Source organism: Vicugna pacos, chromosome 17 (assembly GCF_048564905.1).
Source record: "Vicugna pacos chromosome 17, VicPac4, whole genome shotgun sequence".
NCBI lineage: Eukaryota > Metazoa > Chordata > Mammalia > Artiodactyla > Camelidae > Vicugna > Vicugna pacos.
In genome coordinates, this window is record NC_133003.1 from 5545914 (window position 1) to 5834271 (window position 288358).

General features: G+C 43.8%; 1 protein-coding gene and 1 long non-coding RNA gene across 2 annotated transcripts; both read right to left on the reverse strand.

Annotated features, from left to right (window-relative positions):
• Nucleotides 1-1230: 1230 nt before the first annotated feature.
• Nucleotides 1231-229180, reverse strand: LOC140686653 (serine/threonine-protein kinase Nek10-like). Its single transcript, XM_072940856.1, has 16 exons — nt 229152-229180; nt 228824-228953; nt 228236-228306; nt 220350-220563; nt 211596-211788; nt 211426-211512; nt 209900-209954; nt 199759-199767; nt 120077-120090; nt 77310-77324; nt 22394-22494; nt 15912-16022; nt 8531-8639; nt 5524-5576; nt 5386-5441; nt 1231-1279 (listed from the first exon to the last, which is right to left on the reverse strand). The coding sequence occupies exons 1-16, from the start codon at nt 229178-229180 to the stop codon at nt 1231-1233; spliced, it is 1296 nt and encodes a 431-aa protein (XP_072796957.1).
• On the reverse strand, nt 192519-194667 carry LOC140686677 (uncharacterized). Its single transcript, XR_012060478.1, has 3 exons — nt 194540-194667; nt 193391-193463; nt 192519-192875 (listed from the first exon to the last, which is right to left on the reverse strand). It is a non-coding gene; the product is annotated as an uncharacterized lncRNA (long non-coding RNA).
• Nucleotides 229181-288358: the final 59178 nt, after the last annotated feature.

Sequence of the window (288358 nt, forward strand, 5' to 3'; positions counted from 1 at the left end):
CTATATTGAACTAAATTCTATTTGATCATACTAAAAAAATACTACTTGATCATCGTACATCAGTGTAAATATAGAATTTAGTGAGAAGTAAATAAAAAGCATAATTTCAGCTTTCAGATGACTTACATAGAATTAAAATGTTCTTAAAATAGCTAGAAGTATTCCAATTTCACAATAATTTCTTGATATTACACCAGTTATAAGAAGCCAGTTAGAGAGATTTTAGCTCAACAAGAATCTAGAGAATTTTCATCATAAATTGTCCCTACACAGGAATGGGGCACTGTTTTGGCATTACGAGTTCCCTTTTCTAGAGACGTCTCAATGAAGAAAGAAGAAATTTATATTTTTATTATATAACATATTTTCATTTCAAGTTCTTAAACAACAAAATCTTAACACCAATGTAGGCAATGTTAGTTACAACGGACTCAGAATAAAGAATATCCATCTCTTTTATAGACTGTGACTCTTGAAAGTGCTCTAAAAACACTATGAGTTTCATTAGCAGCAAAGCATTAGCCTAATGGAAACCTCCCTCCTCCCCTTACATGTGTATGTACGTATACACATACTATAGGTCAGTATCTTCTATCGGTCCAACTTAAATCTGACAATTGTTCTCAGAGGCTGTGAAAGGTTGCAAATACTGTCTACGCTGTCGTAGAGTTCAAGACCACTAGCACCCGAGTGGTTAAGAGAAAACCAATCGTTTCATTAAAGCAAACAAAAAGCCACAAAATCATATAGTCTGAATTTCTTTTAAGAGCAGAAAAATGGAGGGCTCAGTGAATCACCCAATATACTAACTGTTCTGGGTCCTATAATTTTATCTAAAACTGTTTTTTATACATGGAAGTCTAGATGCCTTTACATAAATAGTTTCAGCAATTCTAAAAATATAAAATATTCCTTTGAAAAATAGGACAAGTTTTGTTTTGTTTTGTTTTGAAGTTGGAGAACAGTTTGGTGAGGAGTGGGTTTCCTTCTCACAGATGAATTTTGCAGCATCCTTCCCCCAGGAGCACGCTGACAGCTCCGTCATCCTGCACCTAACGCACCCCCGGTATGGGCCTCTAGGAAGGGGCCGTGCCGGCACTGAGGAAGGCTGGTCTTTTCTCTTCCACACTACTCTAGCAGCTCCCCATCCCTGGGCATCTTGCAGTAGTGCCTCATGTCCAGAACTTCAACTTGACTGGGAAAACCACATCCATTTAAAATGCAGCATTTTCATCTGTTGGTTGGGTGATTCTTTTTGCCCCAGGGATAGGAGTGATATCTGGAAGAGTCAGAAGTAGAAAGAGTTAGCTACAGCCTCAAGTGTTTTAGTTCACACATTCAATTTCAAAAGCAGCAGCTCAGGTATATAAGCAAGCAAATCACATGGAATCAAAATGTGATTCTAAACAGGACAGAATGGGGAGATTGTCAGAAAGCTGCCTTTTGCTGAATTTCACTTCTAATACTATCTTTCTCAAACTATAAAATCAGTGGGAGATAATAACCTTTTAGAGTGGAAAACTCACCTCTCCATAGTAGCCTGTATCTTAAATGCCTATTTCACATGTTCAACAGTTAACTGGAAGGAAAATCAATGCAAGCTGATTCAATGTACTTTTTAAAAAATTACAACACATATTTCATTGTCACAAAATAAAATGTTAACGCATATCCTTAAGTATATGACGATGATATACTGGTCATCTCTTCACTTACAAAACGCTTTTACTCTCACAAACAACGCTGATCAATTCAGGTGTGCCAGGCAGTAACCTTCCGGTAAGGAAGTGAACTGTTATGTCTGTTACAGATGTAATTAATGAGACAAGCCTGCAAATGATCAGGACTAAAGCCCTCCTGGGGCTGGTCCAGCTTGTTTGAACCCTGGTTCATTTTCTTACACAGCTGTCTTCAGTTCAACTCCATACTACCCCCTCTTCCCAAAGCCCTCATTCTGGCTAGGGTCCCTCACTGCTGTTTCTGCTACCATTTTCTTTAACAAATGCAGCAGTTTGTGCTTGAGACATTCTCCTACACCTGCTCAAGCCATCTTACCATTATTTAAACAGTTCTCAGTAACTTCCCTAAGACAGCTAATAGCTAGATAATGCCCTAGTCCTGAGACTTATTTTGAGAATCTCATCTCTCTATCCCTAACTAAACAGAAACTTCATGATCTAAGCTGAAAATGCACCATATCTTGGCTTAATGCTTTAGCTGTTGTCTGGATGCTTTGTACACATGTGTCTAAGTTTGAACGGACAATCTTAAATTGTAAACTTGAGTTATACAGGAATAAGCATGTAATTCTCTGGCCATGGTGATGAACCAAGATCATTGTATAATATTTTGCAATGATGACAATGATGATTAAGAGGATGATGGGAACAGTAGCAGATCTGGATAAATACTGGTGGAGGAGTTAAAACAACGCTTCCTATTTCTAACCGTATTTCTAGGGCAGGTATTCTCAGTTTGTGTCCCAAGTAAATAATGAAGATTCATTGGGGTGAACAAGGTCAGCAGACTTCTTTCCTACAGTGCACCTCAAAATCCTTAATATATTAATACATGTTAACATTCTCCAAAAATGGAAAAACATACACTCAGAATTTCCCAAATATATTTGGTCACAGAAATTTATTTTTCAGGGAACATCTATTAACATTTTGAGGATATTGGCTATTTACAAAACCTACTTGGGAAAATACACTCTACTGATTCTAAGTACTAATTCTAAATACCTCTATATGTCCTGTGATGTTTAGCATCCTCTGTCCTTTGACTATGGATAAATCATGACTGTCACAGCTGATCTGATTCATATTTGGAATTATGTGTGTTTTCATCTTGTGAAGTATTAGGTGTCTATGTGGAGCCTGATTTACTCTTGGAAATTAATTGGGGACACCAGTAAACAAGTAATGGCTTTAAGCACTACCATGGGTTATTTTTACTAGCAAACCATGAAAACTCTCTCCCAGTGGTATGTTCTATCATTGCTATTAGAAACTGAAGAGGGAATGTCATGGCCATGTGGCTCTTTAAATGGATTATTCATTTTAACTTGGAGCATTTTAAGAAAATTTCATGTCATAAACATCATATATTGCTTTAACTTGATCATGTAAATCATGTCATCATATTGTATTCACAATTCTGAATATAACTAAATAATTTCACCTTCATTATTAAGCATCATCTTGTCTATTTACCATAATAAGAAAATCTGCAATGTCTTTTAATACAGGAATATGTCTTGGAAAATAGAGTAGTATTTGATTTTTTAAAAACTCAATCATAATAGAATTGAAAGGATAACCATACATTTGAAAGACTGAAATTATTATTTCTAAAAAAGGAAAAATTAGACCTCTTGTAAGAACCTCCCTAAGTTCCTTACACTGATACTTAGTTGATTCTCTGCAAAAATTTGAAGACAGTCATAGCCCATGATCCCGAGACTCTGAGAAAATGCAGATGCAACAGTGGTAAGTATGATTTTTGCCCCACCACAAGCAAGGGCACTTGAAATAAGAAGTTGCCAAAAGTCAAGAACAGAGATATTCACACCATCCGCGAAAGGCTGAATGTATTCTGATCGAGAATAGAAAATGAACGATCCAAATCCCTCCAGGACGGTGGGAGCAGAGTGATGACGGAGAGGGTGATTTCTATTAACAATATGCCTGCATATCTCTGAAGTTACAAATCACAGCAGAACTAAACTTACAAAGGTAGAATTTTGGAAATACATTGTCAAGCCAGAAGAACAAGCAGTTGAATACGCTTATGTGTGATTCATAAGAATAACTTGTTGAAACAGAAGAGAAAAAAGACTGGAGACTGAATTAATGCCAAACAAAGATTCTAATTTCCATATACTGACCATAACAGGGTGTTTTTAAGACCACTTTCTCTGGGAAAGACTTTGAGAATAATTTAAATAGTGGTCACCAGATAGATTCATCAGCTGGACAGAAAGGTTGTACATCCAGGCAGAAAAGGCCACTTTGGGACAGCAGAATCTACAGGCCTCCTAAAGCAACTTTAGCCGTACAGGATGTGTAAGTGGTGGCTCACCGTCGATCTGATGATTCAGTTACCAGTGGGCTCCTCAACAATGTCCAGAGATAATTCATTTATAGTAGACACTGGCAGCGCCCATATCCCCTCATTCGAACCCCTTCAAAATATGCTGGGCTGACTACCAACCACCAGCATCTGCATTCCTTTTCCTGAGGATTTCACTGGCCTCTAGAATCTGCTTTGCCCACTCTTAGAGGAGGCCAGAAATGCCAGGAAACTAATGTCCCCTGGGGAAAGAGGCCTCCAACAAGGGCTGATGGGAATCAGAAATCAGGATCCCAGCTCCCTTGGTACTGGAGCACCCAGATCCCCAGTGGGATCAAGTTCAATTGTGGTTCAATTACCAAAATGGCAATTTGCTTGAAAATGAAATCTTCACTGAGTTCTTCAATACCTACAAGAGTTTTCTGGGATTGCCTCTGAAATAGACTAATGTGAAAGCAGCTTTTAGAAGGATAGAGCTTTCTGCAGGAGGTCTCTTTGTCTGGTCAGTAACCTTAAATCAGGCACCCCCATGCCCTGCTCAACCCCAGCCCTAGAGCACCTTTCAAATCTTTTGATCACACAATACCTTGTCTAACATGTTGTTTGCTTCCTAGATCAAAGAAGTAGAACTGGAGACTAAGTAATTAACAGATGACAAGATCTCTTTCCTAGCTTCCCCTTCAGTCATCTTATGAACAAACTATGTGAACAAGATGGCGTCTAAAGAAAAATCACAAGAGGTCGACAAGCCTGCATACTGGGGGGGGGGAGGGGTGAGAAATGACTCTGACCCCCATCTCAATGATTTAACTGAGGTCACTTTCTTTTTCCCATGAGAACATTCATGATGGAGCAGACTGTTTGGAGTTATTTTTTGTAGACATTAAGTCCACCATCGCCCCAGACTGCCAGTATTCGAATAAAAGGCAAGTGTCCTTTCTGCCAACATTTGTCACTCCTGAGTACTGATTTTTGAGTGGCGAGCTGCTGGACCTGAGTTTGGTAACAGATTTTGATGCCCAATGTGGAGCTGCATTCTCTCGGTGGTCAGGGTCCTCTGGGCTTCCTTCTTGCAGCTTCTGGCAGTGGGAACACACAGGGTCGAGTGTGAAGAGCCAGCCGCCTGTGGCAAGCTGGCCAGAAGGGGGTTCTCAGGAAAGTCCCAGCAGTTGCTGGAAATGTTCATCCTGGGGATTCTGTCCATCTGTCTCCTGCCCAGCACTGGCTGCCAGTTTTCACTTAAGGTTGGTGGGGACGAATTCTAAGTTCTAAACTGAAGTTTAATATTTGAAAGCAAGCCCTGGAGCTCACCTGTTAGAAGTAAAATTGTAATACCCACTTTCCTCTAGGACTTCTTCAATCACAGTCTAAAATTGAAAAACAAATCAGGTTAGTACTGAATTAAAAGAAACAAAATAGAATCATTCAGAGGCGGTGCAGAAACCTCACCTGCATCTGTTCATACGTGATGCCCTCCTCCAGGTCAAAGCTGGTGGGTAGACCTGAAATAGACAAATTATTGCAAGTCTGGCACTTGGTTCATTTTTTTTAGTTGGATTTTATTGGCAATTGTAAGCGGGCAGTGAAAATGTTCAATTTCTTAATGATGAAGATGAGTACTTAGAAACACATTCCAAATTATCTTGGCTTTGAATACTCAGATGCTTCGTTTCTCTTCCTTTAATAGCTTTCCACTTTTGGGGTGGCCATCAAAAAATAATACTCAAGATTTAAAGGCGTTGGATAAACTGGCCAATTAACTTGTGTGTGTGTGTGTGTGTGTGTGTGTGAGTGCATGTGTGTGTGGGTGTGTGTGTGCCTTATGAACAGGAAAGGAGTGACTCTAAACACAATACCTGAAAGGCAAAGAAAAGATTAAGAAACTCTCCCTCATCCACAAGACAAAAAGAGTGGAAATGTACTAGCAAGGATAAATTCTTAGTGGAGGAAGTAATAGCCAGTGAACCACAAAAAAGATCTGACCCCTTTCGTTGGCTGCCAGGAGGGAAATAAAATACATTTAAAGCTAGAGTACAAGATTTCTTTTCCTGTTTAGTCTGAGTATGATATGCCACTGCTTAACCTACTCTGGTGCCACCCAAAGCAGTGTTGACCATCTTCCACTCTAATCAATCAACATGTAGAGGCCAGGAGCTCCCCTCACACTCAGGATAGAGAAGAGAAAGGGTTGAAGGCTGAGGGGAGGCGTGAGGTTGTGAATCCTGGCAGTGTGCTTTTTAAGCCTGGCTTAAAGCCCAAAGTACTTCATGGTTCTGCTGTCTTCCCTTCTTCCCAGCCTGCTGTGACAAGGGACACACCCAGTCTGCTCTGCGGTGATGTGTCCAGCTTCTGGCAATGCCCGTCAAGTCCCTCTCTGACCACTGTGAGATTTCAACCAGAGCTCTTCCCTCAACGGAGCTGCTGCTGTGAAAAGTCTGGCCTGTGACTGACTGACCTGCCCTGGGAGATACTTTTAAAAGCAAGTGGCTTTTCCATTCTGAGTCTGTTTCTGTTTTGTAAATAAGTTCAGGTGTCTTTTTAGGTTCCACATACATTTGATGTCATGTGGTATTTGTCTTTCTCTCTCTGACTTACTTCACTTATTATGACAATCTCTAGTTCCATCAATGATGCTACAAATGGCATTATTTTAAAATCTTTTTTATGGCTGAGTAGTATTCCATTGTGTATATATGCCACATTATATTAAGTGAAGTCAGTCAGAGAAAGACGAATGTTGTATGAAATCACTTATATGTGGAATCTAAAAAATTATACAAATATTTACAACAGAGGAATAGACTCACAGACACAGAAAACAAACTTATGGTTACCAAAGGGGAAAGCCTGGGGGGAGGGATAAATTAGGAGTATGGGATTAACAGATAAACACAACTGTATATAAAATAAACAACAAGGAATTACCATACAACATTGGGAACTATAGTCAATATCTTATAAACCTATAAAAGGAAAAGAATCTGAAAAGGAATATATAATATATATTCAGATATATATATATATATATATATATATATATATATCTGAATCACTTTGATGTACACCTGAAACTAACACAATATTGCAAATCAATGATACTCCAATTAAGAAATATATGAAAGCAAATGAATTTAGACAACAGTTTATCTGATATTATACATTTCTCAGGGGCTATTTTAAATGAAATTCTGCCTGCCCAGGTTAGCTTTATCCCAGGAATCCAAGTCTTGGGGAAAGTCTGATAATTATTATATGAAATGATCTGCCTAAGGTAGGCACCAACAAAAGCACACCAGCAATGAGCGATGTTCTTGGATGAGGAAATGGCAGGTTTTCATTTAACCCTAAAAGGTTCACATCTGTTTCTGCCCCACTGAGGGACCTAACTGTAGTTTACAGGTATTCAAAAATTATGCAGGAATTCTACAGCCTCAGAGTAGCCTGAAGATTTCTTCTGTGAGTCACATGTAATTAGGAGAGTTACAGTATGCTCAGCCCGTAGGCATACTTGCTAAGCGTTTGTTATGTATTTACACTGATCCTTGCAATAATCCTAAAATGCACGTAACATTTTTATCCCCATGTTACAGGCAAGAAAACTGGGGTTCAGCGAGTTCAAATGGTTTGCTCAAGGTCAGCTACTATGTGACTGAGCTGAGATTTGAACCTAGGCTTCTAGGTTCACAGAGTGTGCACATTTAATCCCTAAGTTACATTGCCTCCCTATGTGAAATTTCTCCAAAAAAGAAAAAAAATTAAATACGTTTGTTGTGATTCTTCAGGTATGTTTCAAATTTTCTGTTTTATTCAAACTCTTTCCTTTCTGCTATTTATCTCCCCGGATGCTTTTGGGCATTTTATTTCCCATCATCAGATAAGAAGATATAAAAGGAAATACAATTTAACCACATGGATTCTGTTTGCTTCTGGTATTAATTAATGATAATGGAAGCTGTCCCAAGTAGGTAAAGTAAATCTCAGGGAATTGCCAGACTCATACTGCATGTCCCTCTCAACTACCATCATAGATAATAAATATAAGATCTATTTTTATTTTAATTTGAAGATAATCTTTTGAGGATAGCTGTTGTTCCAAACTGGTCTTTTTCTTTCTTTTTTTTTTAATTGAGTTATATTCAGTTTACAACATTGTGTCAGTTTACAATGCTGTGTCAGTTTCTGGTGTGCAGCACAATTCTTCAGTCATACATGAATATACATATATTATTCCTTTTCATATTCTTTTTCACTGTAAGCTACTACAAGATCTTGAATGTATTTCCCTGTTATATACAATGAAATACTACTCAGCCATAAAAAAACATAATGCCATTTGCAGCAACATGGATGTCCCTAGAGAATGTCATTCTAAGTGAAGTAATCCTGAAAGAGAAAGAAAAATACCAAATAATCTGTTTCTTCATGAAAGCCAGATTCCTGTGTTGAAGACCACTACCTGTTAAGTTATTTGGGGACAGGCTGTGTTCCCTTGATGAATGATGCAATAAATGGTAATCTGCTGTGAAAAAGCTGGGCTCAATTGGTTCTGGAGATCCCTGAGATAACTGAAACAGAAAAAGTAAAACTGCATCTTATTTCACATTCAGATTCAAGTGACATGAGAATTCCGTGTGTGTCTCTGAAAGAGGGACTGGGGCTCTTCGGCTCTCAATCCCTCTGACACAGATAAAGACCCATCTTCTTCCTTTCAAAAGGACTTTTAAGAGGGGAGGGTGTAGTTCAAGTGGTAGAGCACATGCTAAGCATGCATGAGGTCCTGGGTTCAAGCCCTGGTACCTCCTCTAAGTATAAGCAAGTAAATAAAGGAAACTACCTCCCCCAAGCACCCTCCCCACCGTCCAGGAAAAAGGACTTATAAATTAGAGGCAGGCAAATTACAGTGAAAGCAAGCAGACAGTTCGCTGGTCAGTTGAAAAACACACACACACACATCCTACAATTTACAGTCTTATGAGAACAAACTTAAAATGGATAGAAAAATAATGGCATGGGGTCTGCAATGCCAAAATGTTATTTGTATCAGGTGTGGGAGGAATAAACTCCAATTATTCAACAGAAAATTATGTATAGAGCAAACCTATACTTTGTCATGTATCTGCTTTGAAAATGCCTTCTTGTCCGGCCAAGGCAAACAAGTTTTTTAATACATCTTTCTCAGTCACCATTAATTAATTTTAATCTCCACAAATTAATTCTCAACATTGCAAAGGAAAGAGTAATTCACTAAAAGCCAGAATTTATTAAAATTCCAATCATTTAATTCCCCTCTATATAGCTGAATTTTTTCATGAAATTTTCAACTTCCTTTCAACTTTCATTTTAACCAGCACTTGGGCTGGCCAATATTTGTGTCTGTGTAATACAATATTTTTACTTTAAAAATGCTGATTTATATTAACAAACCAGAAGCAAAAGGAACAATTTAGACTATGCCACAGTAGTTACCTTGGATTCATATTCTCTGTTCAGTAAATAAGGAAGTTTGAAATGAGGTGCTGAGATCTAAACTTGCACATAGAAGGATGCTAAAGCTATGAAGACCAACGTGATTTTTTAAATTATTTTTTAAAATAACTTTATTGTGGTATCATTTCTGTACAGTAAACTACACATATTTCAGACGTACACTTTGATGAATTTTGACAGATGGATACACCAAGGGAACCATCACCACCTAACATTCCCATCACTCCCTGAGAGGGGCAAACTTCCAACTCCCAATTTATCCCTTCTCATCCCCTTTACCAGCATGGTTTTCAGAAGCTCTGCAGAGGGCCCACTGCAGCTGAACTTCAAAGGCTTGATTTGGGTGGACACAAGGAAGCCAAGTGGACGTTCCAGGTGGGAGGACTTCGAGGGCAGAGGCTGGGCATTGCACATTAAGGGCAGAGTGATACAGGGCTAGGATGTTAACCCCAGGTTCTGGAGGCACAGGGATTTAGGCTGAAGAGAGGAAGGCAAGTGCTGCTCATTCATTCAGGGAGTATTTTTTAAATCAAACCTTGTGTTTCCATGCACAGATCCAAGCTATGAAAACCACCAATGGTGGCCAAAAACCGTATTCTTGGAGTTGACTGCCTAATTAGGGAAAAATGTGTCTGTGAAATACCCGCCTGGATATATGTAAAATTGCAACTGAGCTGAATGCACTGAAGGCCAGGCCAGTGGTTCTAGGAGGTCACAGACAGACGTAACTGAGACAGAGTAGGCTTTCCTGAAATAATGCTTCTGCTGAGAGACAGAATAATGAGCAAGAGTGAGTAAAGGATGGAGTGGGCAGAACATCACAGACAGAGGAAAGAGCATGTACAGGCTGGGGAGGAAGCAGCATTGTAGGTGGGCCCTGTGGCTGGTGAGGAGACAGCAAAGGGTGAGAGTGGTACAAGGTGAGGGTAGGGAGAAGGGTTCAGGCTTGGACCAAACAGGACATGAACATCGTGGTGAGAATTTTGGCATTTTATACTCAGACCCATGAACAGTGTGTGTGTGTGTGTCTCTGTGTGTGCATGTGTGTGTGTGTGTGTGAGAGAGAGAGAGAGAGAGAGAGAGAGACATGACCACATTCTGTTTTAAAAGGATCACTCTGGATGCAATATATACGTAACAGTCTGAATGGGGCTGGGGCCGTGGGGTGAATGCAGACAGATCATGAGGAGGCACCTGCAGAGAGCAGAGGCCGAGGCAGCTGAAACCAGAGTCAGATGGGGAGGCAGGAAACTGGAAGCAAGTGATTAAGAACACTGCCAACGTCTGGCAAAACCGACTGGAAAAGAAATAAAGATGGCCGGCAAGCGCATGAAAAGATGCACAGCATCAACAATTGTAAGAGAAATGCAAATCAAAACTATGATGAGGTATCACCTCACACCAGTCAGAATGGCCATCGTTCAAAAGTTGACAAATGACAAATGCTGGAGAGGGTGTGGAGAAAAGGGAACGCTCCTTCACTGCTGGTGGGAATGTGGTTTGGTGCAGCCACTGTGGAAAACAGTATGGAGATTCCTCAAAAGGCTAGGAATAGATCTACCATATGATGCATTAATCCCACTCCTGGGCATATATCTGGAGGAAAATAGAATTCAAAAAGACACGTGCACCCCAATGTTCACAGCACCACTATTTACAAAAGCCAAGACATGGAAACAACACCAATGTCCATCGACAGATGACTGGATAAAGAAGCTGTGGTATATTTATACAACAGAAAACTATGCAGCCATAAAAAAGAAAAATAATGCCATTTGCAGCAAATAGATGGACCTGGAGAATGTCATTCTAAGTGAGGCCAGAAAGAGAAAGAAAAATGCTGCATGATATCACTTACATGTAGAATCTAAAAAAAAAAAAAACATGAATGAACTTTTCTACAAAACAGAAACAGACTCACAGACATAGAGAACAAACTTACAGTTACCAATGGTTAAAGTAGGTGGGAAGGGATAAATTGGGATTTTGAAAATTGCACCTCTTGGGGAGTGCTGGATATGCTAGCTATCTTGAGTGTGGCAGTAGTTTCATGGGTGTAGACAACTATCAAAATTCATCAAAGTGTACATCTGAAATATGTGTAGTTTACTGTATAGGAACCATAACACAAAAAATGTTGTTTTTTTAAAAAAAATAACTGGAAATCAGCAACAGAAGGGTACCAAGACTTCAGACTAGGTGGTAACCAGAAGGAAGGAATGGCTACTGAAGATCAAATATTCTTACTTAATAACAGGAGCACCTACAGCCACTAGTTGGTGCTTAATGCATTCTAGGTACATTTGATGTTCTATTTGGTTCTTACAACTACCCTGTAAGGTAGGCATTATGCCCATTTTACAGGTGAGGAATCTGAGATGTAAATTAATTCACTCCTAAGTGGCAGGACCAGGGCTATAATATCAAAGGCCAAGCAAAACCACGTGCACAATGAAGACTCCTCAGGTGTTAATGAGGTAGGAGTTGCAAGAGAAAAAGTGGAACATCTGGAGGTGACCGCATGGTTTGAAGACTGAGCAGAAGGAAAACGGATGCTGCCAGTGATATTTGATGCAAAGAAAGGAGGAAGATGGTGAGTTCAAGCCTGGACATACCAGATGGCAAGTAAATGTTCACCCAGCTGGTGGAAATCTGGCTGATATGACAGAAGTTTTCTAAGCAGTGGCCTCTCTGGCTGGCTGAGGCCACGAGGTGGATCACCAGTCCCAGACCATCACCGTGGGGCCCTCTCTTGGCTCATGAATATTGAGTTGAGGGATATCTGTTGTCTTTGGCATTATGCTCTGCTTGGAAGAACGTGTACGATCCTCCTTCTGAACTGATATAAAAGGGCTCTTCTGCTCTGAACAAACACCTACAGTTCCAAAGGGCAAATGGTTCTGTGTACTTTTGAACTAAAGAAGTCGCTATTAAAGAGAAAAAGCTCTATTACTGTCACTAACCTCCCCCTCCCCAAACACACTGATGTTGAGCAAATATTGAACAATTTTACCGCCTTATTGGTCAAATGAGAACACAGTTATTTTCTGGGCAAAAACTAAATACAAGGAAACAGTAAGAAACTACAAATGTAATCCTCATTAAATTCCCCAAACTGTATCTTCTTTTCATATCATAAAATAAGGTTATCTTTGCTGTGAGACAACTACATAAACGAGTTCGAAGCTAATCAACTGAGGAAGGACTCAGAAGGAAATTAAGCCAAAATGAATGAGATTAGGTGTCAGAAGTGAGAAAAGTTTCAGCACTTTTCTCATCACACTTCACTCGCCAGGCCTCTGATCTTTCTTTCTTTAGGTTTTCCTTGTCCTCTTTCACTGAATTATGTTAACATATTAAGTCACAAATTATTACCTTTTTTTTTTCATTTCTTCTAAACTACAGCTCCTTTATATTAGGTTTTATTAGGCTTTTGAGGCCATTTTGTTACACAAGTGTCAGTATTTACACTCACTATTTTCTAATAATTAAATCTTAGCGGCTCATCAGATGCAGGTTCAAGAGTTTACTTTACGGTAAACTTCACAGATGGTGCTAAGCATGCCCATGAGGAAGCATGGAATGCCCGGCTGTCCCTGTTCTGTGATGTCAGTGGCCAAGAAGGCTCATGTCAAGACCCATCACTTCTTTAAAGGGGCTGCAAAATGACAGTGTTTTTACACCTTCGGTACTTATTAGCTGAGGGAGTTCTGTAATGAGAGAATTCCCTCTCATCAATTTAGTTACCCTGAGACAGAATTCACAAGGGAAAGGCAGAATAAATGTTTGATTCTTTCCTTCTGTAAACAATTTTTGAAATAAGGTGTTGGTCACTCACAGTCTTTCAAAGGTAACCAGTAAGTGATTTTCTTTTTTTTCCCACTACCATGAAGCCTTAGATTTAAACATTAGTTGGTGACTTTGATCCACTGTGGATATCATTCTCTTCAATGCTCTAATTATCCAACAGAGAGCAGTGGGCTCCTGAGTCCTCTGACACACCCTTGGGAGACCTGGACATCATCCCTGCCCTGCACCCTATGATGTTAAGATATTCCAGCCTAGTCTCATTCAGTTTCTGATCTAGAGCTACCAGTGGCTGTATTTCCAAAGCTGTGGGTGCAGAGGGAGCACACTGCTGCTTGCTTAGTTTCTAAACAAACTTAGTGAAATTTTTGGAAATATGAGCATTTTTTAAAAGATAAGATTTATCATGAATTCATACTCATTCATACTGATCTTTCCAATTCTAATTTGAATTAATACCTTCTATTTTGTCTCTGCTGCTTTTCTCTCCCATGCTGAAAATCCTGCTCCTCAGAGACACCTATCCAGTTACTCAGATGCTTTATTTCTCCTGCAATTCTAGCCAAGGTTGAGCAGGCTGGACCGAAGACACATAAGGTGAGTCAAAAAATAAAGAGCTTCATCTTTCAGAAAAGGGCTCGTCCATGGTTTGGCTCATCTTTATACTCCAGGTCTCAGGTGGTTCATAAGTAAGGCTCAGTCATCCCATGAAAATACCTTCAGACTGCAGGTGCAGAGCCACTGGATTTCAGGGGAAGCTTCAGAGGGGGAGGTGGAAACTGAGAGCACTTCGTGTATTGTCACCACTGCTTCCAAGGCCATGGTGTGGGACGGCTGTGGAAGTCAAAGCTAATGTGCCCTTCCTCTGTGATGGCACAGTGGATGAAAAAGCCATTTCTGAACAAAACCCGCTGCTAAAGATTACTTCACAAAGGGGGAAAAACAGGTCACAAATGCCTCATTTAGCTTTCAGACTAGGGACAAGGTGGGTTCTTTCTTCTCAGGCAGAAGTATATAAATGTATCAATACTTACATAGCAATAAAGAATAGAACCAACATAGGCCATGTTAGACAGTGTGCAGGTGCACCAACCTAGAATCTATTTGATACTCAACAATATTAAATATCAGGCACCTACCAGGCACTGGGTTTGACCCTGAGGAATCAAAGAGGAACAAGACACACTCACTGCCTTTGGAGAAACCATAATAATGCAAGTCTGTTTGAATGATGAGCTACTTAAAACAACAATAAGAGTGAAAACTCATAGAGAAAGGGGAGATTAATTCTTGATGCGGAAACAAAGTTTCAGTGGAGGAACTGGTTAATACGCCAAGTGGAATCTTTCTTTAGCTCACAGGAGGCAAGGCCTGCCTCCCTGATCGTACGGTTTCGTAAGGGCGTGAACCACCATGAGCTTAAAATATTAGACAAGGGGGCAGAGAACCCTACAGAGGGTAACTGAAACTGCCTCTCAGCTAGGTTGAAAGCAAAGATGATTCTGTCAAACAGGACAAAGGGGCTTCTATCACCAAATTGTGCTAACCAGAGATAAGCAATTCTCCTTCTGCCTGGTTGGCTTAACCAGTTGGTGCTTTGGTTTCCTTATTTAAGAATAGAAATATCTACCAGCACCCACAGTCTAGGAGACTGCAGAACATCGATTATGGAAAGAACCTTAGAAATGGTTCATTCCATCCTCATAGCTGAGAAAATTCATGGCCTCAGATGTTAGCTGACTTGTTCTAAGTTGCAAAGCTCAACTCAGCGGTCTGTTGAAGAGTATCCAAATAAAGATTGGACTAGAACTATCTAATGTATGTGTGTGTGTGTGTGTATGAGATATTAAATTATATATATTTTATATTAAATGTATATATAGATACACACTTAGATATATTTAGTAACATTTTTTAGGAAAACATGCAATAATATTGAAACAACTTTCTATTACTCTTCTGAGACTGATGGCTTCAGAAAAGAAGGTCAGAAAATTAGAGGCAAAGGCATAGCCTTGATTTACTATCTCAAGTGATGCTACAGTCTGAATGTCTGTGTCCCCCACGGAGTTGTATGTTAAAACCTAAACCTGAGGTGATGGTTTTGGGAGGTGGGCCCTTTGGGAGGTAAATTGGGCCAGAAGGATAAAGTCCTTATATAAGTGTTCTTATTTTTTAAAATGCCCATAAAAGGAGCCCTGGGAGAGCTCCCTTGCCTCCTCTCCCATGTAAGGACACAGCAAGAATTCAGCAGCCTGCAGCCCGGAAGCGGTTCCACGACAGATCCGACCAGGCCGGCACCCTGATCTTGGGCTTCCAGCTTCCAGAACCATGAGCAATAAATTTCTGCTGTTTATAAACACATCATCTTATGGTATTTTTACTATAGCAGCCCAAATGGACTAAGACAACCATGGACAATATCCTTTCATAGTGGGCAGAGCTTAAGTAGATGATGAAAGCTCAGGAGGCAGACAAATTAATTCCTACGATGTGTTTTTGTTTGGTAGCCAAAAAGAATTCCTGTATGTAGAGCACCATACCTTTTTAATTTCAGATTTCAAGTTGCAAGGGTTACTCTGCTGGCTGAAGAGGTTTTTCTTGAATCTCTCTATAACCCTTCTTTTCAAATTGTGCTGCAGAGCTGGAGGAAGCTGCATAAAATGAGAAAATCATTATCAGCAAGTCATTAGCAATGCATAGCTGACTCCCAGCAAGCATTACTGAGGGTCAGTCACAGTACTCCCTGCATGGGACTAAATAAGAATTAAAATTTTACCCTAACTAGCATGACTTGATGTTAACACTTGTTCATTCTACAATCCAGAACAAATATAATACTCTGTTCTCTTTCAAAAAGCTAGTTCTTCTTATGTTACTGTTTTTTCATTTTATTGATATTATTTTTCATAAAACAACTCAATTACATATTAGTCGCACATATGAATTGAATTAAGTTTGCAAATAACAGGCTTGACAAAGAAAGAAGCATTCTGTGAGATGCTCCAGCGCTTGTGTCATGCCCAGAACCATGCTAAACACGCTAATCTTGGTCCTTGTCCTGAAGGACCTGATACTATGGACCAGGAAGCCCATATCTGTGTTAGCACATCATCAGAAGCCTGCCTGTGAGCGTGTCTGAATGTGCACCTGATCAGAGAGAGAAATCAGACGGCAGGGGCCAATCTTATCAGGAAGAAAGAAAATGAACTTGTATACATTAGGGCCCAGCCAGGATGAGTTAGATTTGAGGAGTAAGTAGTAGGAAGTCACAGGTTAGAGTGGAGAAGGCATGGAAAAGTACCTGAAGACACCTTTTTGATCTGACAATTCCCTACTGTTGCCAACTCCCTAAATCAAACACCAAAGGGTGATTCAACATACACAAATCAATCAATGTGATACACTACATCAACAAGAGAAAGTACAAAAACCACATGATCATCTCAATAGATGCAGAAAAGCTTCTGATAAAATTCAACACTCATTTATGATAAAAATTCTCACCAAAGTGGGTATTGAGGGAACATATCTCAATACCTAAAAGCTATATATGACAAACCTACAGCCAGCATAACTCTCAATGCTGAAAAACTCAAAAGCTTCCCACTAAAATCTGGGACAAGACAAGGCTGCCCACTATCACTACTCCTATTCAACATATTCCTGGAAGTCCTAGCCACAGCAATCAGGCAAGACAGAGAAATAAAAATAGAAATAAAAAGGAAATAAAAGGGATCCAAATTGTAAAAGAAGAGGTAAAAGTGCCACTAAATACAGATGACATGATACTATATATAGAAAACTCTAAAAGGTCCACACAAAAACTACTAGAAATAATCGAAGAATTCAGCAAGGCAGCAGGTTACAGATTAACGTACAAAAATCAGTTGCATTTCTTTACGCTGACAATGAATCAACAGGAAAACAAAGTAAAGAAAGAATCCCCTTTAAAATAGCACCCAAATTAATAAAATACCTAGGAACAAATCTAACCAAGGAAGTAAAAGTCTTATACAAAGAGAACTATAAAACATTCATTAAGGAAATTAAAGAAGACTTTAAGAAATGGAAAGATATCCCATGCTCCTGGATTGCAAGAATCAATATTGTTAAAATGGTCACACCTCCAAGGCGATCTACAGGACATATTTCACAAAACTGGAACAAATCATAATACAATTTATATGGAACCACAAAAGACCTAGAATTGCCAAAGCATTACTGAAGAAAAAGAAAGAGGCTGCAGGAATAACCCTCCCAGACTTCAGACAATACTATAGAGCTGCAGTCATCAAGACAGCATGATATTGGTACAAAAACAGACATGAAGACCAATGGAACAGAACAGAGAGCCCAGAAACCTTTGGGTCAACTAATCTTCGACAAAGGAGGCAAGAACTTACAATGGAATAAAGACAGTCCCTTCAGCACATGGTGTTGGGAAAACTGGACAGCTGCATGTAAGTCAGTAAAGCTAAAACATCCCTTACACCATACAGAAAAATAAACTCAAAATGGATCAAAAACTTAAACATAAGACTAGATACAATGAACCTCCTAGAAGAAAACATAGGCAAAACATTCTCTGACATACGTCTCAAAAATGTTCTCCTAGAACAGTCTACTCAAGCAATAGAAATAAAAGTAAGAATAAACAAATGGGACCTAATGAAACTTACAAGCTTCTGCACAGCAAAGGAAACCATAATTAAAACAAACTGACAACCTATGGAATGGGAGAAAATTTTTTGCAAACAATGAAACTGTCAAAGGCTTGATCTCCAGAAGTATAAGCAGCTCATATGACTCAATAAGAAAAAACATAAACAACCCAATCCAAAAATGGGCAGAAGACCTAAACAAGCAATTCTCCAAGGAAGACATACAAATGATCAAAAAGCACATGAAAAAATGCTCAATATCACTAATTATCAGAGAAATGCAAATCAAAACTACAATGAGGTATCACCTCACACCAGTCAGAATGGCCGTCATTCAAAAATCCACAAATGACAAATGCTGGAGAGGCTGTGGAGAAAGGGGAACCCTCCTACACTGCTGGTGGGAATGCAGTTTGGTGCAGCCACTGTGGAAAACAGTATGGAGATTCCTCAAAAGGCTAGGAATAGACTTACCATATGACCCAGCAATTTCACTCCTGGGCGTATGTCAAGGAAGAACCCAAATTGAAAAAGACACCTGCACCCCAATGTTCACAGTAGCACTATTTACAGTAGCCAAGAGATAGAAACAGCCTAAATGTCCATTGACAGATGACTGGATAAGGAAAAGGTGGTATATTCATACAATGGAATACTATTCAGCCATAAAAATTACAACATAATGCCATTTGCAGGAACATGGGTGTCCCTGGGGAATGTCATTCTAAGTGAAGTAAGCCAGAAGAGAAAGAAAAATACCATATGATATCACTCATATGTGGAATCTAAAAAAAGAAAAGAAAGAGACAAATGAATATAAATACAAAACAGAAAGAGACTCATAGACATAGAATACAAACTTGTGGTTGCCAGTGGGGAGGGTGTTGGGAAGGGACAGACTGGGAGTTCAAAATTTGTAGATACTGAATGGTATATATAGAATAGATAAACAAGATTATACTGTAGAGCACAGGGAAATATATACAAGATCTTATGGTACCTCAAAATGAGAAAGAATGCAACAATGAATATATGTATGTTCATGTATAACTGAAAAATTGTGCTCTACTGGAAATTGACACAACAGTATAAACTATAACTCAATAAAATAAAAAATGTAAAAAAAGATTACTGTCTTATTTTTAATGAAAACAGATATCCAGTCAGTGAAGGTTGGGAAAGGATTCTAACATCCTTTTACAGTTGCTTTTAGATGATTTGTTTCCCCTTGGCTCCAAGTCCACCCTTCCTTGCCCTGCTTGTGATACTGGAACATCTCTCCCTCACCAGCCGGCAGGATGTTCCGCTCCATCAGCAGAGGGCGCTAGCGGAGGACGGAGGTTCTTTCTGGTTCCAGGGATGTTCCTGCCTGGCCTCAGTCCGACAGCACTGAATGGTCAGCAGCAACAGGAACCCCTAGCCATGTTCACCCCCAGCCAGATGCAGTGCCACGAACCCTGCAGGCAGCTTCCCAGAGTTCCAAGGAGCAGCAGCCACCTGCGGGCAGCCTCCCCTGGCCCCACAGAGTACTCTCCCCAGCACATCACCCTATCATGCTGATTTCCAGCAAGTTCCACAGAGCAGCTCCTCAGTAAATTTCTCTGACCTTTCTGGTGAGGTCTGGACCTCAGCCCTGTAAGTAGTGACTTCCCTGTCTGCTCTTCTTACAGTCTTCAGATTTCTCTTCCTCTCCTTAGGAGATAATACACTGTTATTATTATTAATTCCTAAAAAGTTCTTTATATGAAACATTCCCTGTGGAAATCACTGTGTGGTTTCTGTCCCCCGACTGGACCCTCACTGGAACAGATCTGGTACCAGGAATGTCCAGGAGAAGGAGCCACATAGCTGCATGTGGAAGCTGGTTTGACTGAACCCTTGGAGCTGAGCACATTGCCGAGGTTTCTGCCAGTAATCCCCAGCATCACAGTTAATCCATGGCATCACGGTTAATCAGGCTGTCACCTGGATGAAGAGCCAACTGAAGTGACTGCCCTGGAAGCTTGAGAGGCTGCTGCACGCAGCCATCAGGACATGTGAAGGCCGTGGGGACTCGGGGTGGAGGGGTGCATCCTTCAGATGCACTGGGGCACTTACAGAAAGAAAAAGACCAGCTTGGGTCCTTTAACTCTCAGCTCAGGTCATGGCCCAAGACCAAGAAAGATTCCACAACAGCCCTAACAGAATGTATTTCTTGCTACCATAGCACTGACAAGGCTGACAAAAATTTAATTAAGCAGGTTGCTAAATGACAGTGTCACCTGAATGCACACTTCACCACGATTCTCATGTGCCAGTTAGAAAAAAAAGATTAGGATACTAAAACTCCAAGAAAGGACATGTTGTGGGACCCAGGTGAAATGGACAAAGTCAAAACCCAAGTCACTGGGAGCCATCATTGCCAGTGGAAGTAGCTTGAAACTTGGCATCTGAGAAGACAAGCCTTCTTTTTGCTTGAAAATTCTATACTAACCTCCCCTGGGACAGATGAGGGGTACTGCATTTAAAAGGGGTGCTTATCCCTCTTAGACACACAACAGGGAGGGTCCAGTCAGTAACTAGGGACACAGCTCAGTACGATCCAGGGGAACTGGTGCACAGTAAGACCCAGGAGGAAACAGCTAGCACATCAAAGAAATTGCAAAACCTGGCTATTATGTATAAGAAGCATCCCAGAGACCACGTGCAGGAGTGGATTCTAAGGGTGTTAGGCCGAGAAGGACAAAATATAGGACTCAATCAGGCTGAATTCATTCATACATGTGTACTTACTAGAGAGTCCATATTTAATCTGTTAGTTTGTGAAGCCGGAGGTGGTAACTTGATTGGCTGGGGCACAAAGACTTGGACTCAGTCGTGGTCTGTGTTTAATGAGGATAAAATGCCAGTTTCCCTGGCTTGTAGAGGAGGGGGGTTCAAAGGCGTGGAGAGATAGGAATGTTGGGGTGGATTTACCACGTGTGACCTGCACACTCACTCTCTGAGTATTCAGCAAGAACACTCAGAAGCTGCTCCCTGCACGAAGGCACTGAGAAACACATCCGGGAGGGCAGCACCAGCATCCCTGAACACCTCTGTGGCTGGTCTCCTTTGTAGGCTGGGTAAGACATGGTCAGTACGTGATCCCAACAGGGATGATGTGACCCCAGAGAAGCAGGGGCCAAAAGGTGGCACCTGATCACCAGTAACAAGTTGGGGGCATTTACCAGAAAGGGTGGCAGGGATATATCCTGATAACTAGAATGCCTGGCCCATAGAGATCTCTGATGGCCCTTAACTGGTTGGGGTGTTCTTGTGAAGGAAACAGTGGTCCGCCTACTAGAGCATTCCTTAATCCATATGACAGAAAAGGAACTCTAGGTCTGCCAGACAAAAATGTGACGTGAGTGGCTGCTGCCTCAGTGGAGAGTCACAGCCTCTCACGCAGGTTCCAGACCTCAGTCAGTTCCAAGACCTAGAGCCCCTCGATGGGCGGGAAAGCTGCGGCCCCTTGTGGAAGGGCCCTGAGCACTGCTGTAAGTATGCAATATAAATTTTCCTCCAAGCCTTCCCCAAATGTTTACCAGAGACCCCCAGATGTTTACCAGAGTGACTGTTCACTGAGAAGAAGGAAATCCACAGGGTTTTAGGGAAGCTCAGACACCAGCAATCAAGTGACTCTAAGCCCTACGGTCTTATAATGTCACTGCAATACACTAATCCAAATAGTTTCTTGTTTGTTTTGTTATGTTTGATTTGGGGGGCAGTAGGCGTATTAGCCCAAGTTAGACTTACAATGCGCCCAGCTGTTCCACTTGCCTGGCGGGATTTCTCTCTACTACTTGAATGTTTATTTGGAGTCGCCACAATTGGCAACAGACAGAATCACCAGACTGGTTCTCTGAAACTTAGCGTGAGGCAACGTATGTACATTTTGCTCATCGATATGTCTCAAGTGCCTAGAACAGTGGCTGGTACATAGCAGGCACCTAATAATTGTATGTCAAATTAAAAAAAATGAATGAGTGAAGATGTATAATCTTAAACTTCAAAATAATAGTCACTTTCTTGTCCAAATGTCTACACTTATTTGTCTCTAAAAGTTTATTTTCATATTAACAGGACATTACCTTTGGTAAATGACCATTCAAGTTGCTTATCAAGACACAGATTTATGTAAATAATTTGTAGTCAGTGCTTGCTTTCCCAAGGCCTAAGGGTCACTGAGATTTAGGAACAGTTTTGCTAAGCCAAAATGTTCCCAGACATATGCAGTTGGAGGGAGTAAGAACAAGCATGGCTCTAACTGAAAGTTCCACAAAGCAGTTGTGTTCCGAACATCTACGTAAAATGAAAAGGAAGGAAGAAGTTAGCACACTGACCTGAGTGATGTAGGTGATTTTCTGCAGCTGGATTAAGATCTGCTGGATGGGGTCACTGATCTGATGTACTTTCCTCTGGGACACGGCAATTCCTGCAGATGCTGTGGATGACAAATTCTCCAGTTAGTTAAGACCCTGGTTTTCCCCTTCAAAAGTGGCATTTGTGGGAAATGGGGTAAAATTCTGAAAAAAATAAATAAATAAAAGATTTAAAGGAAAAACTTTCATCCTACCAATGAGACAGTATGTAGAGACCTTGTAACACTTCAATATCTTACGACACTGGAGGTGTAATTCCTTCCCTCTATTTCTCAGACTTCTAAGTAACATAATGATGTCATCATTTATAACATATGAAAGACTGTTTTATCACTTGGGAATTTTGCCTGCAATTACATTATGCTGCCACCAGGAATCAGTGGTGTCTTGGCTACTGTGGTCATTTAAAAGCTAGGTTTCACATATGTGCAGTTAAGAGATTATCATACTTAAAATTTTTAAATTCATTATGCCCTCAATAACATAAAAAAACTAATTTATTGAAACTACCCAATGAAAATATTGAATAGGCAATCTTAGCAAACAAAAACCCAAAAAATTCTGATTTATAATAATCAAGGGTTTGAAAATCATGTTACTTTCAAACCTGTGATTATCACAAAGTATACTTTTCACCTTCATTTCTCTTCAGGTCTAAATAAGACACATATAATTTTTCCTGAATTCTCATCAGAGCACCACATCACGTTCACAGTTCAAGACTAGCCTGGTGCCCAACTGCATATAAGCTGCTTTCCCAGATTCAAATGTCAGAGCCACTCATGGCCTGTTTTAAACTTTGAGGAATGTAAAGCTATTTAAAGGAATTACCTAGCCCCCTAGATCAGCCACAAGGCCACCTCTGCCTCCCCTCACACTCAGATACACACTGGAGAAAGTGGAAGACACTTCAGATACATGGATGTAGGCTGTCCTCTCCCCACCTTCATGCTCTTTCCCTTCCTCCCCAGAACCAGTTGCACACTTTCTGAAACAATGCTTTTCTTGCCAGTTTCTCTTCATTCAAAGAAAAGGTGCAAGATCTTTCTTTCCTTACCTTCTTACAACCTTGAAATTACAACCTTGAAATCAACCAGTCTGTATAAAATTAAATGTGAATACAATCATTGCTTCAGCAACAGCTAGGATTTTGAAAAAATGATTCTTATAGAAATGCTTTCTGGGAAAGCTTGCATAAAAACTTTAGTTTTCAAAACATTTAAAGAGAAAATTTAAGGTAGTCATTAAAAGAGTCAACTTTTTTTTTTATTAGCACAGGAAAATTTATATTTAGAAGACAAACCCCAAAAGAGAAAATAAATGGAACATTAAAAGAAATGTTATTTTCTTCATGGGTATCTTTCCTGAGTTTGTTGAGAAATTCATTCAAGAAATAATCTAGCTCTAGTTTGTGTACATTTAATACCCTGTTTAAATGTTTGAAATTTAAAGGATCTACCTCTGCTAGGCACTGTATCGAACTCCTTTTATGTATCAACTACTTGATCGTTTAAAAGATGAGGTTTAATAAATTTCCCTTAGGGTAAAGATGTGATGGTAAACCAGAGAGGATTAAGGTAGCTCAAAAATAGAAAGCAGAGAGCTGGAGGTATCTGCTCTGGCCTGCAGAGATGGCAAAGTGTATGTACATTGTATTTCCCACAGTTGTGCTCCTTCACAGAAATAATTCTTAAAATGTAATTGTCTAGACTGATACCCAAAACTAATGTGGCCAAGTTGACGCTGCTACAGGAACATTAGCTCTGCATTTTCAGAAACCAGAGGGCTTGGTTTTTGATCAGTTTTATGCTGACTACTTTATGTTCCTGGCATGTGGACTTAATGTTCATAGGTAATGAGTTAAAATCTGACAGCATGGCAGAGAGTTCTCAGATTTGTGATGACACTTTGAGTGGGGTGTCACATGGCTTTCACTCTACCTTGCCACAGGAATGTGCTCATCTGTGGCCCTACAAGCAAAAACAGAGATTGTTAGCTGGAACGCCTGCCTTCGGAACTGCTCAGTTATGCAATGTAACTTAAAATCATGTTTCTTAAGGCCCTTGACCACTACGCTGTCAATCCCAGTAAGTCTTTGATTTTCGAAAACAGTTTTGATTGCTTACTCTCTAAAAACATAACTGAAAAATATGTAATTACACATGCCCACTGTAAAATGACCAAACAAATGTGAAACAACGTTAAGTGTCACAGAAGCACCTCGAGGCTCCCTGCAGCCACCACCCACCAGCCACCTCCCCCGGAAGAAATCTCTGCTGTTAGCGTGGCGCATTGCCTTCCAGTTGCTCTTCTGTCCATTGACATACTTAAGTGTGTATCTTCAGAACAGTATTTTTCAGTCTGTGGTTGAGTCTTAAAATCAGTTTAATGAGTCATGACCAGCATTTTGGAAAAAAAAAAGGGGGGGGGGAATGGAATGGGATGGAAAGAAATAGAACAGGATAGAAAAAATTCAGAGTGCACTGCATGAATTAAGGTTCCACCCAGTCATATACACTGTGTATGTTACTGAGGGTCATTTCCAAAATGACTTTGAAAGCCACTGCTGTAGAAAATCTATAGTATTACCTCATGTTTTCCTTTCCTCTTTTGCAATAAATGGTGACACATCATAAGACCATTTTACAATTTTTTTAAAAAATATTTGGGGGGGAATTAGGCTAATTTATTTACTTATTTTCTTACTAGAGGTACTGGGCATTGAACCCAAGACTAATGCAGGCAAGGCATGCACTCTACCACAGAGCTATTCCCTCCCCCATTACAGTTTTTATCTTCAGTCTGTCACAAAGATTCTTCTTGCCAACACGCAGTTACAGCTCATTATTTATAACTGCTACTGAGCAGTATGACATGTTCTGAATGCATCATAGTTTCTCAGCCACTTCTGGGAGCTTAGCTTGCTTTTAATTTTGTTCTAAGTGATGCTACAGTGAGTATAAATGCACATGCCACATTGTGCATAAGCACAAGAAGTCTTTTAGAGTAAATGAGGAGAAATTAAATAGCTGAGTATAGGTATTTCCTATTTTAACAAATACACTCTAAAGTGGATAAATCAATTTGCACTCTGACCAGAAGACAATCCATTTTTCTACACCTGGATCAACACTATATATTATCAAATGCTTCGATTCTGCAAATCTGATTTTGTTTTATTTTGCATTTATCTGAATGCTGATGAGGTTTACTGCACTTTGGTGAATTTTCTGTTTGGGTCCCAAGCTTCTTTTTTCTTACTGATTTGTAAATACTCTTTACATTGTCTGATTACTACTCCCTTTATTGTATTTTACACTTTACCTGTGTTTTTACCTAATCTGCTATTTCTTTTCAACTTAAAGGGCAGTTCCCAACCCCATTACCTAGACTACAGGCAATTTTAATCTCGCCACCAAAACAGTGTCTCAGGTCCCTGCTGCTGCTGTATCGCGACAAGACAGGATGTCATGACTACTTCAGCACTCTGGGCTGCTCTGGCAGGATTACTGAGATGTGAGTGATCACAGGGGTTAGAGTTGGGGAGAAAGAGTTAAATCTGAGACTGGTAGTGATGGAAGTCTGGCTGTAACATTTGCAAGTCCTCTTGATTTCCTGAACAACTTCAGCTAATACTGGGTAGGAGAATTATTATTCCTCCTTTTTTATCTTATTAAATCATTGCTCTTTTTTATATTCCCCATCCCAAAATGTGTATTTATTTAGGTCTTAATAATTTTAGGAAAGCAAAAATGATAAAAATTCACATAGATATCTTTTAAAATTTGTGTTCTTTAGTTAAATATTAGTAACTACCAAGATTGCAGCAAGCGTTAGCCACATCATTTTAAGTTTTAAAGCATTCTCTCAATCTTTCAGATTAGCACACTGAAAATACTATGCATCCTAAGTACTCAAAAACATTACAAGCCGTGTTTACATAGACAATATTATTCAATTTTTATTAAAGCAAACTTTCCTTAAAAAGACATCATAGAAGCTGACCATATTGCAATGTCAGATCTACAGAGTATGTCCATGATTCATATCTATGTGGTTCCTATTGCAAAAGATAGACAGTATTTGGTCTCATTAAAATTTAAATGAGATACAAGTTTAAAATTGGAATACTCCGTGTTGCTTTTATACTTTTGTTAAAATAGTGAACCTTATTAATTTTTTAAAACTTAGAAGGAAAGTACGAAATTCACTGTAAGAGGCAATTTACTTAAAGTGTCAAAAATTGTATTTACTAGCATGAGCATGACATTAAACAGCTAGCTTTTCCCTCTGGGGTGGCAGGAGGACCCGGAGGAAGACCAGTGCTTTGCTAGCATGGACATGGGCAAGGTGCGGGGGAGGGTTTTACACATTTCGTCTCATGTCATCCTAAGAACCGTTCTGAAGGGTAGTCATTTTTATCCTCATTTTATAGATGACTGAGATTAAGAAAACTCTCCAACCAAGGCTGCAGTGCTGGGATATGAAGCGAGGCGGCCCCTTAACTCTACCCTGACTCAGCCTCCTGACTCAGCACTGGGAGACTGTGAAATCATGGACATTTCCTCTGGTTACTTCAAATATGAAATAATATTTATGCTCCTTCCCAGGCCTGAAATACTTTTCCTCTTCTTAAAAGGAGTTGCTGTGTTTAACATGTTTTACCTGTACCTTTGAACATTTAATGGTCAAATCTTTTTGGAAAGCAGGTACATGTAATAAACTGGAAGTGTGGGGTCTCTGCAGCTGTGCAGTGCACACCAGTCTGCCTTATCGTCTCATGGCACATTACGGTGGCCAAGTTAGTTGCCCATTCCTGGTGCTTTGAGGCATGATTTATATTATATATCCCATCTCCTGAAACTACAATTCACAACACAAGCCCGGAGCTGTTAAGTACTATAAGTTGAATAAAGATGGATTACATACATTCCCCCAGTTGACCAAAGTGTAGTATCAGCCTATTTCTGAATTCTCTCTGCTAAGAGTTGGGAATTTTTGAACAACTAGGGAAGAGAGTTTCAAGCAGGAGCTCCCTGAAAAAGTAAAAAATATTTTCCCTTGTGAATAAGATTCCTCCTTATCAGATTAACTCATACAACCTTCCTAGACATGGAATTTTTGAATGAACAGATTCTTTCGTGGAACATCTATATGTCTGATTAAAAGGGTTATAAGTATGTATAAATAGGAAACAAATTTAGAACAAAAGACTGAAAAAAATCTTTCACTATATTAAGAATTATTAAATTATTAAATGGTAAGTACTGACGAGCTGTGTTGCACAGCCACTAAAATCCGAAAAGAATTTCGAGTCGTAAGAAAAGAACTTCAACTTGGCATAAGAACACTTTGGCTTTTGTCTTTCTGGGTATAGAAATTTTCAGTAACAAAAAGAAAAGAAATTATAAACCACCTTCCTCAAAGGCTGTTTTCCCCTTAACCTGTCATGAAGATGGTGAAAAATAAAAGAGATAAGCACTTACAGTTCTTGGCTTCAAGAAAGGGCACACATTACATGGTCTATTTCAGGTTTCTCTAATTCTAATTCTTTCTGGATTCTATTAAGCAGCCAATAATGGGACCAGTTAAATATAAACACACCGAGGAGCCTGGGAAATTAAACAAATGGAAAATTAAATATAAACACACTGAAGAGCCTGGGAAATTAAACAAATGGATAATGGGAGATGGGATCGAGACGAAGGATTCAGAGGACACAGGCTCCCCTCCCCTCACGAACACATCCAAACTACAACTACACAGAGGGACTCTCACTGACATCAGCCTGGGGACCAGCAGAACAGCTCCCCTGCAGCGGGGGCTGTGAAGAAAGGTCCACACGGAGTCTGGCAGGAAGGGGGAAGGGATCTGGTCGGGACCCACACGCTGAAGAGGAGGGGACATCACAGGCTCAGCGTCTCCTTGGGGAGCGAGGGGTCGAGGCTCCGCACTGGGCACCCCAGCCCTGGGGGCCGACACCGGGAAGAGAGACCCCTCAGCCGGTGTGAAAACCAGTGAGGCTCACCAGGGGGCTGTAAGAAACTGAGACTCTGCTCCTGAAGGGCCCGGACCGGCTCTCTCCCAGCCGCAGTGTGGAGGCAGCAGGCTGAGAACTGCCGGGGGCTCCGGCCGGCCCACCGGGACTGCTGCATTACCGCCCCCCGGTCCCCACCGGGCTCCTGCCCCAGCCTCCCCGGCTCCGGGCTGCTCCCCACTGAGGCAGAGGCGGTCACTGCCCACGACAGCGTGCACGCCTGGAGGGGATGGAGCCGGCTTGGACCCCAGCCCTGCCTCGGACCAGGGCGCAGGCACCACCGGCAGCGCATGTCACTGCTCACCCGTGGAAGGGAGCAAAGTCAGCTCGGCGGCGCAGCGCTACCCCTCCCGTCACGCCCAGCCTCTAGCTGCGCGAGCACACCGGGGACACAGTGACACCAGCACAGAAGTGCAGCCCCCGGGCCTCGGGCCCTGAGCCAACACCCCCACCAAGGCGGAGACTGCCAGCACCCGTGGGAGAAACCTAGTTCCTCAGGGCTCCTGCTCCATCCCCTGTGGTCCTGATCCCTCCTTTGACAGGGCAGTGACAGCCACTGAGCAGAGAAGCCCCAGCTTAGCCCTGGTCCTGGCTCTGGCCCTTCCAGCTCAACCCCTACCTCCCAACAGGGTGGCTGCCGCCAGCACACGTGGGAGAAGATGCGGCCGGTGCTGCTGTCAGATCCAGCTCCCACCAAGGCCCCAGAGCACACGCAGTTACATAGGGATGTTCCCACACAAGGCACGCCTGCAACACAAGAGCAGGTAACTGTTTCTCTTAAATTCAGAGTGACAGAGAAAGTTAAACAAAATGAGAAGAGGAGAATATGTTTCAAAAGAAATAACAAGGATACACCCTGAAAAAAAACCCTAATGACCCTGATAAATCATTTACCTGATGAAGAGTTCAAAGCAATGGTAAGAGAATGCTAACTGAACTTGGGAAAAGAATAAATGAACACAGTAAGAACTTTAAGAAGGAACTGGGAAATAGAAAAAAGGACCCAACAGAGCTAAAGAATAAAATAACTGAAATGAAAAATACGTGGAGGGAATTAACCGCAGATTAGGTGACACGGGAGAACGTGTCAGTGATGTGGGAGGTACAGTAATGGAAACAACCCTATCAGAACAGCGAAAACAAAACAAAACAACCAACAAATTTTTAAAAAGGAGAGTAGTTTAAGGGACCTCTAGGACATCGTGCATACCAACATTCAAATTATAGGGACCCCAGAAGAAGAGGAGAGAGAGAAAGGGGTCAAAAACATATTTGATGAAATGATGACTGAAAACTCCCTGATGCTGAAGAAGGAAACAGACATCCAGGAAGCACAGAGCGTTCCAAACAAGCGAATACAAAGGGACTCACACCCGAACATAACATAAGTGAAACGGCAGAAGTTAAAGATAAAGAGAGACTTCTAAAGGCAGCAAGAGGAAAACAAAGAGTCAGTTACAGGGAATCCTCAGAAGACTGTCAGCTGACTTTTCTGCAGACACATCGCAGGCCAGAAGAGGGGGGCATGATATGTTTAAAATGCTGAAAGGAGGGAAAAGCCCTGCAAAGTTGAATACTCTACCCAGCAAGGCTGTTATGCACAACTGAAGGAGAGATAGAGGTTGTCAGACCAAAGCTAAAAGAGTTCATGACTACTAAACAGACCTTATGAGAAATATTAATGGATATTCTTTAAGTGAAAAAGAAAAGGCTACAGTAAGAATGAATAAAGTATAAGAAGGGAAAAATCCCACTAGTAAAGGCTGTGGATCAACTATTAAATAACCTAATACATACGTTAAAATATTAAAAGACAAAAAGTGTAAAATCAAAATATAACTACAATAAATAATTAAGTGATAGACACGATGATTTTAAATATGACATGAAAAATACAAATTTTGGGAGGGGGAGTACAAAATGTAGAGCTTTTAGACTGTGTTTGATTTTAAATGACCATCAGTTTAAAATAAGTAGATATAGTTTACAGATCAATAAAAATGAACTCCATGGTAACCACAAATCAAAACCTACAATAGTAACACAAACAGAGAGGAAAGAACAGAAACTTTAAACTAATGAAAGTTATCAAAATACAATGTAAGTGACTAAGAGAAGACGATAAAAGAGAAGAACTACAGAAAGATCAGGAGACGATTAACAAAATGGGAATAAGTACATAATTATCAATAATCACTTGTACTAAATGCTCCAATCCAAGTACATAGGATGGCTGATTGGATAAAAAACAAGATCTTTATATGATGCCTACAAGAAACTCACTTCAGAGCTAAAGACACATGCAGAGTGAAAGAGAGAGGATGAAAGAAGATATTCCATGCAAATGGAAACAAAAAGAAAGCTGTGCAGCAATACTCATATCAGACAAAGGAGACTTTAAAACTTTTTTTTTAAAGTCTGTGATAAAGGACAAAGAAAGGCATTACATAATGAGAAAGGATCAACACAAGAAGAGAACAGAACATGCATAATGCATGTATGCACCTAGTACAGGAGCACCTAAATGTATTAAGCAAGTCCTAACGGACATTAAGGGAGAAAACAACACTAATACATTAATAGCGGGGGACTTATACACCCCACTTATGTCAAGGGACAGATCATCCAGACAGAAAGTCATTAAGGAAACACTGGCCTTACATGACACATTAGATCAGCTGGACTTAATATATATCCACAGGACACTGCACCCAAAAAAGGCAGAATACACATTCTTTTCAAGTGCACACAGAATGTGCTCCAGGATAGATAACATGCTAGCCTGCAAAACAAGCCTCAACAAATTTAAGTGTTTGGAAATCATGTCAAGCATTTTTCTAACCACAGTGATATGAAACTACAAATCAATTACAGGAGGAAAGTAGGAAAAACAAGCATGTGGTGACTAAACAACGTGCTTCTGAAGAAAACCAGAAACCAAAATACAATGGGTCAATGAAGAATTCAAAGAGAAAATAAGAAAACAAATGAAACAAATGAAAATAAAAACACAACTTTCCAACATCTCTGGGAAGCACAAAAGCAGTTCTCAGAGGGAAGTCTATAACAATACAGGCCTACATCAAGAAATAAGAAAAATTTCAAGTATTAACAGCCTAATCTTAGCAAAAGAAGAACAAACTAAGTCCAAAGTCAGCAAAAGAAAGGACTTAAAAAGATCAAAATGGAAACAAAATTGAGACAAAAAAAAAATCCAAATAAGAAACAAAGGGCTAATTGTTTTAAAAGGCAAACAAAATTCATAAGCCTTTAGCCATGCTCATTAAGAACAAAAGAGCAAGGACCCAAATAAAGAAAATAAGAAATGAAAGAGGAGGAATGGCAGCCAATTCCACAGAGATTAAAAAGAAATTATAAAAGAATATTATGGCCAGTTATATGCCAACAAACTGGACAACTAGAATAAATGGAAAAATTTCTAGGAACTTACAGCTTTCCAAGATTGAATCAGGGAAAAGCAGACAATCTGAACAAGATCAATCACTAGTAGTGAAATTATATTTGTAATTTAGAAAATCTCCCACAAACAAAAGTCCAGGACCAAAAGCTTCACAGGGTTATTCTACAAACAGATAAAGAAGAGTTAATACCTATCCTCTCAAACTATTCAAAAAATTTTAAGAGGAGGGAACATTCCCAAATTCATTCTACAAGGCCACAATTTGCCTGATACAAAAACCATATAGACACTACAAAAATAAATAACAACCAATATCTCTGATTAATAAAGATGCAATGATCCTCAACAAAATATTAGCAAATAGAATTCAACACAACATAAAGAAGGTCATTCACCATGATCAGACATGATTTAGAGCAGGGATGCAAGGATGGTTCAACATCTACAAATCAATCAGTGTTACACACCATATTAACAAACTGAAGGAGTAAAAATCACATAATCATCTCACCAGATGCAGAAAAAGCATCTGAAAAAAATTTAACACCTATTTATGATAAAAACTCGGAACAAAATTGAGATAGAGAGAACATACCACAACATAATAAAAGCCATTTATGAAGAACCCACAGCTAACATCAAGCATAATGGTGAAAAACTGAAACAAGACAAGTATGCCCACTCTCACCATTTCTATTTAGCATAATATTGGATGTCCTATCTACAGCAAATAGAAAAGAAAAAGAAATTAAAGGCATCCCAGTTGGAAGGGAAGAAGGAAAACTGTCACTATTTTCATATAACATGATATTATACCTAGCAAACTATGAAGTCTCCAGCAGAAAACTATTAGAGCTAATAAATGAATTCACTGAAATTGCAGGATAAAAGATTAATAGACAGAAATATGTTGCTTTTCTATACACAGAACTATTAATAACACTAACTAATAAGGAACTAGTTTAAAGAGAAAATAAACAAATAATGCCATTTACAATTGCATCAAAAAGATTAAAATACCAGGAATAAACTTAACCAAGGAGATGAAAGATTCACACTCTGAAAACTAAAAGAAACTGATGAAGGAATCTGAACCAAATAAATGGAAAGAGATCACATCTTCATGGATTGGAAGAACTAACATTTTTTAAATGTTCATTCTATCCAAAGCAATCTACAGATTAAGGGTAATACCCATCAAAATACCAATGACATTTTTCATAGAACAGAACAAATAATCCTAAAATTTGCATGGAACCACAAAAGACCCCAAAAAGCCAAAACAATCTTGTGAAAAAAGAACAAAGCTGGAGGTATGACACGTGATAACTTCACACTATACTACAAAGCTACAGTAATCAAAACAGTATGGTACTGGCACAAAAACAGACACACAGATTGATGGAACAGAGCAGAGAGCCCAGAAATAAACCTATGTATGTATGTATGGGCAATTAATCTATGACAAAGGAGGCAAGAATACACAATGGGGGAAAGTCTCTTCAATAAGTGGTGCTGGGAAAACTGGTTAGGTGTGAAAGAATAAAATTAGAACATTTTCTTACACTATATACAAAAATAAACAAAAAATAGATTAAAGACCTAAATGTAAGACCAGAAACCATAATATTCCTAGAAGAAAACATAGGCAGTATCCTCTTTGACATAAGTCTTAGCAATATTTTTTAAATTTGTCACCTCAGGTGAAAGAAGCAGTAAGAAAAAAATAAAAAAAATCAGACCTAATTAAACCTAAAAGCTTTCACACAGTGAAGGAAATACTCAACAAATTGAAAAGACAACCTACTGAATGAGAGAATATGTTTGCAAATGACATGTCTGATAAGGGCTTGATATCAAAATACATAAAGAGCTCATATAGCAGTATCAACAAAACAAACAACCCAATCAAAAAATGGGCAGAAGATCACAACAGGCATTTTTCAAAAAAAGGCACACAGATGGCCAACAGGCATATGAAAAAGGATGCTCAACATCTCTAATCATTAGGGAAATGCACACCAAGTCCACAATGAGAAATCCCCTCAGACATGTTAGAATGGCTATTGTCAACAAGACAAAAAATAATTCATGTTGGCAAAGATGTGGAGAAAAGGGAGCCCTAGTACATGGTGGGAACGTAAGTTGTTACAACCACTATGGATAGTATGATGGAGGTTTCTCAAAAAGTTAAAAATACAACTACAATATGATCCAGCACAAGCCCACTTGGGTTTATACCAGAAGAAAATGAAAATTTGAATTTGAAGAACTACATGCACCCCGGTGTTCACAGCAGCCTTATTTCCAAAGACAAGATATAAAAGGAACATAAGTGTCCATCAACAGATGAATGGACAAACATATGGTATAAGTATGTATGTGTGTGTGTGTATATATATACACATATACATATATATATATATATATATATATATATATATATATATATATATATAATGGAATATTACTCGGCCATAAAAATTAAAATCTGCCATTTTTAACAACATGATTCAGCTGGAGGTTATTATGCTTAGTCAAACAAGTGAGACAGAGAAAAATAGATACTGTACGTCTTCACCTATATGTGAAATCTAGAAAAAATTTTAAAAATGAATATACCAAAGCAGAGACAGATTCACAGACACAGAACAAACTAGTTTTCACCAGTGGTGAGAGGGGTCAGAGAAGGGGAAAGATACGGCTAGGTGATTAATAGGTACAAACTGCTAAGTATAAAATAAAAAATATATAAATATGGAATACACCACACAGGGAATATAGCAAATACCTTATAGTAAGTTTCAATGGAGTGTAATCTATAAAACACTGAATCACTATGTTGTACACCTGAAACTAATATATCATTTTAAAGCAACTACACTTCAATTTAAAAAAAAGAAATGGATAAAGCTCACCCAGTTATGATGCTATAGCCATCAAAGTATTATTAAGCACTGCCTACTTTGAATCACAAAGACAAATTCACATAGAACAGCCTTGAAATTTCTCATGGTTCATTAACTGCTATTTGCTTTTTCTCTACTGATGTTTAAAAAAAATATCTGGCCTATAGTTGACATTCCACATTTTGTATTTGTATTCCACCCAAATATCACCAGCTTTTAAAATTCAAGCACATAACTATACAATTATGGTGCTTTCACGGAATACAATACCTCAATTACATCATTATACAAGTACCTTCCTCTGAGTATAAAGTCACACAAAACTGTGTATTCTGTAGGGATGGGTACAGCTAAGTGGTAGAGCACACGCCTAACATGCACAACATCCCAGGTTCAATCCCCAGCATCTCCAGAAAAAGAAAAAAAAATTCAGAAAACAGAAGAGGATCAGGCCATGCTGTCAGGGTGCCTGTACTGTGCCGGATCAGAGCTTTTTACCCTGTCAGTCGATGCAGATGCTGCAGGTGTCCTGCCCACAGCCCATACCCTTACTTCTTCAGAGCACTCTGGCCTGAATTCCAGCCATTTGCATTTTTGCCTGAGGATTTTCTTTGACCCCTTGGACCTTCTCTACCTGCAGTGCGACTGGCCTGAATATCAGTAAATTCATGTACCCCAGGAACAGCCCTTCACCAGGGAGGTGTTATGAGTTGTTGTATAATCACCCCACTCTCTCCTAATAGGTGGGTTCACTGAGTGATGCATTAAAACTGGCCGCAGGTTGGCGCTCCAGTGCAGCTCGCCAGGAGAGATCTTTGCCCGCTACCTTCCCTTCCCTGTCTCACGTCCCCACTCCCCTACACTTGTTCCCTAGGATCCCCTCCAAAATAAAGCACTTGCTCCTGAATCTTTGTCTCAGGGTGTGCTTTCAGGACCAACCCGAACTAAGAGACAAGTAGAAGGAACCCAGCAAGTTCAGGCAAAGAGAGCAATCTGTCCGCGGGAAGCAGCAAGCTGCAGCGGGGTCTCGGGGAGAATGGAATCGAGGGCTGCACGTGAACAGACTCTCTGTCACATTCCCTCCGGGGGCCAGCCTCATCCTCTCAGCCCGACCTCCTCCTGGCTACAAGCATGACCATCCAGCGACCCGGGCCTTTCACCTCCTGCCTTCATCTGTTTACTGAGTCCCCAGAGTCCGCATCCCCAGGGAAGAATTCTAATTAGAGCAGCTTGAATGAAGGAAATGCTCGAATCACTTCTGCCAACTTGAGCAGGAACGCTAGAACTGGCCAGCCTGGGGACAAGTGCCAACTCTGGCCAGAGCAAACATGGCCCGGGAGGCAAGGTCTCTCAAGCATGGGACTCACTCAGAGCAGAGGAGGGGAAGAGGAATTTTCCTAAGTAATGAGGCCGTTGCTCCGGACATAATAGCAATTAATCTTTATTGAATCCCTGCTATAATCCAGGTGCAATTGCTATAGTGGGTCATCCATCTACCTGTCTGTCTGTCTGTCTACCTGTCTCTATCATCCATCATCTGTCAGTCTGTCTATCTAATCAATCTATCATCCACCCATCTATCTAATCTATCATCCATCCATCCATCTACATCTATCCATCTATCTTTCTAATCCTCATAACAACCCTATGAGGCAAGAACTGTACCATTATTACCATCAGCTCCCACATTTCAGATAAGAAAATAGAAGCTCATAAATACTAAGGTACTTGCTCAAACTCAGACAGTTACGTGGAGAGCCAGGATCAAACCCAGGCTGTCCAGTTCTCGAGTCTGCACTGTGTCATATGGGAACCTAAGGGATGGCCTTGCTGGCAAACCCACTGACATTTCATTACTTCTCTCACCGCTACTGTTTGGGGCACTGCTTGCTAAGCTTAGGGATGAAGCAGGCTGTCATAAAAACTGGAGACAGATTCAGAGGAAGGAGGTGAGAGGAGCTGGTTAGACCAAGAGGCACGTGCTTTTTTAGGAGCAGACAAAGCCCTCTTGAATCCCTAAGGCACTAAGAGGAGGTGAGGTACTATATACAAAATCTGCAGAATTTAACCACCAAACGTGGTTAGTATCCTTTCTGTGAAAATGAAGGTTTTGTACCAGTTGAGTGTTGCCAATGTGTATCAAAGTTACATACAAAGTCACATACAATGTGTATCAAAGTCACATTTTCAAATCATTATTTTGGCAGTTTATTACAGATCACAATATTGCCACAGCTTTATTATGAAGTTCTGTTTTGATGTGCGTTTTTTAGGAAATCTTCCCGAAAAGGGCAGCTTGAATTTCAGAGTATAGGGCTCATAACCCTTATGTTACTACTATAGAGAAAACAGTATCTCAGAAAAGGTTTTCTTTTATTGGCATCGTGCCACTGCCTCTCCTAGGACTTCTATGTACATTCCAAAACACCAGATTAAAAAATGAATAATTAAAATTAAGTTTAAAAAATGAATAATAGTGTAGAGTGTTAACATCAGCTAAAGGAGATATGAAATAAATTGATGCAAAGGATATGAGATTGGTAGGGTCACTAGGGTAACATTCCTAAGAATAAGCTGAATAACTAAAATGCTTCCTTAATTCCTCCACTTCTGATAGAGTAACTCGGCCTTCATACTTCCAAGCTGTTTAAATGCTCTAGGGGACAGGGTACAGCTCAGGGATACAGCACATGCTTAGCATGCACGAGGTCCTGGGTTCAATCCCCAGTCCCTCCATCGAAAAATAAATAAATAAACCTCATTACCTACACCCCAAAACAAATAAATAAAAACAAAAAAAATTTTTAATTAAAAATAAAAGAATCAATGCTCTGACTTCCCCCACTCTTTCCTTTCTCTGTCTGTCCTCATCACTGTCATCTCTTCTTCCCTTCTGACCGTCAATCAGTCAGAGGCACTTCCAAGTAAGTACCGTCATAATGTCTGATGGGAGAAATAGATGCCACTCCGTATGGTTTACACGGTCCACAGGACGTGGAACAACCACTATGTGGACAGGTGCCGTGCCCACCCACCCCCGTGGGCCTCTCCCTCGAGTTCAGCAGCACAGGCAGGCCCTGTCTATATGCTCCTTGAGGGGGCTCTTATAAGTTATCACAAGGTTTTCCAACCCTTGATTCTTCTACCCTTGATTGCTGTCTGTGTCTCCCCAAATTCGGCTGAATCATCCTCATGGAAAAGGACCAAGTCACCTTAGCCACCTGACAGGTAGGTGCTGGGACATCTAAGCCAGGGACAGGTAAACAGTTGAGCACGTATGTCTCCCTTCCCTTCCCTATCCCTGGCTTCATTCTGCAGATTTCTGAAAAACAGCACTTCCATTCAGTGACTGCCAGGCTGAGGGATACCCAGGGCTTGGTAGTACTGAGGGGAAAATTCCAGGTCTCCCACGATCCCAGTGTAAATCCCCACACAGCCAAACTACAGCTCCTGCTCTCCCTTAAACATGCTGAGTCTACTCAGAACTGAACTGAGGGAAGATTACATTCTCACAGTTCAGAAGGGCACTCTGAAGATGTACCAATGTGTGGGCAGAGAAATAAAACACTGAGTGGAGGAAATGAGGGCACTGGCCGCCTGACCGCTGTGGAGTGGCTGTTTTGCCAAAGCATCGTTCTTGGGCTGCTAAGCCAAACTCTGTCACTTAGCAATTTAACGCCTCCTAGCTCCCCAGGGACCATGCAACAAACAACGCAATTTCTTTAAGTATTTCTCTTCTAAAGTGAGTACCATGTTAAGCTGAGAAAGTCCTGGGGGAACACGGAGGGAGGAAGAGTACTCCTGCAGTAACTGGCATGGGCCAGAGGGAGGCAGTATAGGCTTCATGAGACTAGCCTGTGGTGCCTGTCAAAGGCACAGGCCCAGAATGCTGTGCACAAGCCACCCAGGAGCCTCAGCTGGCAATCATCTTTCTGCAGTGCCACCCACCACCACGCCCCCAACCCCACCCCTTCCCAGAAACCAGAGCCCCAGCACAGCCTGCACTTCTGGAGGCCTCCCGCTTGTGCAGTGCCCGGACTCGCTCCCATCCTCCTGTGGCCCTCAGACCCTAACAGCCTTGTAACACTGTGGAAGCTGGCTGGCCCCTGCTCCATGCCCTTGCCATGGGGTGCTGAGCACCACTCCCAGACCTATACTATAGAGTGCAATCTACAGATTTAATGCAATCCCTATCAAATTACCTAGGACATAGTTCATAGAAGTAGAACAAATCATAATCAAATTTATGTGAAAACATAGAAGACCTAGAATTTCCAAAGCATTACTTAAGAAAAAGTAAGAGGATGGAGGAATAACCCTCCCAGACTTCAGACAATCCTATAGAGTTACAGGCATCAAAACAGAATGGTATTGGTACAAAATCACACATATGGACCAATGGAGAAGAATAAAGAGCTCAGAAATGATCCCACAAAGTTTTGGGCAACTAATCTTTGACAAAGGAGGCAAGAATAGACAATTGAATAAAGACAGTCTCTTCAGCAAATGGTGTTGGGAATACTGGACATCAGCCTGTAAATCAATGAACCTAAAACAGTCCCTCACACTATACACAGAAGCAAACTCAAAATGGATCAAAGACTTAAACATAAGACAAGACACAATAAAACACCTAGAAGAAAATATAGGCAAAACTTTATCTGACATACATCTCAGAACTGTTCTCCTACGGAACTCTACTCAAACAAAACAAATAAAAGCAAGAATAAACAAATGGGAACTAATGAAACTTACAAGCTTCTGCACAGCAAAGGAAATCATAAGGAAAACGAAACGACAACCTAAATAATGGGAGAAAATTTTTACAAATGAAACTGACAAAGGCTTGATCTCCAGAATATAGAAGCAACCCATATGAATTAATAAGAAAAAAAGAAGCAATCCAACCCAAAACTGGGGAAAAGACCTAAGCAAGCAATTCTCCGAAGAAGACATACAAATGATCAATGATCATGAAAAAATGCTCAGTATCTTTAATTATCAGAGAAATGTGAATCAAAATTACAATCAGGTATCATCTCACATCAGGCAGAATGGCCATCATTCAAACGTCCGCAAATGACAAATGCTGGAGAGGCTGTGGAGAAAAGGGAACCCTCCTACACTGGTTGTGGGATTGCAGTTTGGTGCAGCCACTGTGGAAAACAGTATGGAGAATTCTCAAAAGACAAGGAATAGACTTACCATATGACCCAGGAACCCCACTCCTGGGCATATATCCAGAAGGAAACCTACTTTAGGAGGACACCTGCACCCCATTGTCCATAGCAGCATTATTTACAATAGCCAAGACATGGAAACAGCCTAAATGTCCATCAATAGATAACTGGATGAAGAACTGCTATTTTTATACAATGGAATACTACTCAGCCTTAAAAACCGACAACATAATGTCATTTCCAGCAACATGGATACTCCTGGAGAATGTCATTCTAAGTGAAGTAAGCCAGAAAGACAAATAAAAATACCATGTGAGATCGCTCAAATGTGCAATCTAAACAAACAAAGCATAAGTACAGAATAGAAATACACTCACAGACATAGAGTATAAACTTGTGGTTCCCAAGGGGGTGGAGGATGGGAAAACATTGACTGGGATTTCAGAATTGTAGAATAGATAAACAAGATTATATACTGTATAGCACAGGGAAATATATAAAAGGTCTTATCTTAGCTCACAGAGAAAACAAATGTGACAATGAATGTATGCATGTTCACGTATAAATGAAAAATTATGCTCTACACACAAGTTTGATATTTTGATATTTGAAAATGATTATGAATCAATAGAAAAAGGCTAAAAAAACAAAAACAGGATAAGGGAAATCACACAATCTGAACATGACATACAGAAGCAAGTGAAAACTAATGGAATTCATGTATTTCAAACCTGAGATAATAAGAAGTATGCCATTCTATGAATCAAAGGGGCCCCAGATGGAAAAGAAAGAGAAAAGGGTTTGGAAAAGGGAACTGAAGGAATCTGACTAAAATTTCCCAAACTGAAGAAAGAATCAGCTCTCCCAATACAGGAAACACAGTGGGATCCAAAAAAGATAAACACAGAGAAACCTACAACAAGACATGTTGTCATGAAAAGGACCTCATTTCATGATAAAGAAACGATTCTAATTGCACCAAAATTAAAACAAGTCAATCACAAGAGAACCTCCATCAGGCTTTCAGCAGATTTCTCAACACAAACCTTGCAGGCCAAAAAGGGAGTTCACAGAGAGAGACAAATCCATGAATGAGAAGAACGTGCAATCTAGCATAATCTATGCCACAAGACAATAAGTTAGAATAACCGGAGAGATCTAAAGTTTCACAGACACGCAAACAAAGAAAGAATCTTGCAATAAGAAACTTACCACGCAAGAAAGATTGAGAATTTTAGACCCTGATGAGAAAAGAAGCAGGATAATCTAGAAATGAGAAAACCATCATTGGAAAGGCAATAAAGGCAAGAATTTGTGAAAGAATAAACATAAAGTTGTAAAACACAGCATCAAAATCATTAAGGATGAGAGAGGGAAGCCAGGATATAGAGATTTGTTTCCATTCTTTTCAGGATGTGTTTGAGATTATATAATTATCTGTTTAAAGACAACAGAGAGAGAAATGGGTTAATGTATTTGAGAATCAGGGTGACCACAGACCAAAAGCACACAATGGACTCACAAAAACCAAAGAGAAACCAAGGTAATAAAAAAGGAAATACTCAAAAGGCAGTTAAGGTGTATTTAAGACACAACGACCCAGTATCACTGCTAGAAATATTCTTCACACATGTTAAAACAACAGATTATTACAAAAAAGATGCATGTATAAATGTTCAAAATGTGAATTCATACTAACGGAAAATGTACTAACCCAAATGTCTATTATTATAAGAAGGAGTAAATAGTTTCTGATACACTCTTACATGCCATACATAAAGAATGAATGCATGGCATATTAAGCAATATGACTAGTATGAAGGTCATATTCATATAAAGATGTTGTACGCAAAAATAGGACTGAGAGAAAATGGACAGCCACTAACCTGTGAACTGGGATGGATTTCATGTCTATGAAATTGAGATTTGCATATTCTTGACTTCCAATTCAATGGATTCATAGAATTTGTGATCATCAATGCCTGTCTTCTTTCACTTAGAATGGTTTTCAAGTCCGGATATTCATTAACAAAAGGTTACACAAACTGGAAGGAAATATTCAAAAAGTTTTTCTTACACATTATATATTCTATTCGTTCTTATCTAGCAAACATGGTAAAACATTATCACTATGCATTCCTAAAATTTTGAACATTCAAATTTGAATACATTTCTGAAATCAATTTTCTTACGAGGGTAAAATAGGCTACAATTCCAAAATTATTGCCAACACTAATTAAGGAAATCAGGGAGCAATCAAAAGGGCTACAGCAACCGAAAGAGGATCTCAAGCTCCAATCTCAAGTCTGAGAATTTGGATGACGATAAATACTGGCTTCACCTTGCAAAAGCTTCTCGTCTGAAAGACAGCTGTCTCTGCCCTTTCCTCTCTGCAGGTGGAAGTTCAGGTAACATTAGATAACTTACCAAGCAGAGTATGTGACACGCAGTGTTCACAAATGGTTTGCTTCCTTCATTCAACACAAGAGACACACTCCCATGAAGGTTTTGTGGAAGGGAGCCTCCAAATCCACATGTCTCCATCAGCACAAAAGACGACAGGTGCTTGGTTCTACTTAAAGCAACAAATCAATAAAACACCGTCACCCCGATTCCACGGACGCTTCTGAGGGATCTCAAGCCAGCCCTGGGAGCCTGTACTTACTTCTCCAAAAACTCCATCTGGGCTGCATACACATTGAGCGCTCAAGCCTTAGAAGGAAAAGCCCGCAGTCATTGTGCAAAGAAATCAACATGCCTATCCGCTACTAGGAAAGCTGAGTCGTGCTCAAAGCGGGGCGGTGGCGGGGGGAGCGTCAACTGAGGTCGAAAACCAAATGACTCTTGAAGAAGTCAAGACAGCGTTGCTGACTTACCTTTCCTGAACTGCGAACAGTACCATAGCAGAATCCATTTAGGAACTTCAGGTTTGAAACTGTCCACACCAACACTGCTGCCAAGTCATGCTTTCAAGGAAGCTTACTCAGGAGAGTACCACTGGCACCTCAGAAGATGTTGAAGCTAAGCCGTCAGCGGGATACACAAGCGAGGGGTCGAAACGAGACAATGATCCTGGGTTTCTGCACACACGCCTCTGACAACCAATTTCCTGACGATGGCCGCAACCGCCTTGAACATCTGAAGGAATTGGCGGCTTCATTGGGGTGGTCAAGGGAAGGCTGCGAGGGGTGCACCCTGGGGCGGAGACTCAAGTTCCCTTCCTGGGGGTCACAAAGGGCCCCACGGGGGCGCGGCCCCCAAGCCCTGTGCCCCTCCCCGACTCCCCGCGCTGAACGAGGGCCGACCTGGAAGCTGCGGGAGCAAAGCCCCAGCAAGAGCGGCCAGGGCTTGCCCCAGACTCCGGACGCGCAGAAAACTGGGCGGCTTGGCGGGGGTCGGGGTCGGCGCTGGAATCAGGGTCGAGGATCCTAGGCCAAGACCGCGGCTGCTAACGCCTAGGTCGGGTGGGAAGCTGCGAGGGGGTGCACGGCTGGCACACGGGGTGCGGACAATCACGACATCATGCCTCAGGATCCTTCCCCGATGTACCAGAGGTTACTGTAGGGCGGCCCCACGTCGCACGCCTGCCCGCGGACCATGTCGGAGACCGTGTCCCCCTCCGCCGCCATCACCGTCGCCTTCGCCGCCGCCGCCGCCGCCACCACAACCGCCGCTGCCGCTACCATGGAAACCTACGCGGACGCCACCGGCGCCGCCAACGCTCTGGGCTGGCCCGTCCGTGGCCGCCGCTTGGCTCAAGCTGCGCCTCCTAAAGGGACCGCGGCGCTGCCTATGCAGCCGCCGCCGCTGGCAGGCTGAGGACGGACAGCGGCGCTCAGAAGAGCCCCGGGCCGCTGGGAACGACTGCCGCCTCCCTCCCTGCCTGCCTGATAAAGGGGCGGGCCGGCGGCCGGGCCAAGGGCGTGGCCGAGGAGGGCACGGCGGCGGGGCCGGGCTGCGTGCACTGGGAGTGGCTCCTTTGGCCAGGGGGCGGGGTTGCGCGCTCAGGGCCTAGACACATGTGTGAACTGGTATCCGCCCTGATTTGCATTCTCGCCTAAGAGTTCTTCCTAACAGATATGAGCCTTTTTGACAAGAAAAGCTCGCCCAGTAGCGACAGCATTGGGTGAGATGTCTGTGTTCCCCAGGACTGGGTAGGAGCTGGGATCCAGGCTGAGGGGTGTGGGTGTTCCAGTCTCCATCCTTTGGAGCTGGCCGAGAGCCCACGTTGTCAGAGCAGGAGAACCGACACGTTCATATAGTTAAGAGGAGCCATCAATGATGGACAGGAGCACAGCAGGGAAAAAGACCACTGCTGTGTCCCAGAACTCCCATTCCCCCTCCCCCAATCTGCCTAGCCTTCATCATAGCATGTGCTGGCCCAACTCTAGAGCCTTTCCTTCTCACCCCAACTAACATGCTCTAATCTCTCTTGGACAATGCTTCACTGTTCGCCCTGCTTCCCCCTTGGACATTTTACATTTCCCAGACTCGGAGTTCAGATTCCCAGACACTTATGAAGATTTTGGATGTGTGAGTGGTTCATTGAAGGGTTGGGGGAGAGGAATGTGGGATTTTAAGTTTAACTATACAAAATCACTCAGGTGCCTGACCTGAAGGCATCCATTTCCTGAAGGGGACGAGGCAGAATAGGTGCCAGACAGCCTGGGAGGGCTCCCGACAGTCTAGCCAGAAGGCGAGGGATCTCTCATGGAAGCCAGGCTTCCAGTGTTGCCCTCACGTTGCCCCTCAATTTGCAAGGACCTGGGAACCGGCAAAGGTCACATCAGACAGGGACAAGGCCTAGCCAAAGGCAGTGTTTTTGCCTGGACCCTGTCAGACCTGGGGTGCTGGCATGGGGGTTGCAATGCGACGTGGAAGATCTTGCTTCTGATGTACCTGCCTCCCTTTCTCTCATCTTGCCTAGATATGGTTTCAAAACCGGAGAGCTCGGCACCCAGAGCAGAGCAGAGGGGCGCCTGTCAAGGCCTGGGCAGAAGACCCCGATGCCAGACCAGCCCCGACTGTCTAATCGGACCAAAGGCCCCCGCCCAAAATCCACAAAGGTGCTCATCAATTGCCTCCAACTGATCCACTGGACAGCTTCCAGTTCCTTGCCACAGCAGCCGCTCTTCGGTACCCCAGGTTTTTTTGTGCCTTGTACTCCCCCTGGTGGCTGGGTGGGCCAGCCATTGATGCTCCTGGTGCTCCAGCACACCCAGGCTTGGCAGAGAGTTGAGAACCCTCCACATCTGGGAACAGACCCCAGAGGCAACACAGCAGGGCCGAGTCCAGGAGGGGGTCCCGCACCCGTGCACGCGGCACTCACGCCCTCTGCTCACGGAGGGCCCTGCCCGTACGACAGCCTGCACCCTGGTGCGGTAGCACCCCTTCAGCCTGTCCCCCGCAGCGGTCCTCCACAGACCGGGCAGCATCCGGCTCAGCCATGCAGCCCCCACGTGGCAATTCTGCAGCCCAAACAGGCCGAGACACACCTGTGGCAGCAGCAGGCCTCATCGGATCAACTCAGGTCTCCTCCGCTCCACCCGCAGCCCCAGCCCTCAGGCGCCACAGGCTCAGGGAGCCTCTTAGATGAACTCTTGTCAGACGCCAGCCTTCTGGAAAAGGCCAAACCTTACTTGAGCGATGGCACCCGGAAGACGGATTTTGGCCGACCCTGGGAGAACACCTTAGTGATGACGAATTCCAGGCCCTCCTGGACATGCTGCCAGGCTCACCAGGGCCTCAGGAAAGCCTTTGGTCGAGCCCAATTCAGGCCTCTTTCCCTGGGATGCCGAGCCATGGCTGAGAACAAAGGACGAGGAACCAGCCACACTCCTAGGGCTCGGCAGCAAGGGCAAGGCGCCCAGACTGCCAGCGCCACTGCGTGGCCTCCCTCAGCCCTGCCGTGCTCCCCGGGCGCTCTCAGGATGCACAGGCACTAGCAGGGGCATCCTCCCTGATGTCGGAAGGGATGCTAGCATGCCAACCATCAAGAGGATGGCCCAAGTCCTCTTGCCTTAGAGGTTGATTTGCGGGTTCTCTCTGACGTTTCCTTGATCCAATAAAGCTGGCTTTGAACTCAACGCAAAGTCTTTGGCTCTGTTTTGGTCCCCTTGTAGTCTGTGCCCCCACATCCATGACACTCCTCAGAGATTTACCGTGTCCCACTTTGCTTGGGACTGAATGGGAAGGGGGTCGGGGGTACTTGATAAGAACCCAGCTTCTCCTTGCAAAGTAGATTCTCTTGGAATCCCTACAACAATGAACCACCGTCACTGGGATTCTGGGAGCAAGAGAGCTTCCATTAGGGCCAGTACAGTGGAGCACCGCTACAGAACTCTCCGAGAACTTTTTTTGGATCCCAGATTATAGCCAGATTATTATCAGCACGGCTCCAATTCACCAAGGTGCTGGGGATATCAGGCAGGCAATCAATCTCTCTCTCTCCCTCACCCCAACCATCCCTACCTCCCTCTCTCACTTGTCTCCTTCTGTCTCTCTCTCTCTCTCCCTTTCTTATGGTCTCTTTGCCACAAACACTTACAGCGCACACACACCCACACAAACACACAAGCATCGTTTGAACCAAGTGCTGGTAGAATTAGACTCATCCCCAATTGTTGCTGAAGAAGCTCGCAGTCTCCATCTCAGTGTACATGGCTGAGTCCCATGAATAATGGAGGCAAAAGAGTACACTAAAGATGGCCCATCATGTGTTTTGTGTTTCCGTATTTCAAGGGTCTAGGGCCTAGGCTCAGCTAAAATGTCAGATGGGATTTTATGTTCCAGCCAAATAGTCGTTCCTAGCACAGCTGTGCCACCATTCTCTAGGAAGCTTTCGAATTCCCCTTCTCCTTTTCTTCCATCTCCTCCTCCTCCTTGTCATCTGCTCCCCCTCCCCTCCCGATTCCCACTCCACACCCCCAACCTTCCTCTCACCATCACCATCCTCCTCCCCCCTCCCTTCCCTCTGCCCCTCCCCAGGTGTTCGATTTTTGAAAACACACCCTCACTTACGATCTCTATCCTACTGGGTCCATCTTGGCTGAGGCGGGGCTACTGTTGCACTCCCCAACTTTATTGGAGTTGTCTGTCTCTTCTCGCAAGTGCTGGTGCCGGGCCCTCCTTTTCAGCTCAGGATTCTTGCCTGACTTTCCCGGACTCGCGCCGTCCAGAGAAGGAATGATCCTCTACATATAGCCTGCTTCCATGTCTTTTCACCATCAAACGATTTGGCCTTGCTTCCCTTTTGGCGGCTTCGGCTGGGAAGTTCGCTAGGGAATGCATTCCGTCGTTTTGCTTGGGCCGCATTCCCGAAGGTGGAGCACCAGATGCCATGCCATTGGGCAGGCGTCCTTGGGGCTGCTGGATAACTTCTGACCTGGGTTGACCTGGGAGATGGTCCCAGGCGAGTGAGGGATGCTGCCCGCTCCCCTCCCCCTCCCGCTCTACCCCCACCGCCCCCCTTCTTCTCCCCTCCCCCACCCACTGTTGGAACCTGCACTTGGCCTGGCTTCCCTGGGAGACAGACTTGCCTAGAGAACTGCTTGGACATAGCCGGGTGTAGCTGCCACGTTTTGGCCTGGATGGACTTTAGGGGACCGGACCCTCATCAGGCCTCCCTGGAAAGGCTTTGAAGTTGCTGGCAGACAGGAGGGGCAACTAGCCATGTTGGATTCGCCCAGGACAAGCCTCGCACGTCAAAGCCACCTCATGTGGCCCACCTAGTGTGGTAGTGGGGTCTGCCCCTGTCTACTGGCACTCCCTGGCCCGTGAGGAAGGGGGCGGGCTTCACATGACAGCTGGAAAAGTTTCCCAAGTTTGTGACCAAAGAGCATGACCCGTGTGTCGAATCCTGTGTCCGTCGGCGCATTCAGCCTTCCTATTGGAATGAGAGGGACCTCAGCCTCCAGTCAAGGAAATGCCTCAGGCCTGGAATGCAATGAGGTCCAGGAGATGCCGAGGGAAGTGGGAAGTAGACACCGGGAAGCTAGGCTCTCCACACTGGAAAGAACAGTGGGGCCAAGCCTTGTCACCACGAACCCAGGGCCGGGGAACGCCAGGGAGATCAACACTGTGTGGAATGGAAAAACGTGGGAAAACCAGAGAGCCCTGGAGCTCATTCAGCCCAGGGAAAGGAGGATCCCATGCTTCCAAATAAAAGTCCTTGCTGGCCTCTGGATTTGCCTTTTAGTCCAAGTCCCCTAACAAGGAAACATGGGAAATGGGAACACTTCAACCTTCTCAAGGTGGAAGGATGGGTTGGGATCCCAAGGCAGCAATTTCCATAAATAGTAGCAGGGCTTGCCCAATCCCATGTTAATGCCCATGCTCCCGGGAACTCAGCATTGAGCCAGCAGCCTCTGTGCCAGATGGGTGTCTCTCCGGCCATGGATGACTCACGTACGTCCAACGGTAAGTAGACATCAGCACCTGGGCTCTCCTGCTGGCTCATCTGAAATGTTTCCTGCCCTCCCAGGGGTGTGGACAAGGGGAGAAATGGTCCCTGAGACTGCAGAGATGACTTTGGCTGGGCTATATTTAAGAAAGCCATTGGGCCAAGTGATTGAGAGTGGCTTCGGTAGTTTTGTTTTTCCTTTCATTGACCTCTTTGGACCCTTTGAAACTGACATGGGAGTGGTAGCCCTGTGGCCCACCCACAGCTCCTCTCTCAGAAGTCCTGAAGTGCAGCACACAGAAAGCTGCATCCGTTATCCAAGGCTTCCATTGCAAGCAGGGAATTTCTTGTGGACCACGTTTGGACATTTGAGTTGATGTCGTTGGTTCTTTCTCATTGTGATTTAGCAGCTCTCTCTTGGCTTGAGTTCCATGGGAAAGGGTCCGTTTCTCTGCTGTCCCAGGAAATAGTCCACACGCAGAAATCCCAAGAAGCACGGCAGGAGCTTAGGTTCCCTTGCCACCAAACTCAACACTAGGGCTCGGGAGGCACTGATCCCAGAAGCCCTTGAATGGCCTCCCACTCGACTCCAAAGTAGGGAGTGGGGCCTGTGGGCAGGAGTGGCTGGGGGCGCATGTGGGGATGGTGATTTCTGAAGGGAAAACCCCCAAGGCCAGGCTACCGTGTGCTCCATGACTTCTGTCCGAAGAAATCTCACTGGAGTTGGCAAGCAGAAAGGGTGCTTGTGAAGGAAGCGTCACTTGGGGTGCGCAAGCCATGCCTTGCGTTCTTCCAGGCAGACACCTTGACACCCTTGTTTGGTATCTGACAGTGGCTAGCGGGGAATTCCTTTCTCAGGAGGGCTGATGTTCTAGTGTTTGAATCCACTTCAGGAAATCCAAGTCGTCCCGAAGCCTGGGACGTGCCCGATACCACGTCGGGCTTTCCATAGAACGTGTGAAACAAGCACATTCCTATTCCTCTGCATCACAAAGAATAAGTGTCCACTAGGACAGGGCTCCATCACTCCAAGCTTTCCACAGAGAAAGAATTGCATGTACGCAGCCAGTCCACATGACACATTGACATCCAAGATGGGGTGCTCCTCCCCTGTGGTGTCCCAGCCCAGGCACTGTCAGAATCAGGGTCGGGGCACGAGGGCCGCAATGTGGGTATCCGTCTCAACCTACCCACATGTGGCCATGCTTGGCTTGATTTTCAGGTAGTTCAAGCAGGTTTGCCGTGGATATGTGAGGAGCCGCAAAGAGGGCACTTCTAGCTGGCCTAAAGTTCGAGGTCCATCCTGCCAGGGGCCATCCAGACATTCCACTGCCGGCCGCCGTCGGCCGCGTCCCATGGGTGGGAACATCTTCCACCCATTTGGAACGTGAGCCTGTTGTCCTAGGCCTTCCCAGCTGGTTGCTTCGTAGCTCTGTGGGCTGCTACTGAGTGGGGTTAGATCCCAAGATTATGAACCATCTCATCTTTGCTATTTGGCCTAGATAGAAGGCCCAGGGTCTCCCATTCAGCAGGGCTTTGCGTGTGCTTCCGTTAGATAGAAAGGGATGGTTATCTGTGCACTTGAGTCTACTCCCCCAGGCCTCCCTGACACAAAAGGCTGGCTGGCGTGGCCCCACCCGTCTCCACCCCGCACCACCGTTGGTGCTGCTGTACTGATTTCCTCTCAGATGTTTCCCTCTCTTGTCTGTGACAGTCCCACACCCAATTGCTCAGCGGAGAAAGAGGCTGGTTCTGAATCTCAGTCAAAAGGATGCTCTGCAAGCCCTCTTTCAACAGAACCCCTACGCTGGGATCAAGGCCCGAGAAAGCGTGGCCCAGGACCTGGGCATTCCCGAAAGCAGAATTCAGGTAAATCTCTGTCTCTGGATACCTCCTCTCTCGGGGTCCATGTACAGATGCCCCCCGGCCCAAGCCGTGTGGAGTCCCACTTCCATGTCGGGAAGCTGGCTGCCGAGGCTTAGACTGGCTTTGTCTCTCGTCCGATGGGAGGGAACCGAGGATAAGCCAGCCAGCATCAGGGAAAGTGGTGTCCTCTAACGAGCGTCAGTGCTGAAGGATTCGTACGTAGCTTCCGATCCCAATAGGCAATTGGCTAAAGACACTTGGTGGTGGAGGGCACGCAAGGGAGAGGACCCGACTCCTCCCCTTGGTGCTCCTGGTCTGGGTGCTTGAGACAAGCCTGGACTCCACTCCCGAGAAGGAATGGCTTTCCCTTGGGAGAAAAGGGCCTGGGGGAGCTGAGTGGCCCTGGGTCCTATGCCAACGGGTGGGCAGGAATCCAAGCCCAGGGAACGAGGGTGCATGAGGCTGCTTGTGCCAGGGAGTTTGGTCCCTTGTGGCTCACCCCCGAGGCACTACCTCTGCTCAAGGCATCCTGTCTGGTCAGCTGGGAGAGGAGTCCTGAAATGGGAGAACCGCAGGTGCAGGATCACAGGGCCTGCGACCTTTCAAGGGGCACTAACACGCGCAGGCTTCCCTTACAGAACTGACTGGCAGGTTCAACAAGCTGCCCACCCAGCCCCGTCAGAGATGCCTAAAAATGCAAACACACACGCCAACACCCTCACCGACATCCATACCTAAACCGATGGACACACCTTCACCAAACCCAACCCAACCCCCGCCACCCGGCCCTCCCCAAATCCTCACCCGACCTCACCCGACCTCACTCTGCAGCACTCTACCCTTCTCCACTCCAATCCACTCCACTTCATCCATGCCAACTCTGCATTTGTTTTTTGGGTAATGAGGAAGTCAGCATGTGTCTTCACTGTTGAAGACAGTGACACAGTTTTCAAAGATGGAGATCAGGTACCTAAGTGTGTCCAGACCTGGAAGTGGCAGGACCTTGCACTAATAAGAGCTCCCTGGCAAGGTCTTAATTCCAGGCAGCATGGAGTTTTCATAAGGTCGCCTGCGTTCAGTGAATTTTGGACAAGAGCTCTCACTTCTGCATGGTGTGTTAGGAAAGGGTGCTGTCGATGGGGCTAGAAGGGAGAACAGAGGAACATTCCTCAGACAATGAGCATGGCCAAAAAGGAGACACAAATACCCAAAGGGAGTAAGTGAGGGAACCAAGAGAGAGAAATGGACACAGGGACAGAGACATGGACTAGAGAATGGAAAAGAGAAACAGGCATAAACAGGTAGATGGACAGAATTGGAGACTGAGACAAACAGGCCAACAGGGACCGTGGCAGGTTTGACAGGATTGGAAAATGTGAAGAGAGACACAGATCTAAACAGAGGGAGAAAGAAATGGAGAGAGAGAGAGAGATGATCAGGGAGAGTGGGTCAGGGGGGAAGTGAGGGAATGTGAGAGGAGGAGAGAGAGAGAGAGAATATTTGCAAGCTCATTCAGACTGACTTTGGGAAGGGAAACATTGTCTCCTGCCTCACGGATTTTAGTCTTTGGATTCCAGAGGGAGGATGGCAGGGGAAATGCTGATTTTCTTCTGTGCGGATTGTGTTTTCTGGAATCCTGTGCAGTTCTTCCGAGGTGAAAGCCATAATCTGTGGCAAGTTCAGTACCTTTGGGGGCTAAATCCTTCCCCTGGGGGCACGTGGAGTCTACAATTTGTCCATTCCTTGGCTTGTCTGTTTGTTCTGTTGTGAATCACTGTGATAGCTCTTGAAACCTGTACCCAAGCATTTGAGTGACAAGGGTTTTTCTCCTTCTACTTAGGTTTGGTTCCAAAACCAACGAAGAAGGTGCCTAAGGCAGAGCCGACCACCATCGGAGAACATCTTACCAGACAGGCAATCGCATCAAATGCACGAGCCTCAGGCTCTGACTCAAGGTGAGTCCCTGGCTTTCCAAAGGCATTTTCCCAGAAGTGTTCCTGGAGACAGATTCATCTCTGAACGTGGGTGACAAGGACTCAGCAGAGAAGCCTTAGGAGAGGAAACATGCCTTCCTGGCCCTTGCACTGCTGGTGCTCAGACCATGAGCATCGTGGCCCTGTGTGGAGGGTGGGGTCTTGCATGGCCAGGAAGGCTTTAATTCCTCTGGTCCTGAAACTGTCCGAAGTGCAGAATTCCCTTCTCTTATCAACTCACAAAGGCTTTCCTCGGGCTCCTTTGGTCCTTTAGCAAGCTTTGTTCCAGCATTGTCCCATCAGGGCTTCAGAGCACTCCAGGAAACATGCTGGGAAAACAACCAAACAGCAAACTAGAGAAACAAGCAAACAGTCAAGCAATAAATAAATTTTAAAAAATGAATAATTAAAATGAAAAATGGAAACCGTGAGTGTGTGTGTGTGTGTGTGTGTGTGTGTATGGGTGTGTCTCTGTGGGTGTGTCTTTGTGGATGTGTCTGTGTGGGTGGGGGAATGCATTGTGCCTGTGTATACTTATACATACACATGATAATACACTATAGACATTGGGATAGATAAATGTATATGAAAATATTTGTGTATAGATTATCAGTCTAATTTTCATCTATTTATCATTTATCTATGGAAATTTTTACCTACTTATCTCTCAATTTATCTCTGTACCTATCATCTATCTATCTATCTATCTATCTATCTATCTATCTATCTATCTATCTATCTATGTATCTATCTGATATGCCATTTCCTACATAAGGCAGATTTTGTGTGCACTGAATGTGAAGTGGGCTTCATTGTCCTCTGTTCTTTGTTTGCGCTCCTTTAGATCGCCGCCCAAAAGAGGCCGGGAGAAAGCGCACATTCATCTCACCCTTTCAAACAAGGATCCTCGTGCAAGCTTTTGAGAGGGACCGATTTCATGGCATTGCAACCAGGGAAGAATTGGCTCATCAAACGGGACTTCCCGAACCTCGGATCCAGGTAAGGTCTCAGTAGGTGGAAGACGGTCTATCCCAAGGTGGGAGGGCAGTTTTTCTCCTGCGCTGTTGCTGGATATATGTAGGCATTTCTGATGGTTTTGGATGTGTGGGTGGGTCATTGGGGGGTTGGGGAGAGGGATGGGGTGGGTAAGTATCACCATTGGCATTCACTCAGGTGCCTAACCTGAAGGCATCCATTTCCTCAAGGGGACATGGCAGAGGACGTGCAGGACAGCCTGCTAGGGGTCCCGAAAGTCTAGCCAGTCAATGAGTGATCTCTCATGGAAGCCAGGTTTCCAGTGTAGCCCTGACATTGTCCCTCATTTTGCAATGACCTGGGGACCGGCAATTGTCCCATCACCCTGGGTCAAGGCCTAGCCGAAGGCAGTGTTTTTGCTCAGAGCCTGTCAGACCAGGGGTGCTGGCAGGGGGGTTGAATGTTGATGTGGAATATCTTGCTTTAAATGTACCTGTCTCCTTTTCTATAATCTTGCCTAGATATATTTTCAAGGAATAATTTAAAAAGTATATAAAAGAAAGAGAATTTAAATGCAATCAATAAAAGACCAAAAAAAAAACCACCAAAAAAAAAAAAAACAAAACAAAAGAAAACAAGACTGAGTGTTAGGAACAACTTGTTTGCTCTGAGACTGTTTAGACTTTGAGAACAAAATAATGTTTCTGGCTTCACTGTGAGGGGAGCGCTCCCTGCTGGAAGCTCAGAAGTGAGTACTTTGTGAAAGTTAACATGCCTGTTGGGACATGTCTCCAGGCACAAAATGCTTCCCTTCCCAGTGCCCAGTCTTCTTTTAAAAGCTGGCTCTAACACTGGGAGAGTGCTGATTCACTGATTGGCAGTTAGCTTTTATTTTGGCTGATTGGGTAGTTTAATAAATATTGTTTTGGTCAAAGAATGCATCTATCAGCTTACAGTTGATGGGCCTAAAATTGCTGTTGAAAAAGACATTCATTTGCTAATTTCTGTTAGTTCTTACTAACTTCTAGCATAATAAATGCCATTTGTTAGGTCAAAAAGTGTTCAAAATTTTTTGCTCCATTTTTGGTTAATAGGGTTAACTGTACACATTTAAAAACACCTGCAAATAAATAATTTCTCTTTTCTAAACAAGTTTTGACCTCTGAATACTATTCTTTTCTACACCATTTGAGATGGTTCAAGCTTTACACCCTAAAATTGGTATATTTCTAGGTATTGGCTTCTGTCCCAATGAAAATGTGTGACCCAAGGCCTGTGCACAAGTAAAGATGTGGCCATTCCACATGTGAAAAAGAGATAAAAAAAAACACTGCAGGTTCAAATGAAGCCGGAACTGAAGCCAAATTTTTCCTGGCTTAAATCAAATGCACCACAGCCTTACAATTTCACATGTACATTTTACATGAATGTATTTGGTTGAAGGCCCAAACTGAAATTTTCATTTCTATATTCTCATCTGTTACTTTAAATTACAGTGTATTTGTAATTATTAATTTGGCTTAAAGACAAAGTTTCACTGGCAGTTTTCAAAGGCATTAGTCCAAGGGAATTTGGATATATAATTTAGGTATTAAACATACTCACTGTAAAAGTAGTATGAATTCACACTGAGATTTTCCCATCCTATACAAAATGTTCTGTTTCAAGCACTGTAACTATATTGAACTAAATTCTATTTGACCATACCAAAAAAATACTACTTAATCATCGTACATCAGTGTAAATATAGAATTTAGTGAGAAGTAAATAAAAAGCATAATTTCATCTTTCAGATGACTTACATAGAATTTAAACGTTCTTAAAATAGATAGAAATAGTCCGATTTCACAATAATTTCTTGATATGACACCAGTTATAAGAAGCAAATTACAGAGACTTTAGCCAAACAAGAATCTAGAGAATTTTCATCATAAATTATCCCTATACAGGAATGCAGCAGTGTTTTGGCGTTCTGAATCCTTTTTTCTAGAGACGTCTCAGTGAATAAAGAATAAATTTATATTTTTATTATGAAACATATTTTCATTTCATGTACTTAAACAACAAAAATTTAACACCAATGTAGTCAATGTTAGTTACAAGGGACTCAGAATAAAGAATATCCATCTCTTTCATAGACTGTGACTGTTGAAAGTGCTCTAAAAACACTATGAGCTTGATTAGCAGCAAAGCATTAGCCTGATGGACACCTCCCTCCTCCCCTTACATGTGTAAGTATGTATACATATACTATAGGTCAGTATCTTCTATCGGTCCAACTAAAATCCGACAAGTGTTCTCAGAGGCTGTGCAAGGATGCAAATACTGTCTACGCTGTCTTAGAGTTCAAGACCACTAGCACCCGAGTGGTTAAGAGAAAACCAATAGTTTCATTCAATCAAACAAATAGCTACAAACTCATATAGTCTGAATTTCTTCTAAGAGAAGAAAAATGGAGGTCTCAGGGAATCACCCAATATACTAAATATTCTGGGTCCTATAATTTTATCTAAAATATTTTTATACGTGGAAGTCTAGATGCCTTTACATAAATAGTTTCAGCAATTCTAAAACTATAAAATATTCCTTTAAAAATAGGATAAGTTTTGTTTTGTTTTGTTTTGAACTTGTAGAAGAGTTCAGTGAGGAGTGGGTTTCCTTCTCACAGATGAATTTTGCAGCATCTTCCCCCAGGGGCACGCTGACAGCTTCGTCATCCTGCATCTAAACCACCCCCGGGATTAGCTTCTAGGAAAGGACCGTGCCAGCACTGAGGCAGCCTGTTCTTCTCTCTTTCACAATCTTCTAGCAGCTCCCTATCCCTGGGCATCTTGCAGCAGTGTCTCAAGTCCAGAACTTGAACTTGACTGGGAAAACCACATCCATTTCAAAATGCAGCATTTTCATCTGTTGTTTGGGTGACTCTTGGTTCCCCAGGGATAGGAGTGATACCTGGAAGAGACAGAAGTGGAAAGAGTTAGCTACAGCCTCAAGTGTTTTAGTTCACACATTCAATTCCAAAAGCAGCAGCTCAGGTATATAAGCAAACAAATCACATGGAATCAAAATGTGATTCTAAACAGGACAGAATGGGGAGATTGTCAGAAAGCTGCCTTTTGCTGAAGTTCACTGCTAACACTCTCTTTCTCAAACTACAAACTCAGTGGGACCTAATAAGCATTTAGAGTGTAAAAGTCACCTCTCCAAAGTAGTCTGTATCTTAAATGCCTATTTCACATGTTCAACAGTTAACTGGAAGGAAAATCAATGCAAGCTGATTCAATGTACTTTTTAAAAATTCCCAACACATATTACATTGTCATAAAATAAAATGTTAATGCATCCCCCTAAATATACGAGGATGATATACTGGTCATCTCTTCACTTACAAAATGCTTTTACTCTCAAAAACAACGCTAATCAAATTCAGGCGTGCCAGGCTGTAACTTTCCGATAAGGAAGTGAACTGTTATGTGTGTTACAGATATAATTAATGAGACAAGCCTCCAAATGATCAGAAATAGAGCCCTCCTTGGGCTGGCCCAGCTTGTTTGAAACTTGTTTCATTTTCTTACACAGCTGTCTTCAGTTCAACTTCATACTACCCCCTCTTCCCAGAGCCCACGTTCTGGCTATGGTCCCTCACTGCTGTTTCTGTTTCTGCTACCATTTTCTTTAACTAGTGCAGCATTTTGTGCTTGAGACATTCTCCTACATCTGCTCAAGCCATCTTACCAATATTTAAAAAGTTCTCAGTAACTTCCCTAAAGAGAGCTTATAGCTAGATAATGCCCTGGTCCTGAGACTTAGTTTGAGAATCTCATCTCTCTATCCCTAACTAAATATAAACTTCACGATCTAAGCTGAAAATGCACCATATCTTGGCTTAATGCTTTAGCTGTTGTCTCAATGCTTTGTACACATGTGTCTAAGTTTGAACGGACAGTCTTAAATTGTAAACTTGAGTTATACAGGAATTAGCATGTAATTCTCTGGCCATGGTGATGAACCAAGTTTATTGTATAATAATTTGCAATGATGACAATGATGATTAAGTGGATGATGGGAACAGTAGCAGATGTGGATAAATACTGGTGCAGGAGCTAAACAATTCTTCCTCTTTCTAACCATTATTTCTCGGCAGGTACTCTCACTTTGTGTTCCAAGTAAAGGATGAAGAATCACTGGGGTGAACAAGGTCAGCAGATTACTTTCCTACAGTGCACCTCAATGTCTTTAAAATATTAATATCTGTTAACATTCTCCAAATATGGAATAACATACACTCAAGAGTTTCCCAAATATATTTGGTCACTTAATTTTATTTCTCAGGGAGCATCTATTAACATCTTTGAGGATATTGGCTATTTACAAAACCTATTTGGGAAAATACACTCTACTGATGCTAAGTACTAATTATAAATACTTCTGTATGTCCTGTGATGTTTAGCATCCTCAATCCTTTGACTATGGATAAATCATAACTGTCACAGCTGATCTGATTCATATTTGGAATTATGTGTGTTTTCAGCTTGGGAAGTTTTAGGTGCCTATGTGGAGCCTGATTTACTTCTTGGAAATTAATTGGGAACACCAGTGAACAAGTAATGGCTTTAAGCACAATCATGGGTTATTTTTACTAGTAAACCATGAAAACACACACCCAGTTATATATTCTATCATTGCTATTAGAAACTGAAGAGGGAATGTCATGGCCATGTGGCTCTTTAAATGGATTATTCATTTTAACTTGGAGCATTTTAAGAAAATTTCATGTCATAACCATCATATATTGCTTTAACTTGATCATTTAAATCATGTCTTCATATTGTATTCACAATTCTGTATATAACTAAATAATTTCACCTTCATTATTCAGCATCTTATTGTCTATTTACCATAATAAGAAAACCTGAAATGTCTTTTAATACAGGAATATGTCTTGGAAAGTAGTAGTAGTATTTGATTTTTTAAAATCTCAGTAATCATAGAATTCAAAAGAATAACCATACATTTCAAAGAAAGACTGAAATTATTATTTCTAAAAAAGGAAAAATGAGACCTCTTGTAAGAGCCACCCTAAGTTCCTTACACTGACACTTAGTTGATTCTCTGCAAAAATTTGAAGACATTCATAGCACATGATCCTGAAACTCTGAGAAAATGCACATGTAACAATGGTAAGTATGATTTTTGCCCCTCCACAAGCAAGGGCACTTGAAATAAGAAGTTGCCCAAAATCAAGAACAGAGACATTCACACCATCCGTGGAAGGCTGGATGTATTCAGATCGAGAATAGAAAAAGGATGATCCAAATCCCTCCAGGATGGTGGGAGTAGAATGATGACGGAGAGGGTGATTTCTTTTAAAAACATGCCTGCATATCTCTGAAGTTACAAATCACAGCAGAACTAAATTTACAAAGGTAGAATTTTGGAAATATACTGTCAAGCCAAAAGAGCAAGCAGTTGAATAATCTTATGTGTGATTCATATGAATAACTTGTTGAAATATAAGGGAAAAAAGGCTGGAGACTGAACTAATGTCCAAAAAGAGAATCTAATTTCCATATAATGACCATAACAGGTTGTTTTTAAGACCACTTTCTCCGGGAAAGTCTTTGAGAATAATTTAAATAGTGGTCACCAGATAGCCTCATCAGCTGGACAGAAAGGTTGTATGTCCAGGCAGAAAAGGCCACTTTGGGAGAGCAGACTCTACAGGCCTCCAAAAGCAACTTTAGCCATACAGGATGTGTAAGTGGTGGCTCACCGTCAATCTGATGACTCAGTTACCAGTGGGCTCCTCGACAAAGCCCAGAGACAATTCATTTATAGTAGACACTGGCAGGGTGCATATCCCCTCATTCAACCCCTTCAAAATATGCTGGCCTGACTTCCAACCGCCAGCATCTCCATTCCTTTTCCTGAGGATTTCTCTGGCCTCTAGAATCTGCTTTGTCCACTCTTAGAGAAGGCCAGAAATGCCAGGAAACTAATGTCCCCTGGGGAAAGAGGCCTCCAACAAGGGCTGATGGGAATCAGAGATCAGGATCCCAGCTCCCACAGTCCTGGAGCACCCAGATTCCCAGTGGGATCAAGTTCAATTGTGGTTCAATTACCACAATGGCTATTTGCTTGAAAATGAAATCTTCATTGAGTTTTTCAATACCTATGAGTGTTTTCTGTGATTGTCTCTGAAATAGACTAATGTGAAAGCAGCTTTTAGAAGGATAGAGCTTTCTGCAGGAGGTCTCTTTGTCTGGTCAGTAACCTTAAATCAGGCACCCCCATGCCCTGCTCAACCCCAGCCCTAGAGCACCTTTCAAATCTTTTGATCACACAATACCTTGTCTAACAGGTTGGTTGCTTCCTAGATCAAAGAAGTAGAAATGGAGACTAAGTAATCAACAGATGACAAGACCTCTTTCCTAGCTTCCCCTTCAGTCATCTTATGAACAAACTATGTGAACAAGATGGTGTCTAAAGGAAAATCAAAAGAGGTCCACAAGCCTGCATATTCGGGGGGGTGGGGAGAGAAATGACTCTGACCCCATATCAATGATTTAACTGAGGTCACTTTCTTTCTCCCTTGAGAATATTCATGATCGAGCAGACTCTTTGGAGTTGTTTTCTATAGACACTAAGTCCACCATCGCCCCAGACTGCCACCATTCGGATAAAAGGCAACTGTCCTTTCTACCAGCCATTTGTCACTCTTGAGTATTAATTTTTGAGAAGCGAGGTGCTGTACCTGCATTTGTTAACACATTTTGACGCCCAACGTGGGGCTGCACTCTCTCGGTGATCAGGGTCCTCTGGGCTTTCTGGGTTGCAGCTTCTGGTGGTGGCAACACACAGGATCGCGTGTGAAGAGCCAGCCACCTGTGGCAAGCTGGCCAGAAGGGGATTCTCAGGAAAGTCCCAGCAGTTGTTGGAAATGTTCATCCTGGGGATTCTGTCCATCTGTCCCCTGCCCAGCACTGGCTGTCAGTTTTCTCTTAAGGTTGGTGGGGATGAATTCTAAGTTCTAAACTGAACTTTAATATTTGAAAGCAAATCCTGGAGCTCACCTGTTAGAAGTAAAATTGTAATTGTAATCTTTCCTCTAGGACTTCTTCAATCACAGTCTAAAATTGATAAGAAAATCAAGATAGTATTGAATTAAAAGCAACAAAATAGAATAATTCAGAGGCACTGCAGAAACCTCACCTGCATCTGTTCATACGTGATGCCCTCCTCCAGATCAAAGATGGAGGGTAGATCTGAAATAGACAAATTATTTCATCTGGCACTTGGTTCATGTTTTTTTAGTTGGGTTTTATTGGCAATTATAAGCGGGCAGTGAAAATGTTCAATTTCTTAATGATGAAGACGAGTACTTAGAAACACATCCAAATTATCTTGGCTTTGAATACTCAGATGCTTTGTTTCTCTTCCTTTAATAGCTTTCCTCTTTTGGGGTGGCCTTCAAAAAATAATACTCAAGATTTAAAGGCGTCGGATAAACTGACCAATTAAGTTTTGTGTGTGTGTTTGTGTGTCTGTGTGTGTGTGTGGGTGTGTGTGTCTTATGAAGAGGATAGGAGTGACTCTAAACACAATACCTGAAAGGCAAAGAAAAGATTAAGAAACTCTCCCTCATCCACAAGACAAAAAGAGTGGAAATGTACTAGCAAGGATAAATTCTTAGTGGAGGAAGTAATAGCCAGTGAACGACAACAAAGATCTGACCCCTTCCATTGGCTTCCAGGAGGGAAATAAAATGCACTTAAAGCTAGAAGACAATATTCCTTTTGCTGTTTAGTCTGAGTGCCAACACTTAACCTACTCTGGTGCCAGCCAAAGCAGTGTTGACCATCTTCCACTCAAATCAATCAACACGTGGAGGCCAGGAGCTCCCCTGACACTCAGGAGAGAGAAGAGAATGGGTTGAAGGCTGAGGGGAGGCGTGAGGATGTGAATCCTGGCAGTGTGCTTTTTAAGCCTGGCTTAAATCCCACAGTGCTTCATAGTTCTGCTGTCTTCCCTTTTGCACAGCCTGCTGTGACAAGGGACACACCCAGTCTGCTCTGGGGTGGGGTATCCAGCTTCTGGGAAAGCCTGTCAAGTCCCTCTCTGACCATTGAGAGGTTTCAACCAGAGCTCTTCCCTGATCAGAGCTGCTGCTGTCAGAAGTCTGGCCTGTGACTGACTGACCTGCCCTAGATGATACCTTTAAAAGCAAGTGACTTTTCCATTCTGAGTCTGTTTATGTTTTGTAAATAAGTTCAGCTGTCTCGTTTTCTTTTAGATTCCACATACAAGTGATGTCATGTGATATTTGTCTTTCTCTCACTGACTTACTTCACTTATTATGACAATCTCTAGTTCCATCAATGATGCTACAAATGGCATTATTTAAGACTTTTTATGGCTGAGTAGTATTCCATTGTGTATATATGCCACATTATATTAAGTGAACTCAGTCAGAGAATGATGAATGTTGTATGATACCACTTATATGTGGAATCTAAAAAAACTATACAAATATTTACAAAACAGAAACAGACTCACAGACACAAAAAAAAAATACATATGGTTACCAAAGGGGAAAGTCTGGGGGGGGGTATAAATTAGGAGTGTGGGATTAACAGATACACATGACTGTATATAAAATAAACATCATGGATTGATCATACAACATCAGGAACTATAGTCAATATCTTGTAAAACTATAAAAGGAAAAGAATCTGAAAAGGAATATAAAATATATATTCAGATATATATATATATATATATATATATATATATATATATCTGAATCACTTTGCTGTACCCCTGAAACTAACACAATATTGCAAATCAATGATACTCCAATTAAAAAATAAATGAAAGCAAATAACATTAGACAACTGTTTATCTGATCTTATACATTTCTCAGGAGCTATTTTAAATGAAATTCTATCTGCCCAGGTTAGCTTTATCCCAGGAATCCAAGTCTTGGGGAAAGTCTGTTAATTATTATATGAGATGATTTGCCTAAGGTAGGCACCAGCAAAAGCACACCAGTAATGTGCGATGTTCTTGGCTGAGGAAATGGCAGGGTTTCACTTAACCCTAAAAGGTTCACATCTCTTTCTGCCACACTGAGGGATGTAACTGTAGTTTACAGGGATGCAAACATTATGCAGGAATTCTACAGCTTCAGAGTAGCCTGAAGATCTCTTCTGAGAGTCACACATAACAAAGAGAGTTACACTATGCTCAGCCTGTAGGCATACTTGCTAAGGATTTGTTATGTATTTACACTTATCATTGCAATAATCCTAAAATGCACGTAACATTTTTATCTCCATGTTACTGGCAAGGAAACTGGGGTTCAGCGAGGTCAATTGGTTTGCTCAAGGTCAGCTTTTATGTGACTGAGCTGAGATTTGAACCTAGGCTTCTAGGTTCACAGAGTGTGCACATTTAATCCCTAAGTTTCATTGCCTCCATTTGTGAAATTTCTCCAAAAAAGAAAAAAAAAATTAAATACGTTTGATGTGATTCTTCAGGTATGTTTCAAATTTTCTGTTTTATTCAAACTCTTCCCTTTCTGCTTTTTATCTCCCTGGATGCTTTTGGGCATTTGATTTCCCATCATCAAATAAGAAGTAATAAAAGGAAATACAATTTAACCACATGGATTCTGTTTGCTTCTGGTATTAATTAATGCTCAAGGAAGCTGTCCCAAGTAGGTAAAGTAAATCTCAGGGAATTGCCAGATTCCTACTGCACGTCCCTCTCAACTACCAACATAGATAATTAATATAAGATCTATTTATATTTTAAACTGAAAATAATCTTTTGAGGAAAGCTGTTGATTCAAACGTTTATTTTCTTTCTTTTTCTTAATTGAGTTATAGTCAGTTTTCAATGTTGTGTCAGTTTCTGGTGTGCAGCACAATTCTTCAGTCATACATGAATATACATATATTATTCCTTTTCATATTCTTTTTCACTGTAAGCTACTATAAGATCTTGAATGTATTTCCCTGTGTTATATAAAATGGAATACTACTCACCCATAAAATAACATAATGCCATTTGCAGCAACATGGATGTCCCTAGAGAATGTCATTCTAAGTGAATTAAGCCAGAAAGAGAAAGAAAAATACCAAACACTCTGTTTCTTCATGAAAGCAAAATTCCTGTGTTGAAGACCATTACCTGTTGAGTTATTTGGGGACAGATATTTTACCCTGATGAATGATGCAATAAATGGTAATCTGCTGTGAAAAAGCTGGGCTCAATTGGTTCTGGAGATCCCTGAGATAACTGAAGCAGAAAAAGTAAAACTGCATCTTATTTCACATTCAGAGTCAAGTGACATGAGACCTCCGTGCATGTCTCAGCAAGAGGGACCGGGCTCTTCGGCTGTCAATCACTCTGACACAGATAAAGACCCATCTTCTTCCTTTCAAAAGGACTTATAATGGGGGAGGGTGTAGCTAAAATTGTAGAGCACATGCTTAACATGCATGAGATACTGAGTTCAAGCCCCGGTAACTCCTCTAAGAATAAGTAAGTAAATAAACTGAAATACCTCCTCCAACCACCCTCCCCACCATCCAGAAAAAAAGGACTTACAAATTAGATACAGGCAAATTAAATTACAGTGAAAGCAAGCAGACAGCTCCCTGGTCAGGTGAGTCACACACACACACACACACACACACACACACACACACACACACACACTATAATTAACAGTCTTATGAGAACATAATTAAAATGGATAAAATAATAATGGCATGGGGTCTGGAATGCAAAAATTTTATTTTTACAAGGCGTGGGAGGAATAAACTCCAATTATTCAACAGAACATTATGTATAACCCAAATATATACTTTTCATGTATCTGCTTTGAAAATGCCTTCTTGTCTGCCCAAGGCAAACAAGTTATTTAATACATCTTTCTCAATCACCATTAATTAATTTTAATCTCCACACATTAATTCTCAACACTGATAAGGAAAGAGTAATTCACTAAAAGCCAGAATTTATTAAAGTTCCAAACATTTAATTCCCCTCTATATAGTTGAAATTTTTAATGAAATTTTCAACTTCCTTCCAAATTTCATTTTAAGTAGCACTTGGGCTGGCCAAATTTTGTGCCTGTGCAATACAATATACTTAAAAAACCTTCATTTATATTAACAAACCAGAAGCAAAAGGAACAATTTAGACTATGCCACAGTAGTTACCTTGGATTCATATCCTCTGTTCATTAAATAAGGAATTTTGAAATGAGGTGCTGAGATCTAAACTTGCATACAGAAGGATGCTAAAGTTATGAAGACCAACGTGGTTTTTTAAATTATTTTTTAAAATAAATTTATTGTGGTATAATTACTGTACAGTAAACTACACATATTTCAGATGTAAAATTTGATGAATTTGGTAGATGGATATACAGAGGAAACCATCACCACCTAACATTTCCATCACTCCCTGAGAGGGGCAAACTTCCAACTCCCAATTTATCCCCTCTCACCCCCTTTTTACCAACATGGATTTCAGAAGCTCTGCAGAGGTGACACTGGAGATGAACTTCAAAGGCTGGATATGGGTGGACACAAGGAAGCCAAGTTGATGTTCCAGGTAAGAGGACTTCGAGGGCAGAGAATGGGGGTTGCACATTAGGGACAGAGCGATACAGGGCTAGGACATTAACCCAATGTTCTGGAGGCATGGGGATTTAGGCTGAAGAGAGGAAGGCAAGTGCTGTTCATTCATTAAGGGAGTATTTTTTAAACCAACTCTTGTGTTCCATGCACAGATCCAAGCAACAAAAACAACCAATGGTGGCCAAAAACCGTATTCATGGAGATGACTGCCTAATTAGGGAAAAATGTGTCTGTGAAATACCCACCTGGATATATGTAAAATTGCAACTGAGCTGAATGCACTGAAGGCCAAGCCAGTGTTTATATGAGGTCACAGATAGACCTAACAGAGACAAGGAAGGCTTTCCTGAAATAATGCTTCTGCTGAGAGACAGGATAATGAGCAAGAGTGAGTAAAGGATGGAGTGGGCAGAACATCACAGGTAGAGGAAAGAGCATGTGCATGCTGGGGAGGAAGCAGCATGGTAGGTGGGCCCTGTGGCCAGGGAAGAGACAGCAAAGGGCGAGAGCAGTAAAAGGTGAAGGTGGGGAGAGGGGTCCAGGCATGGACCAAACAGGACATGAACATCGTGGTGAGAATTATGGCATTTTATACTGAGAACCATGAACAGTGTGTGTGTGTCTGTCTGTGTGTCTGTGTATGTGCATGTGTGTGTGTGAGACAGAGAGAGAGAAAGAGAGAGAGACGTGACCACATTCTGTTTTAAAAGGATTACTCTGGATGCAATATATACGTAACAGTCTGAATGGGGCTGGGGCTATGGGGTGAATGCAGACAGATCATTTGGAGGCACCTGCAGAAAGCAGAGGCCAAGGCAGCTGGACACGGAGTCAGATGGGGAGGCAGGAAACTGGAAGCAAGTGATTAAGAACATTGCCAACATCTGGCAAAACCGACTGGAGGAGATATCCAGACGGCCGACAAGCACATGAAAAGATGCTCAGCATCACCAATTGTTAGAGAAGTGCAAATCAAAACTACCATGAGGTATCACCTCACACTGGTCAGAATGGCCATCATTCAAAAGTTCACAAATGACAAATGCTGGAGAGGGTGTGGAGAAAAGGGAATGCTCCTTCACAGAGGGTGGGAATGTGGTTTGGTGCAGCCACTGTGGAAAACAGTTTGGAGAATCCTCAAAACACTAGGAATAGACCTTCCTTATGATGCATTAATCCCATTCCTGGGCATATATCTGGAGGAAAATAGAATTCAGAAATACACGGGCACCCCAATTTTTACAGCACCACTGTTTACAATAGCCAAGACATGGAAACAACACCAATGTCCATCGACAGATGACTGGATAAAGAAGCTGTGGTATATTTATACAACAGAATACTATTCAGCCATAAGAAAAGAAAAATAATGCCATTTGCAGCAACATAGATGGACCTGGAGAATGTCATTCTAAGTGAAGCCAGAAAGAGAAAGAAAAATATTGTATGATTTCACTTATATGCCGAATATAAAAAAAAAAGCACATGAATGAACTTATCTACAAAACAGAAACAGAGTCACAGACATAGAGAACAGACTTACAGTTACCATGGCTTAAAGGCAGTGGGAAGGGATAAATTGGGATTTTGAAAATTGTAACACTTGGGGAGTGCTGGAAATGTTAGCTATCAAGTGTGTGGCAGTAGTTCCATGGGTGTATATATCTATCAAAATTCATCAATGGTATATCTCAAATATGTTTAGTTTACTCTATAGGAACCATACCACAATAAAAATTGTTTAAATAGAAAAGGAAATCAACATGAGAAGGATGACAAGACCTCAGGCTAGGTGGTAACCAGAAGGAAGGAATGGCTACTGAAGATCAAATATTCTTACTTAATAACAGGAGCACCTACGGCCACTAGTTGGTGCTTACGGCATTCTAGATACATTTGACGTTCTATTTGGTTCTTACAACTACCCTGTAAGGTAGGCAATATGCCCAATTTACAGGTGAGGAATGAGAGATGCAAAGTAATTCACACCTAAGTGGCAGGAAAAGGGCTATAATATCAAAGGTGAAGCAAAACCACCTGCGTGATGAAGACTCCTCAGGTGTTAATGAGGTAGGAGATGCAAGAGATAAAGTGGAACAGCTGGAGGTGACCGCATGATTTGAAGACTGAGCAGAAGGAAAACGGATGCTGCCAGTGATATTTGATGCAAAGAAAGGAGGAAGATGGTGAGTTCAAGCCTGGACCAGGTGGCAATATCTGTTCGCCCGGTAGGTGGAAATCTGGGTGATACAACAGAAGATTTCTGAACAGTGGCCTCTCTGGTCGGCTGAGGCCACGAGTTGGGTCAGCAGTCCCAGACCAGCATCTTGGGGCCTCTCTTGGCTCATGAATATTGAGCTGAGGGGCAACTCCCGTCTTCACTTTATGCTCTGCTTGGACGAACGTGTACGATCCTCCATTTGAACTGATATAAAAGGGCTCTTCTGCTCTGAACAAACACCTACAGTTCCAAAGGGAAAATGGTTGTGTGTACTTTTGAACTAAACAAGTCACTATTAAAGAGAAAAAGCTCCACAACTGTCACTAACCTCCCCTCCCAAAACACACTGATGTTGAGCAAATATTGAACAGTTTTACCACCTTATTGGTCAACTGAGAACCCAGTTACTTTCTGGGCAAAAAAATAAAGACAAGAAAACAAAAAGAAACTACAAATGTAATCCTCATTAAATTCCCCAAACTGTATCTTCTTTTCATAACTTAAAATAAGGTTATCTTTGCTGTGGGACAACTACATAAACGACTTCGGAGCTAATCAACTGAGGAAGGACTTGGAAGGAAATTAAACCAAAACGAATGAGATTAGGTGTCAGAAGTGAGAGCAGTTTCAGCACTTTTCTCATCACACTTCACTCACCAGGCCTCTGATCTTACTTTATTTAGGTTTTCCTCATTGTCTTTGACTTAATTATGTTAACATGTTAAGTCACAAAGTATTACAATTTTTATTCATTTCTTCTAACCTACAGCTCCTTTCTATTAGGTTTTATTAGGCTTTTGAGGCCATTTTGTTAACACAAATATCAGTATTTACACTCACTGTTTTCTATTACTTAAATCTTAGTGGCTGATGAGATGCAGGTTCAAGCATTCACTTTACAGTAAACTTCACAGATGGTGCTACGCACGCCCATGAGGAAGCATGGGATGCCCGGCTGTCCCTCTTTCGTGATGTCAGTGGCCAAGAAGGGTCATGTCTAGATCCATCACTTCTTTAAAGGGGCTGCAAAATGACAGTGTTTTTACAACTTTGGTACTTATTAGCTGAGGGAATTCTGTAATGAGAGAATTTCCTTCCATCAGTTTAGTTACCCTGAGACAAAATTCACAAGGGAAAGTCAGAAAAAGTGTTTGATTCTTTCTTTCTGTAAACAATTTTTGAAATAAGCTGTTGGTCACTCACTGTCTTCCAAAGGTAATCAGTGAGGGATTTTCTTTTTTTTCCACTCTCATGAAGCCTTGGTGTTGAACATTAGTTGGTGCCCTTGATCCACTGTGATTATTATTCTCTTTGATGCTCTAATTATCCAACAGAGAGCAGTGGGCCCCTGAGTCCTCTGACAAACCCTCGGGAGCCCTAGACAGCATCCCTGCCCTGCACCCTGTGATGTTAAGATATTCCAGCCTAGTCTCATTCAGTTTCTGCTCTAGAGCTGCCTGTGGCTGTATTTCCAAAGCTGTGGGTACACAGGAAGCACACTGCTGCTTGCTTAGTTTCTAAACAATCTTAGTGAAATTTTTGGAAATATGAATTTTTTTAAAGATAAAATTTATCATGAATTCATACTCATTCATATTGATCTTTGCAATTCTAATTTGAATTAATACCTTCTAATTTTTCTCTGCTGTTTTTCTCTCCTGTGTTGAAAATCCTGGTCCTCAGAGACACTTATCCAGTTACACAGATGCTTTATTTCTCCTGCAATTCTAGCCAAGGATGATCAGGATGGACCGAAGATACCTCAGGTGAGTCAAAAAATAAACAGCTTCATTTTTCGGAAAAGGGCTCGTCCATGTTTTGGCTCATCTGAATACCCCAGGTCTCAGGCGGCTCATAAGTAAGGCACAGTCATCCCATGAAAACACCTTCAGACTGCAGGAGCAGAGTCCCTGGGTTTCAGGGGGAGCTTCAGAGGAGGAGGGGTAAACTGAGAGCACTTCGTGTATTGTCACCACTGCCCCACGGCCATGCTGTGGGATGGCTGTGGCAGTCAAAGGCTAATGGGCCCCTCCTCTGTGATGGCACAGTGGATGAAAAAGCCAATTCTGAACAAAACCCACTGCTAAAGATTACATCACAAAGGGGGAAAAACAGGTCACAAACGCCTCCTTTAGGTTTCAGACTAGGGACAAGGTGGCTTCTTTCTGCTCATGGAGAAGTATACAAATGTATCAATACTTACAACTCAATAAAGAATAGAACCAACATAGGCCATGTTAGACAGTGTGCAGGTACACCAACCTAGAGTCTATTTGATAGTCAACAATATTAACTATCAGGCACCTACCAGGCACTGGGTATGACTCTGGGGAATCAAAGATGAACAAGACACACTCACTGCCTTTGGAGAAATGGTAATGCAAGTCTGCTTGAATGATGAGCTACTTAAAACAACAGTAAGAGTGAAAATGCATAGAGAAAGGGGAGATTAATTCTTGATGTGGAAACAAAGTTTCAGTGGAATAACTTGTTAACATGCCAAGCAGAAGCTTTCTTTAGCTCACAGGAGGCAAGGACTGCCTCCATGATCGTTGGGTTTCATAAGTGCATAAACCACCACAGCTTAAAACATCAAGGGGTCAGAGCATCCTTCAGTAGCTAACTGAATTTGCCTCTCAGCCAGTTTGAAAGCAAAGTTGATCCTGTGTCCCTACAGGTGTTGAACAGGACAAAGGGACTTCTGTCACCATGTTGTGCTAACCAGAGATAAGTAGTTCTGCTTCTGCCTGGTTGATTTAGCCTGCTGTTGATTTGGTTTCCTTATTTAAGGATAGAAATATCTACCAGCACCCACAGTCTAGGAGAATGCAGAATATTGATTATGGAAAGAACCTTAGAAATGGTTCATTCCACCCTCATAGCTGAGAAAAACCATGGCCTCAGATGGTTAGCTGACTTGTTCCAAGTTGCAAAGCTCAACATTCTTGAATATCCTAATAAAGTTTGTACTAGAATTCTCTAATGTGTGTGTGTGAGAAATTAAATTATATACATTTTATTAAATCTATACATATATACACACACACTTAGAGATATTTAATAACATTTTTACGGAAAATATGCAATAATTTTGAAAGAAATTTCTATTACTCTTCTGAGACTGATGGTTTCAAAAATGAAGGTGAGAAAATTAGAGGCAAAGCATACCCTTGATTTACTATCTCAAGTGATGCTAAAGTCTGAATCTTTGTGTCCCCCTCGAAGGTGTATGTTGAAACCTAATCCCTGAGGTGATGGTTTTTGGAAGTTGGCCCTTTGGGAGGTAAATTGGGCCAGAAGGATAAATTCCTTCTATAAGTGTTCCTATTTATAAAAATACCCATAAAAGGAGGCCTGGGAGAGCTCCCTTGCCTCCTCTCCCATGTAAGGACACAGCAAGAAGTCAGCAGTCTGCACCCCAGAAGCGGGTCTACGCCAGACCCAACCATGCTGGCACCCTGATCTTGGGCTTCCAGTTCCCAGAACTGTTAGCAATAAGTTTCTGCAGTTTCTAAACACATCATCTTATGGTATTTTTACTATAGCAGCCCAAATGGACTAAGACAACCATGGACAATGCCCTTTCATATTGGGCAGAGCTTAAGTAGAGGATGAAAGCTCAGGAGGCAGACAAATTAATTCCTATGATGTGTTTTTGTTTGGTAGCCAAAGAAGAATTCCTGTATGTAGAGCACCATACTTCTGAAATTCAGATTTCAAGTTGAAAGGGTTACTCTGCTGGCTGAAGAGGTTTTTCTTGAATCTCTCTATAACCCTTCTTTTCAAATTGTGCTGCAGAGCTGAAGGAAACTGCAAAAAATTAGAAAATCCTTATCAGCAAGTCATTAGTAAAGCATAGCTGACTTCCAGGAAGCATTACAGAGGGTCAGTCACAGTATTCCCTGCATGGGACTAAATAAGAATTAAAATTTTACCCTAAGTAGCATGACTTGATGTTACACTTGTTCATTCTACAATCCAAAATAAATATACTACTCTGTTCTCTTTCAAAAGACTAGTTTTACTTATGTTACTGTTTTTTCATTTTTTTGATATTATTTTTCATAGAACAACTGAATTATATATTAGTTGCACATATGAATTGAATAAGTTGGCAAATACCAGGCTTGACAAAGAAAGATGAATTCTTTGAGATGCTGGAATGCTTGTATCATTCCCAGAACCATGCTAAATGCTCTAAGTTGGTCTTTGTCATGAAGGACAAGATACTATGGACCAGGAAGCCCATATCTCTATTAACACAACGTCAGAGGCCTTCTTGTGAGCACGTCTGAATGTGCAACTGAACAGAGAGAGAGATCACATGGCAGGGACTAATCTTATCAGGAAGAAAGACAAATGAACTCATATACATTAGGGCCCAGCCAGGATGACTTAGATTTGAAGAGTAAGTAGTAGGAAGACACAGGTAATTGTGGAGAAGGGATGGAAAAGTTCTTGAAGACACATTTTTGCTCTTACAATTCCCTATTGTTACCCAACCCAAGTTTCCACATCTCTAATTCTAACACAACAGGGTGGTTCAACATACACAAATCAAACAATGTAATACATCAAATCAACAAGAGAAAGGACAAAAACCACATGGTCATCTCAATAGATGCAGAAAAAGAATTTGATAAAATTCAACAAACATTTATGATAAAAACTCTCAGCAAAGTGGGTACAGGGGGAATATATCTCAACATTATAAAAGGTATATATGACAAACCAACAGCCAGCATAATACTCAACAGTAAAAACCTCAGAAGCTTCCCACTGAAGTCTGGGACAAGACAAGGCTACCCACTGTCACCACTCCTATTCAACATAGTCTTGGAAACCCTAGCCACAGCAATCAGGTGTGAGAGAGAAATAAAAAGGAAGAAATTCCAAAAGAAGAGGTAAAAGTGTCACTATATGCAGATGACATGATAATATAAATAGAAAAATCTAAAAGGTCCACACAAAAACTATTAGAAATAATTGAAGAATTCAGCAAGGTAGCAGGTTACAAGATTAACGTACAAAAATGAGTTACATTTCTTTACACTAATGATGAACCAAAAGGAAAAGAAAGTAAATAAACAATCCCCTTTAAAATAGCACCCAAAATAATAAAACACCTAGTCATAAAAATAACCAAGGAGGTGAAAGATTTACACATGGAGAGCTATAAAACACTGATTAAGGAAATTAAAGAAGGCTATTTTAAATATTGATTCATCCAATCCAGGAGCATGGGATGTCTTTCCATTTATATAAAATAGTCACACTGCCCAAGGCAATCTACAGGTTTAATGCAATCCCTATCAAATTACCTAGGACATAGTTCATAGAAGTAGAACAAATCATAATCAAATTTATATGAAACCATAGAAGACCTAGAATTTCAAAAGCATTACTTAAGAAAAAGTAAGAGGTTGGAGGAATAACCCTCCCACTTCAGACAATCCTATAGAGTTACAGGCAAAATAACAGCATGGTATTGGTACAAAATCAGACATATGGACCAATGGAAAAGAATAAAGAGCTCAGAAATGAACCCACAAACATTTGGTCAACTAATCTTCAACAAAGGAGGCAAGAATAGACAATTGAATCAAGACAGTCTCTTCAGCAAATGGTGTTGGGAATACTGGACAGCAGCCTGTAAATCAATGAAGCTAAAACAGTCCCTCACACTATACACAGAAACAAACTCAAAATGGATCAAAGACTTAAACATAAGACAAGACACAATAAAACTCCTAGAAGAAAATATAGGGAAAACGTTATCTGACATACATCTCAAAAGTGTTCTCCCATGGCACTCTAGTCAAGCAACAGAAATAAAACCAAGAATAAAGAAATGGGATCTAATGAAATTTACAAGCATCTGCACAGCAAAGGAAATCATAAGGAAAACGAAACGACAAACTACAGAACGGGAGAAAATTTTTGCAAATGAAACCGACAAAGGCTTGATCTCCAGAATATAGAAGCAACCCATATGAATTAATATGAAAAAAACAAGCTATCCAATCCAAAACAGGGCAAAAGACCTAAGCAAGCAATTCTCCGAGGAACACATACAATTGATCAACGATCATGAAAAAATGCTCAATATCACTAATTATCAGAGAAATGTGAATCAAAATTACAATCAGGTATCACCTCACATCAGGCAGAATGGCCATTATTCAAACGTCCACAAATGACAAATGCTGGAGAGGCTGTGGTTAAAGGGAACCCTCCTTCACTGCTGGTGGGAATGCAGTTTGGTGCAGCCAGTGTGGGAAACAGTATGGAGAATCCTCAAAAGACTAGGAATAGACTTACCGTTTGACCCAGGAACAACGTTTCTGGGCATATATCCACAAGGAAACCTAATTCAGGAAGACACCTGCACCCCAATGTTCATAGCAGCATTATTTATAATAGCCAAGACATGGAAACAGCCTAAATGTCCATAAATAGATGACTGGATGAAGAACTGGTATATTTATACAATGGAATACTACTCAGCCTTAAAAACTGACAACATAATGCCATTTCCAGCAACATGGACGCTCCTGGAGAATGTCATTCTAAGTGAAGTAAGCAAGAAAGAGAAATAAAAATACCATATGAGATCGCTCATATGTGGAATCTAAACAAACAAACAAACAAACAAAGCATAAATACAAAATAGAAATACACTCACAGACATAGAGTATAAACTTGTGGTTCCCAAGGGGGTGGGGGGTGGGAAAACATTGACTGGGATTTCAGAATTGTAGAATAGATAAACAAGATTATATACTGTATAGCACAGGGAAATTTATACAAGGTCTTATGGTCGCTCACAGAGAAAACAAATGTGATAATGAATATATGCATGTTCACGTATAACTGAAAAATTATGCTCTACACTCGAATTTGACAAGATATTGGAAAATGACTATGAATCAATAAAAAAAGGCTACAAAAAACAAAGACAGGAAAAGGCAAATCACACAATCTAAACATGACATAGAGAAGCAAGTGGAAACCAATGGAAGCCATGTATTTCAAACCTGAGATAATAAGAAGTATGCCATTCTATGAATCAAAGGGGCCCCAGATGGAAAAGAAGGAGAAAAGGGTTTGGAAAAGGGAACTGAAGGAATCAGACTAACATTTCCCAAACTGAAGAAAGAATCAGCTCTCCCAATACAGGAAACACAGTGGGATCCAAACAAGAGAAACACAAAGAGACATACAACAAGAAATGTTGTCATGAAAGGGACCTAATTTCATGATAAAGAAATGATTCTAAGTGCACCAAAGTTAAAAGAAGTCAATTACAAGAGAACCTCTATCAGGCTTTCAGCATAATTCTCAACAGAAACGTTGCAGGCCAAGTAGGGAGTTCACAGAGAGAGACAAATACCTGAATGAGAAGAACGTGCAATGTAGCATAACCTATGACACAGGACAATACTTTAGAATAACCGGAGAGATCAAAAGTTTCACAGACACGCAAACACGGAAAGAATCAATAAGAAACTGACCCTGCAAAAAAGATTGAGAATTTTAGACCCTGATGAGTAAAGAAGCAGGATGACATAGAAATGAGAAAACCATCACTGGAAAGGCAATAACGGCAAGAATTTGCAAAAGAATAAACATAAAGTTGTAAAATACAGCATCAAAATCATTAAGGATGGGAGAGGGAAGCCAGGATATAGAGATTTGTTTCCATTCTTTTCAGGATATGTTTCAGATTATATAATTATCTGTTTAAAGACAACAGAGAGAGAAATGGGTTAATGTATTTGAGAATCAGGGTGCCCACAGACCAAAAGCACACAATGGACTCACAAAAACCAAAGAGAAACCAAGGTAATAAAAAAGGAAATACTCAAAAGGCATTTAAGGTGTATTTAAGACACAACGGCCCAAAATCACTGCTAGCAAATATTCTTCACACATGTTAAAACAACAGATTATTACAAAAAAGCTGCATGTATAAATGTTCAAAACGTGAATTCATACTAACGAATAATGTAATAACCCAAATGTCTTATTATAAGAAGGGATAAATAGTTTCTGATACACTCTTTCAGGCCATACATAAAGAATGAATGCATGGCATATTAAGCAATATGACAAGTATGAAGGTCATATTCATATAAAGAAGATGTTGCACGCTAAAATAGGACTGAGAGAAAACGGACAGCCACTAACCTGTGAACTGGGATGAGTTTCCTGTCTATGAAATAGAGACTTGCATATTCTTGACTTCCAATTCAATGGATTCATAGAATATGTGATAATCAATTTTTTTCTTCTTTCACTTAGAATGGTTTTCAAGTCCGGATATTCATTAACAAAAGGTTACACAAACTGGAAGGAAATATTCAAAAAGTTTTTCTTACACATTATATATTCTCTTCGTACTTATCTAGCAAACATGGTAAAACATTACCAGTGTGCATTCCTAAAATCTTAAACATTCAAATTTGACTACATTTTTGAAATCAATTTGCTTGTAAGTGTAAAATAGGCTAAAATTCCAAAATTATTGCCAACACTAATTAAGGAAAACAGGGGGCAATCAAAAGGGGTACAGCAACCGAAAGAGGATCTCAAGCTCCAATCTCAAGTCTTACTATTTGGGCGACTATAAGTACTGGCTTCACCTCCAAACAGCTTCGCGTCTGAAAGACAGCTGTCACTGTCCCTTCCCTCTCTACAGGTCGCAGTTCAGGTAACATGAAATAATGTACCAAGCACAGTATCTGACATGCAGTGTTCACAAATGGTTTGCTTCCTTCACTCAACACAAGAGACACCATCCCATGAAGGCTGAGGTGGAAGGGAGCCTCCAAGTCCACAAGTCTCCATCAGCACAAAAGACGACAGGTGCTTGGTTCTACTTAAAACAACAAATGAATAACAACACTGTCACCCCGATTCCAGGGACGCTTCTGAGGGAACTCAAGCCAGCCCCGCGAGCCTGCACTTGCTTCTCCAAGAACTCCATCTGTGCTGCGTACACACTGAGCGCTCAAGCCTTAGAAGGAAAAGCCCACAGTCATTGTGCTAAGACATCTAGATGCCTATCTGCTGGTAGGAAAGCTGAGTCGGGCTCAAAGCGGGGCGGTGGAGGGGGGAGCATCAACTGAGGTCGAAAACCAAATGACTCTTGAAGAAATCAAGACAGCGACGCTGACTTATCCTTCCTGAACCGCGAACAGTACCATAGCAGAATCCATTCAGGAATTTCAGGTTTGAAACTTTCCACACCAACACTGCTCCCATTTCATGCTTTTAAGAAAGCTTACTCAGGAGAGCACCACTGGCACCGCGGAAGGTGCTGAAGACAAGCCTTCAGCGGGAAACAAGGGGAGGGGCCAAAACGAGACATTGATCCCGGGTTTGTGCACACACGCCTCTGCAAACGCATTGTAGACCATGACCGCAACCGGCTTGAACACGTGAAGGAATTGGCGGCTTCACTGGGGGTGCTCAAGGGAAGGCCGCGAGGGTTGCACCCTGGGGCGGGGACTCAACTTCCCGTCCTGGGGGTCACGAAAGGCCTCAGCGGGGCGCGGCCTCCATGCTCTTAGCCACCCCCAGACTCCCCGCGCTGAGCGAGGGCCGACCTGGAAGCTGCGGGAGCAAAGCCCCAGCAAGAGCGGCCAGGCCTTGCCCCGGACTCCTGGCACGCAGAAGACAGGGCGGCTTGGCGGGGTCGGCGTTGGCGCTGGAATCAGGGTCGAGGGTCCTTGGCCAAGGCCGCGGCTACGAACGCATAGGTCGGACGGGATGCTGAGCGGGGGTGTGCGGCCGGCAAACGGGGTGCGGACAATCACCACATCATGCCTCAGGATCCTTCTCCGATGTACCAGAGCTTACTGTAGGGTGGCCCCACGTCGCACGCCTGCCCGCGGGCCATCTTGGAGCCCTTGTCCGCAGCCTCCGCGCGGCCGCGCCCACTTCGCAGAAGCCGCCGCCACCGCGGGAACCGCCGCTGCCGCCTCCATGGAAACCGACGCGGACGCCACCGGCGCCGCCAACGCTCTGGGCTGGCCCCTCCGCGGCCGCCGCTCGGCTCAAGCTGCGCCTCCGAAAAGGACCGTGTCGCTGCCTGTGCAGCCACCGCCGCTGGCAGGCTGAGGAGAGACAGCGGCGCTTTAAAAGCCCCGGGTCGCTAGGAACAACTGCATCCTGCCTGCCTGCCTGATCAAGAGGCGGGCCTGCGCCCGGTGCAGGGGCGTGGCCGAGGGGGCACCTGGGCGGGGCCGGGCTGCGTGCACTCGGGTTGGCTCCTTTGGCCAGGGGGCGGGGCTGCGCGCTCAGGGCCAAGACAAGTGTGTGAACTGTCATCCACCCAGATTTGTATTCTCGCCTTAAAGAGTTCTTCCTTCCGAACATGACCAGTTTTCAGAACAACAGCTCGCCCAGCAGGGACAGCATGGGCTGAGACGTCCGTGTTCCCCAGAACTGGGTAGAGCCGGGTTCCAGGCTGAGGAGTGTGTACGCCTCAGTCACCCTCGATGGGGGCTGGCCGAGACCCCACGGTGGCCGAGCAGGGGACCTGACCGGCTCGTAAGGTTCAGATGAGCCATCGATGAGGGACAGGAGCCCAGGAGAGAAGCCGACCACTTCTGTGTCCCACAATCCCCCTGTCCCCGTCCCAAACTACCTTATCTCAATCACAGCGAGTTCTGGCCCACCTATTCAGCCTTTCCTGTTCACCCCACCTCATATGCTCGGATCCTTCGTGGACATGGCCTGGCTCTCACCCCTGCTTCCCCCCTGGACAGTGCGCCTTTTCGGAGTTCACATTTTCAGGCACTTATGAAAGTTTTCGTTTTGTGAGTGTGTCATTGAGCGGATTGCAGTGAGGAATGGTGCGTTTAAGTTTCACTATACGAATTCAATCAGGTGCATAAGCTGAAGGCATACATTTCATGAAGGGGACGAGGTAGAGAATGTGCGGACAGCCAGTGAGGGGACCCAACACTCTACCCAGTCAACGATGAATCTCTCTTGGACACCAGTGGTCCTGGGTGGCCCTGATTTGCCCCAAATTTCTCAAGGACCAAGGGAACGTCAAAGCTCACATCATCATAGGTCAAATCCTAGACAATGGCAATGACTTTCCAGAGAATGTTACACCAGGGGTGCTGGCATGGGGTTTGCAAAGCGACGTGGAAGATTTTGCATCTGATGTACCTGTCTCCCTTTCTCTCATCTTGCCTAGATATGGTTTCAAAACCGGAGAGCTCGGCACCCGGAGCAGAGCAGAGGGGCGCCTGCCAAGGCCCGGGCAGAAGACCCCGATGCCAGACCACCCCGACTGTCCCATCGGACCAAAGGCCCCCGCCCAACATCCACAACGGTGCTCATCAATTGCCTCCAACTGATCCACTAGACAGCTTCCGGTCCCTTGCCGCGGCAGCCCCTCCTCTGTCCCCCAGCTTCTTTGTGCCTTGTGCTCCCCCTGGTGGCTGGGTGGGCCAGCCATTGATGCTCCTGGTGCTCCAGCCCACCCCTGCTTCGCAGGGAGTTGAGAACCCTCCACATCTGGGAACAGACCCCAGCGGCACCACAGCAGGGCCGAGTCCAGGAGGGGGTCTCGCACCCGTGCACGCGGCACTCACGCCCTCCGCTCACGGAGGGCCCTGCCCGCACGACAGCCTGCACCCTGGTGCGGTAGCACCCCTTCAGCCTATCCCCCGCAGCGGTCCTCCACAGACCGGGCAGCATCCGGCTCAGCCACGCAGCCCCCACGCGGCAATTCTGCCGCCCGAACAGGCCGAGACACACCTGTGGCAGCAGCAGGCCCCATCGGATCAACTCATGTCTCCTCCGCTCCACCCGCAGCCCGAGCCCTCAGGCGCCACAGGCTCAGGGAGCCTCTTAGATGATCTCTTGTCAGAAGCCAGCCTTCTGGAAAAGGCACAACCTTTCCTGAGCGACGGCACCCCGGAAGAGGGGCTTTGGCCAACCCTGGAAGAACCCCTCAGTGATGACGGACAGCCTGGAGGTGACGGACAGCCTGGGAGGGGTCCCGACATTTTAGCCAGTCTGAGAGGGATCTCTCATGGAAGCCAGTGTTCCAGTGTGGCCCTGATTATGCCCCTCATTTTGCAAGGATCTGGGGACCGGCAATGGTCCCATAAACCTGGGTCAAGGCCTAGCCGAAGGCAGTGTTTTTTCCCGGAGCCTGTCAGACCAGGGGTGCTGGCAGGGGGGTTGCAAGTCGACATGGAAGATCTTGCTTTCGATGTACCTGTCTCCCTTTCTCTCATCTTGCCTAGATATGATTTCAATAAATAATTTATATAGTATACAAAAGAAAGAGAATTTAAATGAAATCAAGAATAGACCCCCCCAAAAAAAACCACCTAAAAACAAAACAAAACAACACTGAGTGTAAGGAACAACTTCTTTGCCCTGAGACAGTTCAGAGAGTGAGAACAAAATGATGGTTCTGGCTACACTGTGAGGGGCATGCTCCCTGTTGGAAGCTCAGAAGTGAGCACTTTGGAAAAGTTAACATGTCTGTTAGGACGTGACTCCAGGCACAAAGTGATTCCCTTCCCAATGCCCAGTCTTCTCTTAACAGCCAGCTCTTACACTGGGAGACAGCTGATACACTGACTAGCAGTTTCCTTTTGTTTTTGCTGATTGGGTAATTTAATAGATATAATTTTGGTCAAAGAATGCATCTGTCAGCTTAGAGTTGATGGGCCAAATGTTGCTGTTGAAAAAGACATTCATCTGCTAATTTCTATTAGTTCTTACTAACTTCTAGCATAATAAGTGCCATTAGTATGGTCTAAAAGGGTTAAAAAATTTGCTCCCTTTTTGGTCAATAGGGTTAACTGTACACATTTAAAATACCTTCAAATAAATAATTTCTCTTTTCTAAAAAAGGTGTGACCTCTGAATACTATCCTTTTCTACACCATTTGAGATGGTTCAAGCTTTTCAACCTAAAGTTTGGTTTATTCCTAGGTATTGGTTCTGTCACAATGAAAATGTGTGACCCTAGGCTTCTGTACAAGTAAAGACATGGCCATTCCACATGTGAAAAAGAGATAAAAATATAACTCTGCAGGTTCAAATGAAGCCGGAACAGAAACCAAATTTTAACTTGCTTAAATCAACAGCATCACAGCCTTATGATTTCACATGTACATTTTACATGAATGTATTTGGTTGAAGGCCCAAACTGAAATTTTCATTTCTATATTCTCATCTGTTATTTTAAATTACAGTGTATTTGTAATTATTAATTTGGCTTAAAGACAAAGATTCACTGGCAGTTTTCAAAGGCATTAGTCCAAGGGAATTTGGATATATAATTAAAGTATTAAACATACTCATTGTAAAAATAGTATGAATTCACACTGAGATTTTCCCATCCTATACAAAATGTTGTGTTTCAAGCACTGTAAACATATTTAACTATATTCTAATTGATCATACTGTAATAAAACTACTTGATCATCGTATATCAGTGTAAATACAGAATTTAGTGAGAAGTAAATAAAAAGCATAATTTCAGCTTTCAGATGACTTACATAGAATTAAAATGTTCTTAAAATAGCTAGAAGTAGTCTGACTTCACAATAATTTCTTGATATTACCCCAGTTATAAGAAGCCAATTAGAGAGATTTTAGCCTAACAAGAATCTAGAGAATTTTCATCATAAATTGACCCTACACAGGAATGTGCACTGTTTTGGCATTACGAGTTCTCTTTTCTAGAGACGTCTCAGTGAATAAAGAAGAAATTTATATTTTTATTATATAACTTATTTTCATTTAAAGTTCTTAAACAAGAAAAACTTAACTCCAATGTAGGCAGTGTTAGTTACAAGGGACCCAGAATAAAGAATACCGCATCTCTTTCATAGACTGTGACTCTTGAAAGTGCTATAAAAACACTATGAGTTTCATTAGCAGCAAAGCATTAGCCTAATGGAAACCTCCTTCCTCCCCTTAAATATGTATACACGTATACACATACTATAGGTCAGTATCATCTATTGGTCCATCGTAAATCTGACAATTGTTCTCAGAGGCTGTGCAAGGTTGCAAATACTGTCTACGCTGTCTTAGAGTTCAAGACCACTAGCACCTGAGTGGTTAAGAGAAAACCAATCTCTTCATTAAAGCAAACAAAAAGCTACAAAGTCATATAGTCTGAATTTCTTTTAAGAGCAGAAAAATGGAGGGCTCAGTGAATCACCCAATATATTAACTGTTCTGGGTCTTATAATTTTATCTAAAACTATTTTTTATACATGGAAGTCTAAACGCCTTTACATAAATAGTTTCAGCAATTCGAAAAATATAAAATATTCCTTTGAAAAATAGGACAAGTTTTTTTTGTTTTGTTTTGTTTTGAACTTGGAGAACAGTTCGGCGAGGAGTGGGTTTCCTTCTCACAGATGAATTTTTCAGCAACTTCCCCCAGGAGCACGCTGACAGCTCCATCATCCTGCATCTAACACACCCCTGGGATGAGCCTCTAGGAAGGGACCGTACTGCCAATGAGGCAGGCCGGTCTTCTCTCTTCCACACTCCTCTAGTAGCTCCCCATCCCTGGGCATCTTGCAGTAGTGCCTCACGTCCAGAACTTGAACTTGACTGGGAAAACCACATCAATTTAAAATGCAGAATTTTCATCTGTTGGTTGGGTGATTCTTATTGCCCCAGGGATAGGAGTGATATCTGGAAGAGTCAGAAGTGGAAAGAGTTAGTTACAGCCTCAGATGTTTTAGTTCACACATTCAATTTCAAAAGCAGCAGCTCAGGTATATAAGTACACAAGTCACATGGAATCAAAATGTGATTCTAAACAGGACAGAAAGGGGAGATTGTCAGAAAGCTGCATTTTGCTGAAGTTCACTGCTAACACTGTGTTTCTCAAACTATAAACTCAGTGGGAACTAGTAACCTTTTAGAGTGGAAAAATCACCTCTCCACAGTAGCCTGTATATTAAATGCCTATTTCATATTTTCAACAGTTAACTGAAAGGAAAAGCAATGCAAGCTGATTCAATGTACTTTTTAAAAAATCTCAACACTTATTTCATTGTCACAAAATAAAATGTTAATGCATACTCCTAAGTATACAAGGATGATATGCTGGTCATCTCTTCACTTACAAAACACAACGCTTTTACTCTCACAAACAACGCTGATCAATTCAGGTGTGCCAGGCAGTAAACTTCTGGTAAGGAAGCAAACTTTTATGTGTGTATCAGATGTAATTAATGAGACAAGCCTGCAAATGATAAGGAGTAGAGCCCTTCTGGGGCTGGTCCATCTTGTTTGAGCCCTGTTACATTTTCTTACACAGCTGTCTTCAATTCAACTCCATACTACCCACACTTCCCAAAGTCCTCATTGTGGAAAGGGTCCATCACTGATGTTTCTGTTTCTGCTACCATTTTCTTTAACTAATGCAGCATTTTGTGCCCAAGACAGTCTGCCTCCTGACTGCCCAAGCCATCTTACCATTATTTAAACAGTTTTTGGTAACTTCCCCGAAGACAGCTTATAGCTAGATAATGGCCTTGTCCTGATATTCAGTTTGAGAATCACATCTCTCTATCCCTAACTACACATAAACTCCATGATCTAAGCTGAAAATGTGCCATATCTTGGCTTAATGCTTTAGCTGTTGTCTGGATGCTTTGTACACATGTGTCTAAGATTGAACGGACAGACTTAAATTGTAAACTTGAGTTATACAGGACTTGGCACGTAATTCTCTGTCCATGGTGATGAACCAAGACCATTGAATACTATTTTGCAGTGATGACAATGATGATTAAGAGAATGATGGGAACAGTAGCAGATTTGGATTAATTCTGGTGGAGAAGTTAAAACAACACTTCCTATTTCTAACCGTATTTCTTGGGCAGGTGTTCTCAGTTTGTGTTCCAAATAAAAGATGAAGATTCATTGGGGTAAACAAGGTCAGCAGACTTCTTTCCTACAGTGCACCTCAAAGTACTTAATGTATTAATCCCTGTTAACTTTCTCCAAAAATGGAAAAACATACACTCAGAATTTCCCAAATATATTTGTTCATGGAATTTTATTTTTCAGGGAGCATCTATTAACATCTTTGATGATATTGGCTATTTACAAAACCTATTTGGGAAAATACACTCTACTGATTCTAAGTACTAATTCTAACTACCTCTGAATGTCCTGTGATATTTAGCTTCGTCTATACTTTGACTATGGATAAATAATGACTGTCACAGCTGATCTGATTTGTATTTGGAATTATGTGTGTTTTCAGCTTGTGAAGTATTAGGTGTCTATGCGGAGCCTGATTTACTTCTTGGAAATTAATTGGGGACACCAGTAAACAAGTAATGTCATTAAGCACTAACATGGGTTATTTTTACTAGTAAATCATGAAAACTATCTCCCAGTGATATATTCTATCATTGCTATTAGAAACTGAAGAGGGAATGTCACAGCCATTTGGCTCTTTAAATGGATTATTCATTTTAACTTGGAGCATTTTAAGAAAAGTTCACATCATAACCATCATATATTGCTTTAACTTGATCATTTAAATCATGTCTTCATATTGTATTCACAATTCTGAATATAACTAAACAATTTCACCTTCATTATTAAGCATCATCTTGTCTATTTACCATAACAAGTAAATCTGCAATGTCTTTTAATACAGGAATATGTCTTGGAAAATAGAGTAGTATTTGATTTTTTAAAAACTCAATAATCATAGAATTGAAAGGATAACCATATATTTGAAAGTAAGACTGAAATTATTATTTCTAAAAAATGTAAAATAAGACCTCTTGTAAGATCCTCCCAAAGTTCCTTGCACATTTACTTAGTTTATTCTCTGCAAAAATTCGAAGACAGTCATAGCCCATGATCCTGAGTCTCTGAGAAAATGCAGATGCAACAGTGGTAAGTATGATTTTTGCCCCACCACAAGCAAGGGCACTTGAAATAAGAAGTTGCCAAAAGTCAAGGACAGAGACATTCACACCATCCGTGGAAGGCTGGAAGTATTCAGATCAAAAGTAGAAAATGAATGATCCAAATCCCTCCAGGATGGTGGGAGCACAGTGATGATGGAGTGGGTGATTTCTATTAACAATATGCTTTCATTTCTCTGAAGTTACAAATCACAGCAGAACTAAACTTACAAAGGTAGAATTTTGGAAATATATTGTGAAGCCAAAAGAACAAGCTGTTGAATATGCTTATGTGTGATTCATAAGAATAACTTGTTGTAACAGAAGAGAAAAAAAGGCTGCAGACTGAATTAATGTCAAAAAAAGAATATAATTTCCATATAATGACAGTAGCAAGTTGTTCTTAAGACTTCTTTCTCTTTCCAAGGCTAACAGTTATCTTTGGGAAAGACTTTGAGAATAATTTAAATAGCGGTCACCTGACAGCTACATCAGCTTGACTGAAAGGCTGTATCTCCAGGCAGAGAAGGCCACTTTGGGACAGCAGACTCTACAGGCCTCCTAAAGCAACTTTAGCCATACAAGATTTGTAAGTGGTGGCTCACGGTCGATCTGATGATTCAGTTACCAGTGGGCTCCTCGACAAAGCCCAGAGAGAATTCATTTATAGTAGACACTGGGCAGTGCCCATATCCCCTCATTCAAATCCCTTCAAAATATGCTGGCCTTACTTCCAACCGCCAGCATCTGCATTCCTTTTCCTGAGGATTTATCTGGCCTCTAAAATCTGCTTTGCCCACTCTTAGAGGAGGCCAGGAATGCCAAGGAAATAATGTCCCGGGAGGAAAAAGGACTCCAGCAAGGACTGATAGGAATCAGAGATCAGTATTCCAGCTACCTGAGCCCTAGAGTGTTCAGAGTCCCAATGGGGTCAAGTTCCAGACACCACAATGGTAACTTGCTTCATTGATTTCAATACCCTATCAGAGTTTTCTGGGATTGCCTCTCAAATAGATTAATGAAAAGCAGCTTTTTTCAGGAAAGAGCCCTCTGCAGAAGGTCCCTTTGTCTGGTCACTAAAATTAAATCAGGCACCCACATGCCCTGCTCAACCCCAGCCCTACAGCACCTTTCAAATCTTTTGATCACACAATACCTTGCCTAATATGTTGGTTGCTTCCTAGATCAAAGAAGTAGAAATGGAGACTAAGTAATTATCAGATGACCAGATCTCTTTCCTAGATTCCCCTTCAGTCACCCATGAACAAACTATGTGAACAAGACGGCGTCTAAAGAAAAATCACAAGAAATCGTCAAGCTTGCACATGCCGGGGGAAGAAATGACTCTGACCCCCATCTCCATGATTTAACTGAGGTCACTTCCTTTTTCCCTTTAAATCATTCATGATCGAGCAGACCCTTTGGAGTTGTTTTTGGTACACACTAAGTCCACCATCTCCCCAGACTGCCAGCATTCGAATAAAAGGCAACTGTCCTTTCTACCAACATTTGTCACTCCTGAGTACTGATTTTTGAGCGGCTAGCTGCTGGACCTGAGTTTGGTAAGAAATTTTGATGCCCAATGTGGAGCTGCACTCTCCTGGCCATCAGGGACCTCTGGGCTTCCTTCTTGCAGCTTCTGGCGGTGGGAAAACACAGGGTCAAGTGTGAAGACCCAGCCGCCTGTGGCAAGCTGGCCAGAAGGGGGTTCTCAGGAAAGTCCCAGCAGTTGCTGCAAAGGTTCATCCTGGGGATTCTGTCCATGTGTCCCCTGCCCAGCACTGGCTGCCAGTTTTCACTTAAGGTTGGTGGGGATGAATTCTAAGTTCTAAACGGAACGTTAATATTTGAAAGCAAACCCTGGATCTCACCTGTTAGAAGTAAAATTGTAATACCCACTTTCCTCTAGGACTTCTTCAATCACAGTCTAAAATGGAAAAAGAAATCAGGTTAGTACTGAATTAAAAGCAACAAAATAGAATAATTCAGAGGCACTGCAGACACCTCACCTGCATCTGTTCATACATGATGCCCTTCTCCAGATCAAAGTTGGTGGGAAGACCTGAAATAGAGAAATTATTGCAAGTCTGGCACAAGGTTCATGTTTTCTCAGATGGATTTTATTGGCAATCATAATTATGCAGTGAAAAATGTCAATTTCTTAATGATGAAGATGAGTACTTAGAAACACATTCCAAATTATCTTCACTTTGCATACTCAGATGCTTCATTTCTCTTCCTTTAATAGCTTTCCACTTTTGGGGTGGCCATCAAAAATACTCAACATTTAAAGGCATTGGATAAACTGGTCAATTAAGTTGTGTGTGTGTGTGTGTGTATGTGTGCGTGTGTGTATGGGTGTGTGTGTGTCTTATGAACAGGAAAGGAGTGACTCTAAACACAAACTACCTGAAAGGCAAAGAAAAGGTTAAGAAACTCTCCCATATCCACAAGACAAAAAGAGTGGAAATGTATAAGCAAGGATAAATTCTTAGTGGAGGAAGTAATAGCCAGTGAACGACAACAAAGATCTGACCATTTCCCTTGGCTGCCAGGGGGGAAATAAAATGCACTTAAAGCTAGAAGACAATATTTCTTTTGCTGTTTATTCTGAGTGCCAGCGCTTAACCTACTCTGGTGCCACCCAAAGCAGTGTTGACCATTTTCCACTCAAATCAATCAACACATAGAGGCCAGGAGCTCCCCTGACATTCAGGAGAGAGAAGAGAACGGGTTGAAGGCTGAGGGGAGGCGTAAGGATGTGAATCCTGGCAGCATGTTTTTTGAGCATGGCTTAAACCCCAAAGTGCTTCATGGTTCTGCTGTCTTCCCTTTTGCCCAGCCAGCTGTGACAATGAACACAACCATTCCACTCTGGGGTGGTGTGTCCAGCTTCTGGAAATACCTGTCAAGTCACTCTCTGACCACTGAGAGATTTCAACTGGAGCTCTTCCCTCATCGGAGCTGCTGCTGTCAGAAGTCTGGCCTGTGACTGACTGACCTTCCCTGGGAGATAATTTTAAAAGCAAGTGACTTTTTCCATTCTGAGTCTGTTTCTCTTTTGTAAATAACTTCAGCTGTCTTGTTTTCTTTTTAGATTCCACATACAGTTGATGTCATGTTATATTTGTCTTCCTCTCTCTGACTTACTTCATTTAGTATGACAATCTCTAGTTCCATCAATGATGCTACAAATGGCATTATTTTAAAATCTTTTTTATGGCTGAATAGTATTCCATTGTATATATATGCCACATTATATTAAGTGAACTCAGTCAGAGGATGATGAATGTTGTATGATACCAATTTTTAGATGGAATCTAAAAAATTATACAAATACTTACAAAACAGAAACTTACTCACAGACACAGAATACAAACTTATGGTTACCAAAGGGGAAAGGCTGGGGGAGGGATAAATTAGGAGTATGGGATTAACAGATACACAGTACTGTATATAAAATAAACAAAAAGGATTTACCGTACAACATCGGGAACTATAGTCAATATCTTGTAAACATATAAAAGGAAAAGATTCTGAAAAGGAATATATAATATATATTCAGATATATATATGTATCGGAATCACTTTGTTGTACACCTGAAACTAACACAATATTGCAAATCAATGATACTTCACTTAAAAAATAAAGAAAGCAAATGACTGTAAACAAAAGTTTATCTGGATCTTATACATTCCTCAGGGGCTATTTTAAATGAAATTCTGGCTACCCAGGTGAGATTTCTCCCAGGAATCCAAGTCCTAGGGAAAGTCTGATAATTATTACCTGAAATGATTTGCCTAAGGTAGGCACTAACAAAAGCACAGCAGCAATGAGCGATGTTTTTGGCTGAGGAAATGGCAGGTTTTCATTTAACCCTTAAAGGTTCACATCTGTTTCTGCCACACTGAGGGATGTAACCGTAGTTTACAGGGATTCAAAAATTATGCAGTAATTTTACAGCCTCAGAGTAGCCTGAAGATTTCTTCTGAGAGTCACACGTAACAGGGAGAGTTACATTACACTCAGCCTGTAGGCATACTGGCTAAGCATTTGTTATGTATTTACACTGATCCTTGCAATAATCCTAAAATGCACGTAACATTTTTATCCCCATGTTACTGGCAAGGAAACTGGGGTTCAGCAAGGTCAAATAGTTTGCTCAAGGTCAGCTACTCAGTGACTCAGTGTGCACCTTTAATCCCTAAGTTACATTGCCTCCTATGTGAAGTTTTCCCAGAAAAAATAAATTAAGTATGTTTGATGTGATTCTTCAGGTAAGTTTCAAATTTTCTGTTTCATTCAAACACTTCCTTTATGCTTTTATCTCCCAGGTTGCTTTTGGGGATTTGATTCCCCGTCATCACCTAAGAAGAAATAAAAGGAAATACAATTTAACCACATGGATTCTCTTTGCTTCTGGTATTAATCAATGTTCAAGGAAGCTGTCCCAAGTGGCTAAAGTAAATCTCAGGGAATTGCCAGATTCCTACTGCACGTCCCTCTCAACTACCATCATAGATAATAAATACAAGAACTCTTTTCTTTTTAAATTGGAGATAATCTTTTGAGGATAGCTATTGATCCAAACAATCTGTTTCTTTTTTCTTTTTTTAATTAAGTTATAGTCAGTTTTCAATGTTGTGTCAGTTTCTGGTGTACAGCACAATTCTTCCGTCATAAATGAATATACATGCATTCATTTTCACATTGTTTTTCACCATAAGCTACTACAAGATCTTGAATATATTTCCCTGTGTTATATACAATAGAATACTACTCAGCCATAAAAATGACAACATAATGCCACTTGCAACAACATGGATGTCCCTAGAGAATGTCATTCTAAGTGAAGTAAGCAAGAAAGAGATAGAAAAATGCCAGTCAGTTTCTTCATGAAAGCCAGATCCCTGTGTTGAAGACCATTACATGTTGAGTTATCTGGGGAAAGGAAGTTTTCCCTTGATGAATGATGCAATAAATGGTAATCTGCTGTGAAAAAACTGGGCTCAGTTAGTTCTGGAGATCCCTGAGATAACTGAAACAGAAAAAGTAAATCTACATCTTATTTCACATTCAGAGTTAAGTCACTTGAGTCCTCTGTGCATGTCTCTGCAAGAGGTAATGGGGCTCATCAGCTGTCAATCCCTCTGACACAGATAAAGATCCATCTTCTACCTTTCAAAAGGACTTATAACAGGGCAGGGTGTAGCTCAAGTGGTAGAGCACATGCTTAGTATGCATGAGGTCCTGGGTTCAATCCCCAGTAAATCCCCTAAGAATAAGTAAGTAAATAAACCAAACTACCTCCCCCAACCACCCTCCCCACCATCCAGAAAAAAAGGACTTATAAATTAGAGGCAGGCAACTTACAGTGAAAGCAAGTAGACAGTTCCCTGATCAGGTGAAAAACACACACACACACAGAGTTTATACATTACAATCTTATGAGGACAAAATTTAAATGGATAGAAAAATAATGGTGTAGGGTCTGGAATACCAAAATATAATTTTTACCAGGTGTGGGAGGAATAAACTCCAATTATTCAACAGAACATTATGTATAGCCCAAATCTATACTTTTTCATGTATCTGCTGTGAAAATGCCTTCTTGTTTGGCCAAGGCAAACAAGTTTTTTAATACATCTTTCTCAATCACCATTAATTAATTTTTATCTCCACCCATTAATTCTCAACACTGCAAAAGAAAGAGTAATTCACTAAAAGCCAGAATTTATTAAAATTCCAATCATTTAATTCAATTAATACAATTCAATTAATACATAAATGACTTCAAAGCTAATCAACTAAGGGACTCGGAAGCAAATTAAGCCAAAATGAATGAGATTAGGTGTCAGAAGTGAGAAAAGTTTCAGCACTTTTCTCATCACACTTCACTCGCCAGGCCTCTGATCTGTTATCTTTTAGGTTTTCCTTGTCCTCTTTCACTGAAACATATAACATGTTAAGTCACAAAGTATTACCTTTTTTTTTCATTTTTTTCTAACCTAAAGCTCCTTTCTATTAGGTTTTATTAGGCTTTTGAGGCCACTTTGTTCACACAAACATCAGTATTTACACTCACTATTTTCTAATACTTAAATCTTAGAGGTTGATCAGATGTAGGTTCAGGCATTTATTTTACAGTATATTTCACAGATGGTGCTACACACGCCCATGAGGAAGCATGGGATGCACGGCTGTCCCTCTTCAGTGATGTCAGCAGCCAAGAAGGGTCATGTCTATACCCATCACTTCTTTAAAGGGGCTGCAAAATTACAATATTTTTACATCTTCGGTACTTATTAGCTGAAGGAATTCTGTAATGAGAGAATTTCCTTTCATCAATTAAGTTACCCTGACAGAATTCATAAGGGAAAGACAGAATAAATGTTTGATTCTTTCCTTCTGTATACAGTTTTTGAAATAAGGTGTTGCTCACTCACTGTCTTCCAAAGGTAACCAGTAAGGGATTTTCTTTTTTTTTTCCACTATCATTAAACATTAGTTGGTGCCTTTGATCCACTGTGGATATCATTCTCTTCGATGCTCTAATTATCTAACAGAGAGCAGTGGGCTCCTGAGTCTTCTGACACACCCTCGGGAGCCCTGGACAGCATCCCTGCCCTGCACCCTGTGATGTTAAAATATTTCAGCCTAGTCTAATTCAGTTTCTGCTGTAGAGCTGCCAGTGGCTGTATTTCCAAAGCTGTGGGTGCAGAGGGACCACACTGCTGATTACGTAGTTTCTAAACAATCTTAGTGAAATTTTTGGAAATATGAATATTTTTTAAAAGATAAGATTTATTATGAATTCATGCTCATTCATACTGATTTTTCCAATTCTAATTTGAATTAATTCCTTCTAATTTGTCTCTGCTGCATTTCTCTCCTGTTTTGAAAATCCTGGTCTTCAGAGACACCTATCCAGTTACTCAGATGCATTATTTCTCCTGCAATTCTAGCCATGTTTCAGCAGGCTGGACTGAAGATACCTCAGGTGAGTCAAAAATTAAAGAGTGTCATTTTCCAGAAAAGGGCGCATCCATGTTTTGGCTCATCTGCATACCCCAGGTCTCAGGTGGTTCATAAGTAAGGCATAGTCATCCCATGAAAATACTTTCAGACTGCAGGCATGGAGTCACTGGATTTCAGGGGGAGCTTCAGAGGGGGAGGGGGAAACTGAGTGCACTTCGTGTATTGATACTACTGCTTCCATGGCCATGGTGTGGGACGGCTGTGGCAGTCAAAGACTAATGGGCCCCTCCTCTATGATGGCACAGTGAATGAAAAAGACATTTCTGAACAAAACCCACAGCTAAAGATTACATCACAAAGGGGAAAAACAGGTCACAAATGCCTCATTTAGGTTTTAGACTAGGGACAAGGTGGCTTATTTCTGTTCATGGAGAAGTATACAAATGTATAAATACTTACATATCAATAAAGAATAGAACCAGCTTAGGCCATGTTAGACAGCATGCAGGTGCACCAACCTAGAATCTATTTGATACCCAACAATATTAACCATCAGGCAACTATCAGGCACTGGTTATGACCCTGGGGAATGAAAGATGAACAAGACACATACACCACCTTTGGAGAAACAGTAAAGCGAGTCTGTTTGAATGATGAGCTCCTTAAAACAACAGTAAGAGTGAAAACTCATAGAGAAAGGGGAGATTAATTCTTGATGATGAAACAAAGTTTCAGTGAAGGAGCTAGTTAATATGTCAAGCAGAAGCTCTCTTTAGCTCACACGAGGCGAGGCCTGCCTCCATGATTGTAGGGTTTCATAAGGGCATAAACCACCATGGCTTAAAATATCAAGGGGGCAGAGCATCCTTCAGCAGCTAAATGAACCTGACTTTCAGACAGGTTGAAAGCAAAGATGATCCTGTATTCCTACAGCTGTCAAACAGGACAAAGGGGCTTCTGTCACCAAGTTGTGATAACCAGAGCTAAGCAGTTTTCCTTCTGCCTGGTTGTTTAACTTGCTGGTGAGTTAGTTTCCTTATTTAAGAATAGAAATCTCTACCAGCATTCACAGCCTAGGAGACTGCACAACGTCGATTATGGAAAGAACCTTAGAAATGGTTCATTCCATCCTCATAGCTGAGAAAAATCATGGCCTCAGATGTTAGCTGACTTGTTGCAAGTCGCAAAGCTCAACTCAGGGGTTTGTTGAAGAATATCCTATAAAGATTGGACTAGAACTGTCTAATATGTGTGTGTGTGTGTCTGTGTGTTTTTGTGTATGAGATATTAAATTACATATATAATATATAAAATGTATATATATACACACACACTTAGAGATATTTAATAACATTTTTTAGGAAAACATGCAATCATATTTAAAGAAATTTCTATTACTCTTCTGAGACTGATGGCTTCAGAAATGAAGGTGAGAAAATTAGAGGAAAAGGCATAGCCTTGATTTACTATTTTAAGCAATGATACAGTCTGAATGTTTGTGTCATTCCCGAAGTTGTATATTGAAACCTAACCCCTGAGGTGATGGTTTTGGGAAGTGGGCCCTTTAGGAGGAAAATTGGGCCAGAAGGATAAAGTCCTTATTTAAGTGGTCCTATTTTTAAAAACACCCATAAAAGGAGGCCTAGGAGAGCTCCCTTGCCTCCCCTCCCATGTAAGGACACACAAAATGTCAGCAGTCTGCAACCCAGAAGCGGGTCCACGCCAGACCCGACCATGCTGGCACCCTGATCTTGGGCTTCCAGGTTCCAGAACTGTTAGCAAAAAGTTTCTGCTGTTTCTAAACACATCATCTTATGGTATTTTTACTATAGCATCCCAAATGGACTAAGACAACCATGGACAATGCCCTTTCATATTGGGCAGAGCTTAAATAGAGGATGAAAGCTCAGGAGGCAGACAAATTAATTCCTACGATGTGTTTTTGTTTGGTAGCCAAAGAAGAATTCCTATATGTAGAACACCATACATTTTTAATTTCAGATTTCAAGTTGCAAGTGTTTATCTGCTGGCTGAAGAGGTTTTTCTTGAATCTCTCTATAACCCTTCTTTTCAAATTGTGCTGCAGAGCTGGAGGAAGCTGCATAAAATGAGAAAATCGTTATCAGCAAGTCAGTAGCAATGCATAGCTGAGTCCCAGTAATCATTAGTGAGGGTCTGTCACAGTACTCCCTGCATGGGATTAAATAAGTATTAAAATTTTACCCTAACTAGCATGACTTGAGTTTACACTTGTTCATTCCACAATCCAGAACAAATATATTACTCTGTTCTCTTTCAAAAGGCTAGTTATACTTATGTTACTTTTCTTTCATTTTATTGATATTAATTTTCATAAAACAACTGAATTATATATTAGTTGCACATATGAATTGAATTAAGTATTCAAATAACAGGCTTGACAAAGAAAGATGTATTCTTTGAGATGCTGGAATGCTTGTATCATTCCCAGAAACATGTTAAATGATCTAATTTGTTCTTTGTCCTAAAGGACCTGATACTATGGACCAGGAAGTCCATATCTCTATTAACACATCGTCAGAAGCCTGCTTGTGAGCACGTCAGAATGTGCAAATATTCAGAGAGAGAAATCACATGGCAGGGACTAATATTATCAGGAAGAAAGAGAAATGAACTCATATACACAAGGGCCCAGCAAGAATGAATTGATTTGAACACTGAGGAGTAGGAAGTCACAAGAAAGAGTGGAGAAGGGATGGAAAAGTACCTGAAGACACCTTTTTGCTCTAAATATTCCCTATTGTTACCCAACACAATTTGCCACCTCTCTAATTCAAACACCTAAGGGTGGTTCAACACACACAAACCAATGTAATATATGAAATCAACAAGAGAAAGGACAAAAACCACATAGTCATCTCAATAGATGCAGAAAAAGCAATTGATAAAATTCAACAACCATTTATGATAAAAACTCTCAGCAAAGTGGGTACAGGGGGAATATATATCAACATTATAAAAGCTATATATTACAAACCGACAGCCAGCATAATGCTCAACAGTAAAAACCTTAAAAGCTTATCACTAAAGTCTGGGACAATACAAGGCTGTCAACTATCACCACTCTTATTCAACATAGACTTGGAAGACCTAGTCACAGCAATCAGGCGTGAGAGAGAAATAAAGGGATCAAAATCGGAAAAGAAGAGGTAAAAGTGTCACTATATGCAGATGACATGATAATATAAATAGAAAAATCTAAAAGGTCCACACAAAAACTATTAGAAATAATTGAAGACTTCAGCAAGGTAGCAGGTTACAAGATTAACGTACAAAAATGAGTTACATTTCTTTATACTAATGATGAACCAAAAGGACAAGTAAGTAAATAAACAATCCCCTTTAAAATAGCACCCAAAATAATAAAACACCTAGTCATAAAAATAACCAAGGAGGTGAAAGACTTACACATGGAGAACTATAAAACACTGATTAAAGAAATTAAAGAAGACTATTTTGAAATATTGATTCTTCCAATCCAGGAGCATGGGATGTCTTTCCATTTTTATAAAATAGTCACACTGCCCAAGGCAATCTACAGATTTAATGCAATCCTTATCAAATTATCTAGGACATAGTTCACAGAAGTAGAACAAATAATAATCAAATTTATATGGAACCATAGAAGACCTAGAATTTCAAAAGCATTACTTAAGAAAAAGTAAGAGGTTGGAGGAATAACCCTCCCACTTCAGACAATCCTATAGAGTTACAGGCATCAAAACAGCATGGTATTGGTACAAAATCAGATATATGGACCAATGGAAAAGAATAAAGAGCTCAGAAATGAACCCACAAACATTTGGTCAACTAATCTTCAACAAAGGAGGCAAGAATAGACAATGGAATAAAGACAGTCTATATGGCAAATGGTGTTGGGAATACTGGACAGCAGCCTATAAATCAATGAAGCTAAAACAGTCCCTCACACTATACATTGAAACAAACCCAAATGGATCAAAGACTTAAACATAAGACAAGACACAATAAAACTCCTAGAAGAAAATATAGGGAAAACGTTATCTGACGTACATCTCAAAATTGTTCTGCTATGGCACTCTACTAAAGCAAAAGAAATGAAAGCAAGAATAAGCAAATGGGACCTAATGAAACTTACAAGCTTCTGCACAGCAAAGGAAATCATAAGGAAAACGAAACGACAAACTACAGAACGGGAGAAAATTTTTGCAAATGAAACCAACAAAGGCTTGATCTCCAGAATATAGAAGCAACTCATATGAATTAATAAGAAAAAAACAAGCACTCCAATCCAAAACTTGGCAAAAGACCTAAGCAAGCAATTCTCTGAGGAAGACATATAAATGATCAATGATCATGAAAAAATGCTCAATATCACTAATTATCAGAGAAATGTGAATCAAAATTACAATCAGATATCACCTCACATCATGCAGAATGGCCATCATTCAAACGTCCACAAAAGACAAATGCTAGAGAGGCTGTAGAGAAAAGGGAACCCTCCTACACTGGTTGTGGGAATGCAGATTGGTGTAACCACTGTGGAAAACAGTATGTAGAATCAACAAAAGACTAGGAATAGACTTACAGTATGACCCAGGAAAACTGCTCCTGGGCATATATCCAGAAGGAAAACTACTTCAGAATTACACCTGCACCCCAATGTTCATAGCAGCATTATTTGCAAAAGCCAAGACTTGGAAAAGGCCAAAATGTCCATCAACAGATGACTGGATGAAGAACTTGTATATTTATCCAAAAGAATACTACTCAGTCTTAAAAACCGACAACATAATGCCATTTCCAGCATCATGGATGCTCCTGGAGAATGTCATTCTAAGTGAAGTAAGCCAGAAAGAGAAGTAAAAATACCATATGAGATCGCTCATATGTGGAATCTAAACAAACAAACAAACAAATAAAGCATAAATACAAAATAGAAATACACTCACAGACATAGAATATAAACTTGTGGTTCCCAAGGGGGTGGGGGTGGGAAAACATAGACTGGGATTTCAGAATTGTAGAATAGATAAACAAGATTATATACTGTATAGCACAGGGAAATATATACAAGGTCTTATGGTAGGTCAAGAGAAAACAAATGTGATAATGAATATATGCATGTTCACGTATAACTGAAAAATTATGCTCTACACTCGAATTTGACAAGATATTGGAAAATGATTATGAATCAATAAAAAAAGGCTAAAAAAACAAAGACAGGATAAGGGAAATCACGCAATCTGAACATGACATACAGAAGCAAGTTGAAACCAATGGAAGCCATGTATTTCAAACCTGAGATAATAAGAAGTATGCCATTCTATGAATCAAAGGGGCCCCAGATGGAAAAGAAAGAGAAAAGGGTTTGGAAAAGGGAACTGAAGGAATCAGACTAACATTTCCCAAACTGAAGAAAGAATCAGCTCTCCCAATACAGGAAACACAGTGGGATCCTAACAAGAGAATCACAAACAGACCTACAACAAGATATGTTGTCATGAAAAGCACCTGATTTCATGATAAAGAAATGATTGTAATTGCAACAAAACTAAAACAATTGAATCACAATAGAAAATCCATCAGGCTTTCAGCAGATTTCCCAACACAAATGTTGCAGGCCAAGAAGGGAGTTCACAGAGAGAGACAAATCCCTGAATGAGAAGAACATGCAATCTAGCATAACCTATGACACAAAGACAATACTTTAGAACAACCGGAGAGATCAAAAGTTTCACGGACACGCAAACACGGAAAGAATCTTGCAAAAAGAAACTTACCCTGCAAAAAGGATTGAGAATTTTTGACCCTGATGAGAAAAGAAGCAGGATAATCTAGAAATGAGAAAACCATCATTGGAAAGGCAATAACGGCAGGAATTTGCAAAAGAATAAACATAAAGTTGTAAAATACAGCATCAAAATCATTAAGGATGGGAGAGGGAAGCCAGGATATAGAGATTTGTTTCCATTCTCTTCAGGATGTGTTTGAGATTATATAATCATGTGTTTAAAGACAACAGAGAGAGAAATGGGTTAATGTATTTGAGAATCAGGGTGACCACAGACCAAAAGCACACAATGGACTCACAAAAACCAAAGAGAAACCAAGGTAATAAAAAAGGAAATACTCAAAAGTCATTTAAGGTGTATTTATGACACAACGGCCCAATATCACTGCTAGCAAATTTCCTTCACACATGTTAAAACAACAGATTATTACAAAAAAGATGCATGTATAAATGTTCAAAACATGAATTCATACTAACGAAAAATGTAGTAGCACAAATGTCTATTATTATAAGAAGGGATAGTTTCTGATACACTCTTATAGTCCATACATATAGAATGAATGCATGGCATATTAAGCAATATGACAAGTATGAAGGTCATATTCATTTAAAGAAGATGTTGTACGCAAAAATAGGACTGAGAGAAAACGAACAGCCTCTAACCTGTGAACTGGGATGGATTTCATGTCTATGAAATAGAGATTTGCTTATTCTTGACTTCCAATTCAATGGATTCATAGAATATGTGATCATCAATATTTGTCTTCTTTCACTTAGAATGGCTTTCAAGTCCGGATATTTATTAACAAAAGGTTACACAAACTGTAAGGAAATATTCAAAAAGTTTTTCTTACACATTATATATTCTCTTTGTACTTATCCAGCAAACATGGTAAAACATAACCTCTATGCATTCCTAAAATTTTGAACAATCAATTTTGATTACATTTCTGAAATCAATTTGCTTGTAAGGGTAAAATAGGCTAAAATTCCAAAATTATTGCCAACACTAATTTAGGAAACAGGGAACAATCAAAAGGGCTACAGCAACCGAAAGAGGATCTCAAGCTCCAATCTCAAGTCTGACTATTTGGGCGATTATAAGTACAGGCTTCACCTCCAAACAGCTTCGCATCAGAAAGACAGCTGTCTCTGGCCTTTCCCTCTCTACAGGTCGCAGTTCAAGTAACATGAAATAATGTACCAAGCACAGTATCTGACATGCAGTGTTCACAAATGGTTTGCTTCCTTCATTCAACACAAGAGACACACTCCCACGAAGGCTGAGGTGGAAGGGAGCCTCCAAGTCCACAAGTCTCCGTCAGCACAAAAGACGACAGGTGCTTGGTTCTACTTAAAACAACAAATCAATAATAACACCATCACCAACATTCCACGGACGATTTTGAGGGATCTCAAGCCAGCCACGGGAGCCTGCACTTGCTTCTTCAAGAACTCCATCTGGGCTGCATACACACTGGGCGCTAAAGCCTTAGAATGAAAACCGCGCAGTAATTGTGCTAAGACATCTAGATGCCTATCTGCTAGTAGGAAAGCTCAGTAGGGCTCAAAGTGGGGCGGTGGCGGGGGGGGGGCGTCAACTGAGGTCGAAAACCAAATGACCCTGGAAGAAATCAAGACAGCGATGCTGACTTACCCTTCCTGAACCTCGAACACTACCACAGCAGAATCCATTTGGGAACTTCAGGTTTGAACAACTTTCCACACCAACACTGCTGCCACTTCATGCTTTCAAGAAATCTTACTCAGGAGAGAACCACTGGCACCGCGGAAGGTGCTGAAGCTAAGCCTTCAGCGGGAAACAAAGGTGAAGGGCTGAAGAGAGACAATGATACAGGGTTTCTGCACACACGCCGCTACCAACCGACTTCCCGAACATGGGCGCAACCGCCTTGAACATCTGAAGGAATTGGCGGCTTCACTCGGGGTGGTCAAGGGAAGGTCGCGAGGGGTGCCCCCTGGGGCGGGGGCTCAAGTTCCCATCCTGGGGGTCACGAAGGACCCCCGGGCCACGGACCCCACGCCCTAAGCCCCTCCCCGACTCCCCGCGCTGAGCGAGGGCCGACCTGGAAGCTGCGGGAGCAAAGCCCCAGCAAGAGCGGCCAGGCCCTGCCCCAGTTCCTGGCGCGCAGAAGACGGGGCAGCTTGGCGGGGGTCGGGGTCGGCGCTGGAATCAGGGTCGAGGGTCCTAGGCCAAGGCCGCGGCTGTGAACGCCTAGGTCGGTTGGGAATCTGCGCGGGGGTGCGCGGCCGGCACACGGGGTGCGGACAATCACATCATGCCACAGGAGCCTTCCCCGATGTACCAGAATTTGCTGTAGGGCGGCCCCAAGTAGCACTCCTGCCCGCGGACCATGTCAGAGACCGTGTCCCCTCTGCCGGCATCACCGTCGCCTTCGCCTCCGCAGACCCTGCAACCACAACCGCCGATGCCGCCTCCATGGAAACCGACGCGGACGCCACCGGCGCCGCCAACGCTCTGGGCTGGCCCCTCCGCGGCCGCCGCTCGGCTCAAGCTGCGACCGCCAAAGGGACCGCGCCGCTGCCTGTGCAGCCGCCGCCGCTGGCAGGCTGAGGAGGGACAGCGGCGCTCAGAAGAGCCCCGGGCCGCTGGGAAAGACTGCCTCTTGCCTTCCTGCCTGCCTGATGAAGGGGCGGGCCGGCGGCCGGGGCAGGGGCGTGGCCGAGGAGTGCACGGGGGCGGGGCCGGGCTGCGTGGTCGGGGCTGCACTCTCAGGGCCAAGACACCTGTGCGAACTGGTATCCCCTCTGATTTGCATTCTCCCCTAAGATTTCTTCCTGACAAACTTGAGCAGTATTCACAAGAAGAGCTCGCTCAGCAGCGACATCATTGGATGAGATGTCTGTGTTCCCCTGCAGTGGGTAGGAGCCAGTATCCAAGCTTATGGGTGTGGATGCTTCAGTCTCTCTACTTGGGGGCTGGCCTAGAGCCCAAGGTGTCAGAGCAGGGGAACTGACCCGCTCATATAGTTCAGATGAGCCATCATTGAGGGACAGGAGCCCAGCAGGGAAGCAGACCACTGCTGTGTCCCTGAACTCCCCTTCCCCGCCAATCTGCCTAACCTTCATCACAGGGTGTGCTGTCCCACCTCTCCAACCTTTCCATCTCACCCCAAATCACATACTCTGATCTTTCTTGGACATTGCTTGGCTGTTATCCCTGCTTCCCCCCTGGACATTGTGCATTTTCTAGTCTCGGAGTTCAGATTCCCAGGCAATTATAAAGGTTTTGGTTGGGTGAGTGGGTCACTGAGGGCTACGGGGTGAGGAATGTGGGGTTTTAAGATTCACTATAGGATTTCACTCAGGTGCCTGACCTGAAGGCATCCATTTCCTGAAGGAGACTGGGCAGAGGAGGTGCCGGACAGCCTGTGAGGGGTCCGTAGAGTCTAGTAAGTCACTGAGGCATCTCTCATGGAAGCCAGGGTTCCAGTGTGGCCCTGACTTTGCCCCTCATTTTGCAAGGACCTGGGGACCGGCAAAGGACAAATCACCCAGTCAAGGCCTAGCCGAAGGCAGTGTTTTTGCCTGGAGCCTGTCAGACCAGGGGTGCTGGCATGGGGGTTGCAAGGGGATGTGGAAGATTTGGTTCTAATGTACCTGTCTCCCTTTCTCTCATCTTGCCTAGACAGGGTTTCAACAAATAATTTAAGAAGTATACCAAGAAAGAGTATTTAAATGCAATCAAGAAAAGACAAAAAAAAAACCCAAAAAACAAAACAAAACAAAACAAGACTCAGTGTAAGGTACAAATTCTTTGCTCTGAGACAGTTCAGACAGTGAGAACAAAATAATGGTTCTGGCTTCACTGTGAGGGGACAGCTCCCTGCAGGAAGCTCAGAAGTGAGCGCTTTGGGAAAGTTAACATGCCTGTTGGGACATGACTCCAGGCACAACATTCTTCCCTTCCCAGTGCCCAGTCTTCTCTTAAATGCCAGCTCTTACACTGAGAGAGTGCCCATTCACTGACTGGCAAGTTACTTTTATTTTGGCTCATTGGTTAGTTTAATGAATATTATTTTGGTGAAAGAATGCATCTATCAGTTTAGAGTTGATGGGCCTAAAGCTGCTGTTGAAAAAAACATTCATTTGCTAATTTCTGTTAGTTCTTCCTAACTTCTAGCATAATAAATGCCATTTGTAAGTTCTAAAAGGGTTAAAAATTTTTGCTCCATTTTTGGTTAATAGGGTTAACTGTACACATTTAAAAATACCTTCAAATAAATAATTTCTCTTTTCTAACCAAGGTGTGACCTCTGAATACTATTCTTTTCTACACCATTTGAGATGGTTCAAGCTTTTCACCCTAAACCTTGGTTTATTCCTTGGTATTAGCTTCTGTAACAATGAAAATGTGTGATCCAAGGCCTGTGTACAAGTAAAGACGTGGCCATTCCACACGTGAAAAAGAGATAAAATTATAACTCTGCAGGTTCAAATGAAGCCAGAACAGAAACCAAATTTTTCCTGGCTTAAATCAACAGCATCACAGCCTTACCATTACACATGTAAATTTTACAAGAATGTATTTGGTTGAAGGCCCAAACTGAAATTTTCATTTCTTTGTTCTCATCTGTTACTTTAAATTACAGTGTATTTGTAATTATTAATTTGGCTTAAAGGCAAAGTTTCACTGGCAGTTTTCAAAGGCATTAATCCAAGGGAATTTGGATATATAATTTATTTATTAAACATACTCATTGTAAAAATAGTATTAATTCACACTGATATTTTCCCATCCTATACAAAATGTTGTATTTCAAGCGCTGTAACTATATTGAACTAAATTCTATTTGATCATAATAAAAAAAAATACTACATGATCATCGTTCAACTGTGTAAATAAAGAATTTATTGAGAAGTAAATAAAAAGCATAATTTCAGCTTTCAGATGACTTACATAGAATTAAAATGTTCTTAAAATAGCTAGAAGTAGTCTGATTTCACAATCATTTCTTGATATTACCCCAGTTATAAGAAGCCAATTAGATTTTAGCCCAACAAGGATCTAGAGTATTTTCATCATAAATTGTCGCTACACAGGAATGGGCAGTGTTTTGGCATTATGAGTTCTCTTTTCTAGAGACGTCTCAAGGAATAAAGAAGAAATTTATATTTTTATTATATAACTTATTTTCATTTAAAGTTCTTAAACAAGAAAAACTTAACACCAATGTAGGCAAAGTTAGTTACAAGGGACTCAGAATAAAGAATATCCATCTCTTTCATAGACTGTGACTCCTGAAAGTGCTCTAAAAACACTATGAGTTTGATTAGCTGCAAAGCATTAGCCTGATGGAAACCTCCCTCCTCCCCTTACATGTGTATGTACGTATACAAATACTATAGGTCAATATCTTCTATCGGTCCAACTTAAATGAGACAATTATTCTCAGAGGCTGTGCAAGGTTGCAAATACTGTCTACGCTGTCTTAGAGTTAAAGACCACTAGCACTCGAGTGTTTAAGAGCAAACCAAACATTGCATTAAAGCAAACAAATGTCTACAAAGCCATATAGTTTGAATTTCTTTTAAGAGCAGAAAAATGGAGGGTTCAGTGAATCAACCAATATGTTAATTGTTCTGGGTCCTATAATTTTATCTAAAACTATTTTTTATAAGTGGAAGGCTTGATGCCTTTACATAAATAGTTTCAGAAATTCTAAAAATATAAAATATTCCTTTGAAAAATAGGACAAGTTTTGTTTTCTTTTGTTTTGAACTTGGAGAACAGTTCGGTGAGGGGTGGGTTTTCTTCCCACAGATGAATTTTGCAGCATCCTTCCCCCAAGAGCACGCTGACAGCTCCATCATCCTGCATCTAACGCACCTCCGGGATGAGCCTCTAGGAAGGGACCCTACTGGCATCATTGTAGGCTGGTCTTCTCTCTTGCACACTCCTCTAGCAGCTACCCATCCCTGGGCATTTTGCAGCAGTGTCTCAAGTCCAGAACTGGAACTTGACTGGGAAACCACATCCATTTCAAAATGCAGCATTTTCATCTGTTTGTCGGGTGATTCTTGGTGCCCCAGGGATAGGAGTGATACCTGGAAGAGTCATAAGTGGAAAGAGTTAGTTACAGCCTCAGATGTTTTAGTTCACACATTCAATTTCAAAAGCAGCAGCCCAGGTATATAAGTAAACAAATCACATGGAATCAAAATGTGATTCTAAACATGACAGAATAGGGAGAATGTCAGAAAGCTGCCTTTTGCTGAAGTTCACTGCTAACACTGTGTTTCTCAAACTATAAACTCAGTGGGAACTAATAACCTTTTAGAGTGGAAAAATCACCACTCCAGAGTAGCCTGTATCTTAAATGACTATTTCACATATTCAACAGTTAATTGCAGGAAAAATAATGCAAGCTGATTCAATGTACTTTTTAAAAAAAATCTCAACACATATTACATTGTCACAAAATAAAATGTTAATGCGTACCCCTAAGTATACAAGGATGATATGTTGGTCATCTCTTCACTTAAAAAACACAACGCTTTTACTCTCATAAACAACGCTGATCAAATTCAGGCGTGCCAGGCTGTAAACTTCTGGTTAGGAAGCGAACTGTTATGTGTGTAACAGATGTAATTAATGAGACAAGCCTGCAAATCATCAGGAGTAGAGCCCTTCCGGGTCTGGCCCAGCTTGTTTGAACCCTGTTTCATTTACTTACACAGCTGTCTTCAGTTCAACTCCATACTACCCCCACTTCCCAAAGCCCTCATTCTGGCTAGGGTCCCTCACTGCTGTTTCTGTTCCTGCTACCATTTTCTTTAACTAATGCAGCATTTTGTGCCTGAGAAAGTCTCCCTCCTGACTGCCCAAGCCATCTTACTATTATTTAAACAGTTCTCGGTAACTTCCCCGAAGACAGCTAACAGCTAGATAATGGCCTTGTCCTGAGATTCTGTTTGAGAACTGCATCTCTCTATCCCTAACTACACATAAACTCCACGAGCTAAGCTGAAAATGTGCCATATCTTGGCTTAATGCTTTAGCTGTTGTCTGGATGCTTTGTACACATGTGTCTTAATTTGAACGGACAGTCTTAAATTGTAAACTTGAGTTATACAGGACTTAGCACGTAATTCTCTGTGCATGGTGATGAACCAAGATCATTGAATACTATTTTGCAGTGATGACAATGATGATTAAAAGGATAATGGGAACAGTAGATCTGGACAAATACTGGTGGAGGAGTTAAAACAACGCTTCTTATTTCTAACCATATTTCTAGGGCAGGTATTCTCAGTTTGTGTTCCAAATAAAAGATGAAGATTCATTGGGGTGAACAAGGTCAGCAGACTTCTTTCCTACAGTGCACCTCAAAGTCCTTAATATATTAATACATGTTAACATTCTCCAAAAATGGAAAAACATACAATCAGAATTTCCCAAATATATTTGGTCAAGGAATTTTATTTTTCAGGGAGCATCTATTAACATCTTTGAGGATATTGGCTATTTACAAATCCTATTTGGGAAAATACACTCTACTGATTCTAAGTACTAATTATAAATACCTCTATATGTCCTGCGATGTTTTGCATCCTCTATCCTTGGACTGTGGGTAAATCATGACTGTCACATTTGATCTGATTCGTATTTGGAATTATGTGTGTTTTCAGCTTGTGAAGTATTAGGTGTCTATGTGGAGCCTGATTTTCTCTTGGAAATTAATTGGGGACACCAGTAAACAAGTAATGGCTTTAAGCACTACCATGGGTTATTTTTACATGTAAGCAATGAAAACTCTCCCAGTGATATATTTTATCATTGCTATTAGAAACTGAAGAAGGAATGTCACGGCCATGTGGCTCTTTAAATGGATTATTCATTTTAACTTGGAGCATTTTAAGAAAACTTCATGTCATTACTATCATATTTTGCTTTAAATTGATCATTAAATTCATGTCTTCATATTGTATTCACAATTCTGAATATAACTAAACAATTTCACCTTCATTATTAAGCATCTTATTGTCTATTTACCATAATAAGAAAATCTGCAATGTCTTTTAATACAGGAATATGTCTTGGAAAATATAGTATTTGATTTTTCAAAAAACTCAATAATCATAGAATTGAAAGGATAACCATACATTTGAAAGTAAGACTGAAATTATTATTTCTAAAAAAGGAAATATAAGACCTCTTGTAAGAGTCTCCCTAAGTTCCTTACACTGGTACTTAGTGGATTCTCTGCAAAAATTTGAAGACAGTCATAGCACATGATCCTGAGTCTCAGAAAATGCAGATGTAACAGTGGTAAGTATGATTTTTACCCCACCACAAGCAAGGGCACTTGAAATATGAAGTTGCCAAATGTCAAGAATAGAGACGTTCACACCATCCGTGGAAGGCTGAATGTATTCAGATCGAGAATAGAAAATGAACGTTCCAAATCCCTCCAGGATAGTGGGAACAGAGTGATGACGGAGAGGGTGATTTCTGTTAACAATATGCCTTCATTTCTCTGAAGTTACAAATCACAACAGAACTAAACTTACAAAGGTTGAATTTTGGAAATACATTCTCAAGCCAAAAGAACAAGCATTTGAATATGCTTATGTGCGATTCATAATAATAACTTGTTGAAACAGAAGGGAAAAATGCTGGAGAATGAATTAATATCAAAAAAAGAATCTAATTTCCATATAATGACCGTAACAGGTTGTTCTTAAGACTTCTTTCTCTTTCCAAGGCTAATAGTTATCTTTGGGAAAGACTTTGAGAATAATTTAAATAGCGGTCACCTGACAGCTTCATCAGCTTGACAGAAAGGCTGTATCTCCAGGCAGAAAAGGCCAGTTTGGGACAGCAGACTCTACTGGCCTCCTAAAGAAACTTTAGCCATACAGGATGTGTAAGTGGTGGCTCACGGTTGATCTGATAATTCAGTTACCAGTGGGCTCCTCGACAAAGCCCAGAGACATTTCATTTATAGTAAACACTGGCAGCGCCCATATCCCCTCATTCAAACCCCTTCAAAATGTGCTGGCATGACTTCCAACCACTAGCATCTGCATTCTTTTTCCTGAGGATTTCTCTGGCCTCTAAAATCTGCTTTGCCCACTCTTAGAGGAGGCCAGAAATGCCAAGGAACTAATGTCTCGAGAAGAAAAATGCCTCCAACAAGGACTGATGGGAATTAGAAATCAGTATCCCAGATACCTGAGCCCTGGAGCACTCAGAGTCCCAGTGGGTTCAAGTTCCATCCGCCACAATGGTAACTTGCTTCATTGATTTCAATACCCTACCAGAGTTTTCTGGGATTGCCTCTCAAATAAACTAATGTAAGCACATTTTGGCAGGAAGAGCTCTCTGCATGAAGTCCCTTTGTCTGGTCACTGACTTTAAATCAGGCACCCCATGCCCTTCTTAACTCCAGGTCTAGCACACCTTTCAAATATTTTGATCACACTACACCTTGCTTAACATGTTGGTTCATTCCTAGATCAAAGAAGTAGAAATGGAGACTAAGTAATTTACAGATGACCAGATCACTTTCCTAGCTTCCCCTTCAGTCATCCCATGAACAAACTGTGTGAACAAGATGGCATCTAAAGAAAAATCACAAGAGGATTACAAGCCTGCACATGAAGGAGTGGGGAGAGAAATGACTCTGACCCCCATCTCAATGACTTACCTGAAGTCACTTCCTTTTTCCCTTTAAAACATTCATGATTGAGCAGACTGTTTGGAGTTGTTTTTTGTAGACACTAAGTCCACCACCTCCCCAGACTGCCAGCATTTGAACAAAAGGCAACTGTCCCTTCTACCAAAATTTGTCCCTCTCGAGTATTGATTTTTGAGTGGTGAGCTGCTGGACCTGAGTTTGGTAACAGATTTTGATGCCCAAGATGGGGCTGCACCCTCTCGGTGGTGAGAATCCCCTGGGCTTCCTGTGCTGCAGCTGCCGGCTGTGGCAACACACAGGGTTGAGTGTGAAGAGCCAGCTGCCTGTGGCAAGCTGGCCAGAAGGGGGTTCTCAGGAAAGTCCCAGCAGTTGCTGGAACTATTCGTCCTTGGGATTCTGTCCATATGTTCCCTGCCCAGCACTGTCTGCCAGTTTTCACTTAAGGTTGGTGGGGATGAATTCTAAGTTCTAAACTGATCTTTAATATTTGAAAGCAAACCCTGGATCTCATCTGTTAGAATTAAAATTGTAATACCCACTTTCCTGTAGGACTTCTTCAATCACAGTCTAAAATGGAAAAAGAAATCAGGTTAGTACTGAATTAAAAGCAACAAAATATAATCATTCAGAGGCGCTGCAGAAACCTCACCTGCATCTGTTCATATGTGATGCCCTTCTCCAGATCAAAGCTGGTGGGTACACCTGAAGTAGACAAATTATTGTGTCTGGCACTTGGTTCATGTTTTTTTAGTTGGATTTTATTGGCAATTATAAGCGGGCAGTGAAAAAGATCAATTTCTTAATGATGAAGATGAGTACTTAGAAGAACATTCCAAATTATCTTGGCTTTGAAAACTCATGCTTCGTTTCTCTTCCTTTAATAGCTTTCCACTTTTGGAGTGGCCATCAAAAAATAATACTCAAGATTTAAAGGCGTCAGATAAACTGGTCAATTAAGTTGTGTGTGTGTTTGTGTGTGCATGTGGGTCCGTGTGTGTGTGTCTTATGAACAGGAAAGTAGTGACTCTAAAGACAAACTACCTGGAAAGTAAAGAAAAGGTTAAGAAACTCTCCCTCATCCACAAGACAAAAAGAGTGGAAGGATAAATTCTTAGTGGAGGAAGTAATAGCCAGTGAACCCCAACAAAGATCTGACCCCTTCCGTTGGCTGCCAGGAGAAAAATAAAATACATTTAAAGCTTGAAGGCAATATTTCTTCTGCTGTTTAGTCTGAGTGCCAGCAGTTAACCTACTCCGGTGCCACCCAAAGCAGTGTTGATCATCTTCCACTCAAATCAATCAACACGTAGAGGCCACGAGATCCCCTGACACTCAGGAGAGAGAAGAGAATGGGTTGAAGGCTGAGGGGAGGCATGAGGATGTGAATCCTGGCTTAAAGCCCAAAGTGCTTTATGGTTCTGCTGTCTTCCCTATTGCCCAGCCTGCTGTGACAAGGGACACACCCAGTCTCCTCTGGGATGGTGTGTCCAGCTTCTGGGAAATCCTGTCAAGTCCCTCTCTGACCACTGAGAGAATTCAGTCAGAGCTCTTCCCTTAACGGAGCTGCTGCTGTCAAAATTCTGTCCTGTGACTGACTGACCTGCCCTGGGAGATATTTTTAAAAGCAAGTGGCTTTTTCCATTCTGAGTCTGTTTCTGTTTTGTAAATAAGTTCAGCTGTCTTGTTTTCTTTTTAGATTCCACATACAAGTGATGTCATGTGATACTTGTCTTTCTCTCTCTGACTTACTTCACTTATTATGACAATCTCTATGTCCATCAATGATGCTACAACTGGCATTATTTTAAAATCTTTTTTATGGCTGAGTAGTATTCCATTGTGTATATATGCCACATTAAATTCAGTGAAGTCACTCAGAGAAAGACGAATGTTGTATAACATTTATATGTGGAATTTAAAAATTTATACAAATATTTACATAAGAGAAATAGACTCACAGACACAGAAAACAAACTTATGGTTACCAAAGGGGAAAGGTTGGGAGGAGAGATAATTTAGGATTATCGGATTAACAGATACACAATTCTGTACATAAAATAAACAAAAAGGATTTACTGTACAACAGCAGGAACTATAGTAAATATCTTGTAAACCTATAATGGAAAGGGAAAAAAATCAGAAAAGGAATATATATATATATATATATATATATATATTTATCTGAATCAATTTCCTGTGTACCTGAAACTAACACAATATTGCAAATCAATGATACTTCATTTAAAAAATAAAGAAAGTTAATGACTTTAGAGAACAGTTTATCTGGATCTTATACATTTCTCAGGGGCTATTTTAAATGAAATTCTGCCTACCCAGGTTAGCTTTATCCCAGGAATCCAAGTCTTAGGGAAAGTCTGATAATTATTACATGAAATGATTTGCCTAAAGTAGGCAACAACAAAAGCACACCAGCAAACAGCGATGTTCTTGGCTAAGGAAATGGCAGGTTTTCATTTAACCCTAAAAGGTTCACATATGTTTCTGCCTCACTGAGGGACGTAACTGTAGTTTACAAGGATTCAAAAATTTTGCAGTAATTCTACAGCCTCAGAATTGCCTGAAGATCTCTTCTGAGAATCATACGTCACAAGGAGTGTTACATTACACTCAGCCTGCAGGCATACTGGCTAAGCATTTGTTATGTATTTACACTGATCGTTGCAATAATCCTAAAATGCACATAACATTATTATCCCCATGTTACAGGCAAGGAAACTGGGGTTCAGCAAGGTCAAATAGTTTGCTCAAGGTCAGCTACTCAGTGACTCAGTGTGCACCTTTAATCCCTAAGTTACTTTGCCTCCCTATATGAAGCTTTTCCAGAAAAGAAAAAACAAATTAAATATGTTTGATGTGATTCTTTAGGTAAGTTTCAAATTTTCTGCTTTATTCAAACTCTTCCCTTTCTGCTTTTTATCTCCCCGGATGCTTTTTGGCATTTGGTTTCTGATCATCAGATAAAAAGAAATAAAAGGAAATACAATTTAACCACATGGATTCTCTTCGCTTCTGGTATTAATTAATAATCAAGGAAGCTGTCCCAAGTGGGTAAAGTAAACCTCAGGGAATTTCCAGATTCCTACTGCACGTCCCTCTCAACTACTATCGCAGATAATAAATATAAGATCTATTTTCTTTTTAAATTGAAGATAATCTTTTGAGGATAGCTGTTGATCCAAACAATCTGTTCTGTTTTTCTTTTTTTTAATTGAGTTACAGTCAGTTTACAATGTTGTGTCGGTTTCTGGTGTACAGCACATTTCTTGTCATAATTGAATATACATATATTAATTTTCACATTGTTTTTCACCATAAGCTAGTACAACATCTTAAATATATTTCCCTGTGTTATATACAATGAAATACTACTCAGCCATAAAATGACAACATAATGCCATTTGCAGCAACATGGATGTCCCTAGAGAATGTCATCCTAAGTGAAGTAAGCCAGAAAGAGAAAGAAAAATACCAGTCTGTTTCTTCATGAAAGCCAGACTCCTGTGTTGAAGACCGTTACCTGTTGAGTTATTTGTGGACAGGCTGATCTCACTTGATGAATGATGCAATAAATGGTAATATGCTGTGAAAAAGCTGTGTTCAATTGGTTCTAGAGATCCCTGAGATAACTGAAGCAGAAAAAGTAAAACCGTGTCTTATTTCACATTCAGAGTCAAGTGACATGAGACCTCCGTGCGTGTCTTTGCAAGAGGGACCGGAGCTCTTTGGCTGTCAATCCCTCTGACACAGAGAAAGACCCATCTTTGTCCTTTCATAAGGACTTATGCAAGGGGAGGCTGTAGCTCAAGTGGCTGAGCACATGCTTAGCATGCATGAGGTCCTGGGTTCAAGCCCCGGTACCTCCAATCCCCAGTACCTTCTCTAAGAATAAGTAAGTATATAAACTGAACTGTCTCCCCAAACCAACACCCCTGAGAAAAAAAAGTGAGGCAGGCAAATTACAGTGAAAGCAAGCAAACAGTTCCCTGGTCAGGTGAAACACACACACACACACACACACACTATAATTTACAATCTTATGAGAACAAAATTTAAATGGACAGAAAAATAATGGTGTAGGGTCTGGAATACCAAAATGTTATTTTTACCAGGTGTGAGAGGAATAAACTCCAATTATTCAACAGAACATTATGTATAGCCCTAATCCATACTTTTTCATGTATCTGCTGTGAAAATGCCTTCTTGTTTGGCCAAGGCAAACAAGTTTTTTAATACATCTTTCTCAATCACCATTAATTAATTTTAATCTCCACACATTAATTCTCAACACTGCAAAGGAAAGAGTAATTCAATAAAAGCCAGAATTTATTAAAGATCCAATCATTTAATTCCCTTCTATAAAGATGAATTTTTTAACTGAAATTTTCAACTTCCTTTCAACTTTCATTTTAACCAGCACTTGGTTTGGCCAAGTTTTGTGCCTGTGTAATACAATATGCTTTAAAAATGTCGATTCATATTAATAAACTAGAAACAAAAGGAACAACGTAGACTATGCCACAGTAGTTACCTTGGATTCATATCCTCTGTTCATTAAATTAGGAATTTTGAAATGAGGTACTGAGATCGAAACTTGCACAGAGAAGGATGCTAAAGCTATGAAGACCAATGTGGTTTTTATAAATTAATTTTATAATAACTTTATTGTGGTATAATTTCTGTACAGTAAACTACACATATTTCAGCTGTACAATTTGATGAATTTTGATAGACGGATACACTGAGAAAACCATCACCACCTAACATTTCCATCACTCCCTGAGAGGGGCAAACTTCTAACTCCCAATTTATCCCTTCTCACCCCCTTTATCAACAAGGTTTTCAGAAGCTCTGCAGAGGGGACACTGGAGCTGAACCTCAAAGGCTGGATTTGGGTGGACAGAAGGAAGCCAAGTGGACATTCCAGGTGAGAGGACATCAAGGGCAGAGGCTGAGCATTGCACAAAAGGCGCATGGCGATACAGGGCTAGGACATTAACCCAGTGATCTAGAGGCATGGGGATTTAGGCTGAAGAGAGGAAGGCAAGTGCTGTTCATTCACTCAGGGAGTATTTTTTAAACAAACTTTTGTGTTCCATGCACAGCTCCAAGCAACAAAAACAACCAATGTTGGCCAAAAACTGTATTCTTGGAGCTGACTGCCTAATTAGGGAAAAATGTGTCTGTGAAATACCCACCTGGATATATGTAAAATTGCAACTGAGCTGAATGCACTGAAGGCCAGGCCAGTGGTTCAAGGAGGTCACAGATAGAACTAACTGAGACAGGGAAGGCTTTCCTGAAATAATGCTTCTGCTGAGAGACAGGATAATGAGCAAGAGTGAGTAAAGGATGGAGTGGGCAGAACATCACAGGCAGAGGAAAGAGCATGTGCATGCTGGGGAGGAAGCAGCATGGTAGGTGGGCCCTGTGGCGGGTGAGGAGACAGCAAAGGGCGAGAGCGGTACAAGGTGAGGGTGGGGAGAGGGGTCCAGGCTTGGACCAAACAGGACATGAACATCGTGGTGAGAATTTTGGCATTTTATACTCAGACCCATGAACAGTGTGTGTGTGTGTGTGTGTGTGTGTGTGTGTGTGTGTGTGTGAGATAGAGAAAGAGAGAGAGAGAGAGACAGAGACAGAGAAAGACATTACCACATTCTGTTTTAAAAGGATCACTCTGGATGCAATATACACATAATAGTCTGATTCAGGCTGGGGTCATATGGTGAATGCAGACAGATCATGAGTAGGCACCTGCAGAGGGCAGAGGCCAAGGAAGCTGGACACGGAGTCAGATGGGGAGGCAGGAAACTGTAAGTAAGTGATTAGGAACACTACCAAAGTCTGGCAAAACAGACTGGAGAAGACATCCAGATGGCCGACAAGCACATGAAAAGATGCTCAGCATCACCAATTGTTAGAGAAATGCAAATCAAAACAAAGATGAGGTATCACCTCACACGGGTCAGAATGGCCATCGTTGAAAATTTCACAAATGATAAATGCTGGAGAGGGTGTGGAGAAAAGGGAATGCTCCTTCACTGAGGGTGGGAATGTGGTTTGGTGCAGCCACTGTGGAAAACAGTATGGAGATTCCTCAAAAGACTAGGAGTAGACCTACCATATAATGCATTAATGCCACTCCTGGGCATACATCTGGAGGAAGATAGAATTCAAAAATACACGTGCACTCCAATTTTCACAGCACCATTATTTACAATAGCCAAGACATGGAAAAAACATGAATATCCATCGACAGATGACTGGATAAAGAAGACGTGGTATGTTTCAACAACAAAATACCATGCAGCCATAAAAAGAAAAATAATTCCATTTGCAGCAACATAGATGGACCTGGAGAATGTCATTCTAAGTGAGGCCAGAAAGAGAAAGAAAAATGCTACATGATATCACTTATTTGTAGAATCTAAAAAAAAAAAAGCACATGAATGAACTTATCTACAAAACAGAAACAGAGTCACAGACATAGAGAACAAACTTACAGTTACCAGGGATTAAAGGGAGTGGGAAGGGATAAATTGGGACTTTGAAAATTGCAGCCCTTGGGGAGTGCTGGAAATGTTAACTTTCATGAGTGTGGCAGTAGTTTCATGGGTGTAGACTTCTATCAAATTTCATCAAAGGGTACATGTGAAATGTGTGTAGTTTACTGTATAGGAACCATACCACAATAAAAATTGCTTTAAAATAAAAGGATATCAACATGAGAAGGATGCAAAAACCTCAGACTAGTTGATAACCAGAAGGAAGGATGGCTACTGAAGATCAAATATACTTAATTAATAACAGTAGCACCTATGGCCACTAGTTAGTGCTTACTGCATTCCAGATAGATTTGATGTTCTATTTGGTTCTTACAACTACCCTGTAAGGAAGGCATTATGTCCACTTTACAGATGAGGAATCTGGGATATAGAGTAATTCACTCCTAAGTGGCAGGACCAGGGCTATAATATCAAAGGCCAAGCAAAACCACCTGCACGATGAGGACCCCCAGGTGTTAATGACGTAGGAGATGCAAGAGATAAAGTGGAACATCTGGAGGTGACCACATGGTTTGAAGATCGAGCAGAAGGAAAACAGATGCTGCCAATGATATTTGATGCAAAGAAAGGAGGAAGATGGTGAGTTCAAGCCTGGACATACCAGATGGCAAGTAAATGTTTGACCGGCAAGTAGAAATCTGTCTGATACACAGAAGCTTTCTAAGCAGTGGCCTCTCTAGCCGGCTGAGGCCACGAGGTGGGTCTGCAGTCCCAGACCAGCATCGTGGGGCCCTCTCTTGGCTCGTGAATATTGAGCTGAGGGGCACCTCCCGTCTTCAGCATTATGCTCTGCTTGGAAGAACGTGTACAATCCTCCTTCTGAACTGATATAAAAGGGCTCTTCTGCTCTGAACAAACACCTACCATTCCAAAGGTCAAATGGTTGTGTGTACTATTGAACTAAACAAGTCACTATTAAAGAGAAAAGGCTCTATCACTGCCACTATTCTCCTCCTCCCCAAACACACTGATGTTGAGCAAATATTGAAAAATTTTACCACCTTATTGGTTAACTGAGAACACAGTTACTTTCTGGGCAAAAGACTAAATAGAAGAAAACAAAGAGAAACTACAAATGTAATCCTCATTAAATTCCCCAAACTGTATCTTCTTTTCATATCATAAAATAAGTTTATGTTTGCTGTGGGACAACTACATAAATGACTTCGAAGCTAATCAACTGAGGAAGGACTCAGAAGGAAATTAAGCCCAAATGAATGAGATTAGGTATCAGAAGTGAGAAAAGTTTCAGCACTTTTCTCATCACACTTCACTCGCCAGGCCTCAGATATGTTTTCCTTTAGGTTTTCCTTGTCCTCTTTCACTGAATCATGTAACATGTTAAGTCACAAATTATTACCTTGTTTTTTTTCATTTCTTCTCACCTATAGCTCTTTTCTATTAGGATTTATTAGGCTTTTGAGGCCACTTTGTTAACACAAACATCAGTATTTACACTGACTATTTTCATATACTTAAATCTTAGAGGCTGATTAGATGCAGGTTCAAGGATTTACTTCACAGTAAACTTCACAGATGGTGCTACGCACGCCCATGAGGAAGCATGGAATGTCCGGCTGTCCCTCTTTCGTGATGTCAGTGGCCAAGAATGGTCATGTCTAGACCCATCATTTCTTTAAAGGAGCTGCAAGATGACAGTGCTTTTACACATTCGTTACTTATTATCTGAGTGAGTTCTGTAATGAGAGAATTTACTTTCATCGATTTAGTTACCCTGAGACAGAATTCACAAGGGAAAGGCAGAATAAATATTTAATTCTTTCCTTCTGTAAACAATTTTTGAAATAAGCTGTTGGTCACTCACTGTCTTCCAAAGGTAACCAGTAAGGGATATTCTTTTTTTTCCACTATCATGAAGCCTTGGAGTTAAACATTAGTTGGTGCCCTTGATCCACTGTGGTTATCATTCTCTTCAATTCTCTAATTATCCAACAGAGAGCAGTGGGCTCCTGAGTCCTCTGATACACCCTCGGGAGCCCTGGACAGCATCCCCGCCCTGCACCCTGTGATGTCAAGATATTCCAGCCTAGTCTTGTTCAGTTTCTGCTCAAGAGATGCCAATGGCTGTATTTCCAAAGCCGTGGATGCAGAGGGAGCACACTGCTGCTTGCTTAGTTTCTAAACAAACTTAGTGAAATTTTTGGAAATATGAATTTTTTTAAAGATAAGATTTATCATGAATCCATACTCATTCATACTGATCTTTCTAATTCTAATTTGAATTAATACCTTCTATTTTGTCTCTGTTGCTTTTCTCTCCTTTGTTGAAAATCCTGGTCTTCAGAGACACCTATCCAGTTACTCAGATGCTTTATTTGTCTTGCAATTCTAGCCAAGGTTGAGCAGGCTGGATGGAAGATACCTCAGGTGAGTAAAAAAATAAAGAGCTTCATTTTTCAGAAAAGGGCTCACCCATGTTTTGGCTCATCTGTATACACTTGGTCTCAGGCAGTTCATAAGTAAGGCACATTCATCCCATGAAAACACCTTCAAAATGCAGGTGCAGATTCCCTGGATTTCAGGGGGAGTTCAGAGGGGGAGGGGGAAACTGAGTGCACTTCTTGTATTGTCACCACTGCTTCACATCTATGTTGTGGGACGGTTGTGGCATTCAAAGGCTAAAGGGCCCCTCCTCTGTGATGGCACAGTGGAAGAAAAAGCCATTTCTGAACAAAACCCATTGCTAAAGATTACATCACAAAGGGGAAAAACAGGTCAAAAACACCTATTTAGGTTTCAGACTAGGGAAAAGGTGGCTACTTTCTGCTCATGGAGAAGTATACAAATGTATCAATACTTACATCTCAATAAAGAATAGAACCAGCATAGGCCATGTTAGAGAGCATGCAATTGCACCAACCTAGAATCTATTTGATACTCAACAATATTAATTATCAGGCACCTACCAGGCACTGGGTACGACCCTGGGAAATCAAAGATGAAGAAGACACATTCACTGCCTTTGGCTAAATGGTAATGCAAGTCTGAATGGTGAGCTACTTAAAACAACAGTAAGAGTGAAAACATATAGAGAAAGGGGAGATTAATTCTTGATGTGGAAACAAAGTTTCAGTGGAGGAACTGGTAAATACGCCAAGTGGAAGCTTTCTTTAGCTCACAGGAGGCAAGGCCTGCCTCCCTGATTGTAGGGTTTCATAAGGGCATGAACCACCATGAGCTTAAATTATCAGACAAGGGGGCAGAGCACCCTACAGAGGGTAACTGAATCTGCCTCTCAGCCAGGTTGAAAGCAAAGATAATCATGTGTCCCTACAGCTGTCAAACAGGACAAAGGGACTTCTGTCACCAAGTTGTGCTAACCAGAGATAAGCAATTTTCCTTCTTCCTGGTTGATTTAACATGCCAGTGAGTTAGTTTCCTTATTTAAAAATAGAAATATCTACCAGCACCCACAGTCTAGGAGATTGCAGAACATCGATTATGGAAAGAACCTTAGAAATGGTTCATTCCAACCTCATAGCTGAGAAAAATCATGCCCTCAGATGTTAGCTGACTTGTTCAAAGTTGCAAAGCTCAACTCAGGGGTTTGTTGAAGAATATCCTAATAAAGATTGGACTAGAACTGTCTAATATGTTGTTTGTGTGTGTGTGTGTGTATGAGATATTAAATTACATATATTATATATTAAATGTATATATAGATACACACTTAGAGATATTTAATAACATTTTTTAGGAAAACATGCAATAATATTGAAAGAAATTTCTATTACTCTTCTGAGACTGATGGCTTCAGAAATGAAGGTGAGAAAATTAGAGGCAAAGGCATACCCTTGATTTACTATCTCAAGCGATGCTACAGTCTGAATCTTTGTGTCCCCCTCGAAGGTGTATGCTGAAACCTAACCCCTGAGGTGACGGTTTTCAGAGGTTGGAACTTTGGGAGGCAAATTGGGCCAGAAGGATAAAGTCCTTATATAAGTGTTCCTATTTTTAAAAATACTCATAAAAAGAGGTCTAGGGGAGCTCCCTTGCCTCCCCTCCCATGTAAGGACACACAAAATGTCAGCAGTCTGCAAACAAGAAGCGTGTCCATGCCAGACCCGACCATGCTGGCACTGTGATCTTGGGCTTCCAGTTTCCAGAATCGTTAGCAATAAGTTTAAGCTGTTTCTAAACACATTATCTTATTGTATTTTTAGTATGGCAGCACAAATGGACTAAGACCACCATGGACAAAGCCCTTTCATAGTGGGCAGAGCTTAAAAAGAGGATGACCTACAACAAGATATGTTGTCATGAAAAGGACCTCATTTCATGACAAAGAAATGATTCTAAGTTCACCAAAACAATAACAAGTCAATCACAAGAGAACCTCCATCAGGCTTTCAGCAGAATTCTCAACACAAACGTTGAAGGCCAAGAAGGGAGTTCACAGAGAGAGACAAATCCCTGAATGAGAAGAATGTGCAATCTAGCATAACCTATGCCACAAGACAGTACTTTAGAATAACCGGAGAGATCAAAAGTTTCACAGACACGCAAACACGGAAAGAATCTTGCAATAAGAAACTTACCCTGCAAGAAAGATTGAGAATTTAAGACCCTAATGAGAAAAGAAGTGATGACCTGGAAATGAGAAAACCATCATTGGAAAGGCAATAACGGCAGAATTTGTGAAAGAATAAACATAAAGTTGTAAAACACATCATCAAAATCATTAAAGATGGGAGAGGGAAGCCAGGATATAGAGATTTGTTTCCATTCTTTTCAGGATGTGTTTGAGATTATATAATTATCTGTTTAAAGACAACAGAGAGAGAAATGGGTTAATGTATTTGAGAACCACAGACCAAACGCATACAATGGACTCACAAAAACCAAAGAGAAGCCAAGGTAATAAAAAAGGAAATACTCAAAAGGCAGTTAAGGTGTATTTAAGACACAACGGCCCAGTATCACTACTTGCAAATATTCTTCACACATGTTGAAACAACAGATTATTACAAAAAAAATGCATGTATAAATGTTCAAAATGTGAATTCATACTAACGGAAAATGTACTAACCCAAATGTCTATTATTATAAGAAGGGATAAATAGTTTCTGATACACTATTACAGGCCATACATAAAGAATAAATGCATGGCATATTAAGCAATATGACCAGTATGAAGTTCATATTCATATGAAGAAGATTTTGCACGCAAAAATAGGACTGAGAGAAAACGGACAGCCACTAACCTGTGAACTGGGATGGATTTCATGTCTATGAAATTGAGATTTGCATATTCTTGACATCCAATTCAATGGATTCATAGAATATGTGATCATCAATGTTTGTCTTCTTTCACTTAGAATGGTTTTCAAGTCCAGATATTCATTAACAAAGGTTACACAAACTGGAAGGAAACATTCAAAACATTTTTCTTACACATTATATATTCTCTTCGTACTTATCTAGCAAACATGGTAAAACATTACCACTATGCATTCCTAAAATTTTGAACATTCAAATTTGAATACATTTCTGAAATTAATTTGCTTGTAAGGGTAAAATAGGCTAAAAGTCCAAAATTGTTGCCAACACTAATTAAGGAAAACAGGGAGCAATCAAAGGGCTACTGCAACCGAAAGAGGATTCAAGCTCCAATCTCATGTCTGACTATTTGGGCGACTCTAAGTACTGGCTTCACCTCCAAACAGCTTCACGTCTGAAAGACAACTGTCTCTGGCCCTTCCCTCTCTACAAGTGGCAGTTCAGGTAACGTGAGATAACGTACCAAGCACAGAATCTGACATGCAGTATTCACAAATGGTTTGCTTCCTTCATTCAACACAAGAGACACACTCCCATGAAGGCTGAGGTGGAAGGGAGCCTCCAAGTCCACAAGTCTCCGTCAGCACAAAAGACGACAGGTGCTTGGTTCTACTTAAAACAACAAATCAATAACAACACCCTCACCCTGATTCCAAGTATGCTTCTGAAAGATCTGAAGCCAGCCGCGGGAGCCTGCACTTGCTTCTCTAAGAAGTCCATCTGGGCTGCATACACACTGAGTGCTCAAGTCTTAGAAGGAAAAGCCCGCAGTCATTGTGCTAAGACATCTAGATGCCTATCTGCTAGTAGGAAAGCTCAGTAGGGCTCAAAGTGGGGCGGTGGCGGGGGGGGGCGTCAACTGAGGTCGAAAACCAAATGACTCTGGAAGAAATCAAGACAGCGATGCTGACTTACCCTTCCTGAACCGTGAACACTACCACAGCAGAATCCATTAAGGAACTTCAGGTTTGAACCTTTAAACACCAACACTGCTGCCACTCCACGCTTTGTAGAAAGCTTACACAGGAGAGCACCACTGGAACCTCGGAAGGTGCTGAAGCTAAGCCATAAGCGGAAAACACAAGCGAGGGGCCAAAACGAAACGATGATCCCGACTTTCTGCACACACGCCTCTGACAACCAATTTCCTGACGATGGCCGCAACCGCCTTGAATATCTGAAGGAATTGGCGGCTTCAATGGGGTCGTCAAGGGAAGGCTGCGAGGGGTGCACCCTTGGGCGGGGCTCAAGTTCCCGGCCTGGGGGTCACGAAGGGCCCCACCGGGGCACGGCCCCCACGCCCTGAGCCCCTACCCGACTCCCCGCGCTGAGCCAGGGCCGACCTGGAACCTGCGGGAGCAAAGCCCCAGCAAGAGCGGCCAGGCCCTGCCCCAGTTCCTGGCACGCAGAAGACGGGGCGGTTTGGCGGGGGTCGGGGTCTGCGCTGGAATCAGGGTCGAGGGTCCTACGCCAAGGCCGCGGCTGCGAACGCATAGGCCGGGTGTGAAGCTGCACGGGGGTGCAAGGCCGGCACACGGGGTGCGGACAATCACCACATCACGCCTCAGGATCCTTCCCCGATGTACCGGAGGTTGCTTTAGGGCGGCCCCACGTCGCACGCCTGCCCGCGGACCATGTCGGTGACCGTGTACCCCTCCGCCGCCATCTCCGTCGCCTTCGCCGCCGCCGCTGCCGCCACCACCGCAACCGCCGCTGCCGCCTCCATGGAAACCGACGCGGACGCCACCGGCGCCGCCAACGCTCTGGGCTGGCCCCTCCGCGGCCGCCGCTCGGCTCAAGCTGCGCCTCCTAAAGGGACCGCGCCGCTGCCTGTGCAGCCGCCGCCGCTGGCAGGCTGAGGAGGGACAGCGGCGCTCAGAAGAGCCCCGGGCCGCTGGGAAAGACTGCCTCCTGCCTGACTGCTGGCCTGATGAAGGGGCGGGCCGGCGGCCGGGGCAGGGGCGTGGCCGAGGCCGAGGAGGGCACGGGGGCGGGGCCGGGCTGCGTGCACGGGGAGTGGCTCCTTCGGCCAGGGGGCGGGGCTGCACTCTCAGGGGCAAGACACCTGTGTGAACTGGTATCCATTCTGATTTGCATTCTCCCCTAAGAGTTCTTCCGGACAAACTTGAGCAGTATTCACAAGAACAGCTCGCCCAGCAGCGACAGCATTGGATGAGATGTCTGTGTTCCCCTGGAGTGGGTAGGAGCCGGTATCCAGGCTGATGGGTGTGGATGCTTCAGTCTCCCAACTTGGATGCTGGCCTAGAGCCCACGGTGTCAGAGCAGGGGAACTGACCCGCTCATATAGTTCAGATGAGCCATCATTGAGGGACAGGAGCCCAGCAGGGAAGCAGACCACTGCTGTGTCCAGAACCCCCCTTCCCCACCAATCTGCCTAGCCTTCATCATAGCATGTGCTGCCCACCTCTCCAACCTTTCCATCTCTCCCCAAATCACATACTCTGATCTTTCTTGGACATTGCTTGGCTGTTAACCCTGCTTCCCCCCTGGACATTATGCATTTCCCAGTTTCGGAGTTCAGATTCCCAGGCACTTATAAAGGTTTCGGTTGGGCGAGTGGGTCATTGAGGGTTTCGGGGTGAGGAATGTGGGTATTTAAATTTCACTATACGATTTCACTCAGGTGCCTGACATGAAAGTATCCATTTCCTGAAGGGAACGGGGCAGAGGAGGTGCCGGACAGCCTGTGAAGTGTCCCGACAGTCTAGCGAGTCAGCGAGGGATCTTTCATGGAAGCCAGGCTTCCAGTGTGGCCCTGACATTGCCCCTCATTTTGTAAGGACATGGGGACCGGGAAAGGTCACATCACCCTGGGTCGAGGCCTAGCCAAAGGCAGTGATTAGCCTGGAGCCTGTCACAGCAGGGGTGGTGGCAAGGGGGTTAAAAATCGACCTGGAATGTCTCAGTTCTAATGTACCTGTCTCCGTTTCTCTCATCTTCCTTAGATATGGTTTCAGAACCATACAGCTTAGCACCCGGGGCAGAGCAGAAGGGACCTGCCAAGGCTTGGGCAGAAGACCCCGATGCCAGACCGGCCCTGAATGTCCCATCAGACAAAAGGGCCCTCCCCAACATTCACAAGAGCACTGATAACTTGCCTTCATGTTATCCACTGGACAGCTTCCGGTCCCTTGCTGCTGTAGCCCCTCCTCTGTCCCCCAGCTTCTTTGTACCTTGTGCTCACTCTGGTGGCTAGGTGTGCAAACAATGATGCTCTTGGTGGTCCAGTCCACCCTGGATTTCCAGGGAGTTGAGAACTCTCCACCTCTGGGAACAGACCCCAGCAGCAACAAAGCAGGGTGAGTGTAGAAGGGGGTCTCGCACCCATTCATGCAGCACTCATGCCCTCTGCCCACGGAGGGGCTTCCCCGCACACAACAGCCTGCAACTTGGCGTGGCAGCACTCCCTCAGCCTGTCCCCTGCAGCAGTCCTCCAATGAGCAGGCAGCATCTGACTCAGCCATGCAGCTCTCACGCGGATATTTTGCAGCCCAAACAGACCAAGACACAGCTATGGCAGCAGCAGGCACAAACAGATCAACTCACATCTCCTCCGCTCCAGCCGCAGGCCCAGCTCTCAGGCGCCAGAAGTTCAGGGAGCCTCTTAGATGAACTCTTGTCAGACGCCAGCCTTCTGGAAAAGGCACGACCTATCCTGAGCGACGGCACACGGGAAGACGCACTTCGGCCAACCCTGGAAGAACCCCTCAGTGATGACGAATTCCAAGCCCTCCTGGACATGCTGCCAGGCTCAACAGGGCCTCAGGAAAGCCTTTGGTCGAGCCCAATTCAGCCCTCCTTCCCTGGGGTGCCGAGCCACGGCTGAGAACAAAGGACGAGGAACCAGCCACACTCCTAGGGCTCGGCAGGAAGGGCAAGGCGCCCAGACTGCCTGCACCACTGCGTGGCCTCCCTCAGCCATGCCGTGTACGCAGGGCACTCTCAAGATGCAAGGGCACTAGCAGGGGCATCCTCCCTGATGTCGGAAGGGATGCTAGCATGCCAACCAGCAAGAGGATGGCCCAAGTCCTCTTGCATTAGAGGTCAATTTGCGGGTTCTCTCTGACATTTCCTTGATCCAATAAACCTGGCTTTGAACTCAATGCAAAGTCTTTGGCTCTGTTTTGGTCCCTTTGTAGTCTGGGCCCCAGCATCCATGCCACTCCTCAGAGATTCACCATGTCCCCCGTTGCCTGGGAATGAATGGGAAGGGGGTCGGGGGCCCTTGATAAGAATCCAGCTTCTACTTGCAAACTAGATTCTCTTGGAATCCCTACAACAATGAACCACCATCACTGGGATTCTGGGAGCCAGAGAGCTTCCATTAGGGCCAGTACAGGGGAGCACCGTTGCACAACTCTCCTAGCACTTTTCTTGGTTCCCAGATTATAGCCAGATTATTCTCAGCAGGGCTCCAATTAACCAAGGTGCTGGGGATATCAGGCAGGCAATCAATCTCTCTCTCTCTCTCACACCCTCCATCACTACCTCCCTCTATTATGTGTCTCCTTCTGCCTCTCACTTGTTCTCTCTCTCTCCCTCTCCCTTTCTTATGGTCTCTTTGCCACAAACACTTACAGCGCACATACCCACACAAACACACAAGCATCGTTTGAACCAAGTGCTGGTAGAATTAGACTCATCCCCAATTGTTGCTGAAGAAGCTCGCAGTCTCCATCTCAGTGCACATGGCTGAGTCTCATGAACAACCGTGGCAAAAGAGTACACTAAAGATGGCCCATTATGTGTTTTGCATTTCCATGTTTCAAGGGTCTAGGGCTTAGACTCAGCTCAAATGTCAGTTGGGTTTGTATGTTCCAGCCAAAAATTCCTTCCTACCACAGCTCTGCCACCATTCCCTAGGAAGCTTTGGAATTCCCCTTCTCCTTCTCTTCTTCCTCCTCTTACTGCTTGTCCTTGATTCCCCCACCCCTCCCATCCCCCTCCCCCATCCACATCCCTTCCCTCTCCTCCTGCCCAGGTATTCGATTGTTGAAAACACACCCTCGCTTCCCATCTCTATTCTACTGGGTCCATCTTGGCTGAGGCAGGGCTACCATTGCACTCCCCAACGTGATTTGAGTTGTTTGTCTCTTCTCCCAAGTGCTGGTGCCGGGCCCTCCTTTTCAGCTCTGGTTTCTTGCCTGACTTTCCCGGACTCGCGCTGTCCAGAGAAGGAATAATTGTCTACAGACAGCTTGGTTCCATGTCTTTTCACCATCAAACGATTTGGCCTTGCTTCCCTTTTGGCGGCTTCGCTGGCTGGGAAGTTCGCTTAGGAATGCCTTCCGTCCGTTTCCGTGGGCCGGATTCCCGATGGCGGAGCACCCGATGCCTTTGGGCATGCGTCTTTGGGGCTGCTGGAGAGCTTCTGACCTGGGTTGACCTGGGAGATGGCCCCAGGCGACTGAGGGCTGCTTCCCGCTCCCCTCCCCCTCCCGCTCTTCCCCAACCACTCTCCCTCTTCTCCCCTCACCCACCCACCATTGGAAGGTGCACTCGGCCTGGCTTCCCTGGGAGACAGGCTTGCCAAGAGAACTGCTTGGACGTAGCCGGGTGTAGCTGCCATGTTTTGGCCTGGATGGACATTAGGGGACCGGACCCTCATCAGGCCTCCCTGGAAAGGCTTTGAAGATGCTGGCAGACAGGAGGGGCAACTAGCCATGTTGGATTCGCCCAGGACAAGCCTCGCACGTCGAAGCCGCCTCATGTGGCCCACCTAGTGTGGTAGTGGGGTCTGCCCCTGTCTACTGGCACTCCCTGGCCCGTGAGGAAGGGGGCGGGCTTCACATGACAGCTGGAAAAGTTTCCAAAGTTTGTGACCAAAGAGCATGACCCGTGTGTCGAATCCTGTGTCCGTCGGCGCATTCAGCCTTCCTTTTGGAATGAGCGGGACCTCAGCCTCCAGTTAAGGAAATGCCTCAGGCCTGGAATGCAATGAGGTCCAGGAGATGCCGAGGGAAGTGGGAAGTAGATACCAGGAAGCTAGGCCCTGCACACTGGAAAGAACAGTGGGGCTAAGCCTTGTCACCACGAACCCAGGGCCGGGGAACGCCAGGGAGACCAAACACTCTGTGGAACGGGAAAACGTGTGAAAACCAGAGAGCCCTGGACTCCATTCAGCCCGGGGAATGGAGGATGCCAGGCTTCCAAATAAAGGTCCTTGCTGGCCTCTGGATTGGCCTTTTAGTCCAAGTCCCCTAACATGGAAACCTGGGAAATGGGAAGACTTCAACGTTCTCAAGGTGGAAGTGGGGGGGCTGGGATCCCTAGGCAGCGTTTTCCATAAATAGGGGCGGGGTGTGCCCGATCCCTTGATAAGGCCCGTGTTCCCAGGAACTCAGCATTTGGCCAGCAGCCTCTGTGCCGGACGGGTGTCTCTCCGGCCATGGATGACTCACGTACGTCCAACGGTAAGTAGACATCAGCACCTGGGCTCTCCTGCTACCCCATCTGAAATGCTTTCCTACCCTCTCAGGGGTGTGGACGAGGGGAGAAATGGCCCCCTGAGACTGCAGGGAAGGCTTTGGCTGGGCTGTGTTAAAGGAAGCCATTGGGCCAAATGATTGAGGGTGGCTTGGGTAGTTTTGTTTTTCCTTTCATTGACTTCTTTGGCCCCGTTGAAATGGACATGGGAGTGGTAGCCCTGTGGCCCACCCACAGCTCCTCTCTCAGAAATCCTGATGTGCAGCTGCACAGAAAGCTGCATCCGTTGTCCAAGGCTTCCGACTGCAGGAAGCGCATTTCTAGTGGACCACGTTTGGACATTTGAGTTGGTGTCGTTGGTTCTTTCTCATGGTGGTTAAGCAGTTCTGTCTTGGCTTGAGTTCCATGGGAAAGGGTCCATTTCCCTGCTGTCCCAGGAAATAGTCCACACGCAGAATTCCCAAGAAGCACAGCAGGAGCATAGGTTCCCTTGCCACCAAACTCCACACTAGGGCTCGGGAGGCACTGATCCCAGAAGCCCTTGAATTGCCTCCCACTCGACTCCAAAGTAGGGAGTGGGGCCTGGGGGCACGGGCGCCTGGGGGCACATGTGGGGGTGGGGCTTTCTGAAGGGAAAACCCCCAAAGGCAGGTTACCGTGTGCGCCATGACTTCTGTCCGAAGAAATCTCACTGGAGCTGGCAAGCAGAAAGGGTGCTTGTGAAGGAAGCGTCACTTGGGGTGCACAAGCCATGCCTTGCGTCCTTCCAGGCAGACACCTTGACACCCTAGTTTGGCACCTGACAGTGGCTAGCGGGGAATTCCTTTCTCAGGAGGGCTGATGTTCTAGTGTTTGAATCCACTTCAGGAAGTCCAAGTCGTCCCGAAGCCCGGGACGTGCCCGATACCACGTCGGGCTTTCCACAGAACGTGTGAAACAAGCACAGTCCTATTCCTCTGCATCACAAAGAACAAGTGTCCACTAGGACAGGGCTCCATCACTCCAAGCTTTCCACAGAGAAAGAATTGCATGTACGCAGCCAGTCCACATGAAACGTTGACGTCCAGGATGGGGTGCTCCTCCTCTGTGGTGTCCCAGCCCGGGCACCGTCAGAATCAGGGTCGGGGCACGAGGGCCGCAATGTGGGTATCCGACACCACCTACCCACAAGTGGCCGTGCTTGGCTTGATTTTCAGGTAGTTCAAGCAGGTGTGCCATGGATGTATGAGGAGCCACAAGGTGGGCTCTTCTAGCTGGCCTAAAGTTCGAGGTCCATCCTGCCAGGGGCCATCCAGACATTCCACGGCTGGCAGCCGTCGGCCGCGTCCCCTGGGTGGGAACATCTTCCACCTATTTGGAACGTGAGCCTGTTGTCCTAGGCCTTCCCAGCTGGTTGCTTCGTAGCTCTGTGGGCTGCCGCTGAGTGGGGTTAGATCCCAAGAGCTTGAACCATTTCATCTTTGCTACTTGGCCTAGATAGAAGGCCCAGGGTCTCCCATTCAGCAGGTCTTTGCGTGTGCTTCCTTTAGATAGAAAGGGATGTTCATCTGTGCACTTGGGTCTTCTCCCCCCCAGCCTCCCGTACACAAAAGGCAGGCTGCCGTAGCCCGTCCCATCACCACCCGGCACCGCCGTTGGTGAAGCTGAACAGATTCTCTCTCAGAAGTTTCCCCCTCTTGTCTTTGGCAGGCCTACGCCCAAGTGGATAGCGGAGAAGGAGGCTGGTTCTGAAGCTCAGTCAAATGGAAGCTTTGCAAGCCCTCTTTCAACAGAACCCCTACCCTGACATCAAGGCCCGAGAAAGCCTTGCCCGAGACCTGGGCAATCCCGAAAGCAGAATTCAGGTAAACCTCCGGCTCTGGAATCCTCTTCTCTTGAGGTCCGTGTCCAGATGCCCCTAAGTCAAAGCTGTGTGCAGTCCCAATTCCAGGTCGGGAAGCTGGCGGCCAAGTCTTAGCCTGGCTTCGTCTCTCGTGCGTTGGGAGGGACCCGAAGATAAGCCAGCCAGCATCTGGGAAATGGGGGTCCTCTAAAGAGCGTCTGTGCTGAAGGGTTTGTACATGGCTTCCGAGATCAATATGCAATTGGCTACAGACAATTGGTGGTGGAGGTCACACTAGGGAGAGGACCTGTCTCCTCCCCTTGGTGCTCCTGGCCTGAGTGCTTGAGGCAAGCCAGGACTCCACTCCCGAGAAGGAATGGCTGTCCCTTGGGAGAACAGGGCCAGGGGGAGCTGAGTGGCCCTGGGTCCTATGCCAACGGGTGGGCAGGAATCCAAGCCCAGGGAACGAGGGTGCGTGAGGCTGCTTGTGCCAGGGAGTTTGGTCCTTTGTGGCTCACCCCCGAGGCACTACCGCTGCTCAAGGCGTCCTGTCTGGTCAGCTGGGAGAAGAGTCCTGAAAGGGGAGAACCGCAGGAGTAGGATCACATTGCCTGCGAACTTTCAAGGGGCACTAAAATGCGCAGGCTTCCCTTACACAACTGACTGGCAGGTTCAACATCCTGCCCAACCAGCCCCATCAGAGATGCCTACAAATGCACACACACATGCCCACACCCTCACCGACACCCATACCTACCCCGATGGCCACACCTTCACCAACCCCAACCCCACCACCCCAACACCCGGCCCTCCCCTAATCCTCACCCGACGACACCCGACCTCACTCTGCTGCGCCTTACACTTCTCCACGTCACTGCACTCCACTCCACTCCATCCACACCTAACTCTGCATTTGTTTCTTGGGGAACGAGGAAGGCAACATGTGGCTTCACAGTTGAAGACAGTGACACCGATTTCAAAGGTGGGGATCGGGTACCTAAGAACCTCTAGACATGGAAGCAGCAGGAACTTACATTCCTGAGAGCTCCCTGTCAAAGAGTCATTTCCGGGCAGCATGGGGTTTTCAGGAGGTCGCCCGCATTCAGTGAATTTTGGACAAAAGCTCTCAATTATCCGTGCTGTGTTAGGAAAGGGTGCTGTCCTTGGGGCTAGAAGGGAGAACAGAGGAACATTCCTCAGGCAATGAGCATGACCAAAAAGGAGGCACAAAGACTCAGAGGGAGCAAGTGAGAGAAACAAGAGAGAGAAATGGACACAGGGTCAGAGACAGGGACTGAGAGAAAGGAAAAGACAAACAGGCATAAACAGGTAGACTGATAGGAGCGGAGAGTGAGGCTACCAGGCCAACAGGGACCGTGGCAGGTTTGACAAGAATGGAAAATGTCAAGAGAGACAGAGAGCTAACCAGAGGGAGAAAGAAACGGAGAGAGAGAGAGAGATGATCAGGGAGAGTGGGTCGGGGGAGGAAATGAGGGAAAGTGAGAGGAGGAGAGAGAGTGAGAATATTAGCAAGCTCCTTCAGACTGACTTTGGGAAAGGAAACATTGTCTCCTGCCTCACGGGTTTTAGTCTTTGGATTCCAGAGGGAGGATGGCAGGGGAAATGCTGATTTTCTTCCGTGCGGATTGTGTTTTCTGGAATCCTGTGCAGTTCTTCCGAGGTGAAAGCCATAATCTGTGGCAAGTTCAGTCCCTTTGGGGGCTAAATCCTTCCCCTGGGGGCACATGGAGTCTACAGTTTGTCCATTCCTTGGCTTGTCTGTTTGTTATCTTGTGAATCACTGTGATAGCTCTTGAGATCTATCCCTAAGCTTTTGAGTGACAAGGGTTTTTCTCCTTCTACTTAGGTTTGGTTCCAAAACCAATGAAGAAGTAGCCTAAGGCAGAGCCGACCGCCATCGGAGAACATCTTACCAGACGGGCAATCGCATCATGAGCACGAGCCTCAGGCTCTGACTCAAGGTGAGTCCCTGGTTTTCCAAAGGCCTTTTCCCAGTAGGGTTCCTGGAGACAGATTCATCTCTGAACGTGGGTGACAAGGAGTCAGCAGAGAAGCCTTAGGAGAGGAAACAAGCCTTCCTGGCCCTTGCACTGCTGGTGCTCAGACCATGAGCATCGTGGCCCTGTGTGGAGGGTGGGGTCTTGCATGGCCAGGAAGGCTTTAAATCCTCTGGTCCTGAAACTGTCCGAAGTGCAGAATTCCCTTCTCTTATCAACTCACAAAAATGTTCCTCCATCTCCTTTGCTCCTTTAACAAGCTTTGTTCCAGCATTGGCCCATTAGGGCTTCAGAACACTCCAGAAAACATGCTGGGAAAGCAACCAAACAGCAAACTAGAGAAACAAGCAAACAAACATTCATGCAATAAATAAATTTTTAAAAGTGAATAATTAAAATAAAAAATGGAAACCGTGAGTGTGTGTGTGGGTGTGCCTGTGTGGGTGTGTCTGTGTGGATGTGTCTGTGTGGGTGGGGGAATGCATTGTGCCTGTGTATACTTATACATACACATGATAATACACTGTAGACATCGAGATAGTTATATGTATATAAAAATGTATGTGTATAGATAATCTATCTCTCTATTTATATTCTATCGATCAATCATCTATGTAAATCTATACCTACCTATCTCTCAATCTATCTCTCTCTCTCTGTACCTATCATCTATTTATCTATCTATCTATGTATCTATCTATCTATCTATCCCTCTGTCTCTCTATCTACCTACCTATCTATCTGATTTGCCATTTCCTACATATGGCAGATTTTGTGTGCACTGAATATGAAGTGGGCTTCAATATCCTCTCTTCTTTTTTGCGCTCCTTTAGATCACCGCGCAAAGGAGGCCCTGACAAAGTGCACATTCATCTCACCCTCTCAAACAAGGATCCTCGTGCAAGCCTTTGAGAGGGATCGCTTTCCTGGCATTGCCACCAGGGATAATTGGCTCGTCAATCGGGACTTCCCGAACCTTGGATCTAGGTAATGTCTCAGCAGGTGGAAGACGGTCTGTCCCAAGGCGGGAGGGCCGTTTTACTCCCGCGCTAGTGCTGGATATATGTAGGCACTTCAGATGGTTTTGGATGTGTTTGTGGGTCATTGGGGGTTTGGGGAGAGGGATGGGGTGGGTAAGTTTCCCCATAGGCATTCACTCAGGTGCCTGACCTGAAGGCATCCATTTCCTGAAGGGGACGGGGCAAAGGAGGTGCCGGACAGCCTGGGAGGGGTCCCGACATTCTAGCCAGTCGGCGAGGGATCTCTCATGGAAGCCAGGCTTCCAGTGTGGCCCTGACTTTGCCCCTCATTTTGCAAGGACCTGGGGACCGGCAAAGGTCACATCACCCCGGGTCAAGGCCTAGCTGAAGGCAGTGTTTTTGCCGAGAGCCTGTCAGACCAGGGGTGCTGGCATGGGGGTTGCAAGGTGACATGGAAGATCTTGCTGTTGATGTACCTGTCTCCCTTTCTCTCATCTTGCCTAGATATGCTTTCAAAAAATAATTTAAAAAGTATACAAAAGAAAGAGAATTTAAATGCAGTCAAGAAAAGACCAAAAAAAATAAAACCACCAAAAAACAAAACAAAGCAAAACAACACAAAACAAGACTGAGTATAAGGAACAACTTCTTTGCCCTGAGACAGTTCAGAGATTGAGTATAAAATGAGGGTTCTGTCTTCACTGTGAGGGGCATGCTCCCTGCTGGAAGCTCAGTAGTGAGAGCTTTGTAAAAGTTAACATGCCTGTCAGGACGTTACTCCAGGCACAAAGTGATTCCCTTCCCAATGCCCAGTCTTATCTTAACAGCTGGCTCTTACACTGGGAGTGTTCTGATTCACTGACAAGCAGTTTACTTTTGTTTTTGCTGATTGGGTAATTTAATAAATATAATTTTCGTCAAAGAATCCATCTGTCAGCTTAGAGTTGTTGGGCCTACAGTTGCTGTTGAAAAAGACATTCATTTGCTAATTTCTATTAGTTCTTCCTAACTTCTAGCATAATAAATGCCATTTGTATGGTCTAAAAGGGTTAAAAAATTTTGATCCCTTTTTGGTCAATAGGTTTAACTGTACACATTTAAAAATACCTTCAAATAAATAATTTCTCTTTTCTTACCAAGGTGTGACCTCTGAATACTATTCTTTTCTACACCATTTGAGATGGTTCAAGCTTTTCAACCTAAACTTTGATTTATTCTTAAGTATTGGTTCCGCACAATGAAAATGTGTGACCCTAGGCCTGTGTACAAGTAAATATGTGGCCATTCCACACGTGAAAAAGAGATAAAAAAATAACTCTGCAGGTTCAAATGAAGCCAGAACAGAAACCAAATTTTTCCTTGCTTTAATCAACAGCATCACAGACTTACCATTACACATGTAAATTTTACAAGAATGTATTTGGTTGTAGGCCCAAACTGAAATTTTCATTTCTATATTCTCATCTGTTATTTTAAATTACAGTGTATTTGTAATTATTAATTTGGTTTAAAGACAAAGTTTCACTGGCAGTTTTCAAAGGCATTAGTCCAAGGGAATTTGGATATATAATTTAGGTATTAGACATACTCATTGTAAAAATAGTATGAATTCACACTGAGATTTTCCCATCCTATACAAAATGTTGTATTTCAAGCACTGTAACTATATTGAACTAAATTCTATTTGATCATAATAAAAAAAAATACTACATGATCATCGTTCAACTGTGTAAATAAAGAATTTAGTGAGAAGTAAATAAAAAGCATAATTTCAGCTTTCAGATGACTTACATAGAATTAAAATGTTCTTAAAATAGCTAGAAGTATTCTGACTTCATAGTAATTTCTTGATATTACCCTAGTTATAAGAAGCCAATTAGAGAGATTTTAGCCCAACAAGAATCTAGAGAATTTTCATCTTAAATTGACCCTACACAGGAATGTGCACTGTTTTGGCATTCTGAGTTCTCTTTTCTAGAGACGTCTCAGTGAATAAAGAAGAAATTTATATTTTTATTATATAACTTATTTTCATTTCAAGTTCTTATACAACAAAAACTTAACACCTATGTAGGCAATGTTAGCTACAAACGACTCAGAATAAAGAATATCACATCTCTTTCATAGACTGGGACTCTTGAAAGTGCTCTAAAAACACTATGAGCTTGATTAGCAGCAAAGCATTAGCCTAATGGAAACCTCCCTCCTCCCCTTAAATATGTATATACGTATACACATACTGTAGATCAGTATCTTCTATCGGTCCAACTTAAATTTGACAATTGTTCTCAGAGGCTGTGCAAGGTTGCATATACCATCTACGCTGTCTTAGAGTTCAAGACCACTAGCACCCGAGTGGTTAAGAGAAAACCAATCATTTCATTAAAGTAAAGAAAAAGCTACAAAGTCATAAAATCTGAATTTCTTTTAAGAGCAGAATAATTGAGGGCTCAGTGAATCACCCAATATATTAACTGTTCTGGGTCCTATAATTTTATTTAAAACTATTTTTTATACATGGAATGCTAGATGCCTTTACATAAATAGTTTCAGCAATTCTAAAACTATAAAATATTCCTTTGAAAAATAGGACAAGTTTTGTTCTGTTTTGTTTTGAAGTTGGAGAACAGTTCGGCAAGGAGTGGGTTTCCTTCTCACAGATGAATTTTGCAGCATCTTCCCCCAGGAGCACGCTGACAGCTCCATCATTCTGCATCTAACAAACCCCCAGGATGAGCCTCTAGGATGGGACTGTACTGCCACCGAGGCAGGCTGGTCTTCTCTCTTCCACACTCCTCTAGCAGCTCCCCATCCCTGGGCATCTTGCAGCAGTGCCTCACTTCCAGAACATGAACTTGACTGGGAAAACCACATCCATTTCAAAATGCAGCATTTTCATCTGTTGGTTGGGTGATTCTTATTGCCCCAGAGATTGGAGTGATCCCTGGAAGAGTCAGAAGTGGAAAGAGTTAGCTACAGCCTCAAATGTTTAAGTTCACACATTCAATTTTAAAAGCAGCAGCTCAGGTATATAAGCAAACAAATCACATGGAAACAAAATGTGATTCTTAACAGGACAGAATGGGGAGATTGTCAGAAAGCTGCCTTTTGCTGAAGTTCACTGCTAACACTGTGTTTCTAAAACTATAAACTCAGTGGGAACTAATAACCTTTTAGAGTGGAAAAATCACCTCTCCAGAGTAGCCTGTATCTTAAATTCCTATTTCACATGTTCAACAGTTAACTGGAAGGAAAAGCAATGCAAGATGATTCAATGTACTTTTTATAAAATCTCAACACATATTTCATTGTCACAAAATAAAATGTTAATGCATACTCCTAAGTATACAAGGATGATATGCTGGTCATCTCTTCACTTACAAAACACAACGCTTTTACTCTCACAAACAACGCTGATCGAATTCAGGCGTGCCAGACTGTAACCTTCCGCTAAGGAAGCGAACTGTTATGTGTGTTACAGATGTAATTAATGAGACAAGCCTGCAAATGATCAGGAGTTGAGCCCTCCTGGGGTTGGCCCAGCTTGTTTGAACCTTGTTTCATTTTCTTACACAGCTGTCTTCAGTTCAACTCCATACTACCCCCTCTTCCCAGAGCCCTCATTCTGGCTAGGGTCCCTCACTGCTGTTTCTGTTTCTGCTACCATTTTCTTTAACAAATGCAGCAGTTTGTGCTTGAGACATTCTCCTACATCTGCTCAAGCCATCTTACCATTATTTAAATGTTCTCAGTAACTTCCCTAAGACAGCTAATAGCTAGATAATGCCCTTGTCTTGAGCCTCAGTTTGAGAATCTCATCTCTCTATCCCTAACTAAACATAAACTTCACGATCTAAGCTGAAAATGCACCATATCTTCGCTTAATGCTTTAGCTGTTGCCTCAATGCTTTGTACACATGTGTCTAAGTTTGAACGGACAGTCTTAAATTGTAAACTTGAGTTATGCAGGAATTAGCATGTAATTCTCTGGCCATGGTGATGAACCAAGTTTATTGTATAATATTTTGCAATGGTGACAATGATGATTAAGAGGATGATGGGAAAAGTCGAAGATCTGAATAAATACTGGTGCAGGAGCTAAACAATGCTTCCTATTTCTAACCGTTATTTCTTGGCAGGTATTCTCATTTTGTGTTCCAAGTAAAGGATGAAGAATTACTGGGGTGAACAAGGTCAGCAGATTACTTTCCTACAGTGCACCTCAAAGTATTTAGTATATTAATATCTGTTAACATTCTCCAAATATGGAATAACACACACTCAAGAGTTTCCCAAATATATTTGCTTACAGAACTTTATTTTTCAGGGAGCATCTATTAACATCTTTGAGGATATTGGCTATTTACAAAACCAATTTGGGAAAATACACTCTACTGATTCTAAGTACTATTTATAAATACTTCTGTATGTCCTGTGATGTTTAGCATCCTGTATCCTTTGACTATGGATAAATGATAACTGTCACAGCTGATCTGATTCATATTTGGATTTATGTGTGTTTTCATCTTAGGAAGTGTTAGGTGCCTATGTGGAGCCTGATTTACTTCTTGGAAATTAATTGGGAACACCAGTGAACAAGTAATGGCTTTAAGCACAAACATGGGTTATTTTTACTAGTGAACCATGAAAACTCACTCCCAGTCATATATTCTATCATTGCTATTAGAAACTGAAGAGGGAATGTCATGGCCATGTGGCTCTTTAAATGGATTATTCATTTTAACTTGGAGCATTTTAAGAAAATTTCATGTCGTAAACATCATATATTGCTTTAACTTGATCATATAAATCATGTCTTCATATTGTATTCACAATTCTGTATATAACTAAATAATTTCACCTTCATTATTCAGCATCTTATTGTCTATTTACCATAATAAGAAAACCTGAAATGTCTTTTAATACAGGAATATGTTTTGGAAAGTAGTAGTAGTATTTGATTTTTTAAAATCTCAGTAATCATAGAATTCAAAAGGATAACCATACATTTCAAAGAAAGACTGAAATTATTATTTCTAAAAAAGGAAAAATGAGACCTCTTGTAAGAGCCTCCCTAAGTTCCTTACACTGATACTTAGTTGATTCTCTGCAAAAATTTGAAGACAGTCATAGCCCATGATCCTGAATCTCTGAGAAAATGCAGATGTAACAGTGGTAAGTATGATTTTTGCCCCTCCACAAGCAAGGGCACTTGAAATAAGAAGTTGCCAAACGTCAAGAACAGAGACATTCACACCATCCGTGGAAGGCTGGATGTATTCAGATCGAGAATAGAAAAAGGATGATCCAAATCCCTCCAGGATGGTGGGAGTAGAATGATGACGGAGAGGGTGATTTCTTTTAAAAACATGCCTGCATATCTCTGAAGTTACAAATCACAGCAGAACTAAATTTACAAAGGTAGAATTTTGGAAATATACTGTCAAGCCAAAAGAGCAAGCAGTTGAATAATCTTATGTGTGATTCATATGAATAACTTGTTGAAATATAAGGGAAAAAAGGCTGGAGACTGAACTAATGTCCAAAAAGAGAATCTAATTTCCATATAATGACTATAACAGGTTGTTTTTAAGACCAGTTTCTCCGGGAAAGTCTTTGAGAATAATTTAAATAGTGGTCACCAGATAGGTTCATCAGCTGGACAGAAAGGTTGTATGTCCAGGCAGAAAAGGCCACTTTGGGAGAGCAGACTCTACAGGCCTCCAAAAGCAACTTTAGCCATACAGGATGTGTAAGTGGTGGCTCACCGTCAATCTGATGACTCAGTTACCAGTGGGCTCCTCGACAAAGCCCAGAGACAATTCATTTATAGTAGACACTGGCAGGGTGCATATCCCCTCATTCAACCCCTTCAAAATATGCTGGCCTGACTTCCAACCGCCAGCATCTCCATTCCTTTTCCTGAGGATTTCTCTGGCCTCTAGAATCTGCTTTGTCCACTCTTAGAGAAGGCCAGAAATGCCAGGAAACTAATGTCCCCTGGGGAAAGAGGCCTCCAACAAGGGCTGATGGGAATCAGAGATCAGGATCCCAGCTCCCTCAGTCCTAGAGCACCCAGATTCCCAGTGCGATCAAGTTCAATTGTGGTTCAATTACCACAATGGCTATTTGCTTGAAAATGAAATCTTCATTGAGTTTTTCAATACCTACCAGAGTTTTCTGGGATTGCCTCTCAAATAGACTAATGTAAAAGCAGCTTTTGGAAGGAAAGGGCTTTCTGTAGGAGGTCTCTTTGTCTGGTCATAAACCTTAAATCAGGCACCCCCATGCCCTGCTCAACCCCTGCCCTAGAGCACCTTTCAAATCTTTTGATCACACAATACCTTGTCTAACAGGTTGGTTGCTTCCTAGATCAAAGAAGTAGAAATGGAGACTAAGTAATCAACAGATGACAAGACCTCTTTCCTAGCTTCCCCTTCAGTCATCTTATGAACAAACTATGTGAGCAAGATGGTGCCTAAAGGAAAATCAAAAGAGGTCCACAAGCCTGCATATTCAGGGGGGAGGGGAGAGAAATGACTCTGACCCCCATCTCAATGATTTAACTGAGGTCACTTTCTTTCTCCCTTGAGAACATTCATGATTGAGCAGACTCTTTGGAGTTGTTTTTTATAGACACTAAGTCCACCATCGCCCCAGACTGCCAGCATTCGGATAAAAGGCAACTGTCCTTTCTACCAGCCATTTGTCACTCTTGAATATTAATTTTTGAGAAGCGAGGTGCTGTACCTGAGTTTGTTAACACATTTTGACGCCCAACATGGGGCTGCACTCTCTCGGTGATCAGGGTCCTCTGGGCTTTCTGGGTTGTAGCTTCTGGTGGTGGCAACACACAGGATCGAGTGTGAAGAGCCAGCCACCTGTGGCAAGCTGGCCAGAAGGGGATTCTCAGGAAAGTCCCAGCAGTTGTTGGAAATGTTCATCCTGGGGATTCTGTCCATCTGTCCCCTGCCCAGCACTGGCTGCCAGTTTTCTCTTAAGGTTGGTGGGGATGAATTCTAAGTTCTAAACTGAATTTTAATATTTGAAAGCAAATCCTGGATCTCACCTGTTAGAAATAAAATTGTAATTGTAAACTTTCTTCTAGGACTTCTTCAATCACAGTCTAAAATTGATAAAAAATCAAGTTAGTATTGAATTAAAAGCAACAAAATAGAATAATTCAGAGGCGCTGCAGAAACCTCACCTGCATCTGTTCATACGTGATGCCCTCCTCCAGATCAAAGAAGGAGGGTAGACCTGAAATAGACAAATTTTTTCATCTGGTACTTGGTTCATGTTTTTTTAGCTGGGTTTTATTGGCAATTATAAGCGGGCAGTGAAAATGTTCAATTTCTTAATGATGAAGACGAGTACTTAGAAACACATTCAAATTATCTTGGCTTTGAATACTCAGATGCTTTGTTTCTCTTCCTTTAATAGCTTTCCTCTTTTGGGGTGGCCATCAAAAAATGATACTCAAGATTTAAAGGCATCGGATAAACTGGCCAATTAAGTTTTGTGTGTGTGTTTGTGTGTCTGTGAGTGTGTGTGGGTCTGTGTGTCTTATGAACAGGATAGGAGTGACTCTAAACACAATACCTGAAAGGCAAAGAAAAGATTAAGAAACTCTCCCTCATCCACAAGACAAAAAGAGTGGAAATGTACTAGCAAGGATAAATTCTTAGTGGAGGAAGTAATAGCCAGTGAACGACAACAAAGATCTGACTCCTTCCCTTGGCTGCCAGGAGGGAAATAAAATGCATTTAAAGCTAGAAGACAATATTTCTTTAGCTGTTTAGTCTGAGTGCCAGCACTTAACCTACTCTGGTGCCACCCAAAGCAGTGTTGACCATCTTCCACTCAAATCAATCAACACGTGGAGGCCAGGAGCTCCCCTGACACTCAGGAGAGAGAAGAGAACGGGTTGAAGGCTGAGGTGAAGCGTGAGGATGTGAATCCTGGCAGTGTGCTTTTTAAGCCTGGATTAAATCCCACAGTGCTTCATAGTTCTGCTGTCTTCCTTTTTGCCCAGCCTGCTGTGACAAGGGACACACCCAGTCTGCTCTGGGGTGGGGTATCCAGCTTCTGGGAATGCCTGTCAAGTCCCTCTCTGACCATTGAGAGATTTCAACCAGAGCTCTTCCCTGATCAGAGCTGCTGCTGTCAGAAGTCTGGCCTGTGACTGACTGACCTGCCCTAGATGATACCTTTAAAAGCAAGTGACTTTTCCATTCTGAGTCTGTTTATGTTTTGTAAATAAGTTCAGCTGTCTCATTTTCTTTTTAGATTCCACATTCAAGTGATGTCATGGGATATTTGTCTTTCTCTGTCTGACTTACTTCACTTACTATGACAATCTCTAGGTCCATTAATGATGCGACAAATGGCATTATTTAAAAATTTTTATAGCTGAGTAGTATTCTGTTGTGTATATATGCCACATTAAATTAAGTGAAGTCAGTCAGAGAAAGACGAATGTTGTATGATACCACTTATATGTGGAATCTAAAAAATTATACAAATATTTACAAAACAGAAACAGACTCAGAGACTCAGAAAACAAACATATGGTTACCAAAGGGGAAAGCCTGGGGGGAGGGATAAATTAGGAGTGTGGGATTAACAGATACACACTGCTGTATATAAAATAAACAACAAGGATTTACCGTACAACATCGGAAACTATAGTCAATATCTTGTAAACCTATAAAAGGAAAAGAATTTGAAAAGGAATATAAAATATATATTCAGATATATATATATATCTGGATCACTTTGCTGTACACCTGAAACTAACACAATATTGCAAATCAATGATACTCCAATTAAAAAATAAATGAAAGCAAATAACTTTAGACAACAGTTTATCTGATCTTACTCATTTCTCAAGGGCTATTTTAAATGAAATTCTACCTGCCCAGGTTAGCTTTATCCCAGGAATCCAAGTCTTGGGGAAAGTCTGTTAATTATTATATGAGATGATTTGCCTAAGGTAGGCACCAGCAAAAGCACACCAGCAATGAGCGATGTTCTTGGCTGAGGAAAGGGCAGGGTTTGACTTAACCCTAATGGTTCACATCTGTTTCTGCTCCACTGAGGGACCTAACTGTAGTTTACAGGGATTCAAAAATTATGCAGGAATTCTACAGCCTCAGAGTAGCCTGAAGATCTCTTCTGAGAGTCACACGTAACAAGGAGATTTATACTATGCTCAGCCCGTAGGCATACTTGCTAAGCGTTTGTTATGTATTTACACTTACCATTGCAATAATCCTAAAATGCACGTAACATTTTTATCCCCATGTTACAGGCAAGGAAACTGGGGTTCAGCGAGATCAAATGGTTTTCTCAAGGTCAGCTACTATGTGACTGAGCTGAGATTTGAACCTAGGCTTCTAGGTTCACAGAGTGTGCACATTTAATCCCTAAGTTACATTGCCTCCCTATGTGAAATTTCTCCAAAAAAGAAAAAAACATTAAATACGTTTGATGTGATTCTTAAGGTATGTTTCAAATTTTCTGTTTTATTCAAACTCTTCCATTTCTGCTTTTTATCTGCCTGGATGCTTTTGGGCATTTGATTTGCCATCACCAGATAAGAAGAAATTAAAGGAAATACAATTTAACCACATGGATTCTGTTTGCTTCTGGTATTAATTAATGATCATGGAAGCTGTCCCAAGTGGGTAAAGTAAATCTCAGGGAATTGCCAGATTCCTACTGCAGGTCCCTCTCAACTACCAACATAGATAATAAATATAAGATCTATTTTTATTTAAACTGAAAATAATCTTTTGAGGAAAGCTGTTGATCCAAACTGTTTATTTTCTTTCATTTTTTTTAATTCATTTATTGTCAGTTTACAATGTTGTGTCAGTTTCTGGTGTGCAGCACAATTCTTCAGTCATACATGAATATACATATATTATTCATTTTCATATTCTTTTTCACTATAAGCTACTACAAGGTCTTGAATGTATTTCCCTGTGTTATATAAAATGGAATACTACTCACCCATAAAACAACATAATGCCATTTGCAGCAACATGGATGTCCCTAGAGAATGTCATTCTAAGTGAAGTAAGCCAGAAAGAGAAAGAAAAATACCAAACACTCTGTTTCTTCATGAAAGCCAGATTCCTGTGTTGAAGACCATTATCTGTTGAGTTATTTGGGGACAGATGTTTTCCCCTGATGAATGATGCAATAAATGGTAATCTGCTGTGAAAAAGCTGGGCTCAATTGGTTCCTGAGATCCCTGAGATAACTGAAACAGAAAAAGTAAAACTGCATCTTATTTCACATTCAGAGTCAAGTGACATGAGACCTCAGTGAGTGTCTCCGCAAGAGGGACCGGGGCTTTTCGGCTGTCAATCCCTATGACACAGATAAAGACCCATCTTCTTCCTTTCAAAAGGACTTATAATGGGGGAGGGTGTAGCTAAAATTTTAGAGCACATGCTTAACATGAATGAGATCCTGGGTTCAAGCCCCAGTAACTCCTCTAAGAATAAGTAAGTAAATAAACCGAAATACCTCCCCCAACCACCCTCCCCACCATCCAGAAAAAAAGGACTTACAAATTAGACACAGGCAAATTAAATTACAGTGAAAGCAAGCAGACAGCTCCCTGATCAGTTGAAACACACACACACACACACACACACACACATACTATACTTAACAGTCTTATGAGAACAAAATTAAAATGGATAAAATAATAATGGCATGGGGTGTGGAATGCCAAAATGTTATTTTACCAGGCATGGGAGGGATAAACTCCAATTATTCAACAGAATATTATGTATAGCCCAAATCTATACTTTTCCATGTATCTGCTTTGAAAATGCCTTCTTGTCTGGCCACGGCAAACAAGTTTTTTAATACATCTTTCTCAATCACCATTAATTAATTTTAATCTCCACACATTAATTCTCAATACTGATAAGGAAAGAGTAATTCACTAAAAGCCAGAACTTATTAAAGTTCTAATCATTTAATTTCCCTCTATATAGTTGAAATTTTTAATGAAATTTTCAACTTCCTTCCAAATTTCATTTTAAGCAGCACTTGGGCTGGCCAAGTTTTGTGCCTGTGTAATACAATATACTTTAAAAATGTTGATTTATATTAACAAACCAGAAGCAAAAGGAACAACGAAGACTATGCCACAGTAGTTACCTTGGATTCATATCCTCTGTTCATTAAATAAGGAATTTTGAAATGAGGTGCTGAGATCTAAAATTGCATACAGAAAGGTGCTGAAGTTATGAAGACCAACGTGGTTTTTTAAATTATTTTTTAAAATAACTTTATTGTGTTATAATTACTGTACAGTAAACTACACATATTTCAGATGTAAAATTTGATGAATTTGGTAGATGGATACACTGAGGAAACCATCACCACCTGGGATTTCCATCACTCCCTGAGAGGGGCAAACTTCCAACTCCCAATTTACCCCCTCTCACCCCCTTTTTACCAACATGGATTTCAGAAGCTCTGCAGAGGGGACACTGGAGCTGAACCTCAAAGGCTGGAATTGGTTGGACACAAGGAAGCCAAGTTGATGTTCCAGGAAAGAGGACTTCGAGGGCAGAGAATGGGGGTTGCACATTAGGGACAGAGCGATACAGGGCTAGGACATTAACCCAATGTTCTAGAAGCATGGGGATTTAGGCTGAAGAGAGGAAGGCAAGTGCTGTTCATTCATTAAGGGAGTATTTTTTAAACCAACTCTTGTGTTCCATGCACAGCTCCAAGCAACAAAAACAACCAATGGTGGCCAAAAACCGTATTCATGGAGATGACTGCATAATTAGGGAAAAATGTGTCTGTGAAATACTCACCTGGGTATATGTAAAATTGCAAATGAGCTGAATGCACTGAAGGCCAGGCCAGTGATTCTAGGAGGTCACAGATAGACCTAACTGAGGCAGGGAAGGCTTTCCTGAAATAATACTTCTGATGAGAGACAGAATAATGAGCAAGAGTGAGTAAAGGATGGAGTGGGCAGAACATCACAGGCAGAGGAAAGAGCATGTGCATGCTGGGGAGGAAGCAGCATGGTAGGTGGGCACTGTGGACAGGGAAGAGACAGCAAAGGGCGAGAGCGGTAAAAGGTGAGGGAGGGGAGAGGGGTCCAGGCTTGGACCAAACAGGACATGAACATCGTGGTGAGAATTTTGGCATTTTAAACTTAGACCCATGAACAGTGTGTGTGTGTTTGTGTGTGTCTGTGTGTGTGCATGTGTGTGTGTGAGACAGAGAGAGAGAGAGAGAGAGAGACGTGACCACATTCTGTTTCAAAAGGATCACTCTGGATGCAATATAATCATAACAGTCTGAATGGGGCTGGGGCTGTGGGGTGAATGCAGACAGATCGTGAGGAGGCACCTGCAGAGAGCACAGGCCGAGGCAGCTGGACACAGAGTCAGATGGGGAGGCAGGAAACTGGAAGCAAGTGATTAAGAACACTGCCAACATCTGGCAAAACCGACTGGAGGAGACATCCAGATGGACGACAAGCACATGAAAAGATGCTCAGCATCACCAATTGTTAGAGAAATGCAAATCAAAACAAAGATGAGGTATCACCTCGACTGGTCAGAATGGCCATCGTTCAAAAGTTCACAAATGACAAATGCTGGAGAGGGTGTGGAGAAAAGGGAATGCTCCTTCTCTGAGGGTGGGAATTTGGTTTGGTGCAGCCACTGTGGAAAAAGTATGGAGATTCCTCAAAACACTAGAAATAGACCTACCATATGATGCATTAATCCCATTCCTGGGCATATATCTGGAGGAAAATAGAATTCAGAAAGACACGGACACCCCAGTTTTCACAGCACCACTATTTACAATAGCCAAGAAATGGAAACAACACCAATGTCCATAGACAGATGACTGGATAAAGAAGCTGTGGTATATTTATACAACAGAATACTATTCAGCCATAAAAAAGAAAAATAATGCCATTTGCAGCAACATAGATGGACCTGGAGAATGTCATTCTAAGTGAAGCCAGAAAGAGAAAGAAAAATGTTGTATGATATCACTTATATGCAGAATCTTAAAAAAAATCACATGAATGAACTTATCTACAAAACAGAAACAGAGTCACAGACATAGAGAACAAACTTACAGTTACCATGGCTTAAAGGCAGTGGGAAGGGATAAATTGGGATTTTGAAAATTGTACCTCTTGAGGAGTGCTGGAAATGTTAGCTATCATGAGTGTGGCAGTAGGAACATGGGTGTAGATATCTATCAAAATTCATCAAAGTGTACATCTGAAATATGTTTAGTTTACTGTATAGGAACCATACCACAATAAAAATTCTTTAAAAAAAAAAGGAAATCAATATGAGAAGGATGCCAATACTTCAGACTATGTGGTAACCAGAAGGAAGGAATGGCTACTGAAGATCAAATATTCTTACTTAATAACAGGATCACCTATGGCCACTAGTTGGTGCTTACTGCATTCTAGATACATTTGATGTTCTATTTGGTTCTTACAACTACCCTGTAAGGTAGGCATTATGCCCACTTTACAGATGAGGAATGTGGGATCCAAAGTAATTCACTCCTAAGTGGCAGGACAAGGGCTATAATATCAAAGGTGAAGCAAAACCACCTGCGTGATGAAGACTCCTCAGGTGTTAATGAGGTAGGAGTTGCAAGAGATAAAGTGGAGCAGCTGGAGATGACCACATGTTTTGAAGACCCAGCAGAAGGAAAACGGATGCTGCCAGTGATATTTGATGCAAAAAAGGAGGAAGATGGTGAGTTCAAGCCTGGACCAGGTGGCAAGTAAATGTATGCCTGGCAGGTGGAAATCTGGGTGATACAACAGAAGATTTCTGAACAGTGGCCTCTCTGGTCGGCTGAGGCCACGAGTTGGGTCAGCAGTCCCAGACCAGCATCCTGGGGCCTCTCTTGGCTCATGAATATTGAGCTGAGGGGCACCTCTCGTCTTCAGCATTATGCTCTGCTTGGACGAACGTGTACGTTCCTCCTTCTGAACTGATATTAAAGTGCTCTTCTGCTCTGAACAAATACCTACACTTCCAAAGGGCAAATGGTTCTGTGTACTTTTGAACTAAACAAGTCACTATTAAAGAGAAAAAGCTCCACAACTGTCACTAACCTCCCCTCCCAAAACACACTGATGTTGAGCAAATATTGAACAGTTTTACCACCTTATTGGTCAACTGAGAACCCAGTTACTTTCTGGGCAAAAAACTAAAGACAAGAAAACAAAATGAAACTACAAATGTAATCCTCATTAAATTCCCCAAACTGTATCTTCTTTTCATATCTTAAAATAAGGTTATCTTTGCTGTGGGACAACTACATAAATGACTTCGAAGCTAATCAACTGAGGAAGGACTCAAAAGGAAATTAAGCCAAAATGAATGAGATTAGGTGTCAGAAGTGAGAGTAGTTTCAGCACTTTTCTCATCACGCTTCACTCGCCAGGCCTCTGATCTTCCTTTATTTAGGTTTTCCTCATTGTCTTTGACTTAATTATGTTAACATGTTAAGTCACAAATTATTACAATTTTTATTCATTTCTTCTAACCTACAGCTCCTTTCTATTAGGTTTTATTAGGCTTTTGAGGCCATTTTGTTAAAACAAATGTCAGTATTTACACTCACTATTTTCTAATACTTAAATCTTAGTGGCTGATCAGATGCAGGTTCAAGCGTTCACTTTACGGTAAACTTCACAGATGGTGCTACGCACGCCCATGAGGAAGCATGGGATGCCTGGCTGTCCCACTTTCATGATGTCAGTGGCCAAGAAGGGTCATGCCTAGACCCATCAATTCTTTAAAGGGGCTGCAAAATGACAGTGTTTTTACACCTTTGGTACTTATTAGCTGAGGGAGTTCTATAATGAGAGATTTTCCTTTCATCAATTTAGTTACCCTGAGACAGAATTCACAAGGGAAAGGCAGAAAAAATGTTTGATTCTTTCCTTCTGTAAACAATTTTTGAAATAAGCTGTTGGTCACTCACTGTCTTCCAAAGGTAACCAGTGAGGGATTTTCTTTTTTTTCCACTCTCATGAAGCCTTGGTGTTGAACATTAGTTGGTGCCCTTGATCCATTGTGGTTATTATTCTCTTTGATGCTCTAATTACCCAACAGAGAGCAGTGGGACCCTGAGTCCTCTGACACACCCTCGGGAGCCCTAGACAGCATCCCTGCCCTGCACCCTGTGATGTTAAGATATTCCAGCCTAGTCACATTCAGTTTCAGCTCTAGAGCTGCCAGTGGCTGTATTTCCAAAGCTGTGGGTACACAGGAAGCACACTGCTGCTTGCTTAGTTTCTAAACAAGCTTAGTGAAATCTTTGGAAATATGAATTTTTTTTAAAGATAAGATTTATCATGAATTCATACTCATTCATATTGATCTTTGCAATTCTAATTTGAATTAATACCTTCTAATTTGTCTCTGTTGCTTTTCTCTCCTTTGTTGAAAATCCTGGTCTTCTGAGACACCTATCCAGTTACTCAGATGCTTTATTTCTCCTGCAATTCTAGCCAAGGATGATCAGGATGGACTGAAGATACCTCAGGTGAGTCAAAAAATAAACAGCTTCATTTTTCAGAAAAGACCTCGTCCATGTTGTGGCTCATCTGAATACCCGGGGCCTCAGGCGGCTCATAAGTAAGGCACAGTCATCCCATGAAAACACCTTCAGACTGCAGAGGCAAAGTCCCTGGGTTTCAGGGGGAGCTTCAGAGGGGGAGGGGGAAACTGAGAGCACTTCGTGTATTGTCACCACTGCCCCACGGCCATGGTGTGGGACGGCTGTGGCAGTCAAAGGCTAATGGGCCCCTCCTCTGTGACGGCACAGTGGAAGAAAAAGCCATTTCTGAACAAAACCCACTGCTAAAGATTACATCATAAAGGGGGAAAAACAGGTCACAAACGCCTCCTTTAGGTTTCAGACTAGGGACAAGGTGGCTTCTTTCTGCTCATGGAGAAGTATACAAATGTATCAATACTTACAACTCAATAAAGAATAGAACCAACATAGGCCATGTTAGACAGTGTGCAGGTACACCAACCTAGAGTCTATTTGATATTCAACAATATTAATTATCAGGCACCTACCAGGCACTGGGTACGACCCTGGGAAATCAAAGATGAACAAGACACACTCACTGCCTTTGGAGAAATGGTAATGCAAGTCTGCTTGAATGATAAGCTACTTAAAACAACAGTAAGAGTGAAAACGCATAGAGAAAGGGGAGATTAATTCTTGATGTGGAAACAAAGTTTCAGTGGAATAACTTGTTAACATGCCAAGCAGAAATTTCTTTAGCTCACAGGAGGCAAGGACTGCCTCCATGATCGTAGGGTTTCATAAGTGCATAAACCACCACAGCTTTAAACATCAAGGGGTCAGAGCATCCTTCAGCAGCTAACTGAAACTGCCTCTCAGCCAGGTTGAAAACAAAGATGATCCTGTGTCCCTACAGGTGTCAAACAGGACAAGGGGAGTTCTGTCACCATGTTGTGCTAACCAGAGATAAGTAATTCTCCTTCTGCCTGGTTGATTTAAAATGCTGGTGATTCAGTTTCCTTACTTAAGAATAGAAATATCTACCAGCACCCACAGTCAGGAGAATGCAGAACATCGATTATGGAAAGAACCTTAGAAATGGTTCATTCCACCCTCATAGCTGAGAAAAATCATGGCCTCTGATGGTTAGCTGACTTGTTCCAAGTTTCAAAGCTCAACGTTTTTGAATATCCTAATAAAGTTTGTACTAGAACTCTCTAATGTGTGTGTGTGTGTGAGAGAGAAATTAAATTATATACATGTTATTAAATCTATACATATAAACACACACACTTAAGAGATATTTAATAACATTTTTTAGGAAAATATGCAATAATTTTGAAAGAAATTTCTATTACTCTTCTGAGACTGATGGCTTCAGAAATGAAGGTGAGAAAATTAGAGGCAAAGGCATAACCTTGATTTACTATCTCAAGTGATGCTACAGTCTAAATCTTTGTGTCCCCCTCGAAGGTGTAGGTTGAAACCTAACCCCTGAGGTGATGGTTTTTGGAAGTTGGCCCTTTGGGAGGTAAATTGGGCCAGAAGGATAAATTCCTTCTATAAGTGTTCCTATTTTTAAAAATACCCATAAAAGGAGGCCTGGGAGAGCTCCCTTGCCTCCTCTCCCATGTAAGGACATAGCAAGAAGTCAGCAGTCTGCAGCCCGGAAGCGGGTCCATGCCAGATCTGAACATTCCAGCACCCTGTTCTTGGGCTTCCAGCTTCCAGAACCATGAGCAATAAATTTCTGCTGTTTATAAACACATCATCTTATGGTATTTTTACTATAGCAGCCCAAATGGACTAAGACAACCATGGACAATGCCCTTTCATAGTGGGCAGAGCTTAAGTAGATGACAAAAGCTCAGGAGGCAGACAAATTAATTCCTATGATGTGTTTTTGTTTGGTAGCCAAAAAGAATTCCTGTATGTAGAGCACCATACCTTTTTAATTTCAGATTTCAAGTTGCAAGGGTTACTCTGCTGGCTGAAGAGGTTTTTCTTGAATCTCTCTATAATCCTTCTTTTCAAGTTGTGGTGCAGAGCTGGAGGAAGCTGCATAAAATGAGAAAATCATTATCAGCAAGTCATTAGCATTGCATAGCTGACTCCCAGGAATCATTAGTGAGGGTCAGTCACTGTACTCCCTGCATGGGACTAAATAAGAATTAAAATTTTACCCTAACTAGCATGACTTGATGTTCCACTGGTTCATTCTACAATCCAGAACAAATATATTACTCTGTTCTCTTTCAAAAGGCTAGTTCTACTTATGTTACTGTTTTTTTCATTTTATTGATATTATTTTTCATAAAACAACTCAATTACATATTAGTCGCACATATGAATTGAATTAAGTTTGCAAATAACAGGCTTGACAAAGAAAGATGCATTCTGTGAGATGCTCCAGCACTTGTGTCATGCCCAGAACCATGCTAAACATGCTAATCTTGGTCCTTGTCCTGAAGGACCTGATACTATGGACCAGGAAGCCCATATCTGTGTTAGCACATCATCAGAAGCCTGCCTGTGAGCGTGTCTGAATATGCACCTGATAAGAGAGAGAAATCAGATGGCAGGGACCAATATTATCAGGAAGAAAGAGAAATGAACTTGTATACATTAGGGCCCAGCCAGGATGAGTTAGATTTGAGGAGTAAGTAGTAGGAAGTCACAGGTTAGAGTGGAGAAGGCATGGAAAAGTACCTGAAGACACCTTTTTGATCTGACAATTCCCTACTGTTGCCACCTCCCTAAATCAAACACCAAAGGGTGATTCAACATACACAAATCAATCAATGTGATACACTACATCAACGAGAGAAAGAACAAAAACCACATGATCATCTCAATAGATGCAGAAAAGCTTCTGATAAAATTCAACACTCATTTATGATAAAAATTCTCACCAAAGTGGGTATTGAGGGAACATATCTCAATACCTAAAAGCTATATATGACAAACCTACAGCCAGCATAACTCTCAATGCTGAAAAACTCAAAAGCTTCCCACTAAAATCTGGGACAAGACAAGGCTGCCCACTATCACCACTCCTATTCAACATATTCCTGGAAGTCCTAGCCACAGCAATCAGGCAAGACAGAGAAATAAAAATAGAAATAAAAAAGAAATAAAAGGGATCCAAATTGTAAAAGAAGAGGTAAAAGTGCCACTAAATACAGATGACATGATACTATATATAGTAAACTCTAAAAGGTCCACACAAAAACTACTAGAAATAATCGAAGAATTCAGCAAGGCAGCAGGTTACAGATTAATGTACAAAAATCAGTTGCATTTCTTTACGCTGACAATGAATCAACAGGAAAGCAAAGTAAAGAAACAATCCCCTTTAAAATAGCACCCAAATTAATAAAATACCTAGGAACAAATCTAACCAAGGAAGTAAAAGTCTTATACAAAGAGAACTATAAAACATTCATTAAGGAAATTAAAGAAGACTTTAAAAAATGGAAAGATATCCCATGCTCCTGGATTGCAAGAATCAATATTGTTAAAATGGTCACACCTCCAAGGCGATCTACAGGACATATTTCACAAAACTAGAACAAATCATAATACAATTTATATGGAACCACAAAAGACCTAGAATTGCCAAAGCATTACTGAAGAAAAAGAAAGAGGCTGCAGGAATAACCCTCCCAGACTTCAGACAATACTATAGAGCTGCAGTCATCAAGACAGCATGATATTGGTACAAAAACAGACATGAAGACCAATGGAACAGAACAGAGAGCCCAGAAACGAACCCACAAACCTTTGGTCAACTAATCTTCGACAAAGGAGGCAAGAACGTACAATGGAATAAAGACAGTCTCTTCAGCACATGGTGTTGGGAAAACTGGACAGCTGCATGTAAGTCAGTAAAGCTAAAACATCCCTTACACCATACAGAAAAATAAACTCAAAATGGATCAAAAACTTAAACATAAGACTAGATACAATAAACCTCCTAGAAGAAAACATAGGCAAAACATTATCTGACATACGTCTCAAAAATGTTCTCCTAGAACAGTCTACTCAAGCAATAGAAATAAAAGTAAGAATAAACAAATGGGACCTAATGAAACTTACAAGCTTCTGCACAGCAAAGGAAACCATAAGTAAAAGAAAACGACAACCTATGGAATGGGAGAAAATTTTTGCAAACAATGAAACTGACAAAGGCTTGATCTCCAGAATGTATAAGCAGCTCATATGACTCAATAAGAAAAAACATAAACAACCCAATCCAAAAATGGGCAAAGACCTAAACAAGCAATTCTCCAAGGAAGACATACAAATGATCAAAAAGCACATGAAAAAAATGCTCAGTATCACTAATTATCAGAGAAATGCAAATCAAAACTACAATGAGGTATCACCTCACACCAGTCAGAATGGCCGTCATTCAAAAATCCACAAATGACAAATGCTGGAGAGGCTGTGGAGAAAGGGGAACCCTCCTACACTGCTGGTGGGAATGCAGTTTAGTGCAGCCACTGTGGAAAACAGTATGGAGATTCCTCAAAAGGCTAGGAATAGACTTACCATATGACCCAACAATTTCACTCCTGGGCGTATGTCAAGAAAGAACTCAAATTGAAAAAGACACCTGCACCCCAATGTTCACAGTAGCACTATTTACAATAGCCAAGAGATAGAAACAGCCTAAATGTCCATCGACAGATGACTGGCTCCTGAGCCAACACAGGGACACAGCGGGGGACAAGGAGTAGCAATACTAACCTTGAAAAGTCATAACCCTGGGAAGGGGATAGGAAGGAAAGGTCAGGAAAAGAAGTTATTTTTTAAATGCTATCACGCTTAATGTCTTTATCTGCTCTCTTCCAAATGCATAAAATTATGCAATTAAAATCAAAGCCTTAGAGGGGAGGGTGTAGCTCAGTGGTAGAGCGCATGCCTAGCATGCACAAGGTCCTGGGTTCAATCCCCAGCGCCTCAATTAAAAATAAATAAATATACCTAATTACTCCCCCCAAATAAAAAAATATAAAAATAAATAAAAAAGAGAAGTTTGAAAAAAATTAAAAATTTAAAAAATCAAATTAAACCCCTAGCCCACAACAAGTGGTCCAATAACCAGAATCTCTCTCTCATCCAGGAACAGATTTGACTTTGGTGGTTCTGCTGCCTGATCGCAAACTGACCCACCCCAGTTCTGATCTTTAATTACCAACAGTTCGATATGAACCTAGGTACAGGGACAGTTCAGTCATGCCTACTGTCTGCTACCAGCACTGCTGCGGCAATGACTCTAGAAAAAAGAAATGACCTTGTAGCCTGGATCACCTCCTACCTTTCAGAAAAAGAGCATGGGTGCACAGACAAGCCACACATTCGGGCTGGAGGTTTGGGTGATATTGAGCCCTGCTCTCCCACACAGGTCAGAGCATGGCATGTGCCATCCAGGGTGAATAGGGCAGGTCAGCATCCTTTGAGCTTAAGTGACCACCAGGAAGAATGGTCATCTTGAACTGCTTGGCTTCTGCCAGGAGACTTCATTCTTTGCAGTGCCAGGCTGTGTCAGACCCCAGGACACAGGATGAGGATGCCTCAGCCTCTGCCCTGAGGAGTTCAGAACAGATTTACGTGCAAGGCAGGCACATAAATCACCAGCTGCGATAAGTGCGATGGAAGAGAGGGCAATGGGGACACAGGAAGGAGAGAAGGGAGAGGGTACACTTTCAGGAGTTATTTTTGAGTAAGACTTGGGGTCCAACCAGGTGAGGGAGAACAGAAAGAGGGATGACCTCAAGATCTCTCACTCCCAGACTAGCTCAGAACAACATAAAGGGACTAGCTCTAAAAAGCTGTGCCTTACCCTATGATCCAGCTATCCCACTCCTGGGCATATACCCAGAGGGAACTCGAATGTGAAAAGATACATGCACCCCAATGTTCATAGCAGCACTATATACAATAGCCAAGACATGGAAGCAACCTAAATGTCCATCAACAGAGGACTGGATAAAGAAGTTGTGGTATATTTATACAATGGAATACTACTCAGCCATAAAAAAGAACAAAACAAAGCTGGCATAAAGCTTTCTCTAAATAAACTTTGGAAGTTTCACAGTAGAAGACCATCTGTATCTGATGATATCCTTAACCTAGGAAAGAAGGAAAGGCTAGTGACTAAAAGTATATGAGCCCTCAATTAGGCAATAAAGAGAAATGAAAAGCATCCAAATTGGAAAGATGGAAATCTGTCTCTATTTGTAAACAACATAATTTTATAAATAGAAAACCCTAAAGACTCCACCAAAAAAACTATTAGAAATAAATGAATACAATAAAGTTATGGGGTACAAAATCAACATGCGATCTGTTGCAATTCTGTAGGGTAACAATGGGCTAACAGAAAAAGAAGTTAAGAAAACAATCCCATTTATAATTACACACACACACACAAAATACCTAGGAATAAATTTAACCAAGGAAGTGAAAGACCCGTATTTGGAAAACTATAAGACAGTAATGAAAGAAACTGAAGATGACACAAACAGATGGAAAGATATGCCGTACTCATGGATAGGAAGAATTAACATTGTTAAAATGACCATTACTACTCAGGCAATCTACAGAATCAATGCAATCCCTGTCAAAATACCAGGGACATTTTTAAAAAGAACTAGAGCATATATTTCTAAAATTTGTATGGACCCACAAAAGACTTCAAATAGCCAAAGCAATCCTGAGAAAGAAGAACCAAGCTAGAGGTTTCATTTCAAAATACATTACAAAATACATTACATTTCAAAATACATTACAAAACCACAGTAATCAAAACAGCGTGGTACTGGCAGAAAGACAGATACACAGGTCAACAGACAGAATTGAGAGTCCCCAAATAAAGTCATACATATATGGATGATTAATTTACAACAAAAGAGCAAAGAACATATGATGGAGAGGAGTAGTGTCTTCAATAAACAGTGTTCAGAGAACTGGACAGCCGCATGCAGAAGAATGAAACTAGATCGCTGTCTCACACCATACACAAAAATCAACTCAAAATGGACCAAAGACTTGAATGTAGGACCTGAAAACATAAAACTCCTCATACAAAAATTAGGCAGTACACTCTTCGACACAGGGCTTAGCAAAATCTTTCTGGATCTGTCTCCTCAGGCACAAGAAACAAAAGTAGAAATAAACAAATGGGACCATAGCAAACTAAAATGCTTCTGCACTGCAAAGGAAATCCTCAACAAAACAAAGAGACAACTTACCAGTGGGACAGGGAGAGGATATTTGAAATCATAATCTGATAAAAGGTTAATATCCAAAATATATAAAGAAGTCATACGACTCAACAACAAAAAATCCAGTTAGAAAATGAGCAGAGGAACTAAACAGACATTTTTTTTTCCCAGAGAAGACACACAGATGGCCAACAGGCACACGACAAGATGCTCATCATCACTAATCATCAGGGAAACGCCAATCAAAACCACAGTGAGATACCACCTCACCTGTTGGAATGACTTACCAAAAAGGCAAGAAATAACAAATTTGCAGAGAAAAGGAAAGCCTTGTGCACTGTTGGTGGGAACGTAAATTGGTGCAGCCATTACGGAAAACAGTATGGAGAGTCCTCAAAAAATTAAAAATAGAAATACCACATGATCCAGCAATCCCACTTTGGGGTATTTATCTGAAGACTATTAAAACACTAGCTCAAAAAGATACATGTATTCCTGTGTGTGTGTGTGTGTGTGTGTGTGATCTGAAAAACAAACAAACAAAAGCAAAGTAAATGAACAAACCAAGACAAACACACACAAGTAGATACAGAGAACAGAGCACTGGTTACCAGAGGGGAAGGGGGTGGGTTGCGGGGAGGGTTGAAATAGGTTAAGAGGGTCCACTGTATGGTAATAGATGGAAACTGAGTTTCAGATGGTGAGCACACAGAAGCAGAAATATAATGTTGGATACATGAAATGTACGTAACATTATAAAACAATGCTGACCTCAATAAAAGACATAATAAAAATAAAAAATAAAGAAGTATATGAGCTGTAAGGCCAGAGTGCCTTGGAGGTAAATCGAGACTGCATGACCTTGGTCAAGTCATATCTAGTCTAAGACTCAGATTTATTTAAATCTAAAATAAAAATTAAAAAGCAAACATGTCATAGAGCTGATACGCGGATCATAATGTGTGCTGTGTGAACGAGGACGTGCACGCACTGGTGGTGGAATATAAACCGACAGCATCATTTCTGAAAACTGAATGTCAGTATCTGTTAGTGTTGAACGTCCCTGTGTCCTGGGCTGCAGCAACTTGACTCCCAGGAATCCATCCAAGAGTAATGTGTATGCATTGGCTCTGAATGATATATGTGAGCATCTCATAGTGTTCCTATTGGTAATAATAAAAAAACTGAAGCTAATACAACTTTCCAGCCACAGAAGAATGGGTCCGTGGATTTGTGGTGTCCAGACAGTGAAAAGCTTACACGGGGACAAGCACAAGTAATCAACAGCTATACACAAAGCGATGGATGGGTCTCACGAATATTGAGGAAGGAGGCTAGACGCCAAACAGCACATATGGCATGACTCCATGTACGTAATCTACAGAAACAGGCTACAGTAATAAATGTCGCTAGAAGTCAGAATAATGAGTATCCTTGGGCAGAGGGTTAGTAACTGGAAACAGCACAAAGGAAGCTCTGAAGATGCTGGTGATATTCATACCCAATTTCGGTGCTGCTAACCTGAATATATTGACTTTATAAAAATGCACAAGGCTCTACGTTATCACTGGAGCATTTTTCTCTACGTATACAATATGTCACTAACATTTTACTAAAAATCTATTTTTAAGGTGACAAGCTGCCTGAAAAACTCTCACACTACCCAATTGCAAGGCTTTCTATAAAGCTACGGTAATCAAGACAGTGTGGTATTAGCTAAAACACAGACACAAGGGTCAGTGGAACAGAATAGAGAGCCCAGAAGTAGACCCACACAGACACAGTCAGCTGATCTTTGGCAAAGGAGCAAAGACTATTCCATGTTGAAAGCGTGGTCTTTCCAACAAATGACTCTAAAACAAATGCATGTCCATATGAGAAAAAAAAAGTCTAGACACACAGACTTTTTTACCTTACACTTTTCCAAAAATTAATTCAAAATGGATCACAGATCTAACTGTAAAATGCGAACTTATAAAACTTCTAGAAGAAAATACAAAAGCATGATCCATGAAAGAAAAAAAAATTGCTTAGTTGGACTTTATTGAAACTAAACATTTTTCTGCAAAGAGAATTTTTCTGCAAAGACAAGCTACAGACCAAGAGATTATGTTTATAAAACACATATATCGGCTAAAGGTCTTGTATCCAAAATATATGAAGAACTCTTAAAATTCAGCAATGAAAAAAAAAAACCTAATTTAAAAAGTGGGCAAAAGATCTGACCTCACCAAAGAAGAGATACAGCTGGCAAATGAGCGTATGACAAGATGTTCTAGGTCATAAGTCACTAGGGAATTGCAAATTAAAACAGCATTAAGATACCATTGGGTACCTATTCAGAGTAACTAAAATCCAGGAAACTGTTAACTATTAATAGTTGGTGAGGATACTTTGCTGGCGGGAACGCAAAATGGTACAGCCGCTTTGAAGGACCGTTTGTCAGTTTCTTACGAAGTTAAACACAACCTTATCATATGACTGACCAGTTGTGCTTCCGGTATTTACCTATCTGATTGGAAAAATCATGCCCATATGTGTGAAAACCTGCACAGAGATGTTTATAGCAGCTTTGTTCAGAATTGATAACAATTCGAAGCAACCAAGGTGTCCTTCAACTGATGAATGAATAAACAAACTGCGGTGTATCCACACAACGGCATATTATAAAGCAATTAAAAGCTACCAAGTCATGAAATGTCACAGACGAATCTTAAAGGCATACAGCTAACTGAGAAATGAAAAGCCAGTCTGAAAAGGCTACGTGGAATGATTCAAACTATAAGATTCCTGAAAAATCAAAGGACAGCAGTAAAGAGGCCAGTGGTCACTCGGGCGGTTGGAAAGGGTGTGCTGAGTGGATGAAACACGGAGGAATTTTTATGGTGGTAAATCTACTCTGTACAATAATGTAGTAGCAGATACATGTCACATATATGTCCCTGCTCTGTTAGCTTAGAGTGTTTAAAAGAAACCCCCTAGAACGTGGGTTTTGATAGAGCAACTTTGTTGCAGTTATTAAACAAAATAAAACCATTTCAAAAAAAAAAAAGAAAGTGGATCAAAGAGGGAGGGGATTGCTCAGGGGTAGAGTGCGTGCTTAGCATGCACGAGGTCCTGGGTTCCATTCCCAGTCCTGCCATGAAATAATTAATAAATAAACAAACAAATAAACCTAATTAACACCCTCCCCCAAAATAAGTAACCAGGAGTCCATAATGATATAACTAAATGATGGAATAGTAAATGGGAGATAAGAGCGAAATCTCCTTTGTAAAAGAATTTCAAATAACTTACGTAGATATTCTGCCCACCAGGATGTACAGTCTATGTCCCCACTCACTCGGTATGTGGTGACTTCCTTCCAAAGAGCACAGTATGGAAAGACGAGGGGAAAGGGTAACTTTAGAGTGCAGAATCCCGACAAACGCCACCTTGGCCAGGTGATGCGCGTCAACACCAACAATGATGTCGGGCTGGTAGCGTGCACCTTCGATTCAATGTAATGAGACTGGTATCTACCGCTGTGGCCTTCCTGCCAGCAACCCATAGTGCCGATCTAATCACAAGGAGAACATCACACAAATCCCAGCTGATGGACACTGCAAAATATCTGAGCAGCACACTTCAGAGTTACCCAAAACAAGGAGGGGCTGGAAAACCACCAGTGCTCAAAGGAGCCTAAGCAAAAATGGCGAATACATGTAACATGGTGTCCTGGATGAAAACCTGGAACAGAAAAAGGTAAAAGCCAAGGAAATATGAAACAAGTATGGACTTTCATTAAATTTTTTAGTGATATTCTGCTTCTAAAGCTCTCAGCCCACAACCTGGTTTGTTACAAGTGCTCAATATAATTAGGTATTAGAACATCGTGTGGATGAAGGGGAAGAATTAAGTAAGGGAGCAGCTGGGGGTGATCTGTGGGTTATGAATTCTGCTACATTCAGAGAGAGACATTTACCAGGCTAACGGACAGTTATTAAAGCCATGGCTAAGTATACGATCGCTTCTGAGTACAGAACCTGGGAGACATGTTATATACAAGGTAGACAGAGAAGGAATAATTTGGAAAAGAGATTTTTTGGGAAGTGGGAAGAGAAGCAAAATATGGTTCAAAAACAAAGGAAACAGAGACTCCCATGAAGGATGGTCTCAAGAGTTTTAATGCTACGTAAGATTGGGACAGACAGAGACTGCGTACACACAGTCCCTCAGATTTGTCTGTGACCTCAGCTAGGACCATCTTAGAAGAGTTGAGCTGGTAATGGAGCTTGAAGGAGGAAAGACAGTGAAACATGAGCCCCTGGGACAATGAAGGGAAGGGGAGAAATGTGACACCATGTCAGAATGCTATAGTTAAAGGCAATGTCTTTATTACGATATTTAAGATGAGTATTTTGTTAGTGATGTGAAGGAACAGTGGAAAGGAAGCAACAGGAGATACAGGAAAGATGGGGTAATTGACAGAATAAGGTCTGTGAGGGGGCATGAGAGGAAAGGATCCAATTCCCAACTGAAGCAGTTAGACTTGGAGAGGAGGGTGGCCCATCTTCCTCTAAGACAGACAAGAAAGAAGCAAACATGAGTACTAATATGGCTTACTGATGATGATGATGATGGTGTGGTGATGATGGTGGTGATAATGATGGGAATGATGGTGACTGATGGTGACGGTGGTGATGGTGGTGATGATGATGGTGACGATGATGGTGGTGAGGTGCTGAAGATGATGACGGTGATGATAATGATGGTGATAATGGTGATGATGATGATGATGATGACTGATGGTGATGATAATGATGGGAATGATGGTGATGATGGTGATGGCGGTGATAATGGTGATGATTGTGATGACTATGATGGTGATGATGATAATGATGGTGATGATGATGGTGATTGATGGTGATGATAATGATGATGATGATAGTGATGGTGATGATGGTGACCATGGTGATTGATGGTGATGATAATGATGATTATGGTGATGGTGATGATGACTGATAGTGATGATAATCATGGGAATGATGGTGATTGATGGTGATGATGGTGATGATGATGGTGATTGATGGTGATGAAGATGATGATGGTGATGGTGAGGACAGGTGAAGCTACCATCACTGAGCTATCCCTACATGCTCCATTAGTGAATGTCTCACTCATAGAATGACCCCAGGAGGCATGTGCTAGTGTTACTTTCGCTCTACACATGAAGAACCCTGCTGGCAAGCAGTACATGTACCTTCTCTCCCAGCACACAAACCTGGGTGTTGGAAACAAAGGGCATCTGGTCTACCTCTGAAGTGCTGCGGAGGCTGCGTGAGTCATGTGCCACCTCTGAGATTCAGTCTCCCATCTGTGGAATAAACAACTAAAACTAAATGAATCATTTCAGAGTGTTTCTCCCTCTAATAGCCTTTGATCACCTTTAAAGACCCAGAAAGGCTTGGGGAGAGCAGATGTACTACCTAGATGTAAAATCTTTCAGTTTTTAAAGTGAAAAATGGGGCTCATTCAATCCAAGGGCCAAAACCTTTTTCTGTGAAGGGCCCGAAAGTAAACATTTTAGGTCTTTCAGGCCAAATGGTGCCTGCCACAACTACTCAGCTCTCCAATCACGGCAGTAAAAGCAGCCATGGACAGTGTATAAATGAATGAAGGTGGCTGTGCTCCAATAAAACTTTTATTTACAAAAACAGGCTGCAAGCTGGATCTGGCCCATCAGCTGCAGTTGGCCAACTCCAACAACTCTGGAGCTGTGGCCATTAACACCACCTCCCTCCTGCAACTCGGAGTATGACTTCAGATAAGTGGGCCAAACTGGCCTCAGATCAGTAAGCTAGGGACCACAGAAAACAAAAGCGCTTCCCTTAGAGTGACCTCAGGAGGGGAAGCTACTAAAAGTGTTAGTAAAACAATGAAAACAGATTTAGGGAGACCACAGAGGATGGCGGGCCTGCTCTTATTCCTTTCCAGTGACTATTAAATAAGATAAAACCGGATTAAACCTCACCAAGAGTTATTGCAGTTATGAAAGAAACACAGTGAATGATTGCCTATGAAATACCATGAATGAAATACCATGCTGTCAAGGGGAGGATCTGGCTCCCCTGGCTGTCATGAAGAATTGAATAGACAATGATGTGTTAACAATCATCAGAAGTGAGTCCAAACAGGAACTCATGGGGGTGGACTCGGAAACCCCTCTCCTTGGCCTGTGAAACTCACAAGGCCCCTCATCATGGGGCACCACCATGAACACTGGGTCACATCCAAAGTATCTGTTCAGCCCCTTTTGACACCCTATTGACATGGGGACAGGCTGGTTCCATCCCTGCCTCCAGGGGTGAGCTGTGATCTGGTCTAAGCCACTCAAGCAGGCCGATCGGAATGAGTCCCAGGCTGATCCAGGAAGGAAGAAACAGCACAGGCGCCTTTGACTAGACGGGGCCAGAAGTGCACAGGGGCCTGGGTCTGATAAGCCATGTGCGACTGTGAGGGATCCAGACCAAAGGGCACAGAAGCACCAGGGTGGGCAGGCAGGTCAGGAGAGTCACCAGCAGTGAAGTCAGCGTTCCAACAACACGGCGGCTTGGCTTCTGGATCAAGTATCACCTGAAGCCTGCTCTACCTTATGTAACTGACACATCCCCTCTGTTGTCTGAGCCGCTCTGAGCTGGTTTCACTGTTACTTTCAGAGATTACATCCTAACTGATACATATTCTCTGCCTGATTTGTATCTGTAACATGCCTTAGGCAAGGAGGTGAAATGAATGTTTAAAATGGTCCTAACACTTTGATCTACTTCTAAAGTACTTTCTCAAACTTTAAATTGTTTTTAAAGCACAGCAGCCAAATAATCACCTTATTGGCACTGTGGTTCCAACCTGTCAGCCACGCATTTCTTCCACGACTTCCGAAAGCAAATGACAGACGAGCTTGAAGTCTCCGGCCCTGCAGTCCAACCAGATACAAATGGTCATCATGCAAAGTCCTGCCCTCATGACAGACTTGCCTCTTGCAAATCTGTTCTGTCTTCAAGTCTCTAAGCTCCCACCTGAGAGGAAGCTACAGAAAGGAGGCCGTGAGTACACGGTTTCCAAGCCCCCAGCGAACCCCACCCAAGTGTGAGAAACAAGACATTAGGACTCCTTACATCCTGGGGCACCAGAAAAGAGATGTCTGATTTAGAACCAGGAGGAAAGGCTAGAAAATGCAGGGTTCTGTTCTGTTACTTTCATTCTCTGCATCTATTTTTAGCTTCCTCTAGGCACTGAAGGACCACAAGAAATGCTGAGCATTCTGCATATTGGATACTTTACATGAACCTAAAAACAAGGGCAGGACAGCCTACTGGCCATCATAACAATTCCCCCTTGCTGGCCAGCAGCAAAACCAAGATAATGTATTAACCAGCCACTCAGATCCATTCATCTTCTCGAGATATGCTGGCTTCTTAGCCTGGAAGGATGCACGATGATGAATATCCATCTTTTAAATGTCACTGAAGCAAGGCTACTACTTCAAACACAGCATTGTCTTTTTTTTTTTTCCCTTCACTAAGTAAAATTTTTCCAAATGGCATGCCCTCCTGAAAACGCAAATATAGACAGAACAGGCCCACCACAAAAATAATGCATTTTTCTAGGTGCCTAAGTAAGCCCAGTGGAAAGCAAATGGGAAAGCAGGCGCAGGGACCTCAAAGGTGAACCTGGCTTCAAATTTAAGTTCTGTTTCTGATGAGATTTCTTGGGATCTATGCCTGCGAGAGAACATGAAACGTGGGGAAAAGGAGGGTGAACAGTCTCGACGCATGACAAGGGGCCTTGGGGATGGTCCCGTGGGTCTCTTAGACTTTTGCATTCACCTATTCTCGTCCATCCACCCTCCCTCCTCCATCATACCAGCCTTTCCTTCATCTCTTCCAAAGGTAAACTCATCTACAGTGGGCGTTCCCGTCTGATGCCGGTGGGGCCTGAAATCCCATTAGCGTTTTCCAGTATTGCTTTTTCCTTCCTATGGGAACACAGGGGAGCAATGTTACAACAATTATTCTAAGTGAGGAAGGCCAAAGACTATGGCGTCTTTTCTTAGCTAGATCTGCATGCCTGCTTTGAGAAAGGAGAAACAATATTTGCAAAACCCTCCTGGAAATTTTTTGTATTGGAATTTTACCTGCTGTGTCTTTATTTCTCCCTAAATGGTTTAGAGGAGAATTTTCTCCTTCATACCCACCACCCCCACCCCACCCTCCAAAAAATCATACAAGGACATCCCTCAAAGTCACAACTGGATTATCTAGAGGTTAAAATGATTTCCAAGAGCCCACACCTCTGACACCAAAGAAGTAAAAAAACATAAAAGGTCCAGGACACCCAGTCTCCCTTGCTGAACGGAAGGCTGGCCAGCTGCCTAGCATCCTGGCTATGAGACCACCTCTGTCCCCCCCTGTCCCCTATCACTAAGGGAGCACACCAACTTTAGGTCCCTGGACCCCTGGGATTGTTGAAAAGACCCACCTTTGGAAGAAAGCGGAAAGAATTTGGAGGATCATAAAATACTGCGTGAGTGTTGTCCTGACCAGTGAATAAGGGACCACGTAGCACTGATCATCACACTGAAATCTCCATTCACTGTGCAATTAACAGAATTAAAGAATGGTCTGGTCCACAAAGTGGAGGGACCTTAAATCGGCTTATAACTCCTCAGCCTAACACCTCTCTGATTAACCAGGTCTCTAACCCCAGCCCTGTTTACGACCATTTCTAAACTCCACCCCAGTCCAAGCCAGAGAACAAATCCTGTTCATCTAGTAAAATCTGTGTGTGCTTGTTTTTTTGGCAACTGTTTGTAAGGGTCAAACGAACTATGAGTAGTAATCCTTTCCCACTGGAGAACAAAAAGAATCTGCAATAAAACAACTACCAGCTTTAGAATCTCCCTGCAACCAGCAGTTAATGAAGATGATACAAATTGTGCTGATGATCATGATAAATTCTATTAGCTTTACCTGGTGGCTTGAAGGACCATCATCACTGAAGCACCTCCAAGCAAACTGTGCCAGTGGCATTACTGACCATTTGAGACCAGTAGCTTCCTCCTCTTGCAGTGAGATAGTTAATTTCCCAAAGATCTGCAAAGAACCGTGAGGATCAAAACCATATTTTGTGGAGAGAATGGTGATTTGCAGGCAGGCTCTGGAGTGGAGCCCGGTTGAATATTACACAAGGGTGTGAATACCATCATTCTGAGGGCTCCCCTGCTGGGCAGCAGCGAAGATTGGGAAAGGATTTTCCACTACTAAGAAAACCAAAGGGAGACCTGATCATTGCAGACAAGGAATCACCTTTATTGATAACCTGTGACCCGGTGAAGACTGACCAGCTTCCTGGACAATCAGATTTGACTTAAACTTCCAATGATCAAGATGGGAGATGAGGAAAGAAAAACCCTTCTTAGTCTCTGCCACTCACTCACTGCCACCCAAACTGGCTTTACCACCTCTGTTCAAATAGCTGGAAGTATAACCTTCAGTTGTGAAATCCAGTGACTTTTGCCCTTAATTGTTTTTTAGGTTTATAAAGCAATGAACTCACAGAGACTTCACACATGCAAAGACATGAATTTAGTCAATGTTACATTCTGTATTTGCATTCTTTGATTCTTTGTCCTTGTTCCTTTTAATCCGTGGACACACGGCTTTGCTCAACTTTTTACACAGACTTTTCCGAATAAATATTCCACCAACACATCTGCCATTTTAAATAGCTTTCCATTCTTAAGGATACCAGAGAAATGCATGTGGTAGCTGCCCCCCCCACACACACATACACACCCGTATTTACACACATAATAGACCCTTTCTTCCACTTACAAAGAAGGAAGCAATGTTAAACAGGAAGTTGAAGATACTGAGAATGATGACTTTTGTTTTTCCAAGTCGGCCTCTCTTTATCCCCCCAAAGAAACCAAGCATCCGAGTTGGTTCCTCTACTGGCCCTCACAGAAGACAAAATGGGGCAAGAGTGGCATTTTCCAGCCACAATTCTGTGACAGACCTTCCAAGAGGATATTCTAAAAAACATTAACACCCAGACCCCGCTCCTGGAGATTCTCATGTGACTTGGTTGAGCAGAAAGGTCTTTAAATATCCCTTCCCTGTCACTATGAGTGATAAACTCTTGGGCAAGTTCTGAAATTCTCTGCCTCAGTTTTCTTTTTTTATTGAAGTACAATTACAATGTGTCCATTTCTGATGCATAGCACAATGTCCCAGTCATGTATATACATACGTATATTCATTTTCATTAAAGATGATTATAAGATATTGAACATAGTTCCCTGTTCTATACAGAAGAAATTTTTTAAATCTATTTTTATATATAGTGGCAAATATTTGTGAATCTCAAACTCCCAAATGTATCCCTTCCCACACCCTTTCCCCAGTAACCATAAGATTGTTTACTATATGTCTGTGAATCTGTTTCTGTTTTATAGATGAGTTCATAGGGTCCTTTTTTTTTTCTTTTTAAATTCCACATATGAGTGATATCATATGGCAATTTTCTTTCTCTTTCTGGCTTACTTCACTCAGAATGACGATCTCTAGGTCCATCTACGTTGCTGAAAATGGCATTATTTTATTCCTTTTTATGGCTGAGTAGTATTCCATTGTATAAATATACTACATCTTCTTTATCCAGTCATCTGTCAATGGGCATTTTGGTTGTTTCCATGTCTTGGCTATTGTAAATACTGCTGCTATGAACACTGGGGTGCAGGTGTCTTTTTGGATTAGAGTTCCCTCTGGATATATGGCCAGGAGTGGGATTGCTGGATCATATGATAAGTCTATTTTTAGTTTTTTTGCCTCAGTCTTCTAATCTGTACAGTGGGAATGGTATTATTCAATCAGAGATAATAAATGCAAAATCCCCAGCAAACGGTACATCTCCAAAAGAGAAAATTATTAATATTAATACTCATGATTCTTGAGGTTTCCTGATAATAAAATGACCAAAGGAAAAGAGGAGGCCATGCAGCCTTCAAGGATTCAAACACACTTTCAATGTCACACTGTTTAGTAACTCTGTCCATGAAAAACTATAGGATCTGAAACACTATTGTGATATCTGAAAAAGGTAACACAATTCAGGGCTGAGCAATAATATATTCTGACTCTTTTATTATCTCACATTCCTTTTTATTAAATGTCTTTATCTAATTTAACACTAATATATTAACTGCCTGGGTTTTCACAGGACCAATATTTTTTAACCACAGCCGAGTAAAGTAGAAAGCTGTTTATTATTTGTTTAACAGAGGAGCATTACTTGTGTGTAAATGAAGCCTGAAATTAGCGGTCTACTATATAAAGGCGGTGTTTTCTGTTTTTCTTTTCTAAGTCACAGATGAATTTACACTGGTTACAGATCTGAATAGATATTAGCTGGAGACATTGCCAAGATGCCACTAAGTTGTCACGATATGACAGTCCTCAGGACCATCTCCTTTGTGCGGTGTCTGGCTGCCAAATGCCACCAAGGCAAAATGTGTGCCTGCAAAAATCAAATACAAATGGGAAAGAAGACAACTTGTAAATAGAAGGGAAAATCTCTTCAGTTCGGTATGCTAACCTGAATTATGGAGGTTTTTTTTCTCTAAAGCAATCTCGTATTAGTATAAACACACTCCTCTCGTAGAAGAATACAAAAGCAAAGATGCAAAGAGAGGTGCGTTGGATGCACCATGGGTCCCAACTTCTACAGGACAGCATGTTCTTCCTCCTTTTCACAGAAAAAGTTCCCGCCCTGTTACTGAAGATGAAGATGAAGTCTCCACGAGCAGACAGGGTCTAGCTGGAGCAGGTGCACTCAGACTCCAGGAAAACAGAGCAAGGAGACAATCTGTTGTCATTTTCCATCCTCATGTTCCCGATATGGGGAAGAATAAAACGGGGATTGGAAAAAGGGCCCCGAGGCACCACCCCCAAATATTTTCAACTACTATTCAGGACACTCATCACATCAAAAATATGCTCTGCTGAACAGCCCAGTGGATATCAATCAAAAGCACAATTCTTTCCTCCCAAATGAAAAGGGGAAAAAAAGAAACCCACTCTGGCACCTTTGTTCCTCCTGATTGTTTTCTCTGGGGAAATATCACTTTTAATTGATGTTTGTTCTGATCAGGGACTAGTGTCCTGGAGGTCTTCACTACTTAAAGTGCTCTTTTTTGGTGAGGGGGTAATTAAGTTTGCTTATTTATTTACTTACTCATTTATTCATTTATTTATGTGGAGGAACCAGGGATTGAACCCAGGACCCCGTGCATGCTAAGCATGTGCTCTACCACTGAGCTACACCCCTCCCGGCGAAAGTGATCTTAATACACAGTCAATATCCATGTAAATTTCCCCCCTGACTGTATGCAGCACAAAGGACCTCAGAATGTCTCCCTAGAAGCTTCTCCTTTGTCCACAGTATTCCCACGTGAGATTCCTGGAGGCTGATTTTCAACAGAACACAAGAGAGCCTCCTCTGGGAAATGGACGTCCCACCAAGGTGGGCTCCATCAAAGGGAGACTCACGGATGTGCGGGCAATGTGTCCGATTTCACTGCCTGCCTTGCAGAGGGGCAGAGGCAGCCCGCTCACGGACACTGGGAACACTGTGACCGCACCAAGCGTCCCTCTCCCCTTCCCCCCTGTGCTCTCACCACCATCCTGTCCTGCGGTTTCATCCTGTGTGTTTGGTCGTGCTTAATTCAGAGGTCCTGGGCCTCCTCCCTCAGAATTTCCACTCAATTCAACAGATTCATGTGCAGTGCAGCTTTCTCGCACATCTCCAGATTTCACAAGGTTAATTCTCTTTTTTTAAGTTCAGTTATTTTATTTTGGGGTTTTTTGGGGGAAGTGATTACTTTTTTTATTATTCACTTTTAAAGCAGGTACTGGGGCTTGAACCCAGTATGCAAGCATGCACTCTACCACTTGAGCTACACCCTCCCTCCAGAATCGATACCATTTTTAAATTTAGTTCACAAAACGGAAACACTGATCATTTCCTATAAGATACAGGAAGAAAGACCAGCCAGAAAAACCGATTTTCAGTGTGTCTGTATACGAAAGTAATTAAATAAAAAAACGTGGGACAGAGACAAAAGGATTCTGGTATGAAAAATTGCTTTCTCAGAAGCGTCAGCAAGCTCTACCATGGAATGAGGAACTTAAAGGGACTTAACCTTTCTGCTTGACCCACGGCAGAATTAAATTATATCTTCCCCAACCTGATCTCTGCCCTGAAATCCATTCTGTTTAGGATGAAGGGCAAGTACCAGGTGAGAATGATTCAGTGCAGCTCTTCAAATACACTTCCATCATCACTCTCTGGATAAATACCATAAATACCAGCTGGATGTCAAAGATGAAAAGAAAAAAGACACCCCAAAATGTGGCCACACTCTCAAGAATATTATGAAGCGAGAGCAGGGCCATTTCAAATTCTATCCTCTTCAAGAACAAACAGCATTTTCATTCATCACGTACAAAGCAAACAGCCCATCGCCGGCGACGCCGTCTGCAGCATCTCACCTTTCACACATAGCAGCAGAACTTGGCTTCTTTTGCAAAAACCGTGGTGCTTCCATTAAATTCTTTTCCTTCCCTGCCTGCCCGTGCATAATAGTCACTTGACTCCAGAGGAAGCAAAATTCGACAGCCCGTGGCATTACTGCAAATCCTTCAAACACAGGCAGGACCAAAACAGCACAGAGGACACGCACAGCACCTGTTCGGTCCAGGATATGAGCCTACCGGCAACACAGAGCAGAGAAAGAATGGGTCTTTATTGATGATGACCTGTGCAATGATGAACCGGGAGAGGTTTGGAAGAGGAAGATGCTAAGTAGAAACCCCAAAACCAAGTTTGAGCGAGGCAAGAAGGCTGTGCATTACAAGAATTTTATCCCCAGTTTTCTCTTTGAAAGCACTGCTGAGGCATGCCACACATTAAAGTTGTTCTTCCTGCATAAATGAAGGTTTGAATGAAACACTCTTACAAAGATGAATTGACTCATATAAAGTTAACTGAGTACCAGTTTTGTCCTCTGCTTTTTGCTGCATCGTTACGACGTGATGGCAGAAGGGTTATTCTGTTTAAGAAAACTGCAGTAATTAGGGTCATCAGACACCTGGGGGTCAAAAGCTCCATTATAGGGCAAAATGGCAAAATGTTAAGCTGTCATCAGGCAGGACATTATGTGACTTGTGGCTGTGTGATCGGAAGCGGTATGAATTCAAAGGAACAGGATGCCACCAAGAATTTGGCCAACTAAGATGGTCTTGAACTGAGGTTAGATGTTCTGGCACCTTTGGAGAAGAAAGAACCAGAGTGGGAGGAGCGACCACAGGAGCAGAGCCTGAAGGCAGAAAAGCTCAAATACTCTTTGGAAGCAGAGATGAGTGCAGATGCTTGGGGACACTCCCTGAGGCCAGCTCACAACTGCTCAGGTCCACAGGGCTCGGTTCAGGACTCTTTATACATTCCAGGCTACAAATCTGTGTGACTGTCTGTCTAATTCCCTTCTCAGTCTCATGGCAATGTTCAAGTTCATCCAGCTCTTTGCTGTCGTTTTTCTTCTTTCTTTTTTTCCTTATAATTGAATATTGTGACCACTTTTTTAAGGACATGTTGGCTCTATTGGAATATATGTCAATATTTTACAATAACTATTAATGGGGCATAACCTTTAAAAATTGTGAATCACTACATGGTACATCCAAACCTTATATAATATTGTACATTAACTATGCTTCAGTAAGAAAAAAAGTGAAATATTAGAATAAAATGTAAAGAGGGACTGAGGATGAAGAAGCAGTCTCTCTCTCTCTCTTTTTTTTTTTTGAAGTATAGTCAGTTTACACTGTTAAGTCAATTTCTGGTGTCCAACACAATGCTTCAGTCATATAGGAATATACACATATATTCGTTTTCATACTCTTTCTCACCAGAGGTTATTATAAGATACTGAATATAGTTCCCTGTGCCCTACAGTATACACCTGTTATCTATTTCATGTATACTAGTTGGTATCTGCAAATCTTGAACTCCCAATTTATCCCTTCCCACCCCCTTTCCCCCTGGTAACCATAAGTTTGTTTTCTATGTCTATGAGTCTATTTGTGTTTTGGAAACAAGTTCATTTGTCTTTCTTTTTTTCAGATTCCACATATAAGTGATATCATACAGTATTTTTCTTTCTCTTTCTGGCTTACTTCACTTAGAATGACATTATCCAGTCCATCCATGTTGCTGCATATGGCATTATTTTATTCTTTTTTATGGCTGAGTAGTATTCCATTGTATAAATATACCACAGCTTCTTTATCCAGTCATCTGTTGATGGACATTTAGGTTGTTTCCATCTCTTGGCTATTGTAAATAGTGCAAGAAGCAGTCTTTCTGATTGGTTCTGGCCACGAGTGAGGAAAACTCTTTCAAGCCGGGGCTGTTACTACTAGACTCATAGTGATAGGTGGGTCTCACACTGGGGCCGCTCCCCAGGGGTGAAGAGCTAGCCAGGAGCTGGAGCCTCAGGTACAGGATGACATTTCCTCATCTCCTCTCCTGCAGCCTCGTCCTTCTCATCTCATATTATTCCAGTGGATGTTCCCATAGATGGGGGACAGTCCTAAAGAGGAGGGAGGGGCAGGGGCTGGGATGACACCTCCAAAGTATATACCCCATGATACAAGAGCCTGAAATTGAAAAAGAGCTGAAAGAAGGAAAAGTGATTTGCATCATGACCATTTTTAAGTGTACACTTCACTGGTATTGAGTACATTCATATTGCTGTGCAATGATCACCACCTTCCATCTCCAGATCCCTTTTCATTTTGCAAAACTGGAACTCTGTGTCGGTTCAACAAGAACTCCTCTCTCCCAGCCCCTGCAACCACCCTCCTGCTTTCCTCCCTTCTTTAAAGAAAAAAAAAAAACTCCTCTTTCCTCTGTGCCCCAGCCTCTGGGAGCCACCATTCTACTCTCTGTCACTGTGAAGTTGACTTTCTTCTTTCTTTTCTTTTTTCTCTAAGATTCCACATGTAAGATCATGCAGCATTTGTCTTTCTGTGTTTCTGGTTTATGTCACTTAGCATAATGTCCTTCTGGTTCATCCATGTTGTCACTAATGCACAGTTTCCTCCTTTTGTAAGGCTGAATAATATTCCAGCATCTATGTGTATCACATCGTCTATACATTCATCACTTGACTGACACTTAGACTGTTTCCACACCTTGGCTATTGTGAATAATGCTTCAATAAACATGCGAGTGCAGACAGGTCTCTGAGATAGTGATTTTATTTCCTCTGGATACACACCCAGAAGTGGGGATGCTGGATCACACGGTAGTTCTATTTTTTTTTTTTTTTGACGAACCTCCATACTGTTTCCCATAATGGCTGGACCAATTTACATTTCCCACCAACAGTGCACAAGGAATTCCGTTTTTCTATCCTTGCGCTTGTTACTTCTTGTCTTTTTAATGATGGGCACCCTAACAGGTGTGAGGTGATATTGCATTGCTGTTTTGATTCGTGTTTCCCTGATGATTAGTGATGTTGAGCACCCTTTCCTGTGCCTGTTGGCCATTTGTATGCCCTCCTTGGAAAAGTCTATTCAGATCTTTGCCTACTTTTTGTGGGGTTTTTTTCCTATTTAATTGTGAGAGTTCCTTTTATATTTCAGATATTAACAATTTGCCGGATACATACCTTGCAAATATCTTTTCCCATTTCACAGCTTGCCTTTTCATCTTGATTGATTCATTGCCAAACAGAAACGTTTCAGTTTGATGTAGTCCCACTTTTTTATTTTTGCTTCTGTTGGATTTGGCTGTCAAATCCAAAAAATCATTGCCAAGACCAATGTCAGGAAGCTTTTCCCCTGTTTTCTTCTAGGAGTTTAACAGTTTCAGATCCTAGCTTAAGTCTTTAACACATTTTGAGCTGGTTTTTGTGTGTGGTGGGAGGTAAATGTCCAATTTTAGTCTTTTGCATGTGGATATTCAGTTTTCCAACACTACTTATTGAAGAAACTATTCCTTTCTCATCATGAGTTCTTCACACCTTTGCTGAAAATTAGGCTGTACTTGCATGGGTTTATATCTGGGCCCTTGATTCTGTTCCATTGATGTGTCTGTTTTTATGACAGTACCACACTGTTTTGAGTACTGTAGCTTTCTCATATAGTTTAAAATCAGGAAGTGTCATGCTTCCAGCTTTGTTCTTCTTGATCAAGGTTACTTTAGCTCTTTGGGGTCTTCTGTGGTTCTATATGAACTTTAAGAGTGTTTTCCTATTTCTGTGAAAAATTCAGTTGCAATTTTGATAGAGGTTGAATTGAATCTGAAAATTCCTTTGGGGAGTATGAACATTTTAACAATATTAATTCTTCCAAACTAGGAACATGGGATATCTTTCCATTTGTTTGTGACTTCCTTATTTTTTTTTCCATCAACACTTTATATTCAATGTACAGATCTTTCACTGCCTTGGTTAAATGTATTCCTAAATATTTTCTTCTTTTTGATATTATTGTAGATTCGATTGTTGTGTTAACTTTCTTAAGAAAATGTGTACTGTTTATTTATTTATATATATATAATATATTTTTATATATATATAAAACAAATGTTATATATAGTAGTTTGTATCTGCAAATCCCAAACTCCCAGTTTATCCCACCCTCACTTTCCCCTTTGGTAACCAAAAGTTTGTTTTCTGTGTCTGCATGTCTCTTTCTGTTTTGTAAATAAGTTCATTTGTGCCATTTTTAAGATTCCATACATAAGTGCTATTGTGTGATATTTATCTTTCTCTAACTTACTTCACTTAGTATGATAATCTCCAGGTCCATCCATGTTGCTGCAAATGGCATTATTTCAATTCCTTTTTATGGCTGAGTGGTATTTCACTGTGCATCTATATACACCACATCTTCTTTATACAATCACCTTAGGCTGCCTCCACATCTTGGCTATAGACATATAACATATGTGCTATTATATAACATATATAATATAGGCTATAACATAGTGCTGTTATAAACAATGGGGTGCATGTATCTTTTCAAATTGCAATTTTCTCCAGATATACACCCAGGAGTGGGATTGCTAGATCATATGGTAAGTCTACTTTTAGATTTTTAAAGAATCTCCATATTGTTTTCTATAGGATTTTCCAATGGTTGCACCAATTTACATTCCCACCAGCAGTGTAGGAGGGTTCCCTTTTCTCCACACCCTCTCCAGCATTTATCATTTGTGGACTTTTTGATGATGGCCTTTCTGACTGGTATGAGGTGATACTTCATTGTAGTTTTGATTTGCATTTCTCCAATAATTAGTGATACTGAGCATTTTTTTCATGTGCCTGCTGGCCATCTTGATGTCTTCTTTGAAGAAATGTCTATTTAGGTCTTCTGCCCATTGTTTGCTTGGGTTGTTTGTTTTCGATAACAAACTGTATGAGCTCTAAACCCTGCGTTCTTAACCTCGACCCTGTACTCTTTTTTTTTCCACATTTTTCTCTCTCAGGAAACTTCAACACGCTAACAGTAAAAGTACTAATCAAACAAAAATTGTTTACGGAGTCCTCCCTAAGAGCAAAGCCCTGGACCAAGTGCTGTGATGCAGGAGGTGAGGCAATACCGAGGTTCCACCATTGATAAACCTGTAACGTCGGTTCATCCACAAAGTTAAAGGGAAGGAAGAGTCCACCTTAGCCAGGCCTTCCCTAACCTCCACGCAGAGGGAGCAGTGCCCCTTCCTCTGAGCACGCATGTCCAGTTGTCGGACAGCTGAGTGCCAGGCAGGGCAGCACGGGGACCTCAGAGCCAGACTGCCTGGTTCTGATCTTGGCTCCATCACCTGCGACATGAGGATCTCTGGGCATGTGATTACACAGAGGCGCCTCATCTCTTAGGCTGAACCTTATTCAACTGCTGACCTACCACTGTTGTGACCTACATCAGTCACAACAGCAATCTCATAGGGATCAATCTCATATAAAGTAAGAATGCCAACACTCACGGGATTACTGGAAGGTTCAAATGAATCCACACAAGCAAAGCACTTCGGACTTACCCAGCTTTACTCAACACGCAGCTTTATTGTTACAATGCCTGTTTTCTGACACTTGAACTTTTTTTTAAAGCTTTTTCAAGCCATGTTATTTTTCATTTTATTTTATTTTGGTGGAGGGAGATCATTAGGTCTATGTATTTATTTATTATTAGGTTTTTTTTTTAAGGGAGGTACTGGGGATGGAACCCAGGGCCTCGTGCATGCTAAGCATGTGCCCTACCAATGAGCTACACCCTCCCCTCGATACTTGAACTTCTAGACTACTTCCTCATGCACCTCTGAGTTTACCCTGACTCTTACTCCAACACCTAAACAGTCCTGGGCACCTAGTAAATGTTCAATGCATGTATGTTGATGAGTGAATAAATGAAATGGAGCTGCCCAGCGAACCAAGGGGTCAGAAGGATCTGCACAAAGGAGACAGCCCATAAAGTCAGCAAGATTCAAGCGTGTGGAAGGGAAGAGGGAGAGCACATTAAATGCTGTGAGGGAGGGACTTGTATGAAAAATGGAAAGAGTTCCACACCAGGCTGGCCAGGGCCCTGGCTCTAAAAAATGACATGTGTGAGGGAGAAAAAGGCACTTCTTGGGGCCACCACAGTTCTGCAAGGGCCTCCGTCAATCGTGAAGCCCGAGTTAGGTGTCATCCTCCACTTGGCTTGGGTGGTGTGCATCCTGCACAACCTTCCAGAGCAGCCCTGAAGTGGCTCCCTGGAGGCAACAGAGGATTTCGCTTTTCACACATGTGCTGGGGACCTGAGTCAGCTTGGCAGAGTGGCTGCTGCCAGCAACGGATCTGCTTTTCTTTTCTCCTCGAGCTCCAGGCTCTCACTGTCCCCTCCACCCCCAGACCTCTGCTCACAGAGCAGCATCCCCCAGGTGTGAAGCTCTGCCCCACTGCTATTGTGACCTGGGCCAAGGTCAACATCTCCTCTCTGTACTTCAGTTTCCTCCTCTGGAAAATGGGATGGAAAATGCCTTGCCGATGCTGTGAGGAGGAGGCTGAAAAGCAGGTGTGAGAGACCCTCAGCACAGGCCAGGCCCGGGTGACACCCAGTGTGGAGCCCTGGTACCACACGCCCGGCTGGATCATGCCCATGTTTCCCACATGACACATCGGGAAAGCTAGTTACTCAAAATGAGAAGAGCTCTTCATGCCCCTCGGGGGTGGAGGATTGTATATTCTCACACTTTCAATGACTTACTGAGCACAAGGAGTTGATGCTACATTTTCAGCTAATAAAATACTAATAGTGGAGCACTTTGGGGAAGCAGAAACTAGGGGAAAGCATTTAGATGTTTTTTAATGGCATAGCCTCTTCTCTGATTATTGCAAGAACCCCAGAAGATGGTTAGGACTGTCTTCCTCAATTTACAAATGGAGAAACTGAAGCTCAGACAACCAGAGGGGCTGCCCAGAGGACACACGGAAATAGCTGTAGAGCAGGTGTGGAGGGGATCAGAGTTTAGGCAATGAGTGATGACCAAGAAAAAGAACTCCTGTTTATGAACACAAAATTAGGCACCGCAGTTTGGAAGGACCCTGTGCCAGGAAGAAGGCATAAAACGTTAACTTCATTCACTGCAAGACAGTTGCTCCTCTGGCTGAGATGAGAAGTGATTTATTGCATATAAATGCAACATTACGAGATGAGGAGGGGATCCAGCGATCCTTAGCCTCTTGCTTCCTCCCAGCACCATGAGTGTACCTGCCCAGGTGGGTGGAGGGCCTGCTGGGCCTCTTTCTAAAATAGGATGATCCAGGCCTTTGCTCTGCAGACATCCCCACTAATTCAGAAGTCACCAACCGTAAGCAGGAGGGCCGACTCCCCCTGCAGAAGTGCCTCATGGGTCCCCTATTGTTTCCAAAGAATTCGAGCCAACAGTTAAAACTTCATGATCAGTTTGCTTTGCCAATTTCCTGTGAAAACACTGGAATGTCTACAAACACCTGGGGGGGGACGGTGGCTACTGACTTCCTTTAAGAGCCAGTGCTCACCTGTCCAACCTCCTCTCCACCACACCCTTTTATCACATCAGCCTCCTTCTTTTATTAAACTTGCCCACTTGAACCCTATAATCATTTTGGGGGGAGGATTAAAAAGTGTCTTGGAAATCCCACCACCAGCCAAGAGAGAATGAAGTTAGCCGTGTGAAGCCGCCGGCCATGGGCCTCACGGGCACCCAGGAGGGCTGGGCTGGGTTCTCCTTCATCTCTGGGCCCCTCACATACCAGTATGAGTGCCCCAAGGGCCTGGCTGATTGGCAGCTGCCCATTCTCCAGCCCAGGCATTGGTCATTAGCAGAGCCCCCACAGGAGATTCGCAGGGGCGGCAGGGGTGGGGTGGAGGGGTGTTCTATAAACTCTTCATTTTTTTTCTAGTCACTAGCAGTTCTCAAAACAGATTCAGTGGGTTGCATGACTTGGAAAAATCTCGGCTGAGCGGGCAATTAAGGACTACGTGAGACCTTTACTTCTAAACTCCTTCCAGCTCACCTCCGTACGGCTGGTGCTAAAACATTCATCATTAGTTGGAGATGCTTCTAAAGCTAATGTTCTGGTGGAGAGGAAAGGATTGTAATGAGGTATCTATGTGATTATGAAACCGCTTCACAACAACAGCAAACTGCTCTGAAGAGCAGGGTGCATCACGGGGCCGGGACAGAGGAGGAAGCTGGTATTCATGCGATGAGAGGTACTTATTCAGGGCAATTGACTTAATGACACAGGGGATTTATTTATTCTTTTTCTCCCCCTTCAGCTTTTGGTAATCATAAAACAGGGTGATGAAATCCTGATCTGATTTGCAGCAACATGATGGACCTGGAGATCATCATTCTAAGTGATGCCAGAAAGAGAAAGAAAAATGCCATGTGACATCACTATATGTGGAACCTAAAAAAATAAAATAAACAAATAAGGACACAAATGAACTACTTATTATTTATAACTTAGATGACTGATTTCTTGAATGCACATAAGCACAGCTGACTGTCCGTAATGACTGCATTACCCCATTCGGTTGATTCTTATTTTGTGGTTGGCTTTATTCCTTTGATAACTATGTAAGTTTAAAAATCTAAAGCTCTAATCTGTTCTTAGAACCAATGATCAGTACATATATGTAAACTGAAAAAAATGTGCAGTATATTGTATACATGTATTTACATGCAATGTAATGTATATGTGTAGTCAAAGTGTAATAATTCTACCTAATAAAACTGAACAAGGGAAAAAAAGAAAAAAGAATACTATGACATAAAAAGTCTACTATCTTATTAACTGGAATTGTATTAAATCTATAAATTAGCTTGGGGTAAGCTGATATCTAAACATATCAAATATAAATAGCATACATATTCCAAGGATTAATACAATTTAAAAGAAACAGTAAAAATTAATGCAACTCCAGAAATAAGAAATAATTAACAATACATTTTAGTTTTAGAAAATATATAAATAAGATACATATTAAAATATAAATTTAAAATATAAAATATAAATTTTATATATCTAGGATATATACTAGTTATAAATATTATAAAATAAATGAAAACAAATGTATCTATATGTATGCATGACTGGGACATTATGCTGTACATCAGAAATTGACACATTGTAACTGACTATACTTTAATTAATGAAATAAAAATAAAGAATAAAATAAAATAAATTATACTTTAAAAAAGAGTCCAATATCTTAAAAGAAATCTGAAAGTATCTGAAAAAGAAATCCTGATTTGACTCCCACAGCCACTAGCAAACCCAAGGGTCTCTGTAGATAAAATCGGATGAAGCTGTCCCCTCCAGCAGAACGGTCAGTGCAAGGAGCCTGGGGGAGACAAGCCCTGCGGACACTTGGCTGGGCCGGAGGACAGCGCTGATGCGTCAGGGAGAGCAGGCAGCCCTCTGATCACACAGAGCCCCCTGCCAGGGCACATCGCTTGGTGAGCAGGGCATGGGCTGAATTTCAGTGCCGAACTGTCTTCCTGTCTGGGCGCATCTGTGCAAAACTGCCCCAGTGTCCTCAGTGGTCCTCCCTGGGGGATGCAATATTGTAGTTTCTTGTCTACAAATCAGTTGCAGAAAAAGGAAAATGGGAGAGAAGTGAAGTTCCTCGAGTGAGTATGAGCAACCATATTTCCTGACAGACCCAGGCACTCAATTAGTCATTGATTCATATGTTTCTCCAACAAACAATGACTGAACAACTAATATGTGCCAGTTAATGAGGACTCAAAGGGGTCTCAGACACAGTCACTCAAGATGCCAGGGAAAAGGATGTGTCAACAAGAGCTTAGCTGGTGTGATGATTTCAGAAACCATTCGGAAGATGGGGTTGACCAGTGGGTGGGAAGGATGCTGACTGTGAGGTACCTGATGGTTATTCCTAGACTTCAGACTTACAGGAATTTCTGAAGGTTTGACCTGCATATTCTGCTTAGAACGCACAACATGTTATAGACCAGAAACTGACACACTGCAACTGACTGCACTTCAATTAAAAAAAAAAAAAAAGAACATGCAACACTGAACAATGGGAATTAAAGCCAATATACCCAGTTTGGGCAGTCACCTATTTCCTTAGAAAGCCCACAGCTAATTTTCAAAGCGGTAGGCACTGGAGTCCAGCATCACACAATGAAAAATGTTTCCTCCAACCAGAGGAAAAATGTTTCCTCTCTGAGTAAACAGAAAAGATTCGTTTCTTCTTCTTGCAACAGAGCAGGTTTGAGTCTAAAGCATGACTCAACGCAAGGGGAGAAATATTTTGAAAGTATCTTTAAGGGTTCAATACTGTAGACTCTCCAGCCAGAAACTGGCTGCTTCTTAACTGCTCTGAAAAATTCTCCAGGTTTCAAGCAGTAACTAACCCAACATTAAGTTCCATCCTCCTTCTCAAAGTTCAATCCTGTGAGGATTATGAGGGATATTAACAGTAACAGATCTTGGTTATTTAGCTACTTACTACATGCCAGGCATTCTCCAGCTGTTTTGCTCTGTGAACTGTCTTACCCACGACAGCACTTCCTTTCCCATGATAAGGAAAAGAAGGCACAGACAGTTTCAGGAATTTGCCTAGAATCACAGAGAGAATGACTGGTGATTTGAACCAAGGCAGTCCAGCTCCAGTATCTGGGCTCTCAACCAAGGCACTTCACTGCTTCCAAAATAAACACCTCTTTCTCTTTGACTTGCCACACTGAATTCTAATTACTGGCTTAGGTGCTCAAATTCCCCAGGACATCACGTGAACCTTGAGGCAGACACCCTCCACACACTAGCATGAGGCTCGCTACATATTAGGCAGCCGATAAACATTTGCTAAATAAATGAATGTCTCATACTTCTAGTTCTGCCTTAAATTATGTGTCACCCCTACCAAAGAACTTAGCACAGATACCACGGGAATCAGGCAAAACTAGGTGCAATACAGAAGCTGGGAGAAAAGAAAATCCGAAACACAGAAAGACAGGTGGTCAAAGAGTTTTGGCAAGTAGTCCCAGATGTCTAAGAAGAATCACTTCTGGGCTTACACTGTTCATCCCAGCAGCAGGAGGCTGACAACTGAGGGAGGGGTAAAATCTCTTGCACAGACATGCCCAAGGTTGCATGGAAGAGAAGCAAGAAGGGAGGTGACAAAGTACTCTGAACACCCTGCAATGCAATCGCAGCATGGTAGGAATGATCGCAAAGACGTCAGCAAGGGTACAATTTTGCAACACCTTTAAGGGTGTGTGTGTGTATGTGTGTTTAGGGTTGGGGAGGTAAAGGCAGGGAGAATGAATACCAGCCTTTATAAAGTGTGGGTGGTAAATGAATGCGGCTGAAACACTGAAAATGGAATACAAAAGTTACCCACAGTCCCCCAACCAAGAAACCCAAAGGAACAATTCAGAGGAGCACAGAGAATACAATCAAAACCACTCAGCACAATCAAAGCACAATTACAAGCTGCTGATGCTAACGCAAAAGTTTTTCGCATTCTGCTCTTACAGAAAGCAGATAGAAAAATATACCCAAAGACTAGCTTTTCAGGAGCCTTTCAAGGTAAAGGTCTGCCTGAATTCCAAATGAAGGAAATCATATTCAAGGGGTGGAGAGAGTCACATTATAGAGAACAATGACTGAGATGCTGGATCAAGCTGTGTCTGAAGCCCCTGATTCCTGGAATGGCTGCTGTATGAGCTGCTTTGTATAAGTCAGTCTGAATTAAATGTTCTATCATTTGCACCTAAAAAAAAAAAACTAGCTTTAATTCTTCACTGTCTGAGGAAAGGGTAGATTATAGCTTTTGGAGCTTTAGGAGGATGAAAATGCAGAAAATGAAGCATTATCTCAAAAGAAGTAAAGGAAAGAAATGCAACGTCCTCTCAGTGTAGAATCAAGTCCAGAGGCACCAAAGGCTTCAGGAAACCTCATTCCAATCATCGCTGTTTCCCCTCCCAGTCCTTGCATTCCATCAAATCAGACCTGAGCCCAGTAACTTCTCCAGAGTCCCAGTTGAGATACCAGAACAGCACCCAGCCATGGCCTTCTGGATGGGGACTTGCCCATCTACCACCCTCACAGTATTTGTCCACTGTTGCCACCAAACTAGGCCTTCTTCAAATGACTGCCTGTGATTTTTTTTTTAAATCATACATTAGATTACACCGTTCTCATATAAGTATTTCCATTGGGCCCTCCTACGCTGCTGGTGGGAATGTAAATTGGTGCAGCCATTATGGAAAACAGTATGGAGAGTCCTCAAAAAACTGAAAACAGACTTACCCTATGATCCAGCAATCCCACTCCTGGGCATATATCTGGAAGAAAATATAATTTGAAAAGATATATGCACCCCAGTGTTCATAGCTGCACTATTTACAATAGCCAAGACATGGAAGCAACCTAAATGTCCATCGACAGATGACTGGATAAAGAAGTTGTGGTATATTTATATAATGGAATACTACTCGGCCATAAAAAGGAATAAAATAATGCCATTTGCAGCAGCATGAATGGACTTGGAGATCATCAAAGTGAAGTAAGCCAGAAAGAGAAGGAAAAATACTATATGATGTCACACATATGTGGAATCTAAAATAAAAAGATAAAAGAGGACAATAATAAACTCCTCTACAAAACAGAAACAGACTTGCAGACATAATAAACAAACTTATGATTACTAGGGGAAAGAGGTGGGAATAGATAAATTTGGGAGTTTGAGATATGCAAATGTTAACCACTATATCTAAAAATAGATTAAAAAAACAATTTTTTAGCACAAGGAACTATATTCAATATCTTGTAATAACCTTTAATGAAATAGAATATGAAAATGAATATATGTATGTACATGCATGACTGGGACATGAGGCTGGACACCAGAAATTGACAAGTTGTAACTGACTATACTTCAATTTAAAAAATTAAAAATTAAAAATAAATGGACTAGACTGCTTTAAACACAAAGTTAACTATGACAGATCCTAAGTGTGAAAGACGTCTTCCCACTTGAAGGATCCCATTATCGTCTCCCCTCCACACAAAGATGGACCCCGTCATCACAATGCTGTCCCATCTCTCAGCTGCACTCAGACTCATCTTCCCGCATCCAGCAACAAGTATTTAAAGTTCCCGGGTACCACACTGAGGCTGCAGAAATTATGACAGCTCTGGCTCACAAGGTAAAAAAACAAAGAAATGAACATTCCCACTGAGGAGCAGACATACAGACACAGTAAATAATTGTTGACCCAACCATGCATTTTGTGGCATTTGGATTTTTATTACCTATTTATAACAAATAATCTCCAATTAATTATAACACAGTGGCCTTGTTTTCAGAAGCATATAGCACCTTGTGCCAAAAAAAAAAAAAAAGAGTTAGCAGAATCCAAAGTGTTCTGGGTGTTTCCGCTTGAAATAGATGAGCAAGAAGGAAATTGAACAAGGAGGTAACAATCATGGCGGCATGACCATGCCCCAGAGCAAAGAAGGGTGCAATATTTGCAGAGTAATTGTAACAGCCCTAATCATGGGCTCAACTCCAGGTTCACCACCACATGGATCATGATCAGGAATTCACCCCAGGATCCTGTCTGAGATGAGAAACGGCCTCTTCATTTGCAGTTCCTGTGGGATGTCGGCTTTGGACACACATGTTAGACATTTTATCACAGAGACTCAAACGCAACATGACAACCGACTTTCAGTACACCATTTCCTGAGAGTTTGGAGATTTGGCATCGGGAATTTTGCTTTTGAGCTTGGGAAACACAGTTCCCTAAAAGACAAGCCAATTTGCTCACCAACAGGCTTGAGTCTTGATTATCAATTAAACCGACTCTAAAAACATCTAAATAGATGCTAAACATATCTCTGCAGATGGTCTCATTCAGTCCTCGAATCTCAAGAGAGAAAACTCGAGCCCATTCATGCAAATTTCATCTCCTACGGGGACGTGCCATTGAATGCAATGGGTCTTTTAAAAGGAATAACACTGATATTCGTATGAGAAGCGATTCAAGAAAACTGAGTTAGGAGGTGGACTGGATGAGGGTACTGCAATAGGATTTGGAATACACACAATTCTACCTCTTTTATTAGCAAAAATCACAGAATTCTTGACTTGTGGAATTTTGAAATATTCAGCATTATCTTTAAAAATGCAACCTTTCCCCAGCAAGATTCCTACTGACCTCAGTGGAACTTCAAAAATTGAAATAACTTCAGGGAAGCTTGCATGCATGATTTTAACACACTCACTGAAAGACAGTCAAGCCTTTAAAAATTTTCCCTGAACACCGGCGTACGCTCATTGCAATTTTCTTTCAGGGATCACCATTATGAGGGTTGCTAGGAAAGTTTCTTCTTAATCATTCACAAGCTCTCATATCGGTATTATACTAACATCTTTCCTTTTCAGACTGTATCAGAATCTGTTCCAAAATGGTGAGGATTATGCTTTGAAATATAAAACTTGATGGGCAAAATTAAAACAGGTACCCTGTAAATGTCTGGACAATTAAAACACATTTCCAATAAACGTCTGGTTTATGCACCAACATGGACTACTTCATATAGTAATGAGTATTTTCCTCAGATTTCTGGATCTGTAAAGTTTGCCATGTGGGACAAGATATGAATTTGGCAGGGCTGTTTACCGATTATTCCAGTGTGCTTACAAATAGTGTTTGATCAGCCAACTTCTTCTACATTAACAGGTGTTGCCGTAGGAGAGATCCGGGGAAAGGGAAAATGGGACTGTCACATGGTTACAGAGCTTTGGTTTTTGGAAGTGATGCTGCTTCCAAGAAATCATACAGCTCTCTGAGCAGGAATGCTTGCTCCTTCTTTCCTGCTCTCCTAAATCTTCACATTTGCCTGCTCCTCCATTCCGCACGCGGGGTTAGCTGATAGGAGGTCAACAACAGAGAATTTCCCTGCAAGAAATCTGGCAAGGATGTCTTTTTTTTTTAAGCACAAGGCAGTAAAGCTTCCAAATCAACAGAGAAGAAATAAAACGTTCAACCAATATTGCCTGAAAATTTGCAAAGTCGGAAAAGAGAAAATCAAACTAGAGTCTCACCTTATACCACACGTCCAGATAAATTCCTAACGGGTTGCAGAAATAATGTAGAAGGCTTAGAGCATACGTAAATATTTAACAGATTTGGGAGAGAGATTTTCTAAGAAAAAATGCAAAGGAAGAGGTAAGAGGAAAAAATCTTAAATCCTTTTCTTGAGGAATGCGATAATAAAAAATTACTACTCAGGTGCAACGACAATTAAGATCATTTTTCTTTTAAACATTTTACACTCTGACATTCAAAATGTTAGAAACCACAAGAAGAGTGAAAAACAACAAAAAATGTTTAAATTGCCTACAATGCTATTTCAAGAGCCACTATTAATGCTTTCTTATGCCCTGTTATTTATCTGTACTCTGTCCTAGTAAAAAGGATACCGTATAGACGACGTGCCAATGGGAATGTGCTTTGAGGTAGTTTGAGAGGGAATACGACCTCAGACTCCAGGCACGACACACATAACCCAGATCCAAGCCAATTAAGACTGGATGTGCCTCGTGGTCCCAGTGAGTCACCCGTGGAAGGAAGCATGGCCCCAATCTGAGCCAGCAAGACTGCGGGGACTTTCAAAAAGGGAAACTCTCAGTCCTTCTACCTGGCCCGGGGCCATGTTTGGCAGCCATCTGTGACCAGAAAGGGAGACGCTCTGTGAGAACAGAGCAACTGCACTAAAAGCAGAGCCAAGAAATAAGGAGAAACTCAATGCTAATATGAGCCCTGAGCCAGCCGAGCCTGAAGCCAGCCCTTCCCCAGAACTGCTGAGCTATGTCAGCCAATAGAACTCATTTCTCTTGAGCTGGTCGTGCTGGGTTTTCTATCACCAGCAACTGAGAAGGTCTTCCGGGTTCATTTGTCGGCAAGGATTCAAAACAACCCCCATGAAGTTAGGTTCCCAATAATCAACAGCTCAACTTTCCTAGCCTAAACCTATGAGTGACCTATTTCTGGAGATGTGGATTCACCCAGTCATGTCTGAAAATGAGAATAAGCATTATCTGAAGAAAAATCACAAGGAAAGATAAATGGGTGGTGGACTGCAAAACCCCAGCCATGGTCTACAATTGACTGAAAAAATCCGGGGACAAAGCTAGGAATTTCCACCGCAGGTTATGGTTTGGCCTGTTTTACTTGGATTACATGTGGGCCTGATGCTGTACCAGAACTGGTGTCTCTTACAGTGTGCCTCAAAGTCTTAGTCTGAGGATCTCCAACCCCCCCATTAGAGCAGGCAGATAGCCAGATGTGAGCAGAGAAAGGGGGACGCAGGTCAAATGGCAGGAATTGGGCAGAAAGGAGGCACACAAGCCAAATGTGGGAAACCCTACATCATATAAACACCAGAGGTCCCTGGGCAGAGAAAGAAAAGCAGGAACCTCTGGGCGGACAAGCGGTCACACATTTTGGGATGACAAGCGAGCTGGAGGCAGACAAAGAAAGGTGGGAAAAGGCAGGAATCACCAGCGCTGGGATGCAACCGTTTGCTCATTATGAACTTGGTTCCATAAAATTAGCCTTGCAGATTAGAAGCAGCATCACGCACCGACGCCATGACACTTCCGATCTAGACTAAATAAGGACAAAAATCCCTCCTCCCCTCACGAAGGTAGAGTTGGGATGGAAATCAGGGAATGCGACCTCAGACCCTTCCCTCCACAGTGAATATTCTGCCCATTCATTTTTATAGCCTATGTAACCAACTTCCCAAAGAAACTCAGGGCAGCTGCTCACCTGAGTCTGCCCGCTCATCTCGAGTGTGTCCCATCACTTAATAAATCCTCACTTTACTTTCTTAAGCTCTGTATCTCATCTCTGAATTCTTTCTGCAACAGGACAAGAACCTAGTCACCAGCAACACCTGCACCTGTGGCTAAACGAGTCCAAAAATGTCAACCTCATCCAGAGGAAAAGAAACAAAGGAACAACTCTAACCACACTACAGTATTTCACATCTTCTGTCACCAACTAGATCCCAATCATTGTCTTGAAGGATGAATAATTATGCACTACAGGTGCCACATCAATCAATCAATCAATAATGTGAATTTACTGACCTCCTATTATGTGCCTAGCATTATGCAAAACGCTCTCTGAATTATAACGTGTATCGACACTGGCTTAAAATGTCAAAACTATCTTTGCAGCCACTCAAAGGGATGTGTGGGAAACACCATGCCGGTTTCTGCACAGTGTCCATCAACCACACAATCATGACACCAGCAGCCACAGGCAGTGACTTACAAAGGCACTGATCAGATTTCATCACTAGAGAAAAAAATCACCTCAGTGACAGTTTTATAGTTCTGTCACTGTCTGTGTGTGCACGCATGTGTGTTAAAGGTAATTTTCAAACACAAAAAAAAAATAAGAAAAGAGACATTAGACTAAAATACTATCTGCGTATAAAGACCATTGGGAGCAGCGTTGTGTTTTGTTTTTACAGATGTAGACTTAAAACTGCAGCATACAGTCGGCTCTCGATGTCTGTGGGCTCCACATTTGTGGGTTCAACCAACTGCAGATTGAAAATATTATTTTTAAAAAATTCCAGAAAGTTCCAAAAAGCAAAATTTGAATATGCTGGTCACCAAGAACAATCTACCTATCATTTTCATTGTATGAAGTATTATAAGTAATCTAGAGATGATTTAAATTATCCAGAAGGCTGTATGTAAGTTCTATGCAAATACTACACCAATTATACAGGAGACTTGAGCATCCGCAGATTTTGATGTCTTCAGAGGGTCCTGCAACCAACGCCCTGCAGATAACAAGGAATAACTATAATTTGTTCTTCTTTTTTTTTTAGTGGTTTTTTTTAACTTTTTTAAAATTTTATTTTGGGTTGGTAATTTGGTGGGGTTTTTTATTATTATTATTTTTGTTAATGGTGGTGCTGGGGGTTGAACCCAGGACCTCATGCATGCTGAGCACACGCTCTACCACTGAGCTATCCCCTCCCCATTATAACTTGTTCTTTCTCGTCTCTCTTCTTGCTTTCTCAGTGTATTAGAGGTAGAGAACAGGAAAGCTGGAAGGAGGAACAGCATCACTCCACTGAGAAATTTTCAACTGCTGCTCACATTGTGGCATGCCACAGGAAGGTCAAAGTCTTGAAACACCAAAGGCAGTTGGCTATGCCACCGAGGAACTTCTGACCCCGAGAAAGGAAGCAAGGTGAGTGAGGACATCGGGATTATTGAGAGCTAAAGGAGAACTGGGACAAAGGGAAGCAGGTGTTAATAGCAGTTGTTCCTAAGTGAAAACTGCGTCCGTGGTGGATGCTTACTGATTGGCTGGTTCGGCTACTGAGAACCCAGCCATACTCTTCAGTCTCAGTAGAAGGACAAGGCCAGGCACATTCCAACCCATCCCAAGGGCCAGTCATGTAATCCAAGCTTCAGCCACTGGACACTTGACTGCAACTTCCAACCTTGAGCAAAGCAGCACAAGATGGGAAATGATGAAACGGGAGGTCGACCCTGCTGCTGGATGCCAGGAGGTAAATGTTCCTCTCCTGTCTCCAAGCATCACGCTTTTGTCCACTGTCCCTTCTGCCATCTACTCCATCTCCCTTCTCTAAATGCCTTTTTATGTCTTAACTTGGACAGAATTGGGGTCTGCTGCTTACAGAAAAGGCTCTTAACTGATGGAGTATCCAGCCGCACCTCCATGTTTGTAGTTCTTTGACTCTTACTGTAAGATGCATATAATTCTGTTCAAGGTATCTGGTAGCTACTCCAAAGAGTTGAACAATACAGCTCAATAACAGAAACCAATGAACATTAGGAGCATCTGCAGTCTATGCACCCATTATCCAGACTGTGGTGTCTCAGAGTAATTTATTTCTTGAATAAAAATATCCCCACAGCCATAATCCACATGTATCACCCTGATCAATGAGTGACTTTTATAGTCACAAAACTTCACGCACAAATCTCCAACCAACTTAACTTATTTCCTTCTGAGAAGGAAAGAGAAATGAAGGAAGGAAAGAGAAAGAAGGAAAGGAAGGGAAAAAAAGTTTTAAAAAAGGCAAAGAAAGAAAGAAAGAGAGAGAGAAAGAGAGAAAGAAAGAAAGAAAGAAAGAAAGAAAGAAAGAAAGAAAGAAAGAAAGAAAGAAAGAAAGAAAGAAAGAAAGAGAGAAAGAGAGAAAGAGAGAAAGAGAGAAAGAGAAAGAGAGAAAGAGAGAAAGAAAGAAAGAAAGAAAGAAAGAAAGAAAGAAAGAAAGAAAGAAAGAAAGAAAGAAAGAAAGAAGAAAAGAAAAGGGAAGGGAAGGAAAGGAAAAGAGGAGAAAGAGAAGGAAGGAAAGAAGGAAGCGAGGGAGGAAATATCTTTTAATACTATTTTGCCGGGAAAATATATACATGTGCTTGGTTTTTTAAGCAATCTTCCCACTCCTGTGATATCAAAAGTTCTACTTTTTATCATATAATTCTACTAATTGGTATCTCCTGTATCTTAATTTGTCCTGGTAACTTCTCAAGTCATTATTTTTTCTGGGAAAGATACTGTTGTGTTTCTCGCAGCACAAGCTACTAAGTAGGATCACGAGCGTGAGTATTAGAAGATAGTGTTCATTAACATAAAACTATAAATAGTGACATTTTGATGGGGCAAGAAAATAGAAGCGACTCCAAAACATATGCCATTCAGTTCTATCAGTAATGATGACGGCTGCAATTTACAAATTATCTCCTCCCCGCCAGGCACAAAGCGAGACGCTTTTACATACATCCTCATCAGTTCTCCATGACAACCCCAGGGAGCAGGGACCAGGCTCCCACGTCACTAATAAGAAAACCAAGAGAGGCTGGAGCAAACCTGGTGCCTGTCTTCTTCCCAAAATGCTACTCTACTGACAGCTGTCCTTGCTTCAAGGAAGCCAGTCCCCACCACCCATGTCGTGGTCCCCATCACAAGGCGGGATTCCTACACCACAACCATCCTAATCAACTAGTAATTACAGCTCTACAAACCCTTTCAAGTGATGTCATCACTTCCCAGAGAGTTTCAAAAGAATCTTGAACATCCTCCAAAAAGATGGAACCAGTTATAGGCTGATGACATTCGATCTGATTCATACTCTGTTACTGAAGAGAATGAAGTGGATTATTTAAGAGAGAAAAAAACTCTATAAATTAAATGTAATTCATTAAATATGCCGTCAAGCACTGCAAGAAGACAAGAAGCCAGGCTTAGCCTGCGTTTCTGTGCCTCTGGTAACTCTGTCCGCCTCTATAAACATCAGCGCAAGTCCTTGAACCAGTCACCCAGGCATGTCTTTAAGCTTCTGGACCCCATTCCTCTTACCAGAAATGCTGAGAAGTTTAAAAGTTCTTTGGTTTGGGGCTTATTGCCTCTCGAGTTCTTTGTCTGCCCTGTGGCTGAAACACGAAGGACAGAATGAATGGCAGAAAGATAGAAACCAGCTGATCCCCAGAACCTGACAAGCTAGTAACACAGATATTCAGATTCTGTGTCACTCAGATGTGACTGCGTCAGTCCTAATGCTTTGTATGCAAAATCCAAGCTTTCATAATCGCCCGACAGCAGACAGAGGGCACCACGTTTGGAAATTCCTCCTCTGTCTGATTCTTTCAAACCAAGTTCTTAACCGAGTATAGTTTGAGTGAACTCAATGTATCCTTTCAGAACTAATATAGGGGGTCATGGTTAAGACCTGGGAATCCAAAATGGCCACGGAGCACTTGAACTGTGGCCAAGTTCAAAGGAGAGCCACCAGGAGTGCCGAGTGCCCCACGGAGCTCAAGGATTAGCAACAAAAAATCAAAAGAATGCAAAGTATCTCAATAATATTGATACTGATTACACATCGAAATATTTTTTGGATGTATTAGGTTAAATAAAATACATTCTTAAAGCTATTTTTCCCTGTTCCTTTTTACTTTTTATCACATGGCTACTAGTGTCACTGAGCTCCACTTCAGCCACTCAAAAGCCAATACGTGAGAGGCCAGTGTTGGTAGAAAGGAAAGTTTGCTTTATTCCAGAGGCCAGTGACTGGGGGAGAGGGTGGACTCATGTCCAGAGGCCAACCCTCCGCTGCCAATCAGTGGGTAAGAACTTTTAAAGGGGGCTTTTGGGGGGACACAGGCAGACGGGGGGTGACACACAGAACAGTACAGTCATCTCTGATGTGAAATTAGTCATGTGGTGGTCTGAAGAGTGTCATCTTGGTTGTTTTAAATACAGTTAATCTCCAGTTCCAGGGTTGGTTTGTCCCCATTTCTTTGAGGCCAGTCCTCAGAATTGTGGCAGCTTCTGTCATGGCTACAGTTGGGTCACCCTCAGTCAACGTCTTCCACCTGCTGGGGTTTCAGTAGCTATGAGACAGCTCAAAGGACATGGCTCAGAATATGATCTAGAGCCCTCAAGGAGGAACTCAAGGTCCTTGACTTTGTTTAATGACTAAACTCTTACAATTTTGTTTTGCTTGACTATTTCCTTTTGTTTCTGCATCTTCTCATTTCTCTCATTAAACTTACTCTTTGACTGCAGTTTTTCTGCAGACAAGTAGCAGGTGGAGGACATGGGGGTGAGGGGACAGGGTCTGAACTGGGAAGACCCCATAGGGTCCCACTCCATTCCCCAGGAAACTTTTGGCTTTGGGTGAGTTACTTAAGCTTTCTTTCCCACTTCCCTCATCTGCAAAATGGGGAGACTTAGTCTTCTTGCAAAGATTAAATGAGGCAGTTAATGTCTAATGTCCCAGGTTTAGCATATAGTAAAAACTTCAATAAATGTTAGTTACCATTAGCTGTTCTATATACATTATTCCAAATAATTTCTACAGACCACTGAATGTCTTCAGAAACATTTTCTATTACTAGTCTTTTAAGCAGGTCACTGTTCTCTTGTTCAGACAACCATGATTGAAAGGAAAGTAAGACTGAACCCAACGGTCGATGGATGAAACGGAACCAGAAACTTCCCACACTGGATTTTACCAGGAGAAACTTTACCGTAACTACTGGGAAAGAGGTATATGGCTGGAAATGTTCTTTTTAAGAGTCAAATGGAAATCCGAGGAAAGAGAAGAAATGCCAACTAAATGATTGCTCATCAACTCACAGTGACTCTTATCTTTTCCCCTCAAGATGAATGCCAGTTATATACGAAGGATAAAATTTCAACTAAGCTGCTACGTAAAGATGAAATGACCTTTAAGACAACTGGTATTACTTGAAAGGGCTCTTAAGCGTCATTAGGGTGACTGTCAACCAGGGTCCAAAAACATGAGTCTCAGACTGAGCTCACCAGCTCAAAGGTGGTCCTATCTCCCTTCAAAGTGCAAGGTGATCACTACCAGGCACTTGAGGAAGTGGGGAGGGGGACGTTCTCCTGGGTGGGGGGAGGGGGTGCTGTCCCCTCAGTGTGTTCTCCGGCTCCAGGGAAATGAGTTACTGGACACAGAGTTCATTAAGCCATAAGCGCAACTACCATCCCACGGCATCAACCGTATTGCAATCACAGTCCTTCCAAGAGGCAGCCAGCCGCCGTCTTCCGTAGAGAAACACCGGTTTGGACAAGGTTTATAAATGATTTTCATTAACTATCACTTACCATTAGTGCAAATAAAAGCACTAAATGCCCACTTTGCTGTGGAGAGTGACCTCTGGCCCGGATCCTCTCTGTAACCGATGAGGGCGAAATATATGGTGACAGCTCCTGATCACACTGAGTGCAGCTCACGATTTGATGGCGCTGAGTGTCCCATGAGCCACGGCCAGCCCTGGCAAGGCCATTACACCTCGTTGTTGTTTTTTTTTTTTAGAGGTATGCATATTAGCATCCCAGGGAATCAAGGAATATAAGCTGTTTCCAATCATCCGAAGTCAATTTCAACGCCTAAAAAACTCACACAGTTACACCATTACCTACAAAGAATTGCTCGCAATGAGAACATATTTCTCCTCTTTACGATTCAGGCTTATATGCCTAAAAATACATTAATCCGATCAGCCCAATTCCACTCCTATAGATAATAACCCAGTCATCATAACTCACCAGTCAGAAACAATTCTCTCCAAATCCACACATAATGTCTTGCAGCTCCGTTTCATCTCATAAAAACTTAATACAGCTGGTGCGATATTTAATACCAAGGCATCGCTGCCTGATTCTGTACTAATCCAGGATAACACGTTACAGGGATGTCAAGGGGAAACCCTGGGAAGTCAACGCTCATAACAAGAAAATGATTTCCTTTGAAATCCTAACGCTTCGATACGAATGAAAACAAGTAAATGGCCACCAAACGTGCAAAATAAAACACTAAATTACGAGTCTGACTCAACATACGGTGGGGAAGGGCTTTCCATTCCCGGTAAGAGATTGGATCACACGCTTCCCCAGCCAATGTCTGATCCCAAACAGGGGATAACGGTTTCTCAGTACCCAGTCGGAGGCCAAGAGGGAAACCAGGGAGATTTACACAGTCATGCAAAGGTTGTTTTCTCATCAAGAGCTAAAGCCACGGAAAAAGAAAAGCCAAACCAAGAGGCCACTAAATGACATGCTGCACGTGCGGGATGTTCTCAAGCAGGTGTTGGTGACCACCTGTCAACTGTCCCTGCAGCACTCAGGCCGGATGCTTCCTGCCCGCAGGTCCATGCTCTGCAGCCCTTCTGGTGGGGGGCACAGCCAGCTGGTGCCCGGCCTCTGTTCCCTGGGAAAGTGAAACCTCTTGATGGGAAACTCCAGAAAAGTGATGACTGTTATCTGGATACAAATATTTAGGGAAAAGGGGGAGGGTATAGCTCAGCGGCAGAGCGCATGCTTAGCATGCGCAAGGTCCTGGGTTCAATCCGCAGCACCTCCACTAAACATAAACAAGTAAAAACTTAATTACCAACACCCCTCCCCAATTTTTCTTTGAATCTTTAAGGAAAAGAAAGAACCCACAACATCAGAGCATACCTGACTGTTCTGGACATTAAGTAGATGGTTTACATAGACCGGGGCCCTTTCTACAGACATCTGGCAATTGCTACATGTTTTATTGGTACCAAAAGAGCCAAAATGATGTTTACCTTGGCTCCATGGACATCCTTTAAAAAAGAAAAAAAAAACATTATCATTGTTTTCTATACTTGGAACCTACAAGAACTTAGAAGTCGAGGACAATGTTTTCCTCTGGGAGTTAAACTTTTAAAATCAGAGATGTGTAAAGTCACTTTAAAGATACAGAATGACTTCTCTGTGAAGAAGGCAGCCCACTGGGCGACCGAGGAGCGGACGGTACAGACGATGATGGCTTCTCACCAGCCAAGGACTTTGCTGAGCCATCTCCCCACCCATTTTCACTTACAGGAAACCTGAAACACAGTGAGACAGGTAACCTGCCCGAGGTCACAGGGAGCAATCCCACCAGGCCCCCCCCCCCCGCCCAAGCACCATTTAAGGGATCTTATCCCGGTGGCAGGCCCACTCTTTTGTGCAATTCATGTAACCAACTGTCTTGGCCTCAGGCCACTGAATATTTAAATCATGTAACTCATTCATCTGGGCTGGTGACAGCTTCACTGGCAACCCACTGCCTACAGTCTGCTGTCTGGGCCTCCAGGGACCTAAGGGGTGGGCTGGTGACACGCGTCTACTCCTTTGGCAAGCGGGGCTCACTGTACGTTCATCGATTGACTTTCTGGTTTTATACATCAGTGCCCGGAGTTGGGTGTTTGTAAGTCCACACCTCAGAGATGAAACCACTAGCAGTGTATGAACAGGTGAGCACACCGAGCCTGTTGGGATGGGGCCCAGGGGGCGACAGATTCACAAAATTAATGCCATCCCATGATGAGATGGCCAGCAGGTTTGTGGCAGGAAACTGAACCCCGCCACCGGACAAAGCAGATCCTTTTCCTTTTAGCCAACTGCGCACAATTACACAACTCATGGTCTCTGATAGCCCATGGTTTCCCAAAACATTTTTTCTTAAATTGCAGAAAATAAAAGCCTAGGGTCACATGAACCTATAAAGAGCTCATTACACCACTTTTTAATCCTACCTTACAAAGAGATGCCCCAAACATAACAAGTCAAGACACGCTCTGTTCCTACTTCTTCATGCTATTCTGCACTTTGACATGGATTATAGGATCTTTTTTTTTTAACTTCAAAGTCAGATAAACTAAAAGCCCTGCTCCCTTCTTTAAAGGAACGCATTTACGAAGAAGCCACCATTAGAAATAAAATATTCTAAATGCTTCTTCAGATAAATGGGCCATGTTTGAGCCAAACAGGGCAGTTCCACTTAATCCAGATTTCCTTTGAAGACAAAGTGCTTTTAAATTCGATCTTTAAAAATGGGTTACCTGCCACGGCGTTGATTTCCTAATTTATTCGCTGCCTTAACCTTGACATGTTCAGGCATATCGGGCAACCTGTTCAAAGGCAGTCTGGGCTGGAGTTTAAATTAGAGGGGACAGCATCCTGAATGATCTTTGGAAAATGGATCTGCGAGGCCAATCCCTTGGATGGCATTACAGCCGAAGAGAAAAGACTGAAGCTTGAAACATACGGAGACTGGAATCCCAGCTTCGCTACAGAAGAACTCTCACCCTTGGCAAATTATATGACTTTGCTGAATTTCACTTTTCTCACCTGTAGACTGGAAAAATTTTAAAAAGCTAGCATTTGAGCAATTACTCTGTTCCAGATATTATTCTGATTAGCCATTCCCATCTCTCCACTTCTTAATGAAGCTGGTTTTCTTGTTGCCAGTTTAGAGATGGGGAACTTGAGGTTCAGTGAAATTAAAAGGCTTTCCAAGGACACCCAGCTAGTAAATGGCCGAGCTGGGACTGGAGCTAAGCTGCCTGACACTGACGCCCCTGCTCACTCATCTGCTTAAGACCACCCAGGGCTGAAAACATAATTAAATGAGATAATGCATGTAAAGCACATTACCCAGATGCAGTAAGTTCTCAGACATTTCAGGTATTGTTTTAATTTTACTTGCACATTACTAGTTTATTTTGCTGGAGTAAAAACGGAATGCAGGCCCTTCAGGTTCTCTTACTTCTTGCATCGGTAAAATTCCTGCTTGTGGAGGGAAAGTATTACTGACAATATTCTAACAGCAGCAACAATAACACTGTAACAGTAACAGAGTGGCTCAGAGCATGGCTCCAAGCTAAGAAGGTCTGGGTTCAAAGTCCAAAGCCTTGGCTTGTGTTCCCCTAGAGACTGTGTGTTGAAGTCCTACCCACCCGCGATGTGGTGATGCCTGGAGGTGGGGCCTTTGGGAGGTAATTAGGCTTAGGTGCGATCATGAGGGTGGGGTCCCCATGACGGGGTTGGTGTCCTTCTAAAGAAGAGGAGGGCAGAGTTCTCCCTCCATGCTGAAGAAGGCAGTGAGGACAGCGGGAAGGCGGCTGTCAACAAGTCAGGAAGCAAGCCCCCACCAGGACCCATCATGCCGGCACCTCGATCTTGGACGTCCTTGCTCCAGAACTGGGAGACACAAACACCTGCTGTCGAAGCTACCCACGCTGTGGGGTCACTCTGGTCGCCTGAGCTGGTGAAAACACAAGTCTGCTTCTTGCCGGTGAGATCACAGGCAAGTCGCTGCACCTCGCAAAGCCTCATCCGTACAGGGTCCCCTACTTCATAAGACTGTCGTGGGAATTAGATGAGAAGACACATCTGAAGTGCTTAGCACAGTGCCCTGCAGAGAGTAAAAACCATCTCAACATCAGCCAGTATTTGGGGATGGCCCCCTTATCTCAACAGACGTCAAGTCTTGTGTGTGAAATCAAATATGCCTGTTGATCTGTTTGTTCACTGGGGGGAGGTCTTCTCTCAGATGCCCCCTCACCACCCCGGCCCCAGTGATGTCCACATCCACACAAGGCTGCCCCGTCTTCCCATTTTCCTTCCCGTATCCTTCCATGGAGCATCCTTTTCTTTTTCATGAACTCCTTTCTAGAAGTTAAGTTTTTGGTTCATTCTATTTTTTTAATACTTCGATTTCTAAAACATTCTCCACTGCTTCATCTGCTGCAACCCTAACCCAACATGCCACCATCACCCGTGTGGGTTTCACGAGGCCATCCCTGGAGGCACTCGGGGACACCGAGCACCTGCTCTGGGCACCCCGGCTCTGATCTCCAGCTCCACATGTGAGGATGATGCCACTCCTTCTCCTCACCCCACCCCAGCCTGCAATGAAGTCCACCTCACCTCCTGGAGACGTCATATTTCCTCTACCTCATGTAATCTGAAGTTAGAGAAACCAAAACCAGCTGTATGTTAGCTGCAGAGGAGAAAAGCATGATTTAGAGAAAGTTATTTGCTGCGGTGCAGAAAGAACAACCCGGCACTGAGGCTGCATTTTTTTTCATTTTTGAGCCAGTCGAGTCAGGCCGGCACACCTCAAGGCTGAAAACCACGTCTATTTCTCCCCAGCTATATTCTAGATGATTAAAACATCTTTACTATCCCATTTTCTTTCTGCCCTGGACCTCGTGAGAAATGTTGATTCTTGAGAATGTAAGCTTTTGCCGCAGAGCCAGAAAATATTGACCGTCTCTCCTTTAATCACCAATTAGCACCTTTTGTTTCTCTTCTCTGCTGTGGCTGATGCACTTTGTGTGTTAGACTCACTTCTCGGAAATGAGCCCCTTCACCCCGATGTCAAATGGGGAAAACAAAAGTGGAACGTTTCCGCTTTCTCCCTCCCTTCCTCTCTTTAAATACTGAAGACACAAGCCCCGGCCATTCAAAAGGCATCATTTTATCACATGTAATCCTTCCCAGAAAAGTGACTACATTATGCGCCTTCTAATCAAAACCACCGCAACAACAAGACGACATATTCGGTTCTGGGCAGTGAAGGGTCCAGGAGGGAGGAAGCGAGGATGCTCTCATGGTCTGGATGTTCTAGGAGGGAAACGTGGTCCCCACCAGGCGACTTGCCGAGGACTCTCTTCCAAGGATGCTGTCTTAGGTCCTACACAACCAAGTTCCCAACTGCCGTGCCCCAATCTTGCATTCGCCTTATTTGTAATGTGGACCCATTCTTGTTGCTCTAATCAAACGCCATCTCCACCAGGCTTTACTCAGAGGAGTGACATCTATTTCATAATTATTTAAAGCACATCCCTGTGTCCCTGGCTGCAATGACTGCATTGCAAAGCAAATACCTTTTCCCTTTAGATTATTAAGTTAGTCTTCTGGGCTTTGTCCATTTGGGTTGATTCTAAGAACAGAAAACCAAACGTGTAGGTATCATTCGCTTTAGAACCAACAAGAGTGACACATGAGGACTGGGTAACATACACCCCTTCCAAGTGGAGGTGCCTCCAGGCACCCACGCCTACTGACACGTACCTTCTTTCTAGCTTCTTAACTCACCCTTGCTCATGCTGCAGAAATACATCCTATTATATAAACTTCCTACATTTTTATGCATCCAAAAATATCTTTATTTTGTCATCAGACTTGATTGGTAAGGTGGCTGAGAACAGAATTCTAGCTCCAAACACCTCGCCCCGCCCTCCCCACGTCACAAAGACCCCGCCCCCTTGCCCTCCACCGTCCAATCCGGAGAGCGCGCTAGTTCTGCCACGTGGGTAAAGGATTCACTTCTAGAAGCTTTTAGGAGCTTTCCTTTATCCTCGGAGTACGGGAATTCCCTTAGGATACATTAACTCTGTTATCATGACTTTGGTGAGAGCAACACACAGGAAGTCCGAGGAACGGTGCAAAATCAGCTACGGCCACGGGGATGCTTTAAACGATGTTATGAACTTCGGTCTTTCTCTTCCCTCTTCTCAGAGCTGGTCTTCTCTGTGTGTTGGATTTTCTCAGGTTGACGATGGCCTTAAAAACGGCCCCTTTTGGTTCAGGGTCACTGGATCTGCACGCACCGGAGACCTTGGAAAGGGGAGATACAAGTATCTCGCACCTGTGGCTCCCCTAAGAAGCAGCAATGGGCCAGCTCGGTATACGGGAGAGGAGCTCCCTGTTACCGAAAGGAAAGGAGCTGAACAGACAACAGCAGTCCACCGGGCTGGCACAGTTTTTTTCCCCTTCGTTCTATTTGGCACCTACTGGAACCTTTTTCCATAAAAAGATCTGTATTTCTCCTGCTAAAGAAAATTTTCATCTATTATTTGTTAGCTATGCCCTCGCTTCTTTTTATTCTTTCTGGAACTCCCATTGGCATCGTATTGGATGCCTAGCCCTCTACCTCCTGTCTTAGCTCTAGTTCCCAATTTTCCAACTCTGTCTTCTTTACTAGTCAGAGTGGGAGGTTCCTGGGCTCTAGTCCCAAGCACCAGCATGGGTTCAGCTCCATTACCTAAGCATGACTTTTTTCCTTAATTGACATATAGTCAGTTACAATGTGTCAGTTTCTGGTGTGCAGCATCATATTTCAGTCATACATACATACATAGATTCCTTTTCATATTCTTTTTCATTACAGGTTACTACAAGCTATTGAATATAGTTCCTTGTGCTATACAGTGTAAACTCGTTGTTTATCTATCTTATATATAGTAGCTAGTATTTGCAAATCTCACACTCCCAATTTATCCCTTCCCACCTGCTTTCCCCTCAGCAAGTAAGCCAGAGAGAGAAAGAAAAATACCACATGATAGCACTTGTATGTGGAATCCAAAAGAAAAGAAAAAAGAAGATACAAAGGAACTTATCTACAAAACAGAAACAGACTCCCAGACATAGTAACCACGACTTTTTTTTTTTTTTTAGTATCAGCCATCTATCTTTTTGATTTTCAGAAACACCTGCCTGTTTTATGGAGGAAAACTCTATTTCACTCTGGGAACACTCATTTGAACTTTTTTCCATTATTTGAATGATTTCTACTTAATTTAGATGAGTTCTGTTCATCTTGGTCCCTTTCTGCTTTTTCTCCTGGTTTTCGTCAAGCATCTGCTAAACCTCGTTTGTCCATTCCTATTCTGGATGTTTGGTTTAGGAGAGGCAGCATGGCTTCACTTTAAGGCTGTGTGAGTTTGTTACCCAGGCATCAGTGCCTGGAGAAAAAGGCTGAGAGCAAGCTCCAGGTGGACCGGGGAAGGAGGGAGGGTGTCCGCAGGCATGTGTCCTACCACAGGGACAGAATCACCTGTTACACTTCCTTCCCGGGCACCTGCCTTCTCTTTGTTTTCCTTATCGTGTTTACCATGGAGATCAGGATGCCCTACACACACCTCCCACCTCACTCAGCGACTCCCAGAGTCTCACTGGGATCTGTCCCAAGATGAATCACTTTCTTTAAGAAAGTCCTTTTGCCTTAGCTCAAAGGCAAAGCTGCTCTGATGCTCCAGGGCTGGGCTGTTAGAAGCCCCGTCTAAAACTATGACAATGAAAATATGTATGTACATGCGAGACTGGGACATTGTGCACACCAGAAATTGACACATTGTAACTGACTATACTTCAATTTAAAAAAAAAGAAGAAGAAACCCTGTCTATACAGTGAACAACCTGGTGGTTGCTGGGTGGCCTGCCCTGACCCCTGTGTTGACTCCAGGCTGGGAGCTCTGGACTGGGGTTTCTACGTGAGCTCTCTCCATCAGTGCAATGCCATCTGTTTGTTACCTTCCACATCTGCAAAAGTCCTGGCCACCAACAGTACCTTTACTTGTTCTCATTATAATTTAATTCTTTTTAAAAATTTTTTTCTGTCATTTTAATGGAAGGGAGAAGAGTTAGACACATATCATCAGACTACCATTTTCAGCCAGAAGCCTCTGGATACCAGTTAAATCCTGTTGGATCAATAAAAATGAAAATGACTGGTAATGTTGAGACAGCAAATGTGTGAGAAACAGGCACTCTGCCCTTAGAGAAAAGGAGGCTGGAGCAGCCTTCTTGGAGGGGATCTGACAGGCCCTGTCACCATATTAAATGTCCACCAGCCATGGCTCTGTGATCTCACGTTGACAATCTAGTTTACAGGAACACTAGTGTGACTATTAAAGATATATGGTGTAATTACGGTTACCAAAGCACTCGACCCAAAAGCAAATGAAGAGATGAAGGCGTAAACAGGGCAATGGTCCAACAAATGACTGCACAGCCATCGACGGGTAAAGAATGAGGCAAACTTGTCTGTGACGACTTTGAAAATGCCCAAGATCTACAACCAACAAAAGCAAGTTGCACACACACACAAAAAAAATCCAAATATTTTTTGATGACACTATGTTTAAATAAAACCAGTGTGCATATTAATGACGTGCCTTGCACATCCTGATATAAAATGCTTCTAATACACTTCCTTTGCCTGTTCCTACTTCTTTTATTTTTAATGTGCAATCTCTGCATAAAACAGACATAGTTCATGGCTACTGTCAATTAAAATCAAGCAGCAACAATGCATGAAATGCAAGTTTTCTCTTTAAAAAAAAAGTACTTGATACAATACACGGACCAAAAAGTATTGTACATCATAAGTAAAATGTTAGTATTTGAGAACATTTTATTCCCTATAATTTGCATAGCCAAACCTCCCAAATTTTAGGGTATCCAGATTCTATAGCTAATGTCAGAATCCTTGATCAAGTTAATTTATCTCCAGAAAATGAATCCCAAAGCTCTGCAAACTTAAAAAAAAAAAGAATCCTTCATGTTAAAATCTGAATTCATCTTCATTCAGGCAAAAAGTTTTCACCAAATAATGTCTGGATGACAATTTGCTGATTTCACCAAGAATCAGTTTCTAGTTGTACATCACGTGTCCAAAGGCACTGTGTAATCTTCTGTTTCTCCACAAGCTCTTTTCTCCTTCCTTGAATGTTTCAGAGTGAAAAAAAGTAGCAGAGCCAGGACTAGAATTTGTTAGGTGAAAACGCAAAGTTTTTCAGAGAAACAATCACATTTAGACTTGTTTTATAATTTCAAGAGCAGCATCTGAATACACTCAGAGCATCTAAAGGCCCGTAAGCAAGTTTTACCAATAAGCCCAAAGTCATTCTCCATCTCTATTACCTTGTTTTTGATTTACAGCATTTCTTTTTCATGTAGCCAAGAGTTGGGGCAGCTCAGATGCCTACTGCCAGGGAAACAGACCCCTAAAATATGGTGGACGCACATCTGAAATGTCACGCAGCTGTTAGAAGCAAACAGCTGTACACAGAACACAGGTAGATGTTAAGACATGGTTTGGGCAGTATGGAGGTTCCTTAACAATTGAAAAAGAGACCTACCATATGATCCAGCAATCCCAAAGGAGATATCAGAATATTTTTTTCTTTTTAAAAAAACAGAAGTGACACATGCTAGTTGTAACAAATTTAAAGAATACAAAAGAGAAAATAAAGATTATAGCCCAAACCAAACAACAATAATTTAAAAAAAACTTTCCATTCCCAATCTAATACCTTAATTTCCAATAATTAGCACTGATAACACTTTGAAGTTCACTGGAATATATCCTTTCAGATCTTTCTGTCTCTGTCTCTTTCCCCTTTTGTGTGAGTGGTGTGTATATTCACACACAGACATACATAAGCACATATCATATGTATAATATATAGATGTAGTTTAAAAGATTTTTCTAATAATAACAAATGTGATCAGGTTAGTAATACTGCTCTATTACTTGCCTCTTAAAAATACATCCTGGGCCAATAAGCACGTGAAAAAATGCTCAATATTGCTAATTATCAGAGAAATGTAATCAAAACTACAATGAAGTATCACCTCACACCAGTCAGAATAGCCATCATTCAAAAATCCACAAATGACAAATGCTGGAGAGGCTGTGGAGAAAAGGGAGCCCCCCTTCACTGCTGGTGGGAATGTAGTTTGGTGCAACCATTACAGAAGCTAGTATGGAGATTCCTCAAAAAACTGAAAATAGACTTACCCTATTAACCAGCAATCCTACTTCTGGGCATGTTCTGGAGGGAACTCTAATTTGAAAAGACACATGCACCCAATGTTCACAGCAGCACTGTTTACAATAGCCAAGACATGGAACAACCTAAATGTCCATCAACAGATGACCAGATAAAGAAGTTGTAGTATATTTATGCAATGAAATACTACTCTGAAATAAAAAAGAATAAAATAATGCCATTTGCAGCAACATGGATGGACCTAGAGATCATCATTCTAAGTGAAGTAAGCCAGAAAGAGAAAAGAAAAATACTGTATGATATCACTTATATGTGGAATCTAAACAAAAAAAGAGAAAAAAGGACACTATGAACTCATCTACAAAACAGAAACAGACTTGCAGACTTAGTAAACAATCTTCTGGTTACTGGGGAAAGGGGGTGGGAAGGGATAAATTTGAGGGTTTGAGATTTACAAATGCTAGCCACTGTATATAAAAAAATACTTTTAAAAAGTTTCTTTTGTACAGCACAGGGAACTATGTTCAATATCTTGTAATAACCCTTAATGGAAAAAAATTAAAATGAATATATGTACATATATGCATGACTGGGACATTGTCCTGTACACCAAAGATTCACATTGTAATTGACTGTACTTCAATAAAAATAAAACAAAATCACACCAGATTATAAAATAGAATAAAATAGCTAGGTATAAACTTAACCAAGGACGTGAAAGACCTATATGCTAAAAACCATAAAGCACTGATAAAGGTAACGCAAGATGATACAAAGAAATGGAAAGATATCCTATGTTCTTAGATTGGAAAAATTAATATTGTCTAAGGGCTATACTACCCAAAGCATTCTACATATTTACTGTGATCCCTACTGAAATACTCAGAACGTATTTCAAGGAACTAGAACAAATAAACCTAAAATATATGTGGAATCAAAAAAGATCCAGAATTATCAACGCAATCCTGAGGAAAAAGAAGAAAGCTGGATTCATAATCTTTCTAGACTCCAGACAATACTACAAAACTTCAGTAATCAAAACAGCCTGAAATTAGCACAAAAACAGACATATGGAACAGAATAGAGAGCCCATAAATAAATCCACAATTGAGAAAAGAGTGGTGCTGGGAAAACTGGACAGCTACATGTAAAAGAATGAAATCAGAACAGTCCCCCAGACCATGCATAAAAATAAACTCAAAGTGACTTAAAGACATAAATATAAGACATGATACCAAAAAATTCCTAGAAGAGAACATAGGCAGAATACTCTTTGACATAAATTGTAGCAATATCTTTTTGGATCTGTCTCCTAAGGCAAAACAAAGAAAAGTAAAAATAAACAAGGAACATAATCAAACTTAAACACTTTTGTCCAGCAAAGGAAACCACAGAAAGACAAAATGAAAAGACAACCTATGAAATGGGAGAAAATATTTGCAAATGATATGACCAACAATGGGTTAATATCCAAAATATACAAAAAGCTCGTAATAATCAGCATTTTTTAAAAAGCACAAACAACCCAATTAAAAACAGGAAGAGACCAGAATAGACATCTTTCCTAAGGAGATATTCAGATGGCCAACAGGCACATGAACAGATGCTCAACACCGTTAATCATCAGACAAATGCAAATCAAAACCACCATGAGATATCACCTCGCACCTATCAGAATGGCCATTATCAAAAAGTCTACAAATAACAAAGGTTGGACAGGATGTGGAGAAAAGGGAAATTTCATAAATGTTTTTAGGAATGTAAATTGGTGCAGCCCCTATGGGAAACAGTATGGAGGTTCCTCAAAAAGCTAAAAATAGAACTACCATGTGATACAACAGTTCCATTCTTGGGTATGTATCCAGAAAAAAAAACACTGAAAAGATACATGCATCCCAATGTTGAAAGGAACAGTATTTACAATAGCCAAGCAATCCATCAACAGATGAATGGATAAAGAAGATATGGGGTGTGTGTGTGTGTGGGGGTGTATATTCACATATATGAATATTATTCAGCCATAAAAAAGAATGAAATTCTGCCACTTGCAGTAACATGCATGGATGTGGAAAATATTATGCTTAATGAAATAAGTCAGATACAGAGTGACAAATACTGTATGCTATCCTTTTACGTGGGATCTAAAATATAATATAAACATTTATGTAAAACAGAAACAGACTCACACATATGGAAACCATACTAGTGGTTACCAAAGGGGAAAAGGAAGGGGGAGAGGTAAATTAAGGGAATGGAATTAAGAGATACAAACCTCTATGTATAAAATAAACAATAAGGACATATTGTATAGCACAGGGAATTACAGATATTATCTTGCAATAACTTGAGAAGTAGTACAACCTACAAAAATACTGAATCACTATGCCGTACAGCTGAAACTAACACAATATTGTAAATCAAGTGTACTTCACTTAAAAAGATTACTTTGTTTAAGAAAAAATGTGCTACTGGGTATGTGTGAAATAGACCTCTCTGGCTAGGCTGAGTTGCTTTCAACTTTGCTGCCCCTTCATAGAATTCTAAGTTACTCTTTAAGAAACTTCAGGGAATCTTTAAAAATAACTATCACATATTCATTCATTCATTCATTCATTCAAAAATATTTAGTAAGCAACCACTGTGTGTAGGCAGTGTGCTAGACACTGGAGATGGGGTGCTGAAAAGAAATAGTTTCTATAATCTTGGAAGTTACAAGATTGCACAGGTCGAGCAGAAAAACTGTTCATATCTCTGGGAATTATATCACAGATCACAAGAAAACAGTTATCTGTAATTTCAAAATAGATCAAACTCTTAATCAGAAAGGACAACTTTTAACGATAAAGTTGTTTGGTCCACAAGGGTGGACAAAAGATGGAAATTATGCACAGCCTGAGGACAGTCTGCCTCTAGACTGGACCAGATTGAATGTTTATGTCCAATATAACATTACGGCTGTAGAGGGTAGTTTCCATGACAACGCAAGCTAGAAAAGATAGAAATGGTTTAACACAAAGAAGACATTCCAGAAACGTTTTATGGTGAAAAAGCTTATCATAATGAAGCTTGTGTCCTCTGAAATGGGCATTGACCAATAGCACTTCAGACTGATAAAACAGAATTTCAGAGAAATGGAAGGTTAAAAAAATTCTGAAAGGTCATCACTTCCAACTCTCTTCAGCCCTGGTGCGACTTATGCAGAATTCATAAGCCACACCAGAAACTGAAGCCCTGACTATGAGTGTTAGCCTACGACTCCCACCCCAGACCACTCCATGTAAGGTGGCAATTGGAGGTACTAGCTTTGTAATGTTTAAAACCAAGTTTGCAATGATTGTTTCAATGGGAGGTAGATTATCTGGATAATTTTCTTGTCAGGGGAGTCTTGGGCATGAAGGAGATGGAATCTAGAACTTGATACCTCATAAATTCTTTCAAATATCTCTCCGAAACAAGGAAATATTTTCACATGCATTGTGAGTGCAGCACATCATTTAATTCAATCTTGTAAAGCAGTCAACACACTAACGCTGATAAAAAGAAGAGACATTTAACCTTATGAAATGAGAGACGTGCCTTACACATTAAGATGATGCAACTGCACCATCTGAGCTAACTAGGGTTTTAGAGCAGGAGAGTCTCTTTCAGGTGGTGACGCTCATAAACACGTCCCGTGTGAAGAAGTGACACTATGGAGAGTTGCCTTCTCCGGCTCAGTAAGGGCCTCTTATCCACCTATAACGTTAATGGAGCTGGTACCACTACAGGAAGGGGTATGGCACTCCTGTGGCTCTCCACCTGTCCTCCACTGACAGCTAGAAACTAATAAGCAATAAGCCAGGGAATTTTAGAACTGTCACAGAAAAGGAATACAACGGTCTTACTGACAGTAAATTGTTGTTGTAAAACTGCTTGATTGTGACATTGGCGGATAGGCCAGGTCAATTCTGGCAAGTATTTATTCAACTTAAACGAAACTAGATCTGGGTTATGAAAAAGGAGTTGAGGGGAGAGAACAGCAGCAACTCAAAATAAGCAAGGCTTCTGCTACCGAGAGCCAGATCCCAAGGTCCTGAGGTTACACAAGGACTTTTGAGTCACATGTATGATACTGGATGGACACAAACGTTCACAGTCATCTTTATACACAAAGCCTGGAGTCAGGCACACACCCTTGAATACAGTTATGCATACCCTGATTTGCCAAAGAAGCTGTGAACCGCAGGCATCTCTGATACCCCAACTATCCCATGTCTCAAACCAGCCTGCCCGTGCTACCCTGTTTCCTTGGCAACAGGATGCAAACATGCATGGAAAAATCTTACTGCCTGAGCAACAGGATCTTTAAAAAGGTCTTAATCTGTGACTATGGCAAAGGCTGTAGGTTTAAGCCAGTAGGTAAGGTTTTAGTCATATTACAGAGAGAGACACAGAATTTATGCTAAGATAACAGTCATTTATCTATTAAATGACAAGTATTTGTGACCTGGGGAATGCAAAGATGGGCCAGCCATAGTCTGCTTTCTGCCAGCACATGGTAATAAACACTAATTGATGAATCAACTGATGTTCTTAAGAGGATCATAATACAGTGACCAAAGCTTACTGGGACTTGAGTACATGTATTAAAGAGGCTGCAGCCTCTGTGTGTATTACCAAATTTTACTCTGTAGGATAATTTCTTGTAAATTGAAATAAAGTGCTATGATACACTGAATTAGAACTATCAACACATATATCAACTAAGTGAGACTATAAAACCCAGACAGAAACTGATAAAGACCAAGCCCATTTGTAACTTTCCCCCAGCAAACTGAGGCAGGAAATTTTACACCATTTAGATCATGGAAAATGATTAAAGTTGTAAATTTCAAAGACCATCCTAATTGTTGAACTTTTAAGCACTTTTTTCATGACACAGACATCAACTCAGCTTTTGGTTAACTCTGTCTATATGCAAATAAAAAATCAAGTAAACATTAACAATAAGGATATTTATTCCACATAATTATTGTAAAATAGATAATATTTTGTGCTCATTAAGACTTTGACCATGAAAAGTCAATTCCATTTTCCTACTTAACTTCTTCTAATTTTGGAGATGTACATATCAAAATAAGAGACGATTTCCACAAATACTATAATTAACTTTGACATGTGAATTCAAATCTCTCAAATTGGGAATGTAAAAATGCTACAACCGCTTTAGAAAATACTTTGAGAGTGTCTTAAAAAGTTAAGCATACACCTACATACAACCCAGCCATTTCACTTATAGGTATTTACCCCAAAGGAAAAAAGTGTATGTCCATACAAACACAAAGGTTCATAGCAGCTTTATGTGTAATAGCCAAATACTGGAACTCAAATATCCATTAACAGATGAACGGATAAACAACCCACGGTATATACACACAATGGACTAATACTTGACAGTGAAAAGGAAGGAACTGTTGATACACAAAACAATACAGACAGATTTTGAAATAATCACCCTGACTGCAAGAAGTCCAGATAAACGACAGTATGTTCTGTATAATCCCATGTATATTAAATTCTAAAACACAAACCAATCCACAGTGCAGCAAGCAAACCAGCGATTGCCTGGGGTGGGGGGTGAGCAGCAGGAGCAAAGGGGACAAATGGGCACCAGGACACTGTTGGATGGATATGTTCACTATATTAATCGTGATTTCACAGGATGTGCATACACAGAACATCTATTTTCACACTTTAAATAAGCGCAGTTTATTTTGTGTGAATTTTACCTCTTTGAAGCTGTTGAAACCAAGTAATTTCTCCCATTCTCATTCAAGAAAATTTATTCAAAAAGACCATCACAACATCTGTGTGCATCCATTAAAAGCAATATTATAAGAAGCATACCATTAAGTTAATTTTCATCTGCCTTTTGTTACTTAATGGATGGAACTTAAAAGTAAAGGAGATGAAGTTATCTTACAGTCCTGCATCTTTAGGAGTGCTAACCAGTTAGCCCTCGAGAGAGTATGAGTGACTGTAGTTAAATCAGCTACTTGGTGACAACTCAAATTGATAAAAATCTGTAGGAGTATCCCAAGGGACACTATTTACAACTCTGCAATCACATGTGAAGAATAAAGATGCAAAATCAAATCTCTGTTCTTGCAAACCAAAAGCATAACTAAAAGCAAATTATCCTGAGTGAATACTGAATGACCTGTTTATTGTCAGGAAACGTGGGTGAGCTGGAAGTACTCCACGGGCTACTCATATACTATTAGAAAAGCTACACTGACACCTCCAGGTCTTCTGGGAATGGCTGCTACATGACATCCTGGTACAGGAGACTTAGTACCTGAAGCCCTGGGAATGGAGATTGGAGACTCTGCTTTGAATGAGTGAAAGGCTGCAATTCCAGAGCCAAGGAATGGGGCACTTGCCACTGATCCAATACCTCAGCTTTGCGTATGGCTTCCAGTACTTTTGGAGATTTAGGGACGAAGAGTTGAGATCTGGGAGGAGGCTGGCAAGAAAAGGAGCCCAAAGAAATCATTCTCTGGTTTAAAGTGACTTCTGCTAAATAGTTCATAGAAGGAATATGGACTTCTAAGAGCTGGAGCCTCTTTCGGGGTCTTGCATTAATTATATTCCTGAAAAAATTTTACCAACTGAAAATGTCTTGGATCGCATCACCAGGGTCCCTTCCAGTTCAATATCAATTTTTCTTTCATCAGCCTTGAGAATCCAGTACTTCCCGGAGGAGGCAGGAGTTCCCCTTCCTAGTTCCATTTGCTAATGTTGTATCCGTTTGCCTGGTCCATTTGCTCAAGAGAGTCTATCTCAAGAGGCTAGGGAGGTGCCTTGGTTCTTTAGCAGGCAATTGGCTTAAATCTAGCTCCTGGTATCTGAGATGACCGAAGCTGAGCGTATATGCTTAAACTTTCTCTCTGTACTGTTCAGCCTGAATCAAGACTGAATTCTAAATCCTGGAAGTTGTGCTCAGATCAAGTGTGCTCCTCTCTGTGGCTTATTCTCATTGGGACCAACTCCCTTGTCCTAGGAGCCAATGAGGCTCCTCAAAGGGGAGAGCTGCCCAGGGTCTTGTCATAACTCATCTCCCACTGAATACGTGGCATAAAATAGCAAAAGTGTCCACAGGCTTTATTTTCCATTTATCTTTATTATATTTTGTAGCTCTGCCATCTTCTTTTGGATTCTAACTTTTCATTTAGCTTTTAAATACAGTGCGGGAGGGGTTTAAATTTCATACCAATAAACCAAGAATCCCAGGATAACTCTAAACAAATTAGGTTGCAAATAACTTCAGCCTTATTTAATGCCTTTTAAAGAATTATAAATGTATGTTGGAGTGGTCTCCTTTTAATTCATAGAAGCTCTGGGGGTAACCTGGAAGGAAGTCAAAAAGTTACTCACTTTCTCTCCTCTTATTTGGTATGAATTGTAGGCTATCTCTTGCCATGTATTTTCTCGTCAAGTCTGCCTGTGTCTCCCCTACACTGTGAGTTCCCTGAGAGGCGATAGCATGCCTTAAACCAGCCCGTGCTCCGTGATGGATGTCACACTGGCCCACACACGGCGCAGCTTTAGCTCAGATTCTATTCACCGGTTCACATATGCACACGCCTTCTGACTCTTCAGCCTCAACACTGGGGCCATTTCCCCCTGTTGACTTGGTCATTAACCCAAGTTAAAGCCCACTCTGTAGTGTCCCCGTTTCAGTGAGCTTCAGATTACACTTCCGCTTTCTGTTAATTCTAGTTTATTCAATTTGCTAGAAATGTTTAGACAATGATGACCTTTTAAAGTCTATTTCAAGCTCTAACATACATACTATATATGTTTCTTTTGTTTTTGAAGGGTTGGAGCTCAACTGAACTCTTGCAAATAAGACAACTTTCCATGCATCCTTTCAGGTAAAAAGGACTAGAATTATTTGGCAATGCTAAGATTCCTAAATTCATCTGACTGAAAATTTCCAGCTTAATAAAAATTTCTCTTAACTGGGGAATGCACCCATATGTCATAATTTATTTTTGTACTAAAATACTTGTTTTCTATCTCTTCTATGTTCTTAAGCAACTTTGTATTACTGAGTAAAGTATCCAATAATACAGAAAAAAGTCTTTTGAAGATGTTCTTAAAAATATAAATAATCACAAAACTTAAAAGGGAATAGTTAGATTCCAAAGTGCACTTGTTAATTCTTTTAGGGGAGGACATGGAACCCTCTCTCACGTGCAGACAGACCAGCTCACAGAAGTCTACTGAACTCACAACGTGGTCGAGGTTCAGAAACTCTGGTGCCGGAGTTGAGGACACAGCTACTCCATGGTGCCGATCAGACCCCCAGCTCCATGGCCAAGCTCACATCTCCCACTCCTGTCCCCTTACATGCTGGGCTGAGCCAGCAACAGCTCCCATGTTCTGGGCTCCTGTGTGTGGCGTCCTTGTCTGCAGCAACTGGAAGCAGAGCTGCTGGGTCAGGGATGGGGACCCAGAGATGGGGGATTTTCTAACCCAGGTCCACGTCCCCACCATCATTTATTCTGGTTCTCTTGAGGGGCTGGACTGTTTCTCTCCCCACTGCTCTCTGTCTTCTAACCACTGCTTCTCCGCACCTTGGCCCACTGAAGAACACTGTGGGCTCCTACGGGATTCCTTGATGACGTACCTGGTATATTTCACACTCTGATACGTTTTTTGGATTTTGCTAGTAGCAACACTGGAAAAGATTTAGGAAATAAAAAGGCTGCACCCTAACCCTTCCTGACTTTCAATTGGGAAAAGATAAAGTTATCAGTGAGGTGGTATCTTTGACTCAACAGAATTGATTTTCCACGTGCGCCTTCCTTTGCCGCCTAACTGAAGGCCTCGGGACTTTGCCAGGCAGGTTCTCCAACCTGAAGTTCATTTCCACGATGCTGTTCCCAGCACCCTCGAACCCAGCACTTATTGTGGCCCCATCTGGACTGCTCAGCACCCACGCAGCCCCCAGAGGGACCTGAAGGGACTCAGCCCTCCCCACGGCAGTGACAGGGCCTGATCCAAGCCAGGCTGACCCGACTCTCTTGCATTGGATCCTAAGAGAGGTGACAGAGAGATGGAACAAATGAGCTGGGAGCCCGTTTGGCCCAGCGTCACAGCCTTCACAATTCTTCCAGGAGTGCCTCCTCCACAGGCTTCCGGGGCCGACCTGGCTCCTGCCCCTTGGTAGGTTGATTCTGTGGGTTCCTAATTCTGTGAGTCCCCCATGGCCTTCTAATGAAGCCCGTTACACAGGTCAGCCCGAGTCAGGGTCTCCTGCTGCACCCACAAAGCCCAACTGATAAAGCAGATCCACAGCCTCAGCCTTTTGTCACCAGCCCTCAGCCACTGTCTCAGCCAGCATCACCCGCGGCTCCACGGCTGTGGGCTGTCACCACCACTGACACGGACCCGGCCTGCACTGGCGCCGCAGACCTGGAGCTGCGGGCAGCCCTTCCACCTGTCCCTGCTCAGTCTCCTGCCACCTCAGTACCGGCTCTTCCTAGTTGACCAAACTCCTGAGTCTAGATCATCCTCTCGGCAGCAGACCTGGAACTTCATGTAATAAATAGAAACCACCAAGCGTAATCGTCCTCTTCTTTGCCTCCTGAGCTGAGTGTTATCTTTGCCTCCCTTTCTTCAGACACAGATGAAGGGTTGTCCCTCCTGCCTTCCCAGGCCTGCTCTCCGGCTCCAGCTGCTCAGTTCCCCTCCGTCTTCAGTCTCCCCTCAGGCCACTCACCCACAGTCATCCTGATTCTAGAAGGCCTTTCCCATCAAACATTCCCCACCAGGTCACGGTCCAGCTCACACCTCACCTTCTCCAACTTGCTCCTCACCCCTGCCTCTGCAATTCACAAAAACCACCAGTCAGGTTTCTGCTCCCACCAATCTCACCTAAGGCCACTGAATTGCTCTTGTGAAGGTCACCAGGGACATGACAAAGGCCAGATCAGAGAGTTTCATTTTAGTCCTTAGCCTAAGAGACAACTGTGGCAGAAAGTGCTTAGTTGCTGCAAAATAAAAATCTTTCAGAACCGAATGCCCCAACTGTCCTCATTCTCCCTTGCAGCTAAATGTGTTCACGTGACTAAGTCCTGGTCTGTGACCAGAAGGGAAGGGAACGACATCTGGGTCACATCCCTAAAAGGAATGGCATTTCCCGACTTCCACATCCCACTGCCTGCCACCTGGGTTGTGGCTGTGACACGGTCCACCTCTGACACATCTGCCATGAGCATGAGACCTACACCCTGGGGCTGCGGAAAAACAAGACATTAGGAGCCAGGGCCCCAGTTATCTCAGGAAGCGCTACTGCCCTACCTCCCTGAGCTCAGCGAGACTGAGGGGCTGAGGATCACAGGGCCAGATCAAACCCCAGGCCCCAGCTTAGTACCCCTCCCAGTACGCTGCCAGTACGCTCCCAGTACGCTCTGTGGTAGAGTCAGCTCTGGGAGGGTGGGCTCCAACAGCCTCCAGGATCGCACGCCCATGGTAGCCTCTGCTATCGGGTATCAGTCTAGCCACCAAAACCTCAGCTCGGCAGAGTCTAGAAGCAGAAACTGACAGGTATATGTAGAATAGATAAACAAGAGAAGATTATACTGTACAGCACAGGGAAATATATACAAGATCTTGGGGTAGCTCATGGTGAAAAAGTACACGACAATGAATATATGTATGTTCATGTATAACTGAAAATTGTGCTCTACACTGGAAATTGACACAATGTTGTAAACTGACTGTAACTCAGTAACATAAAATTTTAACAAAAATTTAAAAAATAAAAATAAAAATATTTCCAGGAGCTCAGTGTGTACATACTTACCTTGTTTGGGATTGTCTTTCTCCTCCTGAAGCACTGAAACTTCTCTTTAAAGTGCCTGAAACAAGAGAATAAAAATAACTTCACATTTTCCTGCTGCAAATGTTTCATTTATTCGCTCCTTTGTTTGTTTAAAAAATCTCTAAGCAACTGTAGCTACTGTGAGAACTGTCCTCCCTTAGGAAGGCATCAGCTGAAATATCATGTTGCAAATTACTATTTACTTGACAGGTTTTTTAAGGGTCTATCCCTAAAGAAAAGTTTCTAAACAAAGAAACTCCATTATCATCAGCTAACAAAGTACAATAAATTATTTATGTCAGAATCATCCTAAATCCCTTGCCAAGCAGCGATAAGTAACCACATGCAAATTAAGGGTCCAGCTTTCCCTTCCTCACTTCCCCACCGACCCCTTGTCCTTGTTACTGGGGATGGACAACCCTGAGTTCATCTCAAAACAGTCAGTGATTAATTGCTTTCAGGTCTTGCTGCATATGTTTAAATGCATGAGTATTCTTATTGCAAAATATTTATGTTTTCCCAGTTGGAAATCAAGATATTTTATTTAGCAGCCTGGAATTTATAGGGAAAACAGAACAGGGTGTTGGAAATCGTGACTGTCCCAGAAAACCCAGAACATCTATTCTCCATTTTGATGAACCAATTAATTTTGGAAAGGGATGAAGGATGAAACAAAATCCTTAGGCTTTTATTCTGATGCTCAGAGAGAACATCCTAAACCTTCTTTTACGAAATGTTCGCAGTATAGTCACTGATGAGACGGGATTATTTACACTTAATCAATTTCAGAGTATTTCTACTTATCCTCTTTAATATTCCATCAAATTACTCTTTAAAAGAATCATTCTTATCTCTCCATTAACTATTTTAGCTGGTCTTTTCTTTCAGTTTCAGATTTGTTGGGTGAGATTTGTTGAGTCAAATGAATCCTATCTTTCTATAAGGAACATTCTTTACACTTTATTTAAATGTATCTTGACTATTTTCTTTACTGTTTCAATTTAAGAGTAAAGGTTCATTTTTACTGAATTTACCTAGCATTTTCCTGTAATTCTACACAATTAAAACATTTATTTTACTTTAGAGTTTTAAGTATAATACATCCCTTTGCATTACTTTAAATAAAGTTGTATGAAACAGTCTACACCAAGACGAATTTCTTCTCCAGGTTTCTAACCTCCAATCAACAGACTCGTACAAGGTCACCTCCATTATTCCTTGGGTTGTTAAGTCTGTTTCCAAATAAGTTATCTCCACTCCCCAGTTAGAACTTGCATTTGCTGCAAGAAATAATGAAACTATTCATTTGACAGGAGGCAGTGGAAGACCACAGTGCTGTTGGCCTCTGGGCTTTGTCAGAGTGACAGACACACATGTCCTAACAAATGTGCACTGCACCTAGGAAGCAAACCACTCAGTTATATGTGTGGTGACAACTACCTGACTCCTGGGTACCAGTCCCAAACCACTACCTTCTGGAACCCTACAAACAGAAAAAGAAGCCTTACTGAATGTAGATTCCTTCAAAGGGCTTGAACTGGAGATGCTGGAGTTATCCAAAATGTCCAATTCATCATCGAGCTCTGAATATATATCTGCACGTTAATAAAAAATAAAAAGTAAATGAACCTTGAAACAGAAGGGAGTCAAGGGTGCATTCATGCTGTAACCCTTTCACTAGAAATAAATTTGTCAATATTTTCCAGGTTGAAAGTATCATCTGACAAGATTCCGTCACAGGCCCTGTCTTCGTCCTTCCCACAGGGGGCCTGGAAGCCCTCAGGGGGCAGGTCTGAGCTTTCTGAAAGCTCACTTTTCAGGCTGCCTGCTCCACTGCTGCTGCTACTCAAGCTTGCCTTCTCAAAGGTTTCCTGAAAGAGAAATTCAGTTTTTAATACCCACTTCTTTCTTTCTTCCATGGGACCTAAACCTCATTAGAATATATCTTAAAAGGACTAAAGTATCATTACAAATATTGCTGCTGAAGTCACATCAGTGGGTCCACTGACACATATGCTACAAAGTTCATGGAGTCCATGATGACAAAAAAAGTGGGCCTGCAAGCTACCACTGGACAAATAAGAATGGGTGTGGCAAAGTGTTTAGTAGCAAAGGTCTGCGCTGTCTGGTGAAAGAAAAGGTAGCACTAAGGAACAGACGTGCAGAACAATTCTGGAGGTAGGTGGCCAAGATGCAAGAGTAGAAAGGTGCTGAGCTCACCTCCTCCCTCAGGCATACCACAATGCCAAGCACTTACAGAGCGACTGGTGGTGAGAAAGACTGGAATCCAGAAGAAAATATGTTCTACAACTAAAGGTATAAAGAAGGGGCGGTTGGATCAGGTTGACAGACTAGAAGGATGTGGAACTCATCTCCTCCCACAAATACATCAAAAACACTTCTACTTGTGGAATACAGTGCTCACAGAATGCTTAACTCTGACAGAAGATCTCATACAATCAAAACTTCTCATATGAGACAGATCACCATGTAACTGGGTGGGACAAAAAAAAAAAAAGAATCGGGATGGGACCTGTGCCGCTGGGAGGGAGCTATGGAAGAGGGAAGGTTCCCTCACCTTTGGAAGCCTATTCACCAGTCAGGAGACTAGCTGGGACAGAAGGGAACTTAAGAGGCTCGGAGGAGAGAGCAGTCCTCGATATGCAGCAGACAGAACAGGGGGCCCAGCACAGAGGATGTGTGCCATCTTGCTCATTCTCCAGCCTAAGACACATGTCCACTAGTGTGTGGTGGCTAGGTGCTGACCTGGGCTTCAGAGGAAAGACTCCAGGGAGAGAAGTGGGGTTGGCTGGGTGGAGACAGCCTGAAGGGGCTGGAGTATGGTAAAGGCCACAACTGAGAGAGTGTGAAAGGGAGCCTGTATCTGCCATAAAGAGCCCCACAGTTAACAAACACACACAAAGGGAGAGGCAGGACACTGCCTGCAGCAGAAAGAATGAAAAAAGATGGAGGCAATATAAGAGACCCATGGGAAAATATAAAGCATGCCAATCTATGCATGATAGAGGCCCGAGAAGGAGAAGAGAAAAGGGGGTCAAATCATATTTGAAAGAATTATGACTGAAAACTTTCTGACGCTGTAGAAGGAAACAGATATCCAGGTACAGGAAGTGGAGAAGGTCTCAAGCAAGATGAACCCAGAGAGAACTAAGGCATATTAAAATTTAAATGGCAAAAGTCAACGCTAAAGAGAGGATTCAAAGGCAGCAAGAGGAGAACAAAGAGTTAGCTACAAGGGATCACCTCCTATAAGGCTATCAGCTGATTTCTCTACAGAAATGTTGCAGGCCAGAAGGGAGTGGCAAGGTACATCCAAAGTCCTGGCAGAGAAAAACCTGCAACCTAGGATACCATGCCCAGAAAGGTGAAAATTTAGAATAGGGGAGACAGATAATTTCTCAGACAACTAAAAATTAAAATAGAACAATACTAAACCTATCCTAAAATAAATATTGGAAGGTCTTCTCTGAGTAGAAAAGAAGCAAGAATCTATAGAAAAGAAAACTGTAACTAGAAAAGCAAATGATAACTACCATGAACAGCAAAAAGATAAACATGAAGATGTAAAAGAGAACATCAAATCACAAAATGTGGACGAGGTGAATAATAAAATGCAGGTTTTTTTCTTTTTTTTTTAATAACATATTTGAGCTTACATGATGACCAGTCTAAACCAAGTATATATAGTAATGGGTTAACATATATGAAAAACATGGTAACCACAAACCAAAACCATATAATAGAGTCACAAAAAACCCAAAAGAAGAGAACTCATATACTATATATGAGTATATACTCATATACTATAATATGAAAAACGTCAAACCATAAAAGAAAAAGAAACAAAGAAGAAATATAAAACCAACAGGAAAACATGGTTTAAAATGGCAATAAATACATATCTATCAATAACCACTTTAAATGTCAGTGAACTAAATGTTCCAATCAAAAGGCAAAGGGTAGGAGATGGATAATAAAATAAGAGCCTACAACATGCTGCTCTTATATACTTCAATACAAAAAATATATAAAATATACTGCTTACAAGACACTCAGTTTAGGGTGAAAGTCAACAGATTGAAAATGAGGGGATGGAAAAATATATGTCATGTAAATGGAAATGAAAAGAAAGCAGGGGTAGCAATGCTTGTATCAGACAAAACAGACTTTAAAACAAAGGGTATAAAGAAAGATAAGGATGGACACTAGCTAATGATAAAGGAACAACAAGATGAGGATATTACACTCATTAACATATATGCACCCAATATAGGAGCAGCTAAATATATAAAGCAAATACTAACTGACATAAAGGGAGAAACTGATGTGAATACAGTAATAGTAGGAGACTTTAGTACCCCACCAACATCACTGGACAGATCTTCCAGACAGAAAACCAATAACACAATGGAATACTAAATGACACAACAGATCATTTAGACTAATTGATATTTTCAGGATATTACATTTGAAAAAGAAAAAGCCAGAACACACATTCTTTTCAAGTGCACATGGAACATTCTTTAGACTAGAACAAACACTAGGTCACAAAACAAGCCTCAACAAATTTAAGAGGACAGAAATTACGTCAAGTATCTTTTCTGATCAAAACTACATGAGATTAGAAAACAACTAGAGTGAGAAAAAAAAACAGTTGCCTGGAGACTAAACAACATGCTACTAAAAAACAAATGGGTCAACAATAAAATCAAAGAGGAAATTTAATAATCCCTTAAAACAAATGACAACGAAAACACAACCACATAAGATCTATGAGATGCAGCAAAAGCAGCCCTAAGAGGGAAGTTAACAGTGATACAGGCCTTCCTTAAAAAACCAGAAAAAAGTCAAATAACCAACCTAACCTACCACCTAAAACAATTACAAAAAGAAGAACAAATAAAACCTAAAGCTAGTAAAAGGAAAGAAATAATAAAGATCAGAGAGGAAATAAATAAAATAGAAAATAAAAAAATCAATCAAATCAAGAGCTGGTTTTTTCAAAGATTAAACAAAATAAAAAACCTCTGGCCATGTTCACCAAGAAGAAAAGAGAAAGAGAACTCAAAAAACAAATTAAGAAATGAAAGGGGAAAATCCTCAACAAAATATTAGCAAACAGAATCCAAAAACACATAAAAAAATTATACATCATTATCAAGTTGGGTTCATCTCAGGGACACAAGGATGGTTCAACATATGCAAATCAATCAATGTGATACACCACATCAACAAGAGAAAGGACAAAAATCACACGATCATCTCAATAGACGCAGAAAAAGCATTTGATAAAATTCAACATCCATTTATGATAAAAACTCTTATCAAAGTGGGTATAGAGGGAACGTATCTCAACATAATAAAACCTATTTATTAAAAACCTATAGCAAGCATAATACTCAAAGGTGAAAAGCTGAAAGACTTCCCACTAAAATCTGGAAAGAGACAAGGATGCCCATTCGCATCACTTCTATTCAATATAGTACTAGAAGTCCTAGCCATAGCAGTTAGACAAGAAAAAGAAATAAAAGGGATCCAAATTAGAAGAGAAGAGGTAAAACTGTCATTACATGCAGATGACATGATACTATATATATAAAAACCCCTAAAGGCTCCACACAGAAACTACTAGAGCTGATAAAGGATTCAGCAAGGTAGCAGGAAGCAACATCAACATACAGAAATCAGCTATATCTCTTTACACTAACAAAGAAATAGCAGGAACAGAAAGTTAAGAAACAATCCCTTTTAAAATTACATCCCCAAAAATAAACACTTAGGAATAAACCTGGCCAAGGAAGTGAAAGATTTATACGTGGAGAACTACAAAACACTGACTAAGAAAATTAAAGATGACTTAAAGAAATGGAAAGATATCCCATGCTCTTGGATTGGAAGAATCAATATTGTTAAAATGGTCACACTGCCCAAGGCAATCTACAGATTTAATGCAATCCCTATCAAATTACCCAGGATATATTTCACAGAACTAGAACAAATCATAATAAAATTTATATGGAACCATCAAAGACCTAGAATTGCCAAAGCATTACTGAAGAGAAAGAAAGAGGCTGGAGGAATAACTCTCCCAGACTTCAGACAATACTACAGAGCTACAGTCATCAAGACAGCATGGTATTGGTACAAAGACAGACATATAGACCAATGGAACAGAATAGAGAGCCCAGAAATGAGCCCACAAAATTTGGTCAACTAATCTTCAACAAAGGAGGCAAGAACATACAATGGAATAAAGACAGTCTCTTCAGCAAATGGTGTTGGGAAAACTGGACAGCAGCATGCACATCAAGAAATTAGAATACTCCCTCACACCATACACAAAAATAAACTCAAAATGGCTTAAAGACCTAAATATAAGACAAGATACTATAAACCTCTTAGAAGAAAATACAGGCAAAACATTATTGGACACAAATCTCAGCAATGTTCTCCTAGGGCCGTCTCCTCAAGCAATAGAAATAAAGGCAAATATAAACAAATGGGACCTAATTAAATGTATAAGCTTTTGCACAGCGAAGGAAATCATAAGTGAAACAAAAAGACAACTTATGGAATGGGAGAAAATATTTGCAAAAGATGAGACTGACAAGGGCTTAATTTCCAGAATATATAAATAGCTCACGCATCTTAATAATAAAAAAGTAAACAACCCAGTCCAAAAATGGGCAGAAGACCTAAACAAACAATTTTCCAGTGAAGACATACAAATGGCCAATAGGCAGATGAAAAATGCTCAATATTGCTAATTATCAGAGAAATGCAGAACAAAACTACAATGAGGTATCACCTCACACCAGTCAGAATGCCCATCATTCAAAAGTCCACAAATGATAAATGCTGGAGAGGCTGTGGAGAAAGGGGAACCCTCCTACACTGCTGGTGGGAACACATTTTGCTGCAACCACTGTGGAAAGCAGTATGGAGATTCCTCAAAATACTAGGAATAGACTTACCATATGACCCAGGAATCCCACTCCTGGGCTTGTATCCAGAGGGAACCTTAATTCAAAAAGATTCATGGACTCCAATGTTCATAGAAGCACTATTTACAATAGTCAAGACATGGAAACAACCTAAATGTCCATTGACAGAGGACTGGATAAAGAAGATGTGGTATATTTATACAATGGAATATTAATCGGCCATAAAAAATAATGAATATGCTATTTGCAGCAACATGGATGTTCCTGAAGAATGTCATTCTAAGTGAAGTAAGCCAGAAAGAGAACAGAAAATATCATATGTTATCACTTATATGTGGAACCTAAAAAAAAAAAAGACAAACAAACCTATTTATAAAACAGAAACAGACTCAATGACAGAAAATAAACATAGTTACCAGGGAGTAAAGGGGGTAGAAAGGGGTAAATTGGGAGTTTGAAATTTGCAAATACTATCTAGTATTATACAAAATAGATAAACAACAAGTTTATACCAAATAGCATAGGGAACTATATTCAATATCTTGTAGTAACTTAAGATTAAAAAGAATATGAAAAGGAATTTATGTATGTTCCTGTATGACTGAAGGTTGTACACCAGAAATTGACACAACATTGCAAACTGACTATACTTCAACAAACGTATATTAAAAACATATATTTATAATAAAAAAAGCCTTCAGAAAGTGGGTATAAGAGGGAACATACTTCATCAAAATAAAGGCCATATATGATAAACCCACAGTTCACATCCTACTGAACAGTGAAAAGCTAAAAGCATCTCCTCTTGGATCAGGAACAAGAGAAGAATGCCCAATCTTATTCTTTTTATCCAACATAATGTTGGAAGTCCTACCCACACTGATCACAAAAAGAAATATAAGAAATCCAAATTAGAAAGAAAGAAGTAAAACTCACTATTTGCAGATGATATTAAAAATAGAAAATCGTAAAGATGCCACCAAAAGACTACTATAACTCATCAATGAATTCAGTAAAGTTTCAGGATGCAAAATTATTATTCAAAAATCTGTTACATTTCTGTACATTTAGAACAAACTATCAGAAGCAGAAATTAAGAAATCAAATCCATTTACCATCCATCAAAAGGAATAGAAACCTAGGAATAAAACTAATTAAGAGGGCAAAAAACCTGTACTTGGAAAACTATAAGATACTGATGAAAAGAATTGAAGAGAGGGGAGGGTGTAACTCAGTGGTAGAGGACATGCTTAGCATGGATGCCGTCTTGGGTTCAGTTCTCAGCCCCTCTTATAAAAATAAATAAACCCAATTACCTCCTCTCTTCACTAAAATAAAATAACAAAATAATAAACAAAAATTGAAGAGGACACAAAACAATGGACAAATATATGGCATTCATGGATTGGAAGAATTAATATTGTGAAAATGACCATACCAACTAAGGCAGTCTACACATGCAATGCAATCCCTATCAAAATACCAACGGCATTTGTCACAGAGGCAGAAGAGATAATTCTGAAGTTTGTATGGAAACACAAAAGACCTCAAATAGCTAACGCAACCTTGAGAAAGAAGGTCAGAGCACTCATGTTTCCTTCAGGCTATAATGAAAAACTACAGTCAACAAAACATTATGTTTTGCCATAAAAACAGACACATACATTAATGGAACAGAATCGAGCAAGGAAATAAACCCATGCACTTATTGTCAATTACTCTACAACAAAGGGAAAAAGATACTGTCTTCAATAACTGGTGCTGGAAATACAGGACAGCTCCATGTCAAAAAACAATGAGACTAGAACATTTTCCCACATCATATACAAAAATAAAATCAAAATGGATGAAAGATCTAAATCTAACACTGGAATCCATAAAACTCCTAGAGGATAACATAAGCAGAATTGTAAAGAAGAGGTGGTATATATACACAATGAAATACTACTCAGCCATGAGCAAAGAATGAAATCCTGCCATATGCAACCACATGGATGGACCCGGGGGTATTATGCTTAGTGAAATGACTCAGACAGAGAAAGACAAGTATTGTATGTTATCACTTACATGTGGAATCTCAAAAAGTTAAACAAACAAATGAATATAATAAATAGAAACAGACTCACAAATATAGAGAACAAACCAGTGGTTTCCAATGGGGAGACAGAAGGAGGAGGGGCAAGATAGGGTGGGGAATTAGAAGGCACAAACTACTAGGTATAATTTGAGCAAGACACAAGAATGTAATGTACAGCACAGAGATTACAGCCAGGATTTTATAACAACTTTAAATGGACCACAATGTATAAAAATACCAAATCACTTAGTTGTACACCTGAAACCAATATAATATTGTAAATCAACTATACCTCAATTATATAAAAACATGAAAAGTGAAAATGAAAGGCATGGCTGTACTAAGAAAAATTTAAAAATAAAATAAAATCCATAAAAAAGAAACCAGCAATGGAAGTTTGACTTCTGGATACCAAGTATGGAAAGAGAAACCCATCAAACAGTAGTGCTTTCCTTCTTGTGGGAAAAAAAAACAAAAGAGTTTGCTGGAAATGCTGTTATTTGAGAAACCAAAACTGACTCTTCCTTGAGACCGATTTGTCACTTCATTTTCCCAGCTGAGGCACAGCAGGTCCTTTGGACTCTGGAAAGGAACTGAATGACCAGGTATCCTGATCAAGGATGCCATATGACCCTACTGCGCTGGGCCCACCTCCAGGAGGGTATTAAAGAACACTTACAGGTTGAAGGGTCCCTTACTAAACCCCTGCTTTTGGGGACCCCAGAGCATGAGCGAAGGATGGGTTACGGGTCATGACACAACAAAGGCACAGAGGAAGGAAGAAAAGGGACACCAACAAGGGGGTCACCGGCACCACCTCTTGCCCTTCTGGGTATTTGTAGCTCTGGCATCCCTTTTCAAACAACACTCAGAAATAAACTTACGTATCTAAATAATTTAAAGGTTACTGGCAAGACAAATAACAGCGCACATTCTGATTTGTACAATGGTGACATTATTACCATCACCAAGACTAATGAAAGCAATTACACAGACTAATAAAAAGCATTTTAAGACAAATACGATTTCCTTCTCTAAATCAACATACAGCATTTTCATCTGTATTTCCAGATTGTTGAAGAAGTTAATTATAAGCAGTCTCTGCTATTTATACAAAGATTATAAATGAAGAATTTCTAAGAGATCTTTTTGATACCTCTGGTTTTATAATACACAACAAATTATGCATTACACCTTTGGAACATCAATTATAGTGACTTATTTTAAGATATCAAAATATATGCAAATATATAACCATATAATAGTGAAATATTATATGTAGCAATTAATATTTTTCTAACTTAAGATGAATCTTCCTTAGCACAAGCATGAGAGGCCTCAGAGAGTGTAGCAGAATGCATCCTGAAGAGACTGAAAGGTTGTCACTTACGTGAGACAGCAGGGCAGGCTCACGCTGACAGGTGACGGCGTTCCGGTTGGCTTCCATAAAATACCGCTGTGTGCGCCTCCGTTCCCGTTCCAGCTTCTTCTCCAGGGCCAGCTGGGATGTGGATAAACTGTCGAAATATTTCATCATGACATCGGCTATCATGGAGCTGACTTCTACAATATCTGGGCGGGCTTCTGCATCCGGCGTGAGGCATCTAAGAGAACATAAGCTAATCACAGTCAGGACAGGCCGCGGGGTGTGGAGGGTCAAGGGTAAATGCCGCTGTGTGTCCACCACGGCGTCTGCACCCAAGAGAACCTGGGGTGAGACAGACCTCGAGCACAGTGTTCAGTCTGAGACTTCTCAGAAGACATCTGGAAAGTCTGGGAAGGAGAAGGGGACAGCACTGTTCTCCTTGCAGGGGGGCTGGTGGGCAAGGGTCAGAGGCCAGGAGGGGTCTCAGGAGGGGTGGGCGGGGTCTGCTTCTCCTGGGTAAGTGGCTCTTTTCCAAAACCACACGACCTCGCTGGCCAGTGAAACAAACAGGAGTCCCAATAACATCACACGTGATGCACCACAAGGAAGGAAGGATTCTGGTGGCAGGGTGGGGTGGGGCGTCACAGCTTAGTCACCTTTCCCAGCTGTGCGGGGGTAATGTCAACACGTCTTGATGAGTGAGTCTTACAAAACACGACTTCATAAAAACAAAATTCAACCCAGTTACTTGGTGGTTTAAGGTGTGTGGAGTGCTCTTTTTTAAAGCAGCTAATCTGACACACTGCATGCCGAAACTTTCTCAGATTTTGGAGGTAGGAAACACCAATCAGCCCACTAAAGTGAGGACTGCTCCCGTCACAGCCAACCCCCAGCAGAAGGCTACTCCAGATGCCCGGGGAGCCGGTTATCAAGATCACTGCTTAGCATAATTTAAATCCTTCTGGCACTCACTGTACTATTTAGTCTATTTTTTAAAAAATCAAAAGCTCTAATTTCACTGAATCATGTGTACTTCTCAATAAATTTTAACTTATTTGGACTTGGAGAAAAAGATCTAATTTTCACACCTTCTATTTGATTTAGCAACCCATAGTTAACACAACTTTCACCTATAAGGATGTCTCCAGGCAATGCACAGGAATTACTACACAAAATTACTATCAGTAACAGAAGTAAAAATAACACTCTAATTTATAATTTTCCTTATTATTCTTTCTTGTATTTATTTATTTGAGGGGTTTTTTTAATTTTCTTTTTTCTTTTATTTTAAGTGATAGATGATTTATGATGTTAAAATAGCTTCAGGTATACAACATAGTGAGTTTTTATAGATTATATTCCATGTAAAGTTATTACAAAGTATCAGCTATAGTCCACGTGCTGTACAATACATTCTTGTATATTTGTATACACATATTTACAGTCCGTACCTCTTCACCCCTCTACCCACTGGTAACCACTAGTTTGTTCACTGTATCTGTGAGTCTGTCCTATTTTATTATATTCCTTCATTTTACTTTTTAAATTCTACCTGTAAGTGGTAACATACAGTATTTGTCTTTCTCTGACTTATTTCACTAAGCATTACAGGTCCAGGTCCATCCACGTGCGTGCTAATGGCAAAATTTCATTCTTTTCGATGGCTGAGATTATTCCTAGCTATTTGACTCTTTCTGATGCAATTGTAAAGAGCATCGTTTTCTTACATTCTCTTTCTGATAGTTCATTAGTATTTGCTGTGTATAGAAAAGCAACAGAGTCCTGTGTATTCATCTTTTTGGAGATTTCAGAGTATTTTAATGTTCATTTCTTCACTGGATGCACTTTGAAGTTATTCGGGTTAACAATTTAAAGAGGGTAGAGCAAAGGAAAGATGGAGAATGCAAACAGTTGGTTCTCGCTGATTTAATTTCAAATTCTAGGCGTGGCGTGTTTTTCTGAAACAACCACCACAAAGTGCTTACTTCAGGAATCCAGAAATGCAAACGCGGACGGATCTCTGGAGCTACACATCACCACAGCCCACATAACGTGAAGCGCGCGGTCCTCTTGCTCTGCAAATCAGGTGCGAATGTGCACGTGTCTCCATGGTAACAGAGCCGTGGGCAGGCGCTGCATAATCTATGTGGCTCCATTATGGTTTCCTAACAGATGCTCTGCATTGGTTCTCATTGGATACAATTATGTGTGCTTGATTATATATAGTTATGTATATATGTATATGTAATTTGATCTGACCTGAAGCCAAGATGCAAATAGCAAATATAACTGAAAGCAACTATTAGCAACTCAATAGCAAGCTATTGGTTCTAACAGTCTTTTGGTGGAGATTTCAGGGTTTTCTAAGTACAGTGTCATGTCATTTGCAAATAGTGACAATTTTACTTTTTCCCTTCTGATATAGATTCCTTTTATTTCTTTTTCTTGTCTGAATGCTGTGGCTAGGACTTCCAATGCTATGTTAAGTAGAAATGTAGAAGGTGCAGATCCTTGTACCTGATTTTAGAGGAAAAGTTTTCAGTTTTCCACCATTGTATATGATGTTAGCTGTGGGTTTATTATAAATCACCTGTATTAGGTTGAGATACGCACCCTCTATAAATCATTCTTCTTTAGATTATTTAATATGAATGGGTGCTGAATTTTTCAAAAGCTTTTCTGCATTTGATCCACAGCCTTTATCAGTGGGATTTTCCCCTTCTTATAATTTCTTCCTTACTGTACCTTTTCTTTTCCACTTAAAAGAAGATCCTTTAATATTTTTTGTAAGGTCTGTTTAGTAGTCATGAACTCTTCTAGCTTTTGTCTGAGAACCTCTATCTCTCCTTCAGTTGTGCATAACAGCTTTGCTGGGTAGAGTATTCAACTTTGCAGGGCTTTCCACCCTTTCAGCATTTTAAACATATCATGCCGCCCTCTTCTGGCCTGCGATGTTTCTGCAGAAAAATCAGCTGACACTCTTCTGGGGATTCCCTGTAACTGACTCTTTGTTTTCCTCTTGCTGCCTTTAGAAGTCTCTCTTTATCTTTAACTTCTGCCCTTTCAATAATGGGATGTCCGGGGGTGGGTCTCTTTGTGTTTGCTTGTTTGGGACCCTCTGTGCTTCCTGGATGTCTGTTTCCTTCTTCAGCATCAGGAAGTTTTCAGCCATCATTTCATCAAATACATTTTCGACCCCTTTCTCTCCTCTTCTTCTGGGATCACTGTAATTTGAATGTTAGTATGCACGATGTCCTAGAGGTCCCTTAAACTACTCTTTTTAAAAATCTGTTGGTTGTATTGTTTTTGCTGTTCTGATAGGGTGGTTACCATTACTGTGCCTCCCACATAACTGATACGTTCTCCCGTGTCACCTAATCTGCGGTTAATTCCCTCCACGGTATTTCTCATTTCAGTTATTTTATTCTTTAGCTCTGTTGGGTCCTTTTTTCTATTTCCCAGTTCCTTCTTAAAGTTCTCACTGTGTTCATTTATTCTTTTCCCAAGTTCAGTTAGCATTCTCTTACCATTGCTTTGAACTCTTCATCAGGTAAATGATTTATCATGGTAATTAGGGTTTTTTTTCAGGGTGTATCCTTGTTATTTCTTTTGAAACATATTCTCCTCTTCTCATTTTGTTTACCTTTCTCTGTCTCTCTGAATTTAGGAGAAACAGTTACCTGCTCTGGTCTTGCAGGCGTGCCTTGTGTGGGAACATCCCTGTGCAACTGCATGTGCTCAGGGGCCTTGGCGGGAGGTGGATCTGACAGCAGCACCGGCCGCAACTTCTTCCACGTGTGCTGGTGGCCGCCACCCTGGTGGGAGGTAGGGGTGGCGCTGGAGGGGCCAGAGCCAGGCCAAGGGCCAAACTGGGGCTTCTCTGCTCAGTGGCTGTCACTGCCCTGTCAAAGGAGGGATCAGGGCTGCAGGGGCTGGAGCAGGACCCTGAGGGAGCTGGGTTTCTCCCAGGGGTGCTGGCATGCTCCACCTTGGTAGGGGTGTGGGCTCAGGGCCTGAGGCCCGGGGGCTGCACTTCTGTGCTGGTGTCACTGTGTCCCCGGTGTGCTCACGTGGCTAGAGGCTGGGCGTGACGGGAGGGGCAGCGCTGCGCCGCCGAGCTGACTTTGCTCCCTCCCACGGGTGAGCAGTGACACGCGCTGGCGGTGGTGCCTGCGCCCTGGTCAGAGGCAGGGCTGGGGTCCACCCGGCTCCGTCCCCTCCAGGCGTGCACGCTGTCGTGGGCAGTGACACAAAGCACCAGATGGCTTGTGCAACCAGGCGTAGAAAGAGAAAACTTAGGCAACTGGGATATTTTGTGCATAAAAGGAAATGTTCTTCCTTTTTAAAAAGTAAACACTCTCTTAACAGTGGACTGGAAGGCAAAAACAGCAATGCTGGTGTTGGGTAGAGCAACAAAAAACGTATTTTCTGCCCCAGACTCTTCTGGGCTACCAAGCTATTCTCCCAATTTAAAAGCCTGCTAAGAAACTAAGAAAACGGGAAATTGAATTTGTTCCCTAGTTCTTTTTAAACTTAATTTTTAAAGACTACAAATCCAAAGCAATTGGAATATGTAATTGCATGCAACTCACAATGGGTTTTGGTTGTATGTCAAATTTTCTAAAGATAAAATTTGGGATATGAACCCAGGCACTGAGTCTTGAACAACTTTCAGTGAAAACTGTATCTGTTACAGGCTGCATGCTGCAATCTGAATTTGTAGTCAGTCATAAAATTTCAGGCTCAGTTCCTACTAATTATGGGCACCCTAATATTTTGAATTAGAAGTGTACTCAAAACATTTACTGCGTTGTCCCCTACTGGTGATCGTCCATCCTCTTAAACAACCTGGATGACAGGGGACTCACCACCCACCCAGCAGCCTGCTCCACTGTGGAAACTCTAATTCTGACACACACTTCCTAACGGTGAGCTAACCCTGGCCTCCCCAGAACTTCTACTCCATGGGCTGGGTTCCATTTGCTGAAGTTCCACATCACAAATCCAGTTGTTTTCATATTCTCAGTGTCATTCCATTTTCCCAGTTAACTTAAGTATTTTTTCATTCTTGTATAACTGTACTTCAACACTTGTGGACTCAACTTTCAACGCACAGCAAAACAACCCCACTTCTCTCCATAACACCACCATGAGTCCAGTCAAAGCCACCATCACCACTCAGCACAAGTGGACCTGTTTTCCCTCCATTCTCACACCCCCTGCTCTATTCCCTAGAGATCAGCCAGGATGGTCCCTGCTGAAGAAGAAATCTTCACTATGTCTCAACCTGTTAATAGCCCTTCAGTCCACTCCTCACTGTTGGAGATAAAAATTCAAGCCCTCGACGTGGCCTACAGCAGCTAGTCCACCCTGGCCCCTGGCAGCCTCCCAGACCCACTCACTGTCTGTTTTCTCCTTTACTTGCTGTGCTACATCTCCAGTTTCTTCCAGTTCTTCAGACCAACAAGCTGTCCTGCTGAGGGAAGCCTTCAGAGACGCGGGTCTGTGAAGTGCTTTCTCCGCTCTGCTCACTGAGAGTTAGTGAATGTCTGGGTCTCAGATTATATGCCCTTTCTTCAGAGAAACTTTCCCCGATCCCCAGACTAGACCAAGTCCTTCTGTAATCTCATTTCCCCCTTTACCATCCTTCATCAAATACATCTTAAATTTATATGCTTCATTCCATAAATAATATTATTAATAATGCCAATACCTAATTTTATGGAGGACTTACTATGTGCTGGGTACCATGCTAAGAGCATCAGAAGCCCGATCTTATTCCAGCTTCAAAGCAAGCCCGTGAGTGGTTACTACTGCTACCCATACATGACAGACGGGAAGAGTGGGGCTCGGGAAGGTTAAGGTGAGTGGATGAGGGGATTAGAATCCACTTGATTCTAGAACCTACTAAGGTTCTTAAGCTTTTCACGATAATGCTGGGATCTAACGCTGACTCTGCTACTAAGAGGCATGGATACCAACAGCCAAGGGGACGATCAGGAGCAAGCGATGGCCCTGTCTGCCCAGTGCCACAAGGTCAGAACAAGCTCTCTGTACTTTTTCTCCAAACTACTGTCCCCTAGTCTTCGTGGCACTCAAATACCTAAGAAAAGGAGAGCTTCAATGAGTCAGTTTGGTTCTCCTGTCTTGACATCTCTGGAGACTTCCTGAATTTTTAAGGCAGTTCCCAGAAAGCAAATAGCAGAGAACAGGAGACGAGCAGTTTAAATACGTTTGTCTCGATTCATTAGCAACAGGGCAGATCTGGTAAACATGGAATTCAGGCGATTTAGAAAGGGATGTGAGCTCACTGGCCGGGACATTAACAATGAGAACTGCCAGCACTGCTCCAGATTCTCCGTGGCCACGCTCTGTGCTAAGTGATTTGCACGTGTTACTTTGTATAATCACCACACCAGCCTGATGAGGCTGGTACTGCTGTGATCCCTGCTTTAGCAGATGAGGAAACAGGTGCAGAGAAAATAGTCAGACTGTTTGCTTAGAGTCCACAGTTAGTGAAACTCGGCCACCGCTGGGCCTGAGGTGCTTAGGACGTAGGGCAGCATTGTGCTGAGCAAGGAAGGATTCAAGATACAATCCTATGAACATATGAGGAGTATCCATTATGCCTGAACAATGGGCTGGGAGGGGAAGCCAGAGGGAAGGGGCGCAGCCATGGCAGCGTGTCTATTCCATTCCGTCAGAGACGGAGCTGAGCGAGGACAGACACAGAACTGAGTCTGAAGGGAACTGGCCAGGGGGACGGATGAAGATTCTATCTGAGGCGACCCTCGGATTTCTATTACAATAATGAGGGTCTGACTCGGCTTGATGGGGCAGAGTAATACTCTGGGGCCAACTTAAGAACAGAAGATGGTCCAGAAGTAACAGTCAGGCAGATAAAGGTCACTCATGCATACAACCAGCCAATTGTTAAGCGTCTGCTTTGCACTGGGCATCGCTCTGGGCACTGAACAGCTGTAAAGTAAGTTTAAAAAGCCCCTACTTTTGTGGAGGTTTCCTTTTGGTGGGGAAGAGAGACAACACAGAAACAAGGCCGCAGGCACACGTATTATGTTAGGGGTGGTGGGGGCCATGAACTCTGCAAAGCGGGCAAGTGCTGGGAGGCTGGGGGGCATCAGGGCTCCCCGGTAACACAGAGCTGCAATCTCAGCAGCGACCCAGAGGAAGGGAGGGCCTCTGCCATGCGTGTACCAGAGGGAAGAGAATGGGGTGGGGGGGAAGGGGAGGAGAGACGGGCCAGAGTGAGGGTGCTTGCTGGGACGTGCAGGGGCTCCCTGTGGCTGGGGCGGAGGGGTCAGAGAGCACGGGCGAGGTCAGCTGGGACAAGCCCTGTGGGGACAGAAACTTTGAGACTCCAAAGGGATAAGGACTTTCATTACACTCTTCCTACCTGGCTAGCTGGAGCACTTCTTTCTGACTTTCTTTGAGAAATTATTATATAACATTACCAACTTAAAAATAGAATATTACCAACTTAAAAATATGAATGAAAAAAATGCTTGTAATTTTATCATCTGACGTGGCCTTTTTTAGTTTCCTGTGTTGTCCAGACTTTTTTCACATCTACACCTATTTTTATGTCTTTTCAGATAGTTATAAACAGTTGCACATTTTGTTTTCCTAAGCTTCAGATTGCACTTGTTTCACAGGCTGATACAAAGTCTTCTGAATCATCAATCTAATGGTCGCAGTATGTCAAGTCAATGTCCTACGTCTTCTTGGACACTTGGGTGACTTCCAAATGGTCCCCGTGACTGGTGATGCACAAACGTTTTTCTAAGCTTGGGTTCTTTGGGATCCCTTCCTCTTTGTAAATATTTACATAGTGACTTTGTGAGGTATTTCTTGGTAATCCCTACAGGTTCGCGGTTGTGAGACAAAATTACCTGCTGATGGTGGTGGTCACCTTTTCAGAGTAGACGCCTTCTGGCACTGGTTCAAACACCGCCTCCACGATCTGCCAAACAGAGGAGAGTGACGGACATAAAGGACCTACGGTGCCTCTAGGGGGTGGTCCTTGGCCACAAAACTAGAGTTACTCAACAAGCATCATAACCTCATGCACTCATTTTCATCAGAAACAAAACAGAAAAATTCATTTAAATTGAAAGTTTCTGAGCAAAAAATTGGAATTTTCAAGCTGACTTAAAGTTAACCTCACGTTCATAATGATGTGCAGGATAATATAATATGCTGGGTTGAAGGTAGTCCAAAACACAATTAAGAATAAAAGCAAAGTGGTATATTTATTTTGATAATTTTCTAGGATAAATTGAAGACAATTATAGGGGAATGTGGGCCACAGCACAAGATGCAGATTTGGAAGAAACAAAAAATAAACTGGGTCAAGCGGCAAATAAACAATGCCTCTTTTCATCGACAGTTGCATTCAAATCGCAAAGGTTCTATCTGAGAAGAAAAGGAATGGTAGATTTGGCAACATGAGATCCTGCCTGCCTCCCAAGGTTGCTTACCTTTGTAGCCAGGGAGAGCATGTTGGTGCTGTAGAAGGGAGGGCTCAGGGTCGCCATCTGATAAAGGATGCAGCCTGCTGCCCAGACATCCACCTTCTCCCCATACGGCTCACTCTTCAGCACCTCGGGGCTGCGGGAAAATGACGATGGTCATGAACAGTGAAAAAGGGAGAAGTCAGCACGGGAAAAAAGTTCCACTTTCAAGCTATAGTTGGAGACGCAAAAAAAAAAAAACAAAACTCTGGCTCACTAATTCAAATAACATTAAAAAGTGTCTGTGAATACTCTCAGGCTTGGTGAGCTGAGCAGCACAACTAAGGAATTTTACTTTAAGCCACAAATAACAATGAACTTCATAAACACCTCTCAGGGAGTGATGGAAATGCTAGCTATCCTGATTGTGGCGATGATTTCATAGGTGTAGACATCTGTCAAAATTCATCAAGCTGTACATGTGAAATATGTATAGTTTACTGTATAGGAATCATAAAGTTGTTTAAAAAAAAAGATGAGAGATTGGAATCCTCATACACTGCTGATGGGAATGTAAAATGGTGCAGCCTATTGGAAAACAGTTAGGCAGTTCTTAAAAAGTTGAACACAGAGTTGCCATATTAAGGGATACAGCTCCAGGCCAAACCCTGCGTGTGATCTTTTGGGTCCAACCACGGGCTTTGCCTGGCAGACCTCCCGGGAGGAATCTGCCCTCCCCACGCCAGACGTGGCACTCTGCCAGTGTCCCACAGGTCCCGGAGGGAGTTGCAGTAATGAACTCGGCTTCCCTGTCAACCCCAGTCAGCCATGTGTACAGTCACGGTTGCGCTCCCAGACCAGGCGCCTCCGATCGGTGCCTGGAGGCCTTGGATGGGCCCCCTGCCAGAGCCTGGGCTGAGACCACCTTGTGAGGGTCTGGCTGAGGCAGACCGTTCAACTCCTGGTGACACTTCTGCGTGCTGTTAATGAATGGTTACGCACATTACAGAAGCATGAAAACCCAGACAGAAAGGGTATACTTCAACTTCAGGGTAGTGATCACCTCTGGGGAGGAAGAGGAAATAGAATGGGGAGGGGTCTTCAATTGAATGAATACATAGCATAACTTCTTCAAAACATTTTTCCTAAGTAGATATAATATAGCTAGAATATATTGAAACCAGTGTGCATAAATGGATGTTTATTAACTAATGAAATATTTCACAATAAAAAAGAATTAAAAAAAACAAAATAATGGTTAGGGATAGGTGGCAGAATAATATGATTCTAAATTCGTGATACATTTATATATTTTTCAAATTCTTCCAACCGTCATGAATTTATTTCATAATGATAAACAGCACATGTATTTTTTCAAAAATCTATCATGATCAGTAAATTTACTTAAGCAGAGAGCTTGAAAAAACAAACCAGTATTAAAAGTCTCATTTTGGTGTAAAAACCCTAAGCAAGTGTTTTTACTAGGCCAGTGCTGAGAAACTTTTCCTAATGCAAGTCAATATTTAAAGGCGAAATTTAGCTGTATCCAAATTATAAGGGATAGTTAGAAACTGAAATGCAAATAAATTACAGCTATAATCATTATTCCTGTCGATGTCCTTTTGAAAACATGACTCTAAATAAATCTGGATTCTCTGAATGTGTTTATTCAATCTTTTCCTATAAATTACTCTGTGGAGAGCTACAGCTAATAACAGATTTTTTAAAAGAGCTGGAATATCTAATTCAATAGTTTTCAAAAATATTCTAAAACTCTCTTCATATTAAATAATGTGTAAAAGACCCCTCACTGTTTAGACGACATCAGAACGAAGGCACTTTGTTGAAGCACGGGTCCTGATTTCTCGCTTGCTCCACGGATACATGCCCTCTCTCCCTTCTTTACCTCTCCCCATGAGTGGCTTCTTCTGCTCTGGACACCAGCATCCTCAGCTCTGCTGGCCTCTCACCACCACCCTCATTCTCACAGTTCACATCACACTTCTCCACGAGCTGTTGCTGGTTCTACCTGTGACTGCTTGTCACCTCCCCCCCAACCCCAAAGCCCTTACTATTCCCCCAAAACCACTCCTGGTAATCACTGCCTATCTGCAGATCTAAGGGGTGTCCTTTGGTCCTTTCCATTGAGTCATGAAATCATCCCATGAAAGCGACAATTCTCAATGCTTGGCCCTTCTGCATACAGGATGCTGTGACCTAGGAAAAGCACTGTGCTCCTCCTCGGACACTTTCTCGTGTCTTGTCTGACTCTAGTTTCCCTTGGCTCTCTTTCTTCTCCCTCCTCTTTGCCTGCTCCTCCCAAACCTCCCCAGGGCTTGCTCCCTCTGAGTCTGCCCCTGAAGCGCTGTGGCCCCTCAAGGTCTAGCTCAGTACTTGTCTGCTTCACAGCCAGTCCCGCCTAGATGCCCACGAGCCTCTCTCCCCCGGGGCTCCCACAACATATTTGGGTTGCTTATTGGGCATGACAGCCTTACTGCCTCAAAAACAACCCGAATGTTATGGAGATGCTGCTGTGGGTTGAAGTCCTTAATCCTGATACCTATGAATGTGACCTCATTTGGAGATAGGGTCTTTGCAGATGTAATCGGGTTAAGATGAGTTCATACTTGATTGAGGTGGGCCCTAATCCAGATGACTAGTGTCTTAATGAGAAGAGGAAACAGAGACACAGACATAGACGAGCGGGGAAAATACCGTATGCTGATGGAGACAGAGATGAGAGGGATGTACCTGCATGTCCATTCCTGATCTGTCCTGGTCCAACTGCCTCCTGGACACCCCCCAGCTTATCCAGTAGAGAACCCCGTTTCCTAACAAGGACAGCTGTCTGGCTTCCCCGGGTGAATTCTGGATTTCCTCTTGGTAGCCTTGATGAAAGCTCCAGCAGCTTCTGCACCCAGTTGGAGGCCACCTGCTCTACAGGATGACTCTGGCCATAGGTGACCCTGCCCCACAACACTGCCAGGAGGGGTGGGGAACACAACCCAGAAGTATGGAGAAGTTAGGGCCTACGGACAAACTCTGACCAATGAGAAACAGAGATGAGTTCTCCCCCCTTATTTCCCCCAATGGATTCTTCTAATGCACACAGGTGCCTTAAGATCCACTCAGAGACATGCCCCTTGACCAAGTAACTGGTGGTTTCTACTGAAACTGTGGCCAGCTTGGCATCACACCACACTGTATTGTGACCTCCCTTCCCTTCCTTGTTTCTCAATTCATCTCACTCTCAATGCCCTGGGACCACCACCTCCCACAAAAGGGCTAGCATTTGTGCTCCATTTTCTGTGGAACTCAGGATAAGACTAGGTATTTAACTTCCTTCTGTCCCATCTAACAGATGGGACAACGACAGTCCTTCTCATACAACTGCTGAAATTATTATGCCAGAGAATGCCTCGTGCTCAGAAAACGCTACTTGTTAAAATTAGCAATAAATACAGAGAGAGCCACCAGCATTTCTGCATCTCCCTCCCACTGGGGTTGGGGAGGAGGGAGTCGGAGAATGTGTGTATTCCTGATGCATCTTCTTTTCTTTTGTTTTTTTGTAATTAAAAGCTATTACTACTGCACCTTATCCCACAGAGGCATGGAAGCTCATTTACACAGAAAAGGCACTTACTAAATGCCGTTAGGGGACTCACAGTGTTTCTGGGAGGACCCAAGAGCCAGCCTTGGGGGCTTTTCAGTGAGAACATCTCCCCGGCACAGCCTTCACCACTGACACTGGACAGCAGACACCAGGACGCCAATACCACCGTCTTCCACCACCACCCTTGCCCTGCCTCCAAACTGGACTCCGCCCAGCGCATGTTCTCTCCCATTCACCACCTGCAGATCCAAGTTTTGCTGAGGCCACATGGTAGCCACCTGGTACAGCTGCAAGGGCAGCTAAAAGAACACTTTTCTTTCTGGTGCCTTCTTTAACGAGAGGACATTCAAAAAGTAGGAAGCTCCCCAAATACAGAAAAGGCGTTCAAAGGTCTTCAGGACAGCCAAAAATATGACAAATGCCCACTCCACAGCTGTTTGAGAAATCACCCCAAATCAAATAAAATACGGTTCCAAATTAAAAAGAAAGAACAAGAAGGGAGGGCTGGAAAAACAACCTACCTACTGAGGGGATTCCTGCAAAGTGTGCCTCGTGTCCAGGTCATCTGTGATGCTTAGGGCCTGGGGGGAACTCACGGTGTTTTGTGAGCTGCTGCTGGGGCCACCATAGCACTGGGGTTCTCCTCTACACAAGCTTATACTCGGGGTCGCCTCTTTCTAGCCCTCAGACAACTTGTCATTGTAATTAGAACTCAGAGTGAACATGAACAAGTTCTATTCAAGCCTAGTATTACTCATCAACCCTCAGGCAGAAATCTTAGACAATTACCCCGTCAACAAGGAGATGTAATACTCAGATGACAGAGTCTCTTATTCTTTGAAGAAAAGATACGTGATAGATTGAAAATTAAAATATCTGAAGCAAGACAACGAATCACTTCTATTAAGTATATCCATCCATTGTCCCACCAATTACAATTACAGGCTACTTCCTCTCCTATGTTACTCATACTGGTGTCCCTTGAACAACACAGGGCTTAGGAGTACAGCCCTCTGCACAGTCCAAAATCTGTATTTAATTTATAGTCAGTCCTCAGTACCCGCAGGTCCGCACACTTGGGCTCAGCCAACCAGGTGGGCAGTACTGGGGTATGCATGGAGTGAATAAAACCGGACTGTAAGTGGACTCACACAGCTCAAACACGTGTTGTTCAAGGGTCAGCTGTATGTGAACGAAGTCACCAAGAATTTAAGTTTTCCTTTGAAGTTTATAGACTACCTCTCACATTTTGAAGACTTATTCGTTTTTTAGAGCCCTTTAAGTTTACAGCAACACTGAGAGGAAGTTATGGAGACTTTCCGTATACCCCCTTCCCCTACACAGCCCCTTTCTTTTTTATTCTCGTTAATGCGAGGCTCATATCAGCCCACCCCTGGATTATCACAGAAGCCTTCCTCCCTTAATTGCCTTCACATGTTCCGTCACTGAGCAACTGTTTCCTGAGCACCTACTATGTGCCAAGTCCTCTCTTCCAGACAGTTTTGTTATGAAAGTACAGAGAAAAGTGGGTTAGTAGCTAGAAAAGAAAGAGAAGAATGTTGAGTGTGCTTGTTTTTTAAGATAGGGACAAATGGCAGTATGCTGGCTGATGCACAGGCATGAGTCAGTGGAGGTGGAGAAACTAGTGATGCAGCGTGAAGAGGGCTGGCCTGCAGGACATGGAGACACAGCAGGGGACTGGCCTCCATGAGGACTGCAGGAGCGCACGTCATGCAGGGCCAAGGGTGCAGGTGGGACGGGGGAAGGGGGCAGAGCACGATCACTAAAGGAACGACACAGCCATTGAGGACACGACGAACACTGGCCAGAACCAACCAGGCCCAAGATGGTGGAAGATTTGACTCTGAGTGACCTTGAGCCTCATTAGACACTCACGGTAGTACATTAACATGCTAAATGACACTCCCACAGGTGCCATGACAGTTCCGAGGGTGCCCGAAGGCCAAAAGATGGGCGGTGGCCCAATCCCTGGAAATCCACCCACCCTTTCCCCCAAATAGTTGGACTAATCCTCCCACATGTCAGCCCATGAAATTATCCAGCCCATGAAAACTAACCACCCCATACCCAGGGGCGGCCTCTCTGGCCTTCTGAGATGGCCCACACTCTGTGTACGGAGTGTGCCTCTCCCTGAATAAAGCTACTTTCACTCTCCTGTGGCCCGCTCTTGAATTCTTTCCTGGACGAAGCCAAGGACCCTCACTCGGTGGCCTGTCCCAGGGACTCGCCAAATACTTGGGGCGTGACCATCCTCTCGCACTCCCTTCTCCTGGAGCACAGGGAGCTGGGAAGACATGGAAGCAAAGCTTGTGGAAGTGCCGCCGTGATGGCTCCTAGTTTCTCAGAGAAGCAGGCAGCAGAGTCGCTGGTGTAGAAGTTGGAGATCAAACTCTTGCTATTAACCCAAACCTTACTCAAACACCTCTACAGGAACCTCCGCACACACTGATCCCCCACTTCACTAATCTCTTGACACCCCTTCAACGACCTGTGTCCTTCACCGGGCTTGCCCTGCTGTACCCCACCGAGGGGCAGCAGAGGGAGTCATGATAAATACTGGATTCCACCAAAACGTGTTAATTATGAATGAAAGATGTTGCAGCCACATCAGCAAACAAAGGATGCTGTGGTCATCAAGTCATCAGCCACTATCCTTGCCCTCTCACCCCATGGGAGCCCTGAGGGATGGAGGCAAACAAGTTGCCACTGCCAAGCCCTCAGCCACTGCACCACCCCCAACAGTGCTCCCTGAGGGGAGGCAGGATGGGAAAGAACAGGACACTGGCCCTAGACAGCTACGGTGCATGTCAAAGGAATGATTTCAATGAGCCCAGACTCTTTCATCCTCCCATACCTAGAAAAGCGCTGAATTCCTTAATTTGAGGTGTCTGGTTTGCTTTAATTAACAGTCATCTTTTGATGTCCCCACTACCTGGTCTTTGCCGCAAAAACCCCCACAGACACTGACTCCCCCTTAACTCTTTGGAGCAGTTCCTCAGAGGTGTCTTAGAGGCTGTCTCTTGGGCTAAAGTCCTCAGCTTTTGTCTGCCAAATAAAACATAATTGTCAACTTTCAGGAAGTGCGTCTTTTTTTAGTCAACAGTACAAAACTTCAAAATATACATCACTAAGTGATACCATAGCTAAGGAAATACAGTAATTTTACTCATATAACAAGAGCATACACAGAGGATACTGAAAATCACCATGTATCAGATTATCTCCAGTGTCCGTGGTCTTGATGACATACGGGCTTTAGACTAAAAGGTGGCTGCAAGTTCTCCTTCCTGCCCCTCCTTGTTACTCGAACGTGACCTTAATGAGTTTCCGATCTGTGTACTTTCCCTCTGACATGAGAAATCACACCGAAGAAAAGTCCTTCCTGACTTTGAGGGCCAAAAAAAAAACAAAAGTGAAACTAGAAAACCTGACTCAATTAGTGGTACTTTCAGTACCACAATGGTACTTTGATCAAAAGGGAAAAATGTAAAAATTAATATACAGAAACCATAATTAAATAGAGCTGAGCGATCACAAGGGGGAGCTCTCACACCCTGTGAGGACAGCAGAGCCCAACAGGAGGAAGAAAGACTTCTCCTTCTTCCTGGCAAGGACTCAGCCCACGAAAAGCCCTGGGCTCTGTATACCGCAGCCCTCCCACCTTCCTTTCCGCTCTGTAAAAGCCTTCTCCTTCCCTTGGTATGCTGGGACTAGCACGTGACCCACCATGCTTGTGGACCCAAAAGTGCAATTCTCTGCTGATCCAGAATAAACTCATCTTTGATGCAGAAATATCTGGCAGTTTATTTCAGGTAACAGAACACACTGCTTTTGTAATAAAGAAACAATAGAAGAAAACTTTAATCAGTAAGTTTTTTAAAAAGAATATGAAAAGGAATATATACATATACATATATATGTATAACGGAATCACTACATTGTACACCAGAAACTAACACATTGTAAATAGACTATACTTCAATTAAAAAAAAAAAGCAAAACAACACAGAACTTTTGAAATCTTCCAAGATAAGGGGTTTTGTTGTGGTTTTTTTGTTTATCTCTATTCACCATCCTTGAATCTCTAGTTAATTTTTAGTCCATGAAGCCTGCCCGATTTGACAATTTTTTCAGATATTCTATTTTGAATAGGGTCATTACATATATGTGTGTGTATGTGTGTGTGTGTGTATATATATATATATATATGTATAGTAATTAACTTTTTATTTACCATACTGGAGATATGCTTCTAGGTCAACAATTACTGTACCACCACTTACTATTATTTACCTAAACAACCTAACCAGCCCCATTTCACTGTAAAATAGCTACAATAGCTGAGAATGAATTAAATAAAATACCAAATAAACAGGGGAACAAAAGGAAAGAATTTTAAATATGTTAAAATGTTTATACAAACAAAAACCAATGTAAAAATTCCTGAAAATTACCAGTAAATTTTTTAAAAATCAGTGAAGAAAAAGTTTCATTTATAGTAATTCCTTTATTTTGATCATATTATCACCACAGCCAATTTACTTTCAACCAAATTCTTTCTACATTGCCTGAAGCCCAAGTGATGTAGGGAACCCCAGGGTTTGAGGACAGGGGAGTCACAGGAAGGAGGAAGAGAAAAGAAGGAAGACAGGAAAATCCTTGGAAAGGCGTCTAGAATTTTACATGCTTCATCAGTCTTGAAGGAAAAATATATATTTGAGTCAAAAATGCTACACTGAGACTGCACTATAAAAAAGGAACTGAGATTCCTCCTTATCACATTAACTCATACAACCTTCCTAGACATGGAAGTTTTGAATGAACAGATTCTTTCGTGGAACATCTGTATGTCTGATTAAAAGGGTTATAAGTATGAATAAATAGGAAACAAATTTAGAAGAAAAGACTGAAAAGAATCTTTCACTATACGAAGAATTATTAAATTATTAAATGGTAAGTACTGACGAGGTGTGTCGCATGGCCACTAAAACCCGAAAAGAATTTCAAGTCATAAGAAAAGAAATTCAACTTGGCATAAGAACAATTTGGCTTTTGTCTTTCTGGGTATAGAAATTTTCAGTCACAAAAAGAAAAGAAATTATAAACCACCATCCTCAAAGGCTGTTTTCCCCTTAACCTGTCATGAAGATGGTGAAAAATAAAAGAGATAAGCACTTACCAGTTCTTGGCTTCAAGAAAGGGCACACATTACATGGTCTATTTCAGGTTTCTCTAATTCTAATTCTTTCTGGATTCTATTAAGCAGCCAATAATGGGGACCAGTGAAATATAAACACAGTGAGGAGCCTGGGCAATTAAACAAACGGATAATGGGAGGTGGGATCAAGAGGAAGGATTCAGAGGACACTGGCTCCCCTCCCCTCACGAACACATCCAAACTACAACTACACAGAGGGACTCTCAGTGACATCAGCCTGGGGACCCGCAGAACAGCTCCCCTGCAGCCGGGGCTGTGAAGAAAGGTCCACACGGAGTCTGGCAGGAAGGGGGAAGGGACCTGGTCGGGACCCACACGTAGAAGAGGAGGGGACATCACAGGCTCATCGTCTCCTTGGGGAGCGAGGGGTCCAGGCTCCGCACTGGGCACCCCAGCCCTGGGGGCCGACACCGGGAAGAGAGACCCCTCAGCCGGTGTGAAAACCAGTGAGGCTCACCAGGGGGCTGTACGAAACTGAGACTCTGCTCCTGAAGGGCCCGGACCGGCTCTCTCCCAGCCGCAGTGTGGAGGTAGCAGGCTGAGAACTGCCGGGGGCTCCGGCCGGCCCACCGGGACTGCTGCATTCCCGCCCCCCGGCCCCCACCGGGCTCCTGCCCCAGCCTACCCGGCTCCGGGCTGCTCCCCACTGAGGTAGAGGCGGTCGCTGCCCACGACAGCGTGCACGCCTGGAGGGGATGGAGCCGGCTTGGACCCCAGCCCTGCCTCGGACCAGGGCGCAGGCACCACCGGCAGCGCATGTCACTGCTCACCCGTGGAAGGGAGCAAAGTCAGCTCGGCGGCGCAGCGCTGCCCCTCCCGTCACGCCCAGCTTCTAGCTGCGCGAGCACACCGGGGACACAGTGACACCAGCACAGAAGTGCAGCCCCTGGGCCTCAGGCCCTGAGCCCACACACCCCCCCCCGAGGTGGAGACTGCCAGCACCCCTGGAAGGAACCCAGCTCCCTCAGGGCTCCTGCTCCAGCCCCTGTGACCCTGATCCCTCCTTTGACAGGGCAGTGACAGCCACTGGGCGGAGAAGCCCCAGCTTGGCCCTGGGCCTGGCTCTGGCCCCTCCAGCTCCACCCCTACCTCCCACCAGGGTGGCGTCCGCCAGCACACGTGGGAGTAGATGCGGCCGGTGCTGCTGTCAGATCCAGCTCCCACCAAGGCCCCTGAGCACACGCAGTTGCACAGGGATGTTCCCACACAAGGCGCGCCTGCAAGACCAGAGCAGGTAACTGTTTCTCCTAAATTCAGAGTGACAGAGAAAGGTAAACAAAATGAGAAGAGGAGAATATGTTTCAAAAGAAATAACAAGGATACACCCTGAAAAAAATATCCTAATGACCCAGATAAATAGTTTACCTGATAAAGAGTTCAAAGCATTGGTAAGAGAATGCTAACTGAACTTGGGAAAAGAATAAATGAACACAGTGAGAACTTTAAGAAGGAACTGGGAAATGGAAAAACAGACCCAACAGAGCTAAAGAATAAAATAACTGAAATGAAAAATACCGTAGAGGGAATTAACCGCAGATTAGGTGACACGGGAGAACGTGTCAGTGATGTGGGAGGTACAGTAATGGAAACAACCCTATCACAACAGCAAAAACAAAACAAAACAACCAACAAATTTTTAAAAAGGAGAATAGTTTAAGGGACCTCTAGGACATCGTGCATACCAACATTCAATTTATAGGGACCCCAGAAGAAGAGGAGAGAAAAGGGTCGAAAATGTATTTGATGAAATGATGGCTGAAAACTTCCTGATGCTGAAGAAGGAAACAGACATCCAGGAAGCAAAGAGGGTTCCAAACAAGCGAATACAAAGAGACTCACACCCGGACATAACATAATTGAAACGGCAGAAGTTAAAGATAAAGAGAGACTTCTAAAGGCAGCAAGAGGAAAACAAAGAGTCAGTTACAGGGAATCCCCAGAAGAGTGTCAGCTGATTTTTCTGCAGAAACATCGCAGGCCAGAAGAGGGCGGCATGATATGTTTAAAATGCTGAAAGGGTGGAAAGCCCTGCAAAGTTGAATACTCTACCCAGCAAAGCTGTTATGCACAACTGAAGGAGAGATAGAGGTTGTCAGACAAAAGCTAAAACAGTTCGTGACTACTAAACAGACCTTACAAAAAATATTAAAGGATCTTCTTTAAGTGGAAAAGAAAAGGTACAGTAAGAATGAATAAAGTATAAGAAGGGAAAAATCCCACTGGTAAAGGCTGTGGACCAACTATTAAATAACCTAATACATAGGTTAAAATATTAAAAGACAAAAAGTGTAAAATCAAAATATAACTACAATAAATAATTAAGTGATAGACATGATGATTTTAAATATGACATAAAAAACACAAATTTTGGGAGGGGGAGTACAAAATGTAGAGCTTTTAGACTGTGTTTGATTTTAAATGACCATCAGTTTAAAATAAGTAGATATAGTTTACAGATCAATAAAAATGAACTCCATGGTAACCACAAATCAAAACCTAAAATAGTAACACAAACAGAGAGGAAAGAACAGAGACTTTAAACTAATGAAAGTTATCAAAATACAACGTAAGTGACTAAGAGAAGACGATAAAAGAGAAGAACTACAGAAAGATCAGAAGACGATTAACAAAATGGGAATAAGTACATAATTATCAATAATCACTTGGAGTAAATGCTCCAATCCAAGTACATAGGATGGCTGATTGGATAAAAAACAAGATCTTTATATGATGCCTACAAGAAACTCACTTCAGAGCTAAAGACACATGCAGAGTGAAAGAGAGAGGATGAAAGAAGTTATTCCATGCAAATGGAAACAAAAAGAAAGCTGTGCAGCAATAGTCATATCAGACAAAGGAGACTTTAAAAATTTTTTTAAAGTCTGTAATAAAGTACAAAGAAGGGCATTACATAATGAGAAAGGATCAACACAAGAAGAGAACAGAACATGCATAACATGTACGCACCTAGTACAGGAGCACCTAAATGTATTAAGCAAGCGCTAACGGACATTAAGGGAGAAAACAACACTAATACATTAATAGCGGGGGACTTTAACACCCCACTTATGTCAAGGGACAGATCATCCAGACAGAAAGTCAGTAAGGAAACACTGGCCTTACATGACACATTAGATCAGCTGGACTTAATATATATCCACAGGACACTGCACCCAAAAAAGGCAGAATACACATTCTTTTCAAGTGCACACAGAATGTGCTCCAGGATAGATAACATGCTAGCCTGCAAAACAAGCCTCAACAAATTTAAGTGTTTGGAAATCATGTCAAGCATTTTTCTAACCACAGTGATATGAAACTAGAAATCAATTACAGGAGGAAAATAGGAAAAAACAAGCATGTGGTGACTAAACAACGTGCTTCTGAAAAAAACCAGAAACCAAAATACAATGGGTCAATGAAGAATTCAAAGAGAAAATAAGAAAACAAATGAAACAAATGAAAATAAAAACACAACTTTCCACCATCTCTGGGAAGCAACAAAAGCAGTTCTCAGAGGGAAGTCTATAACAATACAGGCCTACATCAAGAAATAAGAAAAATTTCAAGTATTAACAGCCTAATCTTAGCAAAAGAAGAACAAACTAAGTCCAAAGTCAGCAAAAGAAAGGACTTAAAAAGATCAAAATGGAAACAAAATTGAGACAAAAAAAATCCAAATATGAAACAAAGGGCTAATTGTTTTAAGAGACAAACAAAATTCATAAGCCTTTAGCCATGCTCATTAAGAACAAAAGAGCAAGGACCCAAATAAAGAAAATAAGAAATGAAAGAGGAGGAATGGCAGCCAAAACCACAGAGATTAAAAAGAAATTATACAAGAATATTATGGCCAGTTATATGCCAACAAACTGGACAACTAGAATAAATGGAAAAATTTCTAGGAATTTACAGCCTTCCAAGATTGAATCAGGGAAAAACAGACAATCTGAACAAGATCAATCACTAGTAGTGAAATTAAATTTGTAATTTAAAAAGTCTCCCACCAAACAAAAGTCCAGGACCAAAAGCTTCACAGGGTTATTCTACAAACATATAAAGAAGAGTTAATACCTATCCTCTCAAACTATTCAAAAAATCTTAAGAGGAGGGAACATTCCCAAATTCATTCTACAAGGCCACCATTAGCCTGATACAAAAACCATACAGACACTACAAAAAAAAATTAAAACCAATATCTCTGATTAATAAAGATACAACGATCCTCAACAAAATATTAGCAAATAGAATTCAACACAACATAAAGAAGGACATTCACCATGATCTGACATGATTTAGAGCAGGGATGCAAGGATGGTTCAACATCTACAAATCAATCAGTGTTACACACCATATTAACAAACTGAAGGAGTAAAAATCACATAATCATCTCATCAGATGCAGAAAAAGCATCTGAAAAAAATTTAACACCTATTTATGTTAAAAACTCTGAACAAAATTGAGATAGAGAGAACATACCACAACATAATAAAAGCCATTTAGGAAGAACCCACAGCTAACATCAAGCATAATGGTGAAAAACTGAAACAAGACAAGTATGCCCACTCTCACCATTTCTATTTAGCATAATATTGGATGTCCTAGCTACAGCAAATAGAAAAGAAAAAGAAATAAAAGGCATCCCAGTTGGAAGGGAAGAAGGAAAACTGTCACAATTTTCAGATAACATGATATTATACCTAGCAAACTATGAAGTCTCCAGCAGAAAACTATTAGAGCTAATAAATGAATTCACTGAAATTGCAGGATAAAAGATTAATAGACAGAAATCTGTTGCTTTTCTATACACAGAACTATTAATAACACTAACTAATAAGGAACTAGTATAAAGAGAAAATAAACAAATAATGCCATTTACAATTGCATCAAAAAGATTAAAATACCAGGAATAAACTTAACCAAGGAGATGAAAAATTCACACTCTGAAAACTAAAAGAAACTGATGAAGGAATCTGAACCAAATAAATGGAAAGAGATCACATGTTCATGGATTGGAAGAATTAACATTTTTTAAACGTTCATTCTATCCAAAGCAATCTACAGATTAAGTGTAATACCCATCAAAATACCAATGACATTTTTCATAGAACTAGAACATATAATCCTAAAATTTGCATGGAACCACAAAGGACCCCAAAAAGCCAAAACAATCTTGTGAATAAAGAACAAAGCTGGAGGTATGACAAGTGCTAACTTCACACTGTACTACAAAGCTACAGTAATCAAAACAGTATGGTACTGGCAGAAAAACAGACACACAGATCGATGGAACAGAGCAGAGAGCCCAGAAATAAACCTATGTATGTATGGGCAATTAATCTATGACAAAGGAGGCAAGAATACACAATGGGGGAAAGTCTCTTCAATAAGTGGTGCTGGGAAAACTGGTTAGGTATGAAAGAATAAAATTAGAACATTTTCTTACACTATATACAAAAATAAACAAAAAATAGATTAAAGACCTCAATGTAAGACCAGAAACCATAATATTCCTAGAAGAAAACATAGGTAGTATCCTCTTTGACATAAGTCTTAGCAATATTTTTTTAAATTTGTCACCTCAGGCGAGAGAAACAGTAAGAAAAAAATAAACAAATCAGACCTAATTAAACCTAAAAGCTTTCACACAGTGAAGGAAATACTCAACAAATTGAAAAGACAACCTACGGAATGAGAGAATATGTTTGCAAATGACATGTCTGATAAGAGCTTGATATCAAAACACATAAAGAGCTCATATAGCAGTATCAACAAAACAAACAACCCAATCAAAACATGAGCAGAAGATCAGAACAGGTATTTTTCAAAAAAAGGCACACAGATGGCCAACAGGCATATGAAAAAGGATGCTCAACATCTCTAATCATTAGGGAAATGCACACCAAGTCCACAATGAGAAATCCCCTCAAACCTGTTAGAATGGCTATTGTCAACAAGACAAAAAATAATACATGTTGGCAAAGATGTGGAGAAAAGGGAGCCCTAGTACATGGTGGGAACGTAAGTTGTTAAGACCGCTATGGAAAGTATGATGGAGGTTCCTCAAAAAGTTAAAAATACAACTACAATATGATCCAGCACAAGCCCACTTGGGTTTATACCAGAAGAAAACGAAAATTTGAATTTGAAGAACTACATGCACCCCGGTGTTCACAGCAGCCTTATTTCCAAAGACAAGATATAAAAGGAACATAAGTGTCCACCAACAGATGAATGGATAAACATATGGTGTAAGTATGTATGTGTGTGTGTGTGTGTGTATATACACATATACACATATACATATATATATATATATATAATGGAATATTACTCGGCCATAAAAATTAAAATCTGCCATTTGTAACAACGTGATTCACCTGGAGGGTATTATGCTTAATCAAACAAGTGAGACAGAGAAAAATAGATACTGTATGTTTTCACCTATATGTGAAATCTAGAAAAAATTTTAAAAATGAATATAACAAAGCAGAGACAGATTCACAGGTACAGAACAAACTAGTTTTCACCAGTGGTGAGAGGGGTCAGAGAAGGGGAAAGATACGGCTAGGTGATTAATAGGTACAAACTGCTGGTATAAAATAAGTAAATATATAAATATGCAATACACCACACAGGGAATATAGCAAATACCTTATAGTAAGTTTCAATGGAGTGTAATCTATAAAAATACTGAATCACTATGTTGTACACCTGAAAATAATATATCAATATAAATCAACTATACTTCAATTTAAAAAAAGAAATGGATAAAGCTCACCCAGTTATGATGCTATAGCCATCAAAGGATTATTAAGCACTGCCTACTTTGAATCACAAAGACAAATTCACATAGAACAGCCTTGAAATTTCTCATTGTTCATTAACTGGTATTTGCTTTTTCTCTACTGATGTTTAAAAAAAATAGCTGGCCTATAGTTGACATTACACATTTTGTATTTGTATTCCAGCATAATATCACCAGCTTTTAAAATTCAAGCACATAACTATACAATTATGGTGCTTTCACGGAATACAATACCTCAATTACATCATTATACAAGGGCCTTTCTCTGAGTATAAAGTCACACTAAACTGTGTATTCTGTAGGGGTGGGTACAGCTCAGTGGTAGAGCACACGCCTAACATGCACAACATCCCAGGTTCAATCCCCAGCATCTCCAGAAAAAGAAATAAAAAAATTCAGAGAACAGAAGAGGATCAGGCCACGCTGTCAGGGTGACTGTACTGCACCCGATCAGAGCTTTTTACCCTGTCAGTCGATGCAGATGCTGCAGGTGTCCTGCCCACAGCCCATACCCTTACTTCTTCAGAGAACTCTGGCCTGAATTCCAGCCATTTGCATTTTTGCCTGAGGATTTTCTTTGACCCCTTGGACCTTCTCTGCCTGCAGTGCGACTGGCCTGAAGTATCAGTAAATTCATGTACCCCAGGAACAGCCCTTCACCAGGGAGGGGTTATGAGCTGTCATATAATCACCCCACTCTCTCCTAATAGGTGGGTTCACTGAGTGATGCATTAAAACTGGCCGCAGGTTGGCACTCCAGTGCAGCTTGCCCGGAGAGATCTTTGCCCGCTGCCTTCCCTTCCCTGTCTCACGTCCCCACTCCCCTACCCTTGTTCCCTAGGATCCCCTCCAAAATAAAGCACTTGCTCCTGAATCTTTGTCTCAGGGTGTGCTTTTAGGAGCAACCTGAACTAAGAGACAAGTAGAAGGAACCCAGCAAGGTCAGGCAAAGGGAGGAATCCGTCCACAGGAAGCAGCAAGCTGCAGCGGGGTCTCCGGGAGAATGGAATCGAGGGCTGCACGTGGCCAGACTCCCTGTCACATTCCCTCCAGGGGCCAGCCTCATCCTCTCAGACCGACCTCCTTCTGGCTACAAGCATGAACACACAGCGCCCTGGGACTTTCACATCCCGGCTTCATCTGTTTACTGAGTCCCCACTGAGTCCGCATCCCCAGGGAAGAATTCTAATTAGAGCAGCTTGAATGAAGGAAACGCTCCTATCACTTCTGCCAACTGGAGCAGGAGTGCTAGGACTGGCCAGCCTGGGGACAAGCGCCATCTCCGGCCAGAGCAAACATGGCCCGGGAGACAAGGTCTCTCAAGCATGGGAATCACTCAGAGCAGAGGAGGGGAAGAAGGATTTTCCTAAGGAATGAGGCCATTGCTCCCGGCATAATAGCAATTAATCTTTATTGAATCTCTGCTATAATCCAGGTGCAATTGCTATAGTGGGTCATCCATCTACCTGTCTGTCTGTCTGTCTACCTGTCTCTAGCATCCATCATCTGTCAGTCTGTCTGTCTATCTAATCAATCTATCATCCACCCATCTATCTAATCTATCATCTTTCCATCCATCCATCCATCCATCCATCCATCCATCTACATCTATCCATCTATCTTTCTAATCCTCATAACAACCCTATGAGGCAAGAACTGTACCATTATTACCATCAGCTCCCACATTTCAGATAAGAAAATAGAAGCTCATAAAGACTAAGGTACTTGCCCAAATTCAGACAGTTACGTGGAGAGCAAGGAACAAACCCAGGCTGTCCAGTTCTCGAGTCTGCACTGTGTCATATGGGAACCTAAGGGACGGCCTTGCTGGCAAACCCACTGACATTTCATTACTTCTCTCACCGCTACTGTTTGGGGCACTGCTTGCTAAGCTTAGGGATGAAGCAGGCTGTCATAAAAACTGGAGACAGATTCAGAGGAAGGAGGTGAGAGGAGCTGGTTAGACCAAGAGGCACGTACATTTTGAGGAGCAAAGCCCTCTTGAATCCCTAAGGCACTAAGAGGAGGTGAGGTACTATATACAAAATCTGCAGAATTTAACCACCAAATGTGGTTAGTATCCCTTTTTGTGAAAATGAAGGTTTTGTACCAGTTGAGTGTTGCCAATGTGTATCAAAGTTACATACAAAGTTACATACAATGTGTATCAAAGTCACATTTTCAAATCATTATTTTGGCAGTTTATTACAGATCACAATATTGCCACAGCTTTATTATGAAGTTCTGTTTTTATGTGCGTATTTTAGGAAATCTTCCCCCAAAGGGCAGCTTGAATTTCAGAGTATAGGACTCATAACTCTTATGTTACTATTATAGAGAAAACAGTATCTCAGAAAAGGTTTTCTTTTATTGGCATCGTGCCACTGCCTCTCCTAGGACTTCTATGTACATTCCAAAACACCAGATTAAAAAATGAATAATTAAAATTAAGTTTAAAAAATGAATAATAGTGTAGAGTGTTAATATCAGCTAAAGGAGTTATGAAATAAATTGATGCAAAGGATATGAGATTGGTAGGGTCACTGGGGTAACATTCCTAAGAATAAGCTGAATAACTAAAATGTTTCCTTAATTCCTCCACTTCTGATAGAGTAACTCGGCCTTCATATTTCCCAGCTGTTTAAATGCTGTAGGAGGCAGGGTACAGCTCAGGGGTACAGCACATGCTAAGCATGCACGAGGTCCTGGGTTCAATCCCCAGTCCCTCCATCGAAAAATAAATAAATAAACCTCATTATCTACCCCCCAAAAAAAACCCAATAAATAAAAACAAACAAAAATTTAATTAAAAATAAAAGAATCAATGCTCTGACTTCCCCCACTCTTTCCTTTCTCTGTCTATCCTCATCACTGTCATCTCTTCTTCCCTTCTGACCGTCAGTCAGCCAGAGGCACTTCCAAGTAAGTACCGTCATAATGTCTGATGGGAGAAATAGATGCCACTCCGCATGATTTACACGGTCCACAGGATGTGGCACAACCACTATGTGGACAGGTGCCATGCCCGCCCACCCCCGTGGGCCTCTACCTCGAGTTCAGCAGCACAGGCAGGCCCTGTCTATATGCTCCTGGTGGAGGCTCTTATAAGTTATCACAAGGTTTTCCAACCCTTGATCCTTCTACCCTTGATTGCTGTCTGTGTCTCCCCAAATTCAGCTGAATTATCCTCATGGAGAAGGACCAAGTCACCTTAGCCACCTGACAGGTAGGTGCTGGGACATCAAAGCCAGAGACAGGTAAACAGGTGAGCACGTATGTTTCTCTTCCCTTCCCTTTCCCTGGCTTCATTCTGCAGATTTCTGAAAAACAGCACTTCCATTCAGTGACTGCCAGGCTGAGGGATACCCAGGGCTTGGTAGTACTGAGGGGAAAATTCCAGGTCTCCCACGATCCCAGTGTAAATCCCCACACAGCCAAACTACAGCTCCTGCTCTCCCTTTAACATGCTGAGTCTACTCAGAACTGAACTGAGGGAAGATTACATTCTCACAGTTCAGAAGGGCACTCTGAAGATGTACCAATGTGTGGGCAGAGAAATAAAACACTGAGTCGAGGAAATGAGGGCACTGGCAGCCTGACCACAGTGGTGTGGCCCTGTTTTGCCAAAGCATCGTTCTTGGGCTGCTAAGCCAAACTCTGCCACTTAGCAAATTAACGCCTCCTAGCTCCCCAGGGACCATTCAACAAACAACGCAATTTCTTTAAGTATTTCTCTTCTAAAGTGAGTACCATGTTAAGCTGAGAAAGTCCTGGGGGAACACGGCGGGAGGAAGAGTTTTCCTGCAATTTCTGGCATGGGCCAGAGCTAGGCAGTATAGGCTTCGTGAGACTAGCCTGTGGCACCCATCCCAGCCACAGGCCCAGAAGGCTGTGCCTAAGCCACCCAGCAGCCTCAGCTGGCGATCACCTCTCTGCAGTGCCACTCACCACCATGCCATCAACCCTGCCCCCTCCCAGAAACCAGAGCCCCTGCACAGCCTGCATTTCTGGAGGCCTCTTGCTTGTGCAGTGCCCGGACTCGCTCCCCATCCTCCTGTGGCCCTCAGACCCTGACAGCCTTGTACCTCTGTGGAAGGTGGCTGGCCCCTGCTCCATGCCCTTGCCATGGGGTGCTGAGCCCCACTCCCAGACCTGAACTACAGAGGGCAACCTACAAATTTAATGCAATCCCTATCAAATTACCCAGGACATAGTTCATAGAAGTAGAACAAATCATAATCAAATTTATATGAAACCATAGAAGACCAAGAATTTCCAAAGCATTACTTAAGGAAAAGTAAGAGGATGGAGGAATAACCCTCCCAGACTTCAGACAATCCTATAGAGTTACAGGCATCAAAACAGCATGGTATTCGTACAAAATCACACATATGGACCAATGAAAAAGAATAAAGAGCTCATAAATGATCCCATAAAATTTTGGTCAAGTAATCTTCAACAAAGGAGGCAAGAATAGACAATGGAATAAAGACAGTCTCTTCAGCAAATGGTGTTGGGAATACTGGACACCAGCCTGTAAATCAATGAAGCTAAAACAGTCCCTCACACTATACACAGAAACAAATTCAAAATGGATCAAAGACTTAAACATAAGACAACACACAATAAAACACCTAGAAGAAAATATAGGCAAAACGTTATCTGACATACCTCTCAAAACTGTTCTCCTACAGCACTCTACTCAAGCAAAACAAATAAAAGCAAGAATAAACAAATGGGACCTAATGAAACTTACAAGCTTCTGTACAGCAAAGGAAATCATAACGAAACCGAAACGACAACCTACAAAACGGGAGAAAATTTTTCCAAATGAAACCAACAAAGGCTTGATCTCCAGAATATAGAAGCAACCCATATGAATTAATAAGAAAAAAAGAAGCAATCCAATCCAAAACTGGGCAAAAGACCTAAGCAAGCAATTCTCCAAGGAACACATACAAATGATCAATGATCATGAAAAAATGCTCAATATCACTAATTATCAGAGAAATGTGAATAAAAATTACAATCAGGTATCACCTCACATCAGGCAGAATGGCCATCATTCAAACTTCCACAAATGACAAATGCTGGAGAGGCTGTGGGGGAAACGGAACCCTCCTACACTGGTTGTGGGAATGCAGTTTGGTGCAGCCACTGTGGAAAACAGTATGGAGAATCCTCAAAAGACTAGCAATAGACTTACCATATGACCAAGGATCCCCACTCCTGGGCATATATCCAGAAGGAAACCTACTTCAGGAGGATACCTGCACCCTATTGTTCATAGCAGCATTATTTAAAATAGCCAAGATATGGAAACAGCCTAAATGTCCATCAATAGATGACTGGATGAAGAACTGGTATTTATATACAATGGAATACTACTCAGCCTGAAAAACCGACAACATAATGCCATTTCCAGCAACATGGACGCTCCTGGAGAATGTCATTCTAAGTGAAGTAAGCCAGAAAGACAAATAAAAATACCATATGAGATCGCTCATATGTGGAATCTAAACAAACAAAAAAACAAACAAACAAAGTATAAATACAAAATAGAAATACACTCACAGACATAGAATATAAACTTGTGGTTCCCAAGGGGGTGGGGGATGGGAAAACATAGACTGGGATTTCAGAATTGTAGAATAGATAAACAAGATTATATACTGTATAGCACAGGGAAATATATACAAGGTCTTACGGTAGCTCACAGAGAAAACAAATGTGACAATGAATATATGTATGTTCACGTATAACTGAAAATTATGCTCTACACTCAAATTTCACAGGATATTGGAAAATGATTATGAATCAATAGAAAAAGGCTAAAAAAACAAAGACAGGATAAGGGAAATCACACAATCTGAACATGACATAGAGAAGCTAGTGGAAACCAATGGAAGCCATGTATTTCAAACCTGAGATAATAAGAAGTATGCCATTCTATGAATCAAAGGGACCCCAGATGGAAAAAAAAAGAGAAAAGGGTTTGGAAAAGGGAACTGAAGGAATCTGACTAAAATTTCCCAAACTGAAGAAAGAATCAGCTCTCCCAATAAAGGAAACAGTGTGGGATCCAAACAAGATAAACACAAAGAGACCTAAAACAAGACATGTTGTCATGAAAAGGACCTAATTTCATGATAAAGAAACAATTCTAAGTGCACCAAAATTAAAACAAGTCAATCACAAGAGAACCTCCATCAGGCTTTCAGCAGATTTCTCAACACAAATGTCGCAGGCCAAGAAGGGAATTCACAGAGAGAGACAAATCCATGAATGAGAACAACGTGCAATCTAGCATAACCTATGCCACAAGGCAATACTTCACAATAACCAGAGAGATCAGAAGTTTCACAGACACGCAAACACGGAAAGAATCTTGCAATAAGAGACTTACCCTGCAAGAAAGATTGAGAATTTTAGACCCTGATGAGAAAAGAAGCAGGATGATCTAGAAATGAGAAAACCATCATTGGAAAGGCAATAACGGCAAGAATTTGCAAAAGAATAAACATAAAGTTGTAAAACACAGCATCAAAATCATTAAGGATGGGAGAGGGAAGCCAGGATATAGGAATTTGTTTCTATTCTTTTCAGGAAGTGTTTGAGATTATATAATCATCTGTTTAAAGACAACAGAGAGAGAAATGTGTTAATGTATTTGAGAATCAGGGTGACCACAGATGAAAAGCACACAATGGACTCACAAAAACCAAAGAGAAACCAAGGTAATAAAAAAGGAAATACTCAAAAGGCAGTTAAGGTCTATTTAAGACACAATGACCCAGTATAACTGCTAGCAAATATTCTTCACACATGTTAAAACAACAGATTATTACAAAAAAGATGCATGTATAAATGTTCAAAATGTGAATTCATACTAACAGAAAATGTACTAAACCAAATGTCTATTATTATAAGAAGGGATAAATAGTTTCTGATACACTCTTACATGCCATACATAAAGAATGAATGCATGGCATATTAAGCAATATGACCAGTATGAAGGTCATATTCATATAAAGAAGATGTTGTACGCAAAAATAGGACAGAGAGAAAACGGACAGCCACTAACCTGTGAACTGGGATGGATTTCATGTCTATGAAATTGAGATTTGCATATTCTTGACTTCCAATTCAATGGATTCATAGAATATGTGATCATCAATGCTTGTGTTCTTTCACTTAGAATGGTTTTCAAGTCCGGATATTCATTAACAAAAGGTTACACAAACTGGAAGGAAATATTCAAAAAGTTTTTCTTATACATAATATATTCTCTTCGTACTTATCTATCAAACATGGTAAAACATTACCACTATGCATTCCTAAAATTTTGAACATTCAAATTTGAATACATTACTGAAATCAATTTGCTTATAAGGGTAAAATAGGCTACAATTCTAAAATTATTGCCAACACTAATTAAGGAAAACAGGGAGCAATCAAAAGGGCTACAGCAACCGAAAGAGGATCTCAAGCTCCAATGTCAAGTCCGAGTATTTGGATGACGATAAATACTGGCTTCACCTTGCAAAAGCTTCTCATCTGAAAGACAGCTGTCTCTGCCCTTTCCTCTCTGCAGGTGGAAGTTCAGGTAACATGAGATAACTTACCAGGCACAGTATTTGACATGCAGTGTTCACAAATGGTTTGCTTCCTTCATTCAACACAAGAGACACACTCCCATGAAGGCTGTTGTGGAAGGGAGCCTCCAAATCCACAAATCTCCGTCAGCACAATAGACGACAGGTGCTTGGTTCTACTTAAAACAACAAATCAATAACAACACTGTCACCCCGATTCCACGGACGCTTCTGAGGGATCTGAAGCCAGCCCTGGGAGCCTGTACTTTCTTCTCCAAAAAATCCATCTGGGCTGCATACACACTGAGAGCTCAAGAATTCGAAGGAAAAGCCCGCAGTCATTTTGCTAAGACATCTAGATGCCTATCTGCTGATAGGAAAGTTAAGTCGGGCTCTAAGCGGGGCGGTGGCGGGGGGGGGCGTCAACTGAGGTCAAAAACCAAATGACTCTTGAAGAAATCAAGACAGCGTTGCTGACATACCCTTCCTGAACTGCGAACAGTACCATAGCAGAATCCATTTAGGAACTTCAGGTTTGAAATTTTCTACAACAACACTGCTGCCAATTCATGCTTTCAAGGAAGCTTACTCAGGAGAGCACCACTGGCACCTCAGAAGATGCTGAAGATAAGCAGTCAGCGGGAAACACAAGCGAGGGGCCGAAATGAGACAATGATCACGGGTTTCTGCACACATGCCCCTGCCAACCTACTTCCTGAAGATGGGCGCAACCGTCTTGAACATCTGAAGGAATTGGCGGCTTCAGTCGGGGTGGTCAAGGGAAGGCCGCGAGGGGTGCAACCTGGGGCGGGGGCTCAAGTTCCCTTCCTGGGGGTCACGAAGGGCCCCACCGGGGCGCGGCCCCCACGCCCTGAGCCACTCCCCGACTCCCTGCGCTGAGCCAGGGCCCACCTGTAAGCTGCGGGAGCAAAGCCCCAGCAAGAGCGGCCAGGCCCTGCCCCAGTTCCTGGCGGGCAGAAGACGGGGAGGCTTGGCGGGGGTCGGGGTCTGAGCTGGAATCAGGGTCGAGGGTCCTAGGCCAAGGCCGCGGCTGCGAACGCCTAGGTCGGGTGTGAAGCTGCGTGGGGGTGCACGGCCGGCACACGGGGTGCGGACAATCACGACATCATGCCTCAGGATCCTTCCCCGATGTACCAGAGGTTACTCTAGGGCGGCCCCACGTCACACGCCTGCCCGCGGACCATGCCGGAGACCGTGTCCCCCTCCGCCGCCATCACCGTTGCTTTTGCCGCTGCCGCCGCAGCCACCACCGCAACCGCCGCTGCCGCCTCCATGGAAACCGACGCGGACGCTACCGGCGCCGCCAACGCTCTGGGCTGGCCCCTCCGCGGCCGCCGCTCGGCTCAAGCTGCGACCGCCAAAGGGACCGCGCCGCTGTCTGTGCAGCCGCCGCCGCTGGCAGGCTGAGGAGGGACAGCGGCGCTCAGAAGAGCCCTGGGCCGCTGGGAACAACTGCCTCCTGCCTGCCTGCCTGCCTGATAAAGGGGCGGGCCGGCGGCCGGGCCAAGGGCGTGGCCAAGGAGGTCAAGGGGCGGGGCCGGGCTGCATGCATGGGGAGCGGCTCCTTCGGCCAGGGGGCGGGGTTGCGTAATCAGGGCCAAGACACGTGTGCGAACTAGTATCCGCCCTGATTTGCATTCTCACCTAAGAGTTCTTCCTAACAAACATGAGCAGTTTTCACAAGAACAGCTAGCCCAGTAGCGACAGCATTGGGTGAGATGTCTGTGTTCCCCAGGAATGGATAGGAGCTGGGATCCAGGCTGAGGGGTGTGGGTGTTCCAGTCTCCATAATTTGGAGCTGGCCGAGAGCCCACGGTGTCAGAGCAGGAGAACCGACACGTTCATATAGTTAAGAGGAGCCATCAATGATGGACAGGAGCACAGCAGGGAAAAAGACCACTGCTGTGTCCCAGAACTCCCATTCCCCCTCCCCCAATCTGCATAGCCTTCATCATAGCATGTGCTGGCCCACCTCTAGAGCCTTTCCTTCTCACCCCAACTAACATGCTCTAATCTCTCTTAGACAATGCTTCACTGTTCGCCCTGCTTCCCCCTTGGACATGTTACATTTTCTAGACTCTGAGTTCAGATTTCCAGGCACTTATGAAGACTTTGGAAGTGTGAGTGGTTCATTGAGGGGTCGGGGGTGAGGAATGTGGGAGTTTAAGTTTATCTATACGAATTAACTCAGGTGCCTGACCTGAAGGCATTCATTTCCTGAAGGGGACAGGTCAGAGGAGGTGCCGGACAGCCTGGGAGGGGGTCCCAAAAGTCTAGCCAGATGGCGAGGGATCTCTCATGCAAGACAGGCTACCAGTGTTGCCCTCAAATTGCCTCTCATTTTCCAAGGACCTGGGGACCGGCAAAGGTCATATCAGCCTCGGACAAGACATAGCCGAAGGCAGTGTTTTTACCCGGAGCCTGTCAGACCAGGGGTGCTGGCATGGGGATTGCAAGGCGACGTGGAAGATCTTGCTTCTGATGTACCTGTCTCCGTTTCTCTCATCTTGCCTAGATATGGTTCCAGAACCGGAGAGCTCGGCACCCGGAGCAGAGCAGTGGGGCGCCTGCCAAGGCCCGGGCAGAAGACCCCGATGCCAGACCAGCCCCGACTGTCCCATCGGACCAAAGGCCCCCGCCCAACATCCACCACGGCTCTCATCAATTGCCTCCAACTGATCCACTGGACAGCTTCCGGTCCCTTGCCGCGGCAGCCCCTCCTCTGTCCCCCAGCTTCTTTGTGCCTTGTGCTCCCCCTGGTGGCTGGGTGGGCCAGCCACTGATGCTCCTGGTGCTCCAGCCCACCCCGGCTTGGCAGGGAGTTGAGAACCCTCCACATCTGGGAACAGACCCAAGCGGCACCGCAGCAGGGCCGAGTCCAGGAGGGGGTCTTGTACCCGTGCACGCGGCACTCACGCCCTCTGCCCACGGAGGGCCCTGCCCGCACCACAGCCTGCACCCTGGCGCGGCAGCACCCCCTCAACCTGTCCCCCGCAGCGGTCCTCCACAGACCGGGCAGCATCCGGCTCAGCCGTGCAGCCCCCACGCGGCAGTTCTGCAGCCCGAACAGGCCGAGACACACCTGTGGCAGCAGCAGGCCCCATCGGATCAACTCACGTCTCCTCCGCTCCACCCGCAGCCCCAGCCCTCAGGCGCCACAGGCTCAGGGAGCCTCTTAGATGAACTCTTGTCAGACGCCAGCCTTCTGGAAAAGGCACAACCTTTCCTGAGCGACGGCACCCCGGAAGAGGGACTCTGGCCAACCCTGGAAGAACCCCTCAGTGATGACGAATTCCAGGCCCTCCTGGACATGCTGCCAGGCTCACCAGGGCCTCAGGAAAGCCTTTGGTCGAGCCCAATTCAGGCCTCTTTCCCTGGGATGCCGAGCCACGGCTGAGAACAAAGGACGAGGAGCCAGCCACACTCCTAGGGCTCGGCAGCAAGGGCAAGGCGCCCAGACTGCCGGCGCCACTGCGTGGCCTCCCTCAGCCCTGCCGTGCTCCCCGGGCGCTCTCAGGACGCACGGGCACTAGCAGGGGCATCCTCCCTGATGTCGGAAGGGATGCTAGCATGCCAACCAGCAAGAGGATGGCCCAAGTCCTCTTGCCTTAGAGGTCGACTTGCGGGTTCTCTCTGACATTTCCTTGATCCAATAAAGCTGGCTTTGAACTCAACGCAAAGTCTTTGGCTCTGTTTTGGTCCCCTTGTAGTCTGTGCCCCAGCATCCATGCCACTCCTCAGAGATTCACCGTGTCCCCGTTTGCCTGGGACTGAATGGGAAGGGGGTCGGGGGCCCTTGATAAGAACCCAGCTTCTACTTGCAAACTAGATTCTCTTGGAATCCCTACAACAATGAACCACCATCACTGGGATTCTGGGAGCAAGAGAGCTTCCATTAGGGCCAGTACAGGGGAGCACCGTTGCACAACTCTCCTAGCACTTTTCTTGGTTCCCAGATTATAGCCAGATTATTCTCAGCAGGGCTCCAATTAACCAAGGTGCTGGGGATATCAGGCAGGCAATCAATCTCTCTCTCTCCCTCACGCCCTCCATCCCTACCTCCCTCTCTCACGTGTCTCCTTCTGCCTCTCTCTTGTTCTCTCTCTCTCTCTCTCTCTCTCCCTTTCTTATGGTCTCTTGGCCACAAACACTTACAGCGCACACACACCCACACAAACACACAAGCATCGTTTGAACCAAGTGCTGGTAGAATTAGACTCATCCCCAATTGTTGCTGAAGGAGCTCGCAGTCTCCATCTCAGTGCACATGGCTGAGTCTCATGAACAAGGGTGGCAAAAGAGTACACTAAAGACGGCCCATTAGGTGTTTGGGGTTTCCATGTTTCAAGGGTCTAGGGCCTAGGCTCAGCTCAAATGTCAGATGGGTTTGTATGTTGCAGCCAAATATTCCTTCCTAGCACAGCTCTGCCACCATTCTCTAGGCAGCTTTGGAATTCCCCTTCTCCTTCTCTTCCTCCTCCTCCTCCTGCTTGTCCTCGACTCCCCCTCCCCTCCCCCTTCCCGCTCCCCTCCCCCACACCCCACCCCTCCCCTTCCCCCTCCCAATCCCCCTCCCTTCCCTCTCCTCCTCCCCAGGTATTCGATTTTTGAAAACACACCCTCGCTTCCCATCTCTGTCCTACTGGGTCCATCTTGGCTGAGGCGGGGCTACCGTTGCACTCCCCAACGTGATTTGAGTTGTCTGTCTCTTCTCCCAAGTGCTGGTGCCGGGCCCTCCTTTTCAGCTCTGGTTTCTTGCCTGACTTTCCCGGACTCGCGCCGTCCAGAGAAGGAATGATCGTCTACAGATAGCCTGGTTCCATGTCTTTTCACCATCAAACGATTTGGCCTTGCTTCCCCTTGGGCGGCTTCGGCTGGGAAGTTCACTTAGGAATGCATTCCGTCCGTTTGTGTGGGCCGGATTCCCGACAGCGGAGCACCCGATGCCGTTGGGCATGCGTCCTTGGGGCTGCTGGAGAGCTTCGGACCTGGGTTGACCTGGGAGATGGCCCCAGGCGACTGAGGGCTGCTCCCCGCTCCCCGCTCCCCGCTCCCCTCCCCCTCCCGCTCTTCCCCAACCACTCTCCCTCTTCTCCCCTCCCCCACCCACTGTTGGAAGGTGCCCTCGGCCTGGCTTCCCAGGGAGACAGGCTTGCCAAGAGAATTGCTTGGACGTAGCCAGGTGTAGCTGCCACGTTTTGGCCTCGATGGACTTTAGGGGACCGGACCCTAATCAGGCCTCCCTGGAAAGGCTTTGAAGATGCTGGCAGACAGGAGGGGCAACTAGCCATGTTGGATTCGCCCAGGACAAGCCTCGCACGTCGAAGCCGCCTCATGTGGCCCACCTAGTGTGGCAGTGGGGTCTGCCCCTTTCTTCTGGCACTCCCTGGCCCGTGAGGAAGGGGGCGGGCTTCACATGACAGCTGGAAAAGTTTCCAAAGTTTGTGACCAAAGAGCATGACCCGTGTGTCGAATCCTGTGTCCGTAGGCGCATTCAGCCTTCCTATTGGAATGAGCGGGACCTCAGCCTCCAGTCAAGGAAATGCCTCAGGCCTGGAATGCAATGAGGTCCAGGAGATGCCGAGGGAAGTGGGAAGTAGACACCGGGAAGCTAGGCCCTCCACACTGGAAAGAACAGAGGGGCCAAGCCTTGTCACCACGAACCCAGGGCCGGGGAACGCCAGGGAGAGCAAACACTGTGTGGAACGGGAAAACGTGTGAAAACCAGAGAGCCCTGGAGTCCATTCAGCCCGGGGAACGGAGGATGCCAGGCTTCCAAATAAAGGTCCTTGCTGGCCTCTGGATTGGCCTTTTAGTCCAAGTCCCCTAACGTGGAAACTTGGAAAATGGGAAGACTTCAACGTTCTCAAGGTGGAAGGGGGGCTGGGATCCCGAGGCAGCGATTTCCATAAATAGGGGCGGGGCGTGCCCGATCCCTTGATAAGGCCCGTGCTCCCGGGAACTCAGCATTTGGCCAGCAGCCTCTGTGCCGGACGGGTGTCTCTCCGGCCATGGATGACTCACACATGTCCTACGGTATGTGGACATCAGCACCTGGGCTCTCCTGCTGGCTCATCTGAAATTTTTTCCTGCCCTCTCAGGGGTGTGGACGAGGGGAGAAATGGCCCCCTGAGACTGCAGGGAAGGCTTTGGCTGGGCTCTGTTTAAGGAAGCCATTGGACCAAATGATTGAGTGTGGCTTGGGTAGGTTTGTTTTTCCTTTCATTGATCTCTTTGGCCCCGTTGAAATGGACATGGGAGCGGTAGCCCTGTGGCCCACCCACAGCTCCTCTCTCAGAAGTCCTGATGTGCAGCTGCACAGAAAGCTGCATCCGTTGTCCAAGGCTTCCGACTGCAAGCAGCGCATTTCTAGTGGACCACGTTTGGACATTTGAGTTGGTGTCGTTGGTTCTTTCTCATGGTGGTTTAGCAGCTCTCTGTTGGCTTGAGTTCCATGGGAAAGGGTCCGTTTGTCTGCTGTCCCAGGAAACAGTCCACACGCAGAATTCCCAAGAAGCACGGCAGGGGCATAGGTTCCCTTGCCAGCAAACTCAACACTAGGGCTTGGGAGGCACTGATCCCAGAAGCCCTTGAATTGCCTCCCACTCGACTCCAAAGTAGGGAGTGGGGCCTGGGGGCAGGGGCGCCTGGGGGCACATGTGTGGGTGGGGCTTTCTGAAGGGAAAACCCCCAAGGCCAGGCTACCGTGTGCTCCATGACTTCTGTCCGAAGAAATCTCACTGGAGCTGGCAAGCAGAAAGGGTGCTTGTGAAGGAAGCGTCACTTGGGGTGCACAAGCCATGCCTTGCGTCCTTCCAGGCAGACACCTTGACACCCTAGTTTGGCACCTGACAGTGGCTAGCGGGGAATTCCTTTCTCAGGAGGGCTGATGTTCTAGTGTTTGAATCCACTTCAGGAAGTCCAAGTCGTCCCGAAGCCCGGGACGTGCCCGATACCACGTCGGGCTTTCCACAGAACGTGTGAAACAAGCACAGTCCTATTCCTCTGCATCACAAAGAACAAGTGTCCACTAGGACAGGGCTCCATCACTCCAAGCTTTCCACAGAGAAAGAATTGCATGTACGCAGCCAGTCCACATGACACGTTGACGTCCAGGATGGGGTGCTCCTCCTCTGTGGTGTCCCAGCCCGGGCACCGTCAGAATCAGGGTCGGGGCACGAGGGCCGCAATGTGGGTATCCGACACCACCTACCCACTTGTGGCCGTGCTTGGCTTGATTTTCAGGTAGTTCAAGCAGGTGTGCCATGGATGTGTGAGGAGCCGCCAGGCGGGCTCTTCTAGCTGGCCTAAAGTTCGAGGTCCATCCTGCCAGGGGCCATCCAGACATTCCACGGCTGGCAGCCGGCGGCCGCGTCCCCTGGGTGGGAACATCTTCGACCCATTTGGAACGTGAGCCTGTTGTCCTAGGCCTTCCCAGCTGGTTGCTTCGTAGCTCTGTGGGCTGCCGCTGAGTGGGGGGTAGATCCCAAGGGCATGAATCAACTCATCTCTGCTGCTTGGCCTAGATGGAAGGCCCAGGGTCTCCCCTTCAGAAGGGCTTTGCGTGTGCTTCTGTTAGATAGAAAGGGACGTTCATCTGTGCACTTGGGTCTACTCCCCCCGGCTTCCCGGACACAAAAGGCAGGCTGCCATGGCCCCACCCGTCTCCACCCCGCACCACCGTTGGTGCAGCTGAACGGATTCCATATCAGACGTTTCTCCCTCTTGTCTTTGGCAGGCCCACGCCCAAGTGGACAGCGGAGAAGGAGGCTGGTTTTGAAGCTCAGTCAGAAGGGCGCTCTGCAAGCCCTCTTTCAACAGAACCCCTACCCTGGCATCAAGGCCCGAGAAAGCCTGGCCCGAGACCTGGGCATTCCCGAAAGCAGAATTCAGGTAAGTCTCAGTCTCTGAATTCCTCCTCTCTCGGGGTCCGTGTCCGGACGCCCCCCCCCCCCGGCCCGAGCCGTGTGGAGTCCCACTTCCAGATCGGGAAGCTCTCTGCCGAGGCTTAGCCTGGCTTTTTCTCTCGTGCGTTGGGAGGGACCCAAAGATAAGCCAGCCAGCATCAAGGAAAAGGGGGGTCCTCTAATGAGCGTCTGTGCTGAAGGGTTTGTACGTGGCTTCCGTGCCCAATATGCATTGGCTACAGACACTTGATGGTGGAGGTCACGCTAGGGAGAGGACCAGTATCCTCCCCTTTGTGCTCCTGGTCTGGGTGCTTGAGGCAAGCCTGGACTCCACTCCCGAGAAGGAATGGCTGTCCCTTGGGAGAATAGGGCCAAGGGGAGCTGAGTGGCCCTGGGTCCTATGCCAACGGGTGCTCAGGAATCCAAGCCCAGGGAATGAGGGTGCGTGAGGCAGCTTGTGCCAGGGAGTCCGGTCCTTTGTGGCTCACCTCCGAGGCACTAAAGGTGCTCAAGGCGTCCTGTCTGGTCAGCCGGGAGAGGAGTCCTGAAAGGGGAGAACTGCAGGAGCAGGAGCACAGTGCCTGCGTCCTTTCAAGCGGCACTAAGACGCGTAGGCTTCCCTTACTGAACTGACTGGCAGGTTCAACAAAGTGCCCACCCAGCCCCATCAGAGATGCCTAAAAATGCAAACACACAAGCCAACACTCTCACCGACACCATACCTACCCCGATGGCCACATCTTCACTATCCCAAACCCCATCCCCCTGCCACCCGGCCATCCCCCAAGCCTCACCCGACCTCACCCGACCTCACTCCACTGCACCCTACCCTTCTCCACGCCACTCCACTCCACTCCACTTCACTCCATCCACACCTAACTCTGCACTTGTTTCTTGGGGAACGAGGAAGGCAACATGTGGCTTCACAGTTGAAGACAGTGACACCGATTTCAAAGGTGGGGATCGGGTACCTAAGAGCCTCCAGACCTGGAAGTGGCAGGACCTTGTGCTCCTAAGAGCTCCCTGGCAAGGAGTCATTTCCAGGCAGCATGGGGTTTTCAGGGGGTCGCCCGCGTTCAGTGAATTTTGGGTAAGAGCACTCACCTATGTGTGGTGTGTTAGGAAAGGGTGCTGTCCATGGGGCTACAAGGGAGAACAGAGGAACATTCCTCGGGCACTGAGCATGGCCAAAAAGGAGGCACAAAGACTCAGAGGGAGCAAGTGAGAGAAACAAGAGAGAGAAATGGACACAGGGACAGAGACAGCGACTGAGAGAAAGGAAAAGAGCAACAGGCAGAAACAGGTAGACGGACAGAATCGGAGAGTGAGACTACCAGGCCAACAGGGACCGTGGCAGGTTTGACAAGAATGGAAAATGTCAAGAGAGTCAGAGAGCTAACCAGAGGGAGAAAGAAACGGAGAGAGAGAGAGAGATGCTCAGAGAGAGTGGGTCGGGGGAGGAAATGAGGGAAAGTGAGAGGAGGAGAGAGAGAGAGAATATTAGCAAGCTGCTTCAGACTGACTTTGGGAAAGGAAACACAGTCTCCTGCCTCACGGGTTTTAGTCTTTGGATTCCAGAGGGAGGATGGCAGGGGAAATGCTGATTTTCTTCCGTGCGGATTGTGTTTTCTGGAATCCTGTGCAGTTCTTCCGAGGTGAAAGCCATAATCTGTGGCGAGTTCAGTCCCTTTGGGGGCTACATCCTTCCCCTGGGGGCACATGGAGTCTACAGTTTGTCCATTCCTTGGCTTGTCTGTTTGTTCTCTTGTGAATCACTGTGATAGCTCTTGAGATCTATCCCTAAGCATTTGAGTGACAAGGGTTTTTCTCCTTCTCCTTAGGTTTGGTTCCAAAACCAACGAAGAAGAAGCCTAAGGCAGAGCCGTCCGCCATCGGAGAACATCTTACCAGACGGGCAATCGCATCCAATGCACGAGCCTCAGGCTCTGACTCAAGGTGAGTCCCTGGCTTTCCAAAGGCATTTTCCCAGAAGGGTTCCTGGAGACAGATTCATCTCTGAACGTGGGTGGCAAGGAGTCAGCAGAGAAGCCTTAGGAGAGGAAACAAGCCTACCTGGCCCTTGCCCTGCTAGCGCTCAAACCATGAGCATCGTGGCCCTGTGTGAGGGTGGGGTCTTGCATGGCCAGGAAGGCTTTAAATCCTCGGGTCCTGAAACTGTCCGAAGTGCAGAATTCCCTTGTCTTATCAACTCACAAAATTTTCCTTGGGCTCCTTTGGTCTTTAAGCAAGATTTGTTCCAGCATTGGCCCATCAGGGCTTCAGAACACTCCAGAAAACATGCTGGGAAAACAACCACACAGCAAACTAGAGAAACAAGCAAACAGACATTCAAGCAATACATAAAGTTTTAAAAGTGAATAATTAAAATGAAAAATGGAAACGTTGAGTGTGTGTATGTGTGTGTGTGTGTGTGTGTGTGTGTGTGTATGTGTGTCTGTGTGTGTGTGTGTGTGTGTATGTGTGGCTGTGTCTGTGTGGCTGTGTCTGTGTGGATGTGTCTGTGTGGGTGGGGGAATGCATTGTGCCTGTGTATACTTATACATACACATGATAATACACTATAGACATCGAGATATATATATGTATATAAATATATATGTGTATAGATAATCTATCTAACTCTCAATTTCTATTCTATCTATCGATCTATCATCTATCTATGTAAATCTATACCTACCTATCTCTCAGTCTATCTCTCTCTCTCTGTACCTATCATCTATTTATCTATCTATCTATCAATCTACCTATCTGTCCCTCTATCTCTCTATCTACCTACCTATCTTTCTGATGTGCCATTTCCTACATACGGCAGATTTTGTGTGCACTGAATGTGAAGTGGGCTTCATTGTCCTCTCTTCTTTGTTTGCGCTCCTTTAGATCGCCGCCCAAAGGAGGCCGGGAGAAAGCGCACATTCATCTCACCGTCTCAAACAAGGATCCTCGTGCAAGCCTTTGAGAGGGACCGCTTTCCTGGCATTGCAACCAGGGAAGAATTGGCTCGTCAAACGGGACTTCCCGAACCTCGGATCCAGGTAAGGTCTCAGCAGGTGGAAGACGGTTTGTCCCAAGGCGGGAGGGCCGTTTTCCTCCCGCGCTGGTGCTGGCTATACGTACGTAGGCACTTCAGATGGTTTTGGAGGTGTGGGTGGGTCATTGGGGGGTTGGGGAGAGGGATGGGGTGGGTAAGTCTCCCCATAGGCATTCACTCCGGTGCCTGACCTGAAGGCATCCATTTCCTGAAGGGGACGGGGCAGAGGAGGTGCCGGACAGCCTGGGAGGGGTCCCGACATTCTAGCCAGTCGGCGAGGGACCTCTCATGGAAGCCAGGCTTCCAGTGTGGCCCTGAGTTTGCCCCTCATTTTGCAAGGACCTGGGGACCGGCAAAGGTCACATCACCCCGGGTCAAGGCCTAGCCGAAGGCAGTGTTTTTGCCCGGAGCCTGTCAGACCAGGGGTGCTGGCATGGCGGTTGCAAGGCGACTTGGAAGATCTTGCTCCTCATGAACCTGTCTCCCTTTCTCTCATCTTGCCTAGATATGGTTTCAGAACCGGAGAGCTCGGCACCCGGAGCAGAGCAGTGGGGCGCCTGCCAAGGCCCGGGCAGAAGACCCCGATGCCAGACCAGCCCCGACTGTCCCATCGGACCAAAGGCCCCCGCCCAACATCCACCACGGCGCTCATCAATTGCCTCCAACTGATCCACTGGACAGCTTCCGGTCCCTTGCCGCGGCAGCCCCTCCTCTGTCCCCCAGCTTCTTTGTGCCTTGTGCTCCCCCTGGTGGCTGGGTGGGCCAGCCACTGATGCTCCTGGTGCTCCAGCCCACCCCGGCTTGGCAGGGAGTTGAGAACCCTCCACATCTGGGAACAGACCCAAGCGGCACCGCAGCAGGGCCGAGTCCAGGAGGGGGTCTTGTACCCGTGCACGCGGCACTCACGCCCTCTGCCCACGGAGGGCCCTGCCCGCACCACAGCCTGCACCCTGGCGCGGCAGCACCCCCTCAACCTGTCCCCCGCAGCGGTCCTCCACAGACCGGGCAGCATCCGGCTCAGCCGTGCAGCCCCCACGCGGCAGTTCTGCAGCCCGAACAGGCCGAGACACACCTGTGGCAGCAGCAGGCCCCATCGGATCAACTCACGTCTCCTCCGCTCCACCCGCAGCCCCAGCCCTCAGGCGCCACAGGCTCAGGGAGCCTCTTAGATGAACTCTTGTCAGACGCCAGCCTTCTGGAAAAGGCACAACCTTTCCTGAGCGACGGCACCCCGGAAGAGGGACTCTGGCCAACCCTGGAAGAACCCCTCAGTGATGACGAATTCCAGGCCCTCCTGGACATGCTGCCAGGCTCACCAGGGCCTCAGGAAAGCCTTTGGTCGAGCCCAATTCAGGCCTCTTTCCCTGGGATGCCGAGCCACGGCTGAGAACAAAGGACGAGGAGCCAGCCACACTCCTAGGGCTCGGCAGCAAGGGCAAGGCGCCCAGACTGCCGGCGCCACTGCGTGGCCTCCCTCAGCCCTGCCGTGCTCCCCGGGCGCTCTCAGGACGCACGGGCACTAGCAGGGGCATCCTCCCTGATGTCGGAAGGGATGCTAGCATGCCAACCAGCAAGAGGATGGCCCAAGTCCTCTTGCCTTAGAGGTCGATTTGCGGGTTCTCTCTGACATTTCCTTGATCCAATAAAGCTGGCTTTGAACTCAACGCAAAGTCTTTGGCTCTGTTTTGGTCCCCTTGTAGTCTGTGCCCCAGCATCCATGCCACTCCTCAGAGATTCACCGTGTCCCCGTTTGCCTGGGACTGAATGGGAAGGGGGTCGGGGGCCCTTGATAAGAACCCAGCTTCTACTTGCAAACTAGATTCTCTTGGAATCCCTACAACAATGAACCACCATCACTGGGATTCTGGGAGCAAGAGAGCTTCCATTAGGGCCAGTACAGGGGAGCACCGTTGCACAACTCTCCTAGCAATTTTCTTGGTTCCCAGATTATAGCCAGATTATTCTCAGCAGGGCTCCAATTAACCAAGGTGCTGGGGATATCAGGCAGGCAATCAATCTCTCTCTCTCCCTCACGCCCTCCATCCCTACCTCCCTCTCTCACGTGTCTCCTTCTGCCTCTCTCTTGTTCTCTCTCTCTCTCTCTCTCTCTCCCTTTCTTATGGTCTCTTGGCCACAAACACTTACAGCGCACACACACCCACACAAACACACAAGCATCGTTTGAACCAAGTGCTGGTAGAATTAGACTCATCCCCAATTGTTGCTGAAGGAGCTCGCAGTCTCCATCTCAGTGCACATGGCTGAGTCTCATGAACAAGGGTGGCAAAAGAGTACACTAAAGACGGCCCATTAGGTGTTTGGGGTTTCCATGTTTCAAGGGTCTAGGGCCTAGGCTCAGCTCAAATGTCAGATGGGTTTGTATGTTGCAGCCAAATATTCCTTCCTAGCACAGCTCTGCCACCATTCTCTAGGCAGCTTTGGAATTCCCCTTCTCCTTCTCTTCCTCCTCCTCCTCCTGCTTGTCCTCGACTCCCCCTCCCCTCCCCCTTCCCGCTCCCCTCCCCCACACCCCACCCCTCCCCTTCCCCCTCCCAATCCCCCTCCCTTCCCTCTCCTCCTCCCCAGGTATTCGATTTTTGAAAACACACCCTCGCTTCCCATCTCTGTCCTACTGGGTCCATCTTGGCTGAGGCGGGGCTACCGTTGCACTCCCCAACGTGATTTGAGTTGTCTGTCTCTTCTCCCAAGTGCTGGTGCCGGGCCCTCCTTTTCAGCTCTGGTTTCTTGCCTGACTTTCCCGGACTCGCGCCGTCCAGAGAAGGAATGATCGTCTACAGATAGCCTGGTTCCATGTCTTTTCACCATCAAACGATTTGGCCTTGCTTCCCCTTGGGCGGCTTCGGCTGGGAAGTTCACTTAGGAATGCATTCCGTCCGTTTGTGTGGGCCGGATTCCCGACGGCGGAGCACCCGATGCCGTTGGGCATGCGTCCTTGGGGCTGCTGGAGAGCTTCGGACCTGGGTTGACCTGGGAGATGGCCCCAGGCGACTGAGGGCTGCTCCCCGCTCCCCGCTCCCCGCTCCCCTCCCCCTCCCGCTCTTCCCCAACCACTCTCCCTCTTCTCCCCTCCCCCACCCACTGTTGGAAGGTGCCCTCGGCCTGGCTTCCCAGGGAGACAGGCTTGCCAAGAGAATTGCTTGGACGTAGCCAGGTGTAGCTGCCACGTTTTGGCCTCGATGGACTTTAGGGGACCGGACCCTAATCAGGCCTCCCTGGAAAGGCTTTGAAGATGCTGGCAGACAGGAGGGGCAACTAGCCATGTTGGATTCGCCCAGGACAAGCCTCGCACGTCGAAGCCGCCTCATGTGGCCCACCTAGTGTGGCAGTGGGGTCTGCCCCTTTCTTCTGGCACTCCCTGGCCCGTGAGGAAGGGGGCGGGCTTCACATGACAGCTGGAAAAGTTTCCAAAGTTTGTGACCAAAGAGCATGACCCGTGTGTCGAATCCTGTGTCCGTAGGCGCATTCAGCCTTCCTATTGGAATGAGCGGGACCTCAGCCTCCAGTCAAGGAAATGCCTCAGGCCTGGAATGCAATGAGGTCCAGGAGATGCCGAGGGAAGTGGGAAGTAGACACCGGGAAGCTAGGCCCTCCACACTGGAAAGAACAGAGGGGCCAAGCCTTGTCACCACGAACCCAGGGCCGGGGAACGCCAGGGAGAGCAAACACTGTGTGGAACGGGAAAACGTGTGAAAACCAGAGAGCCCTGGAGTCCATTCAGCCCGGGGAACGGAGGATGCCAGGCTTCCAAATAAAGGTCCTTGCTGGCCTCTGGATTGGCCTTTTAGTCCAAGTCCCCTAACGTGGAAACTTGGAAAATGGGAAGACTTCAACGTTCTCAAGGTGGAAGGGGGGCTGGGATCCCGAGGCAGCGATTTCCATAAATAGGGGCGGGGCGTGCCCGATCCCTTGATAAGGCCCGTGCTCCCGGGAACTCAGCATTTGGCCAGCAGCCTCTGTGCCGGACGGGTGTCTCTCCGGCCATGGATGACTCACACATGTCCTACGGTATGTGGACATCAGCACCTGGGCTCTCCTGCTGGCTCATCTGAAATTTTTTCCTGCCCTCTCAGGGGTGTGGACGAGGGGAGAAATGGCCCCCTGAGACTGCAGGGAAGGCTTTGGCTGGGCTCTGTTTAAGGAAGCCATTGGACCAAATGATTGAGTGTGGCTTGGGTAGGTTTGTTTTTCCTTTCATTGATCTCTTTGGCCCCGTTGAAATGGACATGGGAGCGGTAGCCCTGTGGCCCACCCACAGCTCCTCTCTCAGAAGTCCTGATGTGCAGCTGCACAGAAAGCTGCATCCGTTGTCCAAGGCTTCCGACTGCAAGCAGCGCATTTCTAGTGGACCACGTTTGGACATTTGAGTTGGTGTCGTTGGTTCTTTCTCATGGTGGTTTAGCAGCTCTCTGTTGGCTTGAGTTCCATGGGAAAGGGTCCGTTTGTCTGCTGTCCCAGGAAACAGTCCACACGCAGAATTCCCAAGAAGCACGGCAGGGGCATAGGTTCCCTTGCCAGCAAACTCAACACTAGGGCTTGGGAGGCACTGATCCCAGAAGCCCTTGAATTGCCTCCCACTCGACTCCAAAGTAGGGAGTGGGGCCTGGGGGCAGGGGCGCCTGGGGGCACATGTGGGGGTGGGGCTTTCTGAAGGGAAAACCCCCAAGGCCAGGCTACCGTGTGCTCCATGACTTCTGTCCGAAGAAATCTCACTGGAGCTGGCAAGCAGAAAGGGTGCTTGTGAAGGAAGCGTCACTTGGGGTGCACAAGCCATGCCTTGCGTCCTTCCAGGCAGACACCTTGACACCCTAGTTTGGCACCTGACAGTGGCTAGCGGGGAATTCCTTTCTCAGGAGGGCTGATGTTCTAGTGTTTGAATCCACTTCAGGAAGTCCAAGTCGTCCCGAAGCCCGGGACGTGCCCGATACCACGTCGGGCTTTCCACAGAACGTGTGAAACAAGCACAGTCCTATTCCTCTGCATCACAAAGAACAAGTGTCCACTAGGACAGGGCTCCATCACTCCAAGCTTTCCACAGAGAAAGAATTGCATGTACGCAGCCAGTCCACATGACACGTTGACGTCCAGGATGGGGTGCTCCTCCTCTGTGGTGTCCCAGCCCGGGCACCGTCAGAATCAGGGTCGGGGCACGAGGGCAGCAATGTGGGTATCCGACACCACCTACCCACTTGTGGCCGTGCTTGGCTTGATTTTCAGGTAGTTCAAGCAGGTGTGCCATGGATGTGTGAGGAGCCGCCAGGCGGGCTCTTCTAGCTGGCCTAAAGTTCGAGGTCCATCCTGCCAGGGGCCATCCAGACATTCCACGGCTGGCAGCCGGCGGCCGCGTCCCCTGGGTGGGAACATCTTCCACCCATTTGGAACGTGAGCCTGTTGTCCTAGGCCTTCCCAGCTGGTTGCTTCGTAGCTCTGTGGGCTGCCGCTGAGTGGGGGGTAGATCCCAAGGGCATGAATCAACTCATCTCTGCTGCTTGGCCTAGATGGAAGGCCCAGGGTCTCCCCTTCAGAAGGGCTTTGCGTGTGCTTCTGTTAGATAGAAAGGGACGTTCATCTGTGCACTTGGGTCTACTCCCCCCGGCTTCCCGGACACAAAAGGCAGGCTGCCATGGCCCCACCCGTCTCCACCCCGCACCACCGTTGGTGCAGCTGAACGGATTCCATATCAGACGTTTCTCCCTCTTGTCTTTGGCAGGCCCACGCCCAAGTGGACAGCGGAGAAGGAGGCTGGTTTTGAAGCTCAGTCAGAAGGACGCTCTGCAAGCCCTCTTTCAACAGAACCCCTACCCTGGCATCAAGGCCCGAGAAAGCCTGGCCCGAGACCTGGGCATTCCCGAAAGCAGAATTCAGGTAAGTCTCAGTCTCTGAATTCCTCCTCTCTCGGGGTCCGTGTCCGGACGCCCCCCCCCCCCCGGCCCGAGCCGTGTGGAGTCCCACTTCCAGATCGGGAAGCTCTCTGCCGAGGCTTAGCCTGGCTTTTTCTCTCGTGCGTTGGGAGGGACCCAAAGATAAGCCAGCCAGCATCAAGGAAAAGGGGGGTCCTCTAATGAGCATCTGTGCTGAAGGGTTTGTACGTGGTTTCCGTGCCCAATATGCATTGGCTACAGACACTTGATGGTGGAGGGCACGCTAGGGAGAGGACCAGTATCCTCCCCTTTGTGCTCCTGGTCTGGGTGCTTGAGGCAAGCCTGGACTCCACTCCCGAGAAGGAATGGCTGTCCCTTGGGAGAATAGGGCCAAGGGGAGCTGAGTGGCCCTGGGTCCTATGCCAACGGGTGCTCAGGAATCCAAGCCCAGGGAATGAGGGTGCGTGAGGCAGCTTGTGCCAGGGAGTCCGGTCCTTTGTGGCTCACCTCCGAGGCACTAAAGGTGCTCAAGGTGTCCTGTCTGGTCAGCCGGGAGAGGAGTCCTGAAAGGGGAGAACTGCAGGAGCAGGAGCACAGTGCCTGCGTCCTTTCAAGCGGCACTAAGACGCGTAGGCTTCCCTTACTGAACTGACTGGCAGGTTCAACAAAGTGCCCACCCAGCCCCATCAGAGATGCCTAAAAATGCAAACACACAAGCCAACACTCTCACCGACACCATACCTACCCCGATGGCCACATCTTCACTATCCCAAACCCCATCCCCCTGCCACCCGGCCATCCCCCAAGCCTCACCCGACCTCACCCGACCTCACTCCACTGCACCCTACCCTTCTCCACGCCACTCCACTCCACTCCACTTCACTCCATCCACACCTAACTCTGCACTTGTTTCTTGGGGAACGAGGAAGGCAACATGTGGCTTCACAGTTGAAGACAGTGACACCGATTTCAAAGGTGGGGATCGGGTACCTAAGAGCCTCCAGACCTGGAAGTGGCAGGACCTTGTGCTCCTAAGAGCTCCCTGGCAAGGAGTCATTTCCAGGCAGCATGGGGTTTTCAGGGGGTCGCCCGCGTTCAGTGAATTTTGGACAAGAGCACTCACCTATGTGTGGTGTGTTAGGAAAGGGTGCTGTCCATGGGGCTACAAGGGAGAACAGAGGAACATTCCTCGGGCACTGAGCATGGCCAAAAAGGAGGCACAAAGACTCAGAGGGAGCAAGTGAGAGAAACAAGAGAGAGAAATGGACACAGGGACAGAGACAGCGACTGAGAGAAAGGAAAAGAGCAACAGGCAGAAACAGGTAGACGGACAGAATCGGAGAGTGAGACTACCAGGCCAACAGGGACCGTGGCAGGTTTGACAAGAATGGAAAATGTCAAGAGAGTCAGAGAGCTAACCAGAGGGAGAAAGAAACGGAGAGAGAGAGAGAGATGCTCAGAGAGAGTGGGTCGGGGGAGGAAATGAGGGAAAGTGAGAGGAGGAGAGAGAGAGAGAATATTAGCAAGCTGCTTCAGACTGACTTTGGGAAAGGAAACACAGTCTCCTGCCTCACGGGTTTTAGTCTTTGGATTCCAGAGGGAGGATGGCAGGGGAAATGCTGATTTTCTTCCGTGCGGATTGTGTTTTCTGGAATCCTGTGCAGTTCTTCCGAGGTGAAAGCCATAATCTGTGGCGAGTTCAGTCCCTTTGGGGGCTACATCCTTCCCCTGGGGGCACATGGAGTCTACAGTTTGTCCATTCCTTGGCTTGTCTGTTTGTTCTCTTGTGAATCACTGTGATAGCTCTTGAGATCTATCCCTAAGCATTTGAGTGACAAGGGTTTTTCTCCTTCTCCTTAGGTTTGGTTCCAAAACCAACGAAGAAGAAGCCTAAGGCAGAGCCGTCCGCCATCGGAGAACATCTTACCAGACGGGCAATCGCATCCAATGCACGAGCCTCAGGCTCTGACTCAAGGTGAGTCCCTGGCTTTCCAAAGGCATTTTCCCAGAAGGGTTCCTGGAGACAGATTCATCTCTGAACGTGGGTGGCAAGGAGTCAGCAGAGAAGCCTTAGGAGAGGAAACAAGCCTACCTGGCCCTTGCCCTGCTAGCGCTCAAACCATGAGCATCGTGGCCCTGTGTGAGGGTGGGGTCTTGCATGGCCAGGAAGGCTTTAAATCCTCGGGTCCTGAAACTGTCCGAAGTGCAGAATTCCCTTGTCTTATCAACTCACAAAATTTTCCTTGGGCTCCTTTGGTCTGTAAGCAAGATTTGTTCTAGCATTGGCCCATCAGGGCTTCAGAACACTCCAGAAAACATGCTGGGAAAACAACCAAACAGCAAACTAGAGAAACAAGCAAACAGACATTCAAGCAATACATAAAGTTTTAAAAGTGAATAATTAAAATGAAAAATGGAAACGTTGAGTGTGTGTATGTGTGTGTGTGTGTGTGTGTATGTGTGGCTGTGTCTGTGTGGCTGTGTCTGTGTGGATGTGTCTGTGTGGGTGGGGGAATGCATTGTGCCTGTGTATACTTATACATACACATGATAATACACTATAGACATCGAGATAGATACATGTATATAAATATATATGTGTATAGATAATCTATCTAACTCTCAATTTCTATTCTATCTATCGATCTATCATCTATCTATGTAAATCTATACCTACCTATCTCTCACTCTATCTCTCTCTCTCTGTACCTATCATCTATTTATCTATCTATCTATCAATCTACCTATCTGTCCCTCTATCTCTCTATCTACCTACCTATCTTTCTGATGTGCCATTTCCTACATACGGCAGATTTTGTGTGCACTGAATGTGAAGTGGGCTTCATTGTCCTCTCTTCTTTGTTTGCGCTCCTTTAGATCGCCACCCAAAGGAGGCCGGGAGAAAGCGCACATTCATCTCACCGTCTCAAACAAGGATCCTCGTGCAAGCCTTTGAGAGGGACCGCTTTCCTGGCATTGCAACCAGGGAAGAATTGGCTCGTCAAACGGGACTTCCCGAACCTCGGATCCAGGTAAGGTCTCAGCAGGTGGAAGACGGTTTGTCCCAAGGCGGGAGGGCCGTTTTCCTCCCGCGCTGGTGCTGGCTATACGTACGTAGGCACTTCAGATGGTTTTGGAGGTGTGGGTGGGTCATTGGGGGGTTGGGGAGAGGGATGGGGTGGGTAAGTCTCCCCATAGGCATTCACTCCGGTGCCTGACCTGAAGGCATCCATTTCCTGAAGGGGACGGGGCAGAGGAGGTGCCGGACAGCCTGGGAGGGGTCCCGACATTCTAGCCAGTCGGCAAGGGACCTCTCATGGAAGCCAGGCTTCCAGTGTGGCCCTGAGTTTGCCCCTCATTTTGCAAGGACCTGGGGACCGGCAAAGGTCACATCACCCCGGGTCAAGGCCTAGCCGAAGGCAGTGTTTTTGCCCGGAGCCTGTCAGACCGGGGTGCTGGCATGGCGGTTGCAAGGCGACTTGGAAGATCTTGCTCCTCATGAACCTGTCTCCCTTTCTCTCATCTTGCCTAGATATGGTTTCAGAACCGGAGAGCTCGGCACCCGGAGCAGAGCAGTGGGGCGCCTGCCAAGGCCCGGGCAGAAGACCCCGATGCCAGACCAGCCCCGACTGTCCCATCGGACCAAAGGCCCCCGCCCAACATCCACCACGGCGCTCATCAATTGCCTCCAACTGATCCACTGGACAGCTTCCGGTCCCTTGCCGCGGCAGCCCCTCCTCTGTCCCCCAGCTTCTTTGTGCCTTGTGCTCCCCCTGGTGGCTGGGTGGGCCAGCCACTGATGCTCCTGGTGCTCCAGCCCACCCCGGCTTGGCAGGGAGTTGAGAACCCTCCACATCTGGGAACAGACCCAAGCGGCACCGCAGCAGGGCCGAGTCCAGGAGGGGGTCTTGTACCCGTGCACGCGGCACTCACGCCCTCTGCCCACGGAGGGCCCTGCCCGCACCACAGCCTGCACCCTGGCGCGGCAGCACCCCCTCAACCTGTCCCCCGCAGCGGTCCTCCACAGACCGGGCAGCATCCGGCTCAGCCGTGCAGCCCCCACGCGGCAGTTCTGCAGCCCGAACAGGCCGAGACACACCTGTGGCAGCAGCAGGCCCCATCGGATCAACTCACGTCTCCTCCGCTCCACCCGCAGCCCCAGCCCTCAGGCGCCACAGGCTCAGGGAGCCTCTTAGATGAACTCTTGTCAGACGCCAGCCTTCTGGAAAAGGCACAACCTTTCCTGAGCGACGGCACCCCGGAAGAGGGACTCTGGCCAACCCTGGAAGAACCCCTCAGTGATGACGAATTCCAGGCCCTCCTGGACATGCTGCCAGGCTCACCAGGGCCTCAGGAAAGCCTTTGGTCGAGCCCAATTCAGGCCTCTTTCCCTGGGATGCCGAGCCACGGCTGAGAACAAAGGACGAGGAGCCAGCCACACTCCTAGGGCTCGGCAGCAAGGGCAAGGCGCCCAGACTGCCGGCGCCACTGCGTGGCCTCCCTCAGCCCTGCCGTGCTCCCCGGGCGCTCTCAGGACGCACGGGCACTAGCAGGGGCATCCTCCCTGATGTCGGAAGGGATGCTAGCATGCCAACCAGCAAGAGGATGGCCCAAGTCCTCTTGCCTTAGAGGTCGATTTGCGGGTTCTCTCTGACATTTCCTTGATCCAATAAAGCTGGCTTTGAACTCAACGCAAAGTCTTTGGCTCTGTTTTGGTCCCCTTGTAGTCTGTGCCCCAGCATCCATGCCACTCCTCAGAGATTCACCGTGTCCCCGTTTGCCTGGGACTGAATGGGAAGGGGGTCGTGGGCCCTTGATAAGAACCCAGCTTCTACTTGCAAACTAGATTCTCTTGGAATCCCTACAACAATGAACCACCATCACTGGGATTCTGGGAGCAAGAGAGCTTCCATTAGGGCCAGTACAGGGGAGCACCGTTGCACAACTCTCCTAGCACTTTTCTTGGTTCCCAGATTATAGCCAGATTATTCTCAGCAGGGCTCCAATTAACCAAGGTGCTGGGGATATCAGGCAGGCAATCAATCTCTCTCTCTCCCTCACGCCCTCCATCCCTACCTCCCTCTCTCACGTGTCTCCTTCTGCCTCTCTCTTGTTCTCTCTCTCTCTCTCTCTCTCTCCCTTTCTTATGGTCTCTTGGCCACAAACACTTACAGCGCACACACACCCACACAAACACACAAGCATCGTTTGAACCAAGTGCTGGTAGAATTAGACTCATCCCCAATTGTTGCTGAAGGAGCTCGCAGTCTCCATCTCAGTGCACATGGCTGAGTCTCATGAACAAGGGTGGCAAAAGAGTACACTAAAGACGGCCCATTAGGTGTTTGGGGTTTCCATGTTTCAAGGGTCTAGGGCCTAGGCTCAGCTCAAATGTCAGATGGGTTTGTATGTTGCAGCCAAATATTCCTTCCTAGCACAGCTCTGCCACCATTCTCTAGGCAGCTTTGGAATTCCCCTTCTCCTTCTCTTCCTCCTCCTCCTCCTGCTTGTCCTCGACTCCCCCTCCCCTCCCCCTTCCCGCTCCCCTCCCCCACACCCCACCCCTCCCCTTCCCCCTCCCAATCCCCCTCCCTTCCCTCTCCTCCTCCCCAGGTATTCGATTTTTGAAAACACACCCTCGCTTCCCATCTCTGTCCTACTGGGTCCATCTTGGCTGAGGCGGGGCTACCGTTGCACTCCCCAACGTGATTTGAGTTGTCTGTCTCTTCTCCCAAGTGCTGGTGCCGGGCCCTCCTTTTCAGCTCTGGTTTCTTGCCTGACTTTCCCGGACTCGCGCCGTCCAGAGAAGGAATGATCGTCTACAGATAGCCTGGTTCCATGTCTTTTCACCATCAAACGATTTGGCCTTGCTTCCCCTTGGGCGGCTTTGGCTGGGAAGTTCACTTAGGAATGCATTCCGTCCGTTTGCGTGGGCCGGATTCCCGACGGCGGAGCACCCGATGCCGTTGGGCATGCGTCCTTGGGGCTGCTGGAGAGCTTCGGACCTGGGTTGACCTGGGAGATGGCCCCAGGCGACTGAGGGCTGCTCCCCGCTCCCCGCTCCCCGCTCCCCTCCCCCTCCCGCTCTTCCCCAACCACTCTCCCTCTTCTCCCCTCCCCCACCCACTGTTGGAAGGTGCCCTCGGCCTGGCTTCCCAGGGAGACAGGCTTGCCAAGAGAATTGCTTGGACGTAGCCAGGTGTAGCTGCCACGTTTTGGCCTCGATGGACTTTAGGGGACCGGACCCTAATCAGGCCTCCCTGGAAAGGCTTTGAAGATGCTGGCAGACAGGAGGGGCAACTAGCCATGTTGGATTCGCCCAGGACAAGCCTCGCACGTCGAAGCCGCCTCATGTGGCCCACCTAGTGTGGTAGTGGGGTCTGCCCCTTTCTTCTGGCACTCCCTGGCCCGTGAGGAAGGGGGCGGGCTTCACATGACAGCTGGAAAAGTTTCCAAAGTTTGTGACCAAAGAGCATGACCCGTGTGTCGAATCCTGTGTCCGTCGGCGCATTCAGCCTTCCTATTGGAATGAGCGGGACCTCAGCCTCCAGTCAAGGAAATGCCTCAGGCCTGGAATGCAATGAGGTCCAGGAGATGCCGAGGGAAGTGGGAAGTAGACACCGGGAAGCTAGGCCCTCCACACTGGAAAGAACAGAGGGGCCAAGCCTTGTCACCACGAACCCAGGGCCGGGGAACGCCAGGGAGAGCAAACACTGTGTGGAACGGGAAAACGTGTGAAAACCAGAGAGCCCTGGAGTCCATTCAGCCCGGGGAACGGAGGATGCCAGGCTTCCAAATAAAGGTCCTTGCTGGCCTCTGGATTGGCCTTTTAGTCCAAGTCCCCTAACGTGGAAACATGGGAAATGGGAAGACTTCAACGTTCTCAAGGTGGAAGGGGGGGCTGGGATCCCGAGGCAGCGATTTCCATAAATAGGGGCGGGGCGTGCCCGATCCCTTGATAAGGCCCGTGCTCCCGGGAACTCAGCATTTGGCCAGCAGCCTCTGTGCCGGACGGGTGTCTCTCTGGCCATGGATGACTCACGCACGTCCTACGGTATGTGGACATCAGCACCTGGGCTCTCCTGCTGGCTCATCTGAAATTTTTTCCTGCCCTCTCAGGGGTGTGGACGAGGGGAGAAATGGCCCCCTGAGACTGCAGGGAAGGCTTTGGCTGGGCTCTGTTTAAGGAAGCCATTGGACCAAATGATTGAGTGTGGCTTGGGTAGGTTTGTTTTTCCTTTCATTGATCTCTTTGGCCCCGTTGAAATGGACATGGGAGCGGTAGCCCTGTGGCCCACCCACAGCTCCTCTCTCAGAAGTCCTGATGTGCAGCTGCACAGAAAGCTGCATCCGTTGTCCAAGGCTTCCGACTGCAAGCAGCGCATTTCTAGTGGACCACGTTTGGACATTTGAGTTGGTGTCGTTGGTTCTTTCTCATGGTGGTTTAGCAGCTCTCTGTTGGCTTGAGTTCCATGGGAAAGGGTCCGTTTGTCTGCTGTCCCAGGAAACAGTCCACACGCAGAATTCCCAAGAAGCACGGCAGGGGCATAGGTTCCCTTGCCAGCAAACTCAACACTAGGGCTTGGGAGGCACTGATCCCAGAAGCCCTTGAATTGCCTCCCACTCGACTCCAAAGTAGGGAGTGGGGCCTGGGGGCAGGGGCGCCTGGGGGCACATGTGTGGGTGGGGCTTTCTGAAGGGAAAACCCCCAAGGCCAGGCTACCGTGTGCTCCATGACTTCTGTCCGAAGAAATCTCACTGGAGCTGGCAAGCAGAAAGGGTGCTTGTGAAGGAAGCGTCACTTGGGGTGCACAAGCCATGCCTTGCGTCCTTCCAGGCAGACACCTTGACACCCTAGTTTGGCACCTGACAGTGGCTAGCGGGGAATTCCTTTCTCAGGAGGGCTGATGTTCTAGTGTTTGAATCCACTTCAGGAAGTCCAAGTCGTCCCGAAGCCCGGGACGTGCCCGATACCACGTCGGGCTTTCCACAGAACGTGTGAAACAAGCACAGTCCTATTCCTCTGCATCACAAAGAACAAGTGTCCACTAGGACAGGGCTCCATCACTCCAAGCTTTCCACAGAGAAAGAATTGCATGTACGCAGCCAGTCCACATGACACGTTGACGTCCAGGATGGGGTGCTCCTCCTCTGTGGTGTCCCAGCCCGGGCACCGTCAGAATCAGGGTCGGGGCACGAGGGCAGCAATGTGGGTATCCGACACCACCTACCCACTTGTGGCCGTGCTTGGCTTGATTTTCAGGTAGTTCAAGCAGGTGTGCCATGGATGTGTGAGGAGCCGCCAGGCGGGCTCTTCTAGCTGGCCTAAAGTTCGAGGTCCATCCTGCCAGGGGCCATCCAGACATTCCACGGCTGGCAGCCGGCGGCCGCGTCCCCTGGGTGGGAACATCTTCCACCCATTTGGAACGTGAGCCTGTTGTCCTAGGCCTTCCCAGCTGGTTGCTTCGTAGCTCTGTGGGCTGCCGCTGAGTGGGGGGTAGATCCCAAGGGCATGAATCAACTCATCTCTGCTGCTTGGCCTAGATGGAAGGCCCAGGGTCTCCCCTTCAGAAGGGCTTTGCGTGTGCTTCTGTTAGATAGAAAGGGACGTTCATCTGTGCACTTGGGTCTACTCCCCCCGGCTTCCCGGACACAAAAGGCAGGCTGCCATGGCCCCACCCGTCTCCACCCCGCACCACCGTTGGTGCAGCTGAACGGATTCCATATCAGACGTTTCTCCCTCTTGTCTTTGGCAGGCCCACGCCCAAGTGGACAGCGGAGAAGGAGGCTGGTTTTGAAGCTCAGTCAGAAGGACGCTCTGCAAGCCCTCTTTCAACAGAACCCCTACCCTGGCATCAAGGCCCGAGAAAGCCTGGCCCGAGACCTGGGCATTCCCGAAAGCAGAATTCAGGTAAGTCTCAGTCTCTGAATTCCTCCTCTCTCGGGGTCCGTGTCCGGACGCCCCCCCCCCCCCGGCCCGAGCCGTGTGGAGTCCCACTTCCAGATCGGGAAGCTCTCTGCCGAGGCTTAGCCTGGCTTTTTCTCTCGTGCGTTGGGAGGGACCCAAAGATAAGCCAGCCAGCATCAAGGAAAAGGGGGGTCCTCTAATGAGCGTCTGTGCTGAAGGGTTTGTACGTGGCTTCCGTGCCCAATATGCATTGGCTACAGACACTTGATGGTGGAGGGCACGCTAGGGAGAGGACCAGTATCCTCCCCTTTGTGCTCCTGGTCTGGGTGCTTGAGGCAAGCCTGGACTCCACTCCCGAGAAGGAATGGCTGTCCCTTGGGAGAATAGGGCCAAGGGGAGCTGAGTGGCCCTGGGTCCTATGCCAACGGGTGCTCAGGAATCCAAGCCCAGGGAATGAGGGTGCGTGAGGCAGCTTGTGCCAGGGAGTCCGGTCCTTTGTGGCTCACCTCCGAGGCACTAAAGGTGCTCAAGGTGTCCTGTCTGGTCAGCCGGGAGAGGAGTCCTGAAAGGGGAGAACTGCAGGAGCAGGAGCACAGTGCCTGCGTCCTTTCAAGCGGCACTAAGATGCGTAGGCTTCCCTTACTGAACTGACTGGCAGGTTCAACAAAGTGCCCACCCAGCCCCATCAGAGATGCCTAAAAATGCAAACACACAAGCCAACACTCTCACCGACACCATACCTACCCCGATGGCCACATCTTCACTATCCCAAACCCCATCCCCCTGCCACCCGGCCATCCCCCAAGCCTCACCCGACCTCACCCGACCTCACTCCACTGCACCCTACCCTTCTCCACGCCACTCCACTCCACTCCACTTCACTCCATCCACACCTAACTCTGCACTTGTTTCTTGGGGAACGAGGAAGGCAACATGTGGCTTCACAGTTGAAGACAGTGACACCGATTTCAAAGGTGGGGATCGGGTACCTAAGAGCCTCCAGACCTGGAAGTGGCAGGACCTTGTGCTCCTAAGAGCTCCCTGGCAAGGAGTCATTTCCAGGCAGCATGGGGTTTTCAGGGGGTCGCCCGCGTTCAGTGAATTTTGGACAAGAGCACTCACCTATGTGTGGTGTGTCAGGAAAGGGTGCTGTCCATGGGGCTACAAGGGAGAACAGAGGAACATTCCTCGGGCACTGAGCATGGCCAAAAAGGAGGCACAAAGACTCAGAGGGAGCAAGTGAGAGAAACAAGAGAGAGAAATGGACACAGGGACAGAGACAGCGACTGAGAGAAAGGAAAAGAGCAACAGGCAGAAACAGGTAGACGGACAGAATCGGAGAGTGAGACTACCAGGCCAACAGGGACCGTGGCAGGTTTGACAAGAATGGAAAATGTCAAGAGAGTCAGAGAGCTAACCAGAGGGAGAAAGAAACGGAGAGAGAGAGAGAGATGCTCAGAGAGAGTGGGTCGGGGGAGGAAATGAGGGAAAGTGAGAGGAGGAGAGAGAGAGAGAATATTAGCAAGCTGCTTCAGACTGACTTTGGGAAAGGAAACACAGTCTCCTGCCTCACGGGTTTTAGTCTTTGGATTCCAGAGGGAGGATGGCAGGGGAAATGCTGATTTTCTTCCGTGCGGATTGTGTTTTCTGGAATCCTGTGCAGTTCTTCCGAGGTGAAAGCCATAATCTGTGGCGAGTTCAGTCCCTTTGGGGGCTACATCCTTCCCCTGGGGGCACATGGAGTCTACAGTTTGTCCATTCCTTGGCTTGTCTGTTTGTTCTCTTGTGAATCACTGTGATAGCTCTTGAGATCTATCCCTAAGCATTTGAGTGACAAGGGTTTTTCTCCTTCTCCTTAGGTTTGGTTCCAAAACCAACGAAGAAGAAGCCTAAGGCAGAGCCGTCCGCCATCGGAGAACATCTTACCAGACGGGCAATCGCATCCAATGCACGAGCCTCAGGCTCTGACTCAAGGTGAGTCCCTGGCTTTCCAAAGGCATTTTCCCAGAAGGGTTCCTGGAGACAGATTCATCTCTGAACGTGGGTGGCAAGGAGTCAGCAGAGAAGCCTTAGGAGAGGAAACAAGCCTACCAGGCCCTTGCCCTGCTAGCGCTCAAACCATGAGCATCGTGGCCCTGTGTGAGGGTGGGGTCTTGCATGGCCAGGAAGGCTTTAAATCCTCGGGTCCTGAAACTGTCCGAAGTGCAGAATTCCCTTGTCTTATCAACTCACAAAATTTTCCTTGGGCTCCTTTGGTCTTTAAGCAAGATTTGTTCCAGCATTGGCCCATCAGGGCTTCAGAACACTCCAGAAAACATGCTGGGAAAACAACCAAACAGCAAACTAGAGAAACAAGCAAACAGACATTCAAGCAATACATAAAGTTTTAAAAGTGAATAATTAAAATGAAAAATGGAAACGTTGAGTGTGTGTATGTGTGTGTGTGTGTGTGTGTGTGTGTGTGTATGTGTGTGTGTGTGTGTGTGTGTGTGTGTATGTGTGGATGTGTCTGTGTGGCTGTGTCTGTGTGGATGTGTCTGTGTGGGTGGGGGAATGCATTGTGCCTGTGTATACTTATACATACACATGATAATACACTATAGACATCGAGATAGATATATGTATATAAATATATATGTGTATAGATAATCTATCTAACTCTCAATTTCTATTCTATCTATCGATCTATCATCTATCTATGTAAATCTATACCTACCTATCTCTCAGTCTATCTCTCTCTCTCTGTACCTATCATCTATTTATCTATCTATCTATCAATCTACCTATCTGTCCCTCTATCTCTCTATCTACCTACCTATCTTTCTGATGTGCCATTTCCTACATACGGCAGATTTTGTGTGCACTGAATGTGAAGTGGGCTTCATTGTCCTCTCTTCTTTGTTTGCGCTCCTTTAGATCGCCGCCCAAAGGAGGCCGGGAGAAAGCGCACATTCATCTCACCGTCTCAAACAAGGATCCTCGTGCAAGCCTTTGAGAGGGACCGCTTTCCTGGCATTGCAACCAGGGAAGAATTGGCTCGTCAAACGGGACTTCCCGAACCTCGGATCCAGGTAAGGTCTCAGCAGGTGGAAGACGGTTTGTCCCAAGGCGGGAGGGCCGTTTTCCTCCCGCGCTGGTGCTGGCTATACGTACGTAGGCACTTCAGATGGTTTTGGAGGTGTGGGTGGGTCATTGGGGGGTTGGGGAGAGGGATGGGGTGGGTAAGTCTCCCCATAGGCATTCACTCCGGTGCCTGACCTGAAGGCATCCATTTCCTGAAGGGGACGGGGCAGAGGAGGTGCCGGACAGCCTGGGAGGGGTCCCGACATTCTAGCCAGTCGGCGAGGGACCTCTCATGGAAGCCAGGCTGCCAGTGTGGCCCTGAGTTTGCCCCTCATTTTGCAAGGACCTGGGGACCGGCAAAGGTCACATCACCCCGGGTCAAGGCCTAGCCGAAGGCAGTGTTTTTGCCCGGAGCCTGTCAGACCAGGGGTGCTGGCATGGCGGTTGCAAGGCGACTTGGAAGATCTTGCTCCTCATGAACCTGTCTCCCTTTCTCTCATCTTGCCTAGATATGGTTTCAGAACCGGAGAGCTCGGCACCCGGAGCAGAGCAGTGGGGCGCCTGCCAAGGCCCGGGCAGAAGACCCCGATGCCAGACCAGCCCCGACTGTCCCATCGGACCAAAGGCCCCCGCCCAACATCCACCACGGCGCTCATCAATTGCCTCCAACTGATCCACTGGACAGCTTCCGGTCCCTTGCCGCGGCAGCCCCTCCTCTGTCCCCCAGCTTCTTTGTGCCTTGTGCTCCCCCTGGTGGCTGGGTGGGCCAGCCACTGATGCTCCTGGTGCTCCAGCCCACCCCGGCTTGGCAGGGAGTTGAGAACCCTCCACATCTGGGAACAGACCCAAGCGGCACCGCAGCAGGGCCGAGTCCAGGAGGGGGTCTTGTACCCGTGCACGCGGCACTCACGCCCTCTGCCCACGGAGGGCCCTGCCCGCACCACAGCCTGCACCCTGGCGCGGCAGCACCCCCTCAACCTGTCCCCCGCAGCGGTCCTCCACAGACCGGGCAGCATCCGGCTCAGCCGTGCAGCCCCCACGCGGCAGTTCTGCAGCCCGAACAGGCCGAGACACACCTGTGGCAGCAGCAGGCCCCATCGGATCAACTCACGTCTCCTCCGCTCCACCCGCAGCCCCAGCCCTCAGGCGCCACAGGCTCAGGGAGCCTCTTAGATGAACTCTTGTCAGACGCCAGCCTTCTGGAAAAGGCACAACCTTTCCTGAGCGACGGCACCCCGGAAGAGGGACTCTGGCCAACCCTGGAAGAACCCCTCAGTGATGACGAATTCCAGGCCCTCCTGGACATGCTGCCAGGCTCACCAGGGCCTCAGGAAAGCCTTTGGTCGAGCCCAATTCAGGCCTCTTTCCCTGGGATGCCGAGCCACGGCTGAGAACAAAGGACGAGGAGCCAGCCACACTCCTAGGGCTCGGCAGCAAGGGCAAGGCGCCCAGACTGCCGGCGCCACTGCGTGGCCTCCCTCAGCCCTGCCGTGCTCCCCGGGCGCTCTCAGGACGCACGGGCACTAGCAGGGGCATCCTCCCTGATGTCGGAAGGGATGCTAGCATGCCAACCAGCAAGAGGATGGCCCAAGTCCTCTTGCCTTAGAGGTCGATTTGCGGGTTCTCTCTGACATTTCCTTGATCCAATAAAGCTGGCTTTGAACTCAACGCAAAGTCTTTGGCTCTGTTTTGGTCCCCTTGTAGTCTGTGCCCCAGCATCCATGCCACTCCTCAGAGATTCACCGTGTCCCCGTTTGCCTGGGACTGAATGGGAAGGGGGTCGGGGGCCCTTGATAAGAACCCAGCTTCTACTTGCAAACTAGATTCTCTTGGAATCCCTACAACAATGAACCACCATCACTGGGATTCTGGGAGCAAGAGAGCTTCCATTAGGGCCAGTACAGGGGAGCACCGTTGCACAACTCTCCTAGCACTTTTCTTGGTTCCCAGATTATAGCCAGATTATTCTCAGCAGGGCTCCAATTAACCAAGGTGCTGGGGATATCAGGCAGGCAATCAATCTCTCTCTCTCCCTCACGCCCTCCATCCCTACCTCCCTCTCTCACGTGTCTCCTTCTGCCTCTCTCTTGTTCTCTCTCTCTCTCTCTCTCTCTCCCTTTCTTATGGTCTCTTGGCCACAAACACTTACAGCGCACACACACCCACACAAACACACAAGCATCGTTTGAACCAAGTGCTGGTAGAATTAGACTCATCCCCAGTTGTTGCTGAAGGAGCTCGCAGTCTCCATCTCAGTGCACATGGCTGAGTCTCATGAACAAGGGTGGCAAAAGAGTACACTAAAGACGGCCCATTAGGTGTTTGGGGTTTCCATGTTTCAAGGGTCTAGGGCCTAGGCTCAGCTCAAATGTCAGATGGGTTTGTATGTTGCAGCCAAATATTTCTTCCTAGCACAGCTCTGCCACCATTCTCTAGGCAGCTTTGGAATTCCCCTTCTCCTTCTCTTCCTCCTCCTCCTCCTGCTTGTCCTCGACTCCCCCTCCCCTGCCCCTTCCCGCTCCCCTCCCCCACACCCCACCCCTCCCCTTCCCCCTCCCAATCCCCCTCCCTTCCCTCTCCTCCTCCCCAGGTATTCGATTTTTGAAAACACACCCTCGCTTCCCATCTCTGTCCTACTGGGTCCATCTTGGCTGAGGCGGGGCTACCGTTGCACTCCCCAACGTGATTTGAGTTGTCTGTCTCTTCTCCCAAGTGCTGGTGCCGGGCCCTCCTTTTCAGCTCTGGTTTCTTGCCTGACTTTCCCGGACTCGCGCCGTCCAGAGAAGGAATGATCGTCTACAGATAGCCTGGTTCCATGTCTTTTCACCATCAAACGATTTGGCCTTGCTTCCCCTTGGGCGGCTTCGGCTGGGAAGTTCACTTAGGAATGCATTCCGTCCGTTTGCGTGGGCCGGATTCCCGACGGCGGAGCACCCGATGCCGTTGGGCATGCGTCCTTGGGGCTGCTGGAGAGCTTCGGACCTGGGTTGACCTGGGAGATGGCCCCAGGCGACTGAGGGCTGCTCCCCGCTCCCCGCTCCCCGCTCCCCTCCCCCTCCCGCTCTTCCCCAACCACTCTCCCTCTTCTCCCCTCCCCCACCCACTGTTGGAAGGTGCCCTCGGCCTGGCTTCCCAGGGAGACAGGCTTGCCAAGAGAATTGCTTGGACGTAGCCAGGTGTAGCTGCCACGTTTTGGCCTCGATGGACTTTAGGGGACTGGACCCTAATCAGGCCTCCCTGGAAAGGCTTTGAAGATGCTGGCAGACAGGAGGGGCAACTAGCCATGTTGGATTCGCCCAGGACAAGCCTCGCACGTCGAAGCCGCCTCATGTGGCCCACCTAGTGTGGTAGTGGGGTCTGCCCCTTTCTTCTGGCACTCCCTGGCCCGTGAGGAAGGGGGCGGGCTTCACATGACAGCTGGAAAAGTTTCCAAAGTTTGTGACCAAAGAGCATGACCCGTGTGTCGAATCCTGTGTCCGTCGGCGCATTCAGCCTTCCTATTGGAATGAGCGGGACCTCAGCCTCCAGTCAAGGAAATGCCTCAGGCCTGGAATGCAATGAGGTCCAGGAGATGCCGAGGGAAGTGGGAAGTAGACACCGGGAAGCTAGGCCCTCCACACTGGAAAGAACAGAGGGGCCAAGCCTTGTCACCACGAACCCAGGGCTGGGGAACGCCAGGGAGAGCAAACACTGTGTGGAACGGGAAAACGTGTGAAAACCAGAGAGCCCTGGAGTCCATTCAGCCCGGGGAACGGAGGATGCCAGGCTTCCAAATAAAGGTCCTTGCTGGCCTCTGGATTGGCCTTTTAGTCCAAGTCCCCTAACGTGGAAACATGGGAAATGGGAAGACTTCAACGTTCTCAAGGTGGAAGGGGGGGCTGGGATCCCGAGGCAGCGATTTCCATAAATAGGGGCGGGGCGTGCCCGATCCCTTGATAAGGCCCGTGCTCCCGGGAACTCAGCATTTGGCCAGCAGCCTCTGTGCCGGACGGGTGTCTCTCTGGCCATGGATGACTCACGCACGTCCTACGGTATGTGGACATCAGCACCTGGGCTCTCCTGCTGGCTCATCTGAAATTTTTTCCTGCCCTCTCAGGGGTGTGGACGAGGGGAGAAATGGCCCCCTGAGACTGCAGGGAAGGCTTTGGCTGGGCTCTGTTTAAGGAAGCCATTGGACCAAATGATTGAGTGTGGCTTGGGTAGGTTTGTTTTTCCTTTCATTGATCTCTTTGGCCCCGTTGAAATGGACATGGGAGCGGTAGCCCTGTGGCCCACCCACAGCTCCTCTCTCAGAAGTCCTGATGTGCAGCTGCACAGAAAGCTGCATCCGTTGTCCAAGGCTTCCGACTGCAAGCAGCGCATTTCTAGTGGACCACGTTTGGACATTTGAGTTGGTGTCGTTGGTTCTTTCTCATGGTGGTTTAGCAGCTCTCTGTTGGCTTGAGTTCCATGGGAAAGGGTCCGTTTGTCTGCTGTCCCAGGAAACAGTCCACACGCAGAATTCCCAAGAAGCACGGCAGGGGCATAGGTTCCCTTGCCAGCAAACTCAACACTAGGGCTTGGGAGGCACTGATCCCAGAAGCCCTTGAATTGCCTCCCACTCGACTCCAAAGTAGGGAGTGGGGCCTGGGGGCAGGGGCGCCTGGGGGCACATGTGGGGGTGGGGCTTTCTGAAGGGAAAACCCCCAAGGCCAGGCTACCGTGTGCTCCATGACTTCTGTCCGAAGAAATCTCACTGGAGCTGGCAAGCAGAAAGGGTGCTTGTGAAGGAAGCGTCACTTGGGGTGCACAAGCCATGCCTTGCGTCCTTCCAGGCAGACACCTTGACACCCTAGTTTGGCACCTGACAGTGGCTAGCGGGGAATTCCTTTCTCAGGAGGGCTGATGTTCTAGTGTTTGAATCCACTTCAGGAAGTCCAAGTCGTCCCGAAGCCCGGGACGTGCCCGATACCACGTCGGGCTTTCCACAGAACGTGTGAAACAAGCACAGTCCTATTCCTCTGCATCACAAAGAACAAGTGTCCACTAGGACAGGGCTCCATCACTCCAAGCTTTCCACAGAGAAAGAATTGCATGTACGCAGCCAGTCCACATGACACGTTGACGTCCAGGATGGGGTGCTCCTCCTCTGTGGTGTCCCAGCCCGGGCACCGTCAGAATCAGGGTCGGGGCACGAGGGCAGCAATGTGGGTATCCGACACCACCTACCCACTTGTGGCCGTGCTTGGCTTGATTTTCAGGTAGTTCAAGCAGGTGTGCCATGGATGTGTGAGGAGCCGCCAGGCGGGCTCTTCTAGCTGGCCTAAAGTTCGAGGTCCATCCTGCCAGGGGCCATCCAGACATTCCACGGCTGGCAGCCGGCGGCCGCGTCCCCTGGGTGGGAACATCTTCCACCCATTTGGAACGTGAGCCTGTTGTCCTAGGCCTTCCCAGCTGGTTGCTTCGTAGCTCTGTGGGCTGCCGCTGAGTGGGGGGTAGATCCCAAGGGCATGAATCAACTCATCTCTGCTGCTTGGCCTAGATGGAAGGCCCAGGGTCTCCCCTTCAGAAGGGCTTTGCGTGTGCTTCTGTTAGATAGAAAGGGACGTTCATCTGTGCACTTGGGTCTACTCCCCCCGGCTTCCCGGACACAAAAGGCAGGCTGCCATGGCCCCACCCGTCTCCACCCCGCACCACCGTTGGTGCAGCTGAACGGATTCCATATCAGACGTTTCTCCCTCTTGTCTTTGGCAGGCCCACGCCCAAGTGGACAGCGGAGAAGGAGGCTGGTTTTGAAGCTCAGTCAGAAGGACGCTCTGCAAGCCCTCTTTCAACAGAACCCCTACCCTGGCATCAAGGCCCGAGAAAGCCTGGCCCGAGACCTGGGCATTCCCGAAAGCAGAATTCAGGTAAGTCTCAGTCTCTGAATTCCTCCTCTCTCGGGGTCCGTGTCCGGACGCCCCCCCCCCCCGGCCCGAGCCGTGTGGAGTCCCACTTCCAGATCGGGAAGCTCTCTGCCGAGGCTTAGCCTGGCTTTTTCTCTCGTGCGTTGGGAGGGACCCAAAGATAAGCCAGCCAGCATCAAGGAAAAGGGGGGTCCTCTAATGAGCGTCTGTGCTGAAGGGTTTGTACGTGGCTTCCGTGCCCAATATGCATTGGCTACAGACACTTGATGGTGGAGGGCACGCTAGGGAGAGGACCAGTATCCTCCCCTTTGTGCTCCTGGTCTGGGTGCTTGAGGCAAGCCTGGACTCCACTCCCGAGAAGGAATGGCTGTCCCTTGGGAGAATAGGGCCAAGGGGAGCTGAGTGGCCCTGGGTCCTATGCCAACGGGTGCTCAGGAATCCAAGCCCAGGGAATGAGGGTGCGTGAGGCAGCTTGTGCCAGGGAGTCCGGTCCTTTGTGGCTCACCTCCGAGGCACTAAAGGTGCTCAAGGTGTCCTGTCTGGTCAGCCGGGAGAGGAGTCCTGAAAGGGGAGAACTGCAGGAGCAGGAGCACAGTGCCTGCGTCCTTTCAAGCGGCACTAAGATGCGTAGGCTTCCCTTACTGAACTGACTGGCAGGTTCAACAAAGTGCCCACCCAGCCCCATCAGAGATGCCTAAAAATGCAAACACACAAGCCAACACTCTCACCGACACCATACCTACCCCGATGGCCACATCTTCACTATCCCAAACCCCATCCCCCTGCCACCCGGCCATCCCCCAAGCCTCACCCGACCTCACCCGACCTCACTCCACTGCACCCTACCCTTCTCCACGCCACTCCACTCCACTCCACTTCACTCCATCCACACCTAACTCTGCACTTGTTTCTTGGGGAACGAGGAAGGCAACATGTGGCTTCACAGTTGAAGACAGTGACACCGATTTCAAAGGTGGGGATCGGGTACCTAAGAGCCTCCAGACCTGGAAGTGGCAGGACCTTGTGCTCCTAAGAGCTCCCTGGCAAGGAGTCATTTCCAGGCAGCATGGGGTTTTCAGGGGGTCGCCCGCGTTCAGTGAATTTTGGACAAGAGCACTCACCTATGTGTGGTGTGTCAGGAAAGGGTGCTGTCCATGGGGCTACAAGGGAGAACAGAGGAACATTCCTCGGGCACTGAGCATGGCCAAAAAGGAGGCACAAAGACTCAGAGGGAGCAAGTGAGAGAAACAAGAGAGAGAAATGGACACAGGGACAGAGACAGCGACTGAGAGAAAGGAAAAGAGCAACAGGCAGAAACAGGTAGACGGACAGAATCGGAGAGTGAGACTACCAGGCCAACAGGGACCGTGGCAGGTTTGACAAGAATGGAAAATGTCAAGAGAGTCAGAGAGCTAACCAGAGGGAGAAAGAAACGGAGAGAGAGAGAGAGATGCTCAGAGAGAGTGGGTCGGGGGAGGAAATGAGGGAAAGTGAGAGGAGGAGAGAGAGAGAGAATATTAGCAAGCTGCTTCAGACTGACTTTGGGAAAGGAAACACAGTCTCCTGCCTCACGGGTTTTAGTCTTTGGATTCCAG

Excerpts from the sequence above, each read along its gene's own strand:
- LOC140686653 (XM_072940856.1), bottom strand. The coding sequence starts at position 229,180 with ATGAAGTTCATTGTTATTTGTGGCTTAAA. Across the intron at positions 8,640-15,911 it reads TGAAATCTGAAATTAAAAAG|TTATCTCAGGGATCTCCAGA; the intron begins GTATGGTGCTCT and ends TTTCTGTTTCAG. Across the intron at positions 5,442-5,523 it reads TCACGTATGAACAGATGCAG|ACTGTGATTGAAGAAGTCCT; the intron begins GTGAGGTTTCTG and ends TTTCAATTTTAG.